The 288,358-nt window shown below is 41.3% G+C and overlaps 3 protein-coding genes across 5 annotated transcripts; 2 read left to right on the top strand and 1 right to left on the bottom strand.

The window, feature by feature from the left end:
* Positions 1 to 4,859: 4,859 nt before the first annotated feature.
* On the bottom strand, positions 4,860 to 18,829 carry DACT2 (dishevelled binding antagonist of beta catenin 2). Its single transcript, XM_075043349.1, has 4 exons — positions 18,453 to 18,829; positions 12,429 to 12,561; positions 10,710 to 10,997; positions 4,860 to 7,478 (listed from the first exon to the last, which is right to left on the bottom strand). Exons 1-4 carry the CDS (start codon positions 18,690 to 18,692, stop codon positions 5,680 to 5,682), a joined length of 2,460 nt encoding a protein of 819 aa, XP_074899450.1. The 5' UTR covers positions 18,693 to 18,829; the 3' UTR covers positions 4,860 to 5,679.
* A 46,912-nt stretch (positions 18,830 to 65,741) lies between these two features.
* LOC142037618 (sulfotransferase 6B1-like) lies at positions 65,742 to 73,438 on the top strand. The gene is made up of 7 exons (XM_075042084.1): positions 65,742 to 65,984; positions 67,046 to 67,185; positions 67,835 to 67,924; positions 68,611 to 68,737; positions 69,543 to 69,637; positions 70,160 to 70,316; positions 71,283 to 73,438. The coding sequence occupies exons 1-7, from the start codon at positions 65,783 to 65,785 to the stop codon at positions 71,411 to 71,413; spliced, it is 942 nt and encodes a 313-aa protein (XP_074898185.1). The 5' UTR covers positions 65,742 to 65,782; the 3' UTR covers positions 71,414 to 73,438.
* Positions 73,439 to 113,003: 39,565 nt separating this feature from the next.
* On the top strand, positions 113,004 to 262,607 carry SMOC2 (SPARC related modular calcium binding 2). Of its 3 annotated transcripts, none has more exons than XM_075043346.1 (13): positions 113,004 to 113,529; positions 159,380 to 159,551; positions 173,941 to 174,047; positions 175,158 to 175,257; positions 182,828 to 182,875; positions 187,269 to 187,352; positions 188,146 to 188,220; positions 215,293 to 215,479; positions 223,934 to 224,016; positions 254,255 to 254,357; positions 255,276 to 255,550; positions 258,113 to 258,156; positions 260,956 to 262,607. In XM_075043346.1, exons 1-13 carry the CDS (start codon positions 113,452 to 113,454, stop codon positions 260,977 to 260,979), a joined length of 1,380 nt encoding a protein of 459 aa, XP_074899447.1. In that variant the 5' UTR covers positions 113,004 to 113,451; the 3' UTR covers positions 260,980 to 262,607. The 3 variants fall into 3 exon arrangements, with proteins under 3 accessions (XP_074899447.1, XP_074899448.1, XP_074899449.1); XM_075043347.1 differs by having other exon boundaries at positions 113,005 to 113,529; positions 255,276 to 255,523; XM_075043348.1 differs by having other exon boundaries at positions 113,006 to 113,529; positions 187,302 to 187,352.
* The last annotated feature ends 25,751 nt before the right edge of the window (positions 262,608 to 288,358 follow it).

Genomic DNA, 288,358 nt, shown 5'->3' with positions numbered 1-288,358 from the left:
TAGGCACCCAGAGTGATTTGACAGAGCTTTTGAGCACATCCAGCTGCCCAGGTCTCCTGCTGAAACTGAGATTCTTCATTTGGGGCTTGTAAGTCTGCAGTCTGAGTTCAACATTGCCTGGTCAGCGCTGCCTGGTCCATTTGATCTGTAAAGCTTTCTCCTCTCTTGTTTTGTAGCTTTACAGGATCACCAGACTGCTAATACTCTTTCAGTTTGTGTCTTGAAAACCAGCATAAACATCAAATGCCATCACCGTGCACAGCCCTAACCATCTCCCTTGCTCCACCACTAACACAGATGTGACATGGCAGCAGGATTCTCCCCTGGCAAACCAGCCATAAACACAGTTATTTCCACAGCCTGCAGCCCAGTCAAGAATGAAAGCGAAGTCTGAAATCCTCCTTATTTTCCATCTGTCATGCCAATCATCCCACTTGCTGTCATCTTGAGAACAGTATAAGGGGACAAATGAATCTGTGCGGTAGCTCCTGTGACTTCCCAGGAATTATGTCATGGGTGAATTTGATGCACTGCATCCCTAGTTACACATGGTGAGCCAGGAAAAGAAAGGAAAACCACTGGAATGCTTGAAAAAAAAATCAATATGAGCTAACAATAGTCTCCAGGCTTCATTATAATGATAACATACGGAATTAACAGAATTGATGGTGGCTGGAATTCTGCTCATTTCAGCTGTTATTCTGCTGACGTTCTGCATTGCAGTATAATTAGACATACTGCGGTGGTGTTAAACCTGAGAAGTACAAACATCAAAAAAGAGCCCTTAGCTGAGCATTTTCCTGGTGATCGCTCTTCACCCATAGCTGAAGAATCACAGCAGCTGTCTGTGCAGAGTAGCAGCTAATGGTGGAATCCCAGGTCTCCTTCACATCCATATAAGATACAGGAGACTCTGCCTAAATGCTGTATTGGTGTCATTGAATGTTTGTATTTCTCACAGGCAAGTTTCAGATGTAGGATTCCTTGTTTTCCAGATTAACATAAGTTCTTTGCATGGTCGTTCAAGCTGCTTGTCCCAGGGCAGCTTCTTGGGGAGCATGTTCAGCGAGGGGTTTGAGTTCACGGTTAGGGAGCAATAGGTATTACAGCTCCCTGCAGCAGCCGCAGGCTTTGCTGTGCTGTGGAGGGCAGAGGGCTGCTCTAGTTAAAAGCTGAGCTTCTCTCCTCCACTGAGCACAGCTGGGGTGATCCCTTCAGCCTCAGGATGCTTGAGGAGGGCTCAAAAGGGGCTTGAAAATGAAAGCTGCTGCTATTGCTTTAGAGTAGGAATTGGGCAGTCCCTCCCTGGCACGCTGTTGTTTCGTTCCCCGTCAGAGACGGCCGTCACAGATGCCTTCTTTTGCCGCACGCTTCCTTTGAGCTATCTTTGCCTAACTGGGGATTTTGCACTTGGTAGCCTGGAAGGACTCTGGGCTGGGAGCGATCGGCCCGTGGCTTTGGGTGCAGGTGGCCTGGGACTATTTCAAGCGCAGCCCCCAAATCCCAGGGCTGCCCAGCCTGCGCGGCGGTGGGGCTGGCTTGGCGTCCTTGCGGCGATAAAGAAACTAGCAGAGGCTGCTGGGGCTGGAGCTGGAAGACCCCTCCGGTGCCAGGGCCAGCCTGCCTTGTCCTGTGGGCATGACTCCCTTCCCAAAAAGCCGCTGCTGTCGCCTGCCTTTCAGCTGCTCTGGGGCACCTCTCGCCTTCAGCTCTCCCCGCTTCAGAGCTTCGGACCAGGATAGGTAAGCAAACACTTAAAAAGTCCACTGGACTCAAGTTTGCCAGCATGAGAATTACCCGTAGCTGGTTTTGAGACTTGCTACGTGATAACAGCATTTCTTTTGACGGTGTCTTGCCTGACCAGAAGTCACTTCAAACGAAGGTCTGGTCTGAAGGATGGTATCTCCAACAAAACATCAGTTCTCTGACTTTATCCCATGGTTTGGATACTGGGTGTGGACTTGAACAGCTAAGATTGTGTCAAGGCCAAGAAGGCTGGTAATTATCCAGTTCCAAAATTATTAGAGCAATAAAAGGATTATTGAAGTTTTAAAAATCATAGTTCTGATCTATTCCGCAAATTGCTCTTAAAGCTTCCTTAATTCCCTTTCCATTCTCTCTTTTGTTCCTTTTTTTTCTTTCCTTTGTGGTTTAGGAGCAATTTGCTCCTACACCGAAGTGTAAATGTCTGCCTTTGACAGAAGGAAACTGCTGATCTGGTGCATAGATTTCAGCAGTGGATGGTTTTGATTCAGGAGAGCTGGGAAGGATGATGACAGATGTTAGCTCCTGCAACAGAGACGCTGCATAAAGCTGTTCTGAAACAGCCGTCAGATCTATACACTTGCTAATCAAGTCACAGTGAAAGTGCTAAACTTCTCACTCCTAAAGTGTATCAGGTTTGGTGCTAGACTCCTAATTGAATCGCCGACTGACATTTTTTGCATTCTCTTAGGCCTTTATAGTACAAGACGCTGCAAGGTAAAAACATTTTGTGGATTCCTTCTGGAAGGGAAAATAGACAGTGAATATGTCTATTTTGTATTGCCTTGACCACGAGTAAAGCTGGGCATCACTTATTCTCACTATGAGGCTTCATATAGAGCTGAAAGCTGGTTTTGTGATGTTTAGTATATACATATAAAAGAATGGTGCATCAGAGTATTTATTGATATTTGTTGATTTTAAACATGTTTCAGATCTATTTGCTTAGGAGGCGGGTATTCCTGGGTGCTGTCAGCAGAGCTAGCCCATAGTCTCTGATGGACAGAGCACCGACAGGCATGACACTCGTACCTGGTTGTTACCAAAATTCTCAGTGTACATGCCAACAGAACATACTAATTTTTACCAGTGTGCTGAACTACAGTCATATTTTTGGTGCCAGTATACCTGGACTATTGAGTGTCCTGCCCTGCTTTGCACTGTCCTACTTCTTCCGCCCAGAGCTCCGGTCCCAAGGCAGTTTCTGCTCCAGCAGAGGAAAGCAGGGTTTCCAAAGAGGAAAGCAGGGTTTCCAAAGGGGAAAGCAAGGTTTCCAAAGGGGCAGTGCTAGGGAGAAGGTCCAATGTCCTGGAGTAAGGAGGGGTGGCAGCACCCGTTCAGCCCTCCCCAGAAAGTCACAGCTCTGTAGCGTCACTGCACATGGTGATACCTCAACATTTAACAGCAGGTTCTCCGCACTGCTGGGGTTCTCCAGCACCACGGATTTCCCCTGGATCAAGTGTGGGCACATAATCATGTATTTCTGTCAAATCAGCCAAGGCATCGGATGATGATGTTTGTGCCAGCTTTATGCTTTTATGTTGGCTTTATGCGGGCTCTGGGAGGAGAGACGTTATCTGACCTGGCAGAAAGTGTGAGCTGTAGAGGCAGTGATACCTCACCTGGCATAAAACCTGTCAGTACAAAATTAAGTCATCATTTTTCTCTATTTGAATTGGCAGTGCGAGTTCATTCTGGATCAGCACTTTCATCATGTGTCTGGCAACATTTCTGACGGAGTATTAACAGCCCTAAAGCGGGATTTACTGAGTTGTGGGATCACAAACTTATTGTTTGAGCTCACTCTGATAAAAAGGCAGGGAGCTACTGGGTGGCGGTTTTTACCAGGTTTCAGAATGCTCCTACACAGAGCAGTTTTCTAGCAAGGAACAATTTCCTCCCCCATGAAAAAACACCCTCAGAATTCCTATCTAACCAATAAACCCCACCCCAATACAGAAAATCCATGGATTAGAGGTTCATATGTAACTTTTGACACACTCCCCCAAATGAAACCTTTTGTGTAAACGGGAAAAGGAATCCTTTTGTGGTGTAGAAAGTCAACAAGGCATAAATCACAATTTTGTTTGCTCTGTTGCTAGACATGCTGAACAAGAAACCACCACCAGACCTGTGAAATTCTCCCATTAATCCTACCAGAGTGATTACATCCAATACTCTCGGAACCAAGAAAAAACGTTTAAACATATTCCACTGGCTAAAATGTAGTAGTTTCCTAGTAAGGATGGTGTTATGCAGTAGCTCGAATACTTGAATTAAATGACTTTATGTAACTTTTACTTTTCTCTACTTCATTTTCCAAAAATGATTTGATAATAGAGGGGTTTAAAAACATAACGTAGCTTCCAAAGAATAGAAGGCACTGGCTAAAAGTTTAGTCTTTCAATACTTCTGTTTGCTAATGAATGCTTGGAGTAAACAAGCACTCTTTTACCCACAGTTTCTGCAAAGCGCTTGCCTTTTGTTTCAGACCCAGTACACTCGGCTGAATGAGGTAATGCCTACATCTCCTAGGCCAGGAATGTATTCAGATTGGGCACTGAAACAGGGTAGGAGGATAATACCTGCTCTTTGGTAAACACAGGGTGAACTTCGGCTCAGTTTCCAGATTGCTGTGCTCGGAGGAAAGAATTAGGACTGCTTGTCTGAACACAAAAAAATCACTTCATCAGTTTAGCAACCAATTCAATGCTTCACATAGGTGCCCTCAAATGCATTAAACCCACATTATGTATACATAAATACATGTTTTAAATTAAGAGTGTCTTGTGACAAAATTGCATTAATTTAAGTGAGTCAGTTAAACACTACCCTGTCCTCAACACAAATACTGTTTTTAAATTCACTCATTTAGAAGCAGGTGCTGAAGCAGGTCTCCTGAGGTAGAGGCTGAAAGGACCCTGGTTCTGACTGAGCTGTAGCAACCCTCTGAAAAATAAAAAAAACACCTCTCTGCACAGCGATCATGAAAACACAGACTTGTTTTGCCAAAGAAAGCTCCTCTGCATTCCTGACGTGACGTTAAGAGTTCTGAATAATTTTCTTTAGACATCAGACAAGGACAATTTTCAGAAGTACATTAAATAGTATTTATTGGGTTTGCAATTTCAGGGGCAAAGCTATAATCTCAGTCCCAGCTATTCACACACTGTGGCACATGTTCTTTCACCCATTCAACAAATGAACAATAACATGGAACATCATAAAGAGGCAGTTTGAAAAAAAATCCCTATACTCTCAGTTCTGAAAACAGGAAACAGACTGAAGTCTTGTTCTCATTCACAAATACATTTACCTTCTTGATTAAACATAGTATGTTTTTATGGAAGAACAGACTCATCCTCCAGATGTTTTGGAGAAGGTATGGGATGGCTGATCTGAAAGAAAGTAAAACTATGGAGAGCACTGAGAGCGCTTTTCCATACAAGCACAGTGACAGCTGGACGGTTAATGCAGGCTACAGGCTGCAAATAATACCTCAGAAGAGGGAGGGATGCTACCAAATATGCAGTTGGGAAGAGCCCCTCTTCTTGGGAAGCCTTTGTGTCTGGGACTGATTCTGTGGGTGCATCTGGTCAACAAACCATCAAGAGCCTGCCTGTAAAATCTTATGGCAGAGGTTGTTTTCATTTTCACCATGGCGACCCTTCTGCATAGTAAAAAAAGGCAGCACACAATATACACAGATCCATATTTACAGAATAAATGGCAAAAGAGGAAATTAGATACAGTGACACTTATGTCCAGGCATTAACAAACAAGATCCCTTGTGTTGATTCAGGGGTTATTCACAGTTCCTTTAAGCAAGTCCTTTTCTCTGCACATGGGTTCTCTTGTTTTGCTAATGAGAGCCAGCAGGATGTCCGACTGTAAGAAACAGATGCTTGCTCTCCCTTAAACCATGGTCATGACCTTCAGAGAGGCAGGTTGGAATCTCCTAATCTTCTTCTTCAGTGCTTTTGAAGCTTTGATGCGACAGATTTTGGGCACTGGGGGAAGAGGCTTGGAAGAGGCCTGGACAGTCCCCGATTGTCTGACCGAACCTTCGGGCCAAATTAGCTCACTTTCATCCCCCTCGTCATAGTCAAGGGCAAGGCTGCTGCTGTTACTGCTGCCATCCGAATCACTTTCACTGGACTCGCTGTCCCCGAAACGGTTAGCTGTGAAATCGCTGACCTCCCCTTCACTGGTCTCTGCGATGGTGGAGTGAAAGAGGGAAGCGCACTCTGCAGAGTACTCGGAGTGGTCTGACTCACTTTTGGCATAAGCTCCATGGCGCTGGCTCTTGGGGCGAGCCCTCACGCTGACAGTGCGCAAGACGCCAGCTCTCCTTGCTGGCTGCCTTGGTGCTCCTGGGCCAAAGCTGCTCGAGAGGCTGGCCAGGTGGGCCTTGGCAGAGATCTCCACTGTGGACTGCCACTTGCGCTGCTTCTTCTTGTTGGCTGTGTCTGCGCAAGTTGCTTCGAGGGAATACAGCGCATTGGCAGAGGTTCTGTAAAGCTCTGGCCCGGGTGGCACTGTGGGGAGCCTTACCTGCACGGGGAACAGGCTAGACTCTGAGCACGACCTGCCGGTCACGTCACCAGAATACGAAGGTCTCCGCGCGAGGCTCTTCGCTCCATGTGGTTTTTGGGGCTGATTCCACTCTGCAGGCAGCCTAGCAGCCCCATGGGACCCTCTCGCCTTCTCCACGCAAAAGGCTTGCTTCCCAGGCCGTAGTGTCTTTTCACTGTTCCTCCTCTTTATCTTCACCGCTTTTGTTTTGGAGCTGGCAAACTTGACCCGGACTTGGTGGGATTCTGCGGGGACGAACTGAGCATGAACGAACTCACCCCGTGCCACTCGCTCATGACCCCCGGCGTTAGCCAATTTGGCATTGCCGCACCTTTTGAGGGGCAGCTTTCTGGGTGGGATGGCTTTAGCATTCCAGGTGCCCGGGCTGGAGTCCTCCTGGCACAGCTGCGAGCAGGATGAACCGGACTCCACACTGCTCTCCGTCGCTTCTGCCAGAGGAGAGCCCCTTGCTGCTGCCTTGGCAGGATAGCAACTATTCACAGCTGATGGCTCTGCGTCAGACCGAGTGGTTGGCTGTTCTTCATTCACACAGCGCACAGTCTCCTGCTGCTTGGCACATTCCCCCTCTGGCACCTCCCTCTGCAGCTTCCCTTCAGCTTTGTTACTTTCCAGAGAACTCACTTGTTTTTCCAGCTGGCTACTGCTGCTGTTAATTTTCACTCCACCCGCACTAGGGGTTATAATGAGTCTCTGGTGCATTGTGGCTGGCTGGCTCTTTGTTGAAACCCACTCACTGGCATCAGCCCGATTGTTCCCTTTGCATCTCGTCAGCTGCAGTAATTTATTGATGTAACCCCCTGGCTTGGCCTCAGCGGTTGGCCTAGTCCGAATCAAGCTGGGACCTGCTGCAATAGGCATGGGTTTGCTGGGAGGAGCCTGGAGGTCTGCTTCTGGGGATGTCCCCACCAGGGAGAAAAGGGGACTTTGTAAAGCCACCGCATGAAGGGGGCTTGGGTAAGGATACATGTCAATGCCATTCTTGGAGACCAAGTCGTTCTGGAATTTGGGGTCCATGCTGAGCAAGGTCATGTCTCCGGCATGGCACAGAGGCAACATGGATTTGGGATCTGTCTCTTTCTGAAATCTAGCGTCTGCTGGAATGAGTCTTTCCAAGTCACCTACACAGTGGATGAAAATAAATAACCTAATTAAATCACAGACAATTACATTCAAACTGGCTTATGCCAGAAGTGCCATTTCAGAGGGATGTGCTAGCTTTTACTAAGATCAGTGGCATGAATGAAGAAAATAGTCTCAGTCCTCCAAGATCTCTGAATTACTCCAAGGCTTTTACTCACCTGAGCATAACGGAGATTAGAATGGCTTTTAATGCCAATAATAAAACTCATGCCCTTGCAGGGAATTTAAACCGTGCTATTTGGATGAAAGTAAATCTGTGCATATATAAAAATGTTCCAGAATGTCACAGAAGAAGAGGAACCCAACCAACTAAACAAAAATAAGGTATCATTTTTATTTCTTAACAGAGATAAAAAGTGAATCCAACAACTAGAAAGCCTGAAGCTGAATGTCACCTAGAATTATCCAATACAACAGATACAGTTTTCGAACACTTTCCCCCCAGGATAGGATAAGGACTTCCTCTGGATATATAACTCAAATTCATGAAATTTCCAGCATGCAGAGCCACTGGTATTTTTTTTTTAAAGTAGTTAAATATGAATTCCAGCTTTTCCTCCAACCCTTTTATACCATGTGTCTTGGAAAAATCCATAGCACTCAACCACCTGCTTTAAGAGGACTTAAGCAGACTCTAGGTTATAGTGTTTCTTAACCTCTTAAATGCTGGAAGCTGTAGTTTTTTATTCTTTTGCATCTTGGTTTAGTAAGGCATTAATAAACAGAAACACTCAACATGCATGGGAGAGCCATTAAGACTCACATGCCCCACAGGCCAGAGTGACATGATTCTACTTTTCCTCAACCCCAAATCCAATGAAACCTCCTAACCAGATCTCTCATTTCATTTGATAACATTATCAGTCTCATCTCAAGTAAGTAACTTCTTAGAGTATTTAATTCCAGAATGAAATATTGAGAGGTTTTATTAGAAGGCAGAAAATCAGGAATGCCATAATTCTTTGTGTGGATTTTTAAAAAATCAACCTTAAGGACGTAAAAGAATGGACTAAAGAATCTTTACTTTGAGAGAGAAAAAAAATCTAAGGGTAACTACTCAGGCAGATGGGAGGCTCAGACCCTGAAGATGGCATTTGTGGCCACCAATTCAGATGTCTTAAATTTCAGAGTACTGTCAAGGTTGCTGTAAGTTACACTTGACTGCTGCACCTTCCCCTCAGGAGCATCTCCTGTGCGCTGAGAGGACAGGCTGTGTTCTTGTGTGAAGCAAGACTGTTCCATCCAGAGAAGTCATCTGACAGAGTGCTACGGTGCTGTGTTACCTCTGGTACCAAGAGTACTGGAACCATCTGCAGCTAGCTTGGATTTCTCTCTACAACAGTGCAGTCTTCAGTGCCAACAAATCCTCAGGGAACTGATTTCCTGGCTGCTTCATGCTACCAGGAAACCCAACCATCAAATCCAACCACATATTTCACTTACAGTGACTCTTTCTGTCCTGTGACAGGAAGCTTTTGAAAGACTTCGAAATTTGGCATTGTCTGCAGCGTCCTACCTAAGGCACTTACAGACCTGCTACAGCAAAGGTTGGGATGATGATTTCTCAAACAACGTATTTTCATAATGAAAATTCTTTAGGAAATTGTTGGCAGCATGTAGTGGTGCTCTCTTGTGCAAACAGACCAGGCAGGTGTCAAAAGAATGCTGTGCTTGTGGTGTCTCAGCAAGCTTTCTGCTTGCCACTGAAAGAAAAGGCAATTGGTTTGTACCTGCAGCTACCTGTGGGGACAAGCTAAGGAGAGGAAAAGAGACATTTCTTCCCCTCTCCAAATGATGCTTTTCTGAAGTAACATCTTGCCTCACTTCCTGCAATATGGTCAACTTTGCGAGCATTGTTTCTTCAAGGCTACATCCACTACTACCCCACTACTTATGCTTCTCACACTGGAGGAAGTAAGAGGCTGTAGCCAGGAAGAAGGGAGGTGGTGGTGGTGGAAAAAGGAAGGAGGACTGAAGGAGGTCTGTAGACTCATTCCTGCACCCCTACTTAACATCAGCTATCCCTTTTTCTGCTAGTCTGTCTCCATATTCAAAACCCGTCAAGCCCTGGGGTCTTAGCAAAATGTTGCAAGGCAGGAAAGTTTCTGATAAAACAAGAAGTCTGTCATCTGAACATGGAAGCCACAGATCATTAAGCTCAGCTCCATCCCCAGCCTCTGAGAAGCCTTGAGAAGACTTTGCTTTTATGCTGTTATTTAGCACCATCGCTTCAGGTGTGTCTGCACAGATAGGTACAGAACAGGCGGTCTTTGCTTCTGCTCCAAGCAAGATAGAGGTGAGCTAGCTCAGGTCAAGAAACTGTGGGAATGACTCCAGAGTAACATGGTACTTGAAATGATGTTCCCTACGGCTTCCCTGTTTCTATAATGGAACTGTCACACATGTGGCTGGGTCACCATATGAACTAACACAAGGTTGCTCTGAGGCCATGGAAGGACCCAAAATAGGAAGTGATATGATGTCACTTCACAGACGGCTAAACAAGAGATTTGGAATATTAATGGACTTGTCCATTTTGTCTAAAGGTATGATGCAAAGTCACGGTTGATCCACTATTAGGCTCATGACTGGTTCCTAGACAGTCAATTAACTTTTGGTGTCTTGTATCCCTAACTGTACGTAACAAATTATGAAAAAGAGTGTTGTCTGAGTCCACATTGATTTGAATAAATACGGCAAGGTATATGTAAGTATTATCATACTCATTTTACAACAGATTGAGAAAACAGGCACTAAGTCTGGAAGCGTCTTTTTCTCCTTAGATTTCTGTAAAATCATTCTCAGTACAATGCAGCACCTCTAATTTTGAACTCCCCTTGCATTTTTCATACATCCCTGCATCTTCACACAAGGTGTTTCAAATACTGCAATTTTTCTGATTTCCCAAGTAGGTAAATTAAAAAAAGGTATCTCAACATTCATTACAATTTTATCTCATGCACTTAAATATTCTTCCAAATATAAATGCATATGTCCTCATACTTGTTATTGTTTAAAAGTATCTGAGTATGGAGACAAGTGAAAGTTGAACAGGAAACGGTTTGGCTCTGTGGTTTTGATTAATTCTCACTTTGTGTATGGAAAATGAGTGCTATGTATTGGTTACACATTGGTATATTAGGTCCTAAAAGTAATAACCAGGATTCTGCCCTTCTCTTGAATGAGTATCCAGTTCTGCAGTCAATTACCTGTGGAAACTGGCCTCGGTCGGGACCTGGCAGGAGTCCCAGAAACGTCTGTGCTAGCCGTAATCCGACATCCATCACTGACATAGGTTCCCTGCTGTTGGAAGCTGGTGGTGTGCACAGTAGTTTCGTCTGCAGACTTGGGTCGGTAATCAAACACACTGAGCCTTGCTTTAGGGTGTTGAGAGCCGGGCAAGAGACTGGTGTGGGAGGAGGAGATGGACTCACTGTACACAGAGGTACAAGAATTGGAGAGCGAGCATGAACCACCGTCGCTCAGGTCATAGAAGCCTGCAGAGTTAAAATAAATAGGAAGATATTTCTTATTTACAGTAATTAAACATGCTCTGTAGAAGAAAATTGCAAAGAATAAAATAAATCTTCTTTGTTATGTGCCACAGGCCTAAATTTACGATCACTTATTTGGGTAACTTTAGCAGAGGTATACTCTAATTCAACCACCTTTTATTGGGCTTCTGCATATTTACTTAGGCCCTGAGCCAGCTTGGCACTCACATGCATGCTTAGTTCTGAGGCTGGGATGGGGTGAAGTGCAGCACCACCACGCCCAGTTCTTCACTGGAGAACGTCTTTGGGGACTATTATGCAACTGGTGTAAAACAGGGCCATCTTATGCTGTTGTAACTTGTGCTAGGTGCATACAAGCACAGCTTGGATGGGAAAGTAGAGTAAAACTAGCCTGTGATCAGAGCTGCCAAGTCTGTGATAGCTGGAATGTCTAAGGGCAGAGAACAGAGGCTATCTTCCCTCTCCAGGTCTTGCGATCATTGCCAATTAATTATGGAAGTATTAAAAAAGGTTCGTATAAATTCAAGATAGGAATTTTTCTTATTCCTCTCTATATAAAGCAAACAGAAAGGGAAGCTGTTTCCTTTTGAACTGCGTGCATGGGCCTAAGCACACACTCCTGAATTTAGACACTCAACAGAAACTTGCACTTCGTATATCTACTCTGAGTACCAGGCTGCAAATCCATATGCTGTAAATAAAAAATTTCTTTCCTTGTCTCACTAAAGACTTAATTCTGTTTAAAAAGCAATATTCCCATTGTCCCAGACTAGATAACAGAAACCGGTTTTAACAGACATCCTAGCTATAAAAGTCTGCAGCACAGTGCTCTCTGTGAACCAGACCAGAAACCTGAAACTCAATCTCTTTCTGTCCATGAGAGCATTAGTCAACAAACTGTTGGTGTGTTTTTTATCAGTGTCTTTTAATAGAGCTGTTTCATTTTTATGTAAATGATCAAACATTCATTTGGCCAGAGCACTGCCAAATCTTCAAATCCTTAGCAAGGTTCAGGACACTTCTTGGATTCAAGCAGAGCACTGAAATGGACGTTGGTCTCGTTCACTTCTAGTAAGTACTCCAGCCACTTTGCCAATGGTCATTCTGCACTGGACAAGGTAATTAATTAATAAATCTGTCTCCTCCTCCTTCCATTTGTGGCTAAAATGTCCATTTTAAAATACAAAAAAAATCCAGAAAAAAATACTGTTCGAGTGAATAAGCATTTTCTAACTAAATCGGGAAAATTCCCACCAGCTCTGTGAGTGTGCTCTGCGCCAGATGACTACTCTCCACCTCAGTCATGGGGCACTGTTTCTGACCAAACAATACAGAGAGTTTTGCTTAGCAGCTGACACCCTTCAGTTCTCCTAGCACCACAACCCTGGGAATAAACGACCAAGTGCACGTTACCTGAGCTGGGCCGGCTGTCACTATCCAAGTATTCACTGGAGGTCTTGCTGACGTCCAATTTCAGCTCACTTATTCGCTGATCTAGCTGATCCAGGTGGCTTTTCAAGCCGACATCCTGTCTCCTCAAACGAGACTAATTCACAAGTCGAGGGAAGAAGGAGGAAATGAAGAATAATCATAGTTAGAATCTCAGCAGCAATGCATGAATTAAGGCCATCTGTGCCAGACAGATTCTGCTCTCATGAAGTGTTCTGCTTAGCTAGGGACTGTTGCAATTTGCACTCTGTAACGAGACTGACAAGTACAAAACATTCTGGTTTTCAGTATATATTGTCTTCTGCCCAGCTGAACATGTTTTCAAAACTTTTCATACTGAATATACCTATTTTAAAACTTTGGGGTTTTTGTTACACCTATGGCAGGAACTGTACCTTTAAAGTGGATGGCAATGTTTTAACTAATTAACATACTAATATATGCACTGCATTTTGCCATACACTGCCTCTGAGCAGAGGATGAGATAAATGTTATGGATTGTCCGCATGAACTGTAAGATGCCGCCTGATGAAAGGAAACCGCTGTATGTAAAGGTACCTTATTGCCACACAAAGTAAAGGCAGTATACTCATTTCTGTAAAACCCTTGGCTTTGATGACACGTCTTTATAGTTGAAAGGCTACACTGCATGAATTGCGACACCTACTTTGCTGAAAGTTTTCCTTGCATGTCTCGTGGCTAGATATTTCCACACATCTTATGCAAGGAGAAGGTGATATTTGAATACTGCTGTGAAAATGACTGTTTAAAATAAATGGGGTCTCAAGCTTGTGAATAATCCTTCAGAAGCCAGCAACAAGGTCCTCTGCCTACTGCAATCACTGACCAGGCTGATCTCAGCTAACAGCTCCCGCAGTTGCTCCCCCAGGGTTCGTGCCGTCAGCTTGGCGAGGCAGATGGCCAGGCGTTAGGTACCGGCCAAACAACCACGGCTGGTTTCCGTCACAAACTTCTCACGTGGCACTTGGCAAATTATCTAGGCCCAGTCCTTATTTAGGCACCTTCTAATTATATCACACTTCACCATCCATCCAACAGCACTTTACAGAAAGGTGGTCTCTTGAAGTTGGTTGTAAAGTTGTGCTCACAGACCTCAAGGGGCTGGGTTTCCACTTGGTAATGGCGAGAAAAACATACTAAGATTCTTCTTTATGTGTATGTTTCAGATTTAAAAATACAAGTGGCAGTTCCAGCAGCATTTCCAGCCCCAAATATGAAAAAAATGTAATCTAGGTCCCTTGAGCTAATTAAAGTATCTGCAAAATTAAATGACATGCAGAAAATCAAAATTAGTATGTACACATTTTCAACTCCAGCTTCCTTGTGTTCAGATAATTCAGCTTTTAATATTTGCATTTTTAGGTTTCTCCTTAGCTATAAATACTAAAAGCAAGGAAAGCTAAGGTCCTAAGGCAATCGGTAAATGATTAGATACTGGGATTCAAGGAAAAAAGATGCATGTCCCGAGTCTCGTAAGACAACTGTTACAGCTGGTGATGCTGTTGAGATGAATGAAAAAAGTATTTCTAGTGTGCTTTTATGGGGAACTGGAGGAACACATAAGACACAAGAAATAAAGCCCCTTTTTGTCAGTGTCACGCATCTAGGAAGGCTTAAGCTCAAGAGGCTCACTGCTGCTTCCTAGGAAAACCCATGGTGATTTTCCCTCTTCCTCTTTCAAATAAACAAAAAGGAAGGGAAGAACTGGATAATAAAGGAGATTTTCTATCCCATCTGAATGATGAATGTATGACCTCCTCAGTACTTCTTTATTTCCTTTATGGGGAAAAAGCAGAAACATGCCGTGCCTCCTTCAATCCCACCTACTCAGGAAATCACAAAGTTTTGTTTTCTCGGCTGGAATTAATTGCTTAATGATTAATGTTTTGCCAGCCAATCCCTCAGTCTGTGGTTTCTGATTAATGACAGAGAGGCCACAAGGCTCTCAGGTATTCAAAGATTATTTATTATACCTCCAGGTTCTGTCTGCGCTTTCACAGCATTTTAACCAACACACGATTTACATCATCGTTTTTAACCCTTTTATGGTGTCTCACACCACTGGGTTTTCATGTTTCCGGCAGACTTCGTAGCTTTGATCTTTCGGTTAACTCCTTCTGCACTCCAAGGCGAGAAGCATTCCTCAAACCATTTGGATAAGGATTACTTTTCCGGTGTGTTTGCTTGAGGTTGTCATTGGTCTAATAACCACACTAAGCAGCACCCAGAACAATAAACCCTAAACACACTCTTTCTCAATTCACAACATTAATTTTACATGAGACTAAACCTTGCAGGTGAAACCATCTGTTTGCTTTGGGCAATGCAGCTGTGAAGACTTCTGTACGCTGCACAATGCAGGACCAGACTTTCCAAATCAACTTGTACTATCAATGGCCTACAGTTTTGGGGAGCCAAATGTGGGATCTCATCATAACACTCACTTTTCAGAAGGAAGAACACTCTCTGAAAAGCAGGTTCCTTTAAGTCAATGCAAATCAGCACCCCACATCAAGGCACCAAAACCCACTGGTCATACTTGACTATTCTTCTCAGCTATTAACCTCTTCAGTTAAAGGGGGGTTTGACATTTATTGGTTGTAGATTAGCACCTGATAATTTTATTAATCCAACTGGATTTTGGAATGGGCAAAAGATAGCACTAATCTCAACTAGCTGTGCACATCTAAAATCTATTCACCCTTGGGTCTTTTTGTAACTGATGGTGCAAAGCAGCCAGTTTCAGAGGAGAATTAATCTCACCTATCCCAGACCCTTATTCTATAGTGAGGTGAATTACTTCTGGAAGCACCTCTTCCTCAGTTGAAAAAAAACTTTAAGTTAGTTTAATATTTAAAACAAAATTTAAAAAATCCCTGCTTGATGAGATGTTTTCTTCTATTTAAAACTATCTAAAGGGGGGGGGGGGGAATCTGTGCAAAATGCAGGGTAGCAAGTGTTGGTTTTTTTATTTTCTCTTCAGTATAATGTGTCCCTTCTCACATTCTTATAACATCATGAGCCACCTGAAAGCTTGCAAAACAAAATCATCGGATTCAAAACAAATCAACCAATTTTTATAAATTTGTTCTCTGAGGAAACAGCTGAGAAAATACTGGATGCTGCAGCCTTAGATATCCATCTACTCTGACAGTGAAAGTGTCACAGATTTCTTTCTTTGTATTAGCCTGAATTTGAACCTCTTCTTTTCCCTCTATGTCACCATGATATCATTTGGCCAAGGGACTAGTTTAGCACCTTTGGGATCACTGACAGTAGATGGCATCACTTAACTCTGCTTCTCTTCTGCTACAGAGACTTGATCCTGCCTGCACCGTGCAGCTGCCAGACAAGCCCCTGGCCACCAAAAAAAGCCACTGGCTCGGGCAAAAAAGGACGTGACTGCTAAGGGCAGCAGAAAGCCTGCAGCCTTGCTGCCTACAGCAGACTGCTGTAAAGGCCAGCTGCTGGCTGTCACTGGTACCTGTTGTTGGGGAAGAGACTGGAATACTGGAGTGGCATCCAGACGTAGTCCCTACAGCATTTGATGGCTCTGGCTCTGCTCCACTCATTCCCGCTAGAGGCACTTGACTCCTTAAGGGCACTGCCTCTGCTCTTCTGTTCTCACCTCACCATTACAGAAGAAGCCTGGCTTGACTCTTTATCTGCCTCATTTCCATCGCTGAGATGGCTTGAGCCAGCTCCAGCTGATACACCTTCCCTGTTCTATATTGCAAGGACCAAACTTTTAATGAATTAAACCATGTCCATGCTAAAGCCCAGGGCTACAGCCCTACCTGAAACTTGGATCAAGATACACTGCAAGGCAAAGCTGCATTTACATTGTTAATGAGTTTCTCAATCAGAAAGCTTATAGAGCAGCAATAACATATGCGATCGTCCATGGGCCAAGAACAAGAACGATGAAGAGGTAACACTCCCTGAGCAATGCTGTGCTTTGCATTTTCTGTTGTTTTAGTTTTAACTTAATTTCTTGTGATCATGAATTTTCAAGGGTTTTGAGTGCAATAAGCTGCTCATGAGTCACTGAGAAACAGTTTTCAGCCTGTGGTCGCCGAGTTCGAAGGATCTGTGGACTACTTCTAACAGGACTGTGAAAAGCCTGTTTTCAACTGGGTTTACTTTGCTATTGAGCAGCTTTGAGATATGCACTTCTACTCAAATATATGTCTGCAATTTGCAGGTGAAGAAACCAATAAAGGTACCAGGTACGCCACTCTGAAAAGCTTCCAGCAGCCACGGGTCAATCGGAAGAGCTTTGCATCACTAGTCTAAGCATTCACACAACTGCATTTTTGCTGAAGAACCTTCCCCTGGATTTGTGTAGTTCTGAGTCATCCCTCTCAAGCGTTTTGAACACTTCCCTCCCAGGCACCCCCAGCAGACACGTTGACCATAATCGCACTGGCACCTACTGGCCAAATCCATCCCTCTCCGGCCGAGTGCTGAGTTACTCCCATCCTCCCGGCTCCTGCATTTCTAAGGGCAGCAATTAAGGCCAATTTTTTCTCCCATTTTAACGGCCAGTTTCTCCCACGTCCTTGGAAAGACTTGCAAGGTGCCAGTAAAGTCCTGACAAGCTACTCTTCTATTCCCATATTTTATTCAAAAAATATATAAACAAATGAGTAATTAAAGCACAACAGCTGACATGAAAAAAGAACAGTCACTATGGCCAGAGGTCATTGGATGTTTCTGTTAACCCAGTGGTCCCAGACACGAAATAAATGCCTTCAATTCCTTTGTTTAGTTAAAAAAAGAAATAAAGAAGTAGAGCCATTAATTAAAATTATCAATGACAGGTAATCAAGTGGTTGGCAGTCCACTTGTCCTGCATTTTTTACTTTAATCAAGATATGCCCGCTGCTGTGTTTTCACATGTGGTGGCTAGGTTTCCCTGAAGGTTAAAGCCAATTTTATTCCCAGATACTGCCTGATAAAGCTGCCTCCGGGGAGCGAATAACCGTGCTCTTTTCACACCTGATTGGTAACTGGTGGCCAAGCCTTGCACCAGTACAGGGAGGGAAAGGGCTCTGAATTAAGCCCGAGTCACCGAAGTGTGTAATTGCCCATACTAGAGATTAAAGCCCTTTACCCTTTGATAGTTGTCTCACCTATGAAACTCGTTTCAGCCACAAGTCAGATTGTTTTTTTTTCTTTCTTTCCCAAAGAACCCGTGCAAGCGGCCGGCGTGACGCTTCAACTACAAGGCCTGGCATTCAGTTATTCTTCTCTTTTGATCACACAATCCACGGCAAGAACAAAGTACTCCTGGCCCAGGAACCCCTTCGTGCCGGATCGACTCCCACCGGCACACGACTGCGTGGGCGCACAGAGGTGTACGTACACAGAGGTGTAAGTACCAAACCCCTGGGCGCTCGGCCTATTTAGGCGCATCTCACTCTGTGTGCGTCGACCCCTTGTTCAAAAGGCTACTGCCATTAAGGGCCGACCGCTGGTAAGGGCGATACAGGTATGGCCGAAGCTGGCCATCCCCTGCTCCTCGGCCCCGACGGACGGAGCCAGGCCGGGTGAACGACTTCTCCTCAGCGCTGCGCCTGGCACCGAGCCCTCTGCCAGCGCTTTAGGGGTTTCGGGCAGGGGAAGGGAATGCGCGCCCAGGTGAGCCCCGCCTGAGGTAAAGAAGCGACCGTTACAGCGGCGGCCCCAACGAGCAAACCCCGGGCCCCTCCGGCCGCCACCTGCCCTCGGCGGAACGGCCGCGGTCCCCTGACTGCTCTCGGCTCCGAGACGGCTCCCCTCCCGCCCGCCGCCTCACAGGACCCCGGAGGCGGGAAACGGGCCCCGCGGGCGGAGAGGGGGGTCCCGTCCCGTCCCCCCTCAGCTCCGCCGCCTCACAGGACCCCGGAGGCGAGAAACCGGCTCCGCGGGGGGAGAGGGGGGTCCCGTCCCGTCCCCCGTCCCGTCCCGACCCCCGTCCCTTACCAGCTGCTCCTTCAGGGCGGTGAGGGTGGCCTCCAGCCGGTGTTCCTTGCCGTGGGCGGCCAAGGGCTGCGCTCCTCCGCCCGCCGCCGGCCGCTGCGGCATGGCCAGGGCTGCCCGCACCAGCTCCCGCTGCTTCTCCCGCAGCACCTGGAGCTCCTGGAGGCCGGCCAGGGCCGCCTGCAGCCTCTCGCCCACCCGGCCGCGATCCCAGCCGCCCGCCCGCGGGGCGCCCAGCAGCATCGTCAACGCTGGGCCGCGACACCGGCCATGGCAACGGGGGGGCGGCGGGGAAGCGGCGGGGCTGCTCCCGCTCCGGGCCGTGCCTGCGGCGAGGGCCGCCCGCCCCGCTCCGCGGCCCGGCGGCGGAGCGAGTGCGGCGGGGCCGCGGCTGCCCCTGCGGTTTTGGAGGAGAGGTGGGGACGGGGGAGGGAAGGAAGAGAAGAGGGCTGCGGCTCCGGGCAGCGCCGGGACCACCTCCCGGGGAGGTGGAGAGGAACCGGCGCCCCCGCGTTCCCTCCGCCCCGCGTGGGGGCGGCCCCTGCCCGGGGAGAGGCGGGAGTGGGGGGGGGCAGCCCTCGCCTCGTCCTTCGCCCCGGCGGCGGGGACGGGCGCCGTGGCCGCCCTCCCCCGGCCGAGGAGCCGGCGCCGGGGCGAAGGTGCCCGTCCCCGGGTCGAGGGTGCCCGTCCCCGGGTCGAGGGTGCCCGTCCCGGCCGGGAGCGGACCCCGGGTACGCCGCGGAGGTCGGAGCCGGCCCCTCGCCGTGCTGCGCACAAAAAAGCTGGGCGAGGATGCGGGGCGGCGAGCGCTGGCAGGTACGACGTCTGCCGGGCAAAACGGCGGCCTCGGATCCCCGTCCCTTCCCCTCTCTGCTGGTGTTTCCCGTAAGGCTGGCACTCCTCGCCTTGCTCTCCAGAAGCCAACCCGGCTGGGATCTAATCGCACAAGTTCGCTTTCTCGTACCGAATCGCTGAGCGTCGTCGCTTTGGAAGCGAGACAGAGACCTGTTTTGCGAGGTCAGGCTGTGGCTCAGCCTCCCCCCCCTCTCCCCCCCAAAGTCATTTGAAGGGCTCAGGATTTGCTTTAAATGAACACACAGTCATGGAAATCCAGGACCACGGTGCTGTTGCTACCAAGAAATGCCTGTGTTTAAAGCTGCCGAGACAGGCAGTCAGTCAGCAAGGCCAGCATGTGCAGTCTGTGGTGATGCAGATGGGGAGGAGAAGCCCTGATACCAAGAGTCTGATGAACACAGTGGAGACCGTGCTACAGGAGACTGATTTCCTGCTGCCTACGCTGAAATGGGAAGCATTTGGATCCCACAGATCCTGAGCTCACTGTGTGCCACGCTCAAGAGATCGAAATAGTTTCAGGAAGGGTGTATGATTCTCCATGAAGCAGTGAGCACACTCACAACCCCTCTCTTTGTGGTTACCTTCTGTTCACCCTGTGGCGTTATCTTTAAAAGCTAGCATACTTCAATTTGAATGCCACTTGACTTTGTGCTGGCATACAAGAGTTGGGTGAGCAGGAACCAGTTGCTCTGTCATCTGTTCTTCAAGTAGCCTTCTTTCAACACCATGTGTGGGTGGCCGTTTCTGCAGCGGAGCCGGCAGCAAGCCAAGCTTTCCCTGTAGCAGTCCCTAGCTATAGGAATGTCAGAAGCACTACAGTAATGTCAAATCCAGCTCTTGCTGCAGGGTGGGGGGCAAATTGTTCATGTGTTTGATCACTGAGACCAGTGCAACACATTATTTGATAGTCCCAGCAGGTCCAGGCCTTGCTTTCACCATGTCGCTGTCAACAGTTTTCATGTAGCTTGAAGAGTTGAGAACAATATTTACCCTGCAAAGTTGAACTATGTCAGAAGGCATCCAGAGAGGTCCTGTTCTCACAGGTCGTGCACAAATAGTCACAAATGTCTCCAGCTGCAGATGGAACTGCAGGAACAGGGATGACTGATGGTTACAGCACTACAGTGCTTAGTTAAAGTGTATGAGGTATGACATGTGTGACATCATCTAAGGCACGTTTGGGTGGTTTTTTTTTTTCCTCTTTAATGAATATGCCTCTGCTCTTCTTCTTTCCCCATTCATCTTGCCAAACTTCCCTGTGCAGAGCAATGCCTCAGTGCCAGGATGACTGAACTCTTCATCTATAAGGTGTAAAGAAATCTAAGTTCAGTACTGAGATACTCTTGAAGGTGCTGACAAAAGACAGCATGAAATGCTGTTGCCTCTCGGATGGAGGGTGGCAAAGAACCATCAGCGTGTGGCATCTGGCAAGAATCTTGCAAAATGCCAATGCAGGTATGAGGAGCTGAAACTTTTTTGTAAATCACTTGGCTTGGCACTTGTTAAAACAGACATACAGTGCAGTTTCTTATTTTATTCAAGCCATGTTCTAACATGACTGAATAGGAGTCACCGACACAAATACCAGTTAGTATATACTTGCTAGGAGAATTAGATAATATAAGGTCATATATCTTTCTTTCTTTTCCTCCTTCCTTTACAAGCAACTGTTATCCCTTGCTCTTTGTTCTTCCTCTTCTTTCATCTTTTTATCTTTTCATACATTAAATCCCAAATGGGCTATATCACAGCAGTATCTTTATTCTAATCAGCTTCCTGATTATCCCCTCTGTTGTACTGATTACTTTCTTCCCCAGAACCCTTGTGATGTCACTTAATCTTTTCCGATAACTCAACAAATAGCTTGTGTTATCCAATTTCTGGAGGAGAGAGTAAAAGGTGTGAATCGCCTCCAAATTTAGAACTATGAGATTATGTGGGGGAGTGGTAACGGTAAAGGTGAAAGCTTCATAGTAGGGACTTACAAAACTTCTGCTGTTCTTAATGACTGGTAGAGAAGAATGTTCAATATTGATGCTCTGTAAAGTTTCACTAGACTTTAAGAATGACTTAAAAGAAAGGGAGCAGTCTGTGGGTAACACCCCATTTTGCTGCCTAGCTTTAGTACACTGAATCCAAATGCTGAAATGTAGCTTGCATTTCCCAGGATCTGAAAGGTTTGACTTTTTGCTTATGTTACTTTAATTCCATTAGTTTCAAAGACATTATTCTTGATGTATGCAAGAGTTGGAATAAGATTTCTGTTTTCCACCTATGGATCCTGAGGTAAATTAAATTTTATGAAAAAGCTGTAGTAAGGGAATGATACAGTTGCAAAATGAGACACTAAAACAGTAGGAAATAAAACAATTTGTCTACACAACATTATTTTAGGTCCTGATTTGTATGATGTGATCGCACAGTGTTGTTCCACAGGTCTACTCCTCAATAAGTGCATGGAATGAAAGATGAGTGGGCAACTACTGAACATCTCTGTCCTCGTGCTCCAGCCCACGCTGTATTTACTGCAGATCCTTTAAGGTGTGCACTGCCAATAGAATTTCCTTTTGCTTTTTAAAAATATACTTAGCCTTCTAGCTTTTAAGTACCTTACAGTATGAATGAATAATGTCTTTACAACATCCCAAAAGGTATAAAGCTGGTTTTGTTTTCTAGGAGGGGGCCTGAGGCACTGAGTTTCATGTCAGAGATGCTCGCTCGTTTTAGGTGCCTGTTGGAGATGCCTTTGGCCTGATTTTTCAGCGTACTTCAGTGACTATATATCTACTTTATTGTTCTAAGCAGAGTTCCCTTTGACTTCAGTTGCAGTTCTGAGCACTCAGCACTTTGGCAAGTTGAATACTGGGCATTTCAATTTGAATCCCTAGAAAAATGAGGAACACAATTAGTGCTCCTCATATGGAGCCAGCTTGGGTGTGCCTGCACCTGTGGTAGAGACATGCCCTCAGAGCCTCAGAAACTACCAGAAAGGAGGCAGGTGTTATTTACCCTGTTTGGCAGATGGAGATGTACAAAGCGGTTAGCCCTTTTACGCAGGATCGCACAGGAAATCTGTGGTAGAACTTGAAAGCGAAGCCAAATCATTCATGTGACCACAGAAATGACTTTACTCCCTGTTTTGTGGATGCATATTAGCCAGTTTGTGTGGGACTAATGTTAAGGGTAGGACAATTTGTATTGACCTCCAGATGTGTTTAAAAGAAAAGTAGTTGAATGTTTGCTTTGGCTGAAGTCCAGAGTACACAAAATGCTTTGGTTTATCAGACAACTTCAAGAGATAAATTGCCGTTTTCTTCCCGTGTTTGTTTATGTTTTGCTGTGGAAAAGAATTCAGAGGGTTTTTTGGCAACATTAACTTGTGGAGGGATGTAAGGTCTCCCCACATAGGCTTCAGCCTGTGTGTGTATTTTAATTGTGTCTTTAGCCTGTACTGACATTGGCATGTGTAGCAATAGTTGAGGAAGAATCTGTTTGTTTAGGACTATCTCTTGACACGACAGAAACTCAGTGCGCACACCAGCATCCTCACTTTGCCAGCCAGCCTCTCTGTCCTACGTCTTGTCCTGTTGTTCCTGGGAGCTCCGCAAGCCTCTTGCCATCGATCCCACTGAGGGTCTTATGCAGAAATACTGTCCAGGGGAATCTTCAGAGCTGCTGACATCTGGCAGATGTTTAGAAGGTTAGTTGGGTGATGCAGAGCAATCACATGTGGATTGAGCCAAGCCTAACACAAGCCATTATCTCAAGATAAGGCAAAGTGCAGTTCTTGTACCTGTCACTCTTGTTCGTCGTATGCCCGAGAAGACGTATACTGAGTGTACCCTTTCATGTAAAAGGACTGAGGCACTGCTTAGCACTACAGGCTTCTGCTGTGACGTCGGATGGAGCCTTCTGCCATTTTTTTAAATTGTTAAGTTCAACTGTTAAGAATATCCTGAAAGCAGACTAAACCCTTGCCCACACTGGGTAGTGTTAGTTCTGCGCTAGCACTGTTTGTCAGAGAATGCGTAGTATTGTTATGTCCCTCTGTGAGGTGACTAAGTAAATTGCCATCATCCAGGCATTTCGTGTAATTAGCAGAGCAGCTGCCTTTGAAAACATTCTTCTTAAGGGCTGATGTCTCAAGGATTACTTTATTTAATTAGAAAGAAACAAATCACTGGTGGGAGGGTCTCTATTTCTAGAGTTCAGAGAATTGATTTGAATTGAAAAAAAAAGACTTCTTGAACTTTAGCTTACGTGGTAATGGATAGGGAAAAGGAAGTGAGAGTGCAGCTGGCAAATACAGCTTCTGCTACAAAAACAGATTTGAGTTGATGGAGGTCTTTAGAAAGAGGAATCTTCTAAAAACACGAGTAAAACCCTGCCTTCAGCTACCAGGGATTAGGAGATGTCCATCTGTTTTTGTGATTATTTCTGTTTATTTTTCGCAGGGTTGCAGACTGATTCTTTTGTGACGCTCCCAGCACCATGGTGGGGGTTGCAGGGAAGGAAGGAGGGAGGAGACTTTGCTGAGGACTGTTAAAAACTTAGCATGAAAGTGCTTATTCTTGCCTCTTTACAGTTTATGCCCTCTAACTGAAATCTTTGTAACTAAAAGCCCGTATTTTGGACCATGTAAAAATGTGTGCGTGTCAATAGATCTGTGGATAGACTGGCAAACTGGGGGGGCACATGAGCAACTCTTGCACGGATGGGGACTCAAGAAGCACAGAATATGCAGGAGAATGGAGAAAGTGGTGGGGAGCAGAAATTCACGTAGGCAGAAAGAGGGGCACGCAGCAGCCAGGATGAGTCTGGGTCAGAAGCCTGAGAGTTAAGCCAGAAAACAGAGTTAAGGGCATCAGTATTCAGAAAGAATGGGAGATATGGGAACCCGTTAGAGAATGGAAGAAAAGTGATACAATTTGGTGTGGCTATAATGGCTTCTTGCCAAGGATCTTGAAAGCAATGCCATCCTAAATTAACAGGGAAGAAGTCGAAGCCCAAAGAAATCATTTGAACTGCAAGAGGTCTAAGTTTACAACAGGTCGTAGCCAGAGGTGTCTGGGGGGCACCTGGGGTGAGCACGGTCAGCCTGGGGCCAGCGCTCAGAGAGTCGCTGCACCTCCACGCGTTCACAGACACAAAGTTGGTATAAGACTCTTTGGAAAGAAAGGAAACTTTTAATTTGGCTTCTCCAAGAATGAGATGACAAATGTGGGCGCTGGGTGCTTCTGCCACGGGATGGACAGACCTAACGGGAGGAGCTTGGCCAGAAGACTGTCCCACAGAGACGGAGTAGGTGCTTTTTGGAGAGGAGCTACCAGTAACGTGCTGCCAAGAGGGACAGCAGCCCTTCCCCGTCACTTCAAAACCTTATCTCTCTTCTGATGGAAGGAGCAAGGCTGGCTGCTTGGGCTGGAGCAGAGGCAGCGAGGAAATGAAGGCACGGTCATTCTGGGGCTGCTGCCGGCCAGGCCTGTTCTGCCCACACCAGCCCCAGTCCTCCTCTGGTTTGACTGGTAGCCCTGTGCTGGGCTGTGCTCTTGGTGCTGATGGCCCTTTTTCACCGCAGCTCCTGCTGAGAACAGCTTGCGGGTCAATGGTGGCCTGAAATCAGGCACACAAAGCCAGGACACAGTCTGCCTTGTGCTGATACATCAGAAGCCAAGGAGAACAAGGGTTATTTCTCCACATTGAACGACACCTTCTCTTACACCTATGGGTGTCACTCATTGGCATCCTGATGAAAATTCAGAACTGACTACTAGTCAGTCTTAGTATTAGTCCCTAATTCTCTCTTGCAGTCTCCCTCCTTTCCGTATTTCCTCCCACCAATTCTAGCTTCTATTTTTTTCCCAGCAGAACCTCACTTTCTTCCTGTCCTCCTGATTTCTGTTGGCTCTGCAGCAGTGTTTTTCTGCCCTCATTATCATTCATAATGCTTAGCAAGTTCCCATCACCTGGAGATTTCATTACAATATTGTTTAAAACCCTCTTCCTGATCATTAATGTTAAATGCAAATTCCAGCAACGCTGCAGTACAGTTCCAGACACTCCTCCCAGTTTGGTCCTTGCTCTTCATTATTGCTTTCCCTTTACTTCATTCCCTTCAACAGTTTTTCAGTCTAGGTGATCGTGTTTGCCTATCCAAGCTGCCACCTTTTCTGTTTGTATGCCAGATTACTCCAAGTGACTTGTAATCCCTCATTCCAGGGTCTGCTCTCATTCTTATATGCACAGTTTTATTTTTACTTAAGGGCTTTTCTGCTAATATTGGAAATATTTTTGGATTGCACAGCTGTCTTATAAAAGTGTTTGGAGTCACAGTCTCTGCTGTTTCGTTGATTTAATCATTTGTCATTTTTATTTTACTCTAGTCCAAGGAATCCCAATTTTCTGATTTTCTTCTTTCACTTGTCCAGCATTAATAAGAAATGAATCCTTTAAAACCTTTTAACACCAATCAGAGAATTGTTGTTCCATTGCTTTATATTTCACATCATACGCTTCACATCAGATTCTTAACTAGCATTTGCATGTGCATTTGTCTTTTCAACATTCTTTGTATGTGTATGCGTGCGTTTGTGTGTGTAACTCTCCATGATCTTTCTATTTTCAAAGTTCCACACTTCTCCGAAAAACAAAGCAAAACCTGGTGTGTGTAAGGTCTGAGCCTACTTCTTTGAAAAAGGAATGTATTTTCAACAGGACAAGCTACATGCCAGTGTGCAGTTCCAGAGTATAAAGTATTCTTCCTGCCCTATTGCAGGATTCCACTGATTAACTCCGAGGTCTTATAAAGGAAGGGCACTACCTTTTTTCTGGACGGATGTAGCTCAAAGTTTAATTAGTGCAAAACAACCTCAAATAGTTTTTCCAATGGGAATAAAACACAATGCCAGAAAAAAGAGGGAGAAAAAAGGGTCCTTTCATGGTGATGTATCGACAAGCTTAGTTAAGGATGGCAAAAGTTTTCAGGACATATGGTTAGAAAGCCCCAAGGCACCTATTCAGCAAGATATGTAAACACTCATCTAACTCTAAATAGGTGAGTGGTCCCACTGAAGTCAAAAGCACTACTTCTATGCTTAAAGTTAGGCACATGCTTTAAAATCTTGCTAAACTGGAGCCTAAAGACCCACTAATTTTTATCTTGCCAAATATTTCTGCAAATTCTGGGTCAGGGCATTCAGAACAAAACCTCTTCTGTTAAAAATAGTTAGCTTAAGGATATCCAGGAGGAACACGGAAAGAAAGAGGAATTCCTCTTACAGTTTCACAGCATGCTGATTTAGCTGGTGTTCATATTTATTTGCATTGGAGATCTGTGCAGGTAGCGGCGATTAGACTGCAATGCGGAGGATGGCATGGTAATGTACTTTTATTGACTAACAGGCATTGGACGCATTCAGATAATGCACCCATAGCTTGCTGGATGCTCATAGGCCTGCTCCTTTGGGGTTCTTTTACTAAAAAGCAGAAAAAACAAGCCAACAATCTGCTGACTTGTGAGGACTGTGATTTGACTGGGCCTGCTTTACAATGCATTCTCTTTTCTAGGAAACATAAAATGGGGCCGATCCACTTTGCTCCACTGACCTGAATGGTTAGTGGGAATATTTTTGTGAGTTTTGTGAGCTAATAAGATTTATATGATGGTGTATAAGAATCAGACTACACTGAGCACGGTGGCAACTGGGAAATATTTTCACTTAAATGACTTCTTTTATAAAGTGCAGATGTGTGTATCTCCGCAGAAGCACGTCAATGTCAGCAACATCTGAGATGGGAGAAGAAGCCTTATCAAATTCCTTGTTTCATTCCGATAATTTTAAATCCTTTCCTTTCACTAGGACGGAAGTGTATGAAAAGCCATATAGTGAATCCTGTGTTTCAACCATTGCTTCGCCTCTGTTTGTAAGAAGGAGCAGACATATGCAAAACATGCCTTAGGGAGTGTGCTTTCCTGCTGAGTCTGCCCTGAAAGAATTAATCACAGAGCTTCAACTGTGTCTCCATTTCCCAAAGCTGGGGCCTGTCTGGGCCCCATAGCTAGGTCAGTGTTAAAACCATGGCAGAGATTGCTTCAGCATTATAAATTGGCAAAATTGACTGGTGTACATCACACCACTGCAGTATTGCTAAATGCGTCTGTGGAGCAATATTATGGCAAACTTTTCTCATCAGCAAAGCCTTTGCTTCATTTTTTCATGTCTAAAAAGAGCAGTGGCGAACTGAAATAGTGATGTTTATTTCTTTTTCACTTCTTTCTTTCCTATAAAGGTTAACTAAACTAGCTACTGAATAAAATTGAATTACTTTGCAGGCAATGGCTCTTTGCTCATAGGCATATTGCAGAAGAAGAGCTGTTGCTGGCAGGAAGATGGTGCTTATTCTGTGAGGCTGTATTTTCAGAATGTTCTGCAACACCAGCAGGTTTGCAAAACTCGAGTTGCATATTGGTAACAACAGTCAGTGCTTTGCATACTTTGCCATTTGTATGTAGGATCTGCTGAATTCATCATCGTCTTTGCAGCAGGGTGGTGATCAGGGGCAGTTATAAGTCATTAGCGAGCTGTGGAAAAACAAATGGAAAACTTACAAGCATGCTGAGACACCACTGTGTGCTCAGCCATGGGATGGGCTAAAGCACATATTGCACATTCCAGGATGGGGAAGATGAATGGGAGATGCATAGCTGTTCTCTAATTCCTGTGCTACTGAGGCTGTGGAGTTTGTGCTTTGTTTAACATTTCTCTTCACAATTTTTTTTGTGTGAATAGGCTGTGAACAAACACACACACATACACATTATCTATGTCCTGACTTCGCCATGTCATCCTCTCTACAACTTACTCCTCTTCAGCAAATTTGTGTTTATTGTCAGGTGCCTATGAAGGAAGATTCCCTCGTTACGTTCTTAATTGGATTTTCTATTAGACTAGTTTGATTGCGAAGTATGTTGCTATGTGAACACCTGGGAAAGACAGGGGACAGGAAATTGTAACGAGAGCTTTTTATAAAATACTGGGTTCTTAAAATCACTTGAAGTATTATAAATGAATATCAGCAACCCATGCCCAAGTAATCCTTGATCATAATTTGATTGCAAAAAGACGTATAACACAGTTAATTAGAGATGAGCTGATTTGGTATTGTGTGAAATACATACTACTATGTTCTCTACGTAACATCTCATCCCTTACCGCAGGAGACCCACATGGCCTAATTCTCTTCCCATGTGTTTTTCTGACATAAGAATGTGAGCATACAAGGCATTTCTTACTTGTCTGGCTGTCCTTTTGGCTGCAGTGATACCAGGTACTCTTCCTACCTGTGCTAGGCTATACAATAAGCATCTTGAGTCTCACATCCTGCTGAACGTTCTTATACCTGGCTTCAGAAGTGTTGTGGAGGGCTTGCTTGAACAGACAGGAGTAGAGGAGCTTACAGAATCGAGAGAGGCCTATGTCAAGAGGGTGCTGGGTTAAATCTGCCTCAAGATTGAGACAGCAGAGAAATTCTCCCGGAGAATGCCAGTCTCCAATTCCTGGAGAAGCGCAAGTAACACTAGAGTGTATTTCAGTTATGGCACTGCTAGAAAATTTTGCATGGTAATGACTCTGTACTCCCTACATGGAATTTATCTGTTTGTTAAAGCTATTGAGCCAGGTCCACTTTGAGCATACCTGAATCCAGCTTGAAAAATGTCCAGGGAATTAAGCTTGGTCTGAGCTTGACCTATAGCCTGTAAAACAGTCTCCTGTGACAGATAATAGGTTTTCTGGACAAAAGGCATGCTGTCATTGGGAGCGGGTGCAGCACAACTGCAGGAATTGCTAGTGCTCTTGCTCCACTGACTGAGATAATTGTGCTTTTGTGGTGTGGGCACATGTGTTCTCTGAAATACCAATGCCAAAGAGTTGGCAAAGGAATTTCAGAGGAGCATTTACCCCTCATGTGAGGGCTTATGTAATTATTATGTTCATACAACACTGTAGACCATGATGCACTGGCACACAGCTACTGCCAAATGCATAGGTGTGAGAACTGGAAAATATAGAACTGCCACAAGGTAAGCATGACTTTTAGGTCAGTGAGGGGCAGACATGTCTAGATCTCAGTCAAAGCTTTGCATGACTGCCTGCTCCACTACATTAACTTAGCTGGGAGCTTGGAGAAACATTTTGAAAATGCAGCGTCTATTTGAAAGTGTTTCCCCAGCTAGATATTTAAGAATGATTATAGAAAAAAAATAATAGCACCATCAGGAATCCCGAATGACATGGAGAGAAATAGAGGAAATCAGAAGTCACTCAAGGGATTAACTGAACCTCCAAAAATTATTCAGGTTATGTTTGGATTTGGTGGCTTATCCTTCTCCTATCTGCACATATTTGCTCTTCATCTCTCAGATCTGACATTCTTCACTCTCAGGAGAGACTGCTGCTATTTCTGTTCTCACTGACCATGGGAGCACTGTGCCGTTTTGGAGATCTGGAGCGAGCTGTATGTCAGTGCAGTATGTGTCCAGAGACGCTCCTTCAGGTCCTAGCAGGACTGTGTGAGTGTCATTGGGTTGGTGTCCCCAAGTTCTTCTGTGTCTCAGGACTGCTCTAGCACAGCCGTGCTGTTTGGAACTGTGGTGCTAGCTCACGGCCCCACGCCACGGCTTGGGCATCCCCTGAGAGCATTGTGCAAGCCTGCCTGAGAGACACCATAGCTCGCCCAGATCCATGCCTTCTCCAGCAGCTCGAGTAAAGTAGGATCAAGTAGCACAGACTCTTTTCTTCCCTTTTACTGAGCTGAAATTATCCATCAGGTTGCTTCCATTCCTGCTTCCCAGATTCCTCTTCCCTGCAGCACTTATAAATTTCTTCTCTCTTCTGTGTAGATATAGTTCTTCAAAAGCTCTTTCTCGACAGAGTAGATACATGGCAGAAATCCTTACCCAGAATTTGCCTTGCGAGGGTGGAGAAGTTAGTGCCCAAACCCATGTTAGCAGTAAAGTAGATCTTTTTTGCCCTGTTCTTCTGACCTGAAGCAGGACATTAGTGCTTTTTAAAATGTTACTAAGTATACCAGAAGCCCTAAGACCAGCCCTTTCCAAACATCAGTGTGGATCAAGTTTTCTCCATTCTCTCTTCCAAAACAGAGGCAGCTGCTATCCTCGTTGCTACCATGAAGAACATCTGCCATCTATTATCAAGAGTCTGAAACCTTAGCTAGCAGCTACCCTGCTGAATGTTTTTAATACCTGTGAAATAACACTGATGCGTGCACCAGCTGCAGTACAGATTAAGGACAAACACAGAAACACTTGCAAAAAGCAAAGCATCTCTGCATGTGTGGGCACCCAAAGAAATATTACGTCTTCAGGGAACAGGATGTTTTAAATTAGGTGCTTAAGTCTCCTTCCCTGCAAGCAAATTCTTGCATAAATCCTATAAAGCTCTTCCCAGAGAAAATTTGGAAGGCCAGGTTTGCTTTGTGTACATTTTCTGTTTGCTGATCGGCATATTGCATTGCAGATCCATCCTGGCTAGGAGACGGTAATCCACCTCTACCAGGACATCAAATTAAATTAGCGACAGGAAGTTTTTGTCTTTGTAGTCCTCTGGAATCAATGTTTAAATGAACGGTGTTGTCTCTTCTCTCCACCACATAAGGTGAAACGCGGAGGAAATGGCAGGCATTACTTTACTAATGTGACAGAGAATTGGGGTGAGGTTCTGGTTGTCCCCTGGATGAATGTGGGAAAATGAGGAAAGGAGACTCAAGAGGGTGTAATGGAGGAGGAGATGCTTACTTCCCTTTCTAACATTGCTGAAGAGAATGAAGGTGGGACTAAAAGACACGCTTTGCTGTCTTGCAGGATGAGAGGACAACTGTCTCAAACCTTCAGAGCCTTCAAGGACACCAGCTGAACCATACAGCAGGTTTCCCGGAGAACAGTTGTGGTGTAACTTCAGCCATCCTTTTTCCCGCATGCAGAGCAGCAGCTTGCCCCTTGTGACGGTGAAGGTGATGGTGACAGTCAGAAGTTGAAGGGTATTGGTTTCCTGCTGGAAAACGGGCCACCTCAGTTTGAAATGCTTTACTCCTACCCCAAAGAACACTCCCCACCTGATGCTGATATCAAGTCAGTATTTACACACCACGCTGGACTTGGAACACTTCAGTATTTTTTGCAGCACTCCTGCATCCTTGGTGTTTGTGTTCAGGCTTGTCACTTCATCTGTCTTAGGCACACTGGGGGCACACTGGGAGCCCCCTAAACCAGCACAGCCATGTGATGTGAACCCCAGGAACTTGTGCTCTGGGTACCCATCTCCAGAGGAGGGATAAGAGTTGCTTCCCTATGTAACTGGTTTCTGGGCCAAGTTCTCCAAGGAAGGCTGTCATTTCTGGTATGTGAGCTCTCAGCCTGACAGCGCTGTGCTTCTCACTTGATTCAAAGTGAATTTTACTTACATGGCTGTCGGGGCTTGTACCCACAACCTCTGTTCTTTTGGCTTTCCACCTGTATGTGTGTATGCAGCGTGGTTTCTGAGAGAGTATAATGCCTCTGCTATCAGAAAGCAGAACCTTTAATAATCTCTGGGGTTTTGTAATCCTTTCTTTCATTTCCTTTTAAATTAATCCAACCCTGTTTTGCTGCGACATATTAGGTGCTCTGCCTAAAAAGACATAAATGTGATTAGATTGCAAGGTATTTCAAAGATGCCCCACCTTCAGCTGTTTGTGAGCTGCTTAGAGTTAGTGGAACTATGTGACAATGGGCAAAAGTCTTATCCCAAGCAGGACTTTTCCCTTTGGCTGAAATTCCAGGATGCACCCAAAACTCTGCAGCTGTTGTGTGCAGTACAGTCATGTCAGCAGGAAATCTGGGGACTTTTAAAATTTGTCCTGTTGTGACGTGGCAGCTCTGCTCCCTGCAGTTTATGCACAAAATGCTGTGATGCCCTGGGCTGGAAGATTGGGAATACAATAAACGCCATCAGTGCAGTTAGACTGATCCTGCTGCCATGAGAAATCAATATGTGTTGTTTTTTTTTTCTCCCAGGATTTTCGCATCAGCAGAATGCACCCGACAGATGTGGGAGCACCTCACCTTGCCACTGCGATCTCTTCCCCCCAGATCAAAGTTACTGTCACTCCCCCCTTCCCTGGGGGGAGTTGCAACAAACTGATGAAATGCTTCACTGGGAAAAACTCCGTCAGGAGAAAACTACCAACCAACCAACCAAAAAAACTAGAGGAAGCAGAACCCATAAGAAGCAATGCAGCAATAGAGTGGTTAGTCAGTTGGCTTCAGACCCAATCCCCTAAACTTCTCATTTGCCGGGTTATTTGCTCTAAGGTCAGACACCGTGCTCAGCATTGCCCTTCACCCCCCGCAGAGGCACCCCACAGCTGTGGTTTTTCGTGGTGTCTCTGCGTGATTGAAAACTATGGATCTTAGGAATTGTTCCTTGGTGAAATAAAAGGGGGGCAGGACTGAATTTTGCTGTATGGCACCCGACCAGCCTTCCAGGGTGGGCTGTTGTGCCCGCAGAGCCGGTAGCCGCAGGGGAACGCGGAGGGGGAGGCTAAGGTGTGCATACTGGGGGGGCACACGGGTAAGGCCCAGTCTTGGAAGACGTATCTCCTGTTTTGAAACTGGAGTTATTGTTTGCTGGTAGATGCTAGTTCAGGCTTTGATCTTCTTTTGCGTGGTCCAGAGTGACATCTAATGGCACTGTACCAGACTGCAGCACGTCTGGGGAGGGCCGAGTGGAGAAAAAGCTAGAGTTGCCAACCATTTTTCAAGTGACAAGGGCAAGGTAAATTCTTTCAGGGGTGAAAAACCAAATAGACTGTATTAAACTAAACTATAGAACTATTTGTAGCCATACTTTGATATATATTACCTGAATATAGCTGGGAAGTTAAGTAGTCTAAAGGTAGGAAGTGGCAGAGTTAAGCTGCATGTAAAAAACGTAAAATATTTCACATAATATGTTAGGTTAATGAAATATCAGTGAGTTTATACAATATGAAAGGAGGAAGTCAGGACAATATTCCAGAAAGGAGTCAATCCCAAATATTCTATTTTGAGTTTGATGGGATATACATCTTTCATATATAACTGCTTTTATAAAAAATGACAAGACCCTATAAAATTGTTTTGCCAGAAACACCATATTCTAATAAAATACGCTCCATCAAATATTTTCAACCAGTGCTGTGTTGTGGCATCATTGTTTTGAAGTGTGAAAATTGTAAATCAGAGGTCTGTCCAATCTTACCAACATGGAAATACATTTATATATGCTGTATGAATTCCCTTTTAGGCACCAGTAAAGGCAATTTTGCACCATTAATTAATGTTGCAAGAAAAATACTTTTATATGTTGCGTTCAAGTGTAGGAGGCCAACAGTTAAAGTATATAATCCCAAATAAGGGATAACAATAGCAAGAAAAGCTTTGGAATTATTTGAGCTACTGTTTGAGAGAAATAGCAGTTTCCCCATTTACCTTAAATTGATTGAGTATTATTTGCAGTAATGGGCATTGAATGAAATTCCAATTAGAATAGTTTCAGAATTGCCAAATAAAAAGTAAAAAATCTAAGTGTATTATATCTATAAACATATATTTATATACATATATGCGTGTATGTTGGTGTATAAAGCGCAGTTAGTACGTTGTATGTAGTACACTTAAAGAGCGTCAATGCCTAAAACACATTGGAGCATACACAGTTTAAGGTAAGTTTTTCATCTCTGGTATGAATCCATAAAGCAAACCCACACCTACTGGCATTTAGACATGTGAATAACTATGGGTTCTGTCCTTAGGAAGGCTGAGCAGCAGATGGTGAACCCACAGAGAAGGTGGCTTTGGTGCGTTTGGTGTCTCTCTAGTCATGACCTGCTGGTAGCATGTTCCTCTTGTGATCCTTTAGACTTGCAAATTCATGATAAAGATAATTTATCAAGGAAAAAGGAATGAGTTTTTGCCTTTTAAAAAGAGATTTCTAAAAGGCATATATATTATTTTCAAAGGATTATTTTCTTTCTGGGTTTTTATTTTAGGAAGTTGAGTTTGTAGCTACCTTTTTCCCTAGAAGTCTTTATAGGGTGATTGAAATATTGTCATGCTTGCGATGGTGGAGAAGCAGTACAAAAAAAAATCTTTTTTGCACAACACTAAATTCAGTTGAAGAACTCATTGCTACAGGACGCTGTGGAGACTAAAGTTCACCTAGCTAGACAAAAGAAGATTAGGAGAAATCATGAAGGATTGGTCCACTAGTGGCTGTTAAATGTAGTTGGAGTGCATCCATCACCTCAGGAACTCACAGCTGCTGATTGCTGAAGAATGGGTGTGTAAACAGGGGAAAGGATTATGCTCTGACTGCACCATTACATATATTATTTCCCTGTGCATCCAGTATTAGTTACTGTCAGAAATGCATTTCAGCTACAGAAATGCACTTTGCTCTCTCCCCTATGGCTGTTCTAATGGCTGATTTTTTATTACATGAAACTCCAGTAACAGCTTTCCCTTTTTATTTTGCTCCCACCAGAAACAATGAGCTGATCATAAGCTAATTTTTTTTGTTGAAGTATCAAGTATATTAATTCAGACTGGAAAAGCATTTGCTTATCTTAATCAAAGTATATGCAGGCTGTAGTTTTGAAGGTAAATTAGTTACTGTTATGGCCGTGTCACCTTAACTCAATATCCAGTATCTCAGACAATTATTAAGCTGGCAGATCTGGAAATTTAATGGTTTTGGTAGCCTCAAGTGTCCTTTCACTGTGTATTGATTGTGCTTAGAAGGGGCTTTCAGCTGAACATCTCCAGCCTTCAGGCAGGGAGCCTTTCTCTCACGAAGCATTTGGTACCCAGCAGCTGGAGGTGATGTTTTTAGACACTGGTCCTTTCTTCAGCTCTGAGGAAGGTGTTTAATTATATATCGTTTCACATCCAGGAAATAGCCTGGGAATGCACGAACTGCAGGCTCTCTTTGTGGAAGGACAAAGAATGTTATCTTTTCATTGTGTTGGCTTCTTAAAGGCCCCTTTCCATCTCAGAGGAAAAATGGTACATTATTTGGGGATAAAAGTCATTAGAAACAAGGCATACTTTTTTGAAGCTGGGGTAATTAAGCATTGGAACATTTTAAAACCAAAGGGAGGTGACTTATTAAAGGGTTGGAAATAATTTGGAGAAACCCTGAATAGGCTGTGACCTGTTGGAGGTTGGTCTGACTATGATAACAGTAGGGGAAAAAAAAGCAAAAAAAAAAAAAAGTGAGTTGGGGTTCTGAGCGACTATTACCTCTCAGGAATAAGACCGTATACTTATAATTGATATTTCTATGAAAACATCTAATCGGAGCTCTGTGCAATCAAAGCAGTGAGTTGAACAGGGAGGTCTGCGGCAGCAGTCGATGGCATGAAGAGGTCAGCTGAGCTGCTGGGCTTGCGTTTAGGCTGGGGATCAGGGTCCAGGAGGTTTTGGGGGTGCATGGTAGGGGGAGGGGGATGCGTAGAGTTGTGTATCAGTTTCATTGCTCAAAATCCAACAAGGATCATGTGTGGGAGGAAGTGAAAGAAATGCAATCTATATGGGTGCCACACATAGCAGCTTTAAAGTCAATTGTCTGCTCAAATATTTTGATTACAATGTTTTACAAACATTAAACTCCCACCTACACCTTTGTAGCTTTTTCCGGTGTGATTATTTTTAGCTGTTGTGTCCTTCAAGTTTGGACTTTTCCCACTCTGTCTTGAGATGAAACAAAGCATTCAGAGCTTTCCAAAATAATCAATAAATTACCATGCAGTGCTCCCCTGCACCCAGGTTATAGGAGAGGCATGTTTAACTCCTTTGTTTCTGATTTCTCTGGATATCCTTATTCGCACCTTGGATGCCCTAGTTATTAGCCTGTTTGAGGTGGGCTAGTCTCTTTCCATCTCTCCCCATTAAAAGTTTCATTCTGGAGCTGCGAAACTTTCCCTAACAAAAATTAGGTGAGAATGTTTTGGCGGAGCAAGTGAATCCTTATGAAAAGCAATGATGACCCAGCATTTCCCAACAATACCTTCCCCGACAGCTTTCGGAGCAGCCTGGTGTTGCCCTGCTTTCGTGGGACATGGGAGCCAGCACTCCAGCCCCCCTCCAGCCCCTGGCCCTATGGTCATGGAGTTGAGGGTAAGCAGAAGTGACACAGGGTCTGCTCGTGGCTCAAGTACATCAAACCAGTGGGTTTGCCGGTTATTATTTACCCTGATGTCTCTATAGCTCTCCACACAGCTGCTGCCATCATCGGAGCCTTAGTCGTGCGTTGGTCTGAAGGAATCACCAGAAGCCCTCGATGGTCTCCCACCGTTGCGTGGCTGGGAGAGGAACACAGCTCAGATGAAGAGTCATAGAAATTTTCTGCTCTAGGTCAAAACACTGTCCCCAAATTGATCCCAGCACAATCGTCATGTTCTGCAATCACTTAGCATCCTCTACTCTGTTGGCGGGTTTGGCAACAGCTCCTTATGCTACTGCTCTGAGGTAGGAGGCTCAGTGAAGGGCAGGGGAGTAGCAGTTGTCCTGTGTGAAGGGCTTTTCTGGGAGGGAGGAAAGGATGGACATAGTAATGGAAATCAGGGACAAAGCTGTACCTATATGTAGGGCCAGCTTGGTGGGACAACGAGGAGAGAAAAAGTTTGGGAAGTTGCCTACTCTAGAAAGCCATGAGTAGGCAATGCCTCAGGGATAGAAAGAAGTGCTTCCAGAAAAGGCACCTGTGGAGACTGTGGAATGCTCAAAATTGAGCCAAGGTAGGGAGCAGATGTGAGTAGAGCTGGAAAGAGCTGGAAAGACAGGTTTCCTACAGAGGAAGGTGGGATCTTGTCAGTAAATAGTAGTTATGGAAGGATGGCTAGGCATGCTAGAGATGTTGCTTGCACACTGAATAGGGGGTGGCTTTTAAGGTGGTGGCACCTTAAAAGGGGAGGACCAAGGAGAGGCTAAGCGTTATAAAGAATATTAATGTGTTTGTGCATCAGGAACTAGCCGGGAGTGAGAAAATGAGCTTCAAGGATCTTGAATATGCTGGGCTGCAGACAGGCATGGGAAGGAGAGGGGCTTGAAGAAGCAGGTGCCTGCTTCGTACATTAACGGAGGAGCTGGGTAACTGCTGGAAGCAATCAGAGATTGTTTGATGAAACAAATTTTATTTGAAACCCAACAACTTTTCCAATGGAAATGTTTTCTAATAATGTGTTGGCTTCAACAAACTTCTGGTAAAATGCAGGTAGTTTCTTTCTAGCCTATCTGGAGGCAAACTCAAGCTTCAGGAATTTATGGCTGTTGGACAGCCTTGTTATCCAGATGTTTCCAGAGCTTTTAGGCTTCTTCTTAGCATGTCCACAACATGCCATTGCTTGATTCCAGCCTCATTTACACTGATTAAAGGAGGTCTGTGGAAAAACACTATAACTAGTGCTAACCCAAGCTAGTGCATCCGCCTGATAGTGTGATGCTGTGCAGAGACCACAGGCTGTGGCCAAAATTGTTAGTACAGGATCATATCTGAGGTGATAAATCCACCCTTTGGTTCTCCTGCTTACACGGTGGTCAGGGAGTCACTGCACCCCACTCCACTAAGTGAGACAGATGTCTTGCTCAGCATTTGCTGACGGCTATTTGCACAGCCACAACAGGAATTGTGTCATTGCCAGCATTCCTGATAACAGGGGTCAAAATCATATGAATTTGTCGCAAGTCCTCAAAACTATCCACAATTTATTAGTATTAGCTTTATAAACATGCAAGACAAGTTTTTTCCCTAATTGCTGAGAAACAAATAGCCTAACTGCCCCTTTATATCACTGTTTGCAGAGATTTACACAGCCATAGAAAAAAAAAGGCCAACAAGATGTTCATTGACATGCTGGACAAGGTTATAACTGCCCCTGAGAATCTGTCCCCAGAGAAGCTGATGTTCTTCCAGGGAGTTTTGTACCCTGCTGTGATAAGCAGCCAGAAATTTTTAAAGCTCTTAAATCCTTTGAAGTCAGGAATGATGATGTGTTATTAGCAGAATATCCTAAATCTGGTGAATATGTAATTTTTCTCAGTTTCAAGTGAAAGTATTATAAAATGATTGGGAAGTATTTTAAATGGAATGGAAAGGAGTAGAATGAAAAATGAAATTACACAAAATAAAATGAAATAAAAAAGAAATCTTTATCTGCTGCTAAGTGAATGCTAATAAGAAGTATGTACAATGAACTTGTGTGTGTGTGTTTGGATAATATATTTTCTTTAATTCATAATTAAGGAAAAAATAAGCAATAAAAAGTTAATGCGCCCATCTTAGACTGGCCTCCATACCTTCATGGTGTATGTGGTACTCAGTGGCTTTTTTCTCTTTCCATGTAGTATGGACCAAATCCACCAGCTCTTCCACTGAAGGGGGAGAGCTTTGGGGTTGGAAGGGGTGTGAGGGACATGACCACTGAAGAGCTCCGTTCTTCTTTTCCACTACACTCCTCATGTGCCAGGGCCATGTCAGGAAGAGTTTTCTCTGACAGCTGAACCTGTTCGTCTTTCCTTTGTACCAGATTCCTGGGCAGGGAGAGCTGGAACAGTGATGGACTGGTCAGGTAACACTGCCATGGGCTGTGAGCGTAAGATACTGAGAGGTCACCACTGTCCTTGAGATAGTTATTTCCCCATGGGTTGTGTCAGAGATCCTCACTGGGATTTTATTTTTAATTAGTGGTCAGAGGTGAATAAGTTTATCTGCCAAATGTAGACTCAAATAAGAAATACAGAATCCTTTTTATGATATTTCTTTCAACAAAGGATTTTACTCTCAGTTGTAGGGTTTTTTTCACTGGAATTGCATGGCTTTGTTTTAAATAGAGTTTGCACTTAATTTTGCTGAAATAATTAGAAGAAAATGTGAATAATTTGGCTGTTTGCAACCAACAGTTTGCTGTATGCTATACTTAAAAACTGGGAAGCAGACAGAATTACATGTACTTTAATTACAAGTATATCCACCCTCAGAGAATCAGCTAGTGCTGCCTCTCAAGCACTGGTACAGAACTGCCGAATAAGGGAGGAGAGTCACTAAAGTCCAGTGTAGTGAAGTCCAGAAATGGGTCTTGAAAACTGCACTTCGGTGAAATAAAATGAGAAGTAGGCAACTGCTGCTGGCAGTTCAGTTCAAAGCAAGTTGTTGGTCTTACCATGGGAAACTAGATAAAATTCCACATTCTGTATATGTGATCAGACCAGGTACCTGGTCTGTTCCTTTTGGCCTTCAAAAGAAATCTGTATTTTGGATACAGGTAGAACCAGATTAATTGTGGAAATGCTTTCTGCAGAAGATGGGTAGGGAACAGGGAGTCTCCATACAAATAAATAGCCTTAATAGGAGCAAGGGGGAATAAAGCATACCTCCAGCGGTGGAAGGTCTGGGAGGAAACTGAGGGCAGGGCTACGCTAAAAGTAGTCAGGGAGATGGTTTTCACTGAGTGGCAGAATTATCCTGCTTATGTACCCATGTATGTGGACCCATACGCTACTGCATTTAGCATTGTGGACTTAAAGTCTTAATCTCCACGGGTGCAGGGCTGCCTGCCCTGTGCTTCACTGCACCCTGTGATCTGCTCCAGGGATGTAGGCTTGCAGAATTTCCCAGCATTTCTCTCCTCAGTGACTGCTGCTGCTGGTGGAAAAAAAGTGGTGAAGCAGAATTTTTATTGCTCACTTGTTGAATAAAATTCTTTATCAAAAATTGTTGCTTTGCGCATAATGGGACGTTTTCAGTAGTAATTATGAATGGGAGGCCATAATTCTCCCCATTAAAAGGGACATAAGTGCACACAAGTGTAGAAGGCGACCATTTCAAAGTGAAGTGAAGAGCATTTTTCACCCTTTGAAGGACTAGTAGAAACGGAGACTTCTTGAGATTTCATGTAACAAAGGGAATTTTTCAAATATTCCTGCTTATTTAATGCAACTTTAAAATTAATATTAAACATTAACTTCCACAGATTGTTAGGTAGCAGCACAAACACTAAGGATCTTCTTTCTCATTAAGAAAACAAAATCAAGATGTCAGATGTTAACAAAGGTCAAAATATGGATTATCTAGTGCAATATAGAACTGGAAGAACAATGAGTTAAAAACCAAAACACAGAGGAAGCCAGGTGGCCAGTCAGATACACAGTTCTATGTTTCTTTCTCTCCAGAAGAAAAAAAAAAAAAAAAAGCTTTGTTAGTATAATGCTGTGACTATGAATTTGTACACCTAAAGGGGTTAAGAAAGAAACAGGTGAATCCAATAGTAAAAGTAATACAAAATAACTCTCATTATACAACATCTGCAGAAGTGGGGAAGACTATATAGTCCACAAAATGGGAGATTCATGTTTCTCCGATTTTTTTACAGGAGTTTTTTACCCTATTTCTTTGGGCTTTTCAAAAATCTTCCTTCTGGGGTTCTACATCTAATAACTTCAGTTGTCAGCAAGAGGAGAAGGGCTGTTCTTTGGGTCTCATGCTATGCCTCTTGGCATGATAACTAAGAGTCTTCCAAAATGAGCGATAAATGAGGTAACTAATAACAGTTGTTCTAGGGTTTTTCCCATTACCATCTGGAGAGGAAATGTTGGGTGTGTGCTGATTATAAAGAAAACCCGTATGCTAAACAGCACAATGCACATCTGAACATCAAAATAACAGCCCCCAGATATTTGGCTGGTGTCCGTATGTGAAGTTTAAAAAAAAAATCTAGCTTTGTATTCCAGGCTTAAATACAATGAGAGCTCCGAGACATAAAGGACGGGAGTTGGGGGTTGTTGCAGTTGTAACAGTCAGTGTTAGAGCTCTGAAAGGCATTTTCTGTTTGACAGCTTGTACCATAATTCCCATGTGAGACCATGGGGTGTATGAACATGTCACTGTTGTAATCTATTTTATGGTGTTCGGTTTTGGTTTGATTATTTCTGAAAATTATTATTCTTTTATTTGAAGATACTGCTCTTCAGGAGTCTCAAAACATTGCATATGAACCTGCTTTAGCAGGGGGAAAGACCAGAAGCAGTTCTCCACTGGAGGCAGCAGCAGCAAATACAGAAATGTAATGTTAGCCAAAGCACTGGGTCGTAGTGTAGCAAGAAATTCAGAAGAATGAGATGGGAGACACTAAAGTAGAAATAATAATGCAAAACCTGATAACTTTAATGTATGACATTGCCTTCAAAGTCATTCTACATTTGACAAAACAACCAGCTTATCTTTGAAAATGTCTGCAGAGTCATGTTCTCCTCTATTATGCTGAGCCACCACTGGTAATAATGCAAAATTCAGCCTCCCTGTGTGTTCAGTACAGTGTGGAAAGTTCACTGATAGGAAGTTCATTAATTCCAAAAAAGGGCAAGTGCTTTAATCAGGTACTTACATGTAGCTGTGCTACACAGCAGGAAGAAACTTCTTCTCAGCAGATACAAGCATTATCATAGAGTAAATGTCCAGTCTGTAAGCATCAGCGTGATTGCATCCATGCAAAGACTCAAAATGTATTCCAGTGATGTCCACATTTGTTTTCCCTTCTTTTCTTTTTTCCCATTTCCATCCATCTTTCAAGCTGTTTGCAACAGCTATTTTTGAGAGGGATTGGAATTATACACTCCAGGTAGCAACAGCCAAGATCATTCTTTCTACCATTTTTTTTATACTTCTTTCATAATTTCTTATTTCTCCATTTTTTCATAACACATTTATATAGAAAAAATGCCAGATATTTCTCTTTTCCCTTTGGAGACTCTTCCAAAATTTCAGCATCAGGTGATGCAGTTGCTCAGTGGTGTATCTTTTCTAAAGCCATTTCTTACCCATTTCACAGAATCATTGCATTTTCCAGATACTGTAGGACAGGGGATCAGGCCCAGTCAGCATGGGTTTACAAAAGGCAGGTCCTGCTTGACCAGCCTGATCTCCTTCTATCACCAGGTGACCCGCCTAGTGGATGAGGGAAAGGCTGTGGATGTTGTCTACCTCGACTTCAGCAAGGCCTTTGAGACTGTCTCTCATGGCATACTCCTTTTGAAGCTGGCATCTCATGGTTTAGACAAGTGTACTCTTCACTGGGTGAAAAACTGGCTGGCTGGCTGAGCCCAAAGGGTTGTGGTGAATGGAGTTAAATCCAGTTGGTGGTGGGTCACAAGTGGTGTTCCCCAGGGCTCAGTGTTGGGGCTGGTTCTGTTTAATATCTTTATCAATGATCTGGATGAGGGGATCAAGTGCACCCTCATCAAGTTTGCAGATGACACCAAGTTGGGAGGCAGGGTCGATCTGCTGGAGGGTAGGAAGGCTCTACAGAGGGATCTGGACAGGCTGGATCGATGGGCCAAAGCCAATGGTATGAAGTTCAACAAGGCCAAGTGCCGGGTCATGCAATTCGGTCACAACAACCCCACACAGCGCTACAGGCTTGGGGAAGAGTGGCTGGAAAGCTGCCCAGCAGAGAAAGACCTGGGGGTGCTGGTTGACAGCCGGCTGGATATGAGCCAGCAGTGTGCCCAGGTGGCCAAGAAGGCCAACGGCATCCTGGCCTGTATCAGAAATAGTGTGGCCAGCAAGAGCAGGGAAGTGATCATCCCCCTGTACTCAGCACTGGTGAGGCTCCACCTCCAATACTGTGTTCAGTTTTGGGGCTCTCGCTACAAGAAGGACATTGAGGTGTTGGAGTGTGTCCAGAGAAGGGCAACCAAGTTGGTGAGGGGCCAGGAGCACAAGTCCTGTGAGGAGCGCCTGAGGGAACTGGGGTTGTTTAGTCTGGAGAAAAGGAGGCCGAGGGGAGACCTCATCGCTCTCTACAACTACCTGAAGGGGGGTTGTAGTAAGATGGGTGCTGGTCTCGTCTATCAAGTAACTAGTGCTAGGATAAGAGGAAATAGCCTCAAGTTGCAGCAGGGAAGGTTTAGGTTGGATATTAGGAAAAATTGCTTTACTGAAAGGGTTGTCAGGCATTGGAACAGGCTGCCCAGGGAAGTGGTGGCGTCACCATCCCTGGAGGTATTCAAAAAGCGCATAGACAAGGCACTTCAGAACATGGTTTAATGGGCATGGTTGATGGTTGGACTCGATGATCTTGAAGGTCTTTTCCGACCTAAATGATTCTATGATTCTATAGTTACAATAGATGCAAAGAGAAACAAAGAGGTGACAGGCGAAAAAAATGAAATATGATGAAGAAAAGACAAAGTATTCATATCTTGAACTGGGAGTTCCAGGGAAGCCCCACATTATCACAAGCACTCTGCCTTTCTTTGAACCTCCCCATCCACTACAGCACCAAGAGTGAAAGCTACTTTTGCACTCCTTGAACACAAACAACAGTGGCTGTGCCCCTTTGCTAGCCCTGAGACAGGCTGATGGTGGTGGCTGAAGTCTCGTCAGATGGAGACGTGCTCTTGAGTGGTTAACGGCTATTCTGTTCCACAGGTGTGCCAGGAGACACTGGTACTTCAGGGAGGCAATTCATGGGAGTCATTTTAGTTGTCTGTTTCAGAATAAGAATGATGCCCTGGCAGTGATTACTTCTCATCACTGACTATAATGGAGTCCTCGGGGACCTAACTCACATATAGAGCTGGGGCTGTGCTATAACTCTCCATGAGGACATCCACTGAAATGAATCCCAGTGCCTGCTTCTTAAAGCTGGAATAAATAGCAACTTTATTGTACAAAGAAAGTCTTGAGTTTAATGTGTCCAACTCAGTATAGAGGGAAAACGTGCACTTGTGTGGCAGCTCTGGCCTATCAGAGGTCTCACAGCTTGAAGGAACTACAGTCATTTATTCATAGATTGCCAGATACAGCAGTATTAACTAATGGATATATCCCACAGACCAACATAGCCATTTTTGCTGATAGCAAAATCTTTATTAAGAAGTTGTTTCACTGCTCCTGTTCCATTTCTTCCTCCCTGCAGTCACCAGCCTAGGTGTTTGCTCTGCAGTATCTGTGTTTTCCCAGACTGCTCATGAGAAGTCACCATCTCTGTCTCCATTGCTGGTGTCAGCTATTCTCTTCCTTTCCTCAGTTCTTGAGTTCAGTTTGACAGACGCAGTTATTCTCTGCACCCTCTTAACTCTGAGACCACCCAGGCCACTACAGAGGGGTTGCCGTTTCCCACTTCCAACTTAGGTGATACCAGAAAATCAGAAGAAGGCAAGGCAGCCATTCATTTAATTATTGGAACAAAGAGGAGACCAAAGTTTCCCTGTACATCCAGTGTGTGTTTTCTTCTGCACTTTCTCTGCTGATGGAAAACCCGGTTTTGTTCCTGAAAAGGTTGGGGTAAAATGGGATAAGCTTTGAAAATGCCTGCATGGCTGCTTCAGTCCAAAAAAAATAGATAGTGGACAAGCAACTGATTAGAAAGGACTTTACGTGATATAAAGGCAGTGTCAGCCTTGCCAAAATACTGTCATTCATGAGACATTTATGAGAACTGCACCTGCATTCTGTGATTTCCAGTGGAGCAAACAAACATGCTGTGTGCGCCGCGCTTCTGAGCTGCAGTCTGGTTAATATCTTGGAGCTTGTGTTTGCACAGTTATGAAAGCAGAGATATTGAATAAGAACATTCAAACTACTTGCAAATGTTTTGGGACGTCTATCTGAATTTCCAATAACTTTGTTAAAGACATTTCCAGCATCAGGCTGGTCCCAAGGCCAAGAAAAAATATGTTCAATGCCAGTAACTTGCAGTGTATCACCTATTACTTTTGAGAACCAGATTCTAGAGGTCAAAAAAATAGTTGAATTTTTTGAGTTCTTAGTAACAGGGAAAGTTGTTCAAATCATTGTTGAAAATAGTAACTTCTGGTCTTGGAAAAAAAATGCCAAGAAAAGCCAGGGAGAATGAGAATATTCTCTCTTCTGCAAAGACAAATTACCCAAGACAAAACTATCAATGCATACCAGTAAAATGTCTTCTTGAACTTGTGATATAAACTGTGAAGAACTTAATGAAATTAAAGGTTTTGGGATTTTATCTATTTAATAGATGTGGAATTTTGAAAAGACCAGTAGTAGTCTTGTTATTATGGTGTTCTACATATATAGATGAAGAATATTTCTTAGAAGAAGGTCTTGTATTGGCTCATCATATAAAGTGGGATAAATTTCTGGCTTCAGGGCAAAAATGGTAAAAAATAAAGCAAAGAAGCTAAAATCCTTTATTTACTTAATGCTGAAACAGTTGTGTTTTTCATAAATATTTTGTCCTCATTTTTCCTCAATATCAGCTTCAGGGCAATAATGGAGTCAAACAAAATCATTCAACTGATTTAGTTTCCAGAATGTGGTGCAGTCAGTGAAAGGATTCTAAGCCTAATTGCATCAGCAGGGTCTAATAAAATTATTCAATTCCCATAAAAATACATTAATTAGAATTTTATCTTTGGGACCAGGCAACATTCTCAATCCTATTCCATTTCACTTTTTAAAATCAAAGTGCCTGAAACTTTCTCCAACCTCATAGTCTTCAGTATGGAGGACAGCAGGTAGATCTGCCCTCTCAGAATACAAGACTCATGTCATGTATCATCCATAATCTGCTTTTTTCTTTTAGGTATCAGCAGTACAGCTGATAAGAACTTTTCTGATGAAACAAAGTTTGATCAGAAAATAATCTGAAATGCTCCAGAGCAGTCTTATAATAATAGTCTTTCCTCTGTATCTTTGCATACAAACTCACCAATACCATGTCACTAGTTTTATTCCAAAATGTTCCCATGTTCCAAACTGGGTCTCATAAATGAAATATATGTACATTCAGTGGTGCACATTCTGTATCTCCTATAAACATTGAGTAATTCTGCAGTGACTCACGCCAGTAAGAGTACCTAAGCAATAAGATAGTGTTCATCATACAATATTTCAAGTATGCTTTGCATGTATCATATGGTGAAGATCTGATCTGGGAAATCTCCGTCCTTGGTGATACTCAAAAGCCATCTGGAGACAGTCCTGGGGAGCCTGCTCTAGGTGACTGCTTTGAGCAGTGAATTGGATTAAACGTTCTCCAGGGGCCTTCTCCAACCTCAGCCACGCTGTGTTTGTGTGATACAGAGTGGGCAAAGCTAAAGAAGATCTCCTCTGCTAAATGTGCTTAAACAGCTGCCATAACGAAAAAGCTGTGTCACTGCTCCCATATCGCTTCTACCTGGCTATTTCGGCAGCTGAACTGTTGTAAAAAGGTCTCCTTTTTAAAGTTAAGGACCAAGTATGTGACAGGAGGTTTTACTGCTGATTGGATTGCAGCTCTGCCCCGCATTAGAAGGAGACAGGACTCAGCTCTTCCACTCCCGGCTGCTCCTGTGCTCTGTAGTGATCTGGGCTTTTATGCAATACTCCGTGTTCAATGGCAGATAACAAGGTCAAATTTCTACTCCTTACCCCAGTGATGTACTTCAGCTCAGCTACCTGTGCAAGTAAGGCAACAGTGGGCTGGTGGTAGCTGTGGTTTCCATTCTGGTAATTTTGTATGATTTATATAATAAGTAATGATAACATTTCCTGTAGAGGAAAATCTTTATGTTATTTTACTCTTTTGAGCATGTGGAAGAAAATAGAACTGGATAAAACTCATGTGATTTATACTATGCCTCTTAAAGGTCTGACTAGGGCAAGGCTTGAAAGTTTTTATGTTATCTTACTCTTTTGAGCATGCAGAAGAAAATAAAACTGCATAAGACTCACATGAATTATACCATGCCTATTAAAGCTCTAAGGCAAGGCTTGAGTCATGACTTCAGTAATTAAGTCCTAATCATAATGGACATAAAAAGGAGGGAAGACTCTATTTTCCCAACCATTTTTCTCATACTTAAAAGTGGCAAGATCATTTTCACTCAAATTCTGATAAAAATATAGCCTTTGGCAACAAGTCAAATTCTTACCCTGAAAGGCTTTGGGATGATTGACAGAATTGACAGGATTAATTCTTCATAAAATAATATGACACTGTACTTACAGACCGTACAAGTACATCCATCTAGAGTAGGCTAAAGCCCTCTATTTTTGAGTATAATTGTCAGCTAAGCAAACAGAGCAGTGAAATAAAAGACTGAAAACTGATCCTTTCACCAACTGTAACCTGAGAATGAGCTTAACTGTGTACTTTAAACAAACATTGCAAAGTATAACACGTATATTGAAACTCAAGCCATATTTTAGATCAGATATTTTATTTATTCATTACAGAATAAATATTGATTCTGGCTAGACTCTTGTGACATGAGGCCAAGTTAAAATGAAGTCCTTAAAGAATATGAGACCCTAATATCCCATCCTAGAATGGTCCAAAGTTGCATTTAGCTGTGTGTCCTATGTACAGGTGTGGCCAACAGAATATTCAGCATATAATGATAATTCCTCAAAATAGTTTCCCAGTCTCCAACAGTCTGTGACCTAAGGATATTTTGAATCTGGAAGTACTTGTATTTAACAGCCCTCTGAGAATTTCTTTTCCATGAGGTTGTTGCTTCCCTTTGAAAGCATCTTAGCTTTCAGTACCACAGTGTCCTGCAGCAGGGTTTTGCTTGAACTGGTTAGATACTTTTAGGATGAATCAAGAGCTATGGCTCCTCTTGCTTCTAGCATGGCAGATCTTCATTTAGGTAACACTTGGAATGATAAAATTCCAGTCCAAATCATTAACTCACCGTTTAAAACACTTATGTATGGACCATTGTTTACAGAACATTTTAGATCACCTTTGGGATCAAAGTACTGCTCACGCACTTAGCCCGTCCTTGTCTATCAGACCTGCCAGTACCTTTCCATGCCAAGCAGGAACATTTTACTGCCTAAGTGGCAATAAAATGTTGACTAGTTCATAGAATGGCTTGCAAGACACCTTTAAAGATCATCTACTCCAACCCCCAAGTTGTTCCAGCTGATTTTACTTTTTAGGGAAAGGCAGATATCTGAAAAAGAACAATGTGCACTTTTCTCAGAGCCCGGTGATCTGCTCCCTTTATCACACTGAGCCCATTGATCTGACTCTCAGTGACACTGCAATAAGCGTCCAGTCTATCAGCCATCAAATCTCTTTTCAGGGCCCTGGCAACATGCGGATACTCCTGCTGCACTCCCTGCTGTATTCTGGGCCCGCGATACCTTGATCTGCATACCCAGGCCAAAGCTCTGGTGTTTCTAAAGTCAACTGAAAACAGGCAGTCTTGCATTCTGTTTGCCAAATTTGGGTATTCTAAATATCCTCCCTCCAGATTATTTGGGAAAAAACCCCCACATTGTCCCGGGATTAGCCAACTGTGTTATCGTATTCACTTACAGTCAAAGTATGAGTCTTAATTGCTCTTAATTATCTCATGTCCAATGAACATATGCCAGAGGCCATGTTAACAATGATAAAATCAGAATAAACACCTGAAGATGTAGGCTGTGTGTTAGCTGTCCTTTGAGTCATCATTAAAAACAAATACATTCTTTTATATTTCCTCTGGAGTCTATTTCTCAGTAAGGTCAATGAGACAATTTTAAATGACCCAGCTGCAGCTAGTTCAGGATCTTTTTCTGCAAAGGGCTAGGAAGAGAGGAGTTAAGAAACATGCACTGACACAAATAACCCATAAATAGGCAACCTGTACCTGCCTCTGCTGTCCATGATTGCGCATCAGCAGGGACTTTTGGAAAGCAAAAGGGAAGAGAAAGGAATGGAAAAGTCTAAAACAGCTTTAGCTGATGTGTTGGGAAAATCAATGATTGCTGCTGACACACTGGAACATAAAGACCCGACCTGTACCTATGGGATGACTGCCTACCCCACTACTCTTTGCACTCCTGAAATATTCAAAGCTATGGAGTCCTCTGAAACCAGAAGAGATGATGTATCCTAGCAAGCTTTCCTAAATCAGGTATGTTTTTCTTGCTGCACAAAGAAGGTTGCCATAATAAAGCTGATAATCAGAAGAGGTATAACAATAGCAATAACAACAGTAACAATAATAGTAATTTCTAATACTAATGTAATTATGGTGTTGCATTTAGAACTATGAAATATTTATTTCAGGTTTTATTTGAGATGAATGAGAAAGGAAAGTGACATTCCTATTTGCAAATTAAAAAAAAAAAAACAACAAACAAACTTTGCCATAAAACTATCTAATTTCTTTTCGTGTGTAACACTGTATGTTGTACACTTTTCTCTCCCCTTCCTATAAACTATATGAAATATTTCCATCCTACAAAAATACAAATCTTAGCATTTTTGTCTTAGGAAACCATAGACTCCACAGGAACTCAGACTGAAAGGGATATGTACATGGATATCAGGCATATCCAGGGTTACCAGAATTAAATGAATAAACATTTTTGAAGGACATCTGTTTTTCCAGAATGTAAAATGCTATCCCTCATTTTTCTAATTGCTTAATATACCCTATCCCACAGCCAAAACATCTTTCCAGTATATGTGTGTGTGTAGGAAATCAGTGTAACAAAAATCAGTGCCAGACCTCAGGGAGAGGAAGGTGATATATATTTTACAAAAACCTCAAAGTTTATTCTATCTGTTTACATTCATTCTCTCATACATATATACTTTCAAGCAGCAAGGTGTTTGTATTTGAATAGTGTAGCCAGGGTCACTTAAGGTGTGTGACACAACGGATGAGTTGATGTCTTATCATATATCTTGGGTTGTTCTTGATTGGTGATGACAAACTAGTTTTTGGACAGCTCTTTCTCACCCCATGGGGGGTGATGCTTCGGGTCCCAAATTTTGCTTACTTCAGCCTCTATAAATGCTAGACAAGTCTGCTGCGTGCCATAACCGTGTTGCCACCCTCCTGTTGTCACAGTGCAGGGTCTTCTGCTGACAAGTTGTGGTGCTGAGTTCTCATCAGAGCACAGGCCCCCTGGGCTTGGCCTGAGTGATGCATTCCTCGGTTGCATTGCTGGGAACAGTCTTCTTCCTTAGCCCTACAGGTCATCCTCTTAACCCTTGGTCTGCTCTTTCTCCTGCGGCATTCAGACCCACATTCCATTCACACTGCACTCACACCAGTCCTAGCAGTGCAGTTGCAAGTCCTTACATGAGTACTTTAAAGTTGAAATGATTTACACCTGCTCGTATAAATACTGGATCTGACAAAAGAGAAGGTTCAAGCTTATAATTCCACTGACCAGGACTTATGCTGGGGTCAGTTTGAACCAAGATGAATTTTGGCAGACAAGGAAGAGGATTGGCTAGAGAACTTAATTTGAGGCAAACCCAAGACATTTCCTCATGGCTTTTAGTAATATTCCTATGCAATCCAACTAAATAACTCTTTTTACCCCGTGATGTACTGGTCAATGTCCTTCTTAAAACCATCTTGTTAATTAGCAGTAAGACAAGGCACTAAGGAAACTTGTTTGGAACAGTGATCAACATTTTTATCTCTTCGTATTTTATGGTTTGATACAAGTCCAGGAAAATGGTTCCTCCTTTTATCCTACCAAAACAGAAGGGGCTTTAACTACTTTTTTATAGGCTTCAGCAATATTTTAAATGCCACAGACCAGGCATATTTCTGGGTGCTGTTCAACATCTCTGTAGGTGTGAATTTCTACACTTGAAAATATTTTTTTTTCTTTCCCTAATGAGATGTCACTGGTACCCTTCATGCACCATTTCATACATTACATGCAAGACTTTTCCTAGAGTCTTCAAAGCAATTCTGCTCTTCATGCTTCCAGGTACAAACTGGTTTGGACAAATATTAAGTGACTTAATAGCAACAGCTGCAAAAACCCCAATAAAAATAAAACAAATAATCAGAAAGATGTGCCAGAAGAATTTCCCTACCTTGAAATGGAATATCCTGAGAAATATAAGGTGGGCACTGAAGCTTATATGTATGTCATTTCTCAACTGAATATGTGACATATGAAATACATCCTTACACAGTAAGGACTATGGACAACTGCAGGGATCCCCTAACCATAATAAATCCATATAGCCCTGTAAGGAGAAAAAGATTCAGAAAGACTGTGAGACGCTTTCCAAAATTCAGTCCAATTTTATTCTGTAGAGGTTACAAAGGAGACATTTCATGCAAAGATAAACAAAAAGACTATGTAACACAAGATGAAAGGCTGGACATAGTCCCATAAGCAACTTCTGTTGCACCTCCAACAGGCCGATTCAATTTACTACTGCCCCGCTGCTTTCTTACACCCAACATTTACTTATTAACAGCAAATACATATAATTATTTGGTTTCCAGAGCAAGTTTTTTTTCATGAGGAGGTGCAGCATCTGTATGTCTAGTTCAGGTTTCTGTGCGCTGTCTGGCTAATATGTGTTATTACAGATGCAGAAAGCCAAGCCCCAGCCATGAGTGCACAGCTCAGCCCCCATGTGTAAAGAGACCTTGCTGTAGGAGCTGCTCATAAGGAAGTTAGATACAGGTAGTCCCTGTCAAAAACTTCTGCTAATATATGTCCGAGTTCAGATCCTTGCTCAGGACTTTCAGAGATATTCCCTTTTTCCCCATCTTTCTGCATTGTTCCAACTTCTCTCCTTCCCCGTCCAATCTCAGCTTCTTCCTTCTCTTGTGCCCTCTCCTCTTAGTCTCAACAGGCTCCTCCATTTTGACTCCAAAAGGATGCATCATTCTCACCTCCCCAACCCAAATCCCACCCATTACTTTTAGATTTCTCTCTTCACATAAAGAAGAAACATGAACTCATCTTTTGAAATGGATCAGAGGACAATTTTTCTCCCTAAACAATTGTTATTAAGAGCTTTTAGATTAGGGTTACTGAAAACAGGCAGCGTTTGGTCCCAGGAAAAAGCTTAACAATTTCTCCTCTCCCAGCTGCAATTTTTGCTAAGGGTTTTGAAACCCTTGGCACAAGCAAAGGGTTTCAAAATACTGATGTTATGTTAATTATGCTTTCTACTTTCTCTCATCTGAATGTTATTGATGCAGGGGAAGAAATGACCCCCAAGAAGACTTGTATGTACCTATATGTCTCCTCAAAATTTACCTAAGTCCATTTTCAAGAACAAAGCTGAAGTGAGTGGTCTTTAAATGATTTATGGACATACTGACTTCAGTGGATTTTCAAGCCAATTTTGATTATTTTTTTTTACTAGTCTCCTAGTGGGACCATTTACTTGTGGTGTTGCAAGAGGCTGGACTCCTAGTGCAAGTCATCCTGCAAAGGATACTAGCATTTTACCCGAATGTGGCCCTTCTTGATTATTTTATTGCTTTATCTGTTCTATTTTAATAAAACTACTGTTCACCATAAGTATCTGAAAAACGTCATGCCAAGCAAAACACACTTAGATTCTATATAATTGATTTACATGTGCTTAATAAATACATTTTTAAAACTTTCCTCAAGGTGAAGGACAGTGAAATAATTTGAATTCTGCTTATAGTGTGAAATCAGTACTTCAAGATTAATGTACATGGTCCAAGAAATTTTTGCTGTGGTAGTTAAAATGAATGTTGCTATTTTTCCATTACAGCCCTTTCCTAATACCTGTTTATGTATTTTAATTTATATCTTTCAGATGCTGCTATTGCTCCAAAATCCAAAAGAGTTAGTGATATTTTTCATTTTTCCCTAGTCTTTTTTTCCTTTTCCATCTTATGAATCCTGGGGTAGTTTCTTCAAAGATTTCACAGCTGGAAGACGTATTGTATTCTTTCTTAGTGGATACATTCACTCATGGTTACTGGTGTTCTACTCTCACTGTCTTGACCACCAACACAGAACACAAACACTATCTTGCCTTCAAAATGCCCTTCTCATAAATTGCTCTTCCATTGCCTCAGCTGACTGGGAATGGTTACTAGAGGATTGTTGCACATAGATGTGCATATGCATATGCATAGCAAATGCCTGCTGCAACGCTCTCACAACCCAGTAAAGAGAAATGGGGTTTTGTTGATGATGCTCTCAGTTTGGCTGGGCTACCCCCACTTCTGAGGACCTGCAGTTCATCCAGCTCAGCTGAGCAGTGAAGACATACCTTTGGGAAAACCCTGGAGTCAGTAAGGGAGCCTTCACTACTCACCATGGCTTTTGGTTATTAAAGGGTATCTGTCCATTGTTTTCAAATGTGAAAGTAATACTGGCACTTAATGACAGCATGGTTAAGGATAAGAAAGCAATGATAACAGCAGTGATAATAAAATCTCAGTTAAACCACAAGTATTTGCATGTCTAACTCTATTTTATGGCTGAAGTGTGATAGTTATTTCCAAAACAACGTATCCAGTGGATCAAATGAACATACTTATTTCTTAGAACAACGACCGGAGCTAATCATCTTGGCTGCATTTCCTAGGCAGTCAAGAGACATTACTTTCTAAAGCCTTTTCTTGTAGAAGAGCATGATTTTACCTGGAAAGGAGCTCCATCTGTAGTTCCAACATGGATTTGAGATTGGAAAGCATGCACTCAGTCCTCAACAATATTTCATCATATATTTATTACCTTATTACATGCTTTGCTTTTCGTCAGTGCTGTGGAGAACCTATTTCCACTGTCTTTCTGAATGGAACATGAATGCCTTCATCACTCTTTCTGTAAATAGACCCTGCTCATTATCACAGGACTTTGGCTATACAGAGCCTGATTTGAGTAATTAGTTGAATTAGTCCTGGGAACAGCTATGTGCGTTGCTGCATTTATCTTGTCGTCAGTGTGGTGTGATAAGAGATACACTGAAAGTTGGAAGGCTAGAGGGGGGAAATGCTGTGTTTCCTTGGATATTATCCAGTCCATTACTCTTTTCCTAACAGAATACATATTTAAGAGTGAAAGAAATTGTTGAATGGTTTTGGGTTCCCTTTGAATGAAGAAGACATTTGTGCTGTTGTATAGAGGAGTAGCTTCCAATCTGTGAAGAAGACTTCTAAGGACACTCCTGGGGTGTTCGGTGATGTTCTCTTCTGTAAAGGTGAATTTTCAACCATTCTGAAGACACTATTCTCGTCCTTCCTATTGTTAAGTGTGCTATTCCCAGCTTTATTAGCAGAATCTTCCTTCTGTAAATATTAGCTGAATATTCACAGTGTACAATGGTGAAAAAATGCAATAGATTTCCTAGCTTTAAGGTTTTTTTCACAATTCTCTTACAACTGGCTTGGCACACAGTTTTTTGGACATCTTTGCTCTTTTAAAACTGTGTGCATCTGACTCACCAGAGACTCACCTGAGATGGGGAGAGCCAGGGAGTTGGCGATGTGGCAATGAGTTCTTTCCTCCTCTGTGGCTAAAAGCATATTAGATATTAGATGACAGCATGACAGAGCTTGCCCAGTCATTAAGACCATTACATCCTTCTTCCAAAGAGACATTTGCTTTTTTTTTTTTTTTGAAGAAGCTATGGGAGTTTTTTGAGGAGCCATTGGTTCTCTGGAAAGAAAATATTTGGCTATTTCTGAGTGTCTGCAAGCCTTTTCCTCCAGACCATCAGTGCCATCTTATACTGAAGTAACTCTAGTTACAGCCTTCATGGCAGGAATAACTAAGCAGCTAGTGAATAGTTCTTGAAATGCAATTGCCATCCAGCTGGTATATTAAGGTGAACAAAAAATGAGGTCAGTTAACTTTATTTCACCGGCATAACACCCCAGGAGTTAGTCTGTGGCTATTCATGCATCCCTGCCTCACAACCGGGGCCAGCTCTTGAGTAAGTGAAGCAGAAAGCTGGCCACGGATGCACCTCACCCAGTGGATCTCTGCAGACTAGCAGAACTGCTCAGATTTGGAAAAGAATCAAATCCAATAATAATTTTCAAAAGCAAGGAAAAACACCTCACTTACCATATAGAGGGATATAAGTAATGTTTCCTGAGAAATAAATATACTGAATAGTAAAACGTATGCATTACATCTTACAGTGTCAATAAGGGTTCTTTGTAGGTGGAGTTAGCGAGTGGAGGAATCTTTCTGAGGAAAAGCATAGTTTGGAAATGGAGAAAATGTACAAGGAACACTTAGCAGCCACCACTCCAGGTTAAAATACGAAGCGTATGGCAAAGCCTGAGAGATAAAACAGAGCAGTTAAAGCAATCATTTCCTGAACTCTGATCAGGAATGCAGTTGCATGATATACAGGACAAAAGTTGATGTTGCAGATAAGTGTTGTAATATTGAGACTACAGCTGCCTTCATAGTGATTGCAGTGCATATCAGATGTTAATGCTAAATTAACCTTTGGCATACTAAGAAGTTGTTCATTTACTGAACAGCATTATAATTAATCACATACAGAGGAATCTAACAGCCCTGCTTCACAATATGCCTTCTTAAAGGAATATTCTATTTCCCCTTTTATTAGTGAATTCTCTCAGTCTTTCTCGAGTGCTTAAGTGTATTTGATATCTAGAGACCTTTCTAAAGACTATCAATTCAAGTCACTTCTTAGCAAAAAGATTTCTGCCATAGTTAAGCTCTCATCCAATTATGATTCAAATAAATGGAAATTTTTCATTGACTTAATTGGAATTTGAATTAAATCTGCATTAAACACTGATAAGAAAGAAGCTCTTAACACATCAGTAGCTCAATCTGTGTAAAGTATAGTTATCTTTATTTAGGCAGAATATCAGCCTCTGTCTCCATAACTTTGGGTAATTTTGATGCATATCTACTAGCAAAGTTTGTGCTGTAAATTCTCTGCCAGGCCTTGTGCTTTTTTGCAAGTCTGCATCAGCAGAAATCTGAATCTTATTAACACATTACATGCCAGCTTGAGCCTCCTGATTTCTTCTTTTAGCCTAATACAAATGGTTGTCATAAACCAAACGGATCATGTTTATGTGTGTCATTCCTTGATGCTGCTTCTGTTGTTGATTTTGTCACAATACAATCAAGTGACAGTTTACAGCTGCCTTTGACTTTGTTTCAAGGATTTCTAACACGTCTCAGACCTGCCTTGCTGTGAGGTTCGTTCCTGGTCAGAGAAGCAAGAGGTGGACCTTTAGTCATAATTTTGCTGGTGTGTTGTCATTTAGTTACCTACAGGTAACAGGTTTTTTGATAATGTTGGGAATATTTGTAATCACTAGTGGTTGCTTTACGTGTTAATCCACTGCTGTAAGAAGCAGACTGGGCACAGATATTTTCCTGACTGGTATGAACGTGGAAAAGTGATGGGTAGATGTTCCTGCCCTCGACTTGGGTCTTGGCTATTTTTTCTCTCCACTCAGGTCTGCTCTGAAGTCAAAAGTGAAGCACTGGTCCCAAACTTCGAGACGTTCATTTGGGGGCTCCTGGGAGCTCAAGACAACTCACTATGCTGTGTCTGTGGTAGTTTCTGTGGGAGAGATGTGTCTTTGCTCTGACTGTGGAAGTCTGCTGAGATCTGCTCAGGGTGTTAGCCTCCGGGATTTTCACAGAAGCCAGAAGAAACTTCCCAGCTAAACTTCAGCTACTCTTCCACAAACACACCCTGCCTAAGTACAGCAAGGCTTGTAACAGCTGCTTGTGCCACGTTCACCTGCTCTTCTGAAGTCCTCATGCACATTGGCGTCAATGCGTGTGCCTTCCCTGGGGAGAGAAGGAGCATCTCTGCAGCCTTATGCACCTGACAGAGCTCAACAGGTCCCATGCCCACGCAGTGACTGAGCAGCACCATTTTCCTCCAGACCAGGATTAAAGGCTCTGAGGCAGATTTTTTCCCTGCTAGTGGCTGCTGCAGACCAGGATAGGACAAGGCTCTGAGCCTGAATAGGGGAACTCTGTCTTGCCTGTGGTCCCTGGAATGCTTTTCTCCTGCTTGGTTCCCAAGTAGTGGGGGAAGAAAATTGCATGGAGAGTGCAAATGGTGGACTTTGATTAAAAAAAAAGGGATGATTTTTAATATCTTTTAAGGCTCCAGACTAGGAGAGAGTGCTTCCAAGAAAGCTGCAGTGCCCTTATGCAAGTTTTCTTCTGCAATAGTTAGTTCCCCACGTAGCAGATGACAGCTTTTGCTACCTGCTCTTTGCAGGTGTTGCATTAATATTTCTGTGGAGTAAATACAGTTCACAAACCAACTAACTAAAGATTAAATACTTGTAAAAGTATGAATACTTATTAATATGAGTGCTTTAATTTATAAAAGCTATTGTCTCTCATGGGGGTATTTCCTCAGAGCAACTCTTTACCCCTCTCTACAAAGCAATGCTCTCCATTTCTCCCTCACCCTGCAATTTTCCAACCTGATAGTACTCAGGCTTGGGGAAAAGGATATTTTTTTGCATTTCTACCACTTTTCTTCCACAGCTTGCTTTTACTCGTTATGTGTCACCTTAACTGGAGATCACTCTTTTCCAAGTCAGCAGCTACCAAAGGTTAGTAGGAACTCAGCTGGGAAGAAAGTTAAGTGTGGGGGTTAAAACCTAGTGAGTGAAACGATAGTTTCCCACAATATGATCTGGTCTATGTATAATAAGTCCTTCACTAAAGAGTTGTGCTATTCAATCTGAACTTCTGTGTGTGATTTAGTAATCATTCTTATTCTAGGACTCCTTCAAGTAAAATCCATTTATAACTTTAAACCTTAGGGATGTCACCAATTCATTGAGGAATAGGGTGGTCCAGCAAAGCTAGTCTCAGTGGCCTCTGGTCAGTGGCCTCACTCCTTTCTGTAAGGATTCAAGGATCCCAGTTACCAAACAGCTTTGGCTGCTGATCACAAGACAGAGACTAAGTGTGGGAACAGCACTGGAACTAATCAGGAGTGAAAAATAATTTACTAACTTGGCACTCTACACTAGCAGGAGCCTTTTTGTTGTCTTGTCGCACTGACCTTTAAATCCTGGCAGTTCTGATAAAGTCTGCAGTTACAGCTGTTATAAAATTGCTATTAAAAATGGGAAACACAGGTTTCAAGCCATATGGTGAGACAGATTTGAAACTGGACCAGTCCTAGGTATCTACCCGATCTTACCATCATGAAGGACTCCTCCATCTCTGGCTGGAGGTAGTGGGGGAGACAAAGTGAGGCCTGGACAACTGAGCTTCAGAAGCAGTTCCTGAACAGTATCCCTGATACATCAAGGGAATACCATCAGCTTAAGAAAAAGCTGCAGGTATTTTTTTTGTCATTCACTATCTGTTGTCACTCTTCAAAGGCAGCAACTGTGGGGTTGCTATGATGTAGGACAGCCATAACTCTTGGCAGAAAAAGACTTAAATAAGATCAATTACTCACCTAAAAATAAAAGGACACAGAAGTTTTGCCTTTTTTGGGCCACATGTGGAAATATATTTCATGGACAGATTAGTAAGTCTAGTGAGCTGTGCTAGTGCTGACTATTTTCATCATGTTTTGGATGTAAAGTCCCTTCATCTTTACACAATGAAGCAAATCTCAATATAGGGAATGGACTTGACCTACGGAATGTGTAAAGAAAGATGAAAGCTGAGGAATTGTATCAGGATCAAAAATGGAAGTGGTGAAGGCGAGCGAGCCTTGAGACTAAGAGAGAAGTAGGGTGAAATAGAAAGAGGGAGAAACTTTCCTGGTTTTGTATCTGTGTTTTTCCTGAGATCAAAGGGGACTGTGTACTTTGATTAACTCTAAGCTCTAAAAGTTCCTCAGATTGGAGATTTGAAGAGGCAATGGTCCAGCATCAGGTACATCAAGTGAGACATGAATTCACCTTTCCCCTCTAGGAATGAATCTGGAGGTACTGAATAGAATCTAGTTAGGGAAGATGAAAGCCAAGCAGTCCTGCTGGAACTCAAAAAAATTGATAGGCAAAATGAGTCAAACCTGCTGACCATATGAAAACAAGAAAAAATCATGAGGGGATAAAAAAAAAAAAGTGTGGTTTGGGTTTTTTTTTTTTTTTTTTTTCTTTTAATGGATCAGGAGGGTAAGAAAATGGTAGAACATGGAAAAAGGAGGATAGGGAGAAACTTTATGGTGAGCACTTGACATTTGGCCCATGGTGAAAGCTCTTTAGTAGAGTCTCTCAGTAGAAAGTAGCAGAGCACTCCTGGGAGGCAGGCCAAGAGCTGAGCAGCTAGTCTGGCACATATATCTTTGCAGAAATCGTTCCTATTCATGAGCACTGGGTTTGCTCAGGAATAAAAGGCAATGCAGGAATTTTCTCATGTGTAAATGCTGAGATGCTGCATGAAGCAGGGGAGGACAGACTGGCAATTATGAGATATGTGTTCAGACTGAGAAAGTCTGATTATATGGCTACCAGAAGACATACTGGGAAGCCCAATACTGATACGGTGGCTTTGTTCGCCTACATCTTGCAGGCCTTGAATTGCCTGTTTGGCATCAGCTGGGTCCCTGAGGAAGTGGTTAGGTGTGTCTGCGCTTGGGTCTTCACGTGCTGCTTCTAAGAAAAATTGTTTGCTGAGGCTTAGTGCAGCACAAACGCTGGAGCCAGCCTGGGTCCAGCACTGCGCCCAGAGCACTAGGAAATGCAGCACAGACATCTGGAGAAGCTCTGCATGGAGCCATCTCGTGTTTCTCAGGGTTTGTTAGAAGTGATGCTACCAGAAAGAGCTATGCTGCTCAGTTTACACTGGAAGCAGCAGAAAACCACTTCGCACCCGGTGGTGCCTGAGCTTTTAACTCTTGCTCCTGCGCTAGCTACCATTAATCTTCAGCCTGGCTAAACTGCCCATAGATAGTTGTGAACTGAGTACTTCTAGGGAAGAGATGCTCTAATTATTGTTTCCCTCTTTATTCCCCTACATCAACGCACCTCTTCTGGACCCTCATCTCCATACCTTATGAGGGTAGGAGGGTATGGATACAAAGCCCTATGTCCTCCTCCCGTGTCCCAGCTTCGCTTCCAGCAGCACACACTGCAGCCCTTGTCCTCCTCCACAACACCCCAGGTGGAGCTGTCAGCCCCCTTAGTCCTTCAGAGAGCAGCAGGAGGTGAACAAAAGTGGTACATCGTGGGCCAAGAGTAAAGAGGTTGTTACTGGCGGTGCCCACCTTGGCCTGGTAGCCAGCTCGTCAGCATCTGAATTAGCCCACAGGTCATTAGCTGGCAGTTCTTCCTTAAACTTTCTAAAGGATTAATTTACAGTGTCATGACTGGGACACAACAAAATCCATGGGGAAACATGTTTTGAAAAAAATCAGAGAAAACCACTCTGTAGTTCTTTCTGCATGACTTCTGTTATGGGTTTGTGTGGCGTGGGGGATTTTTTTGGCAGCAGGGGAGGGGGCCGCAGGGCCGGCTCCTGTGAGAAGCCGCTTGAAGCTTCCCCGGCTCCAAGCTGGACCCGTCTCTGGCCCAGGCCGAGCCCCTCAGCGATAGCAGTAGCGCCTCTGGGAGAACAGATTTAAGAGGGGAACCTGCAGTGAGTAGGGGGATCGGGATGTGAGAGGAACCCCTCTGCGGATACCGAGGTCAGTGAGGAAGGAGGGGAGGAGGTTGATGCCCCCGCAGCCCGCGGTGAGGCGGCAGGCTGTCCCCCCCCAGCCCATGGAGGGGAGCGGGGGAGCGGAGGCCCCCCAAGATGGCCGCCACTCGGTGGGAAGGCCCACGCTGGAGCAGGCTGGGACTGAAGATCGGCCTGTGGAAAGGCCCCACGCCAGGGAATTTTGTGAGGAACTGCAGCCCGGACCCACACTGGAGAAGCTTGTGGAGCACTGTCTCCCATGGGGGGGACCCCACAGTGGAGCAGGGGCCGAGTGCGGAGTCCTCCTCCCCCTGAGGAGGAAGGAGCGGCAGAGACAAGGGGTGAGGAACCGACCCCAGCCCCGTCCCCCGTTCCCCTGCGCCCCTCAGGAGTGGGGCTGAGGCGGGAAGGAGGGAGGGCTGCGGGTAAGGTGTTCTAAGGGTTGGGTGTACTTCCTAGTGTCCTTGTTTTGATTTGATTGGTAGTAAATTAAGTTGATTTTGCTTCTTCCCCAAGTTGACCCTGTCTTTTCCCCGTGACCATAAGTGGGGAGTGATCCCTCGCAGTCCTTACCTCGACCCATGAGCCTGCCTTTATATTTCCTCCTCATCCCACTCTGGCCAGGGCAGGGGGAGTGAGTGAGCGGCTGCGTGGTGCTTTGTTACTGACTGGGCTGAAACAACAACAACTTCCCAGTCCTAATACCACAATATTTGAATAAAACTAAATGTCTTTGAGAAGTTATGTGAAAAACAGTTAAAATACGATCTTCAGACAAGGAATTAAATGATCTTCTCTCTGTGAAAATACACAATTTTGACTTTAAGATGCAAGCTGCACAATTCCAGCTCCTATCAGAATATATCCACTGATGTCTCATGCTCTACTGAGCAAGTTGCATTTGCTTTGATAATCCTGATTTGTGCATTCAAATTCATATACTGAAAATTAAAATTGCAATTATTTTTTTTGCAAAGAATGTGACAGGACTAGGTTTTTTAATGCATCTGGATAACCTGTTTCAAGATACCTCTTTAATCAGCTCTATTTAGCATACTTTACATTTGCATTTTATATTTGGCCTCATTTGTACTGCCACATTACACTTTGTTTGTATGACATAATTACTTCTGTACTACAGGCTCCAGAGCTTTGCCTATTTCAGGGCATAGACCATAATGGAATTAATGACAGTTTGGCAGGAAATAGGACATTTAGTGCATTAGCAAGAATCAGAAAGTCCTCCAGAACATCAGTGAGTGTTTTGTGACATTCTTCTTTGCTCCCTCCTTCCCGTTGCTTTTAATGTCAGGTTGTATAGATACACAATGAGGCAACAGGCGACTTCTTGAGGTCACTGGCCTGAGTCCTCCATTTGCACATCTATTTGGTAACAAAGTTCTAGTCGGAGACTTCTAACTTTTTAATTTCATCAATATGGTTGGGAAAGATTAGATTAAACAAATAAGCAAGGAAATAAATCTCTTTTGGTGATGGTTTGAGGAGTCTGTTAACATACAGCTGACATCTCCAGATTAGTGTAAAAAGAACATTTCTCCAGCATTGTGTGTCATGAAATTCTCTGTATTTATTGGCATGCTCTTTCTTACTACCTAGTGGAGTATTAACAGGAGGGAGAGGGCAGTTAACCTTTGCATCTGTACTTCGGCAACTAGCCAGTGCATTAATAGAGATGATGAAAGCTGTGGAAAATTGCTTATTTCCTACCCTGTTCCAGAGAGGGGATTAAGAGAGTGGAAACTCTCCAGAGACATAAAAGCTGAAGCTGAAGAAAAGCTGTGAGAGGAAAGTTTAGAAGAGACATGGGGGAAGTTTTGGGTAGCGGAAAGACAGATCTGGGTATACTTCTGTAGACGAGGGATAGTGGTCTAATCTGATGTTGTGACCAGTTTTGTCCTGGTCAGGGAAGGTGACCATCACAAAGAAGATTTTACAATTCAGAAGGAAAACAAAAGATGAAGGAGGATCCTAGAGAATTTTACAACAGATTAGACCCCAGCTGAAACAGTTTTTTAGAGCAGGCAAGAAAATGAGCTTGGATCATGTACTGAGGATTAATTATTTTTCATCTCTGTTTCAGTATTTCCTGTATTTTTAAGTATATAACAATAGTGTCATGCAGGAGGTAAACAACTGGGTTTGTGGCAGTTGTCTCACACATGTCCTGTACTCCTGACCTAGTAAGTCCTGTGCAATCATGAAAGGCTCTTCCTCTGCATTCCTTAACGTGCCTATATCCCCAGCCAGCAGCCTCTGCCAGTCTTCAAAAGGTGTTTCAGCACTGATCATCTGGATGGGTCGTCTTCCCACCGGGACACTGGGACTGAAGCTTGCCTGGGACAGCCCTAGAAGGGGCCTGGGCAGGGTGTCCCTTTGTCTGAGTCTTCAGCTTGGGTTCCTGTGCTCCTCTACTTTAAGTCCTACTTTTCATGGACTCATTCATAGGATCCCAGGGAATGTCCTCCCCCTGAGGTTTTTTTTTTTTACGGATGGATGATCAGGGGGATTTTAGGGTACTCTCATGAATGGATCAATCTTAATGGATCCATCTTAAATCTTCTTAGGTCATTTTGGAGGACTAATTTAGGGAAGCCTTCTCCAGAGTTTTACTGAGATTAGCGCAGACCATAGGGATAGTTAGAGAAACCCACCTCTTCTCATTTACCACCTGAGGGCACAGCTTTTAAGGGTATTGCTTTGTTGTTTCATTTAACAGGGAATGGATCTGCATAAGCAGATCAGTCCACTGGGCAGCTGGCAGCTGGCAGTGTCCTGTAGCTATCACAGGAAAGGTCACCAGTCTCTTTCTGCAAAGCTCCACAGTCAGGAAAGACCAGGTCTGATAAGTATGGGAAGTTAGAAACCTTTAGAGGCACTGTGGTGGCTTGAACAACAAGTACCATTAATCTGGAGATTACCAAATCTTTTAATCTGTTTTTAATCTCTGTGTTTTTAAAGCTGCTTCTTAGAAACTTTAAATCAACTGATGTTTTCTGCCAGTCTCTGGGTTCAGTATTCGGCAGGATCAGAGGGTCTTCTTGTGTAACACATACGGTGCAAGGTACACTCCTCCCATCTCCCTAGTCAGGTGTCGTGCCAGATGGCTGTATGAAAGGCTCACATTACCAAATCTTGATCCTGCTTTTTTTTTTGCCAAGAAATTTAACTCCCATCAAAATCCTTCCTCATGACTTATGTCTTACTAATTGGTTTTTCTCCATTAATACTGGGGTTTTTTTGGTTCCTAAGGATAAAACTTGCCTCCAAGGAATAATTGGCCTGACTGCCCTCCCTGGCAAAAATACACTGGAAATCCTCTGGATTTTCTCTATCACGGTTTCTTTGGACTATTCTGTGATAAGTGAAGTGTAGGAGTGAAATGATGTGTCTTTCTATAATGGACATCCTATTCCAACACTATGCTATGAGATACATTAATACATATCTATGTATGTATCTATGCATGAGATACATTAATAACTTACATACCATTTTCCCCCTTTTTCCTTCCTTAGGGAATGCGTACTGTCCCAACACTTTTTTTTTTGCCAGAAGGTAAAAATACCAATTAAACACATTTTCTTGGGTTCAGTCCATGACAGTTTAATGCCAAGGGAAGATAAAGGAAAAAAATTAAGGCAAGCTGCTTTTTTGTTTTGCTAGTGTGGCTGGTTACACTTCAAGAATCAGCGAAAGTGCTATTTCATGGTACAGCAATTTTTAGCTAACATCAGTGAAGTGATGCAGGTGGTGCCAACTGGCTGTGCTTTGGCACAGATCTCATTCAACAAATGGATCGAGGAGGAGTCATATGATGCCTGTTTGGTTCAGATGACACCTGCACATAGGTAGTCTTTCTATATTGACATAGTTTTACAGAAAAGAGGAGATGAAGGGAAAAGCAAAAGATTTCCATGGACTGAACAAAATTGATGTCAAAATGTAGGGCTAGGTCATCCTGCGAGCACTGCAGCATGTCTCAGGGACCAGGCACGAATCCCTCAGGGCAAGCAAATGGCAAAAGCATACAGGTATGCAGTCGCTGCTCCAAGTGCCCAACAGGCAGCATTCAGGTAGAGATTAGGAAGAACAATGTTTGGATGCTTGGCATGAATTTTTTGGGGGAACTATTTTCTTGTTCGTTGTGACCCATCCTCTTGCCAGAGACTTGAATATTAAGCGTGAGCCTAACTTCAGTTTTTCTACTGAGGTCAGTGGAGTCAGAAGCTCATCACCTAAAGTGCATTATAAGTGCTAATCATTGTAGCTGAGGTTATATTATTACCAACTCAGTAACGACTGATCAGTTGTTAAACAATGATTGAGCTCATTAAGGAAAGAACACATATAAATGAGTCGTTTCCGTGTAAGCACCAGAAAGCCAGAACTCTGTGCTGCAGTCCAAACCATGGCCAGAGAATGTGTGTGTCTATGTGCCCTCTTGGGGACCAGCTGGAGGGAGCAGTTGGCCACCCTCACAGGATGGTCCACAGCCCCATCACTAGTGCACTGAACACTTTCTCTCCCAATCCCGATACATTGGATCCTGGTTTGGTGAGAGAGATGAGTGATACAACAACAAAAAAAATCCCAGCAGAGCAAGTACTGGAAGGAGCAGAACTGCCATGAGGAATGTGATTGTGCCATTTAAATCCCAGCCTGCAATTCACGTTGCTCTATTTTGACATATTTTGTTTATAAACTCTGTGCTGTAGTTACAGATTTTTTGGCATCGTATTTTGAAGCCACTCAAGCCTTTTAACCTAGAATGCAATTTTATTTTCTTGTTTTTCTTGTTTGCCTATGTTCAACTTCTGTTGATTTCAAAAGGTTCAAATGACTCAAGGTCTTTGACTGGAGTTGCGTATTTCTTTACAGCTTCAGAAAGAGTAGTAAATTATTGCTCACAGGGTCAAAAAATCCCAGCAAACCCAACCCCCTGTTAAAAGGTAATCTGTGGCTCTCTTTTTCTGCATAGCATTTCACACTGTGACAGAGCCTGTGAGTGTGAGAGTGAGAAGAATGGAGAAGTCCAGAAAAAAATTTGCTGATATCATAGATCAGGCAATGGTTGCTGCTAATACAATGGATCGCGACAAGCTGCTTTTTTCTTACAAGGGGATTCTCTACCCTGCTACTTTTTGCAGTCCTGAAGTATTCAGAGCCATGGAATCCCTTGAAGCCAGAAGTGATGATATCATTTTGGCAGGATACCCTAAATCTGGTGAATATAGTTTGCTTTCTTCATAAATAAAGTTATGCAATGGCAAATAAGTAGGTTTGTACTAAATATATATAATATATATTATATGATATACATAATATTATATATTATACTAAATAATAGTATTTAGAATTTTCACAAAATTTTGTAGAACTGATATGGTTCTCAAAAAGCACAAGATTATTTATGAAAATTTTATATAGGGAATATTTCAAATGACTGAGAAAAAGACATAAAAGATATGTCTCATATCCATTTTAATGTAGCTGTTTCTCTCCTCCAGCAATTGGATTCACACCATCTTACAGTACCTAGTTACAGCTGGCAGGATTGTGAAGTTTTTGCTTTTTTAATCATGTTTTCTTTTTGAAGAAATGCTATGCACCAGAATGCAGTTATTAAGACTGTAGTGACAAAGATGTAGGAACCCAGTGTCCAGAAGTCAGGAAATGGTAAACTACAGATGGGAGTTCTCTACAGGCTCTTTTTAATGTTTTGAATAAAAACATAATACTTGTGTATAGGAAATGTCACTTCAAAGAATTTTTGCCTATTGGTAAAGAAAATGAGCACATACAGCACAATTTTCAGATCTAGTTCTGCTCCCTTGTTGAAGTTCTGTGACTTGTCTTTCCTCCCAAGGTAATCCTGTGCAGCCCATCAGAAAACATAAAATATATGAGGTTTTAAGGTACAGGTTTACAACCCTAATCCCCCTTATATTTGTCACAATTAAAAAATGACATTAATGCATGTTTTCCTATTTGAATCATAGTGGTTCTTCTCCTTTATTGGCTAATTTAAAATATACAAGTTAATTTACAATATATAAGTTAATTTACTAAGTACTGAGCCATTTGAGCTGGTGAAATGTGTCCTTATAAAGAGCAAAGGTAGGACCCTGAGAGGTGATTGTCCAGATAGTCAGCTGTGATTGTACCACATGAAAGGAGACCAGGCAACTCACCTGGTAGTATTACCTACCTCTTGGCTTTCCTGGCAAATCCATTTCTGTTTATTCTAAAGGTTCTACAAACAATTCTCTATTTTTCGCCTTTCAGGCACAAACTGGGTGGGTCAAATCTTAAATGATCTAGTGGCCATATTTGAAAAGAAAACACAGAATAAAGAAAGCAGCATGAATGATGAAGAACTAGAAGAATTCCCGTACCTGGAAATTGGAGATACTGGGAAGTTTGAGGTAAGCACAGAATATGTATTAAAGTTGTCAAAATTTTGTGCTTCAAATACTGAATTTATGGTGTGTGAAATATGCCACTGTTTGCTAAGAACTCTCACATTTCTCTGTATGTGGCATCTAGTCAGGATGAATCTTGTCTGCACTGGCAAATGCTGAGGGATAAATGTACACTTCAGAGCGCTTGAGAGGAACACATACTCATTAGGTACACAAGAACTGCACAAATTCAACATAGCATGTTTTATATTTAAAAATAGTTTCATGAAAGGTCAAATACTGAAATACTGGCTTTTATCTCTTTTACTAGCTCTTCCTCCTCACCCCTTCTCTCTCTCCTTGAGATCATTCAGCTTCCACATACCCCCAGTTAGGGTCTGCCTCTTACCTTTAGATTTGGTACCTTGTCTAACAGAACATGTTAAATTCATTATCACTGAAGAGAATTAGCAATGGATAATCTTCTTCCAATTGCTTATTCTTAGGGGCTTTTGAAGGTTAGAGTTACTCAGAGGAGTCCACTAAGATCCCAGGATAACACTCACAAAAAAGTGATATGTTGATAAGTTTAGCAAGGCAATATTTTATCACAGGCTGATGAAAATACTTATACTAACTGAACTGTCCACTTTCCTCCTTCCCATTCTTAAAGCGAATGAACAAATTACCTTCTCGAAGAGTTATATTTACTCATCTCCTTCCTGAAAATCTTCCCAGGTCTATCTTCAAAAGTAAAGCCAAGGTGAGTGCTGATTTTAATGTCTTGAAAGCAAACACTCCAACAGATATTTTTAAAAGCCAATTTAGTACTTTTCTGCCAATTTTCGGAATCACTCTTACACTTAAGTGTTTAGCCTGGCCATTTTCACATGCCTGTTTAAGTGCGGCCATTCATCTCACTTAATCTCAGTTCATCCTTATTGACACCTTTGTGTCATTCTCCACAGCAAGATGGAGGGATGGAACAAATCCTCCAGCAGTAAAATGTATTTTGACACAATTTCCTACAGGAGGCATTTTATGGTGTGTTGTCACAAGTGAGGGCTTCAGTGTGTCAAGTTTCAGAGACAATTTGTATTTTTGTGATTTTTCCCCACTGCCTAAATGATGGATGATGCTTGTATCGAGCAAAATATTCTTAGATTCTGCATAATTAATTTGATTAATCTGTAAAAGATATTTTAATAATTTTAGGCAATCTTGATTAATCTGTAAAAGATATTTTAATAATTATAGGCAATCATCTTCACAAGGTACTGAAGCAAAGTGAAATGCTTCACCTTGTGAATTTAGAATGAAATTGCTACTTTTGCAAGTAGTATACAAGATATTATAAATTCCCCAAATTGCAATTATAGATTATTGTTTTCTTTATACTATAATCTATTATATCTTTCTCTACAAATAAAATATTTTAATTTTTTCTAGATATTGTTGCTGATTCGCAATCCAAAAGATGTAGCTACATCTTTTTACCATTTCTCCAATGCCATGTCTCCTCTTCCTTCCTACGACACCTGGGATGATTTCTTTGTAGCTTTCATGACAAAGAAAAGTACAGTATATTCTTCTGTCTGTGTCAATTTTTCAATGCCTTGACTTTGTCTAAAAACCTTGCACTTTTTAAAGCAGTTTCACTAGGATTTTTTTGGGTTACAGTACAAAAGTAGAGATTAAAGACAGAAAGTTAGACATTTGAACTAAAGTTTACAGTACTTGCCTTACTGCCTGAGGATAAATCCTTATCAAAACTGCACTGCCACAAACTGCTTTAACTTGCAAAACTGATGTTTTTCTCTGGAAGAAGCAGTTCCTCCTTATCTCTCTCTTGGATCCCCTTCACCTCTCCTCTCCAATGTCCACCACCTTGTGCCCACGCAGACGTCTAAGCACCTACACGCCAAATTGGACCAGAGGAATGATTTGGACTAAGTGTGGTGCATTAAAAAAGAAAAAAAATAGTCCCACTGGTTTAAAATTGCATAAATTCTTCAGTTTGGCATATCACATGGCCAGCAGAAGGGAGGGTTAGACAAGGTTTTCAACTGGATTAAGGGAGTCTGCAAGATGGTTTGAGTATTGATAGCTCTTTGGTGGGCTCACATCTGTCTTGAAATACTAACAAGTTTTACTGTACTGACTTACAAATCATATCATATGCCTGAGACATATGCATGTGTCAGAACAGCCTGGAGCAAACCCCCATAATTCCCACAGAAGGGTGTAAACTCTGGCATAGACATGATTAGTAACGCCCATGGCTGAGGGATCAACTTCAGGAGTAAAAATTGGTTTATTTCATAAGCAGTTTGTCTAATCTTCATTTATGCTTCATCTTAGGGTTCTTTTGTTTTATTTAGTGCCTTGGGGATGCTACTTTGAATACATTTCCAAATGGAACAAATATGCTGATGATGAAAATGTTATGACAATAACTTATGAAGAGCTAAAAGAGGTGAGGTTATCAATAGTTACAAATATTTTATACTTCAAAGAGCATTTGTTCCTAAATAAATTAACCATTATATTCATGTAGTGTATTCAAACTGCGTGATACTCTGTGAGATGATAGATTCTTGTTTTAAGGGAAGGAAAGGCAAAATTCAAACTTAAAAACCTTTTAAAAATTTTGTTTGTGAAAATGATTCTTGTTTTCTCTTTAGCTGTGATAGAAGCCCAAATCACTGTAAATCAAAAACCCCAGTAATTTTTTTGAGGGAGCTTTTATATATTCAACAGTGTAGATTTTGCTCAACTGTAAATCACATACAATCTTCTGTGATCTATAGGAAGACAGCTCATATCTCCTCTGAAATAATTATGGAGAAGAGAAGCACTGTGTACCACTCCAGTTCTACTGAACTCTATGAATATTCTATATATGTAGCCAGCAGAGAGATGTAGGGAAGTGCAAACACCTCAGAAAGCAGTGCAATTTGTTCAAATGTCATGTGGTGTGTTACATTCCTCTTTTCAGCATCCGGTCCTGAGTGTGAAAAACATAGCTGCTTTCTTTGGGTTTTCCCTGACTGAAAAAGAGCTTCAGACTGTGGTAGAGAGGAGCAGCTTCCAGTCGATGAAGAAGAACTCGCAGAAGACCCACGGGGCGTTTGGCAATCTTCTCTTTCGCAAAGGTAGGAATCTCCAAGAGGTCCAGAGGTAGAAATGTCACACCCTCAGGAGCTTGGGCCACCCATCCTTTGCTTCATTTCTGCACACATATTAGCAATACAGATTAGTATCAAGCAGGTTGTCGCTGTTATGCTTGAGAAGACTAGTCAAGGAGCACTGGTGAGGGAGAGACCCAGCAAGGCTCTGGCAGCAGGCTGCAGCCAGCACAGGAGAAGCAACCGCACAGAGCAAATTTGAGACGCCCACAGGTGACTGGCAGAAAGGAGGAGCTGTCATATGTCCGAACACCTCTCCATCTCTGTGCCAGGATCACTGACTCTTCAGCCTTTAGAGGCTTACCTGAGCTGGCAAAACTGGACCAAACTCAGCCCGAGAGGCACGATCACACTTTTCAGGAGAGTGTAGGATCTCCTGAAAGGGACACTGCCACCCCCCTGTTCACACTCACAGGTTAGAAGTAAGCCAAGCACGCAAGAATCAGGTATGTAAAGAAGGGGACACAAAAGGGAACTGCTTTTGCAGTGTAGTGTAGGGGACGCAGACATGAGAGGGCCAATCTGGCTGCCAGAATCTATGTTTGCATTTTACATTAAAGAAGTCACTGGACAAAAACTCAAGCTGCCAAAGGAGCAGAAACCCAGCTCTGCCTCCTGCCAGATGATTCTTAAGCCTTTATGATCTTCCACCTTGTCAGTCATAACTGATTGGAGTAGAGAGCTGCAGGGAAACATGACTTTAGGCTGCTCTTTGGACACGGTCACCTGAAGAGGATTATGTTCTGCGTTACAGCAGTTTCACAGATCTGTAGCTCCACTGACTTCACAAAGTTATATTGGTGCAAAAAATGAGTGAAGTTTTATCTTGAAAAATGGATCAACTCCATTTAGTGTACAATGGAACAAGAATGACAGATCTGGAATAAAAAATAAAATTTCTTGTTTTTCAAGAGTTTTTTTGCTTCTTTGAAGGTGCTGTAAGTGACTGGAAGAATCTTTTCAGTGAAGATCAGAATGAGAAAATGGACAAAGCATTTGAAGAACATATAGGAAGAACTAAACTGGGAAGAAAGTTAAAGTATGAAGTGTACTGTAAAGCCTGAAGAGTCACGAGAAGTGGTCAGAGCAAGAGCTTTCCAATTCACTCTGAGATCATCTGAATGCTATACAGTAGAAAACTAGATCAAATGATCCAAGCACCTTAGAATTACTGTAATAATCACATTGCAGTGGACTTTACAGTGACAATGATGAATAGTGGGCTTTTGTTTTAAAGGTGAGATCTTGGCTTGCTTTGGCTACACTCATTTGCTGAATAAGATGGCAACTAGCCATATTCAGATAAACTTAACAGCCTTGTTTCAGTAGCTATCATCCGGAAGAAAATGCCCCTTTTCTCTTTCTAGCCAAACACAGTCTTTCTAGACTACTTATTATATAGTACTTAGATTTTTTTTTTTTTCGAAAATGTTTCAAATCGGGCAACATCTTCACAGAAAAGATCACTAGCAAAAATATGGATCTGACACAACCTTAACTAATGACAAAAGGTGTCTTCCCAATGACTTCAGCACAAACTGGATCAAAGCAAGAGGGAGGACAATGAAAGGGAATGGGGATCAGCATTCTTAGGCATTTTAATCTCTCTGAAGGCAGAATTTCAGGATGGATTTCAGATTACAGGCTAGCGTTAGCAGGCAAGATCCACTCAGAGGCATTGCTTTTATAGAATTATAGAACAGCCCAGGATGGAAGGGACTTCGAAAGATCATCTGGTCCAACCTTTCATGGGAAAGGGGGCCTAAATGAGATTATTGCATCTTGAAAACCTCCAGTGATGAGGACTCTACCACATCGCTGGGGAGGTTGTTCCAGTGAATGATTGTTCTCACTGTAAAGAATTTATTTCTTATATTCAGATGAAACCTTCTGGTGCAACCTGTACCCATTGCTTGTTGCCTTCTCAATGTTGCTCCTTGACAGAGCCTCTGTCCTCTTTGTAGCTGACCTTTAAGTACTGGAATACTGTGATGAGGTCCTCCCTGAGCCTTCTTATCTTTGTGGCCCTCCTTTTGATCCCCCTCCAGTCTGTGTGTGTTTCTTGAATTGTGATGACCAGAACTGGACACAGTACTCCAGGTGTGCCTGAGAAGTGCTGAGTTATAGAATCATAGAATCATTTAAGTTGGAAAAGACCTTTAAGATCATCAAATCCAACCGTTAACCTAGCACTACCAAGTCCACCACTAAACCATGTCCCTAAGCACCACATTCACATGTCTTTTAAATACCTCCAGGGATGGTGACTCCACCACTTCCCTGGGCAGCCTGTTCCAGTGCTTGACAACCCTTTTGGTGAAGAAATTTTTCTTAATAGCCAATCTAAGCCTCCCCTGGTGCAACTTGAGGCCATTTCCTCTTGTCCTATTGCTTGTTACTTGGGAGAAGACACCAACCCCCACCTCACTACAACCTCCTTTCAGGTAGTTGTAGAGAGCGATCAGGTCTCCCCTCAGCCTCCTTTTCTCCAGGCTAAACAATCCCAGTTTCCTCAGCCGCTCCTCATAAGTCTTGTGCTCCAGGCCCCTCACCAGCTTTCCTGTATTGCACGTCTCTGTTGGCGTGAGCTGTGGAGATACCTATTTCTCCATCTCAGTACTCTTTATCTTTCAAAAAGGCATCAGCCAGAATACCAGTAACTCCCCCATCAAGAACAATGTCACTCGAAGATTAAATTATGGATATTGGTAGGGAGAAATAGAGCTGAAATCATACAGGTAGAATTTGATTCGCATTAATGCAGAAACTAGGTATTAGGGCTTCATATGCAAGTAACCCTCCTGTAGGATTTGGTGAAGTAAAAATCTCAAATGTGAGTGTTTAATCATGAGAAGTATGGCTTAGGAGGTAGTTGTCCTTACCTCTGGACATGTTGCTTGAAGTGATGATGTTACAGTGACCAGCTACAGGATAGAGCCGCTGCCTGGAATGAAGTTGCACCCTTGGATGTGTATCCATTAGCGGAGTCAAGAGCAATCTCAGCTGAGGTCCACTGTCCACATGTCCACTACATGCTGGTTGTCCAGTTTGCAAATTGCACTGCATTGCTTACCAATTAAAAATATTTTAGGGAATATCTTTTATAGGTCTTTCTTTGCTTTCATTTAACATTCTGGATGCTATTAGTTGTTGCCCCAGTAGATTCCTGTTCCTAGTATCAGCTGCAACAAAGACTCTATGTCACTATTGTCAATCCGCAGTCCTGTAATTTCAAAAGTTGTTGACAGAGTACAGAATTGCCTGTATCTTGTTTGTTTGAAAAGAGTTCCACAGGGATACAAACATGAGCAGAAATAGGGATAGAGTCATCAAAATAGTGGAAAATTCTTTTTCACAAAGTGAAAAGATTCCCCCAGAAGGCATGCTGTTTTCCTACCGAGGTATTTTATACCCTGCTACACTTAGCAGCCCAGAAACTTTGGAAGCTGTGAAATCCTTTGCAACGAGGTGTGACGATGTGATTCTAGCACGCTATCCTAAAACAGGCAAGTTGTTTTCTTGACAAGTGGTCAAGTACACAATGCTGCAATACAGAAGTTTATGCCATCATTTAACACAATAATAATACCTGAGAAAAGCTTATGGTGACATCAGACTTCATAGGATCATGAAGTTGCAAGGCATCTCTGAAGTCAATTATAATACAACCTCGTGCTCAAAGCAGGGGAAAGACCTAACCTTCAAAGTTAGGTTTTGTTGCTCAAGGCTTTGTCCAGAAGACTTTCAAAACTTTGAGGGTGGAGATTTACCACCCACTGGATATCTATTGTAGTGTTTTCCCACTATAGTGTTTTTTGGGGGGGGGGCGGTATTTTTTTGGTTTGGTTGGTTGTTTTTTTTGCTTCTATGCAGTCAGACACCTCCTTGTTGTGATTTTTAATATGCTCCTTTTGCCATTTACTGGCCAATTTTCACAAGAATTGGCTCTGCCTTCATAATAACATCCAGTAGTGGAAAACCGCAGTGAGATTCCCCTGTGCCTTTTTTTTTTTTTCCCCAGCCTGAGCAAATCAAGCCTTTCTGTGCATTTCCTTTGCTTCAGCTCCCAGTGCTTTCATGGAAGTTCAGCAAGACTCTCTCCAGATTCTCAAAACTGCTTGTGCTTCAGTGCAGGAACTGCACATAGTATTCAAGTGGTTAACTCAGCAGTGTTGGGTAAAGCAGGATAATCACATCCCTTGATATTCTGACCTCTCTTGCTAATACAGGAAGGTATGTTGCTACCCTACTCACTGCAAGGGCAATACAGGGATTATATCCTGCTAATGAGGGCAGAACTGCAGTTTCCACGGACATACTGCATTGCAGAATGCAGGTGATTCCCACGTAACCAAATGGAGGGAAAGACATGAAAGCCCCTAGGACTCTTGGATTATTTCCTCTCTCTTTCACTATGGGCATTTTAGATTCCTTCATTTTTTCCCTATTTGCTTTAGAGAAATATCTTAATAGGACATTTGCAGAAAAAGAGGAATCCTTGATCCTTATCACATCCCCTTTATGTGCAGCCTGTAGAGCTGTGCACAGGCAGAAATGCTTTAAAGGTGTGAGGGTCCACCTACACAACCCAGAAGGTGTTAGTTGAAAACTGAGACTTCACTCTCCAAGCCTGGTCCCTCACATACCAGTTTTGCCAGGTTGCAGAGGCCAAGACAGCTAAGCCTGGTGCAAAGATGGTGACAGGACCTTGACGGTCTGGTGGTTTGGTTGATGACCCCTTCTGCTACCAGTTATAGAAGCCTAGCTGGGGGCTGGGAATGAGGCCAAACTGTGTTGATCATGAAGAGATTGTAAACTGAAGCTGGTCGGGAGGAGGGAACAGAGTGTTCCCAAAGACAGCACTGTGGAAGGAGAGCAGCAACAGCCAAGGGATGACTCAGTTGGCCCTATGCTGGGAGCTCCACTGCTCTTGAGTAACTTCCACAGGGAGTAGTCTGAGGTGACCAAAAAGCGCCACAGCTGGAAAGAGCAATAGAGGTCTGCTTCTGTGTCCACTGAGGGGTGGCATGTGCTTCTGAAGTGAGCAGGGCAGCACTCCACAACATCTGGCTGACAGCTCTGTCCCTCTTGGCTTTTGGCATACCCTTGCTGATTACTGCCCAGTGTTGTGGTTTAACCCCAGCCGGCAACTAAGCCCCACACAGCTGCTCACTCATTCCCCCCTTGGTGGGATGGGGAGGGAAACAGAAGGGTGAAAGTGAGAAAACTCATGGGTTAAAATAAAGACATTTTAATAGGTAATGCAAAAGCTGTGTGCACAAGCAAAGCAAAATAAGGAATTCATTCACTGCTTCCCGTCAGCAGGCAGGTGTTCAGCCATCTCCAAGAAAGCAGGGCTTCATCATGCTTAACCGTTACTTGGGAAGACAAATGCCGTCACTCCAAACATCCCCTCCTTCCTTCTTCTTCCCCCAGCTTTTATTGCTGAGCATGACAATATGGTCTGGAATATCCCTTTGGTCAGTAGGGGTCAGCTGTCCTGGCTGTTTCCCCTCCCAAATCCTTGTGCACCCTCAGCCTCCTCGCTGGTGGGGTGGGGTGAGGACCAGAAAAGGCTTTGACTCTGTGCAAGCACTGCTCAGCAATAACGAAAACATCCCTGTGTTATCAACACTGCTTCCAACACAAATCCAAACCAGCCCCATACCAACTACTATGAGGAAAATTAACTCTATTGCAGCCAAAACCAGCATTTTGTAGCCTATGCGCTCTCAGCAGCCCAGAAACTTTGGAAGCTCTGAAATTCTTTGAAGCCGGGAGTGATGATGTGATTTTCACCATCTTTTCTAAAATGGGTGAGTCTTGCTTGCTTGACGAAGAGTCCACTGCTGCAGTCCAGAAGTGTGTGACTGCACATAACACAGCGATAACACCCACAAAAGGTTAATGATGGCTTCAGCCTGCTCTGGAGGCACAGGAGCAGGGGTTGTTCCATGGAGGAGGGCAGGAGGATTGGTGTTTCCATAGACTTCCTCCACTGCAGGACATAGGTCATTCCTGTGTGCTGGGTGGAGGTACAGGCATGCTTGCCACCTAGACTCTTGGACCTTTTTCCTCTCTCTTCCCATGCCTTTCAATCCCAGCATTTGGGATTACTGAATACTTTCATGTTTTCTCCTAATCACTTAGAGAAATATCTTAACATGTTATCTGAAGAAAAAAAGAGGAGGTGATGTTTGATCTGCATTACATCCACTTCAAACTCAACTTGAAATTTTTATCTCAGCCGGGAAATGTATAAAATTGTGAGGTCTCATGTAAATATCAACAGTATTTTAGATAACATTTGACAGTTGAGTTGTAACATCTCGAACTTCCAACCAATCTTAAAAGAACTGTGTTAGAAAATGCTTTATGTGCCTCATTTTAAATGTAATGTGGCCAAGATTCAACCCACTTAATTAGATGGTGTGGTGATGAATGATGAGTAAGCTGAGAGAGATGAAGCCTCACTTTCAGCTCGACAGGGGGAAAGGGCTTCTGGCTTCTAAACCAACATTTCTCCCAGAAATTATAGCAATATGACTTGGAGAGATGAGCTCAGATTCTCCTGCTCGTTAAAAGCCTGAAACTGGATATGGTCATTAGGAGGTAATATAATGGTTGCACAGAAACACCTCTGAAAAGCAGTAAAAACCTTGGATGGAACCTAAATTCTTTTAGTCTGTGAAGACTGTTACTTCTGACTGATTCCTCCAATTTTTAAAAATTTCCTTTTCAGAAACTGATGAAATGTATTTCCTTTTGACTATGTTGTCATTCCAGACTGTTTTGCATTTGTTTCTACAGATACAGTCATCAGTCTTTTCTGATTTGTGATACCTTATACTTTCCCAACTGATGTTACCCAACCCTACTTAGAGGAATTCCTTCTCCAGACCTTTCAATCTATGTATGTTTATGGGTATATGGGCTGGAAACCTTAGCTATAATAAAACAACCCATTCCTGAGACATGCAGCTCAATATTTTTTTCTTCCTTGGTATTTTAGTTTTAGCTATAGTCCACGGAATTATCTATTTCTAGTAAAATGTTTATTTTGTATTTGTTTCCAATCCCATTAAAGAGAATGAAAAGATTCTCTTCCAGAAGAATGATACCAACCTCATGTCCTGCCCCACCTGTGCATTTTCAAAGCAAGACTAAGGTGAATCTTCCTTTTGATTTAATCTGAAACTACTGTTACCAATAGCATTTTCATACAGATTAGTTTTCCATTTCCTGTGTAAAATGTTTTTTTCTGAGATTGTATGTAGGCTTCAGAGGTGTAAATATACATTTTTGAATGTGAAGTCATAAAGTGCTGTTTATAGAGACTGTGGACACATGTTCTCTTGCAGCTGCAATTATAATGGCTCCATAGGTTATTGTTGCCTTCAGCTTACCCCTGCCAAAGACAACTGCTCCCTCAAATTTCCTTGGGGACCTGCTTCCTGGCCTTTTTCATCCCAAATAATCCAGACTAGGATTTCTTTAAACTAACTGTGAAAGGACTTTGAGTTGTCCAAAGCTTAGAGGTGAGCCTACCTGGACCTCTTCTTTACAGTGGACACGATAATCACCCAGAGGGCTGTAAACTTCTAAAAGCTACATTTAAGTTTAGCTAAATGAGGACAATCAGTGTTTTAAATACGGAAACTCAGTTTCTTCTGAGTGAGAACATAATAATAGAAGGGATCTTTTAAGCATATCTGCTTTCTCCTCAGTTTTTTGTCTCAGTCCAGCAACATTTCGTGGCATTTTGGGTTGCAGCAGGCTCCACACAGGCTGAATATTCCTGAGAAATTTGAGCTGGTGGCTGCCCCAAAGGCTAGTCTTACTTCCCTCTTCTGACTGTAGTTGTCTGCTCCTTCTTTTGCATGAGCTCTTGGGTTTGTCTGACAGCCCCAGCTTTTTGAAGCAGCATGAAACACTCACTTTCGGTGGCAGCAAGCTGTCAGATTGTCCCAGCTGTCTTGCACAACCTCATCCCCTGTGCCTCTGGGTCTCTAAGAAAGAATTTTTCTGTTGCTTCAGAGCCTTGGCTCTGTCATTTTCTGCTTCTTTCAGGCATCTTCTAATATCTGCCCTCGCCGCAGGCTTCCTGCCTGCTGGGTCATGCATCCACACTCCAGACGGCTTTCCCAGCTCAGGGCTCTCCTTCACCCAGTGTAGAGCAGGCACAGCAAGGCCAAGGGGCAACCCCCTGCCCAGCCGCTGGAAGGGACCAGGGGAGACACAACACTCTGTGCACAGACTGACGGACAGCATCCCTCTCCCTCATACCTGATCAGGAGAGAGGGGCGGCAGTGCTGACTGGTTGTAGATACACTAGAAGTTACAGCCTTTTAGGCTGGGGGGGAAACTGGACATGTTTCTGTAAAGGGAACTTCAGACCTAAAATCCAGTGGCAATCATTTAAGGTTTATTGCATTCCCCCTGGTTGTTTTAGCAAGAAACGCTTTCATTATTTGAAAAAATAATGACTTTATACCTTTGCTATCAAGAAACAGCTTGCTAGCAAAGGTGTACATTCATTATTTTTTCAAATAGTATTAACAATCTTAATAGAAGTTAAAAACATATTTTCTGAGTATTTAACAGCTTTTTTTCCTGGCCACTCAGTTGCATACTTATGGTTTTTTTCAGATAAGATCCAGAACATCAAAGGTGAAGCCATATTCTACTTCTTGTATTTTTACTTGTGCTCCTGGGATGAGTACTTCACAGCTTTATGAACAGGAGAGGTACTTTCCATTGCCTAGAAAAATATTCTGATTAATAGTATGTGCAGGTAAAAACAGCTGTAGCTAAAGTGAGCCTAGCTTTTTGGCAATGAACATGAACTTAGAATTTGACCCTGTGTTTGGCAGATACTCCATTTTCTGACACTGTGTTATTTATGTCTTTCCACCAGAAAAGTAGTTACGCAAACAATTTAGCTCTGAATTCTCCCAGGTTTTGAAATAATTCTCACGTATTATTTTTAAGGTTCCAAAGAGACGGATGTGATGTGGTTCTGCAGTGAACCTCTCTTAGCAAATGACTGAACCAGTGTTTAATGACCGGAGCTGGTTTTGTGTGAGTCTCAGTGCATTTGGCTTCTTCTCTCCAGCTAATACAGTACACGTTGGCTTCTGCAGCTGGAACCTGATGAAAGGAGTTGTGGGGGGAGGCCACTGTACCCTCTTCAGCGGTTCCTCTGCCCCTTGCTACATTTCACCAACGTTCTGATGGTTGGTAAGAAGCAGATCTGGGCTGCAGGAGCAATGTTTGTTTATCAGAGGACTGCTCTGCCCAGACTCTAAGGGAAAAGGGAAGGCTGGATTGAAACATCGGAGCAGGTTGGACATAGTCCTCAGACTTCTTGTCGGACAGTGTTTTCTAGGCCTGATTTATTGTGGACATATAATTGTTCACAACCTGTGCAAAGCACACCACCACAGCAATCAAACTGGTATAATTGCCTGAAGACTTGCTTATATTAATAAAAACAAAAACCACGTTGAAAACATGCTAGTTATGTATGATTCAGTAAAAGCATATTAAAGGCCTGGTATCAAAGGAAAAATTTTAACCAGCTAAGACTGGTTTATGGTATGAACAGCTTCATTCGTTTTCCTTACTTGCAGTACGGAGAAAATATCTATTACCTATTTTTGAGGCTTTGTTGTTACTACTGGCAAATATTCCAAAGACAAGACATGTTGAGTACTATATTCTGCATAAAATGGAGCAATAAAATTGTTAAGTGGCATTTTTTTGAGGGGAAAAAGGGATAACATGACAATAAGAAAGACTGTTATCATGAAAAAACTCATACTATGTTAAAAAATAGAGAGATCAAAGGTTCTGACAGACCAGGTACATGAATGATGTTCATTATACCACAGACATGCATGCTAAAACATTTGAAGAATTCATTTAGAAGGTTCCTCCAGAATCGAAATCTAATAAAGCACCTCTGAGCATCCTGCTGCTATGTGGAAAATCTTTCTTCCATCTTATTCCTCCATAGTCAGTTTACCATAAAGAAAACCAAATACAGTCAAGGAGTTGGGAACAATTCAAAATTCAGTCTGTTATTCACCCCTGCTAGTGCCTGGACATTATGCTTTGGTACTCCTCTGTTCCTTAATCCTTGCTTCATAGTCCAGGTCCCACAGTTGCATATAAACATAAGGTCATGAAAGAAAGGTAGTGGTGAAGAAGAAGCAGCAGCCCTTTCTTCTTTACATAATGCATCTTTACTTCTGCTGTTGTTGAATACTTTTTTCTTTTCAACAGTGGCTTGGGAATTGTCTTGACTGTGCAGCTGATTGAAACAAGCATTTCACTGATGACTATCTAAAGTCAATAAGCTATGAGGAATCAAAGGAGGTGGGGTTAGTGTTATTTAAAGTAAAGCATATTTCGACTTTTAGTCAGTGTGTTACTGAAATAATGTACAACAGGTCATAATGACCCATTAAGATCTGTTTAGTGATGCTTCAAAATAGAAATGGTCAGGAAATTGCTTTTCCTGCAAGTGAAATCAAAAGAATGTACATTTATGCAATACAGTTGCTGGATTTTATTGAAACCTGAAATACGAAAACACATTTGTGGAAAAAAATGGAAAATTTTACATAAAATCTTCTATTCAGTCAAAAAGCCCCTTTCTTCTTGGAAAACATTTTCGCAGGAGCTCTTACCATATTCATTGAAATGTATTTGAAAGACCAAAAATTTAGTTTGGATATGACATAATTCTAATGAAATCCTTTTGCAAAGGAGGAATTTTGTCAACTTCAAACAAAAATGTGCTGAAGAAGCTAGGCTTCACAAACAAAACCACTTTTATATTAGCAAGCCATATGTCCAGTGCTCTCCATAATGATCCTCAGCACGCAAAGTATGCACACGTACACATAGGTGTAAATGCCCAGTCTTTCAACAGAATCAGGACAACTCTCAGAGGTTCACTTTTGTTCCTAAGTTGTCTGGACAATGTTGGCCATGTATGAATAAAGCCAGTGGCCTCATTTTCAAAATTACAGAGCATTTATTTTCCATGGGTATCAGTAGATGGGGATAACATGAAATAGCTCTTAAAATCAGACCAGCTAACATCATCATGAAGATACATAAAGATACTTTGGAGGGAAATTTTGCCTGATATGGCAATTTTTTTTTTTTTTTTTTTTAAAAAGGTCCAATATGTTGTCATGGAATTTAAACTGCCTAAGACTGAACTGAAGAGTTAACTGTAAAATATGTATCCTGTAGATGGAACTGAAAACTGCATTGCAGGAACATGAAATGTTATATATTGGGCAAAAGTGTTTAACTACTGCTTACATATGTCCTTTCTCATTGGTCTTACTTCAGATGAAAAATGTCTTCTAAGGGTCTTCTTCAAAATGTCTGAAGCAGATAGGGACAGGTAGGGGATGCTACCCTGCCATTAGACAGCCTGCTTCCGTAGCTCAATATCTGCAAATGGGTGACCTGCTGTATTTGAGCTCAGCAGAATGAGCTGGAATCTTACAATTTTGTCTACTGGTAAATATGACACAAAGCTTCTTTGAAGAAAAAAAAAAATCACTTGGATTTTTATATCCTGGTGAGAAATTCCATTAACTCCACAAATTTTATGTTTGCTTTTAGATGAAGCTGTATGTGACTTACTGGACATGAAGAAGGATTTAATATCTTGAATTGAGTTTAAGCAAGAATTAAAGCACACAAATGTAAAATTTTTTATCCTGTAAACCACATCTCAGGTGCTGCCTAACCCCAGAGGTGAAATGACTCCAATTTTGTCTTAAAGGTCTCTAGACACCCAAACTCTCCTTCAAGACATGTCCAAGAACTCTTCTGTCTTAACAGGCTCTGAGCCCTGGGGCTTCTTGAAACTATGTACAGCTCATTTGAACTTCACAGTTAGATCTCATCTTTCCCTCATACTCAGCACTTTTGGAATATGAGGGCTCTTTATGAGCCTCCATCTGGGCCTCTCCAGATGGAAACAGCTGAAAATGCTAATAATTTTTACAAACCTTTTGCAAAGCATGTAGTGTTGATTCTCCAGAACAGCATTCAGTGCAATAAAATACTTGCTAATACTGGTCTGCCTGTACAAGCCCAGAAGACCAATCTTGGTTTTACTAAAATTTTATTTTTAGCCTGTCACTTTTAAAATGCTTTCTTCACCTCAGAATTACTTGCAGGCTCAATGGCTCACAACAGCTCTTCTGGTAATTGCAACCTGGCTCAAAATTCTTGGCATTGGTCTAAGGAGAAATGTGCCAACCTGGGAAGCAGGGTCTTCTGGTGGCCTGAGGGGAAACATTGGCAGGAGGCTAGGGCACTGTTGGGAAGGTATGTGAAAGCTCATGGCATATGAAGTAGTGTATATGTGTTGGTTAATACAGCACAGAATAATTATCTGGGTTCTCTGCAGAAAGATTCAGGAAAAAAATTCCCATTTCTAGCAGCTTCTCTTCCCTGAACATAAGTTTACAGACTTCCCACAGAAACTTATTTTAAAGGCCACTTAAATCTTTATGACATTATGAAAGCCAGCCTACATTTTACACAGAGATGTGTCTGAGCACAATTTTTCAGTTGCTCCTTGTCTGGCATGCTGAGAAATGCTGGGCAGTTCCACACAGGAATTCCAGTTTCATCCCATTTAAAGATTATCTGAGTAATATGCACTTGGAGCAGCATCATAAGCCCTCTCCATAGTTACTGGAAAGCAATAAATCCCCCTGAGTAGCAAAGGCTGAGTCTGATTTTAGATGGGCTGAATCAACTTTTAGTCTCCACCGGCACTACAGCGACTGTGCTCCTGCTAGTGATGCTGCAGATGTGGATGAAGATGAGGATGAATTGTGTCAAAGTGTGCCCGGTACCAGCACTGGGCTCGCCCTATCTTCATCCCACTAGGAATCAGTGATTCTGAGTGGGTTTAAACTGCTAGGGTGAAAGGGAGAGCAATCAGGCCCTACGTATATAGGAGGGCAGATCACTTCTACGGATTTTGTTGTCAGGATACCAGAAGTCCAAAGCTGGATCTAGCTGTAAAGGCTACACTCCCTATACATCTTTGTTTTTCCATCTTCCTGTGTGCCTTTTACTGCAACTTACCTCTGAGAACACATCACTTACAGCAAATCTTATCATACATGTGCTTATTCTCAACTTCTAGGGCAGTATGGACCTGTCCTGCAGCAGCACAGAGTCACTCTTTCACCAGCCTCCACTAACGTTTTTTCAGCTTACAGTTAGAAATGTTCTCACCTAGTTTTCTGCCATTTTGGGAGGAAGAAAGGCACAGGTGAAACATCCTTCAGGCTTCAGCAGATGGTCAACAACGGCTCCCAGCTGCATACCAGATCAGGGGAATTCACACAGTTCAGCCTATGTGATATACATACACACATGCATGGAGCAAAAAGACTGTCAAAGACAAATAAACTCAGCTGAAGAACCAGCTGGAACATATTACCTCAAGAACCTTTCATTGAAATGGGCAGTTTTTGCACTACTGCAAAGCCACCCCTGGCAAACTGTCTTTGAAAACACGCAGTGTACATCCAGCTGCTTGTGTATCGTCAGACATTGCAGTTTGTCTGTTCTTCATTCCACTTTAGGGGCACTTAATCTGTACAACCTCTGAAAGTCTGCTTGTCGTGTGCCCACACCTCTAGCTAACAGAGGGCACGAGGACCTTACAGGCAGCGTATTCTGAGAGGAAGGGCTTGCTCCCTGCCTTAGACACAGAAAATCCCTGCTGCTATAGCATCAGCATGCCATGGGCCAGATAACTCACCCCAGGACACACACACACACACACACACAGATATATATATATATAATCTCCTTGGACACCACTGAACAGCGTTTGGCAAGGGGTTGAATTGTGCTGGAGCTTGTGCTGGACCCAGCTTGGTAATTTTATGCAGTTGAAGATGTCACTTGGGTCTCCCAGCTGGAATCAAAGGCCTGGGAAGATTCTCCTAGCCCCACACGACTTCTTTTAACCTGTTCTGCTATCCCCCACAAGTGTAGGTAAGATAACCACACTACATAGTCTCTACCCAGAAGGACTATGGTATAAAATTTTTTAAACTAGTTTTTAAAATACCTCTGGTATTATATCCTTTCAGTTTTTCCAGGTGGGTTTCATTTTTTTTGGTGCTATAACTAAGCTTAGCAGTTGAGAGCTTTTGTGGTATTAATAAATCCATTTATTAGCAGAGATGGATGGAAAATTTAGGCAATGCAGTTTTCATTTTATCCCAGTTTTAAAAGATGATGGTACTGACTGAATGCAGAAATTATTCATAGAATTTGATAGGGATGAAACTAAAAGGGTTCCCTAAACTAAACAGGAGAGGTATAGGAGTTACTGTAAACACATAGGGAAATCCAGAGCCTTTGACTGTTTTTTAAAAAGTCAGCCCTATTGGATTCTGTAACAAGAACAGAATTTCCTATTCAATACTTGCAGACAAAATCTTTAGGACTTTCTTAAGTTAGACAAAACACAGAAGAAAGACTTTTCAGCTGTGCTGTGCCTATACAACACTGACAGTAATGAGGGCACGAGCACACTGGGGAAATGAGCCCGTTGAAATGGCTAGCCCAAGCTTTCGGTCAGGCGCTGGTTATTGAATCTAGTGGACATGACTCTTGGTTCTACTCTGCCAATAGACAATACTCACTTGTGCCTCAGGGGTCTGTATTACTTTCAGAAAGGCAGAGGCCTTTACCGTAGCTTCCCCATCCTTTGGCACCCTGATTTCGGTAACGCCTTGCCCCCGCTCTGCTTTGGCAGCAGTGCAGCAACCATGCATGGCTGCCGATGCTTGCTTTTAGGAGACATTCCGGTGTTCTGAAATCCTTTGCGGCAGCATTTCCAAAAGGACACCGAAGGGTAAAAATTCCCAACTGCCTCCCAGAGCCAGGCTGGAGGGACTGGGGATGTGGAGCCCTGCGTGTCTCTCGCCCAGGTGTGAGCCGTGGTTGGGGGGAGGCTGATGGGGACCGTGGGGTGGCTTTGCATGGTCAGCCCTCACCCAGCCCGGTGCTCCGGGCTCCTTCGGCACCCTCACACTGGAGACTGCTCCTCCTCCTCCTCCTCCTGACTAAACTCAAACCAGATGGTACCTCCCAAAGTGAACAAATGCTTCTTTCTTCATTTAGCGCAAGGGTAATCCATACAAAATGTTCAAAATGCAAAATACAGAAAGTGGCCTGATAAATGTAGTTCCATGGCAAAGGAGTGACGTGACTATGAAAAGGCTTGTTAGGTACATCCTGATAAACAGTCAGGCAGCTTGAAATATCCTTACCAGGAAAAAAGAAATAAGGAGTACATTTTCCCTTTGAAGTTTTGTCAAGTGTAGCAACCACAGATTGTACTATTTTTACTAACCTCGCAAAGTATTTAACATACATACCTTTTTTTCAACTGTGTTCTTTTTTTTCTCCGTGACAGCTGTGAACAGACAGCATAGCTACTCACACTTTTGGGTACTCTGCAAAAAGAAATGTTGGAGAGGCTTTTGGATATATTCTCCCATTGTCTTCTGCATTGCAGTGCAACATGTGGGTAGGATTTCCTGTGCCAAAAGAACTGAGAGGACTCTTCTGTGCTATTATTATCACCAAGAATGACTGATTGTATTGTAGCAATGGAAAATGTAAAATATCAGCCATGATGGATTTGATTTTTCAATCTCATACTGGAGAGTACGTGTGAGGAAAAATCGTGGCTGCATCTGGTTATCTTATGTAGCATTAGATGACAGAAAATGCAGTGCCTTATAAATCTGAAGTATCTAAACCAGGGGCTTTCTAGGGGCAAAACCAGTTTCCTCCAAGTCAGACTTGTCCCCTTGGTGGCTGGTGGCTGTCACCCCATAGGTGCAGCCTGCCATTTGTACAGCCCGTTCAGCCAAGAGCTGGGAAAAAAATGTCATGGATGTTGTTTCACCTCCAGATGTTCTGTGTGACAAGTCCTTGCCACAGCTCACATGAAGCCGTTTGAGGCCAAAGCATGACAATCTAAAGGAACGCTGCCAAATGCATGAAAAAGTTCAATGTATTTTACACAAATTTGAACATCTGTGGTGCTCAAGGAAGATTTCATGGAGCTCTGTAAATATTGTTACACGTAATTAGCTTCACAGCATGGGTGCATTATTATCCCTGGTTTATGGCTAGGGAGATTGGCACAGAAAAGATAAGCAATTAGCCCTTGGGAAACAAAAATATTTTATGCCCCAGAGGGAAGAAGAACACAAGCAAGTCAAGCAGTAAACCTGTCCATCTCTTATTTTCCGTAACACAATTTTGTGGAACTACTGTTTCTAATTTGGAGGAGATAGCAAACAATAGTCCATGGTTACAAAGTAGTGTTGTGCTTTATAGCAATAAAATGAGAAAAGAAACATATTTCTTATCAGATCTCCTTCTCATAGGTATCTAGTAGCAATTGCCAATTCCAAGGACACAAGGCATAAATTCATGTAATTCATTATTCGGGCTTCAAAAAGGAGGATATTGTTTTAAAGGCTGTGTGCTTCCTTTTAAAAGGGTATTTCTCTCTTTCGCCTCCTAGTTTCTGATTCTGTATGATATACTTAGAATATACTTTTAGCTTTTCTCCACAACCACTGGAATTAGAAACATCACTATTGTCGAGAATGAAAGCCAAAATCCCTTTCAGAAGGGAGCTGGGGTTTTCTGAAAAAGGTGATTTCTGTGAGGCTCATCATAGCCACCTGGCTCAGGATCATTTTTGCTTCCTTTGGTTAGCAGAATAAAACTTTAAAACATCCGTACCACTTCATGAGCAACATGGAAAGAGAAAGTGAACAGGTTCTTTCTGCTGCTCTCAGGTCACAGAGCTGTTAACACTTCCAGCTAGGATGTTCGATGCAGGTGTCTGGGTTGTGGTCCACTGCCTGGCCAGGCTGGAGACGTCTCCCATGGACGTGGCAGTCCCCCCCAGCCCTGGCAGACACTGCAATGCTCAGGGGGCAGTGATGGCTGGAAGAAAAGTTTCTCTCTGATATGGTTTGGTGGACCCCGTTCAGGAGGTCCAAGGCTTCCCAGTACCACCATTTTGATGTAGTTTACGTGACTTTGGTGAAGCAATTGCTGCTGCTGCTGCATGTTTAGAAGCTGTGCCTTATCACACCTGGGCAACCCTCACTGTTGCCCGGAGATGCCTGGAGGCAACCAGACACTGAGCAGTGCTGGTTAACCCAAGAGCAGCAAGTGACCTGCCAAACCTTTAAGAAAGGGAGTCCCAGGCTCAGGGGAATGCAGCTTGGCTTCCAGATCCTAGCCTGAGCTTTGAGGCTGTTAAAAAGAAACAGATTTTTTCAAAGTGTCATAATAATAAAAAGGCTTTCAAATTTGTTTTGAAACTTTTGACACCTGAAATGGTGTAAAACATATATGAACAGATGTGTTGGCCGTCATGCGTGGGAAGGAGAGGTCCCATGGATGTGTCGAGGTGGTTTATCAGTTGAAGGTGGAAGACGTGGAGTATCTGTGTGCTTCACACAGCCACATTCAATTTTACCGTTGCTGCAAGGATGAAAAGCAGTGGGGCAGAGCAGTGGGGATTTCTGTCTGAATCCAGATCCACCTCCACGCATGCATGGTGGGGAATGGGCAGTGAGGGTGGGACATCCCACAGTGGGGGCCAGGAGGATCACAGCAGTGGTGGATGGGCCCCAGGGACCCTCTGACACTCCAGAATTGCCATGATGGGCCAACAGCCCCCCAGGTCCTTCTCAGTCCCACCACCGGCGAACGGCACCATCTCAAGCTGGCCGAGAGGAGAAGGTAGTTACAAATCCAGAACTGCTTTCAGGAGCCACTGGTCAAAGAGTGTGGGGCAAAAAAATCACTCCCAAAGGGCTGAGCACTCTTTTGGATGTGGGTTGGTGTGTGTCCTTCTCACGGTGTCAGGGGTGTAAGCAAAAGGTCTGAGCACAGGGGATTTTCACAAAAAATGTCTGGCAACAGGTAAGCACGGTTGCTCCTGTGAAGTTTGGGCAGGTAATGCAAAAGCAGGTGCCAGGTTCATGATCCATTTGAAGGGATGCTACCCCATTTCTATATACTACTGTATTATCAAAAATTACTAATTAAGTAAACTACCAGTTACACCGATTCTTTAGGGGGAGTTTTGTGGGAAGGAAGTGTTTGTCATTCCAGAAAACAACAGTCAGTGGATATGGCACCTAACCATTGGAGATAACATGTTACACTGAGATTTTGTTTCTATGGAAGGGAAAGAGGCAGAGCTTGGTGAGGTAAATGCCTGCAGTCCCACTGGGAAAAGACAGTGCCCTGCAGAGCGACTTTCCAGCTCTGGCAGAAAAAGATGCTTCCTATGGCACCTCTGTTGCTATATGATTTTGCATACAGGCTACAGTTCTCCTGCCTTACCCATCTTTAGGATACCAGCCAGCTGCTAATCCCAGGAAACGAAGGCGGCAAGCTGCAGGGGGGCTCCCGATTCTGTTTGCGGTGGTGTTTGGAAGAAGAGTAGAGACACTGCTGGTTTTTGCCTGCTCTGGGCAGATTCCCAGTGGCTTGCAGAGCGTTGTGTGGTGACACCATGGAGACTGCAGAAACAGGCAGAAGGGAAACTGCAGAAACTTACGCTCTGGGCTGGAGCGGTGCAAACGTTGTGTTCACTGCGCCGAGGGCCGTGGTTGCAAACTCAGCAGCACTTGTGCATTACAGAGAAGCAAGATAGAGGAGACCAAGTGGTTAGTGATGTCCTGCTTTGTGTGAGGCTCCTTCTGAGTGTCTGATATACACAGTGGCAGCAAAGTCATGACCAAGCACACAGTGAATCCCACTGGAGCTACTACTTTGTAAGCTACATGATAAACTGAATTAGAGATGCTCCAAATACTTCATTTCATGTTATTAAACATTGCATTCTCCTTCAGGTGTGGCAGTCTTTGAAACATATTGTTTGAAACAGGATAAGCCCTGCATTCAGGGCTTTATACATAGCCATTTGGAAGGCTAGACCTTGGCAATGGTGTTTGAAAAGCCTCCCTAAGCCAGGAACCCAAATGTTGCTTTCATGTTCAGCTGAGACGTGGGAACATCCCCACTGTGTGACAAAACTGCTGTGGCCCCTGTCTCCCCCGCCCCCCCTTAGGCCAGCACTGCCTCAACAGAGACTATCATACAACTGTTCACATTAAAGGGACTCCCCCCTGCCCCACAGATCCAAACCACTACGAATACAGTCGTGTGACGACATTAACGGTCTTGGCACTGTTATTTGGCATTGCATAATAAGGAGAAAATATTTAAAACCTGACAAATCAGAAGCACGGGCTGTTCTTGCTTTAAGGATATGAGCGCTAGGTGACACTGCAGACCAAGGAAAAAGCGTCATCTCAAGGGCCCCAGCAACTGCCAGGGAAAAAGTAATTTTTTTTTTTACATTTGAGAAAAAGTATGTTTTGATGGTGGCAGAGAAATAAAAGAAAAAGACAACCATGTTATAAGCACAGATATAAGTATAAATATATAATATAAATTTTAGGTAGATAGCATCTTTTATTCAGAAGGGAAACAGATAATTTGTACAGCAAATTGCAGTCAGTCCCAGGATCATCTCTTTTAGCACACAGTGACAGAGCCCTCATCTTGTTTCAGCTGAACACTCATATCTTGAAAAGGTCTGCTGTACTGAAACTGCTCAATATTATTTCCCTAATTAGTAGCAATTTTAGGTAACTAATATAACACAATTTAAGACAAGTGGGGCATGAGAGATTAGGGAACACCAATATGTAAGTACAGAGCATACTAAAACAGAAACAAGCCTATGGGAACACATCCATATGTCTCCAATACCTCAAATTTCTTTGTTCACTCATCTTTCTTAAACTTTTTAACCTTTTCTCCCTATTCCTTTCCCTCTGCATCCTAAATGTCCTTATCTCCTCTACTCTTCCAATCTAAATGTGTTCTGAAATAACTGCAGACGTTGTGAGTTGGAGAAATGAGAGTGACAAGTAAGAAATACAAATTTATACTCAGATCCAATGAATCCTTGTATTTCTTCATGTCTGGATTTCATCATTTGCTGATTTGTAACGTAGAATAGCAGCGTGAATGAGAAAAAAGTTCTGGCAATGTTTTATTTTTATTTTTTCTGTCTTTTAACAAATGATGGCATCTGTCAAAATAACCCTCCATAAAACCTTACATAGCTCCCTTGTGAGTTCTTCCTATGCCAATTAAGTTCAAGTGAAATGTAGTGGCTTTTTATTTAATTTTTATTTATTAAATGTGTCCAGACAGCCTCTGGCTACGATTAGAAATTTGCAAATAAAACAGACGGCTTATTGATCTGTGTCAGCTCAGCTCAGAGTCTCCTCCAGGATAAACTAGACATGTTCACCACCACGTCCTCAGGCAAGGGCCTGAGCAACCCGATGAGCCGTGCGTCCTGCCCAAAAAATCAACAGGCTGGGATACTGGCAGGCCAATGGAGGAAAAGAAATTGGCAGGTAGACAGACCTACCGGTGAGGTGGTAGGAGGCATTTCCACTCTGAAATGCCCCTGCTAAGAATGACAGGTAAAAGACTACGCCTGCTGACCTTCTGCAAAGAAAGAGAGGGGCTCAGGAGGTAGCTCGGTGTCTGCCATGCCTTCTCCTGGCGGTGGGTTCAAAGCTGAGGTCTGCAATCACCCACTGACAGGAGTACTTGCCACTGAAATGGGTCGGTAATTACGCACCCACAAAGGTTCCTCGCGGGGGTGAAGCTCAAAGGATGGGGCTGTTGATTTTGCGGTTGCAAGGAAAGGGTACAAATTCGAGGCCCTGAGTGAGCTGCTCTTGATCCTCCTTGGAGCAGGGGGCTGAACTACAGACATGTAGAGGTCACCTTCCCACCTCAGCTATGCCGTGATCCAGAAAGTCTTTTCCATTTCTAATTCCTAGGTTCGTAGGTTGCGTTACAGAAAAAAGACAGAGAAGTTGTGATTCTGGTTTACACCTTTGCAGAGGAGAAAAAACAGTGAGTTCAAAGGCATTGTAGTAAGATCAAAGCACTCAAAGAGAAGAATGTGACCTCATGGTCGCCTACTGAATTTGCTCCAGTTTAGTTTAGAGACTTCATCTATTTTCACCCAGTTACTTCAAGTGCAAAATTATCCTGTTAAGAATGGGTGTTAGCAGGTTAAAGAGCTGCAGACTGATAAATGCAGATGTCCTCAGTCAAGCCTGACGAGAGGCACTTACATGCTACATGGGCTGCCAAGAGGACAATCTATCAACTCTGTAGGTGTCCAGACCGTAGCTGAGGTAAGCTGGTAGATGACAGGCTATTATTCATAAACTGTGAATAACAAGATGTATGACACACAGCTAATGTCAGATGATGTCTTTTCCTTATTGATGTTGTTAAAAAAAATTGATTTAAAGGTGAGCTGAGGTAAACTGGAAAGTTTTGGGTTGTTGGATATTTTTTAGGGTTTAACACTTGTGTACATAATTGCTGAGAAAGAATATCATATAGTTAACATGAATTTAGCTTAAAATAATGTTTTTGATAATTGGTTGTGCTGTTTTATGTCAAGGTCTATATTCAGGGTCCAGTTCCCTGGGTAAGATGAGTGTCTCACAAACAACTTGAAACAGAGCATTTTGCTGAATTCTCCTTCTGGCATCATTACTATAGAGTATGGGTACTCTGCTTTCTTCTGACTAACTCAGTGATAGCAAGGTCTACTGTTTCTGTATCAAACCCCATGCTATTGGTATGTTTGGTGCCATCCTATCATTCTCTTTTCTTCTTCTGGTTTCTGTCCTGTACCTTGTCTCTTCTGAGCTTATTTTCTTTCATCTAGTCATGTTCAAATCTTTTCCATAAACTTCATGTGCTTTCCTCATTTTTCTCCTCTCCTTAAACATAAGCTCTCCTTCACCAGGGCCAATTCTGTAAATATCTGACTCTTGCTGAATCAGTCATTAATATCATGCCCACAGACTTCTCTTGAACAACCATTTCCAATAGCACATCAGCACATCATGACTGCCAAAGAAGGCACTCAAAGGGAAATAAACTGCAACTCAACATGCCCAGCATGACACCAAACACGTGTGATGTCATTTCACAACCACAGGACTTACTGTTTTGCTGTTTTCATTTTCCCCAGCCACGGATACTGGACTAGCAACTTCACAAAGAATGGTTATTTAATGGCAACTATACAAGCCGGAGAGTCTGAGCTAGTGGCTTTAGAAAGCTGTGATTTGATTTCACCCTGGCCAGCCTGAGAGCCAGCGTCAAAGGACCTGACATGACACAGGCCCAGACAAACAGAAGACATAAGACAGCGATTTCGTAAGAGGAACTGAGGTTTAATAATAAGCTTAGGGACCAAAAGGTGAACAGCAAAGTTTAAAGAGAGCATGTGGCAAGACACTGCCTACTTCTCTTCCAGGATAAGAGGGAAAATATTTGTCCTCTTTCCTCTAACTTGGAACACAGCAGAGCTCTTTCCTTTCTTATTAGGTAGGAGAATCATATGACGAATCAAAATATGGAGGCTGATTTTGGCTATAAAGTCGTAATCCAGATGTATAGTCTCTTTCTAGCCCTCAGTCAGCAGTCACTTGAGCACTATCATGCATGGCAGAGTATTTAACCTATGCCTTTTCAACAACATATAGCACAGCAGCTAAGGAGAGAAGATCTAGATCAAGTGAAGTGAGACAAATGTTGCTCTGTAATTGCCTGTTCTCTAAAAGAAGGAATGAACAGAGCCTGCCATGCTAACTTTCCCAAGAAAGACGACACTGTCATCAGTATTACCTGCTTGAGCTAAAATTCAGAGGAAATAAAATTGTAGTCTCAGCACATTCTTCTCTGTGGCTTTCTGTAATGGAGAGGTGCTAGAGAACCCAATGAGCTCCAAAAAGAGAGGCACTAGCACGTACCTGTACCATCTTTCCATTGACTTTCTGCCAGGAGACACCTTCTTCCAGATGCATCCTTGTCTCTTTTTTCTCTACCCATCAGGTCGCCAGGCCTATATCTTTGTCTTGCTTATTTGGATCCATTTTAAACAACACACTGGAGTTTATTCTGAGGTGCTTGGTCAAGAAAAGAAGTCCAAATAAGACTCATCTAATGAAAATATGACAGGAAGTGCTCAGGTCCCCCTTATTCATCAAATCCTCATCCTCCCTAAGACACACAAAAGCTTCATTCGTTGTACATGCTGTGCCAAAAGGCTTCCTCTGCTTTTAGTCATACAAATTCCATCTGCTGCCTTGTCTTGCCATGGTGCTTTGTGATGAGTGGTGCAGGGGGATGTTAAGAGCATGTGCCAACCCCATGCCTCTGCCATGGCCAAATGTGATATTCCCAGTGTTTATGACAGATTGAAACTACACTGACAATAAGTTTGAACATGTGCTCCAGGCATGCATGTGCATGCATCATGGAAAGGCTCTGAAAAAATTCCTGTTAAGTGCTTCCTCTCTCAGTCTGTGCTTTTAGACCCTTTCTAACAATTCAAAATACAAAGTATTTATCGTTTTGGACGTAGTCTCCGATTCTCAGACAATCCACAGAAATACCAAAGTTTTCACACTGATACTTTCCCCTGAATATACTTTCTTCAAAATTTGTATTCCATAAATAAAATTTGAGCCTGGTTGCAACAGGCTTTTGGCATCTTACGATATAATTTCTGTTATCTGGGTTTGATAAACAGGAAAGCATTTCCTGCAAGAACTGTTGCACATGCATTTTTCGTAGTAGTCTCATGGGAGAATATTCAAGCAACATTACTAATTCTTTTTCTCTGGGCATTCATGTCAGTGAAATGTGATCACTTCAATGTTTAAGGAAAGATTGAAATCTTGACGAGAAATAGACAATGGCATAAGCATATATATTTCCTTGCAGTTAGAGAAGATTCTTGGAGTATTTTTTCAGTTCTGATCTGGAATTTTAAACAGATTAATGAATTTGTATATGCCCACAAAGAACAAAATCTCATTTTAGTTGCTCACAGAAATGTAATTTATCCTCACATATTTCATCGGAGCTTCATATTTCAACTCAGGTTATCAGCACTAGAATCTGTAGGACAGAAATAGGAATGCCATGGGGTTTTTTAAAGACTGATTGGTTTTCTGCTGAGTTCACTAGAGGTACAAAGAAATATATCAAACATCTCTGTATTTTAACCACAAATTTGCATTTTATCATTGCCTCATTGCAATTTGCTTATTTCTTTTTCTTTCTAGAGGCCAAATGACAATTTTCTCTTATAAGGAAAACATACTTCTCATCAGAACCTTTTAAAAGCCATCCAAAGAAAGAATTATAATGATAATTTAAAAATACCTGCTTTGGTTAGAGAATGGACTATAATCTGTGAACAGTATATACATTGGATTATGAACCAAAATAATTAATGAAGAAAAACATATTTTAAAGGTTCACTTGAATTTTATAGCAATTTTCTCTCCAAGACAACATATAAGACTCTTGCGGTGTTGCCAGTTCACACATTTTAAGCTTTAAAATTTCAAAAGTGGACGTTCTGCTGTGAAGCTTGAAATTGGCCCACTTGCATTAGGCTGAAATAGATCACCGTCATGTTGAGAAGCATCCCCTGTGTGCGCCAATGAAAATTATACAATTTCTTCAGGGACATAAATCACCCGGCTGAGACTAGAAATGGTATCAGATGACTCAGTTTCAAACCAAAGTAACCCAACAGTGAGCATTTACAAATTCCTAAATGGAGAACATACAGTATGTTAACATGGAAAGCGGGAGAGTTAAAATCACTGGCTACAGCTCTGGCCACAAACAACATGGATGAGTGTTGCATAAAAGAGTTAAAAACCCTCTTAGGAGTGATTGCTTCAGAAAAGTGTGTGTGATCTATCTCGTTTCCCTCTGCAAGTCAGAGGGAAGGGAAGAAGGAAGCTAGCACAGGGCTGTCACTATCCCTTAGTATAAAGACACCCATCACTCCTTCCCGGAGAAGGTCTATTACTAGAGCGTGACAACAGCTAATGCACCTTTACATTGGATGTTGTGTTATTGATGGCCACGCTAACAGCTGGTGACAGTGAGAGAGTGAATTTCCACAGTTCACAGCCCTTTGTAAGGCTTCTTCTGGAACATTTCTCTCCACTATCATCACCCAGACTCCCCCTCTGACCTCTTTATCAGTCAGTGAGTGGTACCAGAGGCTTAAGACACATAATCACAGCAGTGTGCCATGTGTGCTCAGCAGAGCGGCACAATGCAGAGAGAAAAGTTAGGAAAAAAGCATTGCTTTAAAAAAATAGAAGTTCCTGTTAATACTTCATGAGGTAACAATAATGTCATTTAATTTCACCTTCTCCTTTTGTGCTTACTAACTTCACATACATTTTCATATTTCATCTTCAAGTGAATCTTCATATTTGTAGCTATGCAACCTGATCTAAAATTCACCATGGTCAGTGAAAGTGCTGCCATTGACTTCAGTGGACGTTGGATCAAGTCCGTATCTACCTTAGAGCTCTGGCTCCCTTGGCTCCTAGCCATGAAACCAGAGTCTGAACCTGGCTTATCTATATAGTCAAGGAATTGAAAAGTAACATTAAATGAAAACACTATTATGTTTGCTTCCACTTCTGCCTCCCTTTCAAGAGAAAGACAAGTAGCCGCTCATTTCAGTACCTCTGCAATTAAAGGTAAAATCAACAGCTACAGCTTACAGTTTATTTCAAGCATGCTTTGTGCTCAGCTTAGAAAATGGAAGCTTGTCGCTCCTGTGTTTTTGCTCCACAGACTAAGTGGTTGAGTGAATCCCCATTGAGTGGTACAGATGATGTTACACAGGTGTTATGGAAGCACAGTGAGGGCTCTTGGACTGCACGTGGTCTCTGCAGGAGCTCCTGGAGTCTTCCAGGGTCTTCAAAGCCTTGCACTTGGCCTTCACAGAAAAGTAGATAACATGGTGATGCTGCTGGTGGTCGTAGCTGTAACGTACTGCTCCATGTGAGACAGCAGAGGCATCAAATCTCACTACTCCATCTCTTGAAATTGCCAAAGCTTCTTTGAGACACTTCGTTTACTGTTTGCACTATTAATGGTTGCTGTACTTCCACGGAAAGCCTAAATTGTAAGGTGGGCAAAACCATCCAGAGTATTTTCTCTGTAATAGGGGACAATACAAGAACATTATAAGTATTTGACCGTCAATTTCTAGTAACTCAGACTTTGAGTTTGCATTTAAGCTGTTCAAAGATGTTTAAAGTACTCCTTTTTTTCAGGAGCATCAAGGAGTTTGTATGGCATAGCAATTTCCACAATTAAAAGATCTGTGAAGCTATTTTCAAGTCTGCTTTACAATAGAAGTAACTTCAATCTTCCTGTTACTCTTTTTGGTGTTTTCAGCCTGCTAGAAGAGCACTTTGGGTATGTTCGATTTTTTAAATCAGTTCTGAAAGGAATCTTTTAGTTGGTTTGTTTCCTTAACACAAATTATGTATATAATCCTTACTCAAACTCAGAAAAGCTGTGCAATTAGCATAATGCAAAGAACTACCCTGGTTTGGACAATATTGCTGAGAGCTGGTCAAACAGGAAGAATTTATATTCTTTCATACAATAGTATTTTTTATACTATATATATATAGTATATACTTTTTTTCCAGCTTTGTTTTGCTTTGCTTATTAATACCAGTGGTACTTTTCATCTTTATTGGAAGCCTTGGGGAATTGAGGAGGTACCTTTGTCTTAGTTTTCTTTTCTTCTAAAAGTCAGGTCAATATATGATGCACTCTGATTAAAAGTCACCCAGGGCCTAGAAGTTGTTCTGGAAGCACTAAGGCTCATACTGCCTGGCTCCCCAATAGCATGTCGTGTCATTGAAGACGATTCTCATAATTCAGCAGGTGGAGGATCCCTTGGTTCTTTCTCTGTCTCAGCATCTATTTCTGGTCACCTACTTTGATGCAATTTGGAGGTTCTTAATATTCTCAGGGATTGCTATTCCTCTATCAAATCGATCGACGGATTCAAAGGAGATGGGGCAGGAGGAGTGGCGAGACACGAGCAGACGTATGCAGGTCACGATAAATATTTCCCATTTCTGGTTTTCCAGCCCACCTTCTCCGCAGCTTCCCGGGAAGAGAGAGGCAACTTCTCGGAGCCAGCCCCTCCTCTGCCCGGGACTAAACCTTGCCAGGTGCCACACACGCTGGCCCCACTCCAGCAAAGCACTTAAGCAACATGCTTAACTTTCAACGCATCAATCACTCGCGGAGAAGTCAAGCCTGGAGAAGCTGCTTGCTGGCGCAGAGATAGCGGCGAAAAGGAAATGGGGAGGTGGTGACCTTGTTGCCTCTCTTTCCCGACGGACCTGTCTGCAGACATCCTTCAGGGCCTGGGGTAAGAGGATGGCGGAGGCTAATAGGTCAATGACCTGCTACGCTGTCGTTGGCCTAGCCCCAACCTTTGCAAAAGAGAGGGGAAGATCTGTACGGTTTGTCAGATGTTATCACCTTCGGTAAGACAAAGCTTCGCTTTCAGGAATTTTTCTTTCCTAGCTTGCTACGAGAAAAGAGGGCAACCCAGAGATCTGTGGTGGCAAAGAGGAAACTCGCAATCTTTTGTTCTTGCTCTGCCACTCACATCTGTGACAGGTTTCCTTTCTCCCTTAAGCTATTCCAATTTCTGGCTCTGCATGTGTCAAAATAAGTTTCCAAAGCAAATCACAAATGCATGGGGTAATTAGAGCTGTCATTTTGATGCTGGGGAAAAGCACTCCCCTTCCCAAGAAGAATACACCTCCTGGTCAACAGTGTATTGTAGTGATGATGAAGAATTTGGCATTTGCCTCTCTTTTTTTTTTATTTTGGCATGTTTGGTTTTTTTTTTTCACCTGGGGGATGGGATAAGGAAAAAGAGGAGACTTGCCTTATGCTGCTGCCATATGAGCCCTTCTCTCTTTCAAAAACTCTCAGAAAATGCTGCTGAGAGGTAGACAACTACTCATAACCACTAAAACACACAAAAGTGACCCTAGAGCCACCTCTTCAGAAATGTGGACATCTAGCTGAATTCAAAGAAAATTTTAAAAATATATATTCAAAACTAACATTCAGAAAAATTGAAACACAGCAAATTGGAAGATAAGCTCCGTTCCTTCAGATCTCCAGCAGCATGAAAAACTTTTTCTAAATGTTTAAAGAAGTATCTTTAAAAAGTACTGTGGCAAACAGGCATGCAGCCCAGATCCTCACTCTTCCAGAGAGACCCTCAGGGACACAACTGAAGCTCCCTTCACAAGACGGACACAATAACAACATTCTCACCAGGAGTCTACTCTCGACTGTTCTCATCGTTTGTTTTTCATGGGAGCATTTTGTAATAATGGCAACATATATGGACATAATTATTTCAAAGACTCCTTCTTTTCTTTGTGGGAGTTGAAGTGCACGCAAAAAGAAACTCTTTTCCAAGCAAACTGCCCTGCTTTAGTTCCATGCTCCTGTGCCATACATGACTCCCCGATTTCTGCAAAATTACAGCTTGCTCCCCAGTCTTCTCTAGAGCACCTGCAGCACCTCAATCGGAGGAGATTTCAATCAGAATGGAGCCAAAGCTGTGCTTTAGATGCGGAAAGAGTGAAAATACTTGGAAAGGTATCTAAAATGCTGCAGGATGGGAAGAAGAATGGGCTTTCTAATCAAGATGCAGCACACTTGCACTCAGATTTGCTCTCTTACAGCTGTCCGATCCACTTTTGGCGAGTCATTTACTTTCAGTGCCTCTGGGTCCCCAGCTCCACAGAGGGAATCACTGTGATTCCTTTCTCCCACCTTTCATGCATATTTTGCAATGTGGCATTTTTTTTGGTGTGCAGGGAGGTACTGCTGTGAAGCACCGAGCACGGAGCGGGGCCTCTCCGAGGTGCAGTTCAGCGAAGTGGTTTGCTGGTGACATCGATTTAAGGACTCCATCTCCCATCCCATCTCCTTGTCCCTGCCCGTGTACTGCAATTCACTGCCCTGTCAGTTCCACTCTGAATTTTTCTGGAAGATGCTGAAAGCAGATTGGGAAACTTACCTAGTTAAAAATAAGTCTCCCCTCACCAACACCATTTCTCACTCAGGTCAGTGTGCTAATAAGTACAGTGTGGTCCCATCAACAGATCCTAGCACAAGCAAGTGGGCTGTGAGACATAGCACAGGGGTGGGAACAAAGACTTTGGGATTTCTTAAATTAGTTTAGCCAGCATTTCATTTCACTGCAGCCTGACTAAAACTTTTTAGCCTAGAGAAGCATGAGGTATGGTTATATGAGTCTCTGCTGCAACTCCATCCTGAAACTTTGCCCTTCTTCAGTATTTCTATTCAAGTACCCACAGCAGCTCTTTGCAAACATTAAGTGCTGTGTCCCTACAACACACCTGGCAGGCAGATACGGTGTCCTCTTATCAGATGGGCAATATGAGCTGTGCAGTGATCATGACTGGCTCAGCCATGCAGCACGAGCCAACGCAAGAGGCAGCAAGAAGAAAAAAGTCCTAATTGCTGGACTGATGTTTTAACTACCAGGCTTCTGCTGGAAACCAGTGGCCACTGATAGAAACTGCCAATACAAAGATGCTTCAAGCAACAATAAGAATGGGGTGAGGAGTAACAATGATATGACTTGCAGATGGCTTTCATTAAAGGGAGTTTTTATTGGATTAAAGACACAATTTAGACTCTACAGTAGAACTGCTTGAAATACTTTAATCTAATCTTGAAGAGGCTTTTTGACCAAATCAAACATTTTGCTGGGAATTTTTCAACTCCACTGAAATTTCCTGGGGGATTCTTGGTTTGAAACAAACAAAAAGCCATTTCAAAACAGTCATGTTTGTTAGTTTTATCACTGGAGATGAGATATATTTTATAGAAAATATATGATTATACTTCTAAGAATAATTATTATTTTTGCCAGCTCTTGCCAGCAGAAACCTTGTCATGAATTATCATGAGGGGCTGACTGAGCTACAAATACTGTAAAAACCAAAATGGTTTTCTATGTTAAAGTAGTAACAAGAAAATACTTATTCCAGTGATGAAACTAGTGTTGATTAACCTTTCCCGAAAGTAAGCTTCTTTCATGTTATATTCAGTGTTTACCCTCAACCTTTAAAAAATATCCCTGTTTTCATATTAAAAATTATTAACTTGTGGCATTGTTTTGGCTCAGGGATTTTGGGACCAGGGGCTTAATAGTCAAAGGGTAATTGCATTAAGCCAAATGTTACCATTTTCACATATAGCCATATCCTAAAAAACCTCATTAAGGCTCAAATTACCTTGATTTGCAATGCACAATCCAAATAAAATTACATAAATGCTTACAACTCTATTTCCTGCTATATTCTCAGATGTTAACATAAACTTTCTGAAGCTTTTCTCTTTGGGGACAAATCCACATAGGTAATCTCATGGATAGACACTGAAGCCGTGAGTGAACAAGGTAAGTAAAAGTTTGCCTTCTTTGAATAGTCAAAAGATGTAAAAGAATTGCCTTACTAGGTTTATGACCCTATCTGTGATTGCTTCAAAAACCAAACCAACTGAAACTTTAGCTGCACTTTCCTTCTAATTTTCAACTGCTCAAAATTAGCTGTGAACCTCAGGCTCCAGTAACAGAGACCCAAAACCCACCTAGGCTGATTCCTCAAAGGCCAGAGAAATCCCTTCTTATTATGGTTCATAAAAAGAAAAATTGCTTTTAAGCATGGAAAATAATATTCATATTTTTGTAAATAAAGTGAACAAGTGGTAAGGGAGGTTAAAGGAAGGGATGGAGCTTGCAATTCTACACCAAAGGATCAAAAAACAAAGCCAAAACCGCCCCAAAAGATTCAGAAGTCCCATCAGACCAAACCCAAATGTTTTCAAAATCTGCAAAAACCTTCTGGTGTGAAATAATTTCAAGTTTCAATGAGAGTGTGGTTAGCAATAAACTATAAATCACTGCACATAGAGGTTTCTAACGGGCAAGTGGCAAACACATGAAGGCTGTTTCTCCATGGTTTTGGCTTATTTGAATACAATTTTTTGAAGCCGTTCATAAGGAAACAACATTTATATAATATCACTGTATTTCTCAGCCCTTTCAGTCTTTCTGATCCCTGCTGGCTAACTCCAGCCCAGGCTGACAGAGCACTAGAGGCTCGGGGCGATTGGGCTCCTAAATGCCCTGGGAATGTCACTGCCCAGGTACTGGAGAGAGGCTTGAACGGAGGCACAGAAGAGCTGCCGTGGGAGATCGACTGCGTGACCTGACACCAGAGACACTAAAGCCGTGAGACCCATGGCGCACGTACCGACAGCAGGGAAAGCTGTGCCCAGAGCTCATAGCTTACAGACGTGGGGCGTTTCAGCTGCAGAATTGAGGCCAGAGGCAGAGCCTGCTGCTCACTGAACAGATCAGGTACCTTATCCTTGGTGATATTTGGGGAGAGAAACTCTGCTTACTCTCAGCTCTCCTCTTAGCCTGGTTTTTTCACTTTGCTCTCCTTTAGCTTCATCTTGAGAGACAAGTCAAAGACCAGAGGCTGAGCAAATGCCCCTGTGTACGCTGGGATTTGGGCAGCCAGATGGTTTTGTAGGAGCTGCTGTATTGCTTTTTCCTTCACCTTCCAGAAATGATTCCACAGTGTTTCCACCCACGAAGTAAAAAATTAAACATATTCCCAGTGTCTGCAGCAGTCACTGCTCCGATAGTATTCTGTAAGCCCCTACTGAGGCTGAACCCCTCCCCAAGATTCACTGATTCCTCCTGGGGACCAGAAGGCTCCTGGCAAAAAGTTCTTCATAATCTTCCTTTCTCTTAACCTCCTGTGATAACATTTCAGTCACAGGCAGGAAAAGACTTGTCTTCCAGCAGTGGACCCATACCTGATAGTGGCAGGAATGGAGAAAGGTGAATGCATGAAGGGCAGTAATTATCTGCATTATACAAGCCTCTGAGGACTCTTCCATAAGAGCCCATGGAAGTTGGAGTTCTCCCCTAACACGTGGTCAATCAATTTTCAGACACAACCTGTACATCCCTCTCACCGACGCTCCAGTTTAAAGCTGCTTTAGTTGCCACCTGCTGTATGGTGCAGACGGGACAGCATTCAGCACTGGTTAGCCAGCTCAGTGTTTAACAGCTTCTCAGCAGGTTTTGAAAATTGTGTACTGATTCGGGTTCAGCCTGCAGCCAGTGATATGGCTCCTAACTCCTGAGTCCAGCTGGTCAGGAGTCAGGAGCCCCCTAAAATCTCACTGCCACGTGCTGTGGGTGTGACTATATGGTCAGGTGTGACTTTGGGGTGCTGGCAGTCATGGGCAGGCATGGCAAAGCCCAGGAGCCTGAACCTTCGTTCGACCCATAGTGACCTTAAGAGTGACACTTAAGTGACCCAGAAAGGGTCTTTATTGTGTTGGAGTGGGAATTAGAGGAAAAAGGATGACTGTGTATACTGATGCAGAATTAAACGCAGGCAGAGACAGGCAAGAGAGAAGGGATACTCCCCGGGAGCATTTGACTGGAGCTCTGTATTGGAGGACAGAAAAGAAATTAGCCAGCTGAGATTGATGTCGGAGAACGAATGTGATTCGTATTTTAATAATAAAAGAGGTCTCCCCACAAAGGAAATTCCCATCTTGGCCTGGTGATGTAGCGCTAAGTGGTAATTGATACATGAAATGCCAAAGCCCATAGATCTCTAGTTACACTGGAGTAGACACTCTTTGGGGCTCGTAATTACAGGGAGTTGGCAGACATACAGATTTCATCTTTGAGAGAGAAAAGGACTTTCTGCTCTCCTGCCAGCTGGGATGACTAAGCTCAGTGCCAAGTTGGACATACCTTCCAGAGCGTTTGCAAAGCAGCCTTCAGTTCTACCTCAGGTTCTTTCGCTCTCCGGGTTTCTGAAAATGAACTAATAAAATATTTGTAATGGCACCTGCGGCAGTGAGGCATCTCGGAGAGAAAAGCCAAGTCCTGCCTCCCAACCAGAGGAAGGCACAGTCGAGAAAAAGCAATAGCTCAGAGCTGCGTAGGAGGGAAATGGGAAAAGTTTTGTAATGGCTGGGGCACCAACGATGGCTGAAGGAGAACTGATGCTCCTGGGTGCTGCCCTGACCGTGAGCACGACTTTGCTCTCTGCAGCCATCCTCGCGGCGTGGATTAGGCGCTGATGTACCGAACCACAGGGCCAACATGTTTTCTCAGGCACTCTGCTTGAAGGCAAGCTGCCCGTGCTGCCAGGGCACAGCTGTATATCCAGACCTGTTGTAATGACACCTGGAAAGCCAGCCCTGCCCTCTGTTGCTTTCTTCAGGTAGTCTCTGCACATTTTCCCTCTGATTCTGAGTACTGAGGTCAACCACATCAAGTCTGGCCTTGGTGATCTAGCTGACTGGCAGATGATCAGCTATCTGATATTTAGTTAGACAACTCCACATGAAATATGTAAAACCTGTGGGCAAAAGAGCAGTACTAATACTTTTTGGCCAAATTCTGCTCTCGGTTACACCAGAGGAATGCAACTGAAGTCAATATGACTTACATGAATTAAGGATAGCACGTGGTTTGGGTTTTTTTTTTTTTTTTGAGATGAGATTTAGATTTTAGTTGCAGCTAAAAGGGCTGGCCACAGACAAATCTCAAGGAAAAGCAACACTGTTGTTTGCTTTTCTTCCCTAACTCCAATGTCAGCCCCAGTCTAACAAAGCACCCTATAATATTTGCTTAGGCACTGAATTTGTTAGCCTAACTTATTTTTACTGTTTATCCCACATTTCTGTAAAAATGTGTAAAAATTTGTAAAAGTGTGTTAATGCCAAATGTTCTCAAATGCTCTTTTTCACAGGCATAGTGTACACTAGGAAGAGCTTGCAAGTACAGCTATGCTGGAATTTTTATATCAATAAACCCCTGAGGGGTGGTGCAACTCAAGGCAGCGCACTGGTTCCAAGGATGAAATAACACATCCTGGCAACCCGAGTCGTTTTTGCCAACAGAGCTGCAAGGCATTTTTTTTTTTTTTTTTCTGAGACAGGATACCAGCAAAAACTTCTCCTGAGAAACGAAGCAGGGGCTCCATGTTATGAAGCTGCTTGGGACGTTCACCTGGCATGAGGCAGAGGAAGGTGCGTGTCCCCGCTCTGCTCAAATCAGGTGCATCAAATGTGACTCCCTCTCCTAGAGAATCATTTCCCCAGCTCTGGCTGCCAAAAGATCCCTCTGTCCCTCTGCACTCGTCTGTCAGAGCTGCCCCAGGACAGTTTGATGAACTGGTGTTTAGGATGGGAGGTGGGAGAGCTGGGAGTCAGTCAAGCAACACAGGAGCTGGAAGGGGGTCTCCTGTACCTCCGGACATCGGTCGGGCTTTAATCCCAGCCAGCAACTAAGCACCACGGAGGCACTCACTCATCCCCCCCACCCCAGTGGGACGGGGGAGAGAATCGGGAAAAAAAAGTAAAACTTGTGGGTTGAGGTAGGAACGGTTTAATAGGACAGAAAGGAAGAAACTAATATTGATAATAATAACAATAATAAAATGACAATAATCATAATAAAAAAAAATGGAATATATAAAACAAGTGATGCACAATGCAATTGCTCACCATCCGCTGACCGACGCCCAGTTAGTTCCCAAGCAGTGATCTGCCCCCCGGCCAACTCCCCCCAGTTTATATACTGGGCATGACATCCCATGGTACGGAATACCCCTTTGGCCAGTTTGGGTCAGCTGTCCTGGCTGTGTCCCCTCCCAACTCCTTGTGCCCCTCCAGCCTTCTTGCTGGCTGGGCATCAGAAGCTGAAAAATCCTTGACTTTGTCTAAACGCTACTGAGCAACAACTGAAAACATCAGTGTGTTATCAACATTCTCATACTGAACCCAAAACACAGCACTATACCAGCTCTGAGGAAGACATTAACTCTATCCAAGCCAAAACCAGGACAACATCTCGAACACCAGCCTCCGAGCTAGCCTCAGGGGCAGAGCTTTGTCTGGTTTTCAGCAGAAGCACTTGTTGGGGCCCAAGAAATCTTTCCCGACAAGGATTTTGTTGCAACTGATGTCCCTTCACGAAAAGCATAGCATTTTAAAAGTTGCAGTTTTCTGACACAAGCACATGCGTAATCGTATTTCACTGAAGAATTTCTGATCAGCTCTTGTGAGCTCAGGAAAGGCCAAATGACCTAAGGGTTATAAGGTGCCAGTTACAGATAGTGTTTCACATTCTTTCTTAGAAAAATAGTTATGAAACTACTGGATTTTCTTTCCCTACTTTTTTCTGTATCTCTTCCAATGCAAAATACTTTGTTCTCCCAGTGGAAACCAATCATTTACTAAATATTTAGTGTAATTCATATCTCTGTCTCCCAAGTGGGCCAATGTTTACACTTCAAAAGCAAGAATCTTTCTTCTCATGCCATAGTCACTCCATAGAAATAAATACAAACCACAGAACCTGCACAAATCTTTGCTGAGGCACAAAATTTTAAACACCTTATGGATTAATGTTTATGGAGCCTGTCAGAGATTTAAAACCACAACGAGAAAGAAAGGTTTTCTTCAGCTCTGAGCAATGCACTTTTTGTCTACCGCCAGCCCTACACTGAAAAAGCCTTGGCAGGTTGTTTGTCTAAGCAGACAGGTCCTTATTCAATTGTTCATCATGTCTTTCCACTTAGTTCTTGCTATAAATTTGTCTCTTTGCCACCCTCTTTACACTTTACTTTGGTGTGCCTCAGAGACAGGCAGAGCCAGCAGCTCACCACTAATTCAGCCTAAGGGGAAATGCTAGCAACAAAGACCAGCCTGCCAAACCCCATAAAACTTGCTGCTTTTTGCCTCACTTTAAAACAAAAAAATAATATTGTCTTTTCTCTAAAGTGGTAAAGCAACACATGCCCAAATGAGTTCTTGACATTACACTACAGGGTTTTTTAAGGGTTTTGAAGAAACCTTGGCACTTATCAATGTTCTCCAAAATGTATGATTGTTAATTAGTTTAGTAGTCAGCAAAAGTAAAAAAAAACCTGGTGGCACGAGGTGCAACCGGTGGCTTTTGGTAAGGCAATGGGAAGTCCATGAAAATCACAGCCTCTGAAATACTGAATAAATCCAAAAGGAAAGAACTGATTAAAAGCAGAAAGGTACTCACATCCATTGCCATAATAACCTGCTGTTTCACTGCTGCCACTGTATCTATGAGAATGTACCTGTACTTAGCAGCTGGGCAAAACCAGCTAATGAAAATCATAGAGATCAATCATTTCAAAGAGAAATGGGCATTTGCCCCAAACTGTGGTATTTTTTTCTTAAAGGCTTAACTGGGCTTCTTGCTTTATTTACCAATTTTTTCCTCTTTCTGAAGGGAGCTTGGTGAAAAAAAGATGACTCTCCATGGACTAAAAGCCACTGCTACCCATTGTAAAGCAGAATTTGGCTAGGTCAAGCATAGCAATTTTTGGCAAGCTGATAATGCCACGTTCCCACCAGACGTGCCTGCTCCTCTGCCTGCCCTCAGAAACACTCGAAATCTGTCTGAGGGCCTCTGCTGCAGACCTGCCCCCCCGTAAGGTCTGCTGGGCAGCCGTTCCTGCTCCCCCCAAATTGCAGGGTCCTCCCCACCCTCTTGCTCACTTCTCCAGTATTTCACCCCTGCAGACGAGGCTGTCGTTTGTAGTCATGAGTCGTGTTTTCCCACCTAGCACCCAAGATTTGTTTCGGCTTTCCTTGGACACTCATTAAGGGCAGAAAGGAGAAAATACCCTTTTCTCCCCTGTGTGCCCGTTATGAGGAGGGGGTAAGAAGGAAGGGGAGAAGGGGAACAACTAGCCTATGCTTGTTTTCTTTCTACATCCGAATACCCCGGAGACCGAAACCTTCTGCCTATGCACGAGGCCGGAGCAGTGCGGGCAGGGAGAAGGATGGCAATTGTCAATGCTGGGGACTGGAAATAAGAAATACTCATGCACTTTACCTAGTTTTTTATTCCACATTTAGGACTGCGTGAAATTTCCACTGGTAAAATACCACACTTTTCCTGTGAAAACATTTCCATTTAACCCACAACAGACCTCTTCCCATTTTTCTGAGGAGCAGTGCAGAAGGGATGCTGCAGTAGCACATCTCTGACAGCTGCCCAGGTCTTCCCAGTAAAACTTCCTATATCTTCACATTCAAACTCTTGGCTCCTCCTTTTATTTGCAAGTATAAAGAACTTTTTCTGGAAGATGATGAGCCATACAGCAAACAGGCAGTGACAGCAAAATAAGTCTGGCCGGAGAAAGGGAATAATAATAATAATAATAATAATAATAATAATAATAATAATAATAACATGAGATAAGCACATTCTACTTTTGTGCCCAACAATTTTGAAGCTATTTTATGTCTTATATCTTCTGGTGTTATTTTGTGTTCCTATTTTCTCCTGCATTCTATGTCACTTCAACTACTCCACTGGCTCTCAGAAAAGCATTTTACAGCCAGTATTTCACTCCATGTAACAGCTGTTTTCCTAGGGGATTTTCACAGTTGGTGCAAACCTAGTCACAAGCATAGGGGGTGAATTTACCCCTCCCCAGACAGAGCTCCTCCCGCTGACATTCCCCACACTATGGTTTCTTTCCCAGGCCCCGAGAATCCTGCAGAATCCCGTGGTTGTTTCCAGATGATCAGGCAGCAGACTGAGTTTGTCAGCAACATTTCCAAAAGGCTAATTTTTTTCTCTTTTTCTTTTTTTCCCCTCTCTCAATGCTCACATCCTTCTTGCCATCCTTTAACTCAGGAGCCAGCTGTGTTTTCAGGGTTTGCTCCTGCTCCCAATTACACCATCCCAAGTTCTCCACTTGGCTGAAAGAGGAGCATCTCCAGAGAGCCGCGGCCATCCGGGAGGGTGATTTAATGCAAGGTGGGCGAGTCAGCAGCGATGCCTCTCTCTGCATTGTGATGAGCAACCTCCTTCTGAGAAATCTGAAGAGCGTGCTGGTGTCGGCCGGGTAGGCAGAGCGGAGCAGAAGTGCGGCTCCGACCGACGGCGAAGGTACTAGCGCCGCTCTGCTCTCACCCCACGAGCTGCAGAGCAGGGTTTTTTAATTCTTGTTGTTGCCCTGAAGGATCAAGTCCTCTTCCTCATACTGACTGCTCACTAAAGTGTGATAAAATCCCACAGAGTAAGCTCTAATCATGAAAAATGCAACATGCTGGAACTGGAAAGTCTCACCGGAGGATGACGCTTTTCAAAGCTATCTGTGTTTCCCAAGGACAACCTGCCACACGCCGGCCTGCTCCTCCACAATTTTGACTTGACTTCTACGTTCTGTCCCCTTCTAAAAGGCTGGTTTGATGACTTTATGTTTAATGATCAAATAATGCGTGGGCCCTGGTGTTTTGGGATGAGGGTTTGGCTCACCTGTGTAGCTCTCAAACACCAGGATCTCGGCCCCTGGTTCCCATAAACACTTTTAAAAATTCCACCCCACGTTTCATGTGGCACAGAGCACAGCTCAGTCATCAGCTGCTTGCTCATAGGTGTGTTAAAACAAACTGCGCGTTAAAGGAGTTTACAAAGAGCATTTTCTACTTAAAAAAAATAATTAAATGAATGAGTCATTTTTATTTTTGATTAAGAAGTCTGACAACCTCCTACTTATCTCTTGGACTCCATCTTCCCTATTGCTCACAGCGAACACAAAGAGGTAAGACAGCAGAGGGTTTTATTATCCCTTTAAACTAAACATGTATGTCTCTTTTTTTTGTTGTTTTTTGAACAATCACCCGTATCAAGTATGAAAACCTGTGAATACAGTTTAATGATACCACAAGTACGGGATGGCTGGAGTCTGGGGTCGCTGTTTATGGACTTTTAATTCGTATTCATATTAAAGCCACGGGAGGCTTGCCATTGATGTCAGTTGGTTTTGATTTAGTACCTGTGTTTATAAGAGGCTAAGTGATAATGCTTTACAAATAATAATAAAAACCATTACTTCTTTTTTGTTATTATTTGCTACAGGCCCCGACAGTCTCTGTCACTGACCAGGACTTCAGGATTGCCCAGTGATGTTAGAAACCTAGGAGAGAAAGGCAGGCCCTAGCCACACAGCAGACAAATAAGTGCCTGTATATCCTCTAAGTATGACAAGAGCTGCTTGCTTGACTTTTATTTCCCATTATTTTTTCAAACTGTAAAAATAAAACAAGCATTTCATATACCTCAGCCGAAGCTGCAGAATGCATTTGCTGCTTGAGAAACAGCAACTGGAAAAGCAGGTGAGAGTGCAGGGTAATTCTTTAAAAGAGGGTGCCAGGAATCCGTAGCAGAAAAAGAATCTCGGAAGCGAAGAATCTCTTTCTAAGAATTGCGTTGTCCTCTGCCAAGCAACACCTGATCCTGCAACGTGAAGCAGACTCCTCAACACTCACGTAGTAAGTAACACGGCTTGGATGTAGCGGTCCCTGTCGTTGCAGTACGGCACTGAAATCTAAGAGGTTTTACTTTCTGTAGCCTTGATAGTTAAGAGCCAGATAATTTTTCCCTTCTCACAGAATTTCCAATGTCCTCATTGGAACAATCCTGTTGAATTTAGTGCAGGATGGTCAACCGTCCACAGGATTTTAAAGCAGCCCGCACAATTCTATAGCGGAGAGATAATTCCCTTTTGCTTTTTTCTGACCTAATTAAAAGCACAAAAAGAAAGCATTCATGCTCCAGTAAATTCTGCCGAGCATGGATCCACTGCTGTTAAGCTATACAGGATTGCTCCGTGAGGCTCCCTCATCTAACCAACATGAGCTGCTTTCTACAACAGTTCTAGAAAGACTTGGGGGAAGAGTACAAGACGTGGGTCTCATTACGAGAGCAGAAGCGTAGGACCTCAGGAAATTTGGGTACAATTCCTAATGTGGCACAGGTCAAGTCTGGACACGGTCCTGGTGTGAGGTGGCAGCTGGGTCAAAACTGACACCAACACACGACTGAGAACGTCTCCGGCCCTGGGGGCTCAGGGCTGCGCTCAGCATAAACCCACCCCTGGCAAACTACGGCAAGTCATGTAAAACAAAATTTTCCTTCAGTGGCATCACCGCAGAGGTGATGCTCACAAGGTATTGTTGTGAATGGACCCATGAGTCCTTCTGGGAATCTGTCTCCTTTTTAAATGGGAGATCCACACCTCTAAGGAATACTGATGTGATTCTCTCATAGTCCTTCCTCAGCTATAATGAGGAAAACCGTTTCTTTCCCTTTTCATATCCCGTACGTAATCAGACTGGAAGTCCTTGGAGGCAGGTAGGTTTCCTAACACCACGGTGGTGGCGGGAAGCTCTGCCTGTTAAAGTTGCTCTGCCTTTTACATTATAAACCCCTATTTTCAGTTGCTTAAACCTTGATGTTTTTTTATCACTTGATCTCACATTTTCCTTTAAAAATATTTACTTTAGACTGAATTATCTTCTGGGATGGGGGCAAAGAAAGGGAAGAAATTTTAAGCGGCATAGTCAAGTCTCTCTTGAGAAAAAAAGCTGGGGAAATGACAGTAGACAAAATAATGGTGTATATTTTGGCAAGACATCTTTATTTTAAAACCATAATGCCCCCAGTTTCTGGACTCTAGACTTCCCATTTTGCAGAGTTTTGGCCTTTTGGCTATTGCCAACTCTTGTGGAAATCCACTCAAATTCGACTAAGTCACAAACCCTCAAAAACCTGCAGCTTGTTTTTATTAGATACATTTCTCATCTATTCTGAGCACGGATTTTTTTTTTTTTGCTGCAACATCAAATTCAAGCTGCTGTGCCGCTTGGTAGGCTAAAAAGAGAGCAAAGGGGCTGTCGGCCGTGGATCGCCTTTGCCCAGCTGCACACTGGTGGGGCGCAGGAGGACGCTGACCCACTGGTGAAGGGGCTGTGGGGCAGAAGGGAAAGCAGGCGTGGGGCTGTAGGGTTGCTTGGTGATGAAGGGGGCTCGGACCCAAACTGGGAGACAGACTGGGATGGACTGGCGGAGGTGGAAGAGGACTGGGAAGATGATTCTGGAGAGGTGAGACTGACTGCATTTGACAAGGCGATGGGAATGAGAGGTTTGATGAGGGGAAAACGGGACTAGGTACGTGTGGAGAATAACTTTGGGGTATGAAAGAGGCTGGAGTTACGGTCACAAGAAAAAAAGCTCCTTCTGGCTCTGACCGAGACATCAACATTGTCAAGTTCTACCACCTCCTGGCTGAGAGGAAAAGGCAAAATGTCCTGTGCTGCCTACTGCAGCAAATGGCAATCTGCTACCTCTGCGCGAGACGCTGCTAGTTTGAGACTGATGGAGCTCTGCGTGGCGCAGCGAAGGGTCTCAGACGTGCTCTGACCTGGGCAATGCCGCACGACGGCTTTCTTTTCTCTTTCCCATTGAAAAAGCCCAGGAGATATTACGGGCCACGCACACACGTGCGTGCACATACTTTGTGTCGGTAATTGAGGCGTTTAAACCCAAACTTTTTGAAAAGGGGGCTTCCCGAATCCTTGTGACTCTGGGTGCTCAGCTGAGAGCCGGAGAAGCTGTGACTAGTTTGTTGGCTGTGTGCCTTGAACATGGTACGATCTGGAAAGCTCAGCCGTAGGTGTCTCAAGGAGGGCACCCAAATCTGTCCGTAATTAATACCCACTTCTCCCCACCTCAGCTCCGGAGATCGTGCTCCAGCTGCGGCCGCGTGTGACAAGCCAAGGTCAGAGCTTGGGGACACTGTCCCCCGTGTGCTGGGACCGTGACACCTTGCAGCCCCCCCCTCCGAAGCCCTTTCACACCCGGGTCCTCTCCCGTGGACACCCTAAGACTAAAGCAAGCCCGGATCGCTTCGCCCCCCCCAGCAGCACCCACCACCGTGGGCTGTGGGTCCCGGGGTGGCTGCGGGGGGGGGACACACCGTGGCAGTGAAAGAATTTCTTTCGGGCAGCCGGGGGGGGGGGGAAGGAGATCGATCCTCTGGCGGTTCACAGTAAGGAAATTTATAATAAACTCCCTCCATCTGGCTCCTGAAAAGCGAGAAAAGCGCAAAACCCTCGCAAGGAAGGGACCACCGGCACAGCAGCAGCACCCACCCGGGACACCCCGCCACGGGCGACCCCCGGCTGCCCCCCTCCGTTCCCCGTTGCCCCTCGGGGCGCTGTTCTGCCCCCTCTTCGCTGCTTTTTGCCCCCCCCCCCCCAGCTCCTGACCTGCCTGCCTCGGTCCTTTGCTCCCCGTCCCGAGCGGTGCCCGGCGGCGTCGGGGTGCACCGGGAGGGGGTCGGGGTGAACCGGGAGGGGGTCGGGGTGCACCGGGAGGGGGTCGGGGCACCTCTTACCCCCCCCCCCAGGTATTTGTCCATGTTGATTCAGCAGGAGGCGGGGGGTGTATGGGGTGGGGGGGGGGGAGTTTGAGGCCGGTGGGGGGAGCAAGCCGGAGTGTCTGTCTGTCTGTCCGTCCCCCCCCCCCCCGGGGGAGCACCGGGGAGGGTTAATCGGCGCGGATCTGTGGGTCTGGGAGGAGAAAGCGGAGGCCGGGCTGGGGAAGGGGGGAGGATAAGAGGAAGAGGGGAAGAGCGGCTGGGTGAGGTCGCACACCGCCAGCCTCCGCAGCGCCTTTTCCCGCAGCCCCCAGCGGAGGAGGGCTGCTGTGGGAGGGTGTCCGTGTCGTCCCCCCCCCCCCCTTTCCCCTTTCCCCGGGTGGGTCTTTTCCCCCGGCCGCGGAGGGAGGGACGGCGCGGGGTGCGGGGGGTCCCCCCCGGGAGCCGGGGGGAGGAAGCATCTCCGAACCGGGGCTGCTTCTCCGGGAACGAGGGAGGGACAAAAGTGCCTCCTCCTTGCTCTCCACCCGTCCCCGAATTTCCAAGGGGCTGGGGTGGGGAGAAAGAAGATTTCAGCTGGGACCTCCCGGCGGGAGCGAACCGCAAAGGAACCGAGGCAGGAGTCGGAGGGGGGGGGACAGCGGCATCCCGAGGAGAGTCCCCCTCCCCGCAGCCGCTGCCTCAGGATGCGGCTCCTCCTGCTGCTGCTGCTGCTGCCGGGGCTGCTCCCCACCGTACCGGCCCAGAAACTCTCCGCCCTTACGGTAAGGCAGCCCCGACGCGGGGTGATGGGCGCCGGCTGGGGGGGGGGGGGTCCCCCCCGGGGCGCACCTGATGCGGGGTCTGTGTGTGTCCCCCAGGGCTGCCCCCAGCCGGGATAAAGGGGGAGGGGGGGTCCGCTCCCCACGGTAGGACCTGCGTGGGGGGGGGTGGCCCCTCTGGTTTCTTCCACGGGGGGGAGTGGGTGTCCCCCCCCCCCAGCCGCCGGTCAGGGTCCGGCTCCGTGTTACCGCCTGGTTTTTGGTTTTTTTTTTTTATTTTAGCGGAGAGGAGTTGAGGTCCGCTGCCGGACCGTCCTGGGCTGACCGGTTTGGTTTTTATTTTTAATGAGAAAGTGAGGTGAAACGAGCCGCCCCGGCTATTCCGGGCTCCACGGTGCTAAACGTGGAAGCTCTGCAGAGAGATGGGTGAACCAATTCATTAGGCTTGCTAAATAAGCCATAACCACTTCGCCAGCCAAGACCTGAGGTTTGCAGCTAATAGCTCGGTTCAGTCTCCTTGTAGAGCTCGCAGTGTTTGCAAAGCTATAATTAATGCAATCTGTAGAAATAAAAACATTTTCCTTAAATGTGTTTTTAAACAAGTGCTTGAGTAAACATAACGGGCAGCGAGTACCCCTTTCAAGCTGTTTTTAAGTGTTTTGGTGAGGGCTGTGCCCTTTAGAGTTTATTATGCTGGAGTTACAGGCAGTTGCAAAGTGAAATAGACCCTATTTTTGTCACAGTCTTTCAGAATATTTCTGTAAAATACTGAAGACTTGGGTTTTTTTCCTTTTTTTTTTTCCTTTTCTTTTTGAGTCAGGGGGAATAGGGACAGCTCAAGGAGAAATGGGGCAGCGGGGGGGGATGGCTGAGCTGTTCATACCTGAAATTCTTCAGAAAAAGTTTTGCCTTCTTGTCTAGTTTTTTTTTTTTTTTTTGGAAATGATTTGTAGATTAGAAGCTGCTAATTGAAAACCTAAAAGGAATGAGTCTGCTCCGTGAATTTTACAGCGTGTGGCATTTGAAAGTGTGGGACAGATAAAGTCAAGTGATTCACATCTTTTACTTTTTAAGAACCTCATTTGAAGCAGCCTTAGACTGTCAGGTGATATACTCTATTCCGGTTAATGGGCTAACATTGCAATTTAATGCCAAGTTCACTTTCACAAATGTGTAAACAGAATTTACAAGAGATTACATGTTATATTCTTTCTTCTGTACATAAAGAAGTTCTAAATATTAGCATGAAAGTAAACTGGAAATGCTACCAAAACTAAATTTGTCCAAATGTATAATAAGAGTAATTGTGACTGTTATATCATCTTTAAATGATCCATGACTCAAATGACACCAAAGCCTTTTAATAGATGTATATAAATCACTGCTGAATGTAACTGTCATTCAGTGAGTGGTTGTCTGCCTCACGAAAGGGAAGAAAAATCTGGCCAAGGGCACTTTGGCAAACTCTTTAAAAATTAAATGTCATAGACTCATGCAGATGTATTTGACTTTACTGTTAGCTGAGAGATGTCTGAAGTCCCTCTGTTCCCTCTTTCACCCATCCAGAGTGTGTATTGTTCATTTCTGTACCTTATAGTAGTGTGCATCTTTATGAACCATGACCGGAAAAGTCAGTCCTGGTGGAATCCCCACCCTCTGCTACCAAAAAGGTAATGGTTTTGGAGACTTTAAGCTTTCGGACTGAATTAAACTTAACGTTTCAGTAGGGGTAGCTAGCCTTGTTAGTAGAGGACCGTAGGTAGTGAGCCCATGCTAGTTTTTCCACTGCCTGTGCTCTTCTTACCGAGATGGCTAGCCCAGATGAATATTAGACTGCATTAGAAATCCTTCCATAAAATGGGTAGCGAACAGACAGACACCCGTAGGAAGAAAACAACACACACACACTTTCTGCATCTTCCCACAGGTCTAAACTTTGAATGAGGCAGGTTTATTCCTCCTATTTGTGTACTTCCCTATTTAAACAACAACAACAAAAAAGCAGTGCTATTACAGCAACAAATACCACAGCACTAAATCACCCTTTACTCCTGCAGTCATTTTGCTTATAGCTCACAGACTGTATAACCCCTTCCCACATGCACCCGTCTCAAATATTCATGGGCAGTATCTGCATAATTATAAGGAAAAACAAACCAGGCTGTGTAGAAAGGCCACGAAAATGCCTGACTTTTTTCACCTGCTGTGCCAGTGTGTGATGACAGAGAACTACCATTCTTTTCTACACATCAGGTGAAGATTTTCATTTGCAGTTGGAAGAAGAACAAAGACAGACTGATATTTTTTGTCAAGAAGCACAGGCCACGGGGACGGAGCATGTTTCACTGTGGACCTGAGTTTTATGAAAACTGTGGGATGATGACGGGGAGAGTGTGCACATCCCTGCTGGTATCACACTGTCATGGGTATCTGCAGCTTGCCAGGTGGTGGTAACATCAGGGGCACAGTCTCCTTGGCCGCAGTGGTAAATCTGCCATAAGATGAACCTTAGCAACGACATGTTAATAAAATTAAAGTTCCCTCTGGCAAAAGCAACTCTAAAGTTAAGGTCATTATCTGAAAGATGACTGCACGGATCAGAGGTTTTTTCCTTGCCTGGGTGTTCAGCAGCTCTAGGGTCTAAGCGGCAAACTTGGATGATGGCCGGGCAGGGAGGGGGGTATCAGCGTCTGTCTTTATGTTTTTCATCTGTCTAAACAGATGAACAGATTTCTGGGCTGTTTTAACTTTACGTCCTCGCTAGCTCCAGAAGCAGAGCAACTATTACTTTCAGAGAAGACTTTCAATAGTTTACAGAGTTGTATCCCTGTTTAATTAGGAATAAGATTTTTGCGTTTCTCTTGGGCAGAAATACCCACAACAATGTCTATAGCTCAGGTGAGTATGTGATTTTCAGATGTTGGAAGCTTTGAAATAGCCCATTAGTAAGAAATTACAGAGTTTTCACTCAAATAACACCTCCAAGAGAATTCTGATTGCCTAACAGTCTTATGTGACTGCAGGGACTGATGAGCGTATGGTTTCTGACAACCTTGATAATAGCCACCAGGACAATTTCTGGCAGGTGGGTGCATCAGGGTAGTCAGCAGGTAGTTGAGATGCATCTGTCAGTCTGGAGTCTGGTCCCCTGGTCCTCGTGGCCGTACCTAAAGTGAGTAAATGAGTGCTGTAACGTGTCCCCCTCTGCCCAAACTGTGGACCCAGCCAGAACTCGCTTGGGTCCCCGTCTGCGTGCCTGGGTGGAGGAGGAACATGAGGGGTGGGCTGATGCACACCTGAGTCTTTACTGGGGGAGCCAGGATGTGCACCGGGGTCCAAGAGTTTCAAAGTTCTTGTGGGCTCACTGGGTTAGAGATAGCCCAAAGCTACTGTGAGTTTGTACCGTTTCTGGCTTCTTGTCATCAAAAAATAACTCTTTGCTAAAGTTGCTCCTGGTCTCTTGTCTCCTGAGTAGGAGCATATTGCAATAATAGACAAAGTGAGGGGAAACATAATATTCCAGTTCTGAATTGCTTACTGAGCCACAGGGATGCATGGGGGAGGAGAGCATTATTTGGTATTATATTTATTGTTATTTCACATAAACAAACATTGGCAACAGAACAATGGCTTTCATTCTGGGAAGGTAGGCTGAGAGCTGTCTCATAAGAAACCATGAGATCTGGAGGGACTGTAGCCAATTTGGCTGCTCCTGGTTTTTCCTGCCCTTGTGTCAAATGCTAATGTAAAACATTCTTACATTCCAGAAAATATCTTAAGTAATCTTGTCCTTTTACCTTGTTTATGGCAAGGCAGGTAATAGTCTGCAATTCTTGTAACATGTTGTTGGAATGTTTTTGCAATGCTGTATTTTCGTTCTGCTCTGTGAGATGCACCCATTCTTTCTGGACGTATGAAACCGATGAGAGCTGAGCCTTATTGGCATATTGTGTTAGGGGAAGAGGCGTATCTTGAGGATATAGGTACTTTTGGTTTGAAACACAACGTTTTGAAGAAAGCTCATTTTGTTCCTTGAGTAAGTAAGTTTATGATCAGTGCACTTATCTCCACACTTACTTTGGCATCGTTTATGCTGTATTTTTGGAACCATCAGCTTAGCTTTTATCTCAGTTGCGGTGTTGTGCATGTGCATGTACTTGTTCAAACAATAGGACGCAAGTGTTTCTTATTTTAAAATCTTGATGACTTATAACGTACCACAAACTATTTAATTTTTTTCTTTCAAAGCCTTGCTGAACCATGCATCCTTCTCAATACAATATTGATCTTAGATCTTACAAAGGAAGAAAGTTTGCTTGAAATTGCTTCTTGAAATGAACACCTCTGCCTGTTAAAAGTTCCTTTCACCAGAGGCTGCAAATTTCAGGGAACAATTGTTTTCTTTTTCTCCCTTGGCACATGCTTTGTGAGTATTCAATAGCATTTAATGCACTGGATGGCTTCCACAACACTCACCAATATAAGATGGACCACTAAGGTAGTTCAGTAAAGGGAAGCTAAACACAATCAAAGCTTTCCAAGTTAAGGACCCATTTGGATGGCGCCTGCAAACCCAAACATTTGGAAAAGTTACTCTAATTGTGACTGAAAAACCAAGACCATAAATAAAACCGTAAGTGGCTCCAGATCCTAACAGCATTGTTACTGCAAATGGGCATTGGTACAACCAAGGGTACATCAGCTCTGAAAATAAAACACTTTCAACAATGCTTCCTTGCAATAAACTCTCAAGACGCTTCTCACTAAAGAAACAAAAACAAAACCTGTGAGAGTTATTATTGAAAGAGTCAGCAAAACTTTTGATCAGGCGTTAGAAGTAATTTTTCTGCATGCAGCCAACATAAACTGTACCTTATAACGTGAAAGACGTAATGGAGGTGGCAGGTTGACTGCACACCCATAAGATTTTAAAACTAGAAGTGAAGAGTAGAAGTGACTGGGGGTGGGGAGGGAAGAACAGGACAGAGAAAACAAAAAGAAGTAGATCGTGTGTTTTGGCCAGTTGTGATGCTTTCATCCATCCCCTGTTGCCCACTGAATACCTCGAGGAACAGCCGTGTGAGTTCCTTGACAGTTGGCAAACCTCAAGGTTTGGTTCATTTTGAGAAGCCTCCGAAGGTTTAGCTCCTCTCCAAAACCTATCTGAACCCTCTTGGTTTGGAAATGGGGCTACAAATCTTTTCAAGATTTGGCTCGCTCAGGACTTTGCTAGCGTTTCCGTTTCTTCAGCCAGACCAGCCTCACCACAGACGCAGCCATTTTCACGGTATTTTGGTACTTCCATTTTGTCTCAGGCCTGAGACTGGGAAGCACAGAGGCGCCTGAAAACTCAAAACTGAGTAAGGAAGAGTTGGGATCAAAGACCTAATTTTTGAACAGCAAATGAAGGTCTGAGTTTGGTTCAGGAGTGGCATTTTTCATCTGAACAAATTCATATGTTCTTGGGGAAGTTGCGGAGTGACTGGAGGTTACATTTTGAAAAGGACTCGGGCATTTCCAAACTTTTTGTGTTTTCTTTGGGATCAAAACCCAAATGCTTCTTAATTTTTTAGTTGATTCAATATTGTATTTTGAGGTAGATTTTTAAAAAGCTCAGATGAAAGATTCATGATGAAAGTCATTTCACAGTGAAAAGCTGGAATGCTGTCTTCAGAAATAAGATAGTCAAAATAGTTTTTGACTGTATGAATACTGCCCTCCCCTCCTCTGCCCCTCTACTACCTTCTACAACAAAATTCTGGTGATGCCAATCATTTTGGTCTCAATAGCCCCACGTAGTCCCATGGGATATGCTTCTGTTGACATTTCTCTGTCCACTTCTGGTTATTAATTGATAATCACTGCCCTCATAATTATCTACAGTGGTAGATACAACACTTCCTAGGGCAAGACTGGCTGTGAACCTGAAAAGAGGAAATGCTTCAAGAAAAAACTTACAGTTTACAATATACTGATGTTACACAGAATAATTTATGCCAAAGGAAAAGGAGGGATAACTTGAGGTGTAGCAAGAAATTGGCCATAAGCAAAGAACTGAGCAGAGAAGAGCAGGTATAGCATAAATAACTGCATTTTTTCCTGCACTTTTTCGATCTTTGTCTACTTAGCCCATCTACATAGGGAATTGGTCTGAATTACAGCCATCGGTGTAGCGTGGTGGTGTGCGTGGGGTACAAGGATACCAACATTGGTTACAGGGAGGTGAAAGCTACCCAAAAGCGTACGGACTGGTATTTAGATTGGTGTGGTAACGCTTCGTATCAGAGGGTTTCTTAATACGACTTTACGAGTTTATGAATGGTCTTCAAAGAAGCAAAGTTAATGTAGCGTCATGTCTTACCAGAGAACCCGTGAAGTAAGTTTGTGTGGAGTCAGTCCCCCGAACTGAAGCTTTAGCCAGACCTCGCAGAAGAAATTGCCTTGATGAGTTAGTAACTGCCCTTCAGTGAATTTTTTTTCCCCTTTCTACTTTATTAGCTTTTAAAAATGACCACTAAGTATTTCATCAGCTGCTGAAAATCCAGGCTAATAGAGAATACATCCTAAAATTCTTGCTGGGACGGAAGGAGAAAACATTTCCTGAAGGCGATCCTTTCCAGCTCTCTCCCTGGCTTGCTCAGTGTGCTGCTAGAAAACTCGCTCAAGAATGTTTACCTCATACCTACCCAAAACCTAGCTTTTTTTCTTCATTTACTTTAGGCTGCTTGTTCTGTCATCTTCTGAGTCACTGAGTAAAGGTCTTTTTTTCTTTTGTGTTACCTTAAATTTGTTCTGAGGATGTAATAGTATACTTTCCTGTCTTTTAGGTGTTCGTTTCTAAACTGTATACAAATTAGCTGTCATACGTATGCTATAAATCTTTGACTTTCTGTCCTAGAGCAGCACCTAAAGAGTACTTACATGAAAACAAAGAAAAATTCCATTGCTCTGGAATGCTCCTTCTTTATTTATGCCGTGGCTGCATGCTGTATTTTACAGACCTTTAGGATACCGTTGCTGCCATAAAGTACTCAGTCTTTTGTTTGGGCTAGATTTATCATACATTTATCAATATTCTGACCTTTGCTCAGTATTAAAGCAAGATACTCCGAGTGAATAAGCAGCGTAAATGCTCAGGAGTGTTTTGTACATTTTTTTGAAATGAAAGTAATGTCAGATAAAGAATCATTTTAATGGTAATCAGGATGGACTCAACTATGATCCATGTAGCAAGCTGCAGTACAGAGAAAACCTGCGGATTGCAGGCGTGCGTGGATGTCAGGGAGGGAAGGCAATGACTCAGTTTCATTATCTTTCTCCTGCTCTTATCTGGAGTAGAGCAGAGGAGTGGTGGAGTTTAGTCTGAGTAAAAGTCTGCCATTGAGGCTCAGTACTACTCTGAAGGAGGGGGAGAAGGGAGGGTGACATTTTGGTGGACACACAAACCACTTACCCATATTTTTAACCATAACATGACTACATGAACAGAAATGCTGTTAAACCAGACTACGTGTCCTAAAGTATCACAGAGCACAGAGTGTGTGATCTGCCTGGGATCTAGGTCATGCAATCTAGAGAATTGACTCCCAAACCTTTTTTCTTTGCTGCTCTTTACAGTGGCACCTTTCTGCTAACAGTATTGCTTAGCGTCTGGGACCCCTTTTTGGAGAATACAAGGTGGAAATATGGTGTTGGCAGCATATCAGAAAGGCAGCGATATTAAAATGTGAGAATCTCTTCTCAGTGAGGCTGACATATGCGTGCCACGCTGGTACCAGTGTGCTTGCCTTCATCCTGACTTTCTATAGGATCCAAACAAACTGGATTCCTATTTGGAACCACGAGGTGAACCTAATGGTCTTAAAAGGAGATTTACTATCAGAGGCAGGTAAGGACACGTCGAACACGGCTTCCGAACTGGCTCTGGGTCAGTTGCCCTAGTTAATGTATTTGTCCTCGTGTCCATCTGCATAGGTGAAGAATTATTTAATGCATTTAGTCACAGTGTTTTAATCAGTTCTCATTCACTTTAGCATCCACATTGATGCCACATAGTGCAGCCAAAGGGGTGCCAGTGGAGCTGACCCCGGCTCTGTAAGGTTATATTTGTCAAGTGCTGTGGTCACTGTGTGCCACCTTTTTGTGCCAATAGTGCTGTATAGCACTGCTCAAGGCCAGAGAGTAGCCATCGTATGGACTGATGTGCCTGTTTTAGAGGGAAAAATCACTGTAGAAAATGTCACGTTTTAAAGTAAAAATTTCTATCAAATAAAGGAAATCAAGTAAGTTGAACCTGGTCCCCGGTCTGCTACGTTGTAGTGGAGGATAGCACGTATTCTAAAGATACCTTTGTTGCCACGAGAGGGTACAGAAATGAAAAAGACTGGCAACAAAGGAACTAAAGAAGGCTTTGACGTGACCATGCATTAATTTTAGTAAATTATCTCTGGTCTGTAGGATGGCTTACTTTTGGGAGGCAGCCATCAAAGACTTCAGAGACCTAAGATAAAAAGCAGAGGGGGGGGTCTGTACAGATCTTTCTCCAATTCTCCTCCTGTCCATTCCGCTGCAAATACAGCCCGGCGGCATCCCTTGCACAGCATCCTCGGGAGCAGGGAGGTCACCGGTCTTCTTCTCGGACTCTTTAGGGGTCCACTATGGGAGGGAGTCTAAGAGTAGCACAGGCTGCTCTGGCCCCTCTGGGAAGGGCTGGAAGTAGGGGAATCCCTTGTTTTTCTACCCCACTGCCTAAGCTTGGAGGGAAGGAGGAGGAAAACTGGGGACCTTCATTTTTCAGTGCTTGCCACTCAGTTGCCCACCAGATAGACCCTCAAATGGGAAAAATCTCAAATGAAAAAAAATCTCAACAGAAACTACTGAAAGGTAGAATATAGTTCTGTAAAAAGTAAGCATCTTTAATAACATGGCTTGCCTTGATATTAATTAACCATTAGCATTTGTGAGAGCTCAGAGCAGGCTGGTGTGGCCAAGAAGGAAAACATGGCCTAACATAGGAGCTGGTCTTGACTGTGGGACACCAGGAGGGGTTCAGCCTGCAGAAAGCATATGGCCTGTTCATGTCATTGCACGTATCCACACAGTTTCTTTTTGCAGCATTTATTACAAGAATTCTGGTGAGCAAGACAAAACAAAATGGACAACTTATTTTCCACACTGTGTTTAATGGGATTATGTTTCAGATTGCGCCCTCCTGGGAAGGCAGTTTTCAAGCATATCCAGTTTTCGATGGATTTCAGCCTAAGTGGATTTAGTTGCAAATCTGAACTTTAACAGGAGGGTTTATCTTTCCATCTCATTTCCTCCTTGAAAAGTTCCATAAATTACATTTCTGAGAGAAAGGAAAAGATTTTTTGAAAGAAGTGTTCATTTGGTAAATTGCTCTTCTGTTTCAGTTTCCCCATTCTGGGTGCTGAATAACTCTCAGAGCAAAAGTTCTGTCATTGCTTGGTGGTGGACTTCCATTAGTTTGCAATAAAATTACAAGGCAATATTCAGGCACTGAGCATTGATTTCTTTCTGAAGGAAAAAATGGCAAAAAGCAGAGCTCAAATGTGTATTTGTCTGCACCTAGTGCAGTAATTTTCTCCAGTGCAAAATGAGTATACAGTGCTGCTCTTCTGAAGTGTCAGTGTTGGCATTCATTAGATGCAAGACCAGGAGAGATCAAGGCAATGAGAGAGTCAGAATGTTTCCTATGAGATGGCAAAGCCAGATCTGACACTAAGATGAAATGGCCGATAGAGATTGCTTTATGCATCTGCGTGACAGGTGACGAGCCCCCAGAAGCACAGGAGATGCAGCACTGCTGATGTGACGGAGTAACTGGTGAGATAATCACAAATTCACAACACGTGTCGTATTGAGGTAAAACCAAAGAAAAGAGCTAGCAGAAACCTTGCTGGTAGGATCGAGCCCAGAGGAGCTCGAAGCTGACATCCTTTGTGGTTCATAGGTTTGACTGGGCTGTCCCTGGCCTCTGCAGATTTTGCTCCGACCTTCTCCTTCCCCATACAGTTCATCTTCTTTCCTTAGTGCAACTTCTTCCCCAGTGTTTATATGTCCTGCCTATTTATAGACTATGTAAGAACTATGTAAGCTCTTTGGGTTTGTACCAGGTTTGGGGCAAAAGAGTCTCATTCTTGGTTGGCCCTCTTGGTCTACCATCGCTATCAAGTTCAATAATAAAGAAGAGTAAAACTTGAATGACACCTGCTTACAGACAAGGCTGAACACGAATAACGGAGGGTATACAAACACCGGAGTTACTCAGGCCATTGTGGCCAGAGTCTGGTTCTTTACATCCTTTGCATAGTATCCAAGCTGGCTACTTTTTATAGACTTTCCTGTTTGGGGTTTTTTTTTTGAACATAGTCTACCTTTTGTAAAGATTTTGAGCAATCAATTCGGCACTACAGGAAGAGATGAGCAAAAGGGTCTATTCCCTGGTCTTGTCATGCTGACGGCCAAAGGGTTCTGCATAGTGCAGAGGGCCAAGTGTCATCTCCTTGGTATTTCCTGACTTGTGAGAGCTTAGTGTTTCAACCTTATCGTTGCCCTAAAGCTGGGGTTCTCAGGCTGTGGTATGTGTTTCCTTTCCTGGTGCAAAAGTCTTTCTCCCCTAAAGAAAAAAAAAGTCCTGAACCAATGCAGCCTGGCCTTTCCTGCAAAGAATAAAGGGAATGTTTGAATGCCTCTTCCTATTTTTGCGTTTAGCTCAATGTGGAGCTGGAAGCTTCTCTAACCAGTGCCCTTCCCTACCTTTTCTTGAGGGAGAAAAGAAGATGGGTCTGGATGCAAGACACTTCCATCCTGTGGATGCAGACCAAAGAGCTGAGAGCTGTTCTTGCTGCTACATTCACCACCTCTTGAATGTATTCTCTTTTTCTATAGCACCAGCAGCACCAAGAACCCTCTGGGAAACCTGGCCCAAAGGCTCTCTTGACAACCTCAAAGAGGTGTCAGGTATTATCAAGGAGCAGAGATCTTCTTCCTATCGGCTACCTGGGGCTTCAAAATGTTATCCATCAGCTGCAATAAATTCCCTAGATTGCCATCTCCTATCTTAAGACTACCCATGTCAGTCATATACGCGTATGCAGGGGTGGAATATATACATTCCCATCCAATGCTTTTCTTCCTTTTGTTTTCCAATGATGATTGGAAACCCCCCACAAAAGCCTAAAGTTCCCTTGGGGTTAATAACCAGAAGTTCTGATTTTTTTTTCCTGAGGTTAATGCAATTTGATCTGACCATTTTGATTGGAATTTTTTGTTTGTTTGTGTGTTTTGGTCTAAGAAAGGGGATGATCCATTGGAGTTGAGTGTTAGTTTTCATCTGACAAGATTTCTAAGTTGTTAGGTTTTGACTGTGTTGGAGAAGCTGCAGGGTAGCTGTGTTTGGTGGTTGATAAATTTGTGTTATCTAAAGACCGAAAAGAACACCATCTCCCTGCAAATCTCAGATCAGGTCCACTTCAGGAACTGCCTCAGGCAATAGTTGGTTTTATTGTAGTAGCTCTCTTGACTATCATCCTAAATGATGAGAGAATAGAGAGCGCTTTTACTGCTCGACTTGCTTATTATGACAGGAGCAATCAAAAAGTTACACAGTCTCTCTCCTTGACAGAAAAGTAAATTATTTCTTTAAAACTGCTATCCTGAGTCTTCTCTGCACACCTGGGGGTAAGGAAACTCCAAAGTGAGATTCATTTTACAGCCATGTCAGGAAATCACACTCATTTAATACAAGTAAGAAGCAACCAGAAGTGTTCAATGAAATTAGGTGGTTACAAATAGGACTAATCGCATGTAAAAACTCGCTATTTCCACCTGACAGCAATTAAAGCAGTGTCAGAGACGCAATGAAATTCCCTCAAGGGATCTTCATATAAATGAGTCAAACATTAGAAAGAGCGTGCGTGATGGATGGAAAAGCTTGAGAGGAATGACAAGTCTATCAAAGCCGAAGGAGGTCACAGTTCATATTCTACAGCTATTTTGTGGTATGCAGGATGTCTCGCAGGAAGAGGCCCGCGGCTATCTGCTGTCAGCACCGGCAAAGCAGGTGTGTGCCTGTGTCTGAGAGAGGCAGGACTAGCTGCTTTCTATTTCTCATACCTGATGTTTCTTGTTCGAATATAGGTCAACACCTTTTAAAACTTTGTGATCATCATTTTAATGTTTCTGGTTTTGCTGGAACGCTACCGTTCAGCGGAGTGACGTTTAGAAGTTGTTAACAAAGTCTAATTGGAGCTGATTACTTAATTTCATATCAGTTCTTTGTGACTGTAAAACGGCCGGAGGGCTGCGTATGTCGTATGCACACATTCTGTATTGTTTAAGAAGCGGTGGGATGTATGCCAGGTGTCTGCAAGGCAGTTCAAAGAGTGGAGCAGCGTGGGTGAGGGGAAGTGAAACGGTTTGCCCCCCCTAGTACACTGTTCTGAGCCATCAGGAATGATCCTGCCTCACCGCGCTGCAGTCCTTCCCGATAACTGCAGCTTCTGTCCCGGCCCTCTGGAATATCAGTTTGTGTTTGTACACCCTCAGGTGACTTGGAGAGCAGAAATGCCCAAGACGGGCACTCAGGAGAAGGTTGGAGCTCTCTGATCGTGTCGTGTGTGTCATGGATAGAGGAGCTGCAGGTGCAGCTGTACGTGGGTGCCGCAGGGTTTGTATGATGGCAGTTCAAATATTCCACACTCTTTATAATGGATGTGTCCAACCTTTTCCACTACATCCTCCTGAGTCCAGTGGGAGTTTGGGCAAGGCAAAGTTGGACATGTGTCCGTCCTCTTGACTCTGGAACAAGGGTAACTTTATTTGCTCTCCTGAAAGGAATGAAGAAGAATAGACTTTGGTATGGGTCTCCTCTAAAACGACAGGAGCGTGCAGAGGAGCTGGGAGATTATTGCAGTACCTGAAACTGATACTGTCAATGAGCAAGTTTGGATGGGAAGCCTCAGAGATGTGAAAAAATCTCTGTCAGTCTGTACGTGTCCAGGTGGTGGGACTGTTCATACCCCTGCCCCTTGAATAAAACATAAACATGTTTTCAGCTTTTTGTACGTACAGGTAGAAGGCCATCAACAGAAGGATACCGCTGGGCATATACTGTACAGAGGAACGGAACAAAATCACCTCTCCCTGCTCTCTGTTGCTACTGAGTGGTATTTATTCTTGAATCAACCTTGTCATCATATTTGTGCTTCTTACATATTGTTGGCAAATGCATGTGACTACAGAACTTAAAGTTCCACTGAAGTAGCCACTAATTTGTGAAATAAAACTTCTTAAAATCCTGTCTGCCTTTCACTCTGCAGGGCAAATACAGCTAACCCTCCTGATAGGAGGTTGATGAGCTGGAGCTAAATCCCACATCCACCAAAACCGTTATTACAAGACCGTCAGTCCGATTTTTTTTTGTGAAAATCATGGTTTTGATCTTGGCAGCAGGGGGAGAATCTCTTCTGAGACACAGCCATTCTTAAATGACATGCTGCATGAAGGCTCCCAACACTGTTCTGGGAGCCAAAGATTGGCTGAAAGACACCTGGAAGTGGTGGAGGCACTGGCTCAGGTGAAGTAGAAGTGAGCAGAACCTGGAAGCGACAGTAGTCAAGGTCAACAGAATGGGGAGCTGTACTCATGCCAAAAGTATGGAAAGAAAAAACCTCGAGTCTCAGTATTTTATTTTTTTTTTTCAAAAACAGTATGTTCCCAAATAAAATAGGCTATAAATAAAATGGGCTATAAATAAAAAGGACTCATTTTTAGAAAGTTCTTTTCTTACAAGCAAGCTATAAGGCAATCTCTAAAGGTTTCATATTACATCGGAGTCACATTGATTGTCTGCCCATCCAACTCTGTTAAATTAGAGCTAAGGCCATGTATGTGTATTGTTCCTCAACACAATCATTAAGAAAAGCTCATGGAACTGTTATTCATTCTGACTGCACTATATAGGCAAGCCCATTCAGTGTGCGTTGGTTTCCCAATACACTTTGTTTTCCAAGCTCACACCTCTCCCTCAGTCCTGCTGTCCCCCCCATGGCCTGGAATCCTGCCCGAGCTTGATTGTGATAAATTAAGGTGAGGCTCCTGCTGCGACCTTCGCTGAGAATCTGCCTTGTTGTCCAGCAGTGTTCATGCATTGTGTTAAAACTCCTTCTGCACATTGCACGTGAAAGCTGGCAATGTGGGAGTTTGTATTTTCAACAGCCAGCCTCTGTCTTAGTAACTGTATGATGCATGAAACTAGTTAATGCTGTTATTTCAGTTAATGTGGTCAGTACTCCCTCATGTCCATTAACTTGAAGCTTTGAATGGTGCTATGAACTGAAGGGTTGGTCTTTCAATGTACGGGTCACTTGCATTGTTGTCACAGCACATTGATCAAGGTTTTAAGCTTTTTCTAGCCCAGAGATCTCTGCTGCTTACTGTATTGCTTTTTCAAACAGCTGTTGACTATATGCTGTCTCTCAGATAGCGACTTTTTTCTTCATGACGCTTTTCATGTCAAAGGTGAACACCGTTGCACTATTGCTATTTCATTTTCCAAATTGCATTAAGATCTGTGCCATGGGAATCCATTTAACTGTTATTCAAATACACTGTAACTTGAATTGAATACTTGGCAGATTTAGCCCGATGGACTGTGAATCCAGATGTTATCCTTCTTCTGCTCATCACCTAATAAAATACATACCCAGTACTTTGTTACCCTAGGGATAATTTATCAGTGGCACTCAGCTTCATTACAGACGCTTCCCTTACCCTGCGGAGGGTGGCGGATCTGTCCGGCGGTGAAGTGCAGTTCCACTGTACGTAGTAGGTCATTTGGGAATTTGTCTGGGGACCCCTTCCTCCTAGAAAGTGTATATTGGAGCTTGCGAGCTAGTCCTGAAGCTCTGGTAATGCCAAGTGGGTGACAGTGTGCTTACAGTGCCTCTCAGAACCAGAGGAGACAGCTTTGGTTCAAAAAAAGTTGGGCGCATATTTCTGCTTTATTCCTAGGTGACTGGTAAATCACTGCTGCGTTTCTGATTGATGGCTGAGTCGAAGAACAAGCTCACAGGCGAGGCACAGTTAGAGTTGCCCAGTTGTTCCTGTTTGTTTACCATCATCTCTGTACAGCCTAGTTCTTTAGGAGCCAGTGGAAACTGAGTTGGCAAAAAGGATGGTTCCCTCACCTACTAAAACAGCGCTTGTGAAAGGCAAAAAAAGATATCAGCTAGAAGATGGGCTGAAAAAATAGGGAGAGAAGAGTCACATATATCCAAAGATAAGTGCATGTATGTTCGAAGGATCAAAAAAGAAAAGCACAAGAGAAGAATGTTTTAATCAATATTGTATAGAAGATAGCCATCTAGCTCTAGGCAGTCTAGAGAAAATACTCCCCTCTTGCCCAAGTCATGTACACACATGTACTGACTCCTTTGGTTTTTTGTTTTTAACTGATTTCCTTCTTTTATGGATAGATGGCTTTTCATTATCTGAGATTTAAAAATAATTGTTATCAATAACAAAACAAGTGAAACCTCTGCTAGCCAATCTGATTAGCTGAATGGCTAAATGTTTTCTTTCATGATAAGAATTAGGTAAGCAAAGCTACAAGTGATTAAAATGATATTAGCATAAAGAGGGAAGGAACAGAAATTTAGGCAAATTTTTAAAGTTTTTTTAAAGGCAATTTGCCTATGAAATGTTGCATTTTTAAACAGAACATTTCTTAACAAACAGCTCTTCTGTTTGAAAGTTTTCTATAAACTTTGTAGATTTTGTTGAAATCCTGGGTTTATGGTGCTGATGTTCTTACAGAGATTGAGAAGTAGTCATTATATTGTACTCTAGAGATGTATGGTAATGCAAAGGAGTCTTGTTTCCTAAAAGAGCTGACAGAAGATAAAAGTGCAGGAAATCTAGCGATTTTTAAGTAGAAGGGTTTTTTCATGTGTAGTGTAACATGGGTGCAACTACAGGTTACAATAGTTATGTGTATAGTTTTGTAGTGTATCAGCAACTGAATATCAGCTAAACAGGAGCCAATACAGTTTTAAAAGTTTCATGAACTGAGTCCAGTGCTGTGAACCTTTTCTAACCTGAAAGGGATTCTGCAAAATTTGCAAACTCTTCAACTTCTCTGACTTAGCTCCTTGTTAGCGATCACGCCATTTTATTTCAATATCGAAGACAATATAGCAGTATTCAGTGTTGCCTTTTATTGCAGTTACCCTTTCTCCTTTTGAGAGTTCCTCTACCATTTTTAATATGAGAATATACATTTCTGATAAAAGATTTGGTGTATATCAAAGACATAGCTCATTTAAAAACCAGTATGTCAAGCCCTCTCTTCATAAATCCAGAACTTCAGTACAGAGTGGCAAAAACTTCCAAGGGTTTTGCAGATTTTACAGAATATTTTTCAGCCTTGAAACAGCCTATAAAATCAGGTTCTATTCATGAAACATTTGAAGGCAAAATAAATACTGTTGAATTATTGTGTCAATACAGGAAAATCTCTCCGGTACATCTGAAGTATGGGCAAAATTGACATTTGAATTTTGAATCTTTTTTTAGCATGACAAGAGACTGAGATAAGACAGGTCAAGTTGTTGATTGTTACTTTTGCTAACTTTGTTTCTGACCAGGCATATTAAAATATTCACAGACAACTTCAGATTTACCCCTGCAGAAATAAGGAAAAAAAATTAATATCCTTATATAACCATCCTCAAAGACAAACTCTTATAAAATAAAAGTGTTTATTTTATTCTCAGTTTTTTAATCCATTTCATATTCACAACCTTCTTTGCATGGTAGATAAGATCATCTATAGAAGTTTAAAAATGTGATTTGGGGGATGTCTCCAAAGATCCATTCTTCAAACATGCCTTTGAAAAATCCCAAGCTATTTCATTTATGTGTTTTTTAAAGATATCTTCGGTATTATGTAGAAAACGACTTCTCAGGTTGCTTGTCTCATTGGGTAAGCACAGTTCCTTTACATTTATATCACTTGCATGATCTTCACGTCACAGTGACCTTACCCATATCAAAATCTTTAGTGTCAAAACAGTCCAATCTTACAACTGTCTTCTCAAATTACCCTAATTACCCAATGTCAAAACATCCCTATAACCCAGTCTAAATACATTTGAATCCAACAAATTAGCACATGTAAGGCTTTTTTCTCATATTATTCAATTAAAAATGAATTCCCCTTCCTCAATCCAAAGCAAATCATTACACATCCCTCTCGGGGGACCAATTCCTTTCTCCTTGAACAACTACGACTGCCAAAACCCTCTTAATATGGTCAAAAATGTAATGTAAAAGGCAAGCGGTCCGCGTTAGAGTGTCAGGCGCCGTGAGGACCGGGGAGTGGGAGCGACGGGGGCTCCCCATGGGCAACCAGAGCCCGTTCCCCATCCCAGCCAGGAGCTGGGCAGCCAGTGGGGGGGCACTGGGACAGCCCCAGCCCCGGACATCGGGCAATTCCCTGGGGACGGGCTGGTGTCAGGGTGGGAAGTCGCCCATGGGTTGGGTCTGGCTGGGGATGAGCAGAGCCCACGGTGAAGCGGCGATGTGGCGGGAGCAGCGGACCGGGCAGAGGCCAAGGGGCAAGGAGGGGTTTAGCCAAAAAGCAGCTAAACCAAGCGAGCCCCAGTGGGGTTGTCCCCTCTCCGGTGTGGCCGGGAGCCTTCCCCCAGGGAGCCCAGGGCAAAGGGGTTGGCAACGGCTGTGCTGTCTCTCCGTCGACCCTGAGCCCGGGCGGGCAAACCTTTACGAAAGGCGTGATCTCAGGACCTGTACATGGAGATCCAACGTCATGTCCAAGTGCTACAATCCAGAATGCACCCGAAAAAAATAGCCGCATCATCCGCAAAGTCATTCTTCCAATGAGAAATCCTAGCAACGAGACTTTGGAGCTGGGAAAGGTGACAGAAACCAGCTTAAGGCAAGCAAAGGCCAAGCTGTTGTTTCCAGTTTTACAGGGCAGAAACTGTGGTGGTTGGTGGCAGTGTAAGAACCCCAGTAAAGCACCTCTGCATTGTAGCTGGTGTTGTGTAGCATTGTGCTTTGCATAATACAGATTTTATAGCTTTAAATTGCTATGAAATACACAGGCAATAGAGAAAATAAACCTCTGATTTGATCACATATGTTAAGCTGAAGTTGCTTTGTTATTCATGAGTGAAGACTTTCCCCTTGGGGAAGGAGAATTACAAACAAGAAGCTAGCACAATACCAAATCTAAGGATCTCATCATCCCCTAAGTCATGAAGAACAGAGAGCAGACTGAAGGGGGAATGTGGGGAAAACTGGAAAAATGCAACCATCTATAGAGAGGACTGTCTCGGACAGACTGTGGAAGCAATGTGTGTCCAGCAGTCTTGCAGATAATCAGCCAGTACGTCTAGGGAGCACTAGTCTTTTTAAGTTCCCACATCATATTTAATATTTTTTGCAAGACAGCAGTTACTAGGCTGTTGACCACTCAGGTTAATATATCTGACATGATAGCCAGCATGCAGATAAAGTTCCTCCATCCACAATTTCCTCAGGTGTGAGCTGGAGCAGCCGTAACAGGAAATGAATAAATTGCCTTCCACATTGCTTTCCCTGCTTTCCACACCATATAAAGCGAGAAGCGTAAGTGAACCTTGTGCAAGCGTGGGTAGGCTGCCAGAGACAGAACCCGCAGAGGGGACTCGTCCGTGTCTGTACGTGTGTGCACGCCTGCGTACGTGTGCGCAGGTGAAGGAAGCAGGATGGGTGCTTTGGAACTGTTTCTCCGCTGCACGGCTAAGTATTGTGCAAACGCTTGGGAGTTGTAGGAGACCACATAGCTCGGTGTAACTGTGTTATCAGGGCATGCGCCCAAGCTCCTATGGCTTTCAGAGCCATGCAATGCCGAGTAAACCCACCTACATCAACACAAATGTGGCAGTACTGTTCTCCACCAGGCAGTGCCAGGATGCCGTAGATTACTATGCTTGTAATCATCAGATAAATTTTTCAATCTTTTCGAACTACAGAAGACAAAACTGAATAAGCAAGTTGCAGGTAACTAATGGACATGTGACTTGCCTTCAGATGTTCAGCCCAGAAATGCCGTAGTGAAATCAGTTTCTATTATCTTGCAAGGTCTGGTCAGAAATAGCTGTGGGACCACAAGACCTGTTCTCATGTTGATGAAAGATCAAATTTTATGCCTTGTATTTTCAGTTATGAAACAAAAGGTACTTGCCAGCATCAGCTTTTCTGAGACGAGAAAACTCTGAAAAACACTTTTTCCTTTCTGAAGAAAGAAAAAAAGGAACAAGTGCCCATTTCTCATTTCTTGCTCTAAGGGAAATGATATTTTTACTTTTGCATTCTTACTTAACCATATCAGGATGTTTTTCTGGACTTTAGAAGAAACCTTTACACTGAAAGCATTTGCAGAGTAATTTCTGTTACTGTCACATCTGGCATAAGGGTGGACATTAAATCAAACTCAGTTTCAGGATTTGTAGAAGATTCACACTTAATCTTTTTGATCAGCTTGAATAAATAAAATGATAGGAAGAAATCTTACAGTCGTCTTGGAAATTTTCATTGCTAACTGAATTTTTTTTGGTGCAGAAGGCTTGTTTGACCTCCTTTGATGTCTTTCTTGGGGATAGGCATTAGCTCATGAAATGATTAAAAGTTTTATACAGGAGCTACTTGGTAAGAGTATATGTGGGACAAAATTGCATCAGTAAGTCCTGTCTGCCTTCCCAATAAATGTATTGACCTTGAGTGATCCATCCAGTTCCTCACTGAGATTCTATTTAAGTAATACAGATTTTGTCATCTCATTGCAATAGCCTTGTTTTTTTAACATAATGTAGTTAGAGCTATACCTTTTTACCAACACATGCTTTTGGGTAGCGTCTCAAATGGAGCGGTAATAAGGATTTAACGGGGGAAGGGAGGAATAAAACCTATTTCCCATTTGCACCAGTTCCATTTCATGGAGATCTGCTACAGCTGTGTAATTAGCTGGCCCCTCCCTGGCCTTTTTGTAGCTGGTGGTGCCAGGGAGCCTGAGATTTTAGTCTGGGAGGACACTGGGCGAGCAGTTGGGAGAGCTGAGGTGTAGGGAAGGGGTTAGTCTGTCAATGCATCTTTGCCTGAATACTGTTTGGGGTATTGGCTCTCCGTTTTACACAGTGCTCCTGCTGACAGAACAGACTGGGATTTCTCAGGTAGGCTTCTGGTGGATTGTTTCTCTGTGACTGGCAACTTATATTTGCTAAGGGAACAGCTTCTTTTGGTGGCAATGTCAGTGGGTAATGCTTGTTACCTAAATAATCAAGGCAGTATTTGATATATTCTGGTTTGAACCAAGTGTTCAGGCTAGAAACAAAATCTAGTGGGAAGACCATACTTAATGAAGGCTGTTCTTAAGGTGGTGGCTCTTCTCAAGGTAACTTTAAAATAATTCTTTGCCTAATAGGAAAGGAGCACGTGCCCTCCCTCTGCTCTCCAGGGCTGGAAGCAAGCTGGGTACTGCAGCTCTGAAGGGGAGCAGTCTCCTGTTCCTCCCATGCTTTGTGTGTCTTCTGGAGGTGCTGGCTGTCATCTGTGGTACAGCACCAGCAAACTGGAATTCAGCAAACCATTTAACTCCTCAGCACTGTTGTGAGGTGGTCTGCGTACCCCCGTATGGCAGCAGCGGTGTCGAGGACGCTGGTCAGCTGTGTTGGTTGGTCTGGTTTAACCTGGTGGAGGGAGCTGTTGAAATCCCGCTTGTGGGATGTGGAGGAGACATGCGAATTAGTTGGAAAGAAGAGTTGAGAAACATCCTGTCCTCTCAGGGACTTCCAAACTAAGTGCCTTTGTCAAGCTGTTTTGGCCTAGAGACAGCAGAAGCCTGTGGCTATCTGGCAGGAACAACTGAGAATTTCTTCACCTCTTTGTCCAGAGGAAATTGCAATTCTTCAACCTCGCCTTTTTGGTTTAGATAGTCTGGATAAAGCTCTACTGCCCATGTAATCCTGCCTCAGGGGGAACAATGGGATGGAGGAGAGGATTTGTTAGGCAGGTAATTGTGTCACCCAATCTGAACCACCACCAGGAAAATCTTACATGGTGGTGGGGTGAAAAAGACCATGGAGCTGAACTTTAGGGCGGATGTGATGCCAGTTTGCATGCCATTTTGTAACCTTGGCACTCAGAGCTTCGTGGTTGCTCTCGGAAGATGGAATATTCCCTCGCTAGTGCTGTGTGGGATTCGTTCCACAGCTTCATGGTTGAAGGACTAAGTGTTGCCCCCCTTTCTGGGGATGGTGGGAAGGGGAGCATGTGAAGAATGTTGAAAAGATGTTCCCTAAACCACATAATAGAAACAATGGAAAAAGGAAGAGTTACAGCTCAAGCCATGATATGCCCTGTGTATGTTTCTGTGAGTGCACCCAAAATTGTTGTGGACACAAGTGCCAATATTAGCTTAAGCTACTGCTGCGTATTTAAGTTGCATAGTCCTCGTTGGGTACTGGGGCATCCTGTATCAGTGGATTTGCAGCACATCTCCCGAAAGGGAGCTCTGGGAATTCTGCTGGATGCCAGCCCCCCACACCCCTCAAGCCCTCGGCCTTATATTTTACTGTTGTGATAACAGCTGCTGTATGTGTACATTAGATAACATGAGGGAAACCATTCCCTGTTATAGCAGTGAATCTTCATTCAAATGGAAGTGGGTTGCACAGCTGCAACTTGGAAGACTTTGACCTATAGTATTTACAGATGGGATCACAGTGATGGTTTAGTCACATCTGCTATTTATTTTGTCTTCTATGAGATGCTGCTGTTTACTGATGGTAGGCAGCATTCCTCAGTGATTCTTGATGTGCCCATATTATTCAGTAAGTAGTCAAACCGTTCAGCTTCAAGGATGCATCTAAAATAATTAAAACACCATAGAAGATCCTATATTGAATAGGGACTTTCACCATAGGAAAAAATGTACAATATTCTAAGGTGTCTGTGGGGGAAGCGTGCACCTTTCCTGAAAGGAAAAGACAGATAACACTTTCTGATCTGTGCTCATTTTAGGATTGGGAGAATAAACCCTACTGAAGGTTGTATTACAAATGGGTCCCTGCAAAAGTTCATCAGCCTTTTCAGTTTTCTTGTCTGTTAATAACAGAGGAGATCCATAGCCAACTGGCTCCTGAGAGCATGAAGATCTTACCTGTTTGAGAAGAAAGGCACTATTGTTGGCAGCACTTTACTGACTCTTGTAAACTGGATTGAGTTCACTAGTTCAGAAAAATGCTAAGATTGTGGCTGTGGAGCTTTTCTATTAATAGAATCTAAAAAGGATAAAGCACAGGATAAAGTAGTAAAGTGTTTCTTAGTCTCTTAGGCTGCTAGGAAAATTCCTGAAGCTGAGGACTTTCAGCACAAATTCTATTACCTGCACTGAAACACACCAAGTGAAATGCTGTAATACAGTTTAAGTAATTTACAGCTTCCCTGGGTAGGCTTACAGTTCATAAAAATCCCAGGTGATGCCTGGGTCTTAGAAATAACAAACTGCAAGATAAAGGCAAAGAGGATTTTATTATGAGTTATTAGAAGAGCAACCAAATGTAGATGGGGATGCCTTTCTGTGCTGCATCTACAGTTTGGAGAAGGTTTAAATCTTGAAGTGAAATGATGCATAATTCATTGTGTTCATGTCTGGTTTTCCGCAGGTGCAGTGTGTTTTGCTAATGCTTTTTCCTGTTAAATATAACAAGTAGCCATTGGTTGGGCCAAAAAACCTTGGACATTGACCTCACCTGGAAACCTTCAACTCCTGATTTTGGAAAGAAATGTCCTTGAGTTAGTAGTGCTGAAAAAGGGATGTTTATTTATCTTTTGTTTATCCCAATTAATGTGTCCCATGAACATACTGATCAATCTAGCTAACAATTTATAATTTAGGGAGTCAAAGGAGTTTAAAAAGCAAGCCGCAAATCTCTCTGACTGTATCTGTAGGTAGTTATATTTCCATTGAGATGATAGGAGTGTGTAGGGAAGGTTGTCAACTTACTAGAGGAAAATAACCCTCTGGACCTGAGCGTTTTAAGTACTGCTGATCTGAATTACGTAACTTGCAAGAAAAAGCAATAGCTGCATATGCTGATGTAGTTTACAATGGCTTGGTGTAGAGTCCAGAAACCAGAATTAAATGAAAAACTGAAATTAATCAGTTATTTGGAAAAATATTTTCCAAGTGTATTAAATTATTTCCCTTGGACAAGTTATCTTCTCTAATGACAAAGAGCCAAAAAGATCACTGATGTTTAGATAGAGATGAGTCTTCTGAGTTTAACAGGTAGCTGTGGTGTATAAAACTCTTCTCCACGCAGGGTAACACGGACTATTCCACGTCGCAGCTGTGTTTTTGCAGATGGCACACTGACAGTTTTGGAAAAATTGTGTTTTGTGCCCACTGGTCACAGACATAGCTGGGAGTCCAGTTCTGATCCTCTGAGCCACAATAAAAGACCATAGAAATTTTTGTTCAGCCAGTTACTGTTAGTCTGTGAATTCATCACTGTAGCTTTATTCACACAAAAGCAGTTAAGAGTCTCCTGTCTGTGCCAGAGTGAAGAATCACTACAGACTTGCTTAGGTTTTCATAACAAATGCTTATCGCCCTTAAATGTAGAAAGAAAATTCCAAGCAGCCAGAGGTCAGAGAAATCAAAATCAACTACTTCCAGAAGCCTGTATTCTCTTTAAGATACAGCTGAGCTGACAAAGGGTAGCCTGGTCTTCTTGGAAAGAGTTGACATTTTCCCACTTACTTCAGTATTGACTTGAAGTTTTTAATCAAGCTCTAAGTGTTACTCGCAGCCATGAATCAGATATAGGTGAATTTTCCCTCTCCTCTCTAATGGCAACGAAGTTGCTTCCTACTTTCTAACTACCTCTTTGAAGAAAGATACTGATAATTAATTCAGTTTACTGAATGCACTCACTGGGTAAAACAGTACCTTCCCTCCCTGCTCCCATAGTAAACAATCTGTTCTTTACTTGAACTGAAGACCAGCATACCCAAGTCACTGAAATCTATTTTTTCTATAAAATCTATTTTTTCTATAAATCTTATATTTAATACAAGAATCACAGTATGAGCAGCAGTAAAGCAAATTTCCCATGCACTTTCTTTGCAATGTGACCTTGACTCAGATACCCTTTAACTGAAATAGTTCAACCCCCAAATCTTTCCAGGCTCAGAGTTTTTGGTGAGGTAGTCAAAAACGTGTCTGTAGCAGGGCATATGGTTTGTATTTAAAAACCCCACAAAACTCACCAACAAACTTCTGATTTCACATGTAAGCTAATTCTGAAGAGGTAGATAAGTATGCAGGTATCTGCATAAACAGACTGATGTATCAAAATCCCCTATTTAAACAAAAACACCAAAGCAGTCTTCCCAACCTGTGAAAGCATTGAGTTTGCTGCTACAAAAACAAACAAAACCATCTGGATGTGGCAGGTGTTGCAGTGTGGATCGCTCTGAGGCTTTGGATTTAATTTATGGATGTTTGGAAACAAGTACAGCTTTGGTAGTTTTATTCTAATGAATGGTGTCACTGTTGATATGGAGACTCAAGAAACCATATTTCTGTTCATCCTCTTCATGTGTAGTGCTTGGATGACAGTAAGAGGCATAGCACTACTTGGTTTTGATTAAAATACATAGTTTTGTCATATAAGATCATCCAGATGGGGCTGACAAAATCAGTTCATGTCCTTGCAACCGATGCTGTTTTTCTGGCTGGCAAGATGTTAGGGATCCGAGATCTGCTTCGGAGGTCGCTGTCTGACCTTCGGACACTTGTTCCTTTTGCTACCCCAGGGAAATCTATGGAAATGGTGTAAGCGGCTGGGTGGGAGCAAGTGGGTAGGATATTCTTACATTGGGAAGAGATGAAATACTGATTAGTTGTGAAAATATCGCGTTGAGAAAAAGGCTGGCATCTAGTAACTGTAAGTACTAACATCCAGCATAGAGATTGCATTTTGCATTTTCGTTCTTCGGTACTGCTTGCTGAAGAAAAGCGTCTGAAGCTGTCTGACTACAGTACTATGAAAGCTCTTCAAATGAGTGGATTGTCATAGCTCAGAGTGAAAGGGGAAATGAAGGCTTATTCTGCATATTCCCAATACTTCTGAATTGTCAACTTGGTTGGCAGCGTATACCACCTCTGAGAGAAAACATCTGTGGCTGGAGTCAGTAGACCTTTAACTTAATTGGAAAGCACTTTCTCAAACTTGGGATTCCCGGCCTACACTCTAGGAAAGAAACCTCTTTCCCACAACTAACTGCATAGTTGACATATTTTGGTTTGGACAGTGATTCTCAAGAGCAGGAAAATGAGTTCACTTTATTACTGGGTTAATTACTTCTTAAACAACCAGTCTCAGTACATACATTTTAAAAAGGCACACTTTCGAATTCAGGAAAATATTAGGCTATTAGGGAAGGAAGTATTAAGCATGTACATATTCATAGATGGGTCACTCCTGTTCTCATTCATACTAATGAGTATGTAAATCCATCTGATAAACTACCTTTCTTTTTAAAAGCAGAATCTTACTTGTGTTCTGAATTTTTCTAACTTCAGCTTCAAGTTCTTGGATCTTTGCCTTTGCTGGAAGTGAAGGCAGACCCCTTGAATGAGAAAGGTATTTTGCTTGTTTACTACTTTCTGTAAAGTTTGTTTGCATTTCAAATGTTTTCAGAATAGATAAGTTCTGCTTTCTAATGTGTAAGTGATCAATGACTTGTCCTATTGAAGGAAATGAAATTACTGCTGTTAATGATGTTAACAGAGTTCAATCCCTCCCACAAATACTAGAGCAAGGAAACAGCTGAGGTTGATGGATAATCTTCATAAATAGAGTTCTAACTTTAAGCAGAAACTGGTTTTGGAGCCATAACAATTTTTTCATACTGGAAATTGTTGGGTTCTCTCATAGGTATCCCTACTGCTTAACTCTGGAGTGAGTTCTTCTAATTATCACATTTTTGCTGATATAGCAAAATAATGTTCACATCTGAGTCATGGACAATGGAAATTATAATTTCAATGGAACATCAAGTCGGCACTTGCCTGTTAACGTGTTTATTTTCCATGTTTCTCTTTTGTTCTAGACCAGTACTCATTACTGTTCATGTTCCACAACTTAATTTACCAGTTACCACAAAGCCTGTAAAATCCAAAGTAGGTGCTGATCTATTCAGTATGATATATTAGTTGAAATCACAGCAAATTGTGAATTGCTACAATTTATATAGACAAGGGTCTGAATCAAAATCTTGGATCTAAAACACACCAAGCTCGAGGATGATTTGGATTCAGATCTAAACTCTGTGGTTTGGGTTTTTCTTTAATCACATGGTGTTACAAACATCTATTTCATGTGTCTAAACTGTCCCAGCTGTGCAGAGTATTTCCTTGAACACATTGGACTTATTTTTACGCAGATGTAAATCAGGAGTAACTTTGCTAAAGTCAGTGCAACTGGTGCCAGTAAATGATGTGTGAGGAAAGGTCTGTGCTTTCCATATGATATGTCTGCATGTTAATAATACAGAAATGACATGTATTCTTTGCATCAGCTTTGGGAAAAATTTGCCTGCAAGTGCATGAGCATCTTGCAGATAGGTTGGCAAACACAAAATATAAAGAAGTTGGAATGGCAGCTCTACAATCACCATCTGAGGCCTTTCTAAGGCAGGCCTCAGTGCCACTGCTGTATCCTCCTTGCTTCCCCACACCTCACTGGTTTCTTCCAGGCTCTGCTACCACCGATGCCTTCTCTTCGCACCCTCTTTAGCCGTGTCCTTCTGCACCCTGTCAGGGTGCTGGATTTGTCACTGTGCCATTTGTCTCTCACCTTTAAGGCTATCACTCATCAGCAATTAGGAACCAACATTATATGTGTGTTTGAGGTAAAGAGAATATTAGAGCTGGATCAAGCGTTTTTTTTCCACTCTGGCATTCCCGATTGAATTACACAAAGTTTCAACTGAACTTGAGCTGTAAAGAAACCCAAGCTTTTCTATAGGTTGGACAGAGCTTGTGAGCATCCTGTGTTTTTGTCTGTTATTCCCGCTCCTTCCATCTTCATTATTCTTGCCTGTATAACCAGTTCTGTATTAAACTGTGGCTGTTCTTTGGTATTTTGTGTCCTGGCCAGAAGCAGGAACTCCTGGAAGCATTGCTGCAAAAACCTTTTGTAGGGTTTTCCTGTGTAGATCTCCAGGCTTGCTGAATCTAATCTTTGTGTGTTTTCAGAGTCACACTGGGTGAAAATAAATTACCATTCCTTTACTTGTGTCTTTATTTGGATGCAATTGCTTTCTTTCCCTTTCATCAAAGGAGGGAGCTTGACTTATCTGTCCTAGTGAAAGTGGTCTGGCTTGCACCATATTATGCCAGCAAGGAGAAACTATAGATTTTTATTTTCCACAGATGATATGTAGTCTCTGCACAGCTGCAGTTCCCCTGGAGGAAGCTGGTTGGACTTCTCATTGGGGGTTGTTCATTCTTACCTCTTCTAGCCAAGAACAATATAAACCAGGGTGAATCAAGGGCAAGATCCGTACAGTTACCCATTCAGTAATACTTAGCATGAAAATGTAATTCATTAAGGGAGCAGGAGAGAAAGCAGTGAGGCCCATGAAATATCATGTTGCATACTCTATCAGACAGAAGAAACTGGTACTTCAGATAGCTCTAGGCCAGTAATAAAATAGAGTGCAAGAAGATGATTAGATCTAGAAGCTCCTCTTCAGCTAAGTTTTAGGTCTTGGCTAAGGAACATACAAACCCTGACACCTCCCTTTAAGTTGCCATTCAAGTTTGTAACTTTGAGGCAGGCAAAGATGAGCAATCGGAGATTGCCTGCCCTTGAGAACCACAGTGTTTTAAAGCTTGCAGACAGTGCGAATCCTTTAAGGAACAGCGGGGATCTTCTTTTTGTGTACATAAAATACATGACTAGTTAATGACATTTGAGAATGTAGGCGAATTTTGTAGCAGTTATCAGTTGTTCTTTCAATCTCTTAAGAGCAGCTTAAACATAGAAAAAGCAAGTCTCTTTTGGCTCTAGATTTTTATGATATCTATGATACATCATATATGATTCATCACAGGTGGATCATATTCAAGCTGATAACCTGTTTATGCTGTGCCAGAACACAATTTTATTTAAAAAGTGTTCTGCTTACATATTACAGATAAACAAAAGGAGAAGAGAACTGGGGAAAACTCAAGGGTAAAAGGCAACCTACAGAGTGATTGGGGAAACTCATACAACCCTCAAACTTTAAAGCTAGGTACTCTTATAGTGGTTAGATAATGGTGTATATTCTCTCACACCATCAACTAAGGTAATCCAAGTTAGGGATTAAAGGTTTAAATTAGAAGGCTGTTGATTGCCGAGAGTCATGTTTCCCCCAGACTTACCACTCTCTCTACTGGAATTTTATATATGCTTAACAGTAGATAACTTCTGGAATCCATCTCCTTTCTATTGGTGGCATCAGGTCACCTGCTCCTTTATCTGGAGTTCAAGATTCAGATTAAAACCTCACATTTGTCTGTACTACTTCTGCAGGGATTGTTAGATATAGTCTCAAAATTCAGTGGTTACATTTATTTGTAGCATTTTTTTCTATTTTAAATAGGTCTCTATCACTTCCAGAGTTTAAGTTTTAACAGTTTATGGGTGTGACTTTACTATAGCCAAAGAACAAGATCTTAATTGTATTCTTATGCGAGGTTGTCAGCCTTGCTGAAAGAGCTTGGAGTATCTCTTGATTGACAAGATTTTTAGGCTTAGAAATGAGAAGAAAGAAGAATGTTGAGTAATGGGCAGCAGCGCTTTATGAAGCTGTGTATGCAATACAGATACTATATGGAAAAAATACTGCATTTGTCTATCGTTTCTTTGGGTGTTCTGTGCATGTGAAAACATGGTATTACGTTTCATTTCCATCTGTACAAGGCTGTTATGCTTTTGAGCTAGGGAGAAAGGAATTGTATGATAAATGGAGCTTCCTATGCCTCTTTGTATTTGCCTTTTCTCAAAGGTTAGGACTTGAACAGTGTTGCAAGAAGTAAAGCTTTGACTGGACTTACTTAGGCAGTAAGAGTGAGCTGTTCTTTATCATATTAATTTCAGTTGACTCATGTCATTTCACCTCCCAAAACCAATGATGGTTGGTTAAGATTATATCCAAACCAGTCATAAGTTACCAATGAATCAGTAACAGAATATTTTGGGCTGGTAGACAAAACCATCTCTTGCTCCATATTTAGTTAGCTTGGATCCTCTTGTGGTTCAACAATATTTTACAGAAACAAAACATTCTCAACTTCAGGCATTCTCCAGTTTCCTTAATAAAACTTTTAGCGCAAGGAGGGCAAATTGTTTAGCCAATTTACAGCTTCCTTCCTCTTAGAGCAGCTAACAGACATACATCTTGCATACTGTGTTCAAGACTTTCCACTGTCATTTATTTTTATCTGGTAGATGTCGTGATATTAAAAGCATGGTAGGCAGCAGATAAATCATGATATCAACTCCTTGTCATGCTAATCCTCTCTGCTTTTCCAACTGGGAGAAGAAAAGATTGAAGTATTTAGGTATGGAAGTCATGCTAAGGAACATATCCTTCTTGGTTGGAGTATGTTCTATTTTTCTCAGGTAAACTTGTAATTTGGTTGAAATATTGCTGTTGAGAAGCACTATGGTATGGCTTTTAGACAAATTAGTGGTAAGGAACAACATTTAGAAAAACCTTGAAAAATGTACCTCTGCCTTAGCAGTATCAGTTTGCTGTAGAAACATTAATGTATCATACCTATTTTGTGTTTTGATGGATATGTTAACAATGCTGTCATTGTTTCTACATGTCCGGCAGCTACATCAAAGAAGTATCTGAAAACTGAGGTGTTCCTAAAACTAAAAAACCCACAACTAAATAAAACACTGTGCTAAACTGTCATAGAAAATCCAAGTAATCCGTGCTCGGCAATAAATAAGCCCAAGAGAACTAAAGTGAAAGTCAAGTCTGTGGCCTTGTTCAGAGCCTGACCTTGTGGCTTTGGCACTTACTTAATGTTTTCCTATTATATTGCGTTTTTGATTCATGGTTTATGAAATGCTTTACAAAGGCAAGTAATAATAGTCTGATTTTTGGGGGGGTGAGGACTGAAGAAGCACCAAGAGATAAAATGGCTTGTCTGTGATTTAGTCTGTTCATTGTAGGTAGAAAGGGTAGAGTCCTGGCTCCAAATATTGCCTTGATTTTTAGGTAGACCCGGTCCTTTTAAGGAAGGAACATTGCAGGTATATACCTCTTACAAACTAAATGTATTTACTGTTCTCCTCTATTCTTCTAAGCTTAGAAGTGGAGAAGAACTGTGTGAGACCTTGAATTCAGGACTTGCCCTGAAAGACCTAAAATACCAATCAGTACCACACTGTTTTTCAAAACTTGAGAGAATTAATGGCGTGCAGAGCCAAAACAGCTCAGCCCATGCTTTTGCCTTGGAACATCATCCTAGATCCCATTAAAAATGACCTTCAGCAAAGATTTTTTTTTAATGGAAACAAAGAAGGTCACAATTTAGTTTACAAAACATCCTCAAATGTTTTTAACAAGAAAATCCACATGCCAGTTTTGAAGGATTCATACCGTTTCTCTTGCTGTGTCCTTACTTTGTTAATGAGTCGGGCCTTTTTCAGCCATGACTAAATCTTTTTGTAGGAAAGAACGTTTGGAAGGATGACGCATGTGGTTAAAAAACAAGAATGAGTTTCTGGAGTCTTGGGTTTAATTCCCAGCATTGCCACAGACTTCCTCTGTGACTTTGGACAAGCCACCGCATCTCTGTGACTAAATTCACTGGCTGTAAACTGATGCTAGTGCAATTTCTCTTCTTTAGAGGCAAGTTGTGAGGAGAATGTATATTTAGGTATCAGCTGCAGCTGCAGAGGACTTAAATGTTTAGCTTTCCAAAACACATGAATCCGAAAGAATTATTTAAAGGTGTGGCCATTTTCTATGGACTGGCTGGATAATGAGGAAATGCCACAAAGTAATTGGAGTCATTTGTGTCAGCAGTCTGTGGTACTTTGGCATCCCTTTCTGTCAGGCAGCTTTGCAGCCGAATGTATTTCCCTACCTGGGAGCCTGACTCCAAGCCAGTGACAGCAAACCCATGGCAGACGAGTCGGAGTTGGCCAACGGCGCTGCTCCGAGTAAGCTGTGGCTGGAGCTGTGCTGTAGATGGCAATAGTGATGGACCTCAGAGGACTTTTGTTGGTCAGGAAGGCCTGGCCCTCTTGAGGTGCAGTAAGAGGTGGCTGGGGTAGGTGACACCCAAAAGGTCAAGTGGCAGATAGATGGTGCAACGACAGAAGAGTAACTTAGCCCAGGAATCAACGGCAGTCTGTGCTAGACCTGATGGGGGACAAATTTTTTATGACCCCAGGCCTGCATCTTAAGTAGAAGGTAACCTCTCCAGTAGTAAATACAGGCATACTGAATTCACATAAAACCTTTGCTCTTCTGCTTTCTGAACAGATAAACAGCAAGTTACATTTGCCAAGGGGCCTGAAAAATTCCCTTGTTCATCTAGTCCAAGCCATATTCATGGCTGCATACGTTTAGACTGACATTTGTCGTATTTATCCAGATCGCTTTTTAATGTGGTCAAGCACTGCCCACCGAGAGCATCAGCAGCCTGTGGTGGGCAGCTTTTAATTCTGCTTAGGTGCTTGGCCGGCCTCTCCCTCCAGGGAAGGGAGGAGAATGAGCGATTGCCCTTCGGCCGCTCACCTAACGCTCCTTTTCCTCAGCCCAAGGGGAGGTGAGGAGACCTCAGCATGGCATCTACTCTCCTTCCTCTCTGTGAGGCAGAGGGCAGGGAGCAAAGATGAAGCTTTTTTTTAAAAGTGGCTTCGCTGTTTCTTTTCTTCCTCCCATGCCAATGAAATTTGGTCGAAATTAACCATCTCGCTGCTGGCTTTCCAGGCCACTACACACAACAGAGAAACAAAGTTGTGGCTACAGTTCCTCTGCTTGAGCTCACAAGCACCAAAGTGTGATTTGCAAGAACTAGGTCCCAGAATCCAAGAAAGACAACAATTTGTACACAGGGGAGGAAGAGGATGTGGAGTTGGTGGGATGGGTATGTCTGTTAAAAGGGGATGGGCTTTGTTAAATATTCTTCTAAATGCTATAATCTGTGCAAAAACTGTATTGGGGAGCTATTTTCCACAATGAAATAGGAGAATATTTCATAGGTGCCACCCCTGTCCATATTTTGTTGGTCAGTTCCACTGCATATAAACAATATCTGTAACATGGAGTAATTGTATGCTTCTGACAAAAATAATCTGTAAGGGTAAAGATTCTCTGACTTTTCTAGTATGACTAGAAGCCACAAATATAAAATATTGCATCAGAGACTTTGGACTCCAGAAATCTTCACTCTTGGGTTGTAGAAATATGATATTCAGATAAGTCCTTGGTAAGAGCTGGAACTTGCTGGGCCTTAATTCTTCTACTTTGCAGGGGTGTGAGAAAGTCTGATTAAAATGAAATACCTGTTCTTTAGAGCTCTGTGGTTTGTTTTTTTTTTAATCTGTTGTATTTTCAAAGTACTTGGAAGAGTTTTCTTATAACTAATACAGAGTGTCTATGTTTCCTTAAGTGTGTAAGAATTGGTTCTCATGGCATCCCATTTAAAAAAAAAATCTCAAAAAAATCTGATATAGGTGATTTTTATCAAAGGATCCTAATCAACTGATATTATCTTCTTCTGTGTGTGCTCAGCTCCACTGTGTTTAGAAACAGCATTGTTTTTTTTACTTCTGGAGTGCAACAGTCTCTTCTATTATTCTTGATTCTTCATCCACAATACACTGTGTGTGACTGTCATTACAGCTGTTTTGGGGATTTTTTTGGTACAGCACCTACTACGGTGAGGGTCTTTGCTCACTGAACTCAAATGGAAACTCTGTAAATTCCCCTCCATCAGGTTTCTCATCCCTAACAATTCCTTTTGCTATCAAGAAATCTCACACATAAAGGTCCACAGTGGAAAGGGACTAATGGGTTGTACTGATAGTATGACAATTCTTTAATGTTCCCTGGTATCGCTGGGTGATCTTTTACGACAGATTTAAAAGCTACTGGCCAAGTGGTGTGTAGAAGGCAAAGAACAGCAAGGGAAATGTATTCTGCTACAAAGCAAGCAGAAGCCACTTAAAATGTGACACAGAACTTGGAAAAATTCTTTTTTATTCTGGTAAATTGCCTGTTTTGGATCATGGTTTATTGACCCCTCCCACCCACTTCTAGATACACACAAAATTTTGTTTTTCATATTCAAGGGTTTTTCTTTTGCAAAAGTCCTCATAATAATTAGAAATAAATGGCTTCCTAATGACCTTTTTCCTTGGAAAACAATGGTTTAAATTAAAGGAAAAATGTTTTTGCCCAACATACAAACAAACATACAAGAGTTCCATAAAACCCCAAAGTTGGGAGGAAGTAGAACTGCCAGTGGTTTGAGAAAACCACAGCCAGGTTCTTGTGTCCCTATGAAAAGTGTTTTTTTTCTCATTAGACTGGCTTGTTAAACCCTTGTATATTCCAAATGTGTACTATTTAACTGTTTGCTTTTAGCATGATTTCTCCTTTTAAAGATGACAGTATTTAAACCTAGCAACATGTTGTTTTAAGATCAACAGTTTAACAAGAGCAAAATCTGCCTCCCAGACTCAGCTGCCTGCCTTCCTTCCAAAATACTTTGTTCTGAAGAAGCTGATGGCAGTGATAAATGTAAGAGAGTTAGAGCTCTGCAGTTATTGTCAGCAAGTTAGCTTTATGGTTTGGGGATTAGACCTTTGATGTCTTATCAAGTTTCTGCCCTGCGTGAATCAGTTGCTTACTTGATTTAAATTATAAAAAGAAATGCCCTGTTGTGATATTGTCTCATACTGTGTCTTCGTCATTTGAGATGCCCTCCGTGTTCTTTAGTTCCCTGGGAAGAGAAGGCAACCAGCCATATGGAGAGTGGCCAGTTGCCTGCTGATCGTGATAGGCATTAATAGAGTTGCAGAGAAACTCAGATATAGAAAAGCCCCGTTCAGCTGAGCCGTTCTGTCCCCCCACAAAGGGAGATTGTTCCCTACAAGTCTGTAACACAACATCCAGTACTGTTTCGCTTCAGCTTTTGAGGGGGTCCCCCTATTCCTTTAATAATTTCTTTCCTTTTCACTGAGGTAAGAGCTTCTTATGAAGTTGTCTTTTTGAGATTCCCCAGTGGAATTGCTGCTGGACTGGTATGGAGAGCTGGTGGCTGGCTGGGTGTGCGGTGGGAAGAGAGCAGAGGTGAGCTAGGGAGGAGGTCTCCCTTTTGTGATTCCAGGGAACAATGAGGATGGCAATACCTCACCCTGGAGGTGACTGTTTGAGAAGCTGATTTTCAGGCTTTCGTGTGTCCTATGCACTGTACCAGTGGATGAGGAGGTTTCTGGCCTTTGTGACAGAGGTTCAACCTAATGCTTCTTATTTTCAGTTATAGGTCATTGCTCTTAGTTTTATTGTTTTAAGCTACCTCAGACACTTTAAGGGTGTGTGTTGATATTCTTTAATCCTAAAATAAACTCTTCAAATATAGAAATGTTGATCTGGCTTAGATTTTATTTGCATTTTAAAATAGCTTTTCAACATTTTAGAAGCCAAAATATTTTTCATGTGAGCAGCCTTTGAACAAAATTAAAAAGTAAAACGTGTCTATTTTCCCAAATTGTAGCTGTGGTTATTAAAGACACCAACTGGGCAGATTAGCTGTGTGTGAGGGAACTGGCTAACGGGATGGTTGTGCTAGCCCACTTGTATTCTGAAAGTTGGGTCAGTACTCATGAAAAGCTTAAGTAAACTAGAGGATAATTCAATACATAGACAATGCATCCCACTGTTTCTCTGTTTATTTTCTCCCTGTGTGACTTCTGGCAACTGAGAAGAAACACTATAAATGACAGCAACCCGCCAAAGAAAAGATTATGAATAACAATACCACAAGAATGAAGGGCATAAAGTTACCAGTGACTTGGGAAAAATGCAGCACACTGGACACATGACACATCTAGAAACTAGTGGATTGCAGTACATGCAGAACAGAATGCCTTCAGATTAGAAACCCTTGCAATGTGTGTTTCAGTATAAATTTATGGTAGATTGTTTTGTCTCCGGTAACCCAAGGTCTGTTTATCTGTACCTGCGTTACCTTTGCTGGTAATACTCTGAAACCAAGAGAAGTAATGCCACTGGACACAGAGAAAGAAAAACTATATGTTGACTGAAGAAATAAAAAGGCTGAGATCTCTCTAATTAGCAGTTGTACATACATACCAAGGACATCGCCTTCCTGATAAGAGTTGTCTTTTTTCTTTACTGCATTTTTAACAGTGCTGCTTTCAGCACTGTACTTAAGACTGTCATGCTTTTCATCCCAATCTACAGTTCAATTTTCAGGCAACACATACAGCAAGCTGATACTCTAAGTTTGGATACCATTTAACTTTTTTGGTGGTGCAAAATGAAAGAAACCAGCTGTTTATGTTAAACTGGAGTTCAAAGTAACTATAATAATCACAGAAAGATTTTTTTTTTTTGATCCCTGAGAAGCCAGGTAAACTATTTTTTTTGGAAGAAAAGAAAAAAGTTGCAGTCTATTTGTCCTTGCTGTGATGCACTTTTATTACTTCTAAATATCAGCAGTATTAAATGTGTGGGCTGTTTTCATCTATAGTGAATACACTAGACTCAGTTTGCAGAAATGAGTGGTTATGTCAAATATGGAGGACCCCTCATCATGGAAGGGAATGAGTGTAGTCAGATAATTGGCATTTTAGTGTCACTGACAGTGTTTGTCCTGTCTTGAAAATTAAGACCATAAGTTCATTTTTCGCTCTATGGGGTCAATTCCAACAAATCTTTCATACATTGTTTCTGATGCTTAATCTTTGCAGCTTCTGGCATGACTCATTTGAAGTGAGTGCTTTGTGCTTCCAAAGATTATACTGTAGGAACATTCAGATGAATCGGTGAAAGGTCCTTCTGAAAGGGTAGTTCACCAGGGCTGAGTGCTACTCAACAGGAGCCCAAACCTGCTCCTATTAAGTCTATTTACCTTAGTAGGGATGGAACCAGATCCTAGAATTAGGCTATTCGAGGGAATAGCCCTTCAAGAGGTATGATTGCACTACCTTGAAGTTTCTTTTCAAGACAAAGCCAAATGGAGAGGAAAAAAAAGGAAGATTTGGACCCCTTGTTCTTGTAGTGTTTCCTGGTATACTATACTTAGAATGCTTAAACAGTACAGAATACTCTTTTGCTGTAACTTCCCCTACACCTCCAGAAACAAAAGCAATTCAGTTACTTTTTGATCAAAACTATAATAAATAGAACTGGCACTCTTGAACCCCTTACAGGGTCCATTTCCTTCCCACCTCCTAACCCTTCTTTAAATTGGTTGTGGTTCCCCTGCCTCCTAAGTCCCCCCAAATAATTCATCCATAGTAGATTAAAAATACTGAAATACTGTTGAGGCACTAGATCACCTGAAATCTCTTTAACTTAGTGAGCTGTTGGGAGGAACTTTTTTTGTGATATGAATAATGGTAATTATTGGTAATGGTAATTGGATACGGTAATGATGAAACTTGAGATTGCATGTGTAATAAATTGATGTCCATACTTTCTTCAAAGCAGGAAAGAACATGTCACTCAGTTTGCTTCAATTTCAGTTCAGTCCTTCCTAGTTTACATGGTTGCACAACTGAGATGTTTTGCCTTTTTTAGTCGTTTGTGAAGCAGCAGTAAAAATAAGTGACGGATGTGCTGACATTCAGCCCCTCCATCCCTCTGTCAATACAGCAAAGTAGAGCTCACTTAAAAAAACACCTGTTAATGCAATAAACATTTAAAAAATAACATGCCAAAGCAAAACATATCAATCAAAGCACAACTCTGTTTAATAGTAAAATTTCTGTGCTGGTGTAACAAGATGATACTGTAGTTTTGGCAGTGAGTCTCCAAGAGCCCCACTGCACTCTGGGCTCTGAGGGAGTAAAGCACAACACTGCCCTAGCTGAGAGGTAAGTTGGAGCTGACTTTGGATACTGACCCAAGAGCGATTAAAAAACAAACAAACAAACAAAAAAAACAAAAAAAAAAACCAAAAAAACCCCCACACCCAAACACCATCACCACAACAAAACCCAACAACTCCAAACCCCACCTTCCCACTCAGTGAAATTGCACGATGTAGCTGTTTCTTTCAACCATCCTTGCTAAAGTTTACGTGGGAAGAGGTCTGATGTTGTAAGCTACACATGAAGAGTTTTAGGAAATATAATGAGGCAAAGGGGGGGATGTCTGTGTTCAGAGGTTCAACAGGGTCCTTTTCAATGACACAATGTCTCAGCAGGCATTAGAGACAGTTGTCCCTCCTGTGTGCCCCTGCAGATGCACAGATACTTACTGGAGACCTTTGATAAAGTTCTTTTTCGAAACCTAGAGCCCACCTCTGTTTTAGTCATCTGGTACCTGGGACTTTGAATGCTTCTCCCCCTTTGTTTTTCTTTGACACTATGAGCTGAGTTATCTCATAGGACTTCAACCATTTAGAGGAGAGCTAGTTGATCAGACTCTCCAGTTCATAAAGTGGAAGGGACATTTTCTAGGATGTGATTTGTCTTATCCAAAGTCAGGTGAATCTTATCCTAAAGGTGCCAATTTCTAGTTTCCCTAGTCCTACACAGCTAGCTCCACGTTATGAAATCATGATCATAGCTTGCTGCCCTGGAGAGTGCTGCAGTATTCTGGCTGGAATACTAATTTTTTTGTGTGAACAGGGATAAATGAACTTTCAAGAACAGGTGTTCATTTTTAGATGTCTGAGGGAACCTCACTGAAATCAGTAGTCTGCTCACTTGTCTGGTAGTGGTGATTATAATACGAAGATTCTGATTTACACCAAGAACCTTTATGATTGAAAAGAGACACAGAAACATTTTGATGAAGTTCTTTGTAGTAAGTGCAAATGGCATTGCCCACTATAATGGCAGGAATGGGCACATTCTAGCTCATCAGACTAGCATTTGATTAGTCCTGTGTGTGATGGCTTTCTATGTAAATTCTTCCACGCAAGCTTAGCTTTAATGGTGATGTCCTGTCTGTCTGGACAAAGAAGGAGGTCACAGTTTGAAGTAGGCAGCTCTGGGCTTGTCCTGGAAGAGTGGTGAAGGACTGTTTTGCTTCAGTGGGACAGCACAAGGTGAACTGATCTGTTAAAGATAAGTACAGCAGTTATACAGAGTTGTCATTTTGAAGGTATCTTCTGGTATTGTCCTGAATAACTCAAAGAATAAGGATAAGGAGAACTTGGGTTTTCCATACATTTCAGTGCTAGAGTTGAATGTTTTTCCATGGCATTGGGGCGAGGGTAGAGTTTGTTCTGTAAATGTACCTTCTGCTTCATTCCTTGGCAGAAGAGTGATGAAATAAATAGTGAAAAAATGAGTGGTGTTTTAATAGAGCAGATTAACTGAGACAGACTAGCTGGTTAGAGTACTCTCTAAGGTAGACTGTAGCATGTTGATATTTAAACATCATTGCCTTTGAAAAATACATGGGAATATGACTTTACATATTATAGCCTGCCTGTGTGGATATATATACACAATGTTGTATGTGTATATATATACACACACAGACACACACATGCATATGTATCACTATTTTGTAACTCATTTTCCCATTGTAGACGAGCCCAGAGGGAACAAAATTTTCCTAGCTTGGCGATTTCCACATCTGCCCTTCAGGCAGCTATCAGACAGAAACAGGATGGCTACATAAATCACTGTAAATCAGCACATTTTTCAACAGCACAAAGCCCTAAGCACAGAGCCACTTTAGAGTGTGCTGCGCCATAGTTTGTTCGCAGACCTCCCATGCCAGCAGCGGGGAAGTCAGACCATTCTATTCAACATCTTACAGTAACCAGATGCAGGATAAAGAAATTGCCTTTCAAAGCTGTAGTCTGCACTAGGCTTTTCCAAGGAAAACAGTGATGTCTAGCATCCATCTTTTCTCTTCTGCTTGTTTTTCAGACCTTTTGGTCCCTCAGCCCCCCAAGATGAGGTGTTACTCTCCTGTTTTGCAAGCAAGCTTGAGATTCATTTTAGATTCTGAAGCGGTAGTTTTCACTTGGTCAGAGGGAAAGTCTGTATAGCAGTTATAAGGGGTCCCCAAAAAGTAACAGAATAAAAACGTGTTGTCAGTATGTCTAAATACCTAGTGTCAGTGGAGGGTATATAGGTCCAGTGGAAATTGAAGGGGTCTATAAATTGAAGAAAGGTTGAAAACCTCTGAACAATCCAAATCCATGAACCTGAAGGTCTTTCTTTTTCCTAGTGCACAGACTCCAACCTGATCTCACAGAAGAGGATGGAGTTTCTCTCACAGCCAGAAAAGCAGCAGCTTCTGGGTCTTCAGCTGTAGTAGGAAAACTTACATTAGGGCAAAGTAAAAATAGGTTTAGCATAGTTATGAGTTATGCTTTGTGTGCAGCCTGTTTGTATTAAGGATGTCTCTACAGGACTGCAAGTAAACTTTCTTAGATATAAGCTGTCCCAAATTGAAAAAAAAAAAAGTTGGGGAACACTCCCCTGCCTTGCTCAGATCAATCAGGCAGTGGCCTCTGACCAAAGACAATCCACAGCTGTGCACTATATTGTGAAATGTTTAAAAGGCTGTGAGCCAGATTCAATAACTAATCTTTACGCCTCAGCCTAAGTACATCTGTCATCAGCTTTTCCTCCAATGGAGAGAGATGTCTGCGCTCCCCATGACCACGCTGTACCAGTGGTCTCGACTCTTCTGCTTTCTTGCACTGGCAATTTAGCTTGTAGATGTTTCCAGTTGTTGACTCTCTTGCCACGCAGCATTTTTCTCCCGGTGTAATTTGTGATCTGCTTAGGTGGAAAAAGAGTTGCTCTGCACTACAGAGGGTGGGATCACGGGTTTGTGCGTTGGAAATGCCCACGTGTGCGTGTGACTCGGTTCCACCTGAAGACCTCCTCAGCCCTAGCAGTGATGCGATGGCAGAATGTGGACCAGAGGGAATGACGCTGACACCCTGCATAAGAGTGGATAGCCTAAGGTGAAGAGAAGATATGTGTTATGCCATAGCAGTGAACATGTTTATGGACATGTTATCTTGATAAATGGTTTAATAGCACAGTGAAGAAACCATTGGATGCCTACTCTTGAGGTACTGGAAAAACTTTCTCATAGACTGCAACATGTTGCTTGTGGTTGAGGAAATAAGCATCCTGACCATCCACAGCCCAGATGTGGGAAAACAGTGACGAAAACAAAGATGAAAGATAAAGTGTAGCAGACTACTACATACTCTGACAATTCTAGTTTTACCAAACTCCAGTAACAGACAGAGGAAAGATCACTGGGACTGCCAGCAGTATAGGGGGGCACATTTCAACCATTAAGAGCCTTTGGTGTGTGAGACAGTGAAGGAAAATTCTGGAATTCTGTGATGCCTGAAACACATGACAGTAAATAATATTTTATCAATGTTTATATCTGTGAAGGGGGTACATGCAGTTTGTAGTGACTTTGGTTTTATTAACCGAGGTAAACTTAATCAAAATTTTTTCTGACATAGTCCCGTTATCGTTCTTCTCAGAAATACTACCTGGGAATTTAAAGCAGTGCCTAGTATAGAATAGTAGGCCCCTTGGAAATTGGGTGTTGTAAAGTATAATGCTTTGGAAAGACTGAAATAAATTGGAGACTTTAAAATTTTTTTTGTGATATTAAAATGTAAAGTAGGAGATAAGTTAAAGCAACTCTAGTTGAGGAGTCATGCCTGTTAGTTTGTAGAATAAGCTCAAATTTGTAGTAGAACACAATTTTCTGAAACGTGACTAGGCTGGTTTCTGTGCTATTAGGGGCAGGAACACCTCTCTATTAAAAGTGGTTTGCTTTTTAATAGGGTTTAACCATAATTGTCCAGTTTTTGCTGGTTGTTCAAAATAGTTCTACCTCAGGTTGGTCAACTATTGTTGGCTTAATCTCAGTTGCTACGAGCATTCAACAGGAATGCTGCTTTAAGCTTGTCTTTCAGTGAATCACATGTTTGTACAGTAACAGATTTGTTTGTTAAATGAACTTAAAGACAGAAAGAGATGAGCCAGTGTTCAGGGTGAGTTGCCTTCTGGTCCATCTAGAACCATCTTTGTCTCTAAACTGTCCTATTTTAATCAAAAGGAATATTTTTACAGGGAAGTACAGCTCTAAGATGTGCATCAGTGTGATCCCAGTTTTTGTGTCACTGACTCTGCTTGTTCCTGTTTAAACAAATAGCAAATCCCATGAGAAATCCCATAGCCCTTGCTTGTTCCGGCATTTCTATTGCTTTTGCCATAAATTTATCGATTCTTTTGGCATTCCTGCTCCATGTGAGCAAGCAATGCTGATTTGGACTTGTATCATCTTACGGTGCTGTAGTAAAGATGACAAGGGAGTATTTTCCAAATGTCAGTCACATACTTTCTATCTGGTTTTTGTAGGTACATTTGCTAGTCTTTCTTGTATGCTGTCTTTTCTCGCAGTTACTTGCCTTTTTGTCCTTCCTGCTCTTAAATCCCTCAGTTACACTAGGTTGGTGGAAACTGTTTAAATGTGCAACCCAAATTCTCCAGTGAGGTTTGGCTAACCAACAAGCTATTCAAGTGGTTTTGTCTCCCGGGTATGTCTTCATCCTCTGCTTTTCCAGGTTGCTTGAATATCCTTGAACCCATAATTTACCCTAATCTCCTCTAAGGCTTTGAAATAATAAAATACTTAAATAGAACTCTTTGGATAAATGCCCTTTAAAATATAGCTTTATCTGTGAGCTATCGCGCTCTCAAGGGAGTGGATTTTTTTCCTCAGACGATTAAGGGGATTTTCTGTCCACTGTGTTACTGTGGTTTGTCCACTGTGATCAGGCATACCCATCTTAACTCCTGCAACAATTCAAAACAGAAAAGATGCGAAAGTCTGGGAGAAAAAATGGGACAGAGGCTAGACTGTTGCTGTGTGTGATTTTTTTTTTCTTTTTTTTTTTTCTGCTGCCTGGGTTCCGTTCCCTGATCTACCACATGATTTTCTGTGGGTCACGAAGCCTTCCTGTGCTTTTGAAAAATAATTCTCTGCTCAATGGGGATGTTGCGGAGGATAAATTAAGGGTGGCAAAGTGCCTAGCCATTACAGAGGGGGTAGTCTTACACACAGAGAAAGGCTGTACTCAGATCCTTACTTCACAGAATAGGAAGAGGGAGATCACTTGACTTGCCATCACCAAATCCACAGGGGAAGTCTGAGGCAGAGCAGGGGACTGGATCCAATTTTTCTGCCAGAGGCCCCATGTGGTCCATTTTTCCTTGGAAAATCTTTTTCACAGAGTCCTGCAGATGCCTCCCAGGTGAGAAAGGGAGGCTTGGAGGACCTCCCTGGGGCCCCCGCGCTGCAGCTCATCGGGGCACTGGGGCAGGCCCTGGAGACCACAGAATTTGGAGTGGTCAGCATCATGGAAACCTGTCTTCACTGTTGTTTGTTTTGCAGGTGAAAGGAGATGACGTCAGTTTTTCTCCCTTCCCACTTAGCTCGGCTAATTATTAATTTCTGTCAGCAAGAAGGATCTGCAAAACAGCACCGAAATGGGGGGAAAAGGAACATCTCTTCTCCACTTTTCGAGCTCTATAGCTAAATTCCAGGAAGAAAGGTTTTTGGGGATTATGTGTAACTTGTGAATAATTTGCTTCTAAAGCTAATTATTGTTAAAAATGAAAAATTGCTCAGAAATGTCAGGAAAAGGAAGCTTTCCTTTTTATGTTACTGCGCCACTAAAACATAAAAATTCTGGTCAAAATCCTACCATATGACTATTATTTTAAAGTGATACCTTTGAGATTGTCTCTCCATTTTCAAGCATACTCTCCAGAAAGATGTCTGCATTTCTTCACGTTAAGTGGTAGGAAATGCAAATAGACCACAGTTTAAGTATGAAGATTATGGAGATTTATGACTCTATACATTTTTTTGTGTAATAAAATGCAGGGAAACTATATGTAGCAAATGTTTTCTGATTTGTTTAGCTTGTACGACTCTTCCCTGTTCAAGTACTACTCTGTCCTCTTTTTTTTTCTTGACATTTTGCTCCTAGTAGTCTCAGTTTCTAATCTGAATTTCAAAATTTTTTGTACTTGAGGCTTATGATGATGAAGTAGCAGCAATGAATCCAGTGCTTCAACTGGATGAAGACCTTTTCTCAGGTGCCTCCTAATGATTAGGAGAATTATTATCTCCTGGTAGATATATGCCTTGCTTAGTTTTGTGCTTATTTAGAAACAGCAAAAGGATAGACATTCATCTGGGGATTTACTGAGTTCACCTCCTCCCTAGTCCCTGCTTTTCAGGAGCTCAGAAGATAAAGTACTAGCTTTGGTTTTGGCTGTCTTTGTTTTTGGCAGGCATGCAGCAGCATCAGAACCGATGAGTTTTTTGGCAGCGTGTTTCAGGGTGAGCAGCTCCTGCTTTTCACAGTGCCAAGGATGATGCCAAACTTATGAGCCTTGCCTGCAGTCTTGGGGGTGGAGGGATAAACAGTTAGAACATTTTCAGTGTGGCTTTGTGGCAGTCTAGAAAGGGGAGTGTCTCTTGAAATTCATAATGGGAACAACCTAAATTACTTCTGTCAGCCTATCGCCTCTCACCCTCTTCTGGAGGAGATGAGAGGGAATTTCTGAGAAAGAGGGAATGTGTGGTGCAATGGGCAGAACCAACAGGGTTTGTGCAGCAGGGACTTTGCAGGGCTCTCCAGTGTGAGAGGAGGACATGAACTGCCCTGTGACAGTCCAGAAAAAAAATACTATAGCCCATGAGTGACCCACACTGGTGCAAGGACAGCCCCCAGGGACTGTGGCCTGTGGGCAACCCATGCTGGGGCAGGGACACCCCTGGGGATTTGCAGTCATGGGCAACACATGCCAGGGCTCAAAGCATGCTCAAAACACCAGTCAGAAGTTTTTTGTGGTTGGTAACAAATAAAATTATTTGGCTCCAGACTGTTTTGCACATAGCCTGTTTCAGGTTTTGTCTTTTCTGCTCGTCCATGGTGGGGCACTTTAGAGTGGCAGGTGAGCCTCATAGAATCATCATAGCATCATTTAGGTTGGAAAAGACCTTTGAGGTCATCGAGTCCAACCATTAACTTAGCACTACCAAGGGCAGCACTAAACCATGTCCCTAAGCACCACATTCACATGTCTTTTAAATACCTCCAGAGATGGTGACTCCACCACTTCCCTGGGCAGCCTGTTCCAGTGCTTGACAACCCTTTTGGTGAAGAAATTTTTCTTAATATCCAATCTAAACCTCCCCTGGTGCAACTTGAGGCCATTTCCTCTTGTCCTACTGCTTGTTACTTGGGAGAAGACACCAAGACTCCTTTCAGGTAGTTGTAGAGAGCGATAAGGTCTCCCCTCAGCCTCCTTTTCTCCAGGCTAAACAACCCCAGTTCCCTCAGCTGCTCCTCAGAAGACTTGTGCTCCAGGCCCCTCACCAGCTTCATTGCCCTTCTCTGACACACTCCAGCACCTCAGTGTTGTTCTTGTAGTGAGGAGCCCCAAACTGAACACAGTATTGGAGGTGGAGCCTCACCAGTGCTGAGTACAGGGGGATGATCACTTCTCTGCTCTTGCTGGCCACACTATTTCTGATACAAGCCAGGATGCCGTTGGCCTTCTTGGCCACCTGGGCACACTGCTGGCTCATATCCAGCCGGCTGTCAACCAGCACCCCCAGGTCTTTCTTTGCTGGGCAGCTTTCCAGCCACTCTTCCCCAAGCCTGTAGCGTTGCATGGGGTTGTCATGACCGAAGTGCAGGACTCCATTGTGCATGTTATAAGAATGGTCTCAGTAGAAAAACTGCAAGCTTATAACATTTCCCTTTTCAATCTTGGCATGTATTTTTATAGGCAATCATATGCACAAATACAAGTATTTCTATAAAATGTATCTGAAATTTCTGTTTTGTTGATAAGTCTTTAGATTTTGAATATGAGCATTGCAAGAATAAGTGATCTGTTGTGTTTATAAGGTGCTTCATAAGATTCTCCTACCTCGCTCATTTTCTCGTCAGACCTCTTGCACTGAGGCCATTGGAGATATTATGGGTACAACTTTAGATGAGTATTGATGTTAATAATCCTATTTGGATCTTAGAACAGACTTTTCAGCTTGTTATTGTAGACTAGTTAATACATAGCTAATAAAATAGACAAGTTTCCATAGCTGTCTCATTTTTGTTGTGAAGAATATTTTTGCTATCACTGTTTTTGGTCTAAAGACTCCAAGCTGCTGTTCTCAGCTTCATAATGGTTGAAGGAGATTCAGAGATTTCCTAATTGTGATAGTGGGTTTAGTGTATGTTACAGAAATGTTGCAATCGCTACCACTTCAAAGCAGCAGCTGAATAACCCCAGATACGATGAATCAGCTAGTATTTGAATAGGCTAAAAAGGCAGAGCTTGCTTTTCAGTTTTGGGTAATATTTGTATGTCTTCCCTGGGGAAGGGGATCACAGAGCAGTTTTTTGCATGGGGAGAGCATTCCTACAGCATTAATTTATTTTTTCTAGTTTTTGAGAGTGGACCAAGACAAAGACAGAGAATGCAGCCTGGACTGTGCAGGTTCCCCTCAGAAATCACTTTGTGCATCTGATGGAAGAACTTTTCTGTCCCGGTGTGAATTTCAACGAGCAAAATGCAAAGACCCTCAGCTGGAAATAGCCTACCGGGGCAACTGCAAAGGTGAGCAAATCAAAGTTTCTCTTGACCATAATGAAAAATAATAGACTAAATACTTTTTGAAAATGTCTTTGTATTTAAGAGTCCTGTACTTGAAGGGGTTTCTAAAAGCAAGTAGGTTGAAATCCATCCTGTTAATTTTATAACAATATGCTACCTAAGGATAAATTAATCTTCATCCATCAGCAAAAGTATGACTTCTCCACCCATTTATGCTATAATAAGTCACTATTACGGAAATTGCAAGGTTAGGTCCTTGTTCTGAAGGACCATATCATTGGCAGGCTCAGAGTAATTCTCAAGATAGTTATCTCCTGAGGTTTCTTGTCTACTGCAGTTTGGTATTTTGAGTTAGAGATGGCCAAATTCAGTCATCTGTTTCCTAACTGCAGTCATTTAGTCGGGGGGGGGGAGAGAAGAGGAAAAGAAAAAAAGGAAAAAAAAAAAAAGGTTTATAATGCTTAGAGCCCTCACAGGCTACTTCTACCTACGTTATCCACTCTTTCCCTTCTGATCTCTGTTTAGAGAAACTGTGTAACATGCAACCGTAGCTCTTCAGTTCCAATACCTGGGAAGTATTCACAGTTAAATTTTTTCACTTTCATAGTAGCCTGGTGCTAGAGAACACAGTTCCTTACTGAAGTGTAGGATGATGCCCAACACAATGATCTTCTTTCTAAAGTGTAAGAATAGCAGTGGTCATAAAGATTTACTTTCCCTTTCTCTCTGCCCAAAAGAGGGGGGCGGGGGGGAAAGAAAACCCCAGGGACCAACCACACTGATTCAACCTCTAGGAGGCAATTTTCCACATCATCTCTCTCCATTAGCTCCAGCAAACCTCTGAAGCATCAAGACTGCTTCAAAGAGACATTCTGTCTCATCTTCTGCCTGGGTGAAATACTATGCTCATTCTTCAGCCCTTTCATAATAAGCCATTGTATTAGCTGATGGATCTATTTACTGTTGTGAACAAGGATAACATAATGAAGCTACCTGAGCCAAAGCTTTTGTTACACTCAGGAACAGCAGAGAGAGTTATTGTGCACTTTGTATTTGTCCATTTTATACATTAGAGCGTTATACACTTTTATGGAAATCAGTTTTGAGTGTTTTTCTTTATTGTTTTTTCCTCTTACCATATTGACAATGTCATCTGCAAGAAATTTTTTCCATAAAATGCGTTGAATTGCCCTACTGAAGGTGTCCTTAGCGATGCTGGCAAATTTTTCTGCAGTCAACAACTACAATTTGGAGAAGTGCTCACCTGCTGTTTATTTATTAGTGAATAGTGTGTCAGTACAAATGTAGGCTTGGAATTAAACATCTCATGCAGCTTAAGTATTGCTCATAGAAAGTACACACCATGCCTTCATCAATCAGCTGTTTTTAATCTTTCAATTAAATGAATGCAAACATCCCTCTAATGTTTAAATATTTTTTCCTTTGATTGGCAATAGACACATGATTGCCAATAATGTACTTGGTCAATAACAGCAAGAGACCAGTGCTCTTTTAAATTTTACATTTTCATAGTATTTCTTATTCCATCAAAGCAGTCTTAAGTTTTGAAGTGACCAGTGTCTTTATTCCTACCCATGGCTGCAATCATCAGAAATATTTCAAGCTGTAAAAACAAGTTTTAGAGAAGAAAAAGATGATTCATTGGCCTAGCTGCAAGTTTCAGTTTTAGCATTGCTAGAGCTACTTTTGATAGTCCCATCAAACATTCTACTGAAAGAGCTAAGGAAGTCCTCAGATTAAGACCTCTTTTGAGCCAGTTGCTTTTGAGTGGTGAAATTTGTTGTTGCAGGTGATGCTTGACCAAAGAGCGGAGGGTTATTTTAGTAGGGCTAACCAAAAAGTGATGGTTCCATTTCAGCACAACTTCCAAGGTTTCAGAATTTGCTTTCATTCTGTGTTTTCTTTTGGAAATGTTCACCTGTCCTCCTAAAAAAACAGACAGCCAACCCCACCCCCAGCCCCCCATTAAAACATTGGTTTTGAAGCAAGTTTTGAGGTGGCTAATGCAGGAAAAAGGGAAAGAAACATGCACATTTGCTTGTGGAAGTTATGAAGGGGGAAAAGAGATGCTTCTTGGTGTAGGTTTCACAACTTTAAATCTGTGTCTGATATTCACTCATTGTTGATCAGACAAGGCAGTCTCAACGTCTGTGTCTGTCTGTCTCCTGTCTTCTTCTCAGGTAAAAATCCCTGTTCACCGCACAAAAATCTTGTCTGAAAATTAAATACTTCCAGGTACCATTTTAATTAGTTGAAAACATGGTCACCAGCTTTTTTTTGGGGGTTCAGTCTATTCACTAGAAATCTAAACACCTTGACAGTTTATGTTGACAGCCTTTTGGAACAATTTTGAGTCCATCATTTCTTGTTTATATGTTCAGAACTGTGATTTCTTTTTACATCCATACAGAAGTTTGAACTACTACCAGGCTGATGACTGCTTTCTCTGTATCTTTTTTCCTAGGAAAGCCAGATTTAGTTAGACTGTCTTTTCTCCTCCTCACCTATTCTCAACATTTGTCTCATCTATTTGGTTTTGGTCAATTAAATACTAAAATTGCACAGGGGTAGTTTGCTTTAAATATGCTTGCTTTCCTTTCTTAATCCAAGTTTTGTTCACAGCAACAGTGCTCAGCCCAGGTAATTCTTTAGCATTGCAAAGGAAACCATTTTTAGATTCTGGATCTTAAAACTAAATGACAGAAAACTGGCAGAATTTAAACCATTTTCTTTTCTTGCACTCCTGTCCTTCTAGTTCCTGATGGCTGCAGCTGAGATCAAAACAGCTTAAATAAACCTGAAAATGAAGGAACCCTGAACCTTCCTCTCAGTTCTGAAAAACAACTCACGTTTGACAAAATAAGCATCAAAATAGGCTGTTCTGATAGTGTTTTTTCCTGAAGATGTTACAAAGTTTTATACTATTTCTCATTTTTTTGCAGTCCACTTCCAAGCAGTGCTGGAATCCATTGCTGAGCTTGGAAATGCTATAAGAAGTTACAATCTCATAAAATTTCCAGCCTGCTTTTGCAGTTTCAAAGGTCTCAAATAATCTGCGTACACTGTAGATGAACATCCACGTTTTGGGATAGTTTTCCAAACAAAATCTTAAACTCTGAAGTTCTGGAGATTTGCCACTTGCTTGACACAGACATTTACTGTGCAATGAGATTGTGAATCTAATAAATAATCGTATGTTGACAGCTGAGAAATATTATTTGTGTTAAGGGGACCGTTAAAATATCACCGGTGATGAGGATCCACTACATGCGCACACAAACGCTTCACAGTAAATCTGGCCCAGCACAGCCAAAGCAACAAAACGTACAAGAAGTGGAGAAGCAATATGATTGCTTATAAACTGGCCAGAAAGACACGGAGGCTATGTCTATGCTAATTAATTAAGCAGTGCCAGGACACAGCAGGACTGCCTATACCGGTCCCTGTTGCACTCTGAGCACGGGCCAGCTCGTACCTTCCCGAGGACCATATCTGTGTGGCTCAGGGTTGATGGGCCAGGGTCTGTTCCCAGTAGGCAGCATGCACAGAGCCACCTTCTTTTAGGGTTTTAGGGCTGTTCCACCTGCAAACTGAGGCCAGCTACTCTTGCAGGACTGCTCTGGCACGTGCCAGGGTAGATTATTCCTATGACTGATACAAACTCGGACAGGAGTCCTTTGAGCGCTCAGCCTTGTTCCCTCCAGTATGGCTGGGGAGGATGGGACTGGAGAGCTCTGGGTGTCACACAGGAAGGCTTTGCAACTTAGGGAACCGAGCCTTCGATGCTCTTTGTTAGTGCGTGCAAAAAGTACAAGTTGAAGTTTCTTCGTCTTGAAAATGGGACCAAATGTGCAGAAGTATCATGTCTACAGAAAAAAAAGAAAAAAGAGGGAAAAGCATTATTCTAAAAAGGAAAAAAAAAAAAACCTTTTAATTTATATCCCTGAATGATGGAGTTGCCCATTGTGAGTAGGAAGTGTTGCCCAGCACTGCAGTCTCCTGCAGGGCCAATAGCTACAGTTTTACATTTAATGGGGATTTTATGTGATTTGGAACATGGTATAGGTTACTGCAAAAGGCTATGCTGGTATGGAAACTAAAATGCACAAGACATCAGCTAAAAGCCTCTTCCCTAGCAGAAATGGGTGAGGCATTGCTAAGTGAGGTTCTCCTCTTTTATCTTATAATGTAAAGCTGAATGTCTGTTACAAATCATTACTGATTTGTCAGATGAGACTACCTGAAACAAGTTGTTTTGTTTTTTTTCATGGAGCATCTTGTACATCCCACATGAAGAGGTCTGGGTTGTTTTGTGTTTTTTTTTTCCTTCGTTAACTGTTCAGAATTACTCTGTAAAATTGAGTCTTGTCACTGTAGAACAGCATTGTACAAAGAATATTCAAATTTTCTATTGTCACGAAAATTTTGCATTATAAATACAAAAAAAAAGAGAGAATGCTTCAACTCATTTCTGCAGACTCCTATCAGGTTTGCTACCTATTTATTCTGCACTACTGAACAAGTTTTTTCCCACGAAGTTTGAAAATGTGAACTCATATTTTTCCTACAGCAGTTTTCAAATAATTTTAGGCTTTTCAAGTAGTTTTCTGTGGCAGTAAATAATGTGTATTAACTTTGAAACCTAAAATTATGATGCTGGGTGGAGGCGAGTGGGGTTGAAGGGTTTTTTTCAATGAAACTGCCTTTTTTTGACATGACAACAAGCTTTAGTCCTAGCTGGCTTAGTGGAAGATTTTTCTGTGGGATTAATGGAGTTTTTCAGACTTCAGAAACTTTGAATAACTCCATTCCTATTGAACAGCTTTTCATCTCCCATCTCGGCAACTTCAGGTCTCAAGTGTAGAAGGTCTGCTAGCTGATTGCATCTTCTTCAAAGCGAGCAACCTCTGTACCAGGGGTGTGTAGTGGAGGGATCACGGTTTTTCTCTCTAATGGACCATCAAGCCACAGTGACTAGTGGCCACCAGCAGTTCCATTTGCTGTTTTGCTAATGGTGTAAGGGTGAATTGGAACAGGTGGCACTGTAGTTCATCTGGGGTAGTTTGAACTTTATTTAAGCATTTAAGCTCTTTATATGAATGTTTGCCGAGATTCAGGCAGCTTCTCAGGAGGAAGCTGAAGAGCATGTGCAGTGCTGTGACTGAATTTTGGATGTCTGTGGCTACTGGGAATGTTTCCCCTGAACCACAGAGCCTCTATCTCCCATGGAGATGTCCTTCTTAGAGTTAGCTAAGAGGAGTTCCTGTTGGTTTAACTAAAGTTTGCCCTGAAAGTGGTCTGCAAGCTTTGCAGGATAATGCACTGAAAAATACCTCCCCCTCCCTCCCCCCCCTTTTCTTGTTCCTTAACATTAAGAATACTTGTTCCCTGTCTGAGTTTGTTTTTAAGTGAATGTACCAGGCCCATAATTGGGGCATTGGAGACTAATATTCTGAATGTATTAAGCAAGTGGCTCAGTAATAATATTTGGCATTCTTACATTGTGATCAATGGAAAAACAAATTCACATGTGCAGTCCTGCCAGCATACCTCTGCCCTAACACAGAGCTCTTGAAAGGTCCCAGCTGACGTGTGTGGATTTTCTGGCTTCTCTACCAATGCCTCACTAAAATAGGACTTCTCTAATGGCTGGAGGTTTGATACAAATTGTTGATCACTATAAAATTTCAGCTGCCAACTCACATCACATTTTCTTACTTCACTGTCATCACGTAGCAGCAATGCGGGTTTACAGGCGACTATTAAACTGGACTTGGGACACATCCCTGAGCAGTCTGTACTCAAAATGGCAATGTAAGGAGCTTCACACAGAGTGATATTTAATTCGTGAGTCGCTTGGCATTTAGTCTGGCTGGCACTCAGAGTAAGTTATGTATTCAGTATTTGCAGAGGTGGCCCCAGCAGGGCCTTGCTGCGTCGTGAGCACACCAAGGAGAGCCATTACACACAGTAGTGTCATTGTTATTCTATAACTGTGTAGATCCCCTTTCCCCATTGGAAACCCTAGATAGCTCATGTTTAGCTTAATTCATTTATGGTATCTTAAAGAGCCTGGCTGTTTAAAAATGCCATTCTTTTATGGGCTATCATAGACATAACAAAAGGTACTATCTTCATTCTCACAATCCACATAAAGAACTGAAGCACATCAAAATATGAGTGGAATTTCCCATAAAGAGGTACTTTGCTATTTGCTATTTACTTTCCTTAAAGAGAGAAACACTCAGCATTTGTTTCATTAAAAAGGGGCTTTCAGCAATAGTGAAAAGTTTCACTCATTTGAACTACTCGTACAAGGAGTTAATGAATGGATTAAGGGCATGCTTAAATAATTGGAAATGATATGCATTAAGGTTGCTTTCTGGTTTTGGATAAATATGCTGATATGATTTTCCCTTTGGGAAGGGAAAGGAGGCATTGCTGGGCAGTGGTTGTTTTGAGCTCGTAAATTAATCTTGGCCCCATAAGTCATGAATCTAAGCATCCTTTAGGGAAATGTCGCTGTTGCCTCTTAGCTAAAGAACTGGGTTGTGAATGGGGGATGTGTTTTCTGGGTGCACGCCTTATCCTGTGTTCCCACGGAGGCTGCCCTCAAGCTCGTGTTCGTTTGCCAGGTGTGAGCTCCACGTGTGCTCGCGGTGCCCGAGCATGACCCGTGGGTCGGCGTGTCAGCAGGGACGTGGGCTTGGCCAGTCCGCCCGCTGCCAGGCAGGCAGCTCCGTGGGGCAGAACATGCTCCCGAGATGGTTCATTTGGAGAAGGAATGACGTAGTGAGTAGGTTTGGTTCTTTTCCTAACTGAAATGAGCGAAAGTTGGACTGGACCAAGGTGCCAGTCCATAAAATAATCCTGAATGCACGCTGAGAGCTCGCACAGTCCGCAGATTGAAAGCAGAACAGTTTTCACTTGTCCTCACCTCTCCCTTTTCTTTTTTTTTTCTCATCTTTTATGAGGAAAAAGGAAAAAGAAAAACAAAAAGGGGGATGTAGGCCTTTTTTATTATTTGGGAAAAAAAATTAAAATGAGAATGTATTGAGAAGTAGTATAGGTTTGGGGTTTTTTTGAAAATAAACCTTCTGGGGAAAAAATTGATTATAGGGCAGATTTTTATCTTAAAATACTTTTAGCTAGGAGCTGTCTCCTTTTTCAGACATATTTTCTCACTGTAGACACTGCATTTAATCTGTAGGATGACTGTGAGTTTCCAGACTGTAATGCTGGCAATCCTGATACAAACACCGTTCAGTCCCAACCCCATTTTGGTTTTGAGTCTTCATTTACGTTATGTGTCAAGCTGTTATGTATAAAGCCACTGTAGTAGAAGTGTTAATTTGAGAAACAAAATATTCAACATCTCGATGAACAAAAGGTATCTACATAGAGAAGTTATGATTTATGTAGTCTCTGAAAGCAAGAGGAGTTGGCTTCTGATTATACTTTGTAGTAGGTATTTAATAGGCATGGGTAAAGTTTTAAGTACATTTGGAATATTTTTTGTGGAATATCCTTTGCTCTTTTAAATATGTCTACTGGTACATGGAACACATGGCAAGTAACACTGAAATAGTATCCACAGTTTGCTGGAGGTAGAATTTATCTCTTTTTAAAATACTCAATTTCTCTTGATAATATTTCTTCAAGCAGAATTTGCCAAAGCCAGACTGCACAGAAACAAGGCATGCAAGAGCATTCTTAGGCACAAAAAAGTGTCTTTTTAGAACCAAACAAGCACAGCTGCAATTGTAAGAAAGTAATCTTTTTTCATTTTGTGTAGCTTTCATTTCTGCTCGTGGATTTTCAATTTCAGTTTTACGTTTAATATAAAATGAACATCTTAAAGGAAGTGGTACAGAAACTACTAGTGTTAAAGCAGTAACACTGCACTGAAGACTAGGAACCACAAATAGTTGCAAGTGTTCTCAGATTTTCAGTGCAACAATCATAAATTGGCCCATATTAGACTTCTCCAAACTATTTATCAAATCTCTGTTCTGCTCAGAAAGCCTAGTCTGGCCTTTGGTATGTAAAAAAATCAGAAAGCTGTAGCTTTAGTTTTCCTTACAAATATTTGATTCAGTTCTAGTCAGACTGTATCTCTCCAAATGTGACTATTACCAAATTGAGAGAAATACTATTGTGCCAAGAAAGAATCCAGCACAGCATTCCTTATTTTATCTTCAAGTTTAGCTATCTAAATCGCTGGGTGTTTGCAAAATGTGAAGGAAAAAAAAAAAGATAGAAAACAACAAAGAAACCCCACACTGCCTGCCTCTGTTAGATGCCAATAGAGGAGAGTTTAGGCTAAGATTGCTCTGCTGTTTTCTTTGAATCCAGAATGCAGCAAAAAAAAATAAATAGTGAAAGAGTCGGCCAGCCCTTGTCACGAAGCAGCAAGTCTTTATTTTATGTCTGTGTCAGGCTAAATGTCTGTGCTGACATCCATTCCAACCCAAGAGGCTCATAATCTCTGCACCTTTGAAATTGAAACTTTGAGCACATATAGCTTGCTGTGTGTTTCCTATCGCTACAGGCTATAGCTATTTACATGCTTTGTTGGTAGACATGATCAGTTCTTTGGAATATATATTGACCTAGGTCAAATATAGCAAATTTTCATGTTATGAGCAGCTTATGCCATATAAGCCAAATGGTGTCTTGTGCTCTGAATAAAACATTTTTGCGCTAAATTAAATGAACTACAGATTAAGACCATCTGACTTTTATCATATTGCTACCAGTTAGCAAAAGGGTATAGCAATAGGAAAGAAACACAGAAGTAGAAAAAATTTCTGGTTCATTGTTAGGACAATTCAGTAAAGTGCTTAGGTGGATAGCTGACTTTAAACAGCCTGTTGCACTGTATATTTCTAAATTTAAGTGCAATTAAGTGTATATAGGTATTCTGGCACAATGGAAGGGCAATAAGGGAAACCTACAGAGAAACAGTGAGAGGTATTTGGGTTATGTGTGTCTATACTAGCTCTGCTTGTTCACATCTATGTGACTTTAGAAAAGCTTTCTCTTTAGCATAAGAACAGCTACGTATCTGTGGAAAGCCCTCAAGGGAACTTTTTCTTCAAACGATTAAGTTTAACTACTTTATAAGTAGTTTTAACAAAGTGGTAAATGTTTCTGATCTGTTCAGCGGGATATTCCATCTATAATAAAATAGCTAAATAAACTGTGAAGTATATTTTATGCATAAATACATAACAAGCCCGTGTCACACACAGTAATCTCTTTGAAAGCAAGCAAAGTCTGCTCAGTGATTTGGGACTGGGAAAGGTACTTCTATTCTTACTGAAATATAGAGCAAACCAAGAAATACCGGATGAACTAAATCAAAACCCTTGCAGGAGATTTATCTATTCTTTTGGCAAGCTGTTTACTTTTCCACGAGAGAATCTGGATTAGATCTCCCTGTGGAGCCCTAAAGTTGCTATAAATTCAATTGTATTAAATGTCACTTTAGAGATGGTGTTTACACCCTTGATAAGTTTGTGTCATTGTTTTAAAGATAAACTTCTACTTTGCAGTAATAAACTTCTCTCTGTGTGATATATTATTTAAGGATTAGCCAGTAGACTTGAAGTTGATGGATTTTTTTTTTCTTTTTTGCGAAGCTCAGTGTTTTTGGTGCTGTACTGTTGGAAATAAGGCATAAAATGGCATTAGTTTCAAGGCAGTCCTATGCTGTTTGCGAGACTAATTCTGTTTCCAGGATTTCCTTGGGTACTGCAATTTCCTATTGACTTCAGCTCTATCTCAGAAAGTCCTATGCTCCCTGGTGTCATGCGTAACAGAATCTGGTTCTGGATCCTGCAGCGGTGTACCGGTGCCACTTCACAGGTGAAAGTCTTCCCTGTTGCATATAGAAGCTTAGCAAAGAATTAAAGATGGCTTTATATTTCACCTGTGCCTTCAAGACACTGGTATCCTCTGGAAGCCAGAATTGTCATCAGGGCAATTCAGAAAGACCTGCCCAAACAGCTACAGATCTGTAACCTCCTCAGTTCTGTGTGTTTCTGTCCATTCCTGTGCACCCGTTTTTGTCTTCAGTTACTTACCCGGAGAGGTGTTTCTCTTCTTCAACCTCTATCTGCCTTTGCAGTCACAGTGGTACAATCAACACACTGGCCAATGTACTGTGCTAAAAAGCATCGAGCCCTGTAACAACCCAGTTTGACAGCTAATACAGTTCAAGTGAGCTAATTTAAGGTAAACTCATGCATCTTCATGTTCAGTTTCTATCTCAGGAGAATTTTTTTCCCCAGAAAGCTTCTGGGATGTAAAAGCCTATTTATCTGGAGTTGAGAGGATGAAGTCTCACTGAGTCAGTCATTGACATAATTCAGAAGTACAGCTGGGCATACATATCTGCAAAATTAGTTTTGCTCATTGTCTGAGTATAGGCAAATAAGACCTCATTTCAGCCAGCTTTTTACAGATCTTAGAACCAAATGGTCTTTTTGCCAGGTCATATACCAGATTCCGGCTTGAGCCTGCTGGCTTTCTTATTAATACTTAAGCTAGAGAGAGAAATAAAGTACAGTGGGGATTCTAGTCAGAAACCAGTAACAGTTCTGAGCCCCTTATTTTTCCACTGGATGGTTCCAACAGTTTAAACAAAAACAGATTTAAAAAAAAAAAGTTTTAGAGCTAGAAATCCAATATAACAACAGTGAAACAAGGCTGACTTGTTCCAGTGATGCACAGCATTGCACAGCACTTTTCATCCTTCCTACACCTTGCAGACTTGGAGTCCCCTCTGCTCTCAGGCTGTTTGTCACTGGTGTGATGCCGTTCACCCCAAAAGAGTTTAGCCTGTCAGGGTCTGTAATTATCAAAATCAAAGCTGTGAGCAGATTAATCAGCACAGAGGTACCTCTTACACAGGTAAGTCCCACCACCTTTCATTCTCTGTCTTCATTTCAAAATAATCAGGATCCATCCTGATCTGAATTATTCCTGTTCTAGATAAAGAGGAAAGTTGAATCTGTATGTGAGCGACTTCACTGGTATCCCCTTAGATGTCAATATTCCTATAAACCATCTTCTGGCTAGCCACTTAAGCCTAGGCTTATCCTACTAATATGAGATTCATGCAAGTCATCTTCATTAGTTACAATTGTGCAAGGTGCACAGAGGGGCCCGTAGGCAAGAACTGCCTGAGTGCACTCACAGGGCTTTGCACAGTGAGTCCCAGATTTGGGTTCGCTGAGTGAGCATGAGCAATGGCCATGGGGAAGGCTCATTTCCCGGTGGATTAGGATCTCACCTATCACTGACTTTTGCCTGTTAGGAGCTGCAAGGTTTCCCTACATCTATCTCTTGTGTGATACTTTGATGTGAGTTCATGTTTCAGCCTTTCTCCCAGTCATGGCAAGAATTAATTTTCTCATCCTTTTTCAGCTATTATTTTACATAAATTTCTAGCACTTAAATATCTTGAATTCTTCTTTTCCTTTGGGAAATTTGTTTGAAATCTCACAGTAGATTTAGAAGGTATTGCAACCAGGACACAGAGGCAGATGCTCAGATGGTGTAATCTTCCATATTTATTATAAAAAATATTATAACTTCTTTTGGCTTCAGTGATGTTTTATTTGGAAGGAATTTATCTCCTCTGAATTAATAATCTAACGTTCATTAGTATTCTGAGGAAGAATGTTTTTATATGTCATCTTTTTATCTTGACTACCCTATTGCATTTCTTCTATCAGGTTTGGACCACATCTCTGTGTCCCTGTGGTAATACCTTGGTGAAATTAAAAAACAGAACTGGGAATGATATTTTGGCTGTACACAGTTTCAGATGCTTGACTTGATAAGAGATATTCCTCATGGATTTATTTTGGGTATACTGAAGCACAGTAATGCCCAACAGCTTTAAAATGTTTCCATGGTTATATAATACAAAATAAGGCTTCAAATGTGAATTTTATATTCCACTAAATTCGGTCATTGTTGATTTTAAAACTTATTAGATCATCCACAAATAGGAGGCCTTTAGAGCATCAGGCTCTTTAGGAACAAGTGGTGGACAGTTTTGGAGAACTTCTCTTTCTCCTTGGCATGTTTTTATGATAATTCAAATATTGGAGATAATTTACAACCCTTCTGGTACTATACCAGAGACCTTATGTGATGGAATTTATATCACTTTTCCTTTTAGACATTTAAACCACATGTCATTCTAGAAAAACGAGGACAGAGGTCCAACAAAGGAGTGATTTATTTTCAGTTAAAATACTAGCTACATTAAAACCACATGTTGTTAAGTACTGTATAACCAAACCATGCTCAGAAGGCGGCTTACGACACCGAAGCTTGCTTAAAATGTTTCTTTTTTTTCCCCCCCAAAACTGGCAGTGCATACATTAACAGACTTTACCTGAGCTGCACAGTACATTGGCCATAATTTTCCCTTGATGAAACAAGTTATTAAAGCACCAGAGTACAAAATAATTCAGTTCCTGATTTTTCTTACGTTTCTGGATGGTTGAACTTTTCTGTCCATTTTAGATAGCATTGCATCTGTGTGAATATCCCTCCTGAAATAGCATAATACAGTGAAGGTTGTTAAGACTGAAACACAGGTTTTCAAAGTGAAACAACTTGTATTTTGGGCATTTTACCAACATGAAGTCTCATAATGCTCCTGTGAGAAGAGTAAACTAATGTACAGAAGTAGTGCACACAAATCCAAGACCAGGAGGGAAATCAATACAAAGATTAGAATTAAGGGGCCCCAATTTCGTTTTCAGGACGCAGATGCTGAGGACCAGTTTCTGTCCTCATTGTGCTACAATTCCACACCAGATTGCCTAGGACTTGAAGGGAATTTTTTATGCTAATGCTGCCAGGCAAATTGTCCAAAGCTTGGTGGAGATGACCAGTGAAGGATTCATCCTGTACTAAGGGCTGCTGCAGTTGCACCAAGCTTCTATGCTGGTTCTGTGTGTGTATGTCTGGATGAGACTGGCACAGAGAGGGTGCTTGGGGGACTGGGAACTTAGCTGGCTCACCTGTACGCTCCTGGGGACTGTTAAATGGCAAAACCCTGTCAAAATGCTGCTTATATCAAATGGGGAAGTGAAGGCGTTGTTGCCCCGCTGTTCAGATTCTGTTCAATGTGCAACTTGGGTGGACTAGAAAGCCCATCCCCGTGCTTTCTAAGAACTGTGCAAATGTTCACCAATCACCACAACAACTGTGTCTCACAGGTAATTGCTGGACAGTTTTATCCCTGAAAGGAACTAGCCCGTTACTGTCAAACCATCTTTAAACAAAACAGGGATCAGAAGCAGCAAATTTCTCTGCTTGTATGCTTGCGATCATTCCAATTCAGATATTACAGTCGCATCTTGAAATCATTAATACTACCTTAAGCTTGCCTGGTATTCTCATTTCTCCTGAAATTTCTTCACTTAAGCAGATCCTGAAGTATTGATTCTGCATCAGCAGCCTGCTAAAATTTGTAGCGACTTTAAACAAAAAGAGGTAAAATAGCTAATGTTATGTGTCTTTTCTTAGCCCTCGGCTGCCTAATTCACATAAAGTATACGTAGTAGACAATTAATTAGACAGTAGAAACTCTACTGAATTAAAGCTGCCTAGTTTGCTACCTTGTCTTGGATGGACACCAGTACTAAGTAATGCAGGAGAGGGTGCAAGAAACCACAGAGCGGGCAAAAAAGGACCATGTGGTAGACTTGGCTTGTCCCATGTCTAAATCATAAACTGTTACACTAAATTTTGGCATAATATGAATTAAGCATGTCCAAAATTATTATTGCATCACCTCCCCAATAAGCCCCTCTGCTGTACAGTATATTTTATTTTATTTTTTTACCAGCCTCATAGGCACACCTGTAGTCACAGCTGAGATTGCTGCCTAACTGCAGTAAATGGTGTGTAAACTCACAGTAGGAAATACAAGGCAGCTATACTCCTGCTGCCTGCTTTGCCTTTCCTGAAGCACAAGAAAGCTGATGCTGCCACCAGCACTGGAAGAATATTGTGGGGCACAAAGTGGCAGCTATTGCTGCGTTAAATTGACGGGAGAAGCCCTGTTTGGGCTTCTACCCTTTGGCAGCAGTTGGAGGAGCAAGGTTGTCTCTCCAGGCATCTCCATCTCATTTCTGAGTTCTGGATTATTGTCCACAAATTATCGTCTTCCATTGGTTTTCTTTCCTAAAAATAATGTGATTGTATATTTGCACGGATTATAATTCTGACTCTCTTTACGTGGGTCTCAGAGCCTTATTCCTTTTTCTTAATTTAGATTAACACCTATCTTTTCTTCATATTACATCATTCAACTGACTTGTGTTCTCCCTTTCTCTAGATGTTTCCAGATGTGTGGCTGAGAGGAAGTACACCCAGGAACAAGCTCGCAAGGAATTTCAACAAGTGTTTATTCCAGAATGCAATGACGATGGCACATATAGTCAGGTTGAAAATTTTTCATTCAGTATCTTGCATGGCCAGAAAGTCAGAACACGTGTGTTTGCAGAGGATGAAGAAGAGACAAATGTAATGAAGGGAAATGTAATTTCAAAATGAAATGTAATTTGTGCTAACACTGACGTTAAAAAATGGAAGGAAAATTCATGTTTTGTGCCAAGTCCTTGTTCTTTTTTTCAGAGTTGGCCAGCAAAAGAGCCAAACATTACCGTTGTTCATGTGATACACTCCCTGTTCTTCTAGGCTGAGGCAGCTGAGTCATTCTTGTAGCCCCCTGAATACTCATCAGATGGTAAAATGCTTGGAATTTCTGATCTGTTCGTGATTTGAACCAGAAATCTTGTGACCAGGGTCCATATCTTAATGCTAAAGCATGAATCATACAGGATTCTTCCCTTTTCTCAGCTGATTTTCTGCACAAGCATATGGTCTGAGACTAATTTACTCAGGTTAGATCATGGAACTCAGAAGAGATGCAGTTAGAAGCTTACCCTGTGGTCTGTATTCCAATCAAGATCACCTTCTGCTGCCTCTGTACTGCATTTCAGTTGTGGAGTTGCGCAGAAGACAATCCTTCTCATTTTAAGCATGGTGAGGGAAGTGATGTTGGCCCTCAGGAAATATAATGCAATTGATTTCTAAGAGGAATTCCAAGAGTTTCCTTTCTGACAGCCTGGGATATGAATAATGCTGGCAGAAGCACTCTGTCCTGCTCCTTCAGTGGGTGGAACAATATGTTCTCTATGTGGAAAAAACCTCGAGATTGATTACTTCAGGAACAGTTTATGTGTCCCTTGAGGAACTTTGCTGTGAGGTTTGCATAACACCTGCACCTCACTCTTCTGAAATAGGGTGTAAACAACCACATATTTCAATAGTTTTCTCTTCCATTGGATTCTGAAAGACCTGCCACACTTTGCTTGGAATAAACTCTTCTTTATGCTAAAGAATCATATGTAGGACTGAGATTAGGTCCATTTTGGTTTATTGTTCTAGGTTTTGTCAATACAGAGTCTTTTGTACTCATGTGTCATGAACGCTGTGGGATAACAGACATATGTCTGACAAACTGCCCGTGGTTGATGTCATTTCTGACAGGTTCAGTGCCACAGTTACACTGGATACTGCTGGTGTGTCACTCCCAATGGTCGTCCTATCAGCGGTACCGCTGTGGCCCACAAAACTCCCCGGTGCCCAGGTAAGACTTGTTTGGCTGGTCAGGTTATGGCATTGTCTCCTGAATAGCAGAGTTTATCTGTGGCATCTGATTAGACTTAAGGAAAAAAATCTTCACTGGAAGAGTGGTTCAGCCCAAAAACAGGTGCTGGCAGACGCTGTGGATGCCCCATCCTCGGGGAACTATAAAACTCAACTGGATGATGCTCTCGGAAAGTTAGTCTAGCTTTTAAGCTAGCCAGGTGCGAGGTCTGAGGTCACTGCCACCCGAAACCTCCCTGTGGTTCTATCATCCATATACTGTATTTGCACTATAATCTGGCTATTGAAGGGTTTTTCTGCAGTGGTTATTTTTACAATATTTATGTGTAAAATATGTGTACGATATGAAAGCATGCAACTGACTCTCTGAGGTAGTCCTTTCTTTATGTTGAAACCCTTGCACATAAACTCATTGCAAAAAATTTCAGAGGGCTTTGCCTTTTCAATATTTGAAGTATTTAGAGTATAGAAAAATATGGAGTGTGAACGTCCTGATTTGTAACATAGCCCAATGAAAAAACTCACACAGCAAATCCCATGAAGGACCAAATCCAGAGGAGAAATAAAAAAGAAACAAAGCATTAAGAACATAAGAGAATCATTGTCTGTAGAAATTAACTAGCAAATCAAACTCATTGCTATGTGTACGGCCTTTTGTTTTTCATCAGGATAATTAACAGGTTCAGTGTTTTTTTTGGAATTTGCTTCTGACCCTATTTCATTGACATTGATAATAAATATAAATCCCCAGTGTATGAACAGTTGCCAGAATTGCTATTCACCTTCCTTGAGACTGACAGAATTGCACAGAAATAGCTCTAAAAATACTTGAGCTCTATGTATTGCATTTTTGTTTGTGCTGCAGCACTATTCTCTGTCAGAGAGCGGAAGGAATAGCTTTAAAAAGCTAACCCTGTAATGTAAAAAAAGTGGATTAGGGCCTTTCAGGGAATTCAGCTGGTCTAATCTACTTCAATCTTTTGAGCACAATATTGATTTTTTTGATGGAGGAAGGAAGAGACCACTGAGAAACTTACAACAAAGATTATAAAAAAATAATTCTGCTTTTAAGGTCTGTCTTGCATAGAAGATTCTGAAAATCATTTAAACACCTTGCCTGTAGGTGAACTTCAGCCTACAGGCTTTAGAGACTTTAGAGAAAGAATACTTGCCAGACTAATCCTTTTGATCCAGTCTGCAAAGTCACTGTGGAATGACACTCAGTTGTGACAAATAATATAAAATGTTTGGAAGCCTTAAAATAGAGAAAAAATGTGCCTTCCTTTTAGTGTAGTTATTGTTTATGACTGGATCACATCTTCAGAAGACACATGGTTAGGATAGCATTTTTGTGCTTCAACGTATTCTTGAGTAGAGGTGCTTTTGCATGTCCATAGCCAGGGCTTCTCTGAAAGCGTGCCTTCATTGCTTTCTCTGCAATATCAGTTTGTAGCTTCCTCTCTTTCACTGACATCAGTGAAAAAGGGGTTACGCTGATGCTGAAAGCTCAACAAGTAATTCTTTGGCAGATGTGTCAACGCATGGCATTATTTTTGGCGCAAAAAGTTGCTGAGTTAGTTACTTTCACTTTTTCTATTTGTATTCACTGTTATTGAGGAGAAGCTGCAGTATAGTTCCAGGTTAATGGATAGATTAATATGAGAATTACTCTTTCTCTACAGGAATCAAACCCTGGTTCCTCTCAAAGGTATAGTCATGTGCCCAGCAGATACACTGCCAGACTGCTTCAGCTCATTTGCGGGGGGGTGGGAAGGGAAGTTAGTTTTACAGAAATGCTAAGGAGAAGGTGATAGTAGCGCTTGATTTTAATTTAGTATCTCAGAGATAATAGACTACTCCAGGGTCCAGGTGAGTATGCAGAGTTTGATTTTGCTCCACGGAAGATCATGGGTAATTTTCCAATTGTTAGGAGACCCTATGGGATTATCTCTGCACATTTCCTCCCTTGCTTGTATCAGTGCTCTCATGTTTTACTGCTTACCACTTCTCCTTTGTCCCTCAGGAAAGAAGTCCAGCCACAGCAGTGTTTGGAAGTAGATTTGAAATGCTAGGGGATTTTGCAGTGGTAGTGGCTAAGGGCTCAATCTTCAGAGGTCTGGAGAAACTTTCTCATTCAGCAGAGAATGCAGCTACAGATTTTCTCAGAAAGTTACATGGTATAATAAGGCAAAACTTTGCTCTTATATTGCAGAATGAAAGCCTGAAGCACAACTGCACCCTTCTCCCATTTCCCAGTATATATTCAAAATTGCCATCTGTTTAGGATAACAGAGGGGTTTTTTCCCCTAGAAGGACTGTTGATATTTTCCAGATCACCGTTGATTCCTTTTTGTACTTTTTCTGTAGTACCACTATGCACAGGAATTACAATCCAACTATTAGTGGGTATAATGAAGTTGAGTAGATGTACTCCTGTTTTAGTTAGTATTTCAGGGATGCTATTTCTTCCAACAGTGTTGTCCCCCGTCAGTCTAATACCTTGTGCCGTTGCTAGCCTTGTTGCAGGCATTGCCTTGCTATTTTTTGATATTGTGGGCATATCTCCTGTAGCGGTGGCATCCTGACACCAGCATGTTTATGTATTTTCACTTGCTTCTGTGTATTCTGCAGGCATGATGCTATAGCTATTTCAAAGACATTTATGCAAATTCCTCCGTTTGCATGTACCAGAATTTTTTCACCCAGGATCACTTTTGCTACCTTTTCCCTTTAGAGGAGAATGTATACAGACAATCAGGATGGCAGGTAGAGTCAATTGTGAACATAGTTTTGTAATGATTTTCTCATAGGAAATGTGATACCATGGAATGTGTGAAAATTTCTCTTTTTAATGAAAATGTTCAGTGTTTCTTTTCAATTCTAGGTTAGTTCTTCAGTAACTTCAGATAAGGTTTGAATACATGTCAAATCAACTGTGCTGTTCCTAAATTATGGGATAATTTCTTGCCTTTCATTTTCTCCCAGTAGAACCACCTTTGACTTTGGTGAATATCCAGAAATAGGAAAGAAGAGCATGGCAGCCTGGAAGAACTTGGATTTTAATAGAGGAAATATGGAGCAGAATTTAGGATGGGCAGTTAGGAGTTTGGTTTCCCAATTCCATCTTCTGTCCATGCTTCACATTTACTGTGTGATATTGGATAGGTGAAAAAAACCTCTAAGTTTATCTAACTGTTAATATTGGTTAGCTGCATAATGTGGTGCTTCCTAAAGCTATCTCTGGTCCTGGGACAGAAAAGCATCACGTGCATATTTTTTACATATCTACAATAGTTGTATGAGCCACTTTTTGCTCATTGTGTTGTTCTGGTTGCTCTTACTGAAGCTGCCTTTTTCACTAGTGACACAAGGTGTGGAAGGATGGAGGTTATAAGCAGCATTAAAAAATGAAGGACTCTACAACTGATTTATGTAAAACCTTTGCTGTAATTACTACATCTTTACGTGAAAGAGGCTCTTCCATCCTTTCTAGTTATTCCCACACTGACACTTGGTACTGCTAAAACACACACAATAAATCTCAGAATGCCATTCAACTCCATGGAAATAATCTCCACTGTTGCAGGAGCAGTGGTGAGAAGGAGAGTAAATCAAACACATTCCCATGACAGCATTAAAAAGAAAGCTCCTTAAAAATGATGAATGTCCCCCAATACTTTCACTAAAGAACACCAGACATAAAAAAGACATTTTTACAACTCCCCATCTCTGTTATCAGCACTGCAGGGAACTGCAGAAATTCCATAGGCATGGAGTCCTGGGAAATGGGGTAGAAATTGAGAAGCAGGTGTTAAATTATCATTGGAAAGCACAGTGTTTGCCTAAAAACAGGGGGTTTATGCCCTATTAACTATTCTGGGCTTCTGCCAGTGAGATTGCAGAGGTATGGAGACATGTTTTATTATTCTGTGAAGTAGTTTTGCTACCTTACAATTAAGATGGCATGATCACCTTTTAAGGCCAAAATACAAGTGCCTTTAAAAATTCAGAACTCTTCCGATCTGTATAGTATTATCATCAGATAATATGTTTAAAACAAATATATTTGAGAAGGCAATGAACTTTATAAATGTACATTATATTGCTTTTTTTAGCTGGGAAAAATATCCATGCTTGAATCATCTAGATCTCTGTCCCCATACACAGTACTTTCCCTGTACATACACAGTCAGACACACCCATATGTAAGACAGAGAACAGCATGGGAAGTTTGCTTTCCTGTTTCTTGATATCTGCATTCAATAATTACATACCAAATATTCTTTAGTAGGAGATCAGAAATCATTTTCTAAGCTAGATAATAATAGACTTTCACCTTCTCTTTTAAAGCCCAGTCACATCTGATCAGAACTCTAGAAGATGGATATGCTAAAATCACAAACCACAAAACTCACATCACATTCCTCGGAAGATTTATCGTGCCTCAGAAGTTATTAGAGTGAAACTGGGAGGAACTATGGGGTTTGCAGTAAACTAAGGCATGAATATTTCTGCCTTTTTTTTTTTTTAAGTTTATCAGAATCATAAATGGATAGAAGGCTAAGCAAATGTTCAAGCTAGAATGGTGCTAAATTCTTGTTAGAATAATGTTGCTGAATCTAATATCCCTCCTTGCCCTCTCCCATTCCATAAATATATTTTTGTGGTAATTTGGTTGCTTACAGTGCACTGAAAACATGGAAGCTGATTGTATTGCCTAACTTTTAGACAAGTTATAAGTTGCTATTTCTGTTTCTTGCCTAGCTGAAAATGTGAGCATTCATCGTGAGTATTGAAGATACAATTTCCTAGAAACTTGTAAATGCAACTTCCTATCACCATTTAAGCTAGAAGTACTTCTACTTTAAATATATTCAGAAAATGGTGGAAAAAGCTGATACAAGCTCAATAAACCCTCCTCACCTCCAGCTTGGAGACAAGAAAAGTTTCTACCGCATAAATTGCAAATTTCAGGTGAAACTATGTGAAGGGCACAGATTCCCCTTTGTAGGAAATTCTGTGAATATTTTTGTTAGCTTCCTAAGACTATTAAAAATTAATGTTAGCCCAGTGAACCTCATTTTCCTAGCATTAATCTAATTTTATAGTGAAATTAGATTCACTATGATAAAGTTAGCCTTTGTGAATGCCACTCTTCCTCCATCCACCGATTTTTCCATCAAAATTTAGGGTAAAAAAAAAAAAGAAAAGCGTAGAAAAAAGAATTCAATTCTCCTGGACTGTACATGAATATCATATAGTCATTATTTCTCATTATTTCACATACAGATGGAGTAATCTGAAGGCATTGTGGTGTTATTAAATGTGGAAAGATTTTTCTGGTTTAAGATGTGGAATATTATATAAATTTCACCAATGTGTTAAATTACATATAAACTGCATTTTAAGTTCAATTTATAATAGTGGTTCTGAATGTACATAGAGAGACAATGCTGGTGTCAAACTAAGGCTTTACTTAACACTCTTTAGCGCAAAGGGGCTATCAGTGGCAGTTCATCACACACATTTACCATGCTGAGACCTCATTTCTACTCACAAATTGGTGTAAAATGCTTTAGTGTGGATGAGAGTCAGACCTAAAATCTCTGTATTTGCAAGAGAATTTTAATTATATGCCTGCGCATCAAAATTAAATTGAGAAACTACAGAGTTAATTGTAACTGGATGAAATCTGAGGAAAGATTGGATCACTGGTATTTAGTGCAATTAGAAAAACCTGTAATTTTGTATGCAGTACTTCCTAAAACTGGAACATCTTATTTGAGTTCAAGCTGAGCCTCTTATCAAATTCAAGCCAAGCACCAAAAAGCTCAGATCTTCTGGCTTCAGCTAGCATAAATGCAAGAATCTGCCTCCTCTTCAGAGTGAACAACATGGATTAGTGTTGCAGTCTATTTACAGCAAGCTGTCCCAAACACCCTTGGATATAATTCCTGTAATGACAATGACTTTATTTTTCCTGTCTGAATTAATGCTGATGCATCACTAAATACATTGAATTTCTGTTGATTCAAACACAATACAATAAAAATACACTACTACCAAAAAAGGAAACAAGTCTAAACTAGAATATTTTTTTATATGGATATATAAAAGCTGTATAAAAAGCTGAATCCTTCAGAAGGTAATACCAGCTTGGCTGCACTGTCATGTATTCTTTTATGGAGGCTTTAAAATCAGCATGCCAGGTTTGTGATGTTAGCTGTCTTCCCTCTGGCAGACTCCTGTGTCTAAACTTCATACTTCAACTGAAGTAACCATCAGTTCAGCATGGTAAACAAGGCCTGTGATTTAGTGGGTTCTCTTATTTAAATTGTCCTTTTAGAACAGATTTATTGTGCTGAAAGGTTTGGGGTTTGTTGTTTGTTTGTTTTAAAACCAGTGAATTTAGTTATTCCAGAGGGAAATAAATTAAGAAAATTAAGGCAACCAAATTATTTCACACACTTCTGAGCATCTGTCAGATGTGGGTTTGTTTGTTTTAATTTTTTCATGAGAGCAGGTGTACATAAGAAGAAACTATGTGGTAAGAATTGATAGACGTTATGCTTTTAAATTTTTGATCACTCCATGTGGCTCTTCAGAGAGAAAAATACCACTTTTAAAGGTGTTTTTTAATGCAGCAGAGATAGACATGTCGATAAGAAGTGGCTAGGAGTTAGAATCATCCAAATGGCTGTAATAGTGAGATGTAAGCAAGCAATAAGGAAGTATTTCTATTTTAAACCCTAAGGACAACTACATCCTCTAAAAACTACTAAGAGAGCCAGCAGGTTCTCCGTCCCTTAAGGAATTGAAATCAAGATGGGGTGCTGGGTTGGGTTGGAGTCCAGGCTGGCAGAATGAGCTGTTAAACCTCATCTCCTGCAAAATTCCGCTCTCCCTTCCCAGCCCCGCTCTCTCCTTTCCTGAGGGCCGCAGCTCCGGCAACGTCCCCTGCAACCAGCTCAGGCCCAAACTCGGAGTCAGGCCCTGTCCCTGCCTCCCCCTCCGACACACACCGCTCCACACCAGCACAGGGTTCTGTGAGGTATTTTTTTTTTGGTGAGGTCTTGAAGGCAGAAAGGGACAGTTTTTAATTGGGGCCAGGACCGGGCTAGAGGCTGAAGAAGGCCCTCAGAGCAGCTGAGGCCTGCGGGCAGGACTCTGTGCCCGTAGGAAGGGCGCTGCCCTGCCTGCGATGGGCCATGGCCGACGGGCCTTGCTGCAGGGCCTGTCCTCCCCGGGTCAGTGGGGAAGGGAGAAGCCAGCTCCGCTGCATGTTCTCGCATGTGTCTCTATGTCGTGTTTCACGTTATCTCTCTCTCAGGTCCGGCGCTGGCCACGAAGTAGCGTCTGGCAGTAAATCAGTCGTACCCAAATGCAGAAGTCAGGCCAAGCTAAAGTCTTTGGTTTGTGAGGGGAGAGCTTGCTGGTATTTATTGCTGTAATCAACAAAAATTAATCATTAAAGCTGAACTGTGTTTCTTAGAAAATACATTAAAAGTGAAAATAGTATTTCTCTGGTTAATTCCTTTTTCCAATTGCAGGTTCAGTCAGTGAGAAGCTGCCACAAAGAGAAGGTGCAGGAAAAACAGGTAAATATCTTAGTTGGCCTTTAAATAGAACCTAAAATAGCTGTGGGGTACACCACTATGATTTTCCGTAGGTTTAAATTAGTAGTATATATTCACCATGTATTATAGCTGCATATATAATATGTACACATGCATACATGCCATTCATTTTATGTCTGCATTGTAGATATTTAGTAAACTTACAAGTATAAACATAACTATATGTATGCATGTATTTGTCTATATATACATAGACTTTATATTTTTCTAGTCTCAGACCTACAGACTTCGCCATTCTGTGCTGTTTGGAAGATAACTTTTCTTCCCATAGCTATATTCTGAAATATTTTCCCATACTGTTTGCTTGCCCTGGAGGACAGATTACTCTGTCTGTTTGATAAAGACAGCATTCTGCAGTCCCAAAATCTCGGGAACTGAAGTCCTCACTTTATTTCCATAGCAATCACTGCTTGAGTCATCTTGGACCCAGCACTTTGCTCTATATTGTGATTAATCCATCTGATGACTTACATTAATGGTCAGATGATTGTTGTTGTTAGAGATAGATCGTGGTGTATATCTTGTTGGCGGGATAAAATCTGATGCAACTCCAACATAGCTGGTAGATTTAAATGAGGGAGATATCTATGCTTTAAACAAAATTGAAGCTTACACTTTCCAAAAACTTAAAATAATTTTAAATTCAGCTGAAAATAACATATTAAATGTTTCTGCCAGTTACACTGGCATAAAGTAATTTTAAAGAAGTGCTAATGTTGATGATAATCTGTTTGGTGCACTGTAAATATAACTGAAATATTTTTTTTACAGGAACTTTTGCAGCAATGTAATATACCCAACATTTAAATAAAGTATTGTGCTGTTAGGTTAAGAAAATCGGTACTTCTTTAAAAACTAATAATTACAAAGTACTGGAAAATTGTTCCTTCATGTATTTCCAGACAAACTGTGGGTTCCACTAACCTTATGTTACTCATTTGCTTTAGGTCAGGACTTTCATTTTCAGCTTTGAACTGAATGAACTATCCCATATATAAAACTTGTCTGAAACCCTTTATTTTTGTTTGTGACTGTGGCAGCTGAGCTGCTGAACCTTGAATGAACAATCATAGAACAGGAAACTTAAACGAACACAGTTTATCGGGTCTCCCTTTGCATCTCAAGTATGTGTGTCTAAAGTGACACAGTTGCATTTTATTCATGCCCTGGTTTTGTTCTCCAGTGCAGGCCTGCAGCAGGAAGGGCCGCTGGCCTGGCTCCCGGGTGGTCCCCGGCTCTCCTCAGATGCCGGTAACCTCCTCTCCCCACCTTTCTCCCAGTCAGTCACTCCCGTATGCTTTAAATAACGTCACGTTGTCAGAGACTTCACAGCTTCTTTAGGGACTGTCAGGGAGTACTGAACAGGATCAGCTTGCTGAGTTAAAGAGCTGTGCTCCAGCTTCACAGTCAGCGTAGTAAGAAGTATTTTGTAGCTCAGCTGGAAAGGGCACAGCAGTAGCTTTTGAACTGACCATAGAGCTCCCTGCTCATCTTTCCTCTGCATGTTCCTGAGGACTAACCAGGGGTGCCTGGGCGGGGGTACCTGTCCATACTGTAACCCAGCAAGCGTAGGCAGGTTCACGATGTTCTCACTGCTGCAGAGGACGCTCCAGACCTTCAGCTGTGGTCTTGAGGACTCTGCTCAAGAGACAGCATAGACTTAGCCTGAGAGTCTCTTCTCCCAAGATGTCCCACAGATACTCACAGGAGAAGATGACCTGGCGGGCCTTATCTGTTGCAGTTGTGAACCTCACTTTCTCTGCATATTCCAATACTGAAAGAAAAGTTCCAGATGCAGATTTTGGAGGTCAGGAGCTCTGCTTTCATGTTTGCAAATTTGCACATTAAACCGAACAGGAATAAAGCTTAAAAGATAATTCCTTAAGTATCTTCCCTGGCCCCGCAGTTCCCTTCTCTATCCAAAGAAAATAGTCAGACTGTCTGAAAAGCACACGTCAGATATTGGGGTCACATCCCTTTTTTCTGGTTCTTAGCTGACTGCAGGACTGTGTTCTTGGTAACTGAACTCTGACAGCAAACAGAATGGTTTCAGTTTAAATGTATGCACATAAGGACTGATATGCATATGCCAGACAGGTAGACCTGTGCAATTAACCTGAGAGATATCTAAGTAACATGGAGATGAACTGCTCTGGGGTTGTGACTCTCTATTGAATGTTGTTTTGAACAATGAACTGCCACGTGCCTCTTCATTCTTAACACTAAAGGTGTTTATGAAAAGATGGTGAACCTGACAGACTGCAAATAGTACATCAATGTGGGTGTCTTCCTGCAGATTAAGGGTAGTTCAGGAGCTGTTGTAGCTCCTCCAGTTCTGGAGTGAAGTTAATGCCTTTTAGATTCAACAGATACCCTGTGCCAAATGTTTGGTTCATTGATGACCAAAAGCAAACCTCTTTCTTTCTTTTGGGTGGGGGGGACCTGAGGCCAGTTTTATGACTCAATCTTTAAACATCTGTTGAGTTGTTTGTTTTTTGTTTTTTTTTAATAACTAAATTGATAAACTGTTTAATCGCTGCTTGAACAAAGTTCAAGAGGCTAATTTTGATGAGGCTGATAATTGCTAAAGTCACAGCATTATATCTGAATTTCAGGTAATAACGTAAGATCAAATGTGTCACAAAATGAAATTGTGTACCAAAAAATGATTAGGAAAAATGTCATTTAAACCCCAAACCGAATTTCTGGCTGGGCTGTTGGTAATATTTACCTACTGTAAGTGACCCTCTGAAATTCTGGGTTTTCTGAATCACATACTGATTGATGATCTAAATATATGTCTTGATTCTCAGTACACTAGGATTCTTGAGGGCCTCTCTGAAATTAATCAATGGTCTTATTCCACCACCCAGAGGACACCACAAAAATGCCAGCAAAACTAATGAGAAGTGACAGTCTGTTATGGCATTGGAGCAAAGTATCCTGTCAGTGAGTGGACATGAAGAATGAGCATTCTTACAAGAAGTCTTCTTACGCTTTGGTTAAAACATTTTGCAGTGAGAATAAGTTTCTATTGCTGCTGCTTTGGTTTTGTGAAAAGCATGGAGGTTAGTGTTCCATGGCTGCAAATTTGGTTTTACCTGCTATCAGTATTTACTTGGTATTTGTATTTGCTGTAAACTAGCCTGTGGCCTCCAGAGGCAAAGGTCAGCAAAGGCCTCCAAATCCTCTGCATGATATACATAAAGACAATACAGATTTACAAAAAACCCTGTGATGGTGACAACAAAAAGAACAGGAGGAGGCTGTTCTGAATTGCAGTAGCAAGAAGAAATGGAAAGAGGCAGTGTGTTAGCCTTAAAGCTGCTGCTCGCTGGTACCCCGGCAAGGCTACATGCAAGAGGAAGCTTCTCAGTTACCTTCAGTTCTAGCTTCCGTGAAAATGCCAGGAAAGCAATCTGGAAACTATGTTGGTCAGAGATCCAGTTGTAAAACTGCAAGAAATGCTAATAAAACCCTTGCATGGAAGATGCTGTTTACTGCGGGACACCTTGGTCTTGGAGTTAGCTCCATGCTACAGGAAACAGTAATGACTAGAAAATATGTACTAGCAAGGCTTACTAAGTCATAGTTACCCAATAGCTGCAATAATTTTAAATAACAAAAATGTAATAAGGTAAAGATGGGTCTTTGGGTACTGCTTTTTCTCACAGAATGCTAACTTAAATAATTTTTCATATTGAATTTTTCTTTTCCAGCACTACTTTTACTGTGTTTTACTGAACCTAAAATTACTCACATCCTCTTACAATTTCTGTAAATTTTCCTCCCTCTTTTCTTGCAGTAATGGTTTGTTGTAGATGGATGGAGGTGGCTGACCAGCGGATAAGAATTACGCAAGCAATATTCTGGTTCTTTAATCTGTGAATCTTGCTTATAAAATCAGCTTGACTGTTACATAGATCCTGCTGTGCCGAAAAAAACTTTCATTTTAAGGTGTCAACATGTCTGCAGCCGCTCATTCACCCCAGACTGCTTTTGCTTTCACAGGTCTTAATACGTCTACACGTTTATCTAATTACTTCTTTAGAAATGCAGATTTGATCAGTTATAATCTGTAGGTATCAATGTGCAGCATTAAAAAGGAAGAATTACTGTCCAGGGAGAGACCTGATCACTTCATGCCTCATCAAAGACTGTGCAATCATTGCATCAGCCATAACCTCAAAAGCCATCCATTTATAATCTGTAGTCTGTAGATGCAATATAACTATGCTGTGTAGTACCTATAAATATTGTTTTAATAATTGTTTGTTTACCGGCCGGGGCTATGTGCAAATCATTAGTATCAATCACGTATGTACACTTATTTAGCTTACTCTCATAATTGTAGTCTCCTTGCAAATCTTTTCCATTCTGAATTCAGATGATGCCTCAGCTCCCGCGCTGGAGACGCAGCCTCAAGGTGATGAAGAAGGTGAGCATCAACAGGAACTTAACAGTGTGGTATTAAACTATGCAGTATGGACCATATACCACAATGTTAAATGCCACCTTAAGAGTTAGGGCAACTGCTGGGGCAGTTGCAAAATATTGAAAGCATCTGTACCTTTTTCCAGATAAAGACTGCAAACACAACAGAGTCTTTACTTACAAGAAATGAATTTTGTGTGATAGTTTTGAGATGACTCTGTAGCTATGGAGTCCGACATTAGCAATTTTAATTGTCACCACTCCGGGCAGAGACAGGTTTTAAACTTGAGGCAGAGTGCAGATTAAAACTGCATAGCCAAATAAGGCAGTTAAAGGTTAAATTCTGTCCTCAGCATATTGCCCAGTAATATTAAGGTTGATGTTTTGCCAGGCTTATTTGCCTCTGGGGAAATTTGGTGCTCTGTGAATGGAAAGCTCAAGGCCTACATGCAATGATAGTCCTATATTGTGGCTGCCTTACCACTCACTGCAAATCTCACAGAATCTGATCTGAAGTTATTACATATTTTGGGTCCACACTGGGAGATTTTTATTCTGATCAAATATAATTTTACTCTAAAAGTATTTCTTTCAACCTTTTGTATGAATGGGATAAGGAAGGAACTATTCATGCCTTTGCATGAATAAAGGTTTTAACTGTCCTAATACAAACCTGTGCACCCTTTTCTTTTGTAGATCCATGTATCTTTAAAACTAGTCACTTACTATTCAGTGGCTACTAACTTTTTAAAAAATTGTGACATTTACAACTTTTTTCTGTCGTTTTTTTTTTCTAGATATAGCTTCTCGTTATCCTACCTTATGGACTGAGCAAGTAAAGAGTAGACAAAACAAAACCAATAAAAGCTCAGGTAAGAAACTTTTGTTATGCTTACTTTGCAAAGCTCCTGTGAAGACATGCATTAAGCCTTGTTAAAACTGAAGGCATTTACGTGAAAGCCATTTTAATAAACAATATGCTTCCACTCTCATCATGTGATAGTGACTTAATGATTTGCATTGTGATGATTTTGTAGGCTCGTGCATCATACGTTCCTTTTATATGGAAATATTTTTGGCCAGGCTTTACTAGGTGTAAACAGATATGACTCCACTAAAGCCTCTGGCTCACATCTGTTTGCATCTGTGAGTGGATCTGACATTTACTTTTTACATCCTCTTTAATTCTCTGCCTCTTTGTTATCTACTTGTATTTTCTTTTTTGGGGGGTGATGTGTAGCAAAAACGTGCTTGGAAAATTACAGTGTGGTGGTAAATCTTAGGAGGCAAACCTGAAAGGCAGCAAAGTCCCATCAGAAACCAGTGGTCAGTTAACAGGAAATTGGAAAGACAGTGTTACTTGCTTTTTTGCTACATCACTCACCTGTTTTTTACAGACTGACGGCCAGTTTAGTGTGAATTAATTATGTTGCCTATTTCATAATTGTTGCATTTTGGCTTTACTTTTTTTCATCACTCTTCAGAATTGAGCTTTCTAAACCTGCAGTAGGAATGTCAGGTGAATGTCCTAAGACTGAAGCCTCTAAAATATTCAGATACATTCAGTGCTTTGGTGGACTATAAGTTTTGATGCCTTCCTCACTGTTCCTTTCTTTCAGTGGAATAAACTTTAGAGAATCTTCTTGAGTTCCCTGGTTTCTTTTTCTCTGGCAAAATGTTTAATTTGAAAGGAAACATTAATGATATAGGCTATGATTCAGTAAATCACCTAAAAGCACGCTTCAGATCCAGTGGAAATTGAGATTGTGCTTTACATTAAGTACATTTAGTACTTTACATTTAGTACTTTACATTTAGTACTTTACATTTAGTACTTTACATTTAGTACTTTACATTTAGTACTTTACATTTAGTACTTTACATTTAGTACTTTACATTTAGTACTTTACATTAAGTATTTTACTGAATTGAGGCCCGAAAGGGTTTAAAAAGCCAAGCAATCATCATAAGACAGTCAGACAGACATATACTTACTAAGAGGTTTACAGATTCCTTTATATAAGCTATTTTTAACATCAAAGCAATAATTATTAATACTTTTTCCTCTCCTTGATTCTCCAGTAGACACTTAAGGGAAGGACCTTAAACAGAGTGTAGACAAGAGTTTGAAGCAAACACTTTCTGTGCTGGAGATTCATTCTGTCATTTCTTCAGTGTTAGCAAGAACAGAATTCCTTTGGGATTTCTGTTGTGTAACATACATGCATAGAAATATGTCACTTTTAGGAGTGTTTAATTTTTAGTGCTAGAGACTAGATCTAAAGCAAGAATTCTTGAGTTTACAGTGCAGCTGCTGGAAGCCAAAGCTTCAACACACACACAAAGTTAGAAAAACACCAAAGAAAAGGCGGGTTTATTACTGGGAACTTGTAACCTCCAGTCCATCTAAAGACATATTTACACAGGAAGAGAAACCAGAAGCGTAACCTACCTGTCTTAGGATTCCTAGCCCATGGTGCATTAGCATCAAAAGCATGCTTGTGTTGGATTTGCTGACAATCAGACTTGCTCACAACTGTGCTATATCCAGGGGATCTCCGGAGGGCTAGCTGACGCTGCAGGCTGTGGTGCCATACCCGGACTGGCAGAAGTCTGCCAGCAGACACTACGTAGCCAGCCTTGCTCTAATCTGTAGGTGTACCTGCTGCACCAGAAGGGACCACTGCGCTCTCTGCTGTAACTTCTCTTGTGTGTGTAATATGAAATAATCAGTCAAGATGAATCTAGGTGCTAAAAACAGTGTCTTCACCAGTTGTGCTAGGCAGTGTGTCTCTTCCAGGCTCCAAAGTATGATGTGTGTCAGTGACTGTATATTTATAAGTTGCTTTGATGGCTGAACCTCGCTGATATTCAGTAAACAGGTCTTTTAAGGTCTTGAAAAAGCTAGGTTAGATTTTCCCCTTATTACCTCTCAGAGTGGTCCCAAGGCTTTTGGGAACATCCACAGAGAATGAACTCTGGCCTGCTATGTGTACAGAAAAGGAAGGACCTCATGACTGAATCCACTGGATTGTAAACTCGCCACCTTTGGACACCCAGGCTTCAATATGAGGGATAAATACAGATGCCTTCTTTACTCAGTTTGCTTAGCAAACTCTGATTCAAACTTGATCATACAAACACAGGAAAGCTTATTGAAATGTATTTGTCTGAGTAAAATGAGGAGAATTTATGTCTGCATATGAACTGTGTTTATAAAACAAAAGATGAAACCCAATTTATTCATAATGGGCTAAATTTTCTTTTGTTGTTCTATGGTAACCCAAGTGCTTCCAAATAAAATCTTCAGGTGCAAATAGCACTATGACCTAGCCCTGCCTGTAGAAAATAACTAAAGAAAAATAATAATGCTAAAAATTTCAGACAAACTCCAAATATTCTACTTGAAACCTGACTATTTTAGTCTGTATTGCTTTTATTTTTTCTAGTTTTTACCTGAATATATGTTCTAATACATCATGGTCAACAAGTCATGGTCATAAAGAAACTTGTCTTGACCTGAGAAATCAATCTCCTTAGGAGAATGTTTCTGTGAGTTAAGGAACACAAATGAATACATTAAATTTATTGTACTCATCCTGAAGCTAAAGTGGTTTGCTTTTGCTACTCTGCAAATGACCTGCCAGTTACAATTAGCCAGTAAAATCAGCATAAACTTTTAGGGTTTGGAAGATAGAAAATAATGGCTTAGGAAATTCTAGTTTATATTAATTATTCAGTGCTTTCATTTGATTAAATCAGCCTAAATTAATTTAGCACAGAGTAATGGCATTTGGGAGACTTACAGATGCAGGGCATGAAATTACGAGATTACATATCCATGCTCTATAATGACTTCTACTGCATATTCTTTTTGTTGGTTCAGAGAAATAGGCTGTTGATGCTCACTAAAGACATTTGTAGAGTGGTATTTAACCTATTGGCTTTTGATGACAAAATGTTATGGCTGGCAAAAACCCCATCAACATCGGGTCATGTAACAATAACTGTTTAGAGTGGTGGATTTGGGTAGAAACATCTCCATTTTAGCTCTTTTTGTGTGTTGAAGATGATTTTCAGAATTGTTTAAAATACTTTTTCTTTCCAGAATTAGAAAACAGTATGCATCTGGTTGCTAAAATAACATAGGTGTTTGCTGAGATTATGTTTTATACATATGGCTTGGTGCCTTTGCAGGTATTTTGTGATTTTTTTTTTTTTGTTGTTTCTTCTGGATTTCTTTTTACCCCCACACTCCTCATTTCTTCCTCCACAGAAAATATTGCGGGTTTGCAACATCAGATTGACAAAAATAAGAATTATAGCAACAGCTATCAAAAATAAACAGGAATGCTTTGAAAACACCGAACAGGGTCTGTATGGGTTCTGATCAAGACATCAGAACGTAGCAGCCCAAGCGTTGCTGTCTGTATGTGAACTTGGTGTCTAAACTCCTGCTGTAGTTTGTGGAGATGTGGTCAGTGGAGGCGAGAAAGCAGCCCAGCTCATCATAAAGCCAACACCTGCGCTTGGCAGCTAACTGGGTAACTGGACCTCACTGGCCACGGTGACTAGTTTAGATCTCTAACCTATGTGAAGGTATCTGTGCTTTAGGTGAACTTTATCCCACCCCAGTATCAGTTGAAAATCCAGGTAGTCTTTTAGAGCTTTTGTATTTTGTAGAGACCAGAGGACAGAAAGTTTTTTGCCTTGACAAAACTGGATAATTTGGACTATGTCCTCAGCAGCTGCCAGTTACTGTAGCTTCAGGGCGAGGTGCAGCCTTGATGTGGTGGAGAACACTGCGTGACAGCACAGGCACTTTTGAATCGCCTAAGAGAGAAAATGCAGTTCCCTGAGGACATCTTAGGTTGGACTGTAGATCTCTCTGGTTCTCCTTGCTACATGGGCTGTACCAGCATTTAATATCCTTGTGGGATTCTTGGGAACCAAGTGTGACATTTTTCAGAGGATGGATGCCCTTTTTTGAGTTTGAGTATAGGCAAAGGAAGGGTAGTTTAATCCTTTTCACTATGGCCAGTGAACCTTAGGGTTCATTTTGTTAGCTTGAATTTAAGAGCCAAATTTTCCTAATAGTCTGCTGTGGGAACACTTCCATGAAAAACAAATAGGGGGAATTGAACTGATAATACTGTTAATTTAAAAAAAAATTCTTACAGTACTGAGTAATTTCTAAGTACAATGTGTACACCACACAAATGAGAATGAATAATACTCAGTGTAAAATTTCATTAATTTTGCAAACACAGGATGCAAAAACTCATTCATAATCTGGAATATACTTACATAAGGTCTTTAGAGATTCTGGTGATAATGTAAGTCAAGTTAAAAGGGCCAGGCTTAAACAATGTATCATTGGCTAAGACACAGTAGAGTTTCATGTATTTACTATTCAGTTCTATTCTCTTATTATTAATACTTTTGTATTCAGTTTCCTTAAAGATTGACTAGTATGGCATTATTAGCACTAATGATTTATATGTTCATTGATCAGTTGTGTAGTTTATTTAATGAGCTTTGTAAAGTGATTGAAAAATTGGTGTTTGTTTTGTTGGTAATCTGGTATGACCAGCAAAATAGAAGACAAGAAGAAACTGTCACATTTCTTTGTACATTACTGAACTTGACTTTGATTCATTAGTTAAATTTTAAACACATGAAATGAGTGGGTAGAAATTTAGAGCCCCTGGCTGTCAGTGGCAGAACTCCAGAACTCCCAGACAGCGTTTGAACAACCATTCATGCTCTGACTACATGCTACTACTTCACCCAGTAGTTCACGTTTCATCTGGATCAGGCATGGACCCGTGACGCAGTGCTTTTGCCAGCTTCATGCCTTTGGCCAGCTTTATGCTTGTATGCTTTAAGCAGGTGCTAGAGGACAAGCCATACATGATCCAGCATAAAGTAGGGTTGGCCCAGAGGAAACCCTGTTCTGGCATAAAGGCTGCTGAGGCAGGGTCAGGCTAGCAAAATTCTTAACGCATCTATGCAAAAAGTAGTGGATCATGTGAATATGCCATTTTTCATCCACAACAAAGAATCCTAAATCAGAATTCATTGTCTTGTCAAACTATGGCATTAGTCACTTCAAGAGTGCCCAGATTTCAGCCACTGTACCTGGGTATTCTGGTAATGTAGAATCATCTTCAATTTCAATTTTCTCTTTGGCTGTGCACACATAAAAGGAACACTTAGCTTTTTATTTAATTGTCTGACACAATGGAATAGTGTTTTATTACTGCTGTTTTACTACAGGCCATCAGTTTCAGGGCTTTAAAAATCTGTTACAAGATTTTATCAATTAGCCCCAGAGGGCTTGATCCAACAGGAGTTTCATTCTCAAAATGCCATCTGGGACAACACTGAAATGAACATACAGTTATGTAGGATAGACTAGATGCAAATGCAAATCATAACAGGTAGTGCAATGTCTACTGTGAATACATTCTTAATAGACTAAACTAGGGAATTTAAAGTGATAATGTAACTAGCAATTATGTGTCTGTATCTATACCAAATAGCTGCTTGCATTTATCTGTCTGTATAGTCTGAATCTGTTGGCCAAGTCTGCCAGAGAGATTGACTAATGTGATAGAGTGACAGTCTTGAGATTTGAATGCAGTTTTTATTGCCTTGTCATCTGACTTCTTTAAAGCATTTGTACATACGAGTTTTTCTCACATGGAAACTATGTTGGTTGTCAGTGAGGTTACTGTTTTGTTAGCTTGCTTTGTTTTGTTTCTGAGAGGCAATTGTTCCAGTGGGATCCCTGTGCACTGATCATTCCCTGAAAGTCACCTTCTTACAAAGAACCAAGACAACCCTTGTTCCATACTCAAACGCTCACGTTCACTCCAAACTGAACCTGGCTAACATCCTCCTGCTATGCCTATCCTGGCAAAACTCAGCCCTGATTTTAAAAAAGCCTGCATGAAAAAACAAAAATAACATTTTCTTTCAAAGGAAATAAATGTAAGAGTTTGTGCGTCTGCCCGATCACATCAATTCTAATAGCCATTCCTTTCTAAGCATAGGAAAATGAATAACTTAGGAAAATGAGTAAAAGCCCAGTGACTTTGTATTTATTCTCATTAATTGTTGCATTTTCCAGATGTTGCTTTTAATATTGACTGAAGATAAATTGCATGCAGTTGAAGGTGTGTTAGCTAGCAAGAAAATAATAAGATCCAGTTGCATGTTCCCAGTTTGGTATTTATTATGAATTAATTAGAATTTTTCTAGAACTATTTTAATTAGGTTTATTTTGCAATGTGAAGATTTGAGATATAAAACTAGCTATAACAGAAGGAAATCAAAATGGATATCATAACAAACTGAGAAAAGAACACAGGGAAGAGGTGGCTGAAAGTGTTTTAAAAGCTTGTTGCCTCCATTTCTCAGCAGGGATTCCTAGTAAGTCGTGTGTTGGCCTGCAGAACCTTGGCCAATCTTCCATTCTCAAATTTGCTTGTATTCAGCATTAAAGGAGGGGCAGATGAAGACTTTGGAGCAGAATATTCACGTATGTCCAAAGAGTCCTACTCACTCTGAATGCATTATGCCTATATTGGACCCTCAGAAATTGAGATTAAATGAATATATAAAGTAGATTTGCATAGGAAAATAGCCTGAGTAGGAGTGGTTCATTAATTGCAAATCACTGAATTACATAGGAAAAACAGTGGAGTTTTTTCCCATTATTACCTCATTTCAGCCCCAAAGACAATGTTTTTTTCCAACAATTGGTGAAGTATAAGCCAAACTCAAAGATGGGATTTGCATTCCCAAACATGTGTTGTAAGTACAGCTATTGGCTGTAGCTGGAGAAACCAAGAGCATGGGAGTAAGTTGCTGAAAGATAGGCATCTCCTGCCTTCCTATGGCCTGGTGTATCTGATATCTGCATGGACTAGGAGTTATGAGAGCCTACTGGAAATCTGTGGTGGTCTCACATGTAGGTTTGATAGTCCAGAGTATCAGAAATGGCGTTGAATTGAGCCCTAAGAACCTCAATTCAAGCTACGAAAGGAAAGTACAAGGCAGAACTCTTGATTTTAAATAAATCTTCAAACATATCAATTGGCTATTAAGTCCGCACATGGATTCTGCCAATGGGAGCTCAGTCCATTACAGATGGGCAGTCAGTCTCTGCCAAATCTTGGACAAGTTCAAATCCAGATATTATTACTGTGAACTTTATAGCTTGGGCTCATCTGCCCTACACCAGAAATGGCACTAGCATTTTTTCATCACATCTACAGCTGAAGTCTGAATGTTTTGTAATGGCCACAGATCTGGCTTTTGGGCCTTGTAAAATTTGTGGTGCTGGAAGACATTAGCTAGTAGAATATTTGCTGTTTGGCCTGTTATCTCACCAAATTGTGCATGGAGGATAAAGAGAAAAGCATTGTGAGGAAGTTAAGTAAGAAAAACTGATATAGAGGAGGACTGGAAGCTTCCAGGCTAAGTCTTATGGCCTTCTCAGACTCTTTGGATTGGCTCTGGTTGCTAACACACTAAATGTTCCCTTTATAGTTCCTGAATGAACTCAATTATTTGGAGTGAACTGTAATTTGTGATTTGTATTTTACTATAAAAACAGCATCGTTAAGAAACTTGGGGAGTGAGATGTGTGAGGCACTGTCACATCTTGTTATATCCCCTACTGTTTTATTTTTAAATATTTTGAAGAGTGGGAGGTAGTTCTCTTCTTCTCTTCCATTTTTTGTTATTCTTCTGTCAAGAATCAGAATGGTTTCAGAGTAGTATTCTTTTAGAATACTCCTTGGCAGCTGAAAAACTGGTGGCTTTGAAACTACTGATTGCTCACACCATTAGGGCCAATCAGTAAATGGTTGACTTAGTTCCTAATGGAGAGCTTTGTCTTACTTTTCAGTAGCAATTTTTAATGATATCCTGGTCTTGATTTAGCTATTACACAAAGAGAGAACAGTACTTTTCACCCTCTTCACCTGTGAAGAAAATTACTCTTCATACTCTTTGGTCCTCTTTCCTTTCTTTGCCTTGCCTTGCCTTTACTTTTCTTGCCTTGCCTTGCCTTGCCTTTACTTTTCTTGCCTTGCCTTGCCTTGCCTTTACTTTTCTTGCCTTGCCTTGCCTTGCCTGTCCTAAATTGGTAAAGGAAAATTACAGTTTTCTTTCAGTTCTTTCAGCCTCTTCCAAGAAGATAAAACTTTCCAGACCTCTCCACAGTGCTTGTATATTATGATACATTATTAATTTGCAGGCTGCTGGATCATGCTTATTATAGTACTGTCCTATCTTCAATAATCCTTTTCACAAGCATTTTAATTTATCTTCATTTTAATTTTACGTATTAGTTCAAAACCTTTATAAAGATCAAGCACTGACATTTCCAGTTTTTCCTCCCACTACAGGAGAAGATCCTCCCATCCTAAACCATTAAAAAATAGAGTTCTGTTTTACATCCAATTGATGTTCTTTATGCTCAGGATGTACCAAGGTTTTATTGGACCCCCACTGTGGGAAAAAAGAAAAAAAAAAAAAAAAGAGAAAAAGATCTGTTTTATGCAAGGTTGATATTTTCTATTTTACTACATGTGTTAAAATTTGATGCCAAAAGATAGTAATCTTTCCTGACCATTTTTAATTATATCAGATTACTTTCTGCAGCGAGTAAATGACACAACAGTCCTGCTTGAAGTTCTCCTTTAGTTTTTAGACATGCACTCCCCCACCTATCCGCAGCTTTCCACAGTTTACCAGATGTCAGATTGCATAATCATAAAAGCATCAATAAGCTTCATAAATCCTGAGAGGGATGTCAGGCTAGCAGTCTATATTTTAATGACAGATGCAAAAAAAATCACGTAAATCATGTTAATGCACAGAAACATGTTGGACTGGATCATATGTAAAGACATAATCTTTCTGGGAAATAGATATATGTTTCAGTCAAGACAGTCTGGATCTGGCTATGGCTATACTATGATTCCTGGGTGGTTATGTAGAAGATAGGTCTTCCAAATTTTGCTGGCAATTAGAAGTCCAGCAGGGTTGACAGTAAGAGCTGCCAAGCCTTCCATCATCATCCCAATGACCTGATAGTTAGGAGAAAACATCCATGTTGCATGCAGAGTTGCCTTCCCTTCCCTGCCCCCCCCCCCCCCCCCCCAGGCAACAACCCTAAAAGCAATGAACATAGACAGTAACCTTTGCATGTCTTTATCAATACAGTAAAGGCAAAATTTTTCTTGATCCTGATGCACTTTCTTGGGCAGAAGGCCCAGGTCAAGTGTGAGCATATAGAATTCGGCATCTAAATTTGCAAACTGGCATCTAAACGATTGTCCTTTTTTTCCTGAAATATTCAGAATCCAATACTACTCTTGAGGTCAAGCCAGTAAAAAAATATATTACAAAGTGAAAGAAATACCTCAATGTCAGAGAGCTCTGAGACTCATTTTCACAACTTCAGTAAATTGGTGGTTATGCTCTTGAACAAGAAACCCTGTTTGGAATATAGATGGTGAAGAAAGTTACTCCATCATTCCAAGGGTAGCCACCAAACTCTCTCCTACATTTTGCAAGGTTAAGAACTCCTTATGTCTTCATCTGTGAGCTGATAAAAATTCTTAAAAATGCTAATTTTAAGAAAACCAAAATTTTAAGTTTTGCTCTTAATTTTAATCAAAGTCATCCAGTGAGCTGTTCTGGCAAGATTATTCTCATTTTATATGACAGACTAGACTGTTCTGAGGAAATTTTCTCTTTCTTCCATGAAGATAAGTCAAATGACCAACTGTCCACCTTTCCAGTAACTGAGAAAGTGTTTTAAAAAAAGCCAAAAACAATTATGGCAAAATATTCCCCTGTTAATATCTTCTGTGAACTGTGGCATTCTACTGCTTGATCTGGCCACATTCTGCACAAAAACTCTTGACTGCTACGGACCATGGAAGGACCGGTAGCCATGTAACATGAATCAGCCCTGGTGGCTGGAGTCAAAGTTTTACCTCAGTTTCCTGATATTTACATTTCTGTCAGTCTGAGTTAATTTCAAGATGTTCCCTGGTAGATCAGGTTCTGGGCAGTCACGGTGGTTTAAATTTGGAGGGATTTTTAATGGGATGATTTATCTCATACGACTTCCAACTGTCTTATTTGTCAAATGGTGTATCTCTGAACAGCATTCCTGAAACGATTGACAGCTCGTGCTACAGTTCATGCATTGCTTAATTATTTTCCAATAGATCCTTGGCTTTTTCATTAATTCTTGAAAAAATTGCCATGTAATGCAGGAACTTTTTGAGGCTTCATCAATAATGTTAGCATTTTCCATTTCCAAGCAAGAGAAATTCAACTCCTACAGGGTCTTCTGTGGGAGGAGTGAATTCACCCCCAAACCTGTGTGTTGGCCACACATCTGCAATGCAGCTATTGCATCAGTCCAAGCCTTTACTGCAGTGTCTGCTTTTATGGACTACCAAGGTCCCAGGTTAATGCTGTCATCCATGGAACCTTTCCCCTAGCCTGTCCTTAATGCAACACACTGGCTTTTCTGTTTGGGACTGGTGTAGTCTCCTTTCCTTTCCATGAAAAGCCACACCAAGGGTCATAATTGGCACAAGGGAACTTCTTCCAGCCAAATTACATCGCTAAAGTACGCAAAACCACTTTGAGATCTTTTCATCTGCAAGATGCTGTATATACCCCAAGTATTGTATTATTACTGGCTTGCTTTCTGCTTCACTCCACCCTGTCCATCATGCTCTGTCTTCTCTCATAGCAGACTGTTCCAGATAAATGCTAGACACTGTGTTTTCCCTGCACTCTGCACTGCCTAGAAATAACATTAACTATTGTTGCCATAATGTGCTAGATTTCTATGTTACTGGAGAAGAAGCAGTGGTTGAAGAGACAGACCAGTGTTTTTCATTAAGCTATTTTTAATACCTGTTTTAGTTTAAGAACGGCAGGCCAAGTATCTGCATTCAACCACAAATAAAACTATGTTTAAATAAGATTAAGGCTGTAAGTTAAATTTCAGATCTTAAATTCTCTTGGTGCATTACAAAACACAAGGGAAAAGAGAGGGCAAAGCTTAATATACCAAACTGATTGAAAATGCAGCCTTCTACGGAAAAAAATTACTTCTTAGGGAACTTTTTTTTGAAAAGGTATGCATTTTCAGCTAAAAATTGTATTTTCAAGATGAAAATTCAAACAACAACAACAAAAACTTCAAAAAGCTGAATAGTTTTGGCTCAAAACTCAAAATATTGATTGGTCAAAGTAATGCCTTGTGGGAGCTGTAATTTTGAAATTTCATTAGTCCCTTCTTTTTCAGGGGCCAGGGTCCTTAGGCTGACTATACATGCAGGATATAACAATCTCCCCTTTTTAAAAACTCAGAGATACCTCAGAACACTTGTAGGCATCTTGGATTTTGTGGTTCTCTGGGCAGTTCAACACAAAGAAACAACTTGTTGTGGGTTTTTGTTTTTGTTTTGTTCTCATAAAAAAATCACATTTTTTATGAAAAACAAACACTTTGAATGAAAAACATCTTTTCATTTAAAGATCTGGTTTTCCACCAAAGACAATCACAATGAAATTTTTCAACCAACCCTATTATAGTCATAACAAGCTATGAAAAAAATTATATTATCACCATTTAAACAGTTGGTTACCTTGTTTCATTTTTTTCCAGTGAGATCTTAATGTTATTTAAACTTACCACTTTTATTGTCCTTCAGTGGGTAAAGAAAACTCATAATGAAAGGACTTTTATTGTCCTCTATTTGGATGATTGCTTAGATGCAGTTTTTGTTAAACTAGAATGTGTTATAAATACATAAATTCCTCAAATGTAGGTGACCTCTAATGCCCTTGAATTGTTTTCCAGTGCACCCAGTTAGATCAGGGCAACAGACTGGCTGGTGTTTGATCTGGAAGCAGAGGAGTATAAAGTCAAATTAACACCTCTCGTGCCCCAAAAAGCTAAGACAGTTTTGGCAAGAAAGTAGAAGATAGTTCAGGATCGCATGAGCTGTTCAGGTTCAAATTGTAGGAAGGGTTGAGTGTCTCCCTCAGTCATGAGGCCAAGTTTTCAGGTCTGTGTTGAGGCAAACTCCCATTGATGTAAGAGCTGACAAGGGTTGATCCTGTCTGGTTATGTCTACTTGTCATGTAGCAAATTCACCCACAGACACTGTTAAAACAGAGGTGGGGAGGTGATTAGTTGCAGGGGTTCATGACCATCACACTCTGTCATGGTGTAGTTCACCCTTCTTTCACAACAGCACTGTGCCTAGTTATTCTGGCTGGCAAGAAGGTAGGGACCCTTTCTGTTGGTTTACTTACTTAATTGAACTGGGGAGCAGAAGTGTAAGTAACTTCTGATCTTGGATGGTTCCTCTCTGACTTTCCCAAAACTCCCACCATGTAGCTAAAGCCATAATCTCAATAGCCCTTGCTGCCTGAAGGTAGTGAGAGTATCATTATTCTCATTGCTCTCCTGTTTGACTGAATAAAGGCTACATCCCGCCTAGCTTAAGGGACTTATAATTTTGGGGTTCTTGCAGCTTCTAATCAGGTTTAAAAAGCAATTTGAGATGATTTTTAGTTTCTTTGAGTTGATACAAGAGAGAAGCAGCAAAGCCAAAAATACCAGTATAAATGTCAGTGGTTTGAAAGGTCACTTCTCCCCCTTTCCCTGCCAACATCCCAAGTATGAAACAGTGACTTCTAATGTAGTCACACATCCTGTAGTTCACCCCTTTAACTAAACAGTCCAATATAATAATAGCAAATGACTGTAAGAGTAGGTGGTTTAGTTTCAGCAGGCATGAAGCCTCATTTTACTCGGAGTGGTGTAAACAGGAGTGACTCCACTGTCATTAGAAGGGTAATGCCCTTGGAAGCCTTATGAGGAGAGAAGACAATCAGGCCTGGAGGTTTTTTTTTTAGTTTTCTTTTACTTTTCTTCTAAATGGGGACATTAGCGGTACAGGACTTATGATGGTGTTATTGCCTCTCTTGGAAACACAGTGCACACTCATTTCTTAAAGTAGTTAGTATGTGGTATATCAGTCTGCTGGATCAGTGATAATAGGACAGTCCACCCCAATCCTGCTGCTAGTGCATAGCTGGAATTCCTCTTGACTTTAATGGATATGCTGTCAGCACAAGGGCTCAGCTACTCCAGTTGTATTGCCAGCTGAAAGAGTGGACAAAGTATTTTCTCTTTATTACTTTTCTGTACAGCCTCATTCTCTCCAGATGAGGTGATGTGTTCTGCACATTGAAGCATGTGTGTATTCAGAAGCATTGAGTGTTTATGAATATCTTCATGCATGTCTGAGAATATAATGTCACATAACAAACCATAGTGCTAGCCTCAAGGATGTCATGGTGCAGTTACCTTTTCAATAGAATGGCAAAATGAGCCCGTGTGACTTTTATATGGAGCAATCCTGTCCACAGCAAGGCTAGAGGAAAAAAGCCTTGCTTTGGATCTTTTTGTTCCCTGTATAATTGAGTAAGAAAGTTTGTGGGTCAGAATGCTATCTTTAAGCTTAATTCACCTTTTTTCATACCTGCTTTTATTGGAGCCTTATGCAATTTTATCACAGTCTCTGTTATCTCTGACATAATTAATCATCTTCAGCGTTGGTTACACACACAGAATTCCCTGTTCTGTTTCCAGTCCTTTCTCTGCAGTCTGCTTTCTCTTCTGTCAATAGCTGATCTTCACTGCCTATTTCTTGATTTTTACCTAGGTATCATTCTTCAATCTCAAATGCTGCTGTTTTAAGCTTTTCTTGTAACACTGATTTCTCCTCTCTCTATTCTTCCACATTCTCTTTTTGACTATTGCGGCCAAAGGCATAAACTGGAAGCCTTTTGAGGAGAATAATCAAGGAATAAAGGCTGTAGATCATGCTATGATTTTGCAGGCTGTATTCTGAAAATGCAGTGACTCCAAAACCAAGCTGAGAGTTCTTAGGAGCAACCAGTTAGGTTGGATAGGAAAGAGAGTTGGATTCCTGGATTGAGTAAGCATGGAAAGGTGTTATTACCTATCTACGTAGGATTTCAGAGACCATTTCAGGGATACCATGTCCAGTTGGGGTATCCTTACTGCAGGGTACTGTGGGAGCAACTAGGTGTTTGATGCTAAAGCTAGTGGAGTATATTTTCAGCATTAATCCACTGCTTTTCTAAGGAAGAATGTTTCCATAGTCAAGGCTGTAAGTTTTTTGTGGAAGTTCATTTGTATTTTTCAAATAAAACCCAATGCGAGTGTCTTAACATCAACACTGTTAGTCTGAATGACCAGTGCTCAGAGTCTTGGCCTATATTCTGTGCCAATTTTACTTCCTCAGGATGTCACTGGGGAGACTTAAGCAGCCTACAAAGTATTGTATGCGAAAGCATCTGACGTCAGCTAGTGCAGGGAGACAGCGTGGTTTCGTTGCTTACATTGGGGGCAGCCAGCCAGGAACTCCAGGGCTTGAACCCTGGCTCTGCTGCTGGGAGGGCTGCTGCAGTCTGACCAGATCAATGCGAGCAGAAGCAAAACTTTCAGCAGAGAGGTGGTGTCTAGTACAGGACTATTGAATACAATAAGGAGCTTCACAGACTTACATGCTACAGGAGGTGGACATGAAGAGAAAAATGTTGAAATAGTTACATTTCTCTAAATGAAAGGGCACTACCTAAACCCTTTCTCTCGGTTTCAATTTTGCATCTAGACTTCCTGCCTTTTGTTTTGTTTGTCGGTTTCTTTGTTTCTGTCATGTAAATCATGACATTGGATTTTCACTCTTTTTCCTTGCAACTGATTGACAACTTCAAAGTTTCCTTCCCTTCTTTCTGCAAACTGTAGCTGCCATTGCATGATTGCAATAAAAATATATGTAGAACGTGAGCAAAAAGAGGATGCCCATGACTTTGGTGCAAGGGAAAGCCTGTCTCTTCACCTCCACGTTATCTTTATCTAAATGAGCCTATGTGTACGAGGCAAGATATCTAGTGTTTAGTGGTACTTGCTACGGGACTGTACTGCAATTATTCACAAGCATGACCCAAGGCAAGCAAGTTTGTAAATACTCAGGCTTTTCCACTCTTTAGTCTGTGTTTGTTCCTCCTGATTGATGAAAACAAGTCCCACTAAAGGCCCTTGTGGACTTCATTAATTATGCTAGTGGTTGATTGGTTTGGCCCAGAATGCTTTAAAACAATAGACAGATTTAATCAGCAACAGCTCTGGTTGCAACAGCTTCACAACCTCCTGGGAGCATCGTGCACTGAGCTTTCTTTTGTGTTATTTTCAAGCCATCAAACAATCTTTAATCTTCCCAAATTAAAAAACAAGAAAACCAAAACAACAAACAAAGCATACAATGTATAATATGTGGAAAGAATAACAGAACTGTCTTCACATAAGCGATAATAGAAATGTTTCCTTATTAGGTGACTGAATGCCAACATTGCTGTTCCCTGTGATGCTCATTATCTGGAAAAGTTAAATATTTAGAATCTGTTTTATTTGAACAGTTCTGCCAAAACCAGTCCTTTAGATTTTCTCTGTTGGTTGCAGAGAGCTTCAAAATAAATGAGGCCTGAGGTAGGTGTGCATGTGTGTGTGGGCAGACAGGATGGGAGCAGGTCTGAAAGGGTTGAAAATATTTGTGGGAAGCAGGCTAAGCAAACACTTTGAAAACTAACACTTTCTGAAACCTGTTCTTTACTCTCACACACAACAGATTGTGGGGAAGTATTTATGCAAGGCTTATTCCATTGATACAGGCCATTTGCGTGGTATGTTAAACACTTAAAACTAATAATCTTCTGAGCACTTAAAGTAACCATGGGTTGTAAAGGATTAAAGATCATTAGTCACACTTTAAAACTCTAATTTTACTGGTTCAAAAAGTCTTTGACTTTGCTACTATGTGTTGTCTATGAAGCCTTTAAAATTGTTCTGGATAAGCTAGGGACCAACTTTTCTGTTGGTGATCCCTACTGTGTACAGTGGAATGGTTCTAGTTTACAGGAATAGAAATTGTGGCCTGGGATTTTCAGCATGATAGGGGGTCTTTCATTCTTCAAAAGCATAAGGATATTTCCCTTTCACAGCATATTTAGCATTATCTACACTTCAGAGAAATAATTCTTTTTGAAAACAGAGATGAAAGTGGGGTGGAGTTAGCATTTTTATTTTTAATTCAGATTGCCCTTGTTTTTCTCCAAAGGTTGAAGGTAAAGCCAAGCCAAAGATTTGGCTTTGCTCTTGAAACCAAAGCACAAGCTGAGCTGTTTAACCATGGCCATATGAGAAAAGAAAAAAAAAAAAAAAGGAAGAGCTACATAAAACTATATTAAAAACTTGTTGGAGCTGAAAGAAATAGTATTAGACTATTCTTATTGGCTTTTACTCTTCTTTGGCTCATCCTCTTTACTGCACACAAAACTTGGCTGAAATCAGTAAACGGTCTTCTATCTGAATCCTGTACCTCTCCTGTTATGAATACTGACTTCCTACGTGCTATATAAATAGTGTGGTTTGGATGTGATGTACTGGGGGGGAAAGACCTGTACAGCATTTAATCTAAGATGAGCCTTTGGATTTGTGCAGGGTTAAAGCAGTGCAGTTACCTTTTGACCAGGCTTCATGTTATTTGTCGAATCTCATACTGAGGACTAGAGTTAATGCGTTCCGGGAGCAGTGTGACTCACCAGATGATAGCACTTCACAGAATTTGCTTCTTGCTCTGTTAAAAGACTTTTCATTGCACAACACAGTTCTTGTAATTAGAGACATGAGCAATATTATGCACACTCTTTTTGCACCTGCTTCTTGCCTTCTCTTTGACAAGATGAAGAAGAGCAAGTCAGTATAAAAGTGACCAGGTATTGATTCATCTGTCATTAATTAGCTTGGGATTTTCTAAATCAAGTAGGTTTGAAGGGTACAGATCTGAGAGCCCTGGAGGTGGAATTGTTCTGCTTAGGCACAGAAGAGACAGTGGGAATGATGGTAGCATAAACTTTTGCATTGTGGCTGTCAAAGTAACAATCCGTGAAACACTGAGAAAGAAAGGAGAATTACTGTTTCAACAGCCTGTTTAATCTCTGTATTTCTGCTCAGTGTCAGAGGGCCAAATCCTTAACATTCTGAAATGCCCATCCAGTCTTCTGTGAACTAGATAGAGGTGCATATTATATCAACCATTTTGTAAGATACTCTGAGACATGTAAAGGAGCACTACCTAAATGCAAAATAATACTCTCTTATTTTTTTGAATATATCTGTGTATTTTTTAACTGTGCACCTCAGATCACATTCCCATAAAACAGCCAGAAGTCCTCCTGGCTCCTGCTGGATTCTGCGACAGTAGTCAAGGTTCTGTCTGTAAGGTGGTTGGAAATGAGTTGATACTTAGAAAACAAAGTGTAGGTGGAGCACAGCCACCTCAGGCAGGAGTTAAGCAATAAGGCTGGAAAACACTGCACCCTGTCAACAGCGTTAGCAATGTGGACCAATGGCAGGAACATGGCACAAACTGCAGCCAGAGATGCCACTGTACACCTCTGAAATTAAAATTACGCAGGTGCCTAAGTTCAAGGATCCAAAGTCATACACAGGCACTGATATGAGTACCTCAGTTTCCCAAATGGTGAACAGAAACAACTCCTGTTTCACTGAGGGGAGGGAAGCACTGGGTTGATACACATTCCTGTAAGCTGGCTGGTGTATTTAAGTGCCAAAGCATGAACTTAGGCACCCCATTTTGCACATTTTGTTTTGTAATTTTTAGTAGAGCTATTCAAACAAATACTTACCCTCAGCTCACCTGGCAAAGACTTTCATTTTCACAGCTCTGTGGAAAAAGTGAACCAGCTTTATTTTCACTTCAAATATTTCTTTAAAAATGAGAGATTTTTCCACTGGCAGAAAACTAACATTTGCTGGTCAATATACTCATAAAGCAAGAATGGTAGTTTTGCGCAATTTTGTTTAATGAATGAGCCTTTAGATTGCTATAGCAAACTGTCCAGCTAGCCACTGTGTTTGGGAAAAGTCAGTGATTTTCATTTGCTGTAATTTTGGGTGGTGGCTTTTTTGTTTGGTTGGTTTTCCAATTTGAACACTATGGTGCTGCTCTGCTTTGGCAGGGTGAGGCAGCCATAACCAGCAATAATAGGAACCGATGTTCCTCTTATGTAGGAAAACCAGTTTTCATCCCATTTGGCAAATAACTGCTTTCAGATGTATCCTTGCAGGATGGGGCAGTCTTTTGTGCAGTACCCTCTCTCATTTTAGGGGAGCCAAGTTAACAACGTCAAGCAAGAGCACCTGGAGATGATAATCCATCCTCTCTCCAGCTTTGTAATTGAGTGAATGTCCTCAACTCATTGAGCAAAAGGGGATGAGGGACCTCATCTCCTCAGAAGACCGGAAGATTTTTCACTCTCCTTGTGAAGCCTGATGCCATGTAATTGACCAGCTGGCTTAAAGGGATTTTTGATTTGTGTTAAGGTTCCATTCAAAGATCCATTGTAGAGGGTAGGGTGTAAACAGCCCTTGGATCAAGTCTGGCTATGCAATCCACTTTGCAAAGGCTCGCTATCACTTTCACACACTGCTGTTAAAGATTTAACAAAAATGTGCTGCTCTTGGTTCACTGCTCTCTCATATGTCATAAATGGTATAATAAATGTTTGACTCAAGATGTTCAGGATATACATTTTGGCTCTAATGCAATATGCATCTTTGAAATAACTCAGGTTTATAATCTAATGTATACTAACTTCATGTTTCTCTGACCTTTATCTACAGCAGGAGTAAATGCTAATACTTAAACATTTAAAGCCAGATTCTGTCACGCTTGTAAATGAAGACTGGCTTCTCTGTGAGTTTTCATCAAGTCAATGTACAGATCTCACACTACTCTTATTCAATCTAAATGAGAATGGCAAAATGTGGAATTACATTTTGTTGAAAAACAGGTAGCTAGTTTGACCCCTTATAATCTGTACAATGGCAGTGTGAGAACTCAGTGAAGGAGAAAAAGGATTATAAATGACTGAGTAATTTAGTTATAATTCTGTGAGAGAAGAAAATTGAATACTTACATAATATTTCTCATCTCTTTAACCAAGAATTTGGGTTAAAAATTAAACAAACAAACAAGCAAACAAAGAAACAAACAAACAAAATGCTAAAATAGCAGGCTTTTGTGGCAAAACAGTTCTTTTTCTTTTACAGTATTGTGGTTACAGTCTTTCTCACAGTACTCCTAGTATTTCAAATTCTAAGAAAAATAAAGAATTGCAGAGCTATGTGCAAAACCTTCCCTAAACCAGAAACTCTTTCAAAAATTCCAGAAGACAAGTGGGTTTGGATTTTGGTTAAAGAGCAAATAATCCTATTTTCATCTGAGATCTTTGTCTTATGGGCCCCTAAACTTTCACCTATTGGTAGAACCACAATTTGTGTATTGCAGAAATCTTGATTTGACATAGTGCTACTTGGCTACTCAAACCCAGGGTACAAGTTGAGAAAATCCTGGTGTGTACAGGTAGATTAGATTGGCTGTGATCATGTTCTTTTCAGTTAAAGCTAAATGGGAGCTGGTGGTCTCTGTGTTTTGGATCTTTGTTTTGATGGGCTCAGTGCATTTCCAGATGATCCTCCTTGTGTATTGCAGTGTCTTTGTATACGAAACCACATAGATAAATGAGAGCATCTGTCTGTGATTTATCCTGCTTTGTTCAGTGGAGTAAAGTAAATAAATTAATCTTTAGGGCTGTGTTGAAGCCATGAGCTTTGTGTTTAGCCACAATCATCTACCCAAGCTCCAAAAGTGCAAAATAGTGATCAGCTGTACACTGGGAGCACTCTGCAAATGCACACATGGGACCTGAAATATTTGGTTCCCACAAGTTTTCACAAACAAGAAAAAATATGGGTAGGAATGTTGCCAGCTTTCTCCAGGCCTTGAGAACCCTCATGCTGATGTGTATCTGAACCTAATGTAAATCAAAACATGTGGCTCCAGATGAGTATTAATACTGTAATTTAGTCTTAGGTTTTGGTTGCCATCTAGATGTCGGGACTAAGGTTGAGTATTTATTAATGTTACCTATTCCTTACAATCAGTACTTGGTCCATGAGCAAATATTAGGCTTAACTGGAAACATACATGCATGTGAATATATTCAGCTGAGGCCTGATATATTGTCCATTGAATTTAGTGGGTATTTTTCCATGGATTTCTACTGGGGGAAGGTTGGGCCACATAAATACTCTTTCTTTGATTTAGGCTAGTGAATAGTCTTTATAAGAAGCTAGTACCATGAGCAAATTAATTCCTGCATTTTTTTGCAGCACTGAGTTGCACTTGATTTCTGTTAGTCGAGTTTATGTGAAACCATCAAGAGAGGGCAGGTAGACAAATTCTTGTAAGAACAAGTCTTCTTAATAAAGATTGGTGTGAGATGCCCGTACCCTAGCCATGAGGGATGAGGAAATAACTTTGTGTGCATAAAGGGTGTGAAGTTGGCATCTTAAACCACGTTGTACCAGTTCATCTACCTCTTCAGAGAAGGAATCTGTCATGCTAGAGAAGGTCTAAACAAAAGCTGGAAACCCTGAAAGAATACGAAGCCATGGAGTTACACCTCTCCTTCACTAGAATGCAATAATTTAGAGAATTTTTGTCATTTGTATTAGCTGTGTTTATAGCGGGAACAGACATGATGGATTCTGGGTGATGAAACTGGTCAGTGACAGGTAAAGAACCTCCTAGTTTACCTTGAAGATGCATGTTTGCTGGAGTTAGGAATAACAGGGCCACTGCTGTAATGGATCATTTTACCATCCAGTCAACGTAAATTCCTCTGTAGGAGAGCATAGCTTGAATAGAAATTATCCCATCTACCAGTGCCTTTCTAAAGTGAACATTTTGGTCATACGTTGAAATACAATTTGGTGTAGTGTAAGTGGAAATCCATTCAATGAAATTTGAAGACTATGGAAACTAGTTGAAAATACAAAACCACATTGTAATCAGTTTCCTTGGGGCCTATTAACTTCACTGGTTCAAGGAGGGTTCATCCTAAGCAAATGGATCAGATTCTTATCCCCATGAGATGTGAATTTGTTGGAAGTTTGCATGGGTGTCAATAGGATGACTATTTATGCATTGCAATTATTATGGTTTTGAAATAAACTAGCACAAAACTTGTGTAAATCAGGATTTGAAGTGTTCTGAAGGGGTGCCTACATTAGGCTTAATTAACTAGGACAGAGAGGTGATTTGCATAACATTTTGATTAGCAGAAAATGTCATACAATTTAAGTCTCTGTATACTGAAATTTGGACATGAATATGTTCTGTCTGTGTATCCTCTCAGAAACATTGGATAACTGCAATATTAACTGTCTCTAATCTTACACTGTGCTCCTCCAGAGCTCGTGTATCACTTTTCAGAGTATTTTTGTTCACAAGTTTCTTGTTACCTGCTTTCTATAGAGGACATTGAGTTTCAAGCCCTAATAAAAGATCCCTTTACCCTGGAAACTAGGCTGCTAAATTGTCTTTTCATGGCCCATTATGGTAATAAGAAAAGGAGGGAGAAGGAACCAACAGAAAACAGAATTTCTTGGAATGGGTTCTGTTTGTCATATACACATTGTGGGGTTAAGGAAATTGGAAGGAAATGTTTGTATAGTGGCAGGAAATGTTAAAGTAGCATACAGACGCCTTTGTAATTTTCTGCAGATTTAGCAACTTGTTTCTGCAGAACACAGTGAAATTTAGACATAACTAGAGTGACTTACATTTAAACAACAAAAAAATCAGAATTATTTGTAATCATGGAATTCCACATGTTGGGAGAAGCTGTGATAAGACATAGCACAACAACTGCTAGAATTTCTGAAACAAGAGGCTAAAACATCTCTTGTTACAAGACTAACAAGATGGTTATCATAACTTACATAATATGGTGCTCGGTGTTTTAAATGTGCTACAGACAAATGCACAGTTACATAGTTTGTTCAGGATGCCTCTTCCAGAAAAGCCACCTCTTTTCACCTCTAGGACATCCCCTAGTAAACATTAATTAACAGTTTATGTAACCCATCAGAGACGAATAAACAGAGTCTTTCATAAATAAGGATTTACAGTGTTATACCCTACTACTATTGAGGAATTTTTCTGTTCATGTAAGTTAACCTGATTCACTGAAATCCAGACTGTTTTCTTAGGGATAATTGGCAACAAGAATTGACTGAAGATTTTATACAAAACATGAAGCTTATCCACAGAGTTTGTCATTAGCTGGAGTATCTTTCTCACTGAGACAAGATGCAGCATTTCAGCTGGTTGTTTGCAATGGACTATGAAGGCGTCTTGAACAAGAACAGGAAAAGTACATTTAGTAACTAACATTCAAAGTAAAAAGGGACGAAATGGAATAGCCATATGACATGGGAAGAGCAACAGACATTACATTTAAAGCAGGTTTTTAAACTCATTCTTAGTGGTTTTACTTCATCATTCAAAAATTCATTTTTCAGAGTAAGTAGATGGTCATTGAGTCGTACAAAGGCTCTTGGTGTAAAACTGGGTAAAAATGTGTATTTCCTTACATGATTGAAATTTGTGTGTTGAATCACTAATGCTTATGAACCTGGAATAAAATATAGCTTTGGGTAGAAAATGCAGGAAGGTTTATCACCCTGAAATTAAGGTTCCAAACTGAACTACAGTGTGGCTGGCTAACATGGTAGACTATGTGGAAAGGATTTTTTCAGCTATTTCTAACTATTTTATTGAACTAAGATGCTTGGAAAAGCATCCCTTTTTTTCCAGCAAGACAAAACTGAAGGAACTAAGTGAAATAACAACAGTATAAGCATATTGACTGAAAAGAAGAAGCTGGAGTGTCAGTGCTTTTCTCTTGCCAGAAGGAATGTTATTGTAGTAACACATTCCATAGAAAGTTTGACACATTTTAATGATTAAGGTATTTATCCTACTTTTATTGTGGCATAGATCTTTTTCTGTACTGTTCGCTTTATGAACTTCTGGTATCCATCTGTTATGGTTCCAGATCATAGTTGTTGTCAGATTGTTTGGACAAACTGTCAAGCATTTTCTAAGTTAATGACATTTATCACTGCTTCTCCTGGCAAATGAATGTTTGTTGACCATGACTCTTCTGACATTACAAAGGCAATTATTTGCAGCAGTATGGTAGCTCTGTGATAAGAGCTCTTAGTCATCACAGGGCTACAATTGCATCAGTCCAGTACTTCTGTTGTAAATAATTGAAAGAAAAGTTTGAACGGGAATGAACGGTTCCCTCAGAGAGGAAATTACACAGAGGACTAATATTCTGGTTCTGGGAAAAGCAGGCAGGATTATAGGTAAGCACTTTAGAGCAGTTTTCCTTCCTTTAGGTAGGAACAGTGCTCTAGTGGGCAAAACAAGCAGGGAAGTAGTAATGGTGGCACAAATGGTCATGTCAAAAGTGTACAAAAGTATTGGACTCTGCAGAAATTACTGTCTTGGGCAGTCACTAAGCAGATTGCCTGATAGCTGACGTGAAGCTCTTTAGCCATTGTGTAACAGAGGAAAATAATAAACTATACTGCACTTTTGGTGAATAAAATGAATGAACTGAGTTCAGCAGTTTTGTGATAAGGCTCAGTCATTTGACACATATAGAACTGACAGACATAGTGTCCACCACACTAATTTATATTTTTTCCAATTTGTTGAAAATAATCTACATTTTGTCTGATAACTAATTTAGGACTAATGGTAAATTCCTCTTCTTGTTACAATTTCCCATCCATAGGGAAAGAGTAAGAAATTAAAGATTCTAGGAAGGGGAAAGTCCTTCCTGAAAATACCATAGTTTCTTTTTTATATGGTTTTTTTTGTCTCGAATGCCTGTGCTGATGCTGCGCCTCAAAGGCAGACTTCATCACTAGAGTCCTCCCAGTTACAGGATTTCTACCTTGGTGTTTGGTGTGAATCCTGCTTTTTTGTCTATTTTTTCATAGACTTCTGCCATTAAGAACTCTCCTTTTTATCTTTAAACCTTCCTTTGATTATTGTCACTGGCTGTCCTGTTTGGTCCCAGTCTCACCTGCAATGTTAAGTTTCACCAGTCTTCTGACTGTCCCTCCTAAAGCCATAAGCCACATTTGCAACCCTCCTTTGACATCTCTCCCATAATACTGATTTTCTGTACCTCTGAGACATAAAACCAGATGTAAGGCAGAAAAAGAACGAGGACAAACCTGACCTAGTGCAAAAGAGACAAATTTCTAGCTTGGGCAGCAGCTTGTAGGAAACCTTGCCTCAGCAAGTCCATCAGGAGAGTAAAGACCATTTATCTAGGTCTGTAACACCAGCTCCTGAGCCATCACGATGCAGGTGACTGTGCTGGTCCCCGAGTCCAGTGGTTTTGAGTCAGCAGGGCAGTCCTTTGCTGGTTGTTTCAATCAGTGGAAACTAGAGCTTCCCAGAAATTAGGTGGTGTAGCTTATGCTCACAGCTGAAACAGTCTGTATGTGCTTCTGCACTGGGAATTCTCCATCACACCCTCTCCGTGCTGTTACAGTTTGTCTATCTGGATGACCCGACTATGCAGTCTCTACACACCAATGTATTTTCTAAACAAAGCTGAGAGCATGAAAATGTATCGCTCCTCTGGGTTTGCGAGAGATAATAATACCTGCACATCTGCCAGATTGTGTTGCTAGTTACAAGAATGTAAAACGAGAGAAGGTCACAGTAGCTAATGGAACGGTCCCAAGGTTTATCAGTATGAAAGAGAAAAGAATTTAGTGGAGTTTAAAGAGGAGTAATGATTTCCTCCCTCTCACTGCAGCTGCTTCACCCCGTTTGCTCTTTTTGCTTGATTATATACAAAACATAAAAAGTGAACAACTAAGCTAAGTGATGTGTTTTCCAGGGTTGCCATACCTTGTAACTTGATAATCATCATAATCCAGATTCACTGAGGGAAAGATTTATTTTGGCTGCTCTAAGAGGATGTTGGTGATGGATTTCTAATTTGTGAAGCCATAGGTATTTCTGTGAAGGTTTTAACGTGCAAATAATTAGCTCTTTCCCTTTTTTAAAGGAGCCTTTCTGTCTTCACTACACTGATTCTCTAAGTACAGTTTATTATCTAAACACTGGTGCTTTGAGAGCTATTCAACATCTGATTATGCCAGTGGGTAGACCAAGACAAAAACATGCAAAATCAATCAATTTATCTAGCTGTCCTGCTCAAATACCATATGAAACAAAAGAGGCAAAAGAACCCCAAACCAACAACCAAAGAACTGAAAAAACACTCCATTTGTGCCTTGTAATCAAGTTAGCAAGTGATATGCTTGTTTTTTAAACCTTTTGCATGGACTGGAACAAAACACACTGTTTTGGAAACCAGGCCATTGTATAGATGGAATTGTGTGCCATTTAAAGTATGAAGGTGTTTAACTTTCTGCCACCTTTTCCCCTGCAACAGAAGTCTTACTGATTTTGGTTATCTGCATTTGCAAGAAGCTGGCAAGGAGCAGTAGCATTCCGGACATAACTAGCCACTTTCTGTCAGTTTTTGCCAACAATTTGCAAAGCGTTTTCTGAACCCTGTGGGTTCAGAGCAAATGAGATTAGACTGAAGCTGAAACTCATTACACAGACTAGAAAATCCAGTCAGGATTCAACTTGTTTTGCTGTGGGTTGAACTGTGAAAAATCAAGAAGTAAATCCTGCTAGAGATTCAGAGAATAAGTGTGTCACCAGTCTTTAACTGACTTGAAAGAAGAGCAAATATTACCCATAGATTTTTTTTTGTAACATTAAAATGACTTTTCTTTAACTGAAGAGAATCTTTTATTGATTGAAATTCTAGAAACTTGAAATTTTACTATCAGTAATTTGTGTGTTTGTAGAGTGCTTAACATTCCTGTTTTCAAATTTTAATTTTTGTTCACTGGATTATTTTGGGAATTACACAGAACCTGTTTTATTTACCATCTAAATTTCACATGATAAGAGACTGACTTTAAAGTTTCTGGAGAAACAATGGCTTGAGCAAATTATCTCATTTATTATCTCTGCAGTGCCACATATACCAGTTTAGTCGTGATCAAAAATCCTCAGCAGAGGTGGTTTTCTACTGATTGGTGTGGACTGACTGGCATTCTCAGGCCCTGGGGTTTCTGCTCTTTGCTCCCTGGTTCATAGTTTCACGTAAAGGCTAGGAATGTGTAGACATGTAAGCTTTTCTCACATCCAGAAGAGATCTAGGACGTATTTTTAATGCAGAGGTAAAAATATATTACTTTTTCTTGTGGGTCTTTAGTCTCCAGAGCAAATGGTACATCACCATTACCAAAATCACCAGAAAAGAAGGTGGAAGAATTTTCACTGTATCAAGAGGTTGTTCCAAAGCTGGAAAGGAAGAGCAGAATATAAACATCTAAATGAATATCTAGATTAATAACGCATATAAGAAATCCTAAGAAGTTGGATTTTTACTGTTCCCTCTGAAAAGAATCAGTAGTTTAGGGGCTGTGGAGTCAGTAAGGATTTTTTTAAGGTGGCAGAGAAAGTATTTGGTTATCCATAGATTATATCTAGTATAGGAAAGGCGGGGGGGGGGTGTCAAGATATTATTAGGACCACATTATGAAGTAGCTGCACGAAAAGGAAACTAAAGTTCCTAGCAGTATACAGCATGAACCAATGTAGCTGGTATTTGAGCTCTAGCAAACCTCTTCAAATACAATCCTTATATGCAATCAAAGAAAGATGTAAAAACTGTTTGATAAATCTGGTAGGCCCTTTCCATATAGCTTCTTGAGTATTTTTTCTTTCTTTTCCTTCCAAAAGCATCATCATGTGATCAAGAACTTCAGTCAGCCCTGGAGGAAGCTAAACAGCCCCAGAAAGACAATGTGTTCATTCCAGAGTGTGCTCAGGGTGGCCTCTACAAACCAGTGCAGTGCCATCCTTCCACAGGCTACTGCTGGTGTGTTCTGGTGGATACGGGACGTCCCATCCCTGGTACATCAACCAGGTAAGGCAATACATATTCAGTGCTCAAAAATTGTATAGAGAAGATGCCTTAGTGTGCATGTACTAGCATGTAGATTTCTATTGCTGGTGGAATTACATCATAGATCCAAAGAATCATAGAATTGTTTGGGTTGGAAGGGACATTAAACATCATCTAGTTCCAACCTCCCTGCCATGGGCAGGGACACCTTCCACTAGACGAGGTTGCTCAAAATCCCATCCAGCCTGGCCTTGAACACTTCCAGGGATGGGGAAGCCACAGCCTCTCTGGGCAACCTGCTCCAGTGTCTCACCACCTTCACAGGGAAGAACTTTTCCCTTACATCTAATTTAAATCTACCCTCTTTCAGTTTAAAACCGTTACCCCTTGTCCTATCACTACATGCCCTTGTAAAAAGTCCCCCTCTGGCTTTTTTGTAGGCCCCCTTTAGGTACTGGAAGGCTGCTCTAAGGTCTGCCTGGAGCTTTCTCTTCTCCAGGCTGAACAACCCCAACTCTCTCAGCCTGTCCTCATAGGAGAGGTGCTCCAGCCCCTGATCATCTTCATGGCCCTCCTCTGGACTCGCTCCAACAGGTCCATGTGCTTTTTGTGTCAGGGGCCCCAGAGCTGGATGCAGTACTGCAGGTGGGGTCTTATGAGAGTGGAGTAGAGGGGGAGAATCCCCTCCCTCAACCTGCTGGTTGTGCTTCTTTTGATGCAGCCCAGGGTACGGTTGGCTTTCTGGGCTGCAAACACACATTGCCAGGTCATGTTGAGCTTCTCATCAACCAACACCCCCAAGTCCTCCTCCTCAGGGCTTCTCTCAATCCATTGTCTGCCCAGCCTGTATTTGTGCTTGGGATTGCCCCAACCTGTGTGCAGGGCCTTGCACTTGGTCTTGTTGAACTTCATGAGGTTCGCACTGGCCCATCTCTTAAACCTGTCAAGGTCCCTCTGGATGACATCCCTTCCCTCCAGCGCATCAGCCGCACCACACAGCTTGGTGTCATTGGCAAACTTGCTGAGGATGCGCTCAATTCCACTGTCCATGTTGCTGACAAAGATGTTAAACAGCGCCGGTCCTAATACCGACACCTGAGGAATGCGACTTGTTGCTGCTCTCCACTTGGACGGTGAGCCATTGATCCCACATTGATCTTTCAGTGTGACCATCCAGCCAATTCCTTATCCATCAACTGGTCCATCCATCAAATCCATGTCTCTCCAATTTAGAGACATGAATGTCGTGTGGGACAGTGTCAAATGCTTTGCACAAATCCAAGTAGATGACATCACTTGCTTTTCCCTTATCCATCAATGCTGTAACCCCGTCATAGAAGGCCACCAAATTTGTCAGGCATGATTTGCCCTTAGTGAAGCCATGTTGGCTGTCACCAATCACCTCCGTATTTTCCATGTGCCCTAGCACAATTTCCAGGAGGATCTGCTCCATGATCTTGCCAGGAAACAGAGTTCTCGCAGAGGTGAGACTGACTGTCATATAGGTTTTTTCCACTATGAAATGAAATATTTCTAAGAGACATCAAAAGTTAAGGCCAGATGGTCACAGACTCCTTCACTGCAATGTCACAGGCAGTTTGCTTCCCTAGTCCTCTTTTTTACTTCCATTTTGTGCTGGGAAGCCAAGGCTTGGAGCAGGTAATGAATAAGCCCAGAGGAAACCTCACACTCCTTAGCCTGAATATAGAAGAACCAAGTAAGATGGTCTATACAGAAACCACATCCAACCTCAGAAATGTTCAGTTATTTTTCCAGCAACCTCCTCAACTATTTCATGTGACTGGCTTTGATGGAACAACTGCTTGGGAACCCATAGAGAGGAAATATCATTTTAGTGTGTTATTAATAGAAGCTTGGAGTTCAGTCATCTCATCTGAGCCTGATATATGGTAAAATGTTGTGAGCCACATAGAGCAGATGTAGGCAAGGCAAGTATCAGATTCCAAAGGATGTTATTTAGGCTGGTTATTGAGGTTTGGCCCTTGTAAGTATGCTATAGAAGCTCATATAAAGCTGACGGGCAGTATGGATATCTTGATGCAAACATAAATCTTCTGAAGCTTAAGCAAAAAGAATTTTTTATCATTTGCACAAGGTTTATGAAAAAACATTATAAGCTACTTGCTGTAAAGTATTATATTCTTGGGGAGTGTTTTTCACATATTCTTCAAGTGCTAATTTACTTATAGCTGTTTACACTGTAGTCTAGACTGTGCCAATTACAGTAACAGCTGAAGTGAGCATGACTTAAAGTTGCTGTTGATCTGCTGTTTCTGGCAAGTTGAGATCCATAAACTGTCAAAACCAAAATAATCCAATTTGGTCCTGAAACTGTAGGATCAGTACACATATTGTGTGAAGACCTAGAGATGTCCTCTAGAGATTTCAGAGGCTCCCTTTTCTGCTCTTTTTCTGTTACTGTTTCTTGTTTTTAGTGCTAATCCTTCTTTGAATTATAGTTTAAATAATTTTATGGAGTCTTAGTTCCTATTCTCTAATTTGAGTCCAAATCATCTTCTTGTGCTCATCAAGCAGTGGGGCTTCTGCTGATGTTTTTGTAGTTCTTTATGAATATCATTATAGAATCACAGAATAGTTGAGACTGGCAGGGACCTCTGGAGATTCTCTAGTCCAACCCCTCTACTCAGAGCAAGGTCAGCTAGAGTAGATTGCTCAGGACCATGTCCAGTTGGGCTTTGAATACCTCCAAGGATGGATAGTTCGCAGCCTCTCTGGGCAGCCTGTTCTAGTGTTTGATCACCATCACAGTTAAAAAAATAAAAGTTTTTTCTTACATTTAAATGAAATTTTGTCTATTTCATTTTATGCCCATTGCCTCTTTTCCTGTCACTGGACATCATGAGAAGAGTCTGATTTAGTTTTTGTTATTTCCCCGCCTTTGGATTTTTATAGACACCAATAAGATCTCCCCTGAGCCTTTTCTTCCACAGGCTGAACAGTCCCAGTTCTCTCACACTTTCCTTATTATGTCAAATGCTCCGGTCCCTTAATCATATTCATGGCCCTTTGCTAGACCCACTCCAGTATGTCCATGTCCATCTTGTTTGGGGAGCCCAGAGCTGGATCCAGCATGCCAGATATGTCTTGCCAGCACAGATGAGAAGGGAAGGATCACCTCCCTCGACCTGCTCGCAATACTCTTCCTAATGCAGCTCTGGAGGCTGTTGGTCTTCTTTGCTTCAAGGGCACATTGTTGCCTCATACTCGGCGTCCATCAGAAATCCCAGGCCCTTGCCGCAAAGTTGCTTTCCAGCTGGTTTGGCCCCTATCCTGTGCTGGTTAATCTTCCCCAGGTGCAAGAATTTTGCATTTGCCTTTTTTTGAACTTCATGAGATTCCTTCCAGCCCATTTCTCTAGCTTGTTGATGTCCCTGCGAGTGGCAGCACAAGCCCCTGGTGTATCAGCCACTCCTCCCAATTTTGTATCATATGCAAACTTGCTAAAGTTGTTCTCTGTCCCGGCATCCTGGTCATTAATGAAGAGGTTAAACAATATTGGCTCTGGTATTGAACTCTGGGGCACTCCACTGGTGACTGGCTTCCAGCTGAAATTTCTGCTGCTGATCCTAACTCTGAGACTGGCAGTTCAGCCAGTTTTCAACACACCTCACTGTTAGTTTATCTAGCACATACTTCATCAGTTTGTCTATGAGAATGTAATCAGAGACAGTGTCAAAAGCCCTGCTAAAATTAAGATAAACAACATCTGCTCTTCTCTCTTCATCTGAAGAGGCTGCAGGGTTGGCCAAGCATGATTTCCTCTTCATAAATCCACACTGACTACTCTCAATCACCTTCTTGTCCTTCATATGTTTTGAAATAGCTTCTAGGAGGATTTGCTTTCATCACCTTCCCAGGAATTGAGGTAAGGCTGACTGGCATGTTATTCAGCTCCTCCTTGCCCTTCTTCAAGACAGAAGTGACATTTGATTTCTTCCAGTCCCCAGGAACCATCCCCAGTCACTACAACCTTCCAAATATAGTTGAGAGTGGCCTCACAATGACATCAGCCAGCTCCCTCAGCACTTGTCGGTGCATTCCATCAGGTCCCATGGATTTCTCCATGTTCAGTTTGTTCAAACAATACCTGACTTGATCCTTCTCCACCGAGGGTAAGTCTTCCTTGCTCTAGACTTTACTACCAGTCTCAGGGACCTGGGGTTCCTGAAGACTGTTCTTACAAGGAAAGACCAAGGAGAAGGTGGCATTGAGTACTTCTGCCTTCTCTAAGTCCTTTGTCACAAGGTCCCCTGTCCCACCCAGCAGCAGGCCAACATTTTACCTAGTCTTCTTTTTGCTGCTGATAGGTGCATAAGAAGTTCTTCTTGTTGCCCTTCATGCCCTCTATGAGATTTAGCTCCAGGGGGCTTTGGCTTTCCTAACCCCATCCCTGCACACTTGGACAGTGTTTGTATATTCCCCCTGTATCACCTGACCCTGTTTCCACCCTTTGTATGCTTCCTTTTTAAGTCCGAATTTTGCTAGGTACTCCTTGTTCATCTGGCACATTGAAATTTATGAAAATGGAGGTGGTGATCCTTGAAAGTCAACCAACTCACTTTTCTATTCATATGTATAGTGTGCATGCAATGGGTGTGATTTTGGCTTCTACTGTCATATAGACTGGAATTCTAATTCTTCTCAACCCCTTGATGAATCATCTATGGATCTAGAATCAGTCTTGATCTTCTTTTTTTCCTGTTTGGTCTGCTGGCCTCTTGTGCTTGGCAACTACACAGTCACTCAGCTGTGGGAGAAGAGGTGGCAGGGAGGTCTTTCACTGTGCTGTATGTCTCCAGAGTTGGAAGTCTGGCAAATTGAATTCAATCATTTCATGCGTATGGTTCAGACACAAATCTTCCTTTTGTTCGCTGAGTGCTCTGTCTGTTGACTGATACTCAGAAGACCAATTGCTGTGGCTTTGGCCATTTCTAATTTGTTTGGCTTTGCTGGACTCAAGGGCAGTTCTCAGTGAAGCTCTGAGGAAGTAATATTTAGTAATATCCCTGGAGAGGACATTTCTGAGCACAGATGGGTAAGTAGAGTACTCAGTTTTAGGAGTTTCATACTAAATAAAGAATGACTGGTGTATTTAGGAATCTACAGTCCTGGTAAACAAGCAGGTGGGATTACTGCCTGGAGTTTAAGAGGAATGTCTAGACCTCATTTCTGAGAAAGATTTAGCTGGGCTGGAATCCCATGAATTATTTCTTGGTTTTTTTTTTCTTTTTTTCTATATTGATGAAATTAAATTTTTTTCCCTGGCAGAGGGGAGTAAAGGGGGATCAGAATATGATGATGAATATGCAGTTGTCTTTTTGTAATTCTTTCTTATAGAATGGGAAGAATGAACATGTGACTCTTCCCTAGTTTAAAGAACCAGAGGCTAATGCAAAATGGTGTGTGCTATCTTCCAGCTTTCCACTGCAAAATACAAACTGGAAGAGTAGCTGTTAAAACTCTACTGCAGGAACTGATAGCATTAGTATTCCTGGTAGCAAGAAGGATGCATAGCATCCTGGAATCTCTGTTCTGCAAATCTGGATCAAATCACTAGGGGACAACAGTGACGGGATAGACAGATCTGGGAAGCTGTTGCCAGAACAGCTTAGTCTTTTGCATGTTGTTTATTTAGAATACATTCATGAGGATGAAATTTGTCATATCATCAGGCTCTGAATACCACAATAAATAGTAGTCACATTAAATTAGACCCCCAAAATGAAGGGAAGTTATTAATACTCATTCACCTTCTAATGTCCTGTCATCTGAAAAAAAGATGATTTGTCATTGAAGGTATTCCAGCAAAAAAAAAAAAAAAAAAGAGTTAAACTAAAGATATGTGAATGAAGAACCACTCTAGGATATTTAAGACAGTAAAACTCCCAAGAAATATGTGAAGTTGTGGTATCAAGCTGGCTTTTATGAAAGCCTAGAGGAAACATCTGACTAAAAGATGATAATGCATTTAAAGGGTACAAACAACCATTCCCCCCAAAGTCTGTCAGTATGGTCCTCAGCAGCGGGCTCCCAATACCTCTAGGACATCACAGCGTGACCCTCAGCCTTTTTGCTCAGCAGGGCCATGAGTCTGTGTTCTCACAGGCGACTTTTTAGCAGCTAGGATCATGGGCGAAGTAATCCCCAATCCACTTGCACAAGATTCTCTAAACTTAAAAAAGAACATGAATCAGCTGCTTCATGAGGCTGCCCACACTGTAGAATCCCTGTGAAAGCCTCCATCCTCTACTGCTTTGTACACCTCACTAAATCTCAGTGCTTCCCAGCAGACTGCTCAGAGGTATAAAGCAGCCTTCATAAGCCCTTGCCGACTCTAGATACACATCCACTGCTAAGGATTCTTTCTCCTTTAAAATTCAAAAGAGTAACTTGGCGTATCTTTTGACCACATTATTTTTAACCAGACAGTGCTCCATTCTGACATGCTATCCCTTTCCCACTCTTTCCCCATGAAAACTGAGGCAAGCATGTTTTTCTTATCAGTTCTTAGCATGGCTGTTCCTTTATGGTAAATTCCTAATGATTCATTTTCTTTCTCCAGTTGCTTTAAAGAGTTAAATGTAGACTTTTCGCATTGCAGCATTTTAACACTTATTGGGCTTTAATAGATCTAGTTTGTATATGATGAACTACATGTGTATTTAACAAAAATATAAGCCCAAAGGGTAGAAGAGTAGAGGCCAAAAAAGACAGTGTAGGCACAGAGCAGTAACAATAACGGAAGAGGACGAGAGGAATGCAGAGTCAGGTATCAGATTAATCGGGGACCAGGCTGGTTGCCAGGTACTGCATTAGTGAGTGTTGCTCAGAGATTTCCCTTTCACTCTTTTCTTGGCTGATTGAAGTGGTCACCCATCAGGTATCTGAATCCAACCCATGCTATCAAAGCAGCTTCTATTCCTGCCGTTCCTTAGGGAAAAAAAAAAGTGCTTCTAGCTCTCCCATGTCCATGAAAACAACACTGTACCTGCTTGCAGGAGCCAAAGTTTGATGGGCCAGTGGGCAGTTTCATCAGATGATACAGAAATAAATTAAGCACTCAAAGGAAGAATAATATTGGGTTGTTTTTTTTTTTCATTCTGCCTGACAATTAAGATCAGAATACTCAGGTATTGGTCTTAGGGGCAGTCTGGCCTAGACCCAGGACATAGCCACTGTTTAATGCTTTTAAAAAGAATATTTTGTTCCAAAAATTTGGATTAGTATATTTTAATTAGACATTTTAGTATGCCTCTCAGTAAATGTCATTTTGGAGAATGTAGAATAGGAGAATTTCAAAGGAAGATGATAAGTCATGTAAAATATGAAAGAACCCAGATGCAGTGAACAGGTATGTATGTGCACACACATGTATGTGGACACAAGTCATATTACTAAGTGTGTTTAACTGAGAATTGAAACTTTCTCTGAAATGCTACACACTGAATTCTGCAGCTTCAAACTACTTTAGGAGAATGAAAAAGTAAAATTTCTTAAAGGAGATTTTGTCAAGCTGAGTGAAAAGCCACCATGCATCGATAGTGGGACAGAAACAAAAAGGAGAGACTCAGCAGCAGATGCTCCCATGCCTCCCAGTCTTGCATGAAAGATATTGGTAGTGGCATTGCGTAAGTCAATGTTTGTTGGAAATACAAATAGCAGAGTTTCTTGTTACCAGCTGGACTAACAAAGTGACTTTAAGTAAACTCAGAAAGCATAGAGGAACCAGAATATTCAAGTAGCAGGTGGAGATTCAGTCTTTTTCACAATCCATTGCAAGCAGCTCCAGCCCAATCCCCTTCCTTCTGGAAACCCTATCAGTTCTTCAGTCTTGTTCAAAATGTTAGCTGTTCATGGTTAGCCCTTCTTATGCAAACTAACATTTTTTTTGGAGAGGATACAGTAACACATGGCTTTAGAGCTGCAGTAGTAGCTAACTACAGTACCTGGCTTGCTGGGATTTTGAAATTGCTTTTCTGGTGTTTCCCAACATGAATACTGTGTCAGATGTCAGAATTTGTCACATTGGTCATGCCTTTTTGATTTGGTAGGTGGGAGGAGAGCCTGACTTCGGTTTTGATTTTGTGGGTTTTTTTAATTTTTTTTTTTCCAAAATTATTTTTTTATTATGTATTACTTTATAGCAGTTCCCCACAGTTTTCTCCTTCCTCAGTTTTTTTCCCTGTAGAATGGGCTTTGGAACAGATAATATTTGTTTAGTTTGGTATCAACCCCAGGAGAATAAAGTTGTGCTGGCTTCTTTGAGGTAAGTGGAAAATAGGCAGATGAATTTGCATTGCCCCTTCTGAATGAAAAACAAGCTTATTCCCTGAATAAAAGAAGGTACAAGTTTAATTTGGACTACAAAATTGGAAGTAGTTCTAAATCAAATTAACCTTGGCTGGTTTTATTCTCTCCCTGTTTGTTCTTTAGGTATGAACAACCTAAGTGTGATAACGGTGCCAGAGCTCACCCAACCAAAACAAAGGACTTGTACAAAGGACGCCAGCTTCAAGGTCAGTGAAACAGATAAAGCAATTTCTTACTCTATGTCAAAACAATGTATCTTTTAGATATCGCTATTTAGATTTGCCACTGACTGAAGTCTTTGGCTTTGGAACAATGTATGTAAACATGGGTCTTGGGATGTTGTCAGAGAAAGTAAGGCTCATTTTTCTCAGTAGTTTAAAGGCAGTCACATTTACCTGCTGGGATTATTCCTTGCCGTTGTCATACTAGAGAAGTCGGCACATATGTCCAGAACAACTTGGCGAGTACTTCATAATCCTTGTTCTAGCAAAATTCATGGGAAATTGGCCTCTATCTTCAAATCAGTCTTAAAAATGTATCATCACTTACTTTTTTCCAAGAGTACTCTGTTGTAGAAACAAACCTTGGTGTTAATTAGATTTTTCATTTTTTCACACTTTTTATAAGTGTGTGAGAGATCTTATCTCTGGATAGTTGAGCTACACAGATGTCAGTAGACTTGCTTCATTTTTGAAATGACCTTTTAATATGTTTGAATAACTTGAGGTGTAGCAGGTTTAATGATATTGCACACGTTATGAGGAAATTCTGAATTACTGTCAGCTATTGTAAAGAACCAGAAACAAACAAATTATGTGGGCAGATTTTTTGTGTCATGAAAAATATTTCAGTTTAGCAACCCAGAGAAACATTTAGACAATAATTCTGAACTAAACATGCCCATCAGTTGTGAAATGTATATTGAATGAAGCACACATTAATACCCTCTGTCATGAAATAAATTTAATTACAAGGTATAATAAAAAAGAAGAAATATGAATATGTTGTTATACCATATATAATTATATGTTGTGTTCTACATAGAAAGAAGTCGATCATAGGATTAAATGTAAGCTGTCCAATTACTGTGGCTGTAAAAATGGCAAGTGTGACCCAAACCCATATCTAGCTAGGTATGATGGGACAGACAGACAGACAGGAATAAGACAGACAAGGCAGACAAGGAAATGTACATGCCATTTTAGATAACCCTACTATTTTATCCGGATTTTATCTAGAACCGTGGGTACAATTCTGGTCATCTGTGTTCAGGGAAATGGATACACAGGAGAAGTTAGGTAGCACTAATGTATCAGGGAAAGCACCTACTTTCCAAGAGAAGGCAGCTAGCATTTGCTTCATTTTGACAAACAAGACAAGGTCTGGAGGCAATATTGGGAGAGAAACTGTTTTCCTCTGTGATGATTTGGGCACAAGAAAAATAGGTATGAACTACCCCGAATGAATTTCACCTGGGAGCTGTAAAGTGGTTTCCAACTATTAAAGCAGTGAGGCAACAGCCTTCTAAAGGACTAGTAATGAGGCAGAAAATCTGGTTAGTTTTTTAGGTAGAACTTGATTACTTTATGAAAGAGACAGTGGGAGATAGGGTTGAATGAGTGAGGTACTCATTCTGCATTATGGCTTATCACTTAAGATACTGAACATGTATATATACTAAGAGATGAAAAGCTAATTTGCACTAAAAATTCACCTTGGGACATGAATTTCACAGCTCTTACCAAATTGTCTCCATTTCTCTTCCTTCACAAAAAAAGGGATGGAGCATGCCTTACTTGCAGTTTTGCTGTTGAGCTGCTCACAGAGTTCAGCAAGAACCATATGTGCCACATAAATTCTCAGATATGTGAAACTTTGTGGCAAACACGCCTCTGTTGACAATCAGATTGATGATGTGTATCCATCATTTCATCAGTCAGTACTTGCTTACTGAAGTTACTGCTGTTGTAACTTCAGGGAAGTTGGCAGGTATGTCAGGGATCATTTAGGAAATATTTTGGACCTAATTGAGGCCTTTCAATACTTAAAGGGGGCCTATAAGAAAGATGGGGACAGACTTAGTAGTGCTTGTAGCGATAGGACAAGGGGTAATGGTTTTAAACTAAAAGAGGGTAGAGTCAGACTAGATATAAGGAGGAAATTGTTTATGATGAGGGTGGTGAAACTCTGGGACAGGTTGCCCAGAGAGGTAGTAGATGCCCCATCCCTGGAAACATTCAAGGTCAGACTGGACAGGGCTCTGAGCAACCTGATCTAGTTGAAAATGTCCCTGATCATTGCAGGGGGGGGTTGACTAGATGACCTTTAAAGTTCCCTTCCAACCCAAACTAATCTATCACATTTTACAGTCCTTACTCCATTGAAACCAATGGAAAGTTGGTCATCTTCAACAATTTATTTTAAACAGCACTTGCATAGTTACAGACTTGGGTAATTACTTGATTTCATGTATGTTTTTTCTCAGTGTAAAGAACTTGCACTCAGAAAAGAGTATAGCAGAGCAGAAGCTGAAGAAACAAGTTTTGCACTAAAAGATATCACTTGCTGGTCATGCCTACCTTTTGCTAAAAATGTTGAAGTAGCATTTGCTAGCTGAAATCTTAGAGGGACGATGGGCAAGTGAAGGGTTTTAAGCTTTCACACATCGATTTCTTATCCAAACTGGTAGTGCTTTTATACAGTACAGTAACAAAGGTTTATCCAAAGTCAAGATAATTTTCCAGTGAAACAATTAACAAGAACTTTCCATGCTGTAATCTCCTACCTGATAAATTCATTTTCATTAAGTTAGGCAATGGTCTTTTGATTTTCTTTTTCTACTTTATGGTATTTTGCATTATGTGAGCTTTAGTCCAACAAACTACTGCAGCAATGTGAGTTCATAATTATCATAAATTATTATGTATGACATGGATTTGCTCTTTCATATCTTCTGTTGCTTAATCTTTGTCTTCCAAATGCTTTATATTATTTTAAAGTAAGGCAAATACCAAAATTTCCTAACATTTCTTAAGTACTTAGGGCTTAGCTAGAAGAACCTCCCTCTTCTCTGCAGCAGCATGGAGTAAGTACATGCCTATAGAAGTAACAGGGGGAAGAGGTTACTTTACAATTGCAGTTGTGTTAAGGTGTTTATTTTTCTTTCACTGTCTTAAGGCTTTCTCTTTTCTCTCTCTCAACTAGTCTGTTAAATGCCCAAGTCCTCAACTGGCAAATTTGTCTCTTATCATACAAACACTACATTAAGTAATAATGAATTGAGTTTATTTTAGATTGGTTTTTGTAAAAAGGAGGTTGAAATAGGATCTTGCACAGGTGTGGGTAGCTGTTAACAAGTAACACGTAAAATTGCACAAATGGCTAACACGAATCAACTTTTTAGTAGAAATGAACCACTATTACTCAAAGGTTCTCTATTGTAAGCAGTGTTGCAAAGGCATGTTTGCATTTGTGTTGACTAAATTTAAATACAGCCTCTGATTGCTGAGTGGTGCCAGGACTGAATAAAAAATATAGGTTAATTGTGTACTTACTTTCAAGGAATAATACATTTTTGAAGGGACGGGTTTGCTTGATTTGCAGCTTATACCCACAAAAATGCAGTAGCCCTGGGTGAAACCACTGTGACTGCCTGCTGTGTAAAACCAGGAAGATTTTAAAACAATTACTTTATTACTATGAATGATCTTAAATAGGATAAAACCCACTGGTACATCCTCAGGTGGATTAAATTGGCATAGTTCTGCAGCTACGCTGATTTATCCCACCTGAAAATTTGAACCCATTACATGTTAAGCCAAATATTTTTAGCAATAATTTGCAAATAAATCAAGATGCAGGTTTTGGCAAACACTGATATCTTGTTAAGGCAAAATTGTAGAAGGTAAGGGCCCCTTGGAGTCTGTGGCAAAATTCCCACTGATTTAAACCGAGCTAAGAATATATCCTCACATCCTAAGGGTAACTTAATATAAAGCATCTGAAATTGAAGGCTAATCTAATGTTTGTAAGAACGATCCAAGCCACCTGTATCTGCTAGATTGGGCTGGAAGTTATATAATAATAATTCTTCCCATTAGATTTCTAGTCCTTTTTTTAAAGCCAAAGCATTTTTCTGAGGTTACCTGTGGTTTTGATCCTTCTCAGAAACTAGTTATTCTGAGATAATGAAAATGAACCCAAAATGGAGTCTAGAGAATGTCACATACTGGGGAAACAGAAGGATTTTTTACTCTTCTCACGGTCAGAGTTTTCAAATGTTTGTAGTTTGACCTTTTGTTCTCCCCTGTGTTATACAGTAAAATGGAAGCCCTGTGATGAACTGACATATTCTGTGAAGAGTCTTGAATGGTTTATTTCAGACTTTTGGATAACTGGTGTGTTAAACAGAAATTCAGTTTTCTACACAAGCTGGTCAAGAGCATGTAAACGGGTGTAGCATGAAGGCTGGTTAAGCTAAACCTGTAACATGATGGAATGAGGTGTAGATGCCCCTGTATTTTCCTAAAATCATGAGTGGCAATAGGTCAAATTCAGCCAAGCTGAAGAAATATTGGTTCTTGTGACTGTATTTTTTCAGGCTGGGTCTATGGGTAAAGGTATTTTCAAGCACTATATGTATTCATTACTTTTTAATAATCAGTAAGATATTTTTCAGCATGCACCCTCAATAGATGCATATTTATTTATAAATTATATAGATGTACTACTGTACTAATATATTGAGTACATTGTAGAACATACCCAAATATAGAAATCAAAAAAGGATGAAATAAAGATGAAATAACCACAATTTTAATTTTTTAAATTTTTATTTATTACTAGTAAAAAAAAAATTTTCTTCCTGCACTCCAATTGATTGTCTTGTATCCCCCCTGGGGTACATGCACTCCACTTCAGAGAACAATGCCTTAGAAAATGGATAAACTACCTGTTCATAAAGCTAGTCTTGCCTCTGCTCTAAGCAACCTGGAAGAAAGGGGCTTGGATATGTAAAAAAGCAAGACATGATAGCATATTGAGACACTGCCAGACCACTTGGCTAATTTTCCTCAAGGGCAAATCTTTTTCTTATTTAAAAAGTATGCATTGAATGCAAGTAGGCTCTGTTTTAGGCTCTGCTGTGTGTGAGGGCTGGATAAACTTTGGATAATCCTTTATATAGTTGAAGATTTTGGTATTTTTACTTGACCTGGGAATTTGTCTGGGTTTTTCTGTAATACAATTTTCATTACCAAGACCTGAAATTTGGAAAGTAAGTGGAAAAATTTGAAAAGTGTTATGGGAAATGTGATTTTGCTTACACAAAATTCTTTAATTAGAAGTACCCTTATCTTTTGTGCAGGAAAAAAAAAAAAAAAGAGAAATCCAAGTGAGTAAAAGGCACACAAGCTTGAGAGAGGGACACAATGTCAAGCTGGATTTTCAGACATTACTGGGTTTCTATGGTTTTGTGGCTTTAAGTCAGACCATTAATTTTATTTACATTTAGTTTTGGCTTGTTTGAGTTTCTTCTTTTCTTTAACATAGTATGTTTTTTGAAGTTTCTATAGCTGTGATACTTCCTTTCATACAAAAGGATAATTTGGGAGGGGAAACTGTAGTTTGGAAATGACAGTGCCTTATAAACTGTAACAGTAATTCAATCTACTGACTTGGGTGAATGTGCAGATTCAGTAAGTCCATCTACTAAAAGTCCTGAAAGTCTCCCTTTTCTATTTTCTCCAAATAGCGTAGCTCTTCACTGCTGAATATTTCCTTTTCCTGAGATGCTGATCTCAGTTAACCCAGCTGGAATCCAGTAGAATGCATCAATTGCATTGAAGTTACTGTAGATTTCTACTGGTGAAATAAGATCAGCATTTCACTCTTATTTTTGTCCTTCCTGGCAATCCTGCAGCTTTCTGAAAAGCCTCACTTCAGATGCTTTTCTTTACAATTTTCGATCCTAGAGCATTTCTCCAAAAGGTTGAGTGTTTTGGGTTTTTGATAGCACTGAGTTAATAAGCATCTGAAAGGTTTCCATTTTTAATGTCTAGGGTTTATTCAGTGACAGAAGAAGGATCCAAATTAGAAAAATTGGCATCTTTGCTCAGCCTCTATAAGACAGATTTCAAATTCTCAGTTTGGACAAGAGTATAGACCACTGCCTCCTCCACCCCGCAACCCAAACCCAAACCCCATTGCTTTCCATCCAGGGCATAAGCTCTGCTGATCACTGTGTCAGCACTGTGATGGTCTACAGTTTAAGTCAACCTAAGAATGTTAAAATATTACTTAAATGAAATGTCTTGGTGCATGTCCCTTGTATAGTCAATCAACTTAGTAACAAAAGTATTCCCTTAAAACTCTTCCTTAACTGTGGTTGTGTTGAACTACAGGTACAGCCTACTAGTGATTCTGTTCTCTGCTATTGTTTTGTCCTATGGATCTTCAGAAGCTTAGTTTAACCTTGGCGATCAAACAGTTAATATTTTCTCCCCAAAATCATGCATGAGAGCTGTTTAACTGATTTGTTTATTTCACATTTGTGTTACTCAAGAGAAACAGAAGTATTCTAACTGTCCAATTTTCTTCCTACTGTAATGGTTTTATTTACTGTGTTTCTGGTGGGATAATCCAGGACTGACCCTGAACAGTTTATATTTTGTGGAGCAAAACTCATGATTTATGTTATGGGGGAATTATGTGTGGATAAGTACAGTTTTCTTTTGGTTGTTGGCAGTGCATCTTCTTTTTCCAAAGTTAAAGAGAAATAATCGGAAACGCTCAAACCATGATGATGCAAGGCCCACAGCCAAACAGCTATCATATAAAGTGTCTTACTTCAAAGGCACCTTTGAAAAAAAGAAAGTGATAGAGGCTTAACTGCTTTTCCTTTTGAGGTATGTTCCATTATACTTTTACAGTTACTCCACTGTCAACTGTGAGCACATCAGCTTTCATAAGGTACCAGACTATTTCTCAGCTAAAACTCTGAGGTACCACCACTGGTCTGCCTCACCCCGCTTACTGTCATTTCACACCATTCTTCGTTTCCTGTGTGTAGTCCCATACTGGCACCGAGTAGAAAATAACCTTACCTTACTACACATTCTTAAATGTTTGAATAACTAAAACTTTGCTTCTTTTTAAGGGTATCAGTTAAGTAATTGACTATTTCTGATCACAGTGCAGATTATATACATATGCCTGACTTCCCATGAGCTTCAAATTGTTAGGTCAATTGGCCTGTAACTTTCTCCACTGAGCTGTGATTTAAAAGGATTATATTTTTATGATGTAACCAGCTTTTTGGCTGCATGAGCTAATATTTAAAATATCCCTTTCTGCTATTGAATCTTAAAGCTCTGAGTTGTCAAACAATCATTTGAAGTTGCTGGCTGTTCTGAATGAGCCTGTAACTATCGTCCTGAGCCCTATACTGCTTTATTTACTGAGAGATACTTGGCAAGAGGGCTCTGTATGGAGCAGACCTGCCTAGTTAAGTGTTTGAACTGTGACCAGGAGATGTTGGGGCAAAGCCGGCGTGAACCTCCACAGCAACGATGGCAGAACAGAATAGCTGCACTGCAGGGATGAAGGAGGGGGCCTGCCCGGAGCCTGGCAGGTCTTGCAGGGCGGATGGGAGCCGTGAGACTCGACAGCGAGGTGCAGAGGGGTGCTGGCAGGCCAGGCTTGCTCGTCCTCAGCCCTGTAGTGCTGGGGGGGGAGGGGGGGGGGGCAGGGGAATGGCTGTTTCGCCTTCCAAAGCAGTAGTTTAGCCAGGAGGAAGCCTGGCTTTCCAGCCCTCTGCTATCTTGAGTGGCAGAGTGCCCACATGGTAACACAAAAGCTTATTTGAGTACTGAGTACTTCTTTGAGTACTTATTAGGTGGCCTAGGGAGGACGTTGGCCTACAGTGGTAATTCTCATGACTGCCTAGGTCTACTGGTTAACCCCCCCACACAGAGAGGGGTCTGCAGCAGTAAGTCCTGAGGCCACTGCTGTGGCTTCAGAGCAGATGACCCTCCAGGGAGGACTCTGTCTCTTTAACCTACAACGGTTTGCTTGGGCTTTTGGATTGAGTAGCTTCAATATTATTACCCTATTGTCTGGCTACATGATTATATTGTAGTCTCCCAGCGGGCAGTTTTGCTCCAGAGGAAGGCAGGCCTGCAAGTTATTTTTCAAGGCTCTGCAGATCACGTTTATTTCCTGCACACCCTCTTCTGTCCATCTCCCCATCCTGTCTTTAATTACTAATGGTCTGGCCACAGTTCTTCATATTGCTTTATTTTTGCCTCAATTTGTAGTCATTTCTTAACAAAAGAGTATCTTCCCCCCAACCTAAAGCAGGAATATTAATATCTGAAACAAAAAAAATGCTCAAGCACATAACTTAAGAGCTGCTCTAACTTCCAGTTATGTGTGAATTTGTCTAAAAAAATTACAGTGAAAGTGTTTGAGCTACTAGTAAAGAGCCAGTGAAAGAGACAGCTGTATCACAGCTAGAGAAAGAGAAAAGCTGGCTAATTAAAGGTGATGCTACTGGCTCAGCAATAGCATTTCATTCATTGCTCTACTTAATATCAACCTATAATTTTATGTTTATTTTAAAGGGCTATATTAGGACTAATAAACACTGACTTCATTTGCTTCTCAGCATTAAAAAAAATACTGGAGGCTACACCAAAGAATATAAATTCTGTTTCTCTCCTCACTTGTTGCTGTCCTCCCTTTCCAGACAAATCCGTTGTTACGCAGCGCAGCCTTGCCAGCTCTTCTGCTCTGTGCCCTTGGGTCCTGCTTGCAATGGGACATGTGCCCAGAAAGGGAGGATGTTCTCCTGTGCCTGACTGGCTTCAGGGAGGTTGTCATCCCCCAGCTGTACAGTCACCCTCTCTGCACCAGCACTCTCCAAACGGGTTTCTGATTGTGGTTTTTGCCTTCTGGGCCAAAGAATGATTAAGTGAGAGAATGCTTGCCCCTAGAAATGCCTTTTTTAAGGCTGAGTGGACGTCAGAAAAGTTCCACTGACCCTCATGAAGCTGTGTTGGTTTACCCATTGGTGATATAAATATGTAGACAAGTGCTGCCCCCTGCACTTGATGATTTTGCCATTGATTCTGATAAAGATGGACCCTTTCCTTCCATCTTTACTAGGAGTGAATGTGTATATACATATATAAATACACACGCATAAAAAAACCCCTTGTTTTCCCCACAGTGAGATGTAATAAACTAAGTGAAACCCATTCTGCCATAAAACTTCGGTAAAGCTGAAAAAAGACATTTCAGAAAGGTATTCTAATTTCTAACTTTAATTTATCTATACATTTTAATCCATACATTTAATCCATAATTTAATACATATGGTGTTCTAAATCCAGCAATGAAAAAGCTTTGGTTGAACATATTTGTTTTTCTTTTAAAAAACAGAACAGCATCATGGATAACAATCTCATTATCATAAGTATTATTAACTCATGGAGCTGATTTAGAGAGGTTTAATTTTTTGTTTTGTCTTTTACTGAAAAGTTTCTAGCTGCTTTATAAATCTGTGCTTATATTTAGCAGTTCCCTAACTCCACATGGTATAATTTTGCTTGGATATCTCTGAACTGCTTATAGGAAGGAGTACACCCATTAACAATGATTGAAACAGTAAACTTCCTACCTAAAAGCAAATGCAGTCTTGCAAGACAGTGAAAGTTTGGACAGACTTTGTCATGCCATGGCAGATTAACCTGTAATGAGAAGATGTAATACACATGTAATACTCCTGGATGAAACTCAGAGTGCATTACTACTCAAACCACACTCAGCAGAGTAGGAAAATCTACAATAGGCTTGTAGTCATCACACCAAAGAGGGCGGGGGGGGAAATATCCACAAGGCATTCGTTCTTACCCATCCAAGCAAATGGTCATTTTTGTAATATCTAAAGGGAGAATAGAGATTTTGATATAGACATATTCAAAGAGTTCAGATCCCTATGCTAGAATTATGTCTGTGTGTTGCTTTGGTATGTGTTTTAGGTTGAATCTCTTTCTGGAAAGTGCCTGTCTCCATTGACTGTAGAGGGAGCAAGTACGATTAACATCAGTAGCTCAATATATTTTGTTAGCTCAAGTTAAATGACGTAATTGCCACCTTACCTGAACAGATCATGAAAATGAACAGCTGTGGTATTCCATAAGCAGTGAGATACAGCCTGGCTTTGTCTCTGCTGTGGCCGATAGTATTCAGCTGAAATTGGATCACACAGCAACATTTTTTCTTGTACTGTTCCACTCTGAAGTGCTTTTAGCAGGGAAATAAGTCTCACAATAGTAATAAGGTATGTGAGCACCTGTTTGAAAAATGGCATTTTTTCAGATACTCCTTTATCTCACTTAAGTATTTGGAATATTACCTACACTCTGGATATCAGGTCAGGGGGACGGGGAGAGGAATGACTAATGGCTCCCTGAAACCAATTTAGTCTAATGAAATCTTAAATTTCATTCTCCTTAAACTAGCACTCCATGTAGACTGCTCAGCCCTGCTTACTGATGACAAGCCCCAAGCCTCTGTACCTGGACTAATAACGCTCTGTACTTCAAGAGATTTCTGTGGTCAGCATTCAGCTGCTCAAAAGCCCATAGCATTGAGCCCTCCCAGGAGATAAATAGAGAAACTCTAGAATTGAGAGCTGAGCCCTTCCTTTTTATCTTTATTCTTTTTTTCTAATACCAAAAAGATGAAGAAGGAAATGAATTTATGTGAAATGTTTTGATGCAGAGATTAGCCTAATCGAGAAATCCACAAGAGTGCAAAACAGTGCATGTTAAACAGCTTTGTTTCTTTTAGCAAGGGCTCTGAGGAAAATACATGTGAGTATTAAGAAAATCACTATACTTATTGTCTTTTAAAAGAAATCTGAAGTTTACAGTGAAAATACCTCAGTGCCTTTTAAAACAGCTGCTTGTAAGTAAATGACTATAGATACTGAGGTATTGTCTGTGCCAAGTATAAAATCCTAGCATAAGCAGAGTGAAACTTTGATCACATTGGAACCTGAAAGGGATTAAAATATTTGCCCTCATTGAACAAACTTTGATGCTGTATTCCTAAAGCTACTAAGCTTCAAAAAAAGCATTTTAAAAACCTTGAAATAATTTCTGGTACAGTGAAGACATGGGAGAGGTATCTAATAATAACTTAGGGTAACTGGTTTGCAGTTCTTGGGTGAGGAGTAGAAAAAACAACACAAGAAGAGGGAAAGATTGATGTAGCATAAGCTCAGTGTTTTCTGCCAGAGTACCTGCAATCATTATCATCTCACCATCTGAAAGATGGCAAGAAAAACTCATATAACTGGATGGAAAAGGTGAAAACCTTTTAGTCTGCCAGGGCTGTAATCATAATGAAAAATGACACCTGAACCTTATCATGACAGTGAGTGGGAGTCACATAATAAGACACTATTTCCTCTAAGACGCATGGTATGGGGCTTCTCCTTTTTCATCTGATAGAGTATAAACTGAATAAAAACATGCCATTGATTTGTAAGGCTGTTCCCTGCAAAATGGATAGCGTGCTTTGTTGTGTTTTCATACTTGGATACAAGTTCTCCTTGATTATCCAGCAGAAACAGCTCTCATGTTTAATCTGTGGACAGGGAAAACCAAATATTTTCATTTTTCAATGAATGTATACCTGCAGCTATATTTTCAAGGGGGAACAACAATGATTAGGCATTTATTCTTTGCATTTAGTCACTTGGAGAAGTGTTCCAGTGTTCAAATAAAATGAGCACTTAGTTCCCGTTGAGTCCAGTGAGATTTTCAGTTCCCAGCAACTTTGAAAAAAACCCTGTACTGATAATAAACCACCCTAGTAATTTTGTGTTTTATATCAAACAGTGACTTTTTGCAATCGAGGCAGTTATGAGGTTAGGGCTTGTGTAAAATTAAGCTAGTGCAAGACTTCCCACTTCCCAACATTTTGAGTAAGTTAATCTGTAATACAGAAATAACATCAGTTTTGGCTGATGAGTAAGGACTGAAAGCGTCAAGCAATGAGTATAGCTCACTTGTCAAGGAAAGTGAACAAGATATAGTCAAAATTGTTGATAGTTTCATCTCACATCAGTAGCTATATTTTTCTGAAGAAAATAATTTTATTTTAGCCTGCTGCATTAATCTTTCTGTTAACTTACTTTTGAGAAAAAGGCTGTCTCTGACAATCAGAGAGTATATTCGATGCTCACACTTTCTAGACTTTTCATGTTTTTTCATGGCTTACCTGAGAAGACCAGCGGAACTGGTCACCAGTGTGAGGCAAAATCAGTGTTGCATGCTCTCAGTGATGTTGGTTTTATTTTAGAAAGTAAAATATCAGTATTAAGCAGACTTTCCAGCTGAGGCTCAAAGGTAATGCCAGGTTATGTCCTCCCAGACATGTGGGATCAAAGACATGATTGACTATATGTGCTATGTCTTGGTAGGAAAGTGCTACACTTGGTAAGGACTCAGCGCACTTCCTTGGCAAGGACGTGCACACTGTGGTACAGCCACAGATGGAGGACGGTATACCTGCTACTATTAATATGAAGAACCTGGGACCAGACACGAGCTGGGGAAGTTTCCGTGCTTAGTATAGTTAATTGTTTGTATCACAGTAGTTTATAGCTGTGTAGTCTGGGATCCCAGTGTTCTGGGCACTGTGCAAACACAGAATAACAAAATGATGCCTGGAAAATTTGCAGTCTAGCTGACTGCAAAGCCACTTGGACAATGGGTGGACACATGCCATCAACTGAAGAGGCAGTGAAAGTTCCTGCCAGTTCCTCAAAGTGCTTCAGTCTGCCAACATGTGTCACCTCCGTTTCACACTTGCTGAGCTTAAGCCAGCTGGCTTTCCTCCAGGTCCCTTTTTGCATCAGGTATTTAGAGAGCGGAGAAGGCATTTCTCTGGGCTCAGTGAAGAGGTGTAGAATAAATATTCTCTTTCACAAAGATGACAGTGTGTACAAAGAGGTTTTCAAATACATGATGTTATTCCTTGGGTTCAATACAACTTGTAGGCCTCCACAACTGAGAGCCCTCGAGGAGGAAATGAAATTACTCCATACAAACATCTGGGAATTCTTTCAAAGGATTCAGAATGCTTCACAAGATTCAGAAATTTGCTTCTCTATAGCTCAGCAGGAGTGCTACTGTTCATAGATTCCTGATGTTAGCATATGGCAAAAATCCATGAATAATTTTGGGAAATAAATTATTCACAAATTTTGCCCTTTATGCTTGTGAAGTTCTTGACTTTGTTTGCTATCTAGAAATGTCTTCTGGTAAAGCCTCTTGCTCTGCAAGTCATCCACAAGTAATTCATTGTAAATATTCCTAAAATACAATTCATGACCCACTGAACCCTGATCCTGCAAACACTTACCCACATTCTTCTTGTGATTAGTTCCATTAAAATCAAAGGAACCTTTACATGTGGTTGTAAAGTTAAGCCCAGGCATAAGTGTTTGTAGGACGAAGGTTTAGGTTGGTTCCATAACCCTTGATATTCTACGTGCTATGTAGTCTCTGATTGCTAAATGAGATGCAGTCACTCAGAACCTGTGGAAAGTCAGAGTTTTTCAGCCCCAGGGTACTACTCCCATTCCCTAACTGGAGAGTTACAGGATCCATCCTTACGATGAATTTTGGCTTCTTTGAGTACGTAATCCAGATTTGCTGGTAGTGATCCAACTTGAATTTAGCTTTGGAACACAGTTAAATGCAAAGCAAAGGTTATTGAATCAAATTCATTTAAGAATCAGAATGAATATTCATTGGCTTTTTTAATGACTTATTCATCACTACAGACCCTTCTGTGCTGTAAACTGTATAATGGGGAAAAGTGCTGATAACAAAGAGTTTGAGTTCCTAGGTTTTGTAGCCATCCACAGTTATAACAGAAAATGTTTACTAGAGCTGGGCAGATTTGTTCACAGAAAATAAACCTGGAGTTTGAAAAATTATCTAGTGCTCTGAAGAGAAAAGCAAACTCTAGGCATAGCTATTGACTGGCATATTCAACTATGTAGTTAGCAGTATTACAGCTACTATATATCTGGTGGTGAAAAGAATATGCTGCATTTTGGATTTAACATATAAATTGCATTTGGCATTGAGTTCTACAGTCTCACTTGCCGTTATTCCTATGTATCTCAATTTCAACACTTCAAGCAAGAAGGCATTGTAAAAAACTCCATTAGTTGTGTATGTATGTGTATATGTGTGCATCTAAATAATCACCAGGGACTAGAAAGGGTTATTCCTTCATGTATGCTGGAGAATTCCATCCCCTTAATTTCAGTTCAGAGAGGTAATATTTAAATGGTCATGAAACAAGATCTCTGAACCACAGAAAAGAGAAGATTCCTGGTTTTCCATTAAGATATGTAGCACATATTTCCACCACTGGAAATTTTTCAATATATCTGGTACTTGATCCATTAGGCTTTGAATGCAGAAAGTAAATTTTAAGTTATTTAGAGAAGTATTTTATTAGTTAGAATTTTTATCTCCCTCTGAGATCTGTATAGCTGAATTCACAGTATCAAAGAAAGAGCTGGAAGGATACAAAAAATATTCCCAATAAAATGTTTTAAAACTCTCTAAAATATTTATACAAGAGAATTTTGGATTCTTCTTTCCCTAAATAACATGTGCTTGTACAGGGTTTGTGAAGGTGCATTGGGGTATAGTTTCTACTGGTGTTTGTTTGGGGTGATGCGTGCTTGTAATTTCACCACACAGGAATAATGTGTTTCTGATTTATGCAGATTAAAAGCTTTTATATGATAGCTTACATAGCCCTAAATTTACATCTGTGCTTAAACTAACACGCACATACGTACACACAGAGATCCTCTTATGCCTCTCGACTCACCCACCCTCCTATGAAAGGGTCTTAATCAGGTTCTACTTATCAATATATTGAAGCCAGCTCAATAAAGAGTTTTCTCATGTATTGAATTGAACCAAACCCGTTCTGTGAACTGTATCCTATTTCTGCTGTTTGTAATGAACTCTTGTGACATACTTCAAAGAAACAAATTACATTTTTCCTTAGCCTCATTCAAGCTGACTGTACTATTCAAATTTAAGAAAACAGTGGGTTTGCTATCAGAATTTTAAAATTCTTTAAAAGCTATTTTATTAAGAATAAGAAAAATAAGTAAATACCTATTATGTCAGTACTTCCTCTAACAGTTCATATCATCCAGATGATTATATAGGTAACTGCTTGAAAGTATCTTTGTAATTGACTTGGTAAATAATAGTGTATTGGTATGGTTGGCAGTTACTTGCTTTAAAGAAGATTTTTATTTTATTTAATCTATAAAACTATGGTTCCAATTCTGCTTCTAGTTCATTGCTTTGAAATGAAAATAATCTCACTGTAACCGGTTCTGTTAGGGATTAAAGTGGTACAAATGACACTGATAACCATGACAGTATACCTACCATTCCCTACAGAGAGCTTAGTATAAAGTAGAGAACTCTCACCTTTTCATTAGTATTTTTATTGCTTTTTATTTCAAAGAAGGGAAGAAATAAGTGAGGTTCAGCAGCCGGGGTTGTCAGAAGGTTTCAAGAAGTGTCAGTGTTACGGTCCAGGTATCTCTCACAAACACTAACTTTTCCTGGAGAGCGATGCTGTGACCCAGAGTGTCAATGTCGTGTTTTCTGCTCTCCAAACAGCTGAGCAGGGGTTTGTCCCCCTCTCCCGCTCCGGAGCGAGCCAGCCCAGATGCCAGACTCTGGAGGGGCTGTGGGAGGTGAGGCTGGGGTGACACCAGCTGTGTGCACCCCTGTGCTGAGATGAGCTGGGACAATCAATTCTTTCCACGTGTGACAGAGGCCAGCTTGCTCAGGCGTGAGGCTGGGCTGGGGGTGAGATGTAATGAATGAGCTCTTTGCATCTTTCCCTGTCAGTGGGACCCAGCGGGGATTTTGAACTATTCTCCCACCAGAAGTGGGATGAAGTCCTCTGGCCAGCCCACCTTTCCTGTAGGCACATGTATGTGCCTGGAGGTTGTTGTGTGACACATTCCGCCAGGGCAGAAGAGTTCCTCGGTGCTGTGGTGAGCTCAGCAGCCTCAGGCGATGTCGGGTTCACTGCACATACAATATGACTCCTCGAGCATATCCACACTCTCTGTTTATCAATGATTTCCATACATCTTAAAGCTACTGAGTGGTGGGTTACCATGTGCAGCATTAGAAATGGCCACATTTTTCACCCCTTTGTATCTGCTCTGCGTACTTGTTTTTCAGATTTCCCATGAAGACCTCTTAACAAATTGGAGTCTACTTAAGCATGAGAGAAAATTTAACTTTCCAGCCCTTACATCTGTGTCTCAACATCTTTTCTCTTAGAAAAGCAGGAAAATTGCTTCTGAAAAAATATGATTGATGCATCTTACACTGTATATATATCAAAGGACTACTTTCTGTATACAGTATGAGTTTTTTTTTCCCCTGGCAAGCCAGGACAATTAGTTAATTAAGAACTTTTGGTAAATATCTCTCTTCCTCCTTAATTATTTATTGGAATCCAAGTTTTCCTATCTGCTTGTGCAAAGCATACTTCAGCGTAATTAGAACACCAGCTGGGCTGTAGAGGTTGGGATTATCTAAACTACATAAACAGCACCTACAGAGAGTTCATGCTCTAGATGTCATTGACACTGCCATATTGATTTGAACCAAAGTCATGGATAAAAATAATTAATATTAGATATACAATCCCAGTGTCAGATTTTGAAAGCAAGTATGTTTCTCTGACTGAACTTAGTTTGGTTCCTACTGAATCAAAGGAAGCTGGTCTCTTTTATAAAAAAAAAAAAAGATGACTTTTTTTCCTGAATTACTTTTATTTTTCCTATTTTTTTCGTGAAACTCTAATGCTTTCCTATTGCAAGCTGAGCTAAGTTTATTTTTTTGCAAACACTAAAATGCCAATCTTTTATGAGCTCTTTGAAATCATGTTTGCTGTTTTGACTGTCCACTTTCTTTGACACAATGCTGATTTCATCCTTTGTCTGCTGTGTTTCTTTGTCCCTTGTTCTTGCTTCTTGATTAAAAACATCAAGGCAAACAGAGCCACAACATCTGTGTCTCACGTGTTTACAAGCCCATGTCATTGATTCTGTGAGCTGTGCAGCATTTATACGTAGCATTTTGTTCACTAGAAGTGTTTGTCAATAGGAAAATTTTAATCTAATAGGGATTACAAAAAATCACTCATTTGAAGTTCCTATAAAAACTGGATTTCTTAAGACAGGTATTTTGACCCCTGTATTAACAGGGTGCACAGTTCTTTTGGAGCCAAGCTCATGGTTCAAGGCATGCATCACACAACCTTATTGCAAACTTGGCAGCTGAATCAAGGAAAGAGATTAATGTGCTGTGCAGTGGCTGGACATGTAAGGTCCAGGAATCAGGCTTTAATTTACAGCTCCCTGTATGGCTTGGTAAAAAAGAAGGCACACTGCTGTGGTGCTGGCATTTCCGATGTTTAGAAAAACAGGGCTCACTGTTCATCATGAGTTGTTTTTACTTTTGAAGTTCATTAATTTCCCTGACATAGGCAGGTGGCTTGGTGAAACTAAGATTATTTGGGAAAGCAGGACTCTTCTGGGAGAGTAAGAACTGTATGGTTTATTCTACAGTGAAACCTTGTTTTGCCAAATTCCTCAGCTGCTTGAGCTTTAAGCTTGGAGACCTAGCTAAGCGTTCGGGTGAATGCTTTGTTGTTGCTAGCTCTCGTTCATATCTGGCTGTGGGGTATCTTGCGGGCAGGCTTCCCTTGATAGTCGCTTCGTTTGGAAGGCTGGGGGGGAAGAAGGAATGCGAACAGATACACACTGCTCTGATTCTTTACAATCCACCAAAGGAAAGTTAGCCTGGGAAGCAGGTCAGAAAACTCTGGTTTATGTGAGAGGAGAGGCATGCATTTCTTATGACAAAACTATTACCTGAATGAGTCTATTAAACCTGGACTCCTCATTCCAAATCAAACCTGGTCTCCTGGAGAGAGGATGAAAAAACCACCACATTAGACCCACTGGATCTTAATCTAACTGTAATGTTATGCCATTTTCTTAATTCAGGAAGATATGGCTGATATACAGAAAGTGAGCTCATTATGGGATACAGTGAATGTCTCAATGCTGAAGTTTTCTCTTTGTACAATGAATTTAAAAAATTGTTCAACTGTGCAGAAAAAGAGTGGTACCTTGTATGCCCTATGTCTCAGATGGCACTCATAAGTGGGCCTGTTTTCAGTCCTAATGGAGAAATACTTTTTTTTTTTTAAGTATTTATTTACAAATGTATTTTATATTAAAGTAAGGTTTAATACCCTGTATATAGGCTCAAGTCAGCTTTCCCCTCACAGATTTTTTTTTTTTCTTTCAGATGTTTAGCTTCAGCACTTGCCCTTAGTAACATTTGTAATTTGGAGACAAGTAGGAATTAATTTGGTTAATTTGCTTGTAACCAAACCAAAATTTGAATTCCTTTCTTCAACAGCAAAAGATTCATTCCCCAACCCCTCTACTCCCCAGTTGCCTTCTTTGTGATTTATCTCTGTTTACAGATAAAGCAGAACGCTGTAACACAGGACAGATAAAGTGAGGACATTCTATACTCATTATATTTTCAGTGGAGACTACAGATAAATGCCTGTCATAAAAGTAGAGGAATTTATTCTTAAAACATGCTTTGATAGCTAGGCAGTTATATTCTTTTGCAGTGTTTCCTGGTAACCATTTCAAAACACATCAGCAGCATTAATGGATTCTCTCAAATGCTTGAGAGATGAAAAGTGATTCTTTTCATGCAGGAAAAACAGAAAACAGAAAAACTAAAGGTGTCTGCAAAATTGTTGTAAAACTTGAATTTGGAACTCCCATCCTCTCCCCTTTTCTGGATACATGTTTCTATCTTTATACATCCATGAAATTCATAGATCATATTGATTCTGCTCCAGCAGATCACAGGCATCAAAACAACCCGATACACTTAATATTACAGACAATCCTAGGTGCTTTACTAAGTCATGTCATCAAGCATAAAGTTTGGTGATATTTTTGAAGGTACTGTGTGAGAACCCCAAGTTGCCTTTCCATTTAGAATTTAGACAATTGAACAAAACCTTTTACATTAAAAGAAAAAAGGCAACTGAAATGAAGCTTGTACTCTGTGTTGTGAATGGAACTATAACTATCAAATTGAGATAGAACCAGTGAAGTACCCTATGCCTTTTGTTGCCCCTATGAATGATCTTTCCTTTTTTTTGCTCTTTCCCATGATGTCTGAATGTTTGAGTCCCTCCAGCTCCCCTATTTTTTCCACTGTGCTCTGAATTCAACTTTATCCCACTGGAAGTCGTATTGTCTACCCTCTTTATGTCTGCTGAGTGAAACATCTATTTTGAATAATAGACAAGTTAAATACTCAATTTTAAATAGAATGCATTTAAAGTTAGAAAATAAATTCCAACAGCCTTAATGAGTTCCTATATCAAACAACAGGCTTCTCTTGTGTATATGCACTGCTGAAAAAAAATTTAAACAGTGGCTTATAGTATGGCAGAATGATAAAGTGCTGCTTAAGCATCAGTTCCCACAAGTCTGTTGTTTGGTAAGGCAGAAAGCCTTTAGTCCCACACATGCAAGGCAAAAAACTTATTTACTGGGAATTCAACTCTTCGGTGTGCAAAGTGCAGTGGCCTTGATCCAGCAAAGCACTGAAGCCCATGCTTTTCTTGAAGCTCATGAATTCATTTTATCTAGCGAGAGCACTCTGTTTGTTGACCTACTTGCCAGCCTTTTTGGAAGATGTTGGTTGCATTTCCCTATGCCGGGGATTCAGCCCTAACTTAAAGAACATGCTGTCCAGTCTGACGCTATTGTTATTTTTCTGAAGAAAATGTTTTAATGTAGCAATAGAAGTGGTTTCTGACACTCTCTTTGTTCTGAAGAGTTTGCTCACAACAAAAGGAACCCTTCTGTGGACACACAATAGCTCGATGATTAGAGCACTCACTTGAAGAGGAAAGGACCTAGGTTCAACTCCCTGATCCAAACCAGACAGAGCGGGGAATTGAACCTGACTCTTTAGTGTCAGAGATTAGGGTACTCCGCTGGGATAACAGCAAGCCAGGTTTCAACTCCCTGCTCTGTCTGGTTTGGATCAGGGAGTTGAACCTCAGTCTCCCCCATCTCAGCTGCGTGCCCTCATCACCAAGCTATTTGGCCAAGATGGGATGGGGTGTTTTGTTCTTAAAAAAAAAGGGGGGGGAAAAAAAGCTCATTCTGCACCAGAGTAAAATCTAAATTACCCAATCCTGACACTTTCCACATGATGGAATTGTTGTTTCCTGGCCAGGCCTAGAGAGAACTACTTCGTGGTCACATACCGAGAGCGCCAGAAGCAATAGGAAGATATAAAAACCCTCTGTCTCTGCAAATGCAGCTAAAGATGCAGAGATTCAGCCATGTTATCCACATGGCTTTGGCAGAAGCAGAGCAAACAAAACCACCAGAAGCCTACTCATATGAACGCCAGAGCTATCTCAGTGAACTACAGTTTTGTTTGGAGGAGAATGGGGGAGGAAGATTAATATTCTGTCAGTGTCAGTGCTGTCAGAGGTGTCTGTGTCAGAGCACAGGCGGTCCATGTGAGTTTGCTTGACAAGGAGCTTTTCCCCCCCCTGGTTTCCACGCCTGTCTTCTCTCCCCTGGCTTTCTACCTGGTTATCTCTAATTTCCATGCTTGTCTCCTCCTTCCACTACCCTTACCATATATTCATGTCCTTCTTCTTCCCACAAAGAAATTGTTCTGGCTTAAGGTTTGGTCCTTGTGATGGCACACATGAACCCTGCTGCAAAACCCTCTGTGAATGTGCTTCTATCAGTTGACAGAAATGGATGGGCTTTAACTGTTTATCTTGTCCTTGTAATCCACACACACATGTTGAATTTCTTAATCTAATCCCAGGCATTTTTAAAGGTTTAAGGATCTTTTTTCTCATTACCTTCTCTTCTGCTTTCTGATTTTATCCAGCAGTAGACCACCTATTGATTTTTGACAGTCTAGCATGTGAACCCTTTTACAGCCATCCACAGAGGGCTTAGTTTACTCCAGTCATATAAAGTTCGTGGACTGAAAGTCTGTGTCTGTTGGAACTTGCAGTGTTGGGTATCTCCAGGTATGGAGCGTGGACCTCTAATTTTGAATTAGTGCTTTACATTCATTCACTTGAGATGGAAAATGACTGCTGTTTACTAAATCAACATTAAAGTATGCATATTTATACCAAAGAAGTATTCACAGGGGAGTTAGAATGGAAATGTGGGGTGTAGAAATTATAATCAGAGTCATTATTTCAGTTCCATTCACCAAGAGGCAAGCAAAATGCATGGCTGGAAATCAGGTTGTTATACATGCACAGGAGGGACTCAGTTTTCCTGGGTATGAGCATTTGGGATGCTCCTGTTGTACATTCAGATTGTATTTTCCCCTATCCCCTGCAATGCCCAGAGCACAAAGATATAACGTGATGGTTTGTTTCCATCTCACTCCATTTACGCAGCAGCAGACAATTTCATCGCCTGCTTCAGAAACAGGACACACGTGCTCCTGTAGTTGTGTACACATGCTCAGTCTTGCAGCAGTCCATGTCACATCAACCCGGGTATAAAACGGGGTCATGGGTTTTTTGCAGACCAAGCCTGACTGCTGGAGGGGTATGACGGTATTTCTCTCTCTCTAAAGTCCCATGGTCAAGAAGCCTGAGATGGCTTTCACTTTTCAATAGCCTCTCTCCTCAGCCCTATCAGATATTACCTCTTAATACCAAGTGACTGACTCTGAGCAACCCGATTAGCATTAACCTCCACAACCTCTGCGGAGTTGACAGGGTGGGCTTCTGCACAAATACAAGGAAATCCAGGCCTTGGCATGGCTGCAGGATATTCCTAGCTGGGTTTCTGACCTAATGCAGGACGTGCAGAACACAAGGGAATTAGATCATACTGTATGTGATGAAACTAGCATACAGCGTAGTGGTCCAGTGAGGAAACCGTCCTCACAATCCATAATGGAGTGCTATTATGGAATTGGATTGCCCCTCTCTAAAACGACCCAAGGCACTTTGTAATCAAACCATACACTGTAAACTGTTTTATGTGAAGTCAGCTGCATTGCATCCTTGCTGCCAGACACTTTAGAACCATAATTGCATTCATTTCCATCTTTAATTTACTCCATTGTGCTGCTGTCATTGCAGGATCTTTGCTACCAAGCACTGTGTGTTCATTTCCTCAGTGCTTACTGTAAGCTGCAAATTAAGGGTGGCATGCTTAACTCTGAATTGCCCTGGGTTTTTTGGGTGAAGTCAAGCTCATCATTACTTGAACATTAGTTTATTATGATTTAATGAAGTACACAGTGTTATATTTGGCTTGGGAGATCTGTTCCAAATAGAGGACAATTTGCAAAGAATCTTGGTTTGAAACCTGCTGTAGCTACAGAGATCTCTCTCTGTCAACCCTGGAGAATTGAGCTGGGTAATGCTGAATTAGAAATGGACCTTCATTTTTAAATTAAATGAATAGTGTCTAATTATTAAGGCCTGAGTGTTCAGACAGTCGTAGTATGCCCACTTCCTTCAGCAGGAACGAAGGGTGTTTCATTCTTGCATAATATCATATCTCGTAAAAGTTTCATACTGAGCAATTGTAAGGCTTTATTTATGCTTTTGTATTAGTAATTTTGCAGCTTTTTTATTTAGCAAAGGATTAGCCGGTGAGGTTTGAAATGGTATTTGCAGAGGAAATCTGCCACGTTTAATGGAAAGTGTCCAGGAAGGTAACACAACTGCCAATCCCAAATTAAATACTACATATATATATAGAGGGAGATTTTTGTGATGCCAGGTTTCCAAGGACTGGTTCATTCCATAGTGTTCAAGTAATGCTTTCGTGGTTCTTGCTGACTCTTGTTTCAGTTCACTTGCTTCCAGGATTTCCATTTTATAAACCTCTTTTAATCACTACTGTAAAAACTAATTCTGAGTTAAAATTCAGTATATAGTTAATGTTGCAAGAAATAGCCATGCCTGCCTCCCCTCTTCCCAGCTCTTCTCTGTGCTGGAAATCCAATTTCTAAATCTTTCGTTTGCCAGTTATGGGAGGGAGGGAGAAAAAATAATCAGATAACATTGATGAAAATTTGTCTCCCAATTCAAATTCAGTACTTGTAGGTATCTGTATAAGCAAAGTAAAGCAAGGGTAAAGATTCTGATACTTCACCTGACTGCTTGCAATATAGCTAGATCTTCTGCCTCCTTTCTGCTCCTGCCTTCCATCGACTTTTCCAGCTCATCCTACACCATCCAACAATATGCTTTATGCCCTTGTAGCAGTGACTTAGCTTCGTAATTGGTGGTTCTGCCACTGCTTTCATTTCCAGGAGAGAGAGACACCAAGTCACTGCATCTGTGGGACTCCCCATTTGTGTGCCACAGGTCAGGGTTGCTCTGTACCATCTACACTTGTATTTAAAAAAAAAAAAAGGCGCAGCGTTTCAAAGGTGTATTTGAAAAAATCCATCATGTATCACTCTTTGAGGGACTGAAAGGTATCTTTAGGAGCGCTGGCCTTACACCTCTGTCCATCCCATGGTACGGCAGAGTAAGAACGACAGACTGGCATGAAGATTCTGCTCTTCTTTCTGAAAACCTGGTACCACTCTGTGGGCAGATCCGCTTTGAAAATAGCTCTTATAGAAATGTGTGCTGCTGGGCTGACAGTTTCTAACTCAGCTCTGAATTTCCCTCATCTTTTTGCTTTAATGAACCCTGGTTCTTAGTATCTGGATAGAGAGCTTTTTTGTGGGTTTAGCTGAGAGTGGATGCTTTGGGGATTTTCAGCTGTTGTCTCCAATGGTAAAAGTCTCAGTAAGACATATCCAGAAAGGTTAAAATCAACATCAGTGTGTAGAAAAGACTGTTTTTCACGCACGTTTCCAAGGAGCGGGCTGCTTAGATTAATTAAGTAATGTAAAAAACATCCCCACTAAGTAATTCCCCATAGTTCAATTTTTCCAGCAGGAGACCAGAATTATGCACCTTATTTCTGAGGTCACTTCCATAATTGTAACAACATACATTTTTTGTAATAGCTTTTCCTTTTTAATGGATATTTAAATGGAGGTAATTAAATATGGTTATTTCATACCCATCTCCTGAGAGGAAACATAACAGCATGATGAAAATACAAGTGAATTGGAAGTAATAAATGTCTACTAAAAAGGACTGCATTTTGACTCCCTAAGTAATATTGGTTGTTAATTGTTAAGACTCTCAGAGTGATAATGTGGAGATTCAGATGCCTGCCATACTATACAAAACTGGATTCCAGAATATTTCAATTTAATAAGCTATTGTTGAAAGTGTTACTGCAGTTAGAAGTACCAGCTGTATATCTCAGGGACAGGCAGTCATGAAATATAGTATGTAAAGCCGAAGTATAACCTTTTGAAAATTGGATCCAGTTGCTTTTCTCTTCTGGACCTTTTTTGGGCCCCTTTCTAATCCTGAAATTCTTCTCTCTGTGTCCTAATCAGTGGGCTGATTGACTTGTGTTCCTGCTACACTTCAGTCAAATACATTGTGTTTCTTACACTGGAGCTGGACCCACATGGCTACACTGCAGGTCACGTTAAACAGAAGGCGACAAGCCTCTGAAGGTTAGGAGTTTGCATTGGCACAGGCTGAACCTAAATGCTCAGAATTTCAGATTCTTCTCAACATACTGAAATGTCTTTGGCCTCCAAAACTGGGGTAGATGTTGTGTAAGCAGTGACTACCTAATAAAAACATCAGCTGCCTTGTGTCCAGTTAGGCAGCAAAGGAGCAAGACCCCCTTGTCATCTGAGTTTCAGACCTTTTTCCTGTTCCCAGTCAAAACTAGGGAGGTAAGAGTCTACAAGAGAATGTTTTAAAAAGGCAAATAAGGTCCACAGACCTTCTCAAGTTCTGCTTTGAGTTTTGGATGGCATCTGAGAGGGTTACAGTGTTCTAGCTGGTTCATCCCTGCCTGCTCACACAGTGACATCTCTGACCTGTTAGCAGCAAGAAACTCACTTCTCAAAAGCCTTTCAAACTCTCATGGAAGAAAAACCAAACAAAAAAGTGACAATCAAAAGTTAGTCATTTCGCATTGTCTGTGCTATGCTGTGATGTTCTAATTCTCCTTTTCTTGTTTAACAATAATATTGCAAGAACTGAAATAAATGTAATGAACTGCTTTTCCTATCAACAAATGACCCAGCCTTTGCTGCTCAGTTGCCTGAGAAAACTGTTTATAAGATCATATGTGTTTCTGCTATGAACATTATCCCTTCTTTCCATCACATTTACCCGAAGAATAACAGAGTAGTCTAAGCCTAAATGAACTTACAAAACAGATACATACAGAATTCATCACAAGCATTTTTACACCACCTGGGTGTAAAAGTTCGCTGTCTGGGCTTCCTCAGCAGTTAATGAGGAAGAAGAGATAGATACATTTTAAGGGAGATCCTAGCCTATTCTAAGAAAAAGTCTAAGGTAGTTGGGATGAATGCCTTTTGAATGGGTTTCTTTATACTGAGCTTAAATAACTGTTATGGGTGAGACCCCTCATTTCAGCAGGCTCAAGTTCAACAAATCCCCCTCAATGCACTTTGGTATGATATGAATGCCTGGGATTGAAGGGTAGGGCCTTGAGAGAGCATCCTTTGTTAACTCTTTTGTTTTTCCCCCCAAAATGAGAACAGAAAGGTCATTTTAAAATAGTAACAAAAATAAAGTTAAATATATGTGGAGAACTGAAATCTGCTTCGTGCCCTTCTCCAGAAATAATACTTCTTCCCTGTAAGACATAGAGATCTGGAGCTACAAAGCAATGGATCTGTAGCTCCCCTCCAGCTAACATCTGTTCTGTTCTGCTTTATTATTTCTGAAATTTGGGTAAGCACAGATAAAAGAGAATTTGGCTCTAAGTTTAACTTAATTCTTTTAATTGGTAAGAATATTTGAGAGAAAAAAGAAAAAAAAAGGGTAATACCTGAGGGATGTTAACAAGGAGACATGATAATGTCCTCAATACCTCTAGGATAGAGACTAAGAGGTAGATAATTACTGTTTGTGAGAGGTTACCGGGCCGTGCGGTAAGGGAAAAACTGCAATGAGCCATAAAACCACTGACTCTGTTGAAGCCATGATTTTTAGGCTCCATCAGAGTTACAAATTTCAGTTCCCATCTTTGAAGGGCTTTTTTGCTGTAATGGGGCTTCAGAAGAGCTCAAGATGTCCTCCAAAAAATGAGGAGGGCCCTCAGTACATCTAGAAAAACACAAACTTGTGATTTATATGGATCAACAGAAATAAACTCATGAATTGGACATATATGTGTGTATAGAACAGTAAAAGTCCAAGAAAAAATACTTTACTTGTATTGTCTGCTCTCCCAGGATAACCAGTAGCACCGACAAACTTTGTTAAATCGTTTTCTTCTGTATCCTGCTATATTTCAGTGAAGTCAAAGCTGCAAAAGAAACATGGATAGTTCTGATCATTCTGATCTTTGGCAGATCAAAACTTATTTATAATCTTCAGAGGTATTTCAGTGGTCATTGTATTTGAGTGCCCTGCTAGGGTTGATATTCATGCTGCCAAATTGGGAATGAAAAAGAAGCTTTAGATTTGCTAGTTGGAAGTTGTCATGCCTTTAATTACTTGAGTGACTGACTCAAGACAGTTCCCTCTCTTCCAGGAAGATTAATGTAAACTCCCTTTTAAAGTGATTAATCTTATCTATTGTATTCACATTTTTACAGAAATGAGCAAAATACTTTTCTAGCCGTGACTTCAGATGTGCTATAAAAGATAATCTTCCAAGATTGACAGTAGTAGATTAGTATCAACCAAGCAGAGAGCTCCAAGGCACTTGGATGCATGTTTTAGAAGGTTTATAGACAACTGCCCCACAGATTTAACTCCAAAAATCCCTCCTCAGTACTAAAGGTAGATGCATTTATAGAGAGACATGTGTACGTATGAGATATATAATGTATAATGACAATTCTTTGATTACCTTTATATTATGGCTGAAATGAGGTGTTTGTATATTCCCGTCATTTGTGGTATGTATTTGTTGGTCTAAGGTTTACTCTGGGTAAAACTATCCTTAAAGCAAACACTCAACTCCATGTTACGTCTCTGAACCTGTAGGTTAACTCCATGTGGTTTCAACTTCAACCCTTTAACAACAAATTATTATTTATGTAAGCTGTCAAATCCACACAGGACAAGCAGCTGCAGAAGAAGAAACTGAAGCACATAAACCATAGTGAGAAGCATAAGGCTCCCATAAGAGACTAGTCTTTCCCTTTCTGTATTTAGTCCTGTAAGAGTGAATTATTCATTACAATCAAGCTAAAGCTCCCCCAGTCTTGCCATTTCACCCACAAGTTTGTTGCAAATTAAAGCTCAGCGTGAAGCCTCCAGAGAATTATTCTGAGTTAATAACACCTGCAAAGAACAGAGATTTCACTGTAAGGTAAATTGCTGTGTGATTGCCCACACATCAGCAAAAATTATAATTGGGAGAAACTGAATATTTTCTCTGTATTTAACTGGTGAGGATTTTGTGGGGTGTCATTTTACGTTAAGTAGTAGAGTTATAATTTAGAATGTTTCATAGCAGCCGATTGTATTTGTTTTAACAGTGAGATTTCTTTTCTATGAGAAGATTTCTGTTGCTCTTAGCTGCTATTGCAACTTTATGCAATACACATTTAGAAACCTTTCTGAATCTTAGGGAAAATTGTTAGAGACAGGCTTTAAACTATGGAATTTTTTCCCCGTGATTTCTTGGGAATTTAGAAGTTGATACTTTCCCCTACCTAGCTGTATCTCATAAATAGCAAGCTAAGTCATGATTTTGATGTCTACATCTGTAGCACATGTACACTCAGCAGCTCCCTGGACAGCAGTGGAAACTACCTAAAACATATATTTTTGTTTCTTCCAGATGTTTCAGGAATACACTCATAACTAACATGAAAAATTCAGGTGGAGCTCCTAAATAAAATTGGATATTAACATTATTATATATCAAAAAAAGGACAGAGAAAGAAAAAAAGTCAAATTGCCTTGTCTCCGTATTGCACTGCGTTGTTATACGCTGAGGCATTATTGTCTGCATTTTCCATGAGCCCTGTATCAATTCACAACTCATGTTTGGAGCAGGATTCAGGCTTCTGCCTGAAGAGAGTAACACAACCCCAGCATGAAATAGATAAAGCTCGTATCATTCAAGACAGGTCTACATGGAGAGCCTCGGACAGACCTCTTTTTGCCTGTCCTTTGAAGAGAACCAGCTCTGGTCCAGAGGCCAAGTACCCTTGCTAGCAAGATGTAATGCTGAGCTCAGTAGGTTGCTCAGAGACTTTGCTGTGGGATTCAGGCAGGCTGCCACGCTAACACAGCTGGATATGCCTTCTGCATGGGAACTGCTTGGGCTCTGCCTGCTCATCTCTGGGCAAAGGTGCTTTTGTGACTCACAAAGTTCCGTGGATTCATTTAAATCTCAATGCATGATTTACATACACAGTCCCAGTGTCTGAGCCTTACTTACCAGCAAGCTCTGTGCTCTAGAGAATATACTTTTAAATTATGCATGGAATGCTGCCAGGAACCTGTCGGTATTGTATTGTGTCCCTCCCTGTTAATCTCTTGCCACCCTTCTCATTTCTGTGCCTTACAGAGAAAGCTCAAGTGCTTGTCTCACGGAACTCAAATTTAGGATTATAGCCATAGCTGTTGGGTTGGGGTTTTTTTTCTTTCTTTTTTTCTTTTTTTTTTTCCAGTTGTAGCAGGAAAAAACAAGTGGTTAAAGGCTAAGGGAAGAGGAACATATCTTGGAGAGTGACAACTGGTTTCATATGTGTACTTTTAGTGCAGTGAAGCTTGCTTCAGTGAATTCCTGTTATACTCCTTTTACAGTTACTGAAATAAAATGTCCCTGGTGCCGAAGGCAAGCACATAAGAGACAGGGAACTCATAACTACATGAATGTGTTAGACAATAATACGTAGTGGGTGCTGCTGCTATACATAATAGCTGAGCTATTCTTACTGCAACACAGCTAAGGGCTAATATAACACAGGTTCATTTCCTTGGATCAACATGGGATGTATTAAAAAATAATTTGCTGGGCAAGATGAGGCTTTTCAGGCTCAGATAATCCGACTGCCTGCTCCAGAGGTCACTAAGAAGTGTAATGAAATAACGAATCCCCACTGATTGACTAATCTTCCTTTTTCCACAACACTTCAAAGCGTTTCCCTTTTTCACTTACAGAACTGCGGGTAAGCAGGCCTCCAGCACAGAATTGTCTGTGTAAGTCCTGCTGCGGGCTCCGGCTTCAAGCTTATCATCTCTATGTCACTGCTCATGGATCATCCTAGAGTTGAACTCCGCTATTACAGGGCTAGGGGAGGACCTGGTGTTTGGCTCAGGGCTCTAGGGAAGACGAGAGGAAGCAGGTGTATTGTATAAGCAAACCTCCATGTGTCAACATCCATGCGCTTGTCAGATGAATTTATCTGTTCCAGCTGCACTGCTCTAGGAGTCAATCTTTCAGTATATATTTATCTGATGTATTATGGGTCTGAAACGTGCTGTCAGTTTCTTTCAGAGAAGAACTCCGTGGCATAGGGAATGTAACTATGAGGATGATCTAGCATCACCATAGGATCCCACACTATGAACCAAAGTACCGACTAACAGCATCCCATTGGGTTAGGTGCTGTATAGCGGGAGTTAACCCCTGTCCAAGAGAAAAGTGAAAAAGGCAAGGAGCTGACTGTTACTTTACAGAGAGAATGTGTGTTGAGAAAGCCAATGGTAGTTCAGAGGAGCAAAAGTGGAAATCTGAAAGAAGTGGTGTGCTATGGGCTTCTTCAAACTGTGTTTCAAACAGTCTGTGTCATGTACAAACATCTGTTGTTTCAAAGCTGTTCTTTTCAAATGTGACACCTATGGAAAAAATATCTTAAAGAGGGAAAAACAATGGCCAAAATTGAAAGAAGGGGACACATGGTATGCAAAACAGATTCCCACTTGCTTGAGTTCAAAAGGATCTTTTTCTATTCCTGCTTTATGTTCCAGATACATACCTGAATTTAGACGTTTGTCTTTGAATTATGTTATGAGCTTGTCCACAATTTATGGGAATTTTTGTACAGGGAGTCACATCGATGTCTAAGTTTGAACTATCATTGGAATTTAGATGTTGTGAAAAGAGGAAACAAGAAAAGAAAAAATCTGGTTTTCTAGGTTGTCCTGGGGCCAAGAAGAATGAGTTCCTGACTAGTGTTTTGGATGCATTGTCCACGGATATGGTGCACGCAGTCTCTGATCCATCATTGTCTTCTAGCCGGTGGGTTTCAGATCCATTTTGTGTGTGTTTGTGTGTCTGGCAGTGATGAAGGAATGATTGAGGGTTTTGGGAAGTAATTCTTCTTCTGCCTTTACAAAGGGTAAATTTCCAGGAATCTATCTAGGAGAGTTTACTTCAAAGTTACCACAGTGGACTATGTCCACTAAACAGAGAGACATTGATAGCAGAGTTCTCAGCAACAGCACAGCTTAGAGTTTATCTGTAGCTGCTGGTGCAACTGTGTCTCAGTCTTTGTTCTTCTTTCGGGTTTTACTTGATGAATGTGTGCTACCTTCCTGATTCATATTTTGCCTAGTTGCTTGTAAAACAAACCCATGCTATCAACAGTCACAGGTAGAATTAAAAATGCCTAAGTGCTGTCAAACTTTGGGTGTCTGCAGATCAGGTGCTTACCTTCTGAAGAGGAGGTGGCATTTATTGTTATAGCCTACCCTGTAATTCAATACATTTAGGTGTTTTATCTCTAAGAGCATCCATCATGGGTTGTAATTGGAGCCTAGGTATTTGGTGATGCTGACTGTTGACCTACTTGGGTTGGGTATATTACACGTTTTAATGTGTCAGCCATCTATGAAACTGTCTTTTTCTCTTTTATTTCTCTCTTCACTTTTGTCTGTTTCAGGAAATGAAAGGGGAAAGCACTGTTTTCTGAGTATGGTGCTGACCTCACTAGAGTTTCGGAGAGTTAACTAAGAGCAGATTCCAGCCCTTAGTGTAAAGTTTAGGATACAGTTGGCCAAAGTGAAAAAAGAGGGATTCACTACAGGAAGCTAGTGTCCAAAAGCAGGGAGGTTTATGTAACAAAGCATCTGGCAGTGATTTAACTATTCTGAAATAAAGGTATAAACTGAGGTTTATGTATCAGAATTAAGACTAAACTCTTGTTTTCTGTTTCAGGGTTTCAGAGCCTGATCCAAATCATACTCTGGAAGAGAGAGTGGTCCACTGGTATTTCAAACAGCTAGATAAAAATTCCAGTGGTGACATTGGCAAGAAAGAAATCAAGCCATTTAAGAGATTCCTAAGAAAGAAATCAAAACCCAAAAAATGTGTGAAGAAGTTTGTGGAATACTGTGATGTGAACAATGATAAGTCCTTGTCAGTTCAAGAATTAATGGGCTGCTTGGGAGTCACAAAAGAAGAAGGTAAAGCAGAAACAAAGAAACGCCATAGTAAGAATCTTTTCTAACTATCTTTTTCACCAGATTCTTCAAATCTGATGAAGCCTGATATTTGTATATGCCAGAAGTATAGAAAATAAAAGAATACACCTGTCCGTAGCTAATGCAGCCGTAGCTTAGGGCAAATGGCAGGAGAGCTGCTTCTGTGTAGGCAAACCATCACTTTGCTCCAACAGAATCAAAAATTTCCCATTGATTCTGACCATTAAATGCATTACAGTAGGAAACCTAGGAGGATACGATAACATAAACAGTCATCAAAGAGCCAGTTTAATGTTATTACAGTCCTATGTCCTGAATGAGTGGAATTATCACACCTGTGCTTTTTGGATTCCTGCTGGGAAGGAAGCACATTGTTGAGCTTTCTAATGACCTCTCATTTCTCAAATGAGGTTTAGAGATACAGTGAGGAATGTAGTCATCTGCCAAACAGGTGGAACAACTGCTGGTACACAGCCACCTTACCTTGCTGCCAAACTGGTAGAAAGGGGAACAACTAACTGCAGTGTGTAATGGTCTCTACAGAGTTCAACCACACAATTCCTGAATATAAGGAAGAATTAAAAAAAAAAAAAATGTTAAACAACAGTAGATCACCATGCTGTAAGAAGTTGTAGAATATGAACATAGGCAAATTGTTCTGTTTGTCTGGGACCTTAAAATGAAGCCAAGGCAGTAAAACAAAGGTGTCATAGGAAATGAAAAGCAAGTCAAGTGGGAAATCCAGTCAGAAATAAAATGGTTTCCACAAAATTGGTTGTATTCAAGTCTAGAAAGGGAATACTGCAGAAAGACAGAATAGCTGTACATTGTACTAATAAAGTAAATTGTCTATGGCTCACAGAAACAGACCTCTCAAAACAAATATATCAAATCTGGGATTTTTTTCCTGTGTGGTTTTTGTTTTTTTTTTTTTTTTTTTGTGGGGCTACTAATAATACCTTGCAATTTTCACTTAGGTGATGGAGGTAAAAAAAGAGTATATGAAGGTGGATGACTGTTGTTATCTTTATGCCATAAATGCGGAAACTGAAAAGTAACAGCTTCTTTTTCATCTACACCATTCAGCAGCCTAGTGTTTTAAAGTGGAGGCCATTATGGTCACTTCATATGTTAACATCTGTTTCAAGACACTTCTGTCCTGCTGCAGCTGGCACTCCTTGGTCTCTTATTGTAGATGAAATTTGGGTCCAAAATCATTGCCCCTGGGTGTAAAGGACAGCTATAGCAAGACTCAAAGCAAAACCCAGTTTTTCCTGTGGCCATTCCAGTGAAAAAACAAAGATTAGGATAAACTGCCTGTTTTGGAAGAAGAAGTTGTAAGATGCATGAAATTATAGGAAGATCACACACAGCTTTAGCTAAAGTAAAAATTATGTTCACCATAACTGGAGATTTTTAAGAGAGCTTCTCCAAAAAAAATGTAGTCAATAACGAAAACATTAATTTTTGGAAGGAAAAAATACCTCAGAACTTTTGCATCAAAAAAGTAATGGCATCCAGTTGGAAAAAAATTCTAAACCAAATAATTTGGTTGCTTTCCTAGAAATACATACTTTTAAAGAGAAGACAGTAAAAATTGCTTTTGTTGGAATATCAGCATTCTGTTTTGTTTCTCCTGCTTGATAATTAAAATTTCCTTTCTGACAATCCTTTCACTTGCAGAAAAGAAATCAATCACCACTTCACTACAGCTAGAGTTGTATTTCTAGGAATAGGTGAGATGCCCTCACCTGAGGTGGGAGCTGAGATAAGGCGGCAGCAGCTCTGTATCATTCTGTGGGAGTCCCAGGTGTCTTGTGAGAACCATTTGAAGCAATATAAAAGCCAGAGAGCTGCAAAACGTCCTTTCTCAGGGGCATACTAGTAGCTGCAGTATTCTTCAAGGTCCAGTTTTGTTCCCCTTTGTCCCAGTACAGCTGAGCTGCCTAGAAAACTGACATAGAAAACCAAGAGAGCGAGTTCCTCCCTAGCATCCCAGTTTTGCTCATGAGGTTGAGTGGGCCAGCAGAGTCAGGTAGCTGGGGTTTTTTTCCCCGTGTAGAGCACTGTCTTGGACTTTACCATGAAGAAACTTAAAAACCAGCGATAATCTTGTTGTTTTACAGTTTAAATGTGAACAATGTCTTTGGCTTGTAGAGCTGTTCCTGTGCAATATCCTTAAGCAAAGTGAATGCTTTCCAGACAGTCTGCTTGTCCGTGCTTCTTTCCCACCAGGATAATAGGCTATATTTGTTACTAAAGATTTAATAAGTTTGAAATGCTCGACACTGACTAGATGCAATGTGTCCTAAGCAAATGTCACGTAATAACTGGCAAGAAATGCTGTCATTCAACTTTCATATAACTCCATGAAAGAAGCCACACCTGTATTGGGGAAAGAAAAAAGTGGATGTTTCGGTGAAAGATCTGAAATATTTTATGTCATTTATTGAAAGCTGTGCAGTTACCCTGCTCTACAAAATACCTTTTCAGAATGAGGGCTTCAGTTCCTGGGGATGCTATGTATAACTTGCGAACCATATTTATAATGTTTTCTTTTCCCTCCTTTAGCGGCTCCTAAAACCAACACTGAGAGCACTTCATCCAGCAGGCAGGTGAGTACTGAGGAGAGCAAGATCTCCATTTCTGCCTTGCCCAGCTGAACTTCTGGGGGTTTTAGCAGTTATCACTGCAGCTTCAAACTGAATTCATCTGCCATTCTGCAGACTTGCCGGGAAAATGTAGAGCAGCATCCTGATGAACAAATTTTGACTTAAGTTCTTTCTAAGGAAAGCTGAATTAGTCAGCTACAGGCACAGAGTAAATGTGCATAAACACAAAGTGGATTAGGCCTGCATGTGGGTGTTCCTGGTAAAGTGTAAATTGGCATATAGGTTAGTGATAATTAGATGAGTGCAACCGAGCCCTCATACGAGTCTTCTGCTTTCCTGAATGACAGCATTCCCATATGCTTTTAAATGTGCACTGCTTTATCTTCATTTACCTTTTGCTTTAACTGAATTCCGTTAACTTTCCTGTGTGTCACACTACAGACACAAACTTACATGGATTGAAATGACTCTTTGTGAACAAAGCCGTGCATTTTCCATGCCCTATGAAAATCTACACATTTCACAAACCCCACTGAATTATTATGTGGTGACTTTAAACACCTTTCAAAATCTTAGTGTAGAGAAAAGAGCTGTCACTTTCAAAAGCCTTTGCTGGCTGAGCAAAATTATGCTGGAGAACTAGGATTTGCATCAGTCTGCTGATGTATGTTAAAACTAAAATTGGTTAAGACTGCAGAATGATTGTAGCAAATAAAATGTCAAGTGCTCTGACAACATAATCTGTGATTTGTTTTTGCACCCATTTTCTGCAAAGACTTGATTTTGTTTTTTCCGAATAACACCAGCATATGTCATTCATGGATTTTTGCCTACTCAGGGCATTCAGAGCTACAAAAAGCACAAAAGCACGAGTTTTTAGATCAAGGAAAGGTACACATTGAAAAGGAGGGACTTAAGTGGAAGCCCAGGAAAAAAAGGTTAAAAAAGGGTTTCTCATTTGTGTGTGTCTACTTTTGTAATTATTCATCCTAAAGATTCAGTTTCCTGGACAACATGGGCACAACTTCCTAGCACTTTTGTATGGGTCTGAAGAAGGACTTGTGAGGCTGCCAGTTATTTGGATGGTCTAGTAAAGAATTCTCTTCATACCATTCTTGCCTCAGTTTTGTATTAGTTAGAGGAATTAAATGATTAATGCCCACAAAAGCATCAGTCAATGATGAACTGTTTTTAAAAATATTCATATAAACATATTATAAGAACAGCTCAGGTAACTCTGCAGCTGGGCAAACAGGAATTTGGCTAAAATCATCCCAAAACCGTAGTCATGGATAATGTCTTCCCATCTATCAGAAAGTTAGATTAATTTGTTAAAAACTGAACCCAGGGTGAACCTCCCCACAAGCCAAGAGAAATCTTCCTCTCATTGTTGCTAGTCAATTTGTTAATTGCTTTATCTCTGATTTGTTTGATGTTAGGTTCACACTTCCTAAGGCAAGCTCAACATTGGTTGTAGGTTCTACCAGAGACCTCCTACATACCTTTGATGGAATACAAAATATTCTCACAGCTAGAGGGATGTGATAAGTTTCTGTTTGTTTAAACAAATGTTTGTGGTCTTAACTTTTCAAGTTCCCCCCACAAATCACTTATGCTTTAAACAAGGCAGCCTGAAAACAATTATCCTGTCGGAACTCAAAAACATTCAAAGGGGTTATTTTAATTATATAATGGCAATTACTGGCACACGTGCACTACACTTGAAGCATGACAAGCCCTCTCCCCTTTCTTGTAATCTGATCCTGACTTGCAGAATCCATAATAAAAGTGTCCTAGAGTGTCTATGGTTTTTAATTTTGTCCAATACTTTTGCTGACTCAGCACCAATTATTTTAAAAGCTGTTGCTGACAAATGATAGCCTCGAATTAAGGCTGGCTCAGCATACCATCTGTTGCCAGTTTCATACTTGAACAATACAAGGCTGCAAATGCAGAAGGTGGCTTTCCTCACGAAAGTTTTCACTTGAAAGGAAGTTATTGAAAAGCAACTGGGCTGGGTAGGAGCGGCTCAAAGTATACCACCCACCTAAGAAGGAGTGATCAGATTTGCACTGCTCAGGAGATGGACGCTCAAGAGCTCATTTTCTACTAGTTTATTGCAGCAGTTCAGTTATATATAGGTTTACGTGTGCTTAGGGTTGTATTTCTGAAGTTTTTTTTTACATAAGTGCACATCTGTACGTGTACGCGCACGTACAAGCTTACTGAAAGACAGCAGATATAGATACATACACTAATATGCTAACTGAGTCTCAGCTGCGGTTGTGCTGTCAAATACGTGATGGATCGGACAGAACTGGGGGAGTAGCCAGGTATATTTCCCTTGCTCAGCTCCACCCTGTCCAACACACATACATATACAGGCACACACGCTGTCAATGAGACCCAGAGGGTCTTTCGCAGCCTAGCAAAAAGTTTACAAGGAAACTATAGATCGTTCATAAGACTTTGGCCAGCAGCCTGTTCCTTATACATCACATGCCATAGAAAGGTATATTGCACCAGGGACTTGCCCAGGCAGTTGCTAGTACTGTGTGTTTGACAGGTATAGATTTAAAGAGGCTATAGGTAAGAAATAATAAAGATGTTGCTCATACCCTTGTTCGTAGATGCCATGAAAAGCACTACAGGGCAGGGCTTTTTTTATTCCCAATCTATATTTGTGCAGAACTCTTGTTCTGATAGTGGCATGTGGACACTGCTGAAAAATAGAGATAAATGTTTATAATTGATTACTTGAAAACATCATTAATAATGCAAAGTTTTCCAACTTTCTTTCAGCAAGTTTCTAAGAAGCAAGGGTGAACAGCTTACTGATCCAAGGCAGATCTCTTTGACATGTGGGAGATTTCCTCACCAAAAGGCAATAAAAACAACTGTAGTATTTGCACTTTGTACTTAAAAATGTAAATTCACTTTGTAGAAATGAAATATTTAAACAGACTTTTTTTAATCTGTGAAAATGTAATGGCTAGTTTTGAAAAATTATCACATACAATGTATGTGTATTCTTTTGTTGTCTGAAATATGTAAAACGTGTTGGAGATGTAAAAGTTTGCATTTAAACCATTTTTTTAAAGATAGCTTTTTGGCAAACAGTAGCATAGAAACCTGATTCTATGTATTTTGGTTTCAATAGTATGCCTTGTTTTTCTTAATCAATACTGTCATTTAAGTAGAGTTATGCTGAAAAGTCTACTGTATTCTCAATTGTGTCCAAGCAGTGTTGGATGTTTCAGGTTTGCAGGACTGAGGGAAGTGTGTAAATTGCTGTTGACTTGGTTTTGCAGTTTTTAACTGAACAGATTTTTCATTGGTGGCAATATTTTATTTCATTTTTTTTTTATTGTTATTATTATGCTTTCCAAAGGTCATGCAATGAGAATGCAACCACTAATGGATTGAAAACAGTTATTCTGCAGTTGGGATACTTGTAGAAAAATGTATCCTTTTATCCATTTTTGAGGTGCCTTCCATTATAAATTTTGGTAGGATTTTTTCCCCTGTTTGTTTTCACTTGGCTTATTAATACAGCAAACCAACAAAGAGTAAGGTGGATTGTAACATCACCCCAGTCTGGTTCAGCCTGGGCCTGAAAGCATGTTGCTGTGGTCAGTGCAAAGCAGGAGCAGAGTTTGTATGGGTCAGAATTGCAAATTTAACTACAAAGAGACAGGGGAGGCTAAACAAGGCTCAACCTTGTTGGGCTTTTGCCTCCCCTCCCCCTGGCTGCCCCCATCACCTCTTTGGTTTGCCGCAGGCTCTGCTGGAGGTAAAGCTGAACAAATTATGAACAGTTGCCATCAGGAGGGGCTGCTCGAATCGGCCCTGCCTGAGGCTTTTTCCTTGCTGTCTGAAAGAAGTTCTCACAAGTTTTCATACCTTCTCTGTCATTTTTGCCCCCAGTGCTTTTTCATATGTGTGCGTGAAGGGAATAAGAACTTGCGGATGTGAATTTAGAGCAGGGGACCCAAGTAAAAGAGGTTCAGCTCTTGAACAACTGTGAGTTACAAGCAGCTGGGTTGATCGATGCAGTGGTAGAGGGACTGCTGGCATGTAGGAGCTGACAGGGAAAGGCAGGAATGTTGCAACAAGCAGTGATTTCATTCTGGTTTGTTTAAATAACGTGTGGGAACTGACATGTGACTAGCTAATCATAATAGCACCCTGGCTTGAGCTTGTACCTGGAAAAGCTTTTTTGCAAATAAAAATGTTTCACTTCAATTTCAACATATGCTGAAGTGATAGGAAACACTGTATGCAGTGGAGTTGTACCCCAGAAATTGTGTACTCTAAGCTTTGACAGCAGGAGGAACCAAGATGCAGCTGTGTGTTATCTTGTATTTTTGTTTTAAAATTTGTTATTCTTTTATACTGTTAAACTTGGAATTTAATCTTCTTTATTAAAGATTAAAGATCAGTATGTTATCAAACTATGCTGGTGGTTTCTCTTCTGCAACAGACAGCCATGTTTGGAAATGGGTACACACAGCGGTGACTTCACCACTGTGTTGAGTTTACAAGAAACCTGATGACCTCACATTGTGTCCATCTTCTTTTCTTCCCTTGCTCCTTTATGAATTCTCTTCTGAGGTTGTTCATGCCTTATTCATACCACTGCTTTCTTAAAGTAGCGATCTTGAGGCCAGATCCTTTGTTGCTACTAACTCCATATAGCTTCAGCTTGGTCTCTTGCCTCTTCTCAGCAAAGTGCAATGTGGCATAGGTAGAGGTCACACCTTGTCCCCTCGGTGTGACTGTGAGCTGCTGGGCAACTTTCAACCTTACTGGAAACAGTGGGGAGAGAGAGGCAAACCCTGAGAATACTCAGCACCTGCTTCGGTAGGCACAGTATGGTTAATAGCAACATTTTGTAAGAAGCATCTAATTCCATCACTGTGACTGTTGGCAACAATATAAATGTAGGCAATCAAATATTTTGCCATGTCCATGGTTTGAAATGGCAGCCCATTTAAACTGGGAGGGTATGTGGGGAGGCAAATTTGGACTAGTCACTTGATTATGTAATGAGGAGCCTTAAACACTTACCAAAACACAAATAAATGCTATAGGCATTCTCTTAGGTATCCAAAGACTTCTACAACATAGAGTCATTTAATGACTCTGCAATGACTGAAACATGAGGTATTTCATCTTTGTACGTATTTCTGTGTCGTCATATTTACAGTTCATTTCAATATCCAGCCATTACACCACTTGGTTATAAGCAGTACTGAGTTCTCATAGTTCCAGTTACAGTCCAGATCCCTGACTGGAACACACTTGAAAGCCTGCTAAATTCACCTTGGGTTCCTGTATCTCCCATATACCCACAGGTTACTTAAACTCAGATAAATCTTGGCCCTTCCAGCTGTAATCAAGCATGGCCTTGATACCAAGAAGGAATCCATGTAGATAGGCCCTTAGGCTCACGCTACGGTACCAGTGTTTATTTAGTTCCACAGTAATTAATTAGTTGCAGTTTTTATCCTATCCCATGTGCAACAATTTAGTTTCAATTTTAATTCTGTTCTTATTGAAAACACAACTTATATTCTGCTTCTCATTGACCAATATTTGTTCTAGTTCCAGCTATTGCTGAACAGATTTATTTAGAGCTTTTATAAAGTTGTAAGTAGAAGACTATTAAGTTTTAAAAATGTGTATGTGTTCAATGATTTGTCCAGCCTGTTGCAACGTCCATTAGTCAGCAAGCCACACAGTGAGAAATGTTCCATGTTTTGTCAACACTTTGGTTAACTTTCTTATCTTGTTCTCAGCCCTAGAAGTAGGCCAACTTCATAGTTCCAGTTTTACCAAAATCACTTAATTCTTAGTCTTCTCCAAGTCTAACAAAATGTCTAGCTTTCAGAGACTCAATTTACAGAACTGGGACCTAGGTGATTGCTCAGAATGACAATTTTTCTTGCTAATTTCTTTTCAGATAATAAGAGAGCAAAAAAGCATCAGTTCATATAAGTGTAAGGGAGAAGACTTGAACTAAATACTAGCTACATATAAATGAAGGAATACACTGTACTTTTCTCATTTGGACCAGGCTTTTGCCCTTCATAAGTGCCATAAGCCAATGGAGAAAGCAGGCTTTCCTAGAAAGCTGGAAGGAGAAATAAAAATATAGATTGCATCACTAAAGATAAGTCTGTCCAAGATTTGATAGATTGAATTAATATTTTCCTTTTATGGTAGCAATAAAAGATGGATTAATAGGGGTTAAGAAATCTTCCCTGGCAAAGATAATTTAGTTGTCCCTTTTAAATATTTACACTAGCGTGTTATATAACTAGGTTATAGAAACTAGTGTGAAAGAGTCTTTAATGCAGAAAGTGAAAGGTTTATTACTTTTGTTTTCTTTAGGATGGCAAATTGATGTCATTTTGGAGTAATTACTTTGACACTAAACAGCAACCAGCTACGTTTATTGATGTCTGAAACATTAGAATGATTATAGTAAATTACTGATACAAACTGTACTCTTTGTCCCATTTAATTGTTTCACGTCAAGTTTTATAAGTGAAAATATGCCCTTTGTTCAAAAAGCATAAATAATACATGTTATTTTTTTCTTTAAACAAAAGCTCATGTGGAAAGCATTCAGAACAACACATTTCTCTAGAACATCCAATGAGGGGGGGGTGACAGGGAGAAAGTCTGTTTTTTATCTAGTTTAGCAATAGAAATATATGCAATATTTTGCCTTTCCTATGTTCACCTTCCCTATTTTGTCATACACTTTGTCCTCTGACTAACGTCACTGCTGGAGTACAAAGCCTATTGGCAGGGAAGATAGTGAAATGAGAGTCCATTCTGTGCATGTGAACAATCTTTTCCATAAAATACAGTCATCTGAGGCATCCTTTCCCTAGAGACTCTTTTTACTCTTGACATCAATTCAGTGCATAGGATTGCTTGCTTCTTATCAAATACAGAATTCTTCCTTGCACAGGCATGGAATCTATTCTTGGCTAAGCAGGTACTTTATGAAGAAAATTACTCATAAAAGATTAGCACAGTCTATGAGATTGTAGGGGGAAGGGAGGCTGCAATTTTGTATAACACCACAAATAAAAGTTTATAAAGATTTAGAAAGCCCACTCAGTAGCTGAAGAACATCCATGAGAATACCTATATCTGTTCTAAGTATTCAGAAAAAGAAAAAAAAAAAAAAAAGTAATGAATGAAGTTTTCATTGAGAAACATTGTTTTCACTAAACCATGACTGACCGATTTCATGTGATTGAGGGTTTCCATGAAATTTCACTTTTAAAAGTCTTTTTTGGTTTAGTGGTTGTTTTTATGTTGAAACTTCTTTTCCTTTATCTAAAAATCATGAATTGTCAACACTGAAAAGGGGCATTTTGACACCAGTTTTATCCCCAAATTAGATATTGTGGAAGGTAACAGCATTTTTGCTCTTCCCCCAGCTTTTTGAAAAAAATCATATTTGTTTGAAAGAAGTCAGGTTTCCAAACATTAATTTATGCTTCATTTGGGTCTGAATTTACAGTCTTTGAGTACCTTGCTTATCCCCATATGAGGCAAAGAAATGCTACATTTTCATTTAACAGGACTGGAGCTTGATGAACTGATGGATTTAGCACTGTATGCACACAGAAAATGAAGAAAACTGCACTATGGTTAAGGGTATTTATACTAGTTTATATCTATGCAGCACAGTTGAAGCAGTGTGAATTAGCAACCTGCAGACATAGAGAGAGCACTTTTCCAGCTTGCAAAACAAGCCTGCCATGGGACTGAATGCAAACACCCTCAAACCTAAAATAATACCCTAGCATATCTCTGTCTTTTACCAGTCATTTCACTCAAAGGCTGATGCGTGCCAAACCCCGCTTTGACCACTACCTGAGGAGCAGCTCTAGCTCGGTTGGCGCGTAGCTCCCCAGGCAGTCTTCCTCAACCCACAGCTTGGGTTCAGTCTTCTGAGACCCCAGGCTGGGATACCAGTGGGACCAAGACCCAGAACAAAGAACACAAGAGAAAACATGATGACAGATACTGGAAATTACAGGATATTACTCCATAGTTCAGATTGTGTACCCTGGTGGGCTGTGATCCACTGAAAACTCCTGCCCTGTATCACCAGTGACAAACCCTAACTTCTTGCTTCTTAATCCATCAGATCCGTACTCAGAGCAACAGAACGTCTGAACGTCGTGCTTCAACCGAGCAGGAGTCAATGCAAGTCTCAGCTAAGGAGTATTTGAGAAACACTGTCACCCGTCAACAGATGCATGTGCTGAGTTAACTTCCACCTAACAATTCCTCTTTCTGCTCAGCACCGTATGACGGAGCAGTGTCTGCACACACCAGCTCTTTAGTGCTCTGCAGATGGGAGGTGTTCTTCTCTCAGTCTGTACTGTATTTCTCTGTGTCGAACGCTCAGCACTGAGGGAGGAAGCTTGTTCTCTAGCCCATTCTCTTGCTGTTATCTCAGGAGCCTGAACTGTATTGTTGCTGCTTTATATACGTTTCAAGAAATATTTTGCAAGACAAAATATATGAAGGTTGAGGCGCTGAAGTAGAAGAAAAAAGAATATGCAGTTTAAAGAAGACTAATTAAAAAAGAGAGAGAGAAGAAAAAACGAAGCAGAGAAACCAGAGGGAGGAGACGAATTAAAGGAGGATCATGGAGAGACCACAGGGGAACTGAGGAGGGTGGCCAGAGCTCCATGCTAAAGCCACACGTGGGAGTGAAGGAGGAGCAAAGAGACAGAACAAGTAAGGAAGGAGTGCTAGAAAGGGGAGGAATGACAGAGGAAAGAGGAATGGAAACAAAGCAAACACAGAAGTTGTAAAGAGAAAGAAACAAAACTGCCCATAAGACTTTGATGAGGAGAAAAAGTCTGAGGGGCCCAGGAGAGAAAAAGAACAGAAGGGACACAGGTGAAAAGGAGACCTCAAATTTCCACTTCCTGGGCTCAGCATCTCTCTCCCATAGCATCACTTTCTGACCTATACAAGAGGTCGAGTCTGCCCTTGGATTGCTTCCCTGTCCATGTATAAGATCTGAATTTGGTCCTCAGTATCCCGGTGGCTCCATCGCTTTGTTCCAAGAGACGATTGTTTTCACGGCCAATCCCAAGGCTTCCTTTAGATCCAGGAAGTCTAAGCAACGTTTAATGAAAATGTGAAAGCAGAAACCAGCATATTTCTAAATTAAGAGCAGATTTGAGCAGGATGAGGAAATCTGAACCACAACAAAGATAAATTTCCTTTTGTATTTCTTATTCAGTAAAGATGCAAGCAAAGTGTAGTTAGGTTTGTTTTTTTTTTTTTTTAGTTTTTTATCTCAATTCATTGTACCAATAGATCCTCTACAGGCTTGGCTGATACCCTACAGTTTAACATTTCTTTAATCAACACATTGATGGCAAAGGATTACAAGAAAGTGCTGGCTTCCCATTGTCTTTTTTTGTGGTTGCCTTTATGTTCACTCTTGGGGTGGCTAAAAACTAATTATTTAAATACTTCTCAAAATATTTAATCTAAAGGTTTGTATCTGCATGTGAGAGAGAACAAGGCAGAGAAAGGGAGTGCAAGTAATATGTTCAAGAAAGCTTTGGCGCCTAGGGACAATATCATGGTTCAGACTAGAACTATTTTCAAGGTAACAAATGTTGCAAAGTCCTGATGACAAGAAGTTTGACTTCATTAGCCTTGAAGATTCACCCATAAAACGACTTTTAAAATAGCCAATGACAAGAAATGCGTTACGCTTCAGATCTTCAGTGGGGCAGTAGAGAAGGTAAAGGAACAAGATCATCCCATGCTGTCCTAATGCAAATGGCAAACTGACACAGGCTGGGAGAGCTCTCAGGAGAGGCTGGGAAGGGGTTTCACCCGGGCACAGCTGGGACAGAGAGGCCAGGTCGCGTGGGCTACATGCCCACGCATAGCTTGGAGGAGGATGAGGGAGAGGGACCAGGTGAGGAGGAGGAGGAGGCTGACCCTGAGTGTGGCCAGCCAACCTGCCTTACAACCAGTGCCTGCTGCGCTGCTCGAAGCCCAGAGACTTTTCACTGTCCAGAACCCACTCCCTGGCAATAAGCAGCGTCGCCAGTCCGTATGGTGGCTCTCAGGACAATTTCTGCCCAGAAGGCTTTCACGTTAAGCCAGGCAGTACAGCTCTAACAGGCAAGAAAATGACAACAGGCACAGATTTACTGGTTGCTTGCAGTGCACCCACGTGTGTGTGTGTGCGCGCATGAGAGAAAGATTGTTTTAAAATCTGGAGCCTCTGCTCTGTTTTACCTTTTTAAAATAGAAAGAAAGGTTCGTTATCTCCTGAAATCTATGACATGCCGCTTCCCAGGGCTCAGCGTCCTCTTCACAGTGAGAAACAGGGATCAAGGCACCAGTATGAATCAGGCGACTGTGTGAAGAGGTGGTCTAAATGCCATGGTTGTTTAGTCAGAAGCATTGATCATTACTTTTAACTAGAAGCTAAAGGCATAAATAAATACTGGAGCATAGAGACTTAATCATCACACATCCTGCTCCTCCCCACCTCCCTTGTTTTCAATTTTAATTTTCAACATCACTTTTGATGGATTTTTCATAAGAAATTGGTCATTATGGCCTGAGCCATAGAAATGAAACAGTAAGTTTCAGAGCTATTTTCCCTTATAGATCTTGCTTTAGTTTGTATTGTTAGTATATAGGCCTTGTCACAGGGGAGAAGCCAGTAATGGGTATTTGAGCAGCCTTGGTTGATTGCAACTGTTAGTGTATCTTTTATTATTTTATGTTGTTTCTTTTTTTTCTTGTGGGCTTGAAACAGTCTTTCACACCATGAAACACCACACTTGTACCAATTGCTGTCTATATTGAATAGTGTTGCCAATCTTCTTCCGGACAATGGAAAACACAGTTGAGAGAGACCTAACAGGACAGATCATGCAGCACAAGTATATTGGTGACAATGTTTTGCTGATGGTATTTTCACATTTTGCTCTTCATGCATTTAGATTATATCTAGCTTCCATCACAATTCTATTAATTGCTATTTTTAAAACAAGAAACAATGAAAGCAAAAAAATCCATCTGTTTTAGGAAAAGAAAAATTAAATTCTGCCAGAGAATTCATTGTATCGCAAGGTTTATTAATGTTTATCATCTTTTACACACATTTCCATGAGCAAAATTCAGCTTGTGCTGATCTACTACATGGCTCTGTCATGCTACAGGATTTCACAAAAGAGTTTCCCATTGCTTGAGTGTCTGCCATAAATATAAGGGAGTTGACTATTTTCGTCCTGACCCCCATGTGGTTGTAGTATATCACAAAACTATGAGATAATTGGATGTGGCTGACAGCCTTTGTTTCAAAGATAGCAAGGAGTGGAATACAAATGATCCAGGTGGAAGTGCAAAGGCAAAACTACATGTGGAAACTTGTAAAAGCCTTCTTGTGCTAGTCTTAAGCTTGCCTTTTGGTGAACTTTCAACTCAGTTTTTTAAGAACAACATTTAATAGATACTGAAGTATGATACATTTGCTACAGGAAAATGCGTACAGATGTTTCTGCATATAAAGATAATGCCCGCTGTCTCATATCCTTTGTGAATTGCCTCCAATAAACACTCAGTGCTGTGGTTAATAGCAAAACCTGTGTTTATTCAGACAACCTAACAGGCAGGCAGGATTCTGTTCCCACAGAAAGATCCTTACCTTTCTCTAAAATGCTGTGCAGACCAGCTGTGTTCTGGTTCCCTGGGAACATTAAGCCAGTGTTCAAGCCCAGAGCCTGGGACTCTAACGAGCAGGGAGTTATTTAAAGAGTAAGCCAGGTTTGAGAGGGGAATGGAAGCATCACTTTATCACATCTCATTTCTGTGAGAGTCAACATACAAATGCTCTCACAGGTAGCGAATTAAGGTGCTCCGAAATACAAGTATGCCCAGTTCCCTGGAACCCGGGGCTGGCAGCGCAATGAGTGGAGGTCGTGAGAGAACCTGTTTGCAAAGTGCTGCCATCATCCCCCCTTCCCCCTCAGCCGACAGGGCAGCGCGCGTGTTACTCCGTGCGAATCCATTCACCGTGGAGTTCTTCCTTATGCTCTTTGCCTTAAAAACCTGTCAGGAGGGTGCTGCTGGACGGGCTAAATGCACATCTGGGGAGGTGCCAGGTTTAAATGTGGTGCTTGGGTCCATTTCAAAGCAGGGCTCCAGCGCCGTTGATTCAGATCCTGGCTTTGTGGGCTCAGACGCTGAGAGAGGCTCGGGACAAGCCCCAGCACGAGCCATCCCTACAAAGAGTGCCAGGCTCTGGGCAGCCTTTCCATCAGGCTTAATAAGTATGGGCATGAACAAACAGATGAAACAGATGGGACTTACTCGGTATTGTAGAAGTGCGCAAGGACTGGCTTCCATGAGCAGGGAGGAGAAACGGGCGTTTGCCAGCACTGCATTAGGGCAACCATTAGTTCAACTTTAATTCATATTAAGACCTCAGACAAGGGCATAGTTGGCCCCAGATGCAAAGGAATGTATCAGTGCTTATTGGCTGACGTTCTGAGTAATGAGGAGTATGTGAATCCAAGATAGGGATTTCATGAACAAGGCAGTGCTGGTTTTATGGACCAGATATATTTTTTTAAGTTTAATTTTATTTTTTCTCATGGGTGAAGCTAGGATCAAAGTATCTAATGTGTAATCCAGACATCTGTACTGATGTAATGGTTTAGGCCATCATCAAAAGGAAAAAATGTTGATCCATGTATTGTGAAAAGTCAGCAAATTCTAAGTTTTAAAGTGAGGGATCTTAAGAAAGTTGAGAAAGGAGCAAGCGCATGATCTAAAATTTAAGGGTCAATTGGCAATTTAGGTTTATCCACTGTCTCTAATAGTGGGTATAAACTGTCCTGCTGAACAGAGCCACAGAAGTTATATGCAGTGCTTATATTCTAGTTGAGTTTCACCATCCTTGTACAAGTCTTGTAGTAACCAGTTTCCAGTAACAGAACAAGGTTGGCAGCCCAGGCTATACACACATCTGTTTCCAAGAGCATGGCAAATCTGCCATTTGCAACACAAACTGGGTTGCACATGTTCTAGAAAGCCTTGGGCACTGATTCTGAAGAAAAAAAATATTAATATGGGTTGTTTTATAACGGTTTTCAGGTTTAATTTAGTTAATTACTCTGAAAACAGTTTCATACTGAAATTCTCAGCAAAAGTAGAGAGACTGAAGGCTTACTATAAAGCTTTTTGACTGTGTAGAGTTGTGGTGAAGTTTGTGGTCAATAGCAAACTTGCGCCCAAAAAGCTATGCACAAGTTCTGGTCAGGTTTGACAAAGAGTGTTGGCCACCAGAAGACAGAAAAAAAAAATTTCCAGAAAATAAAAATGAAGGATCATTAACTTATGTCTCAGCTGACTTGAAGCAAGTTTTATTTGTTTGTCTGCCTGACAAGTACATACATCACACGGGAGGTTTGTGTTTGGCTATATTTTCCTCTTGTGGTCTGGGAACAACTAAAATACAAGATGTATAGCAGCAAGTTCTAGGTAAGTTTCCAGGTCATGAACTGGGGTGAAACCTGAGATGTTGTACGAAACACTAGAAATTATTTCAAACAGGATTATGAGTGTAAGCAACACATGGAAAAAGATAAGTGAAGCAGAGGCATAGAATCATAGAATGGTTTGGGTTGGAAGGGACCCTAAAGACGACCTAGTTCCAACCCCCCTGCCATGGGCAGGGACATCTTCCACTACACCAGGTGGCTCCAAGCCCCATCCAGCCTGGCCTTGAACACTGCCAGGGATGGGGCAGCCACAGCCTCTCTGGGCAACCTGTTCCAGTGTCCCACCACCCTCACAGGAAAGGATTTCTTCCTTACATCTCGTCTAAATCTACCCTCTTTCAGTTTAACACCACTACCCCTTGTCCTATCACTACATGCCCTTGTAAAAAGTCCCCCTCTGGCTTTTTTGTAGGCCCCCTTTAGGTACTGGAAAGCTGCTCTAAGGTCTGCCTGGAGCCTTCTCTTCTCCAGGCTGAACAACCCCAACTCTCTCAGCCTGTATTCATAGGAGAGGTGCTCCAGCCCCCGATCATCTTCGTGGCCCTCCTCTGGACTCGCTCCAACAGGTCCATGTCTTTCCTGTGTTGAGGACCCCAGAGCTGGATGCAGTACTGCAGGTGGGGTCTTACGAGAGTGGAGTAGAGGGGGAGAATCCCCTCCCTCAACCTGCTGGTCGTGCTTCTTTTGATGCAGCCCAGGGTACGGTTGGCTTTCTGGGCTGCAAACACACGTTGCCGGGTCATGTTGAGCTTCTCATCAACCAACACCCCCAAGTCCTTCTCCTCAGGGCTGCTCTCAATCCATTCTCTGCCCACCCTGTACTGCAGTGAAAATGCGTTTTATTTGCAGGTTTAGAAGTTACACCTGCCAATTCTATTGCTCTGGGCAACAGACTGACACCCTCTAGTGCTAATCTATTTTCCTCCTAATTTAAGGCTATAATCTACATTTCCAAACATAGAGAAACTCCCACCTACTACGGTCATTAGGGCCACCAAGTATGGAACATAGTATGGTTAAGTACAACACTTCCACAGGGGTTTCACTAGATTGGAGTCTAATGTCCTTGCACCAGCAGGTGTGAAAGCATGTTATACATTTGTGACTTTATAGTAAGCAATTCCGTATACTTCACCAGATTGGTAACTCAAATATGGATTCAGGCAGTACCATTCTTCATGGAAAAACAGTGAATGAAATTTATTTTCATTGTAACATTCTTAGGACAAATGCTATTTTTTCATAATCCTTTTATGTGGGTATTTTTGAAGTTTCTTTTTTAGTCTACATCAATTTCTCTTCCATTTGTCTCAGCTTGTCTTCTCTTTCAGTGGTCAACTGTCCTATTAATTTGCTAATTCAGGGAGCAGGACAACAGACTCCTAAAATATAAGTTCCTAACCTTTTTCAGCTTGTAAATCTAATTTTTTTTCAAAGGAGGTGCTTTCTCTGGTTGAGTCAATACAAGGTACTGACAGTAGATTTTCTTGACTGTGTTTCATGGATTTCTTAGAAACAGTCCATGGGCCATGAGCAGATACAGTTCACAGATTGAGACTACCACTGTAGACGGAGAATACTGGTAGTATGTATAGTACTACACATGAATCCACTACAACTCATTTTCATCTGCTAATGCTTATTCTTGCACCTTGGAAAAGAATCAGTTCTGCCATGAGGTCTATTGGAAAATCTGATTTGTCCCAGTTTGCAAATTAACTGATACTGCAGCCTGGTAAATTTTCTGGTTTGTGTTTTGGTATCTGTAGCAGCGTTGCTGATTGCTAGATTACACTGTGTTTGTATGTCATTTTGAATCTATATCTGGTCACATGTAATGAAATGAAGAATTACTCAGAGCTCTAGAGACCAACCACTTCATCAAACAACATCACTGCAGATCCCAAACATGGAGATGTGCAAAGTAAATATTACTAGGTTCCTCTGTATTTCTTCATATTCGCTGAAAGTTTGCATAGCCAAATGTTTAGGTAGTAATTATACAGGCAGGATGTGGGGAAGACTTTCCATATGCTTCTGTGGGGACAGAATTTCACTTCTTAAGTCAAGGTTGGTGTATCCCTGAAGATATTCACTGACTCAGCCAGAATGCTGAACCTGGAGCAGTAGTGACTAGTGAGGGTCTGCGTAGATCCCTATGGCAGGAAGTCAGGCTGTGGATTATGTGGTTCTTCTTGGCTTTCACAGCTTGTGAATTTCAAAATAGACATGTAATACGGAGGAAGAAAGGTAAAGTACCTTTAATGCTACTCATTTAAAATGAAATCTTCAACATAACTTTTAATTAGAGGTGAGATTAACTTGTAGGACTTGGATCTTGCCTCTGTTTTCCAGAGGGAAATACTGGCTGCAACATTTAGTTTCAGGCATGCTACTTTAAATTTCATGTTTCATCCTCTCTTTAAAGTAAATAAAGGTTAAAAGTTTGCACAATATTGTGCCTTTCGGTTGTTACCAAAGCCCAATGGCACTTTTTTTCTCATTTGCTGAAAGCTAGAAGTGGGAAAAACAAATACTAGCCATTCTTGGTTTGACTGATACTGTGAATCTTAGGTTTGCTTCTCATTTTATTTGCCTTTGTGCAATGAGATGTAACTGCATCGGGATGAAAGCTTTGAGAAACTGGCCTGGGACCCACTGACCGACAGAGATGGAGCTGGCCAAAGAAACTTTGCTTGTTCCCCTGCTCCCTGTCCGTAAGCAGTCAAAGTTGCCCTGGACCCTACTGAGAGCTACTCATCACTGCGACTCACCAGACCAAACAGAAATTTACTGAAGCACTTGCTAAGTGAGACACTCTGGGAAAGGCTTGCAGATTTAGACAGTTGAGATCCTACATCTGGACTCACCCATGTGTGTCTAGCTGGGAATCTCACGCCACATCTTACATTAACTTGTTTATGCATTTCCCTGGAATGGAAAGAGGTCCTGGCATTTAATGGAGGAGTTTAAACAAGTTTCATGAACCTAATTATATAAATAGACATAGAACCAGGTAAGTACTGGAAAGAGGCTTCTAAAAAAAATGAGTATTTCTGTGAGCAGTGGATAGGGCCTGATTTCTGATGGTTTGACATATGTTATTGAATTGCCTGGTATCTAATAAGGTACAACTTTAAAGAGACTTGTGGAAACAATATCTTGAAGATCCTTACTCCTTTGGCCTGGAATTGTCTGAGGAGTTAAAAATTTATTAGGAATACACATAAACACATCATACTTGCTTAGGAGACCTGCCTAACAATTCATAGGAAGGAACAAAATGTTTCAAACTTAGACACTTTAAAACAACTATCTAAAGACATGCTGTGATGCTCAGGTTTTCTAACCATTTCTACAAAAGGCATGACTGAGTATTCTTTAAAAAAATCAGGTCTCTTCTTGTGGTGCCTAGCACCACAAATATGAATTCTTTGTCTCAAAGCATAACTTGCATTCACTGATTGATTTCATAGCAAAATATCAAAGCTCAGCTAGCCAGAGAGTGCTGATAATAGCATCTTTCAAAGCTTTCCTCCAGATGAAGCATCTGTCGCCCCGCTGCTGTCCCAGTGTCTATAAAATACACTATCACTAGCTCACAAAAGATTTTTATTGTGTAAAATGAAACCAGAAGTCTGTTGTGGTTTAGATTATTGTTTCATTTATTAACATTAAGCATAATTTCCCAAACAGGACTAATAAATGAGAGCTGGCTGGTGCACTATATCCAAGCTTACTGTTGTTAGTGCTGTAGGGGGACAGTAACACAGCAGTTCTTCAGAATTCAGTCTGTTCAAGCTGCTTAGGATCTTATTGTTTTAAAACATCAGAATTGCAGAAGTGTTTGTACTGATTACTTAGGAACTCTGGAAGAAATGTGTTGTTCTAAAGAAAAACTTTATTATTGGTCTTTGTCTAGGAACAATCATACAGCATTCAAGTAGCTACATATTTTTCCTAACCAATACTAACATACAATGTCTTGCCTTTCAACTAAAAAAGAAAAATCAAACAGTTTCTTTTCTGTTCTTCTCTTTTCCTTCTCCATGATCTGACATACAATGATCAGTTTAGGTTAGTAAAATGTTCCTTCCTGGCTTTGTTCAGTGCAACATCTACAAACTTACTGCACAGTTATTTTGGAGCCTTTGTGTTTCTCTTTTTTACCCTTAAAAATAGAGAAACTGTCACTAGTATTTGTTTGTTCAGTGTTAAAACTCCAAAGATGAGTGTGTCCTAGATGTGTACTTTCTATATACATCACCTGAAGGGACATCCTTATATCCAGCCATTTGATGGAATACCCCCTTCCTCTCCCATGGCAGCAGTGGGGCCATGGCACAGGGTTTAGCCACCTCAGCAGCATTATGTTGTTACTGTCATACTGTGAAGAATTATATGAGAAGCACGAGATACCTAACTTTCATGAAGCCATGTCTTCTGTTCACATCTACAAATTTATGCTGTGTTACACCCAGGAGAGTCAGAATGATTCTCTGTCTGAGGCCTAAGGATTTCAGGACTGACAGGAGGTAAATGAATGACTTTGATCTCATGAGAATCCATAAGGGTTTAATGAGGACTTAAACATAGCTTTTCCACCTGGCTCTGTAGAGAACCGAGTTTCAGCTTGTGTGCTAAGTGCCTTAATCTTGCGCTAATTGTCTTGCTCAGTAGAGAAAATGACCACTGGTTTCAGTAGGAGTGAGTTCTAGTTTCTATTCCTGCCTGTGTTAATTATGAAATGAACTCATCAGGGAGTTGACTGGATGTGGTGTTTTTGTGCTTCAGCTCCAGCATCTCACAAGCAGCTTCCATGTTTACTTCTGGTACATTAATCTGTAAATAGTTCTAGATAACAATCTCTTCTAACATCTTGTTAGGCTTGTGGAAATGACTGTTTTCCTACCATCCCGCAGACCTGAAAAATCAATGAGCATTTAGACTGTAATAGGATTTCCAAAACATTGCAGCCACAGTTACCTTTCCTAGTAGCTGACAAGATGTTTGTCAAACCAGAGTGAAGGGAGTCTGCTCAGCTAAGTTCTAAGAAACATTCACCCAATGCCACTATAGTTTTCATTGAAGGTACTGAGCCAGTGACATGAGAAACTTTTTCACTTGAAATGGTCCGTTGTCTTCTACACACAGGAAGGCAGCAGAACTCAGCTGTTCAGCTAAGTCTTTACCATGATTTATCTCCTACTGAGCTAGGTTTTCTTTAGTTTTAATTGGAGTGCCTGATCACTCTTCTGTGTCTAATTCAATTTGTGAAGAAGAAATCCCAACCCTCCATGACTGCTAAAGATAGATCCTGTGCCTGGTATCCGTTCTATCCACACTCCTGTTCCAGTGCAGAGAGAAGCCTCTCCATAGCAATTAGTAATTTCTCTTAAATGGCAACATCTGCACTTTATGTTTGTCCCTTCAGCAAGGACGATCTGCAAACATACTTTGCTAGAGAAGGAAAGGAGGGTAGACAGAAGTAGCAATTTCAAGTCGATTCATGGCATGAGATTTGTCACCTGGACAAGGACATGTCAATTTGGGCTCTAAAGCTGAGTGTTTCATAACACTTTGGAATAAACTTACTTCAGTGCTTGAATTGCCTAATGATGGTTTTCTCGCTACAAATAAATCATGCTTTTGTCTCTTCTTTTCCAAGCTTCATTCCATCATCGAGCACTAAGGACAATTTATCCCACAAAGCTGCCAGGTTTCAGAGTGGAAGGGCAACAACCTTGACCTAGAGGAAAGGGAGAACCAGGTGTAATTCATAGCGAGACCTGTGTATCTCTGTTAGGTGGGTCTGGCCAGATCTTGAACAAAATTTGATGGCATGGCTCAGCATCCCCCAAGATGGAAAGGGTGGGTCTGTTCTGCATTACACACAAGGTGCTGTTCATATATTTTTGTAATATAATTAGCCAAGTGTACTGAAGGTGTCTGCATACAGTGGACCAAATTCAGACATGACATTAACTGCCACAATTTAACTGGAGTCTGCTAAGAGAGGGGTCCACATCACTCTCAAATTTTGCTCGGTCTTAAGGCAGTTGAGTGCAGGTAAGCTGAGAGTATGCATTTATATGCACTTCCAAACCAAGTTTAATACACACCATTCTGCAATACCATAAGAAAATCTGAATGCATTTTAAAAGAAATTAAGCCCTGCAGCACCTCAGCAGAATTCAGTGAAAAGAATAGCTACATTCTGCACAGAAGCAGAGAATAAGTATGCATGGAATTTGCCCAAAGAATAAGTCTGACAACATGAATTGGGAGCCTGGCTTTCTTTTCTCCACTTTAACTTCCTCCCCACTTGCCTATGTTTATTACATTTCAATAATTAAGTGGAGCTAGAAAATATCACCTTCATTCTTGGACAAATTCTAATGAATAGATTTTGTATGTGGTTTGCTTAATTCCTGTAAATAGATTTGCTTAGGGAGCAGTACACACATGAAAATGAATTTGAAACCATAATCAGCCTATGGACAACACAGTACAATTATTCTTTCCCAGCCAAAATAAGCTTCAAGAAATTTCATGCTAGTTTTCTTCTGTTGGGACAGAAGGATGATGAACAAAATTATTTCCACAATCTCCATACTTTCTTTCCACACCTCATGTTGAACAGTTGCCCTAATTCTTCTGTTGCTATTCTGTTTGTAATCTGGTAAGATAATTTTTTGGAAACACAATAAATTAACTGCTCAGGAGCTTGTTTGCATTTGTGCTGTGAAGAGCATAGCATTTTCTCAAAGAAAAGATGCTGGCTGCATTGGTATTATACTGATGGTTATCTTTTCCTGTTGTGTCCTTGCTCTTAACTACCAGATCTTCTCCCAGGACCCATTTAGAGAGGTATTCATGCACAGTGTGGTTTTTTTATTACTAGTCTGCCAACAATTGTTACGTTGTTATGGAGATACAATATACTTAGATGAGGAACAGAGTTCCAGTCTAATCTGAGACCTGTGACTCACATATAGCACAGAACCTGACATCTTTTAACTACAGTCAGACTCAGGTTTGATACAACAGCCACAGAAACCAGATCCGCAGGGAGTCGAATCCAGACTTTGAGTATGAGAGAAATATTGCTCCATGTTTGCTCTCAAAGGAGAAAAGCCAGTCACTTGCAAACACTGCTTTGCTGAAGTTATGGCAGGTTTAGTTTAATCGGGACGACATTGAACTCCAACTCCACAAACTTGTGTCAAAATAAGTAATTTCATACCTAAGCAGGAACAAAGCTCCATTGTATTATTAAGGTTCTTTAATTCTTTTCTTGTGTAACAATCGACACATATTATATTTTATTATAATCATTAGGACTAGAGAAATATGCTTTAGCCAAAAGAAAAGCCAATTAGGTGGTATTGTTATTAGTACTATCTGATTATGTGATCTGCAAAAATAATGGGTACATTCTAAACATCTTGGATGAAAATACTGAAACTAGAAGGCATAAAGTTAGCGTCTAAATTAAAGGCCTGATTTATTTTTTTGTAGAATGCCAAGCTGTTAAACAAAGCCAAACCCAGTGGCGTGCCAGTAGGCTAACAATCTACCACCACGAGAACAATTTCAGATAGATTTATGGTCCCTCTGTCTGAACCTTTTCTCTTTGAAGATGCCTAACTGAGCTCTGCACCATGGGTGGCAGGAGTGTGAGAGAGGGAAAAGGCTGGAGTTGCTTTCCTAGTCCCTCCTTCAAGGCAACTGCACAACAGCACCGGTAGCCTGTGAGAGCTCTCTACGTGTTCGGAAGAGTCAGACAATCTGGCTCCTCTTGTTCTAGCCAGAGCATTGCCTTCTTAGGGAGTTGGTTTTCTCTGCTTGAAATATTACAAAAAATAAAATGGAGCATTATTTTCTAATCTGAATTTTTTGGGGAGCGGAGGTGATGTAAAAAGTCTTTCTGACTGGAAACTGAATTATTTTCCTTTTTGCTGTTTTAACTATTAGAACAAAAGACAGGCGGAATCCCACTGGAGAAAAAAAGAAAGTAAAAGATGGGGATATAATACCTCAAATATTTTACTGGGTAAGAAAATAAGAAAAAAAAAAAAGTTTTACTTTTGGTGTCCTTGAGACCTAATTTGGTATTTTGTCTTTCTATTGGAAACCTCAAAACAAAATAACTAGACAATTTTTCATGATAACTGTTGGACAAAATCCCCTTTACCAGCAGAAAGATTACACTCACGCTTTTTGACTAGTTCTGCTTCACATTTTGAAGGTATAGCCAAGCCCTCCTGCCTATATTTCATACTTGTCAGGAACACAGGCACTCGAGGGAGAGATATTCTTGAGTATACTCTTTCCCTGGCAGTCATTCAAAACTGGTAAGAGGAAAACAGGCATCCTGCAGTGAGCCAGCATTGTCCTCTCTCTGCTTTCCACATCTGGCAGAAATCCCTGCTGCCACTCCCACCCCATCCTATTCTACCTCCCAGTGGAACCTATGCGGAGGGTTGGGGGTTTATCATTACTGTAATTAGTTATATGTACTTCTTCTTCCTTCTGCCCAGATTTCTCCTCTGAATACCTGCCTAGTAGTCTGAAGGTGCCTTCTGTGCCCATCCTGGTATGCCATCGGGATAACTGCATTTATACTGTGTCATGGAGCATCAGAAACATAATAAAGTCAGGACTGTACATTGCATTGAGACACTGAGAGAAAATTCAATAATAAAAACATATTTTATTAGTGTGTTCATCATACTTTATAACATTCCTGAACAGCAAAATGACCTGAATGACCAAGAAATACTGTACTGAATCCATCTAAAGAGTGAAATTCTGGACTTTCTCATACTCAAAGTAATTTATTTCTTGCACAGCTGTTCTGTAGTGTTTAGAGATTTGTTTTAGTTAATTCAAACACAGAGCAGGCAGAATACCTACGGATCTGCTCTAATTTGCACTGCCTGCCTCGCTTCCCTTGTCTGTGCTTAACTCCCCATAAAGCTCTACAAGTCTGATGTCTGCAGGTTAGACTCTGGCTGATTGACTAGACAATCTCAGTTGTGTGGGTTGTCTACACATCTGGAATCCGCACCCTGCCTCAGCACATTCAGGAAAGCTTTGGGGAACTATTTTTTGTCCCCGCTTTTAGGAAATCCATACAAGAAAAATAGGTTTCCCGCCTGCTGTCACAGAGTATGTATGATTTTCTCTGGCTCTCCATCTCAAGCTATGGCCCTGGGAAATAATCTACACTAGTGTCAAAAGGGATTAATCAGCTGAGTAATCAACAATATTGCTAGAAAAAAGAACAAAATGATCACTTCAAACTCTGTGCAAGCTGAAAGTTTTCCCTTTTCAGAATAATCAAAGAATTAAAAAATACCCAAATTAAAATAAAAACATGGAAGAAGACAAGCAGCATGGGAAATAATTTTCTTTTATAGGAAAAAAAATTGAGATTTTTTTTTTTTAAACTCTGTGATCCTTATTAGGGCCAACTGGGGGAAATTTCAGTGAAAAAGGAAAAAAGAAAAATTTATCAAGTCATTCAAGGCAGTTCTTTTTATTTTTTTTTATTATTATTAAAAGACTTTATTAAGACTGAACTTCATTTCAGTGCAGAAGGAGACATCTACTCAGAAACACAAACTTTCTTTACAAAAGTTAGACTTTGTTGAGTTGCCACATTTTTTAAAGCAGAAAAATTGGCTCTTTAAAAAAATAATATGGCTTGCTTCTACTTACCTCCAGACAGCTCTTTTTTTTCATAAGATGCTGAACTATTTACCATGTATTATAAATCTTTCCTTTTACTCCACAATATTTCCCTGATTCTGTCTTCTGCTATCAGAAACTCATAATATCATGCCTAGCAAGGCCACCTCTTTCACATATTCCAGTGCCATAAGCTTAAGATAGTAGCATGTCCTAGACCTAATACCCATGATTTCTGTCCTGATCTACACTCTTATTTAGCCAAACTTCCTTAAGATACTTCATAGCCACTAATTTTTTTCTATTAAGGGTAAACTACCTATGACATAAACTTCTCTGCCTTCTTGCTTTGTCAGATCATTTCTGCTTTCCGAGTCCTATAATTTAGGAGGAAACCAAAGATAAGTTAGGTCTGGGACCTGAATCTTTCAGATGTCAAAGCTGGCCAATGAAATCCTTTTAACTCAGACCATGTATATTTGTTATTCTAGAAAAGGATTAGGCACATAAAACTTATAGGTATGTTATTCTGTAGCAGAGTTATATTTAACAGCATTTACATTTATACTACACAGTAATGTTGCGGAGGTTTCAGAATTATGGCTGATGTTTTATGTATAACCAGTAAAGTCAAATAGAAACAATGAATCATATTGGAATGGTAAAATTTATTATGATTTTATGGTCATGTTTAGACACCAGGGGAGGTTGTAAGGGTTTCACGGCTGTAGGTAAGGCAATTAGATGAGTATAGTTTTAATGTTGCTGTATGTGGCAGCAGCCTGGAAAATATTGACCTTAAATAATGCTTTAGAATTTATCAACTTTTAAATACTCTTGACTTTCAATCAGGATATGGATTCAGTCTGAGACCATGATGCACTGATGCAAATGCTCCCATTTTCGGTTGTGTTTCTTCAGTTACTTGAGGTCATATAGGCGAGCTTTATATCTTGGCAGGTACTGAGGCTGGCAAATGAATGCATCTTTTTTTACCACTTTCGGCTTAAAAATGAAAAAAAGTATTCCTGAGGACATCATCTCTCACCGTACTCTCCAGTTTCATGTAAATGTTTTTTGTTTGGAGCTATTACGAGAACACTGCTCCTTCTCAGTCTTTCCAAATGAGAACCACATGCTGGTAACTTGGGATCTCTTGGAGGACAGCAATGCAGTTTCTGCTACATGATTTTGGCTGTTTGCATTGACAGCCATCTCAAGGGAAGTAATGAAAAACTCAGAATGACAACTGTTCTGTTACAAGTATTATCATCTTGGGAAAGACATTGGAGGAGAGCATAATGAACAAGAGCAATATTACCTAGGCTTCTTTAAAGGACTCCTTTCATCATGAGCAACCAAGATATATTAAGCCAACATAAGCTGTGACAATAATTTATATTCCCAAGTAGACAGAGTATGCAGCTAGAGGTGAGACTTAGATTTGTTTCATAAATAGAAAAGGATGACTAAGATGCATGTGTTTTATTCCCATTCTGACCTGCAGTGGGACTCGGGGCTTCTCATTTTTACCTTCCTGAATTTGAGTTTGCACACCTATTGCCAAAATTCTGTCTCCTAATATCCCTCCCTCCTTCCACCTTCCCTAAAATCATGCAAAAATGCCAAGCATTAGTACCATGTACAGACTGCAAAAAACAGGAAATACTGTGGTTGAGGTTGGTATGCAACCTGTTACTCTGACATCCTCAAATGCTGGCATTGTTATAGCCTTGCTGAACAGAACATTTATGGGAGTGCCAGAAAGAAAACCCAATTTCTCCAAGTCCCAGAGCAGTGCTTTAAAATATAAATATTTCTATATTATGTATTATATAAAAATATCATTTACATATACATAGATACTTTTAATAAATTCTTTTCTGCCCTGCTGTCTGTGCTGTGGATAAAACCAGATTTCTAAGAAGCAACATGTGGGTTGTTGTGTAAAATCATGTAATTGTGCATCTATGCACAGAAGGACATGGTTTGGTCCCATGGTCGAGACATGACAGTAATAGTTCTGAGTGCACTGAGACTGACACTTGCAATATCCTTTGGGCACTTTTTTTTTTTTTTTTTTCCACATGGAACTCCTACCTTTTCTTTTTGTTCAGTAAGAGCAAGCTGAAAACAGCACTTCCACCTAGTAAAAATATGCTGAATCCAACCTGAACAGTATCAGAAGGAAGAATGTAAGACCTTTCAATCTGTAGCATAAACCTAAACCACTTGAACTATCAAGCAGTTGGTAGCAGTGCTGTGTTAATACTTACAGTGTGGACCAGTGCTGGACAGCACATCGTGGGGGTTTTGTTGAGCGACAGAAGATTAAGAGGAAAAAAGTAATAATAGTTTCTATTCTTGCCTCTTGAAAGGTCTTTTTAGCTCATTCTGTTTGGTTTTGTTCTAGCAGTTTTGTTTTCCATAAATGGGATTAATTTTTATTAAAATGAATTAAAACACATTTTAGTAGTAATAATTTAACTACCCAATATTTAAAATGACTGGCATAACTAATTTAGTTTTATAACCTCTTATAAGGCCCCCCATTGGAGCCATCTAATAGGTAGGAATGCAGAATAAAAAAAAAATAAATTGAAATTTAAAGAAATGGCACATAAATTTTCACAGACAGAAGGGAATGGGGAAAAATTTACCCAAAGTTTAGCTGTATTTGCCAGAAAAGAATAAACATAAGCATAATGTTTTTTGCAAAGTGTGGAGACTAGCTGCAAATGTTCTGTTTGAACTATTTTTGGGGGAAGAAAAAAAGTGATCTGGAGCAGATGAAGCAAAAGCATCTGTTCTGCATAGAAGAATGAACTTTCTATAAAAAAAAAAAATAATCCAGCAAGATCAGATTTGGAGTTGTTGCCACATAGCTGTTGTGGTTCAGGTACCTTGGTCTTCTCTGGCCAACATGAGGGCTGCAGCACGAGGGATGGATCCCGTATGATGTATACCACTTTATGCTCTGGGAGGCCTAATCTGGCCACTAATGATGAAAGCAAATGAAACATCAAAAAAACATACATCAAGATGACACTTCCCAACAACAATATTCACGTTTACTATTGATTTTTGGCCCAAACTGAACATCACTACATCAAAGAGTAACACTTCTTTGGTCTCTTTCCATGTACAGCATAACACTTTTGTAGCTAAAAGGCCCTAGAAATGAGCATAGACTTGAGGGACTCTTTGGACACTTTCTCAGCAAAGGCAGTGTCAGTGCTTTCAAATCTCCATCAGAGAGTGGAAGACAATGAATGGCATACTCAGGAATCTCCATACTAAATGAGAGCATGTCCTTGAAACACTTCAGCTCTCCTTTACATGATGGGAAGGTCAGGAGCAAGACAAAATGTCTCTGAGCATTTAAACAGTATCTATGACGGTTTGGACTGTCTGTTTCTTGGCTACTTTAAACTGTTCCAGAAGCAAACTTCAGACAACTCTGTCTGCAAATAGAGGTAAAGGCTTTGTTTTAATTGGCAATGTTGTCCTTGATAGAGAAAAGACAATGTGAACGGGATAAGAAGACGCAACGGACCCACCACAGAGAACTTTACAGTTGCCTCGCATTCACTGCACTGGCTGCTAGTACCGCTGGCATTCCAGATATTTCCCCCAGTTTTTTCCCCTGCTCTTTTTTTGGAAAGACTCCTTTGCAAATATGAAATAGTTTGTGAATAGGGACACCCACAAATATTTACTAGGGCTGATAAACAATGGAAAAGTCAGTGAACGATCTCAGCTCATTTTTATGAAGATGAAAAGCTGGTGGTGTTTGCCAGGTTTAGGAGCCTCAGGCCATCACCATTAAAGTTAACACAGGCATCATGAGCATAAAAGGGACTTGAAAATGGAGGTCTGGACCTTGTCTCCACAGCAAAATGCACCTTTTTAAGTAACAATATGGCTTTCAAACCACATTACTCAAGCATACGTGAACATCAGGGTGGGCATTTATTACATTGTTCTAACAGACAAACATGAGTCTCTGGGTCAAGCCATTTCTAAAAAGACCTTTGGCTTCTTACCTGTGAAGGTGAACAGGGAGTTAATATAGATAGAGATAGCTATCGATAGAGTTTGTAGGAAAGCAGGGGTGTGCTTGTGTACTGACAGCATTGAAAAGGCTTTTCTGAACTGGAGAAGGTGCAGAAAAAAGTTTGAGCTGAATGCTCCTAAAATTACCATGCAAGGAGAACAGTAAACAGTACAATATGCTTAGATAATCAAATAGGGAAGAAATTTAACTGGCAAGGGGTATCTTCCTGGGGAAAAAACACCCAGTACTACTCTCATGAATCTGCCAGTGTCAGGGCCCTGCAGGGCCGGGGGGGGCTGCCCATGGGGGTCTGTCAGGGCAGGGCCTGGCAGCCAGGGCCTGTCCCACTGCCCCGGCCAGGAGCCGGGCAGCCCAGGGGGGCACCGGGCCAGCCCCAGCCCCAGGCATCGGGCCTGGGGATGGGCCAAGGCTGGGCCCAGCTCTGCAGGGCCCACGGCCGGGCAGGGCGGGCTGAGGGGGGCTGGAGACCGACCCTGCTGCGGAGTCGCTGGGACAGGGGCTGACGGCCCCGGGGGGGGGTGACACTGGCTCCTGGGCCGAAGGCAGGGTGGGGGCAGTCCCAGGGGGTGGGCAAGGGCATGGAGGACTAAGGTCACAGCTCCTGAGGTTTCTGATGTGGAGAAATAAGTTTTAATAGAGAGAGTGATCAGTCCCAGTACAACCCAAGGAAGTAGAATATTCTCTGTTTTTTGTAGTATTTAAATGAATCCTGGGTGACTTTTCCAGAAGATGTGATTTTTGCTGTTGAAAATGTGTAAGCCCCGTCAGACAACATGGTCTTTCAGTGTTCTAGGGTCTCACAGTCTGTGGATCTCCTGTCCTCCTGTCTCCAGTTTAAACTTGGTTTCCATTCAGCCTGAATAAGGCCTTCCCTGCATCAGAAACAAATAAAATTATTATGAAATGTCTTGGTAGCAAGTCTGTATGGATGGTTACCTCAGTTCAACTAAATCTAAGTAAATTTTCATGCATCTATTGGCTCATGTTTGGGCTTTAAGGCTGAACCTAGGATATGTTCAGATATGGTCCTAACTAGGGTATCATGTCATAAAACCTAAATTAACACAAAAGATCTCCTAACACTGTTTTTCCTTAGGTGTCAAATAAAGACATGGTCACCTCTGTTGTGTGCTTCATTGGAAGAGTCTAACCAAGTAAATCAAGCAACAGCAATTACCATCTGCCTGCAGGAGGTCTGGTGGAAGCTTGGACAGGACAAGGGGCTGCGGAGATTAACAGAGGAACTTCCTCGTGACCACTCTTTGCAAGGTGACCCTAGCCAGGGCATGGTATGGTTAAAAAGACTTTTTCCAAATTAAGCCCTCTAATGTATGATGTAGGGCTCTGACCTGTCACGTGAGACGACGCAGTTTGTGTGCAAAGATGCATTTCTGCTCAAATTCAGATAGAGAAATTATAGGCATTTAGTGAAGCAGTTGTTTATAAAGTCAAGTATTTTTGAGAGCTGGTAAGCACAATTACTGTACTGTAGCAAAGGCGCTGGCATTTGCCAGAAGCTGTTCTTCAACTGACTGCTGTGTTAACAGACTGCCAACTGGGTTAATGGGACCAGGAGCTGGAGGACTTGAAAGCTTTTTGGCCAGTCTTTCTGCAGCCATCAATAAAGTTGGAATTGTCGCTCTCTTTTGCACAGTGGTAGATCGTCATGTTACCACAGATTTTCTACTACCTGTTTAAAATATCAAAAAGCCTTCAGAATTTGTTTTGGGAGGTTTTAGGATTTGCATAATCATTTGACAACTTGCAAAATGGCAGATAAATACCCGTAAATGGTAAAAGGAAGAATAGCAAGTGTTGTTTAAAGGTTGGACCAGATGATCTTTTGAGGTTCATGCCAACCTGGGTTGTTCAATGTTTGTTTCTAAAGGGAAACAGAAAACTCATGGCAAAGGTAGCCTGTAAAGACCTGGAAATAAGGATGCTTGAAACAGCATCACAAAATAGTGTAAAAAGCCACACACGTACTTGCTCTACTGTGCTGGTTCATATGAACCCTGAGGGAGAAAGTAGGTTTTGAAAAATAGATTCTTAAAGGCCTGAAATGGAGATTTTAGTAATTCATATGGTACCGGAGTAACGTATGAGACCCAGACAGTTTAAATACCACAGTGGCAATATTGTTTTCTCATAGCCCAGAGTCTCTACTCTGCTGCAAAGTTCAAAATTTCATGCTGCTGCCCCAGGTGTTTCTAGCTTGAACTGTCAAAGGGGCATGGAAGGACACCTCCATCGGCTGTGCTGGCAGCAACCAGGCTGCCTATTGCAACACTGACAGGCTTGGAGGCAACAGGGCTACAGCTGTCCAGGCTTGTGCATGGGGGACCTGGGAAGTCACTATCTGAAGTCCACTTGAAACAATAAAATGATGGAAAAGGCTTTTAAAGAGTTTTCCCTGGATTTCAACATCTCAACAGTACTTAATGAGTCAGCTGAGCTGTTTTTTTTTTTGTGAATAGTCGGTTAGTCATTTCTCTCTTTTGTTTGTGTGGGTCTTTCAAACTACAAGGAGAGGGGGGTTTGTTATTCTTGTAATATTTTTCAATAGGGAAAATGTGAATGTAAAACAATCAGAAAAAAACCTGGCATACCTCATCAGTATAGTAACTGAAATTACTTATAGCTCATTTAAATGAAAGTGATTAGATTGTAAATTGACTGCAAGGTTGATAGAGTTATGTATATTTAGTGTCTGTGAGACTAGAAAACACTGAAGGGAGACAGTCTAATGATGTTCACACACTTAAAATATTGCTGCAGAGGAAAACATTGTTCTTGTCTTCCACCAAGGAAATGAACAGAAATTATGAGTTTGCACTGTAGC

This window comes from Buteo buteo, chromosome 12 (genome assembly GCF_964188355.1).
Source record: "Buteo buteo chromosome 12, bButBut1.hap1.1, whole genome shotgun sequence".
Taxonomy (NCBI): domain Eukaryota; kingdom Metazoa; phylum Chordata; class Aves; order Accipitriformes; family Accipitridae; genus Buteo; species Buteo buteo.
Note: the sequence above shows the minus strand (reverse complement) of the source record. Positions and strands in the feature narration are given on the sequence as shown.

Excerpts from the sequence above, each read along its gene's own strand:
- DACT2 (XM_075043349.1), bottom strand. The coding sequence starts at position 18,692 with ATGCTGCTGGGCGCCCCGCGGGCGGGCGGCTGGGATCGCGGCCGGGTG. Across the intron at positions 12,562-18,452 it reads CCGCCCTGAAGGAGCAGCTG|TCTCGTTTGAGGAGACAGGA; the intron begins GTAAGGGACGGG and ends CTTGTGAATTAG. Across the intron at positions 7,479-10,709 it reads ACCGAGGCCAGTTTCCACAG|GTGACTTGGAAAGACTCATT; the intron begins GTAATTGACTGC and ends TCCACTGTGTAG.
- LOC142037618 (XM_075042084.1), top strand. The coding sequence starts at position 65,783 with ATGGAGAAGTCCAGAAAAAAATTTGCTGATATCATAGATCAGGCAATG. Across the intron at positions 68,738-69,542 it reads AGCTTTCATGACAAAGAAAA|TGCCTTGGGGATGCTACTTT; the intron begins GTACAGTATATT and ends TGTTTTATTTAG. Across the intron at positions 69,638-70,159 it reads CTTATGAAGAGCTAAAAGAG|CATCCGGTCCTGAGTGTGAA; the intron begins GTGAGGTTATCA and ends TCCTCTTTTCAG.
- SMOC2 (XM_075043346.1), top strand. The coding sequence starts at position 113,452 with ATGCGGCTCCTCCTGCTGCTGCTGCTGCTGCCGGGGCTGCTCCCCACC. Across the intron at positions 182,876-187,268 it reads AGAAGGTGCAGGAAAAACAG|TCTCCTTGCAAATCTTTTCC; the intron begins GTAAATATCTTA and ends TCATAATTGTAG. Across the intron at positions 255,551-258,112 it reads AGAAACAAAGAAACGCCATA|CGGCTCCTAAAACCAACACT; the intron begins GTAAGAATCTTT and ends TCCCTCCTTTAG.